The sequence below is a fragment of the Salvelinus alpinus genome, chromosome 5 (genome assembly GCF_045679555.1).
Source record: "Salvelinus alpinus chromosome 5, SLU_Salpinus.1, whole genome shotgun sequence".
Taxonomy (NCBI): domain Eukaryota; kingdom Metazoa; phylum Chordata; class Actinopteri; order Salmoniformes; family Salmonidae; genus Salvelinus; species Salvelinus alpinus.
Window position 1 is genome coordinate 70,960,227 of NC_092090.1, and position 217,632 is coordinate 71,177,858.

Here is a 217,632-nt window from a genome sequence, read left to right on the forward strand (position 1 = left end):
GAATGGAATCTTTAACTACCACAACCTCACCCTTCAACCACATCTAAATGTATGGTCTGTCTGTATGGTCATGTGTAAGGTGCAGTAATGCAATGTATAAAAAAGTAATGTATATAGTTGAAACGCTATATACGTTCTGTAACGTCAAACACACGCACTGTACACACGCACACAAACATTGTAATATTGTATTTTGTACATTTGTAATAATAGAGTAATAACTTAACAATATATTGAATGATGTATTGCTTTATGTATGACGGAGGCTGCTGTTTTGTTGTGATGTAATTGTTTTATTCCTGTTTGGACCCCAAGGAAGAGTAGCTGCTCGTTTCCTGGCGTGCTGAGAGAGGGGGAGGAGAATGCAGCAGTTGTAGATGACACAGAGAGAACAAAGGTCAGTGACCAATCACATCACAGTTTAGGAGGTGAGTGACCAATGGGAGAGCAGGGATGATTGGAGTTGATTTATGTTCCTGACATCACTAATCAGATTACCCAGCATCCCTAGCGCTACCATTACTGTGATGCATGGGCCTGGCTGGTTGTGTGTGCGTGTGTGTGTGTGTGTGTGTGTGTGTGTGTGTGTGTGTGTGTGTGTGTGTGTGTGTGTGTGTGTGTGTGTGTGTGTGTGTATTGATCAATCAGACCAAACACACATTTCACATCAAAGCACACACATCACTTAGACAAAGTGTGACCTTCTACACTTGTTTGCCTGATTCAGACTAATTGATTACCTTTATGTTCTTCTCACTCAAACCAATCAGTTGTTACGTCCTGTCTTCAACGACAAATAGAGGACATGCATCTAATTGTGTGTTTGTGTGTGTATGTGGGTGTGTGTGTGTGTGTGTGTGTCATCGCTCAGAACCCTCTCTCCTTGCCTGTCACACTCAGTAATGGGATCACTGGGAAATATGTCCTGGATCTTCCACAGCCTGTGAGATACTCATAATTACACACACACACACACACACACACACACACACACACACACACACACACACACACACACACACACACACACACACACACACACACACACACACACACACACACACACACACACACACACTATGACAGAGAGGGTAATCTCAGCAGGCCTATTAGTTAACAGCACTCTCTATCACTGTGGCATGTTATTATCTAGCCAGGGCCACGTTACATCACTCACCCCCTCCCTCCCTCCCTCCCTCCCTCCCTCCCTCCCTCCCTCCCTCCCTCCCTCCCTCCCTCCCTCCCACACACACACACACACACACACACACAAACACACACACACACACACACACACACACACAGAGAGAGAGAGCAGCCTGATCACTAGAAATAGACTTCGACACACACACACACACACACACACACACACACACACACACACACACACACACACACACACAGAAAGAGACGTCGACACACACACACACACACACACACACACACACACACACACACACACACACACACACACACAGAGAGCAGCCTGATCACTAGAAATAGACTTCGACACACACACACACACACACACACACACACACACACACACACACACACACACACACACACACACACACACACACACACACACACACACACACACACACACACACACACACACACACACACAGAGAGAGCAGCCTGATCACTAGAAATAGACTTCGATTTCGGACGTTTGAAAAGGTCCTGAGGACGTCAATATATCTTCCTCAGCACACACACAAAAAAAAAGATTTCCCAGCACGGGCCGAGAACCCGATGTCGAAGCGTGCTGCTCAGACCACTACGCTACGGCAGTTCACAATGCTCTAGCAAGCCGTGAGAATTCGGAGAATACTGATGCTACCTGATGGTAATAGCAAATCGTTTTTAGGTTGTGTTCACATATAACCCTCTTTAAAATAACTGTTCTCAGTCCTCTTTAAAGTGAAATCTAGGGTAAAAAAATTGTTGTATTCACACTGCCTTTGAATGAGGACTCAGCTCTTTTGCCAGTTCACTTCACCTATTTTGTGGTCCGAACTCTCTTTGCATTCGCATTGCTATCTTTAGAAAGGAACCAAGATCTTTCCATCAGATATATCAGATATTGCTCGATATACCTATTTACATATTTGGAAGCTAATAGATTGCATTTAGTTAAAAGATGAGACATAATAATTATAATCAGAAGATAATATTACCATGTAAATATTATTGGCAAAAGAATAATAGCATAAGAATACTGCCCCTTCAAGAGCTAGCATTGATTTTGCTGTTAGAGCTACCCTAAATCCTAACCCTAACCTTAACCCCTACCCTAACCATAACCCTTACCTAACCTTAACCCTAACCTTAACCCTTACCTTAACCCATACCTTAACCCATACCTTAACCATTTTAAAAGTCAGCTTCAATGGGGTAACGTCAGAGTTGGGAAGTGTCACGTTCCTGACCTGTTTTCCTTTGTCATGTATTTGTTTTAGTTGGTCAGGGCGTGAGTTGGGTGGGTTGGTCTAGGTTTGATTTTCTATGTTGGGATTTTGTGTTCGGCCTGGTATGATTCTCAATCAGAGACAGCTGTGAATCGTTGTCCCTGATTGAGAATCATACTAAGGCAGCCAGGGTTTCACTTGTGTTTGGTGGGTGTTTGTTCCTGTGTCAGTGTTTGGGCCACACAGGACTGTTTCAGGTTAGTCACATTTGTTGGTTGTTGTATTTTGTAGTGTTTGTTGTTTTCCCATTAAAATATGAATACTTACCAATCCGCATCTTGGTCCGATCCATGCTCCTCCTCGTTTGAGGAGGAGAACGACTACGACAGCCGTTACAGGAAGTCCTAAGGATTCCGGATAGCAATGGCCTGGATTTTGTACCCTATGTCGTGATTCACACCAAATATGTCTTCTCAAACTATTCAAACCCCACAATCGAATAAACAGCTTATGAAGCTCTCTTAGCCTAAAGATCACATATTGCAAACAAATAATCTGAACATTGTGTCAGTACAATTTCTGTGCATCCTTGACAATCGTTAATCAATATCCAACAACAGCACACCTTTTTCCCACGAACCTGCACATCATCATCATCATCTCTCATTGGTGGCACCAATGTGAGGGTTTATGGGAGAGGAAACGGTGTTACAGTAGTCAGCAGTGTGTACAGTAGTGTGGTGCGGGAATATTAACAAGCGAACCTGGGGAGTTTGGTGCTCACATTGCCCTAAAAAAGGGAACCGCGGGATTCAAGCAAACCGAACTCGGACCACCTCTCAAGATGGTCTCAGTTTGGTTCACTTCAGGGTCTCTTTTGAGGGGTCTGAGTTCCTTTGGAGTGTTCACATTGCACACAAAAAATAACCAAACCGTACTGTTCACAAAAATTGGCTGAAAGGGACCAAGTGTGAAAACACCCTTTTGTTTTAAGCCTTCCCCAAACCAAAGCCCTAACCTTAACCACTCGGAATTAATGCCTAAACTGTTCAACTTTGAGTTGTTTCTGTTTTAACCCTGTAACCACATGTAATTAACCCTGTAACAACGTGGAATTGATGTGTCAAAAATACACAATCATCCATAATACGTTGAATTTCGAAGGGAAACGATGAGATCTTGTTGTACAGAGAACTAAATCATTGTTTTCATAGAAATTAAAACAAGATTCCTTTAACAACTTAAAGTGTGTGTACCATGTGTGTACTGTGTGTGTTACCTTGTTGTTCCGGTGTAGACTCTGTGTGACATTGGAACACATCTAAATGAGCCTGGTGAGATCTGTGCGAGAGGCTGTTACCTCAGCTGAGGAGGAATAGAACAAAGCAAAGACCTGCAGCACACACACACACACACACACACACACACACACACACACACACACACACACACACACACACACACACACACACATACACACACACACACACACACACACACTGAAGTGTCAGAGAGTAGGTACAGTGTGCGTGTGCGTGCGTGTGCGTGTGCGTGTGTGTGTGTGTGTGTGTGTGTGCGTGCATGTGTGTGTGTGGGTCCAGGGCTTTCTCCACATCCAAACAGCGACACACTTGGAAGCTCACCACAGAGGCACCACCTGAGGGGACAGACAACACACACATTAGTGGGACGCTATGTATGTATGTGTGTGTGTGTGTGTGTGTCAGCTGGGCTTTGAGAAGGTTGACCCTGCTCTCTCCGTACTCCTCTTCTGGTCCCTCTGTTAACAGCTGTCTCTACTGACCCCTAAGTGAAGAGATAGACCCAACCAAATTATGAGAAAACAAAAAGATAATTACTTGACACATTGGAAAGAATTAACAAAAACACTGAGCAAACTAGAATGCTATTTGGCCCTAAACAGAGAGTACACAGTGGCAGAATACCTGACCCAAACTTAAGGAACACTTTGACTATGTACAGACTCAGTGAGCATAGCCTTGCTAATGAGAAAGGCCGCCATAGGCAAACCTAGCTCTCAAGAGAAGACAGGCTATGTGCACACTGCCCTCAAAATGAGGTGGAAACTGAGCTGCACTTCCTAACCTCCTGTCACAACTTCCGCCGAAGTCGGCTCCTCTCCTTGTTCGGGCGGCGTTCGGCGGTCGACTTCACCGGCTTTCTAGCCATCGCCGCTCCATTTTTCATTTATCCATTTGTTTTATCTTGTTCCCTGCACACCTGGTTTTCATTCCCCAATCACACTACATGTATTTATTCCTCTGTTCCCCCTCATGTCTTTGTGTGAGATTGTTTTGTGTTACGTGTCTATTTTGACGTGATATACTGGTATGTGTTTATTTACGTGTTTTATTTCACGAGGTATGGTTATTTGTTCGTACATAATTATTGTGACTGTTTGTGCGTTTTGCACTTTTGCCAGTTGGCTGGAGGTTTCGACGCAGTGGCGTCCGTCTGTTGGTTTCTCCTGCCTAATAAAGTGTGCGCCTGTTCACAACTCTCTGCTCTCCTGCACCTGACTCCGCTCCCAGTACGCACACCATTGCCACCTCCTGCCAAATGTATGACCATATTAGAGACACATATTTCCCTCAGAGTACACTCTCCACAATTTATTTTTAAACAAACCCAATTTTATTAAACTCCCACATTTACTGGGTGAAATACCACAGTGTACAATCACAGCAGCAAGATTTATGACCTGTTGCCACAAGAAAAGGGCAACCAGTGAAGAACAAACACCATTTGATATTTGATTAGTGACTTTCAGGGCATTTAACAAACATGATGCCGTTGTTCATTTTGCTGGTGTCTACCCTTGGCTTTTACAATGTTGGCGATACATTTAGAGCCCGTTGCACTGTGAATGAGGAAATATATGATTGTTTCTCCCTGAGTATTGTGAGAAACCCCACGCTTGCTCCGGAAATGCACATGAGAACTATGCACATTTCTCCCGAACAATATGGGAGAAATCGGACTCTTGCGCTTACATGTCATCATGTTCTCTTGGTGCTTAACCATGTCTCTGGACTTCACACATCTCCTGAAATATGTGGCGTTAAAGACTCTGGTGACTATGGATTCTCCTTCAAGTGCTGTTTGTAACCCTCGATCTAGACTTGCCATTATCTTGCTGCTTCTTTTGTCTGGAAATGTCCGGTCTAATCCAGGTCCTGACATTCTTACCCCTGCCGAATGAAGTAGTCAGAGTGGCCTGAAGTTTTTGCATATGAATGTAAGAAGTCTTCTGCCGAAGCTTGATTTTGTGAATATATGGATAAAAACTGCAGACCCGGATGTATTTATGCTTTCTGAAACCTGGCTCCAAAAATCTATTACAGACAAAAATATTGGCATAAATGGTTACAATGTTTTTCGTACAGATCGTAAATCTAAGGGTGGTGGTGTTGCTGTATATGTAAAAGACAAGTTCTCGGTGGTCGTTCCTGACTTCTGTTACTAAACCTAAGCAATTTGAATATCTGTCTTTGAACCTAAACCTTGGCTCATCTTTAAATATTGTTGTATCTTGTTGTTATAGACTTCCATCTGCTACTGTTGGCTCTCTGGATTGTATTTTCAAATTGTTATCCCAGAATGTCAATTCTGAGTTTGTCCTGATGGATGATCTGAATCAGGACTGGCTAACATCTAGCTCTGATCAACTTAAAATTCTGTGCAATACCTATAATCTCACTCAGATTGTCAACAGTGTAACTAGGTTGAATATAAAATATCCTCTGAAATCCTCTTTGATTGATTTGATCGTAACCAATACTCCTCATCGTTTTAATGCTTCTGGTATTTTTGCAAATGACATAAGTGATCACTGTGCTATTGCCTGTGTGAGAGATGGTACAATTCCTAAAAAATCTCCATGTGTTATTACGAAAAGAAACTGGAAGCGGTTTGATATTCAAGGTTTTTTACATGATGTATCTAGCATTGAATGGAATAGAATGGAATTAATCCTTGATGTTGAACTAGCCTTTTCTTACTTCCACAACGCATTCCAGGATGTATGCAATAGGTATGCCCCTTTTTAAAAATTCAGGATTAAGGGCAGAGAGAACCCTTGGTTTACTAAGGAACTTACAAAAATCACAAGGGAACAAAATGCTATGTGGGCTAAAGCAAGAGGGACTGGTTTGGCAGATGATTGGATGGCTTTTAAACGTCTTTGAAATATGGGTGTGGCTATGATCCGTAAATTGAAAGCAGACCACTACCTGAAATCTACTCCACAACATTTAAATAATCCATCCAAATTTTGGCAAGTAGTGAAAGGTTTGGAGTGCAGAAAAGATACACAGCTTCCTAAACAATTGTTGGTCGACACAGATTGTAACTGAGAGAAGCTCCATTCTGAAAGCCTTGAACCAGCATTTTTTAGATGCAGGCAGTTTATTTGAAAAGGTCAAAGGTATAATTGAGCCCCCTATAAATTTACCTGACACCCCTGTGCACTCCTTCACCAGGTTCTCCTTTTCATCCTTCTCTGTTTCATAAGTGTGTAAAGCCCTGAAATAAATAGATTTTAAAAAATCCCCTGGCCCTGATGAACTAGACCCCCGCCTCCTACACCTAGCCGCAGACATCATTGCTCCCGCTTAACATGTATTTTTAACCTTACGCTTGATGTTAAGGAAATCCCCAAGTTATGGAAATCTGCTTTTGTACTGCCTCTCCTGAAAGGTGGAGATCCTTCGCTACTTGACAACTATCGACCCATATCAAAATTGTCTGTACTGTCAAAGGTACTGGAGTCCTTAGGTAGTAGGCAGCTAAAGACCTACTTCCAAGAAAACAACATCTTAAATGGAATGCAATCAGGTTTTAGGTCTGGCCACAGCACTGTTTCAGCAACATTGAAGGTTTTAAATGACATCCACTGTGCTATTGATAAGAAGTTACATTGTGTGTCTGTTTTTATTGATTTGTCGAAGGCTTTTGACACCATGGACCATGCTGTGTTAGTGCAAAGGTTAAAATGTTGTGGAATTACTGGTTATGCTCTAGATTGGTTTATAAATTACCTATAAAATCGTACACAGTGTGTAATGGCGGACGGTTGTAAATCTGAGTTCATAGAGGTGTGCTCAGGTGTTCCGCAAGGTTCTATTTTGGGCCCACTGTTGTTCATATTGTATATCAACAATATTGGGGATCTTATTGAAACAGCGGATGTTCATTTTTATGCAGATGATACTGTTCTTTATTCAAGTGGTAGTAGTTTATCTTTAGCTTTTGAAAATGCCCAAAGAGCATTTAACATCATACAACAGAATCTGTATGATTTAAAGCTGATTTTAAATTCGGGTAAAACAAAATGCATGGTATTTTCAAATACCAGGCATGTTACAAATCATGTCATTGCTACATTGGCTGGACATACTATAGAGCAAGTTAAAGTGTACAAATATTTGGGTGTGTGGGTTGATGATAAGCTGAGCTTCACTGTGCATGTAGAGAACTTGATAATGAAGCTCAAGCTGACAATAGGATTTTATTACCGGCATAAGGCTTGTTTTTCTTTTGAGGCCAGGAAGGAGCTGGTACGATGTACATTACTGTCGGTTTTAGATTTTAGTGATGTTATATATATGCAGGCCTCAGCCACTACCCTGAGAGCACTTGATTCAGTGTATCATGCAGCCCTCAGGTTCATTACAAATCAGAAACGTCTAACACATCATTGTGATCTCTACAGTGCTGTTGGCTGGTCGTCATTGACCTTGCGTAGGCTTAAACACTGGTATACACTGATTTATAAGGCCATATTGGGTAAAATGCCATTTTATCTCTGTTCTTTTTTAGTCAGGTCAATAAATAAATATAAATTACGCTCCCATTCTGATTTGCTTCTAACAGTACCAAAAATTAGAACAGGTCATGGTAGAAATAGTTTTAGTTACTTAGCACCGTTGTCACGATCGTGTGGAGAGACGGACCAAGGCGCAGCGTGATAATGATACATCTTCTCTTTATTAACGAAGATGAAATAACACGACACGAAACACTTTAACAAACGATCGTGAAGCTAATACAAACTACGTGCTCACATGCAACATAGACATAGACAATTACCCACAAATACCCAAAGCCTATGGCTACCTTAAATATGGCTCCCAATCAGAGACAACAATAACCAGCTGTCTCTGATTGAGAACCAAATCAGGCAACCATAGACTTTTCTAAACACCTACACTCAACCATAGACATACCTAGACACATACTCAACACAAACCCATACACTACACCCAACACCCCCTTTACCATATAAAACACCCAAAACACAAACATACCCCATGTCACACCCTGACCTAACTAAAATAATAACGAAAACAAAGAATACTAAGGCCAGGGCGTGGCAGTACCCCCCCCCCAAAAGGTGCGGACTCCGACCGCAACACCTAACACTTAAAGGGAGGGTCCGGGGTGGGCCCTAATATGGCGGCGGCTCGGGTGCGGGACGTGGCCCCCACTCTAGCATAGTCAATATCCGCTTCGGTGTCTCTGGTAGATCCTGGCTGACTGGCGGAGTCAGCCGATCCTGGCTGACTGGCGACTCTGGCTGCTCATGGCTGGCTGGCTGCTCATGGCTGGCGGGCGACTCTGGACGCTCATGGCTGGCGGGCGACTCTGGACGCTCATGGCTGGCGGGCGACTCTGGACGCTCATGGCTGGCGGGCGACTCTGGACGCTCATGGCTGGCGGGCGACTCTGGACGCTCATGGCTGGCGGGCGACTCTGGACGCTCATGGCTGGCGGGCGACTCTGGACGCTCATGGCTGGCTGACGGCTCTGGACGCTCATGGCTGGCTGACGGCTCTGGACGCTCATGGCTGGCTGACGGCTCTGGACGCTCATGGCTGGCTGACGGCTCTGGACGCTCATGGCTGGCTGACGGCTCTGGCAGATCCTGTCTGGTTGGCGGCTCTGGCAGATCCTGTCTGGTTGGCGGCTCTGGCAGATCCTGTCTGGTTGGCGGCTCTGGCAGATCCTGTCTGGTTGGCGGCTCTGGCAGATCCTGTCTGGTTGGCGGCTCTGGCAGATCCTGTCTGGTTGGCGGCTCTGGCAGATCCTGTCTGGTTGGCGGCTCTGGCAGATCCTGTCTGGTTGGCGGCTCTGGCAGATCCTGTCTGGTTGGCGGCTCTGACGGCTCGGGACAGACGGGCGGCTCTGACGGCTCGGGACAGACGGGCGGCTCTAATGGCGCTGGGCAGACGGATGGCTCAGATGGCGCTGGGGAGACGGATGGCTCAGATGGCGCTGGGGAGACGGATGGCTCAGATGGCGCTGGGGAGACGGATGGCTCAGATGGCGCTGGGGAGACGGATGGCTCAGATGGCGCTGGAGAGACGGATGGCTCTGGCCGGCTGAGGCGCACTGTAGGCCTGGTGCGTGGTACCGGAACTGGTGGTACCGGGCTGAGGACACGCATCTCAGGGCTAGTGCGGGGAGCAGGAACAGGGCATACTGGACCCTGGAAATGCACATTAGGCCTAGTGCGTGGTGCCGGAACTGGTGGTACCGGGCTGGGGACACGCATCTCAGGGCTAGTGCGGGGAGCAGCAACAGGACGCACAGGACTCTGGGGACACACAGGAGGCTTGGTGCGTGGTGTAGGCACTGGTGGTAATGGGCTGGAGACACGCACCATTGGACGAGTGCGTGGAGGAGGAACAGGGCTCTGGAGACACACTGGAAGCCTGGTGCGTGGTGTAGGCACTGGTGGAACTGGACTGGGGCGGGGAGGTGGCGCCGGAAATACCGGACCGTGCAGGCGTACTGGCTCTCTTGAGCATTGAGCCTGCCCAACCTTACCTGGTTGAATGCTCCCCGTCGCCCGACCAGTGCGGGAAGGTGGAATAACCCGCACCGGGCTATGTAGGCGAACCGGGGACACCATGCGTAAGGCTGGTGCCATGTAAGCCGGCCCGAGGAGACGCACTGGTGGCCAGATAGGTAGAGCCGGCTTCATGGCACTTGGCTCAATGCTCAATCTAGCCCTACCAGTGCGGGGAGGTGGAATAACCCGCACTGGGCTATGCACACGTACAGGAGACACCGTGCGCTCTACTGCGTATCACGGTGTCTGCCCGTACTCCCGCTCTCCACGGTTAGCCTGGGAAGTGGGCGCAGGTCTCCTACCTGCCCTCGGCCCACTACCTCCTAGCCTCCCCCCAATACATTTTTGGGTAGTACTCACGGGCTTCCAGCCTTGCCTCCTTGCTGCCTCCTCATATCGCCGCCTTTCTGCTTTCGCTGCCTCCAGCTCAGCTTTAGGACGGCGATATTCTCCAGGTTGAGCCCAAGGTCCCTTTCCATCCAATATCTCCTCCCATGTCCAAGAATCCTTAATGCCTTGCTCCTGTTGCCGCTTGTCACGCTGCTTGATCCTATGGTGGGTAATTCTGTCACGATCGTGTGGAGAGACGGACCAAGGCGCAGCGTGATAATGATACATCTTCTCTTTATTAACGAAGATGAAATAACACGACACGAAACACTTTAACAAACTAACAAAACAACAAACGATCGTGAAGCTAATACAAACTACGTGCTCACATGCAACATAGACATAGACAATTACCCACAAATACCTAAAGCCTATGGCTACCTTAAATATGGCTCCCAATCAGAGACAACAATAACCAGCTGTCTCTGATTGAGAACCAAATCAGGCAACCATAGACTTTTCTAAACACCTACACTCAACCATAGACATACCTAGACACATACACTCAACACAAACCCATACACTACACCCAACACCCCCTTTACCATATAAAACACCCAAAACACAAACATACCCCATGTCACACCCTGACCTAACTAAAATAATAACGAAAACAAAGAATACTAAGGCCAGGGCGTGACAACCGTGGTCCTGGAGTTCTCTCTGGAACATTTTAAAATGTGATGATCTAGTTTCGTTGGTGGAGTTTAAACACTTGATCGATGTATATATCATAGAAGAGTGTAATTGTTTTTAGACCAGCTGTTTTTAGTCAAGATGTTTGTGTTTTTAAATGTAATATGTAATTGTTGTACTGTATGTGTGTTTATAGTTTTGTTTAATGTTGTGTTAGTGTATGTAAGTTGTTTTGTCTGAAACGTTGTTCTATTGGACCAGGTCTCTCTTGGAAAAGAGATATTATCTGAATGAGAAAAAACCTGTATAAATAAAGGTAAAGAAATAAATAAAAAAATTGTAAATACAACTGATATTTATGTTTATTTATTTTCCCTTTTGCACTTTAACTATTTGCAAATCGATACAACACTTTATATAGACATAATATAACATTTGAAATGTCTTAATTCATTTGGAACTTCTGTGAGTGTAATGTTTACTGTTCATTTGTATTGTTCATTTCACTTTTGTTTATTATCAACTTCACTTTCTTTGGCAATGTTAGCATACGCTCCCCATGCCAATAAAGCCCTTAAATTGAATTGAATTGAGAGAGGGGGAGAGAGAGGGAAAGGGAGAGGGGGAAAGCGAGAGTTGGAGGGGGGGTTAGAGAGAGAGAAAGGGAGAGAGATGAAAGACAGAGAAATGTGACACATGTATCTCATCTGATATCTTATCTAATTACCAATCAGATCTACTGTTGAAACACTCAGTCTTACTTGAAGACTTCCAATTCCAAGCTGTGCCTGTTACCATTTCATTCTCCCCTGGCCTCCTCTCATAGCCACCAGGACCCAACCAGGGGTGTGTCTAGGGTAGCGAAAGCAGGCCCAACACTTTACAGTCCCACAACATCGACTACAGTCTGAGGGAGATCACATCATCACACAGCGTTTAGCCTGGCTGATCTCTCTATCCACTCTCAGCAGCTTATCTGATCTCTCATTGTGTCTAAAGAGAACTACTGATCTATAGATAGTCATTATGAAAACATGATCATGGTTTAATAAGCTACCTTGAAAATCCTTCAGAAGGTCCCTTGGATCATGGATTGTGTGGTTTTGACATCAATACATCAAATGTAAAGATAACTCCAGTTCAATTAGAGTCCTCATCACTGCTCTGCACAGGAGCTTTCATCACTGTGACCTCCTCACAGGAGCTTTCATCTTATGCTAATCATACACTCATTAATTCAGGATCAAAGAGCCCTGATTCGCTGGAGGTTCGGGGAGATGATTTAGTATGAGACATACTGGACATGGTCTAGGCCTACAACCTACACTGACACACACACACACACACACACACACACACACACACACACACACACACACACACACACACACACACACACACACACACACACACTCCACCATAGACATATTTTAGAAATGTGTGGCTTGCATCCTGTGATGACTTCAACCCCGAGCGACACACATACACACACGAATGGCGTAGCAGTCGGATGTGTCTTTGTCCTGTCTTGTCCCGTGTAAATAGTATTCGTATTTTTCGTATACATTTCGTATTTATTTTTAATTTCACTTTCCATCTAGGAACTGAATATACATTCCTACATTCCGCCTCACCCAATGTGGTACGGACCTGCTATTTTTTATATACTTTTGAACCGTAACCCCAATCAGAAGCTAGCCAGATAACTAGCTACTAGCTAGTAGTCAGTTAGCCACTGCTGCGGTCTTCGCCCTTAACTCGGACACAGCCAGCTTCAATACCGGGCCGATACCTGCCAGTCTGCAAGCGCGATATCAACCCAGAGCATATAGGACTGCTTTTTCTCTACCACATCACCGGATTCCTGACGCAAGCTCTGGACAATTACACCGTATTATCACAGCTAGCTAGCTGCAACCGAGTGGCTACTACTGGCTAACACCTCTGTCCCGAAGCAAGCACCAGTTAGCCTTGAGCTAGCCTCGAGCTAGGCCCATCTGCCGGCTAGCTGCAGCGCGATATCAACCCAGAGCATATAGGACTGCTTTTTCTCTACCACATCACCGGATTCCTGACGCAAGCTCTGGACAATTACACCGTATCATCACAGCTAGCTAGCTGCAACCGAGTGGCTACTACTGGCTAACACCTCTGTCCCGAAGCAAGCACCAGTTAGCCTTGAGCTAGCCTCGAGCTAGGCCCATCTGCCGGCTAGCTGCAAGCGCGATATCAACCCAGAGCATATAGGACTGCTTTTTCTCTACCACATCACCGGATTCCTGACGCAAGCTCTGGACAATTACACCGTATCATCACAGCTAGCTAGCTGCAACCGAGTGGCTACTACTGGCTAACACCTCTGTCCCGAAGCAAGCACCAGTTAGCCTTGAGCTAGCCTCGAGCTAGGCCCATCTGCCGGCTAGCTGAAGAGCTAGTGCCACTGCCACTGCCACGAAGCTAGCACCAGTTAGCAAACACTATTCTACAATTCACAACCTCTCTTTCGCCATCGCCATCTGGCTTGGATTCTCTGTCGACACAACCACGTCTGAGCAGACCCCCTCCGTCTGAGCAGACCACCCCCCGGGCTACTAACTTTACACGCCGCGTGCTAGCTTAGTGGAGGCCTCCTCTGCTCCATCTACGGCTGCCCCCTGGACACTATGATCACTTGGCTACATAGCTGATGCATGCTTGACTGTCCATTAATTCACGGTACTCCATTCTGTTTATTTGTGTCTTATCTGTCGGCTCTGTGCTTTAACTCAGGATCTGTGTGTAGTTAATCCGACCCTCTCTGCCTAGTCATCGCCATTTTTTACCTGTTGTTGCTGTGTCAGACTAGCACCCTGTTATTGCTGCTGTTATCTTACCTGTTGTTTTAGCTAGCTCTCCCAATCAAGACCTGCAATCACTTTATGCCTTATTGTATGTCTCTCTCAAATATCAATATGCCTTGCATACTGTTGTTCAGGCTAGTTTTCATTGTCATTGTTTTGGTTTGCAATGGACCCTGTAGTTCCACTCTCCGTACCTCTGATACCCCCTTTGTCCCACCCCCCACACATGCGGTGACCTCACCCATTGAGACCAGCATGTCCAGAGATACAACCTCTCTTATCATCACCCAGTGCCTGGGCTTGCCTCCGCTGTACCCGCGCCCCTCCATACCCCTGTCTGCACATTATGCCCAGAATCTATTCTACCACGCCCATAAATCTGCTCCTTTTATTCTTTGTCCCCAACGCTCTAGGCGACCAGTTTTGATAGCCTTTAGCCGCACCCTCATCCTACTACTCCTCTGTTCCTCGGGTGATGTGGAGGTAAACCCAGGCCCTGCATGTCCCCAGTCACCCTCATTTGTTGACTTCTGCGATCGAAAAAGCCTTGGCCTCATGCATGTCAACATCAGAAGCCTCCTCCCTAAGTTTGCCTTACTCACCGCTTTAGCACACTCTGCCAATCCTGATGTCCTTGCCGTGTCCGAATCCTGGCTTAGGAAGGCCACCAAAAATTCTGAGATTTCCATACCCAACTATAACACTTTCCGTCAAGATAGAACTGCCAAAGGGGGAGGAGTTGCAATCTACTGCAGAGATAGCCTGCAAAGTTCTGTCATACTTTCCAGGTCTATGCCCAAACAGTTCGAACTTCTAATTTTAAAAATTAATCTCTCCAGAAATAAGTCTCTCACTGTTGCCGCCTGCTACCGACCCCCCTCAGCTCCCAGCTGTGCCCTGGACACCATCTGTGAATTGATCGCTCCCCATCTAGCTTCAGAGTTTGTTCTGTTAGGTGACCTAAACTGGGATATGCTTAACACCCCGGCAGTCCTACAATCCAAGCTTGATGCCCTCAATCTCACACAAATCATCAAGGAACCCACCAGGTACAACCCTAAATCCATAAACATGGGCACCCTAATAGACATTATCCTGACCAACCTGCCCTCCAAATACACCTCTGCTGTCTTCAATCAAGATCTCAGCGATCACTGCCTCATTGCCTGTATCCGCCACGGGTCTGCGGTCAAACGACCACCCCTCATCACTGTCAAACGCTCCCTAAAACACTTCTGCGAGCAGGCCTTTCTAATCGACCTGGCCCGGGTACCCTGGAAGGATATTGACCTCATCCCGTCAGTTGAGGATGCCTGGTCATTCTTTAAATGTTACTTCCTCACCATATTAGACAAGCATGCTCCGTTCAAAAAATGCAGAACCAAGAACAGATATAGCCCTTGGTTCACTCCAGACCTGACTGCCCTCGACCAGCACAAAAACATCCTGTGGCGAACTGCAATAGCATCGAAGAGCCCCCGCGATATGCAACTGTTCAGGGAAGTCAGGAACCAATACACGCAGTCAGTCAGGAAAGCAAAGGCCAGCTTTTTCAAGCAGAAATTCGCATCCTGTAGCTCTAACTCCAAAAAGTTCTGGGATACTGTAAAGTCCATGGAGAACAAGAGCACCTCCTCCCAGCTGCCCACTGCACTGAGGCTAGGTAACACGGTCACCACCGATAAATCCGTGATAATCGAAGACTTCAACAAGCATTTCTCAATGGCTGGCCATGCCTTCTTCCTGGCGACTCCAACCTTGGCCAACAGCCCCACCCCCCCCGCTGCTACTCGCCCAAGCCTCCCCAGCTTCTCCTTTACCCAAATCCAGATAGCAGATGTTCTGAAAGAGCTGGAAAACCTGGACCCATACAAATCAGCTGGGCTTGACAATCTGGACCCCCTATTTCTGAAACTGTCCGCCGCCATTGTCGCACCCCCTATTACCAGCCTGTTCAACCTCTCCTTCGTATCATCTGAGATCCCCAAGGATTGGAAAGCTGCCGCGGTCATCCCCCTCTTCAAAGGGGGAGACACCCTGGACCCAAACTGTTACAGACCTATATCCATTCTGCCCTGCCTATCTAAGGTCTTCGAAAGCCAAGTCAACAAACAGATCACTGACCATCTCGAATCCCACCGTACCTTCTCCGCTGTGCAATCCGGTTTCCGAGCCGGTCACGGATGCACCTCAGCCACGCTCAAGGTACTAAACGACATCATAACCGCCATCGATAAAAGACATTACTGTGCAGCCGTCTTCATCGACCTGGCCAAGGCTTTCGACTCTGTCAATCACCATATTCTTATCGGCAGACTCAGTAGCCTCGGTTTTTCTAATGACTGCCTTGCCTGGTTCACCAACTACTTTGCAGACAGAGTTCAGTGTGTCAAATCGGAGGGCATGTTGTCCGGTCCTCTGGCAGTCTCTATGGGGGTACCACAGGGTTCAATTCTCGGGCCGACTCTTTTCTCTGTATACATCAATGATGTTGCTCTTGCTGCGGGCGATTCCCTGATCCACCTCTACGCAGACGACACCATTCTATATACTTCCGGCCCTTCCTTGGACACTGTGCTATCTAACCTCCAAACGAGCTTCAATGCCATACAACACTCCTTCCGTGGCCTCCAACTGCTCTTAAACGCTAGTAAAACCAAATGCATGCTTTTCAACCGTTCGCTGCCTGCACCCGCACGCCCGACTAGCATCACCACCCTGGACGGTTCCGACCTAGAATATGTGGACATCTATAAGTACCTAGGTGTCTGGCTAGACTGCAAACTCTCCTTCCAGACTCATATCAAACATCTCCAATCCAAAATCAAATCAAGAATCGGCTTTCTATTCCGCAACAAAGCCTCCTTCACTCACGCCGCCAAACTTACCCTAGTAAAACTGACTATCCTGCCGATCCTCGACTTCGGCGATGTCATCTACAAAATAGCTTCCAACACTCTACTCAGCAAACTGGATGCAGTTTATCACAGTGCCATTCGTTTTGTTACTAAAGCACCTTATACGACCCACCACTGCGACCTGTATGCCCTAGTCGGCTGGCCCTCGCTACATGTTCGTCGTCAGACCCACTGGCTCCAGGTCATCTACAAGGCTATGCTAGGTAAAGTGCCGCCTTATCTCAGTTCACTGGTCACGATGGCTACACCCACCCGCAGCACGCGCTCCAGCAGGTGTATCTCACTGATCATCCCTAAAGCTAAAACCTCATTTGGACGCCTTTCCTTCCAGTTCTCTGCTGCCTGCGACTGGAACGAATTGCAAAAATCTCTGAAGTTGGAGACTTTTATCTCCCTCAACAACTTTAAAAATCTGCTATCCGAGCAGCTAACCGATCGCTGCAGCTGTACATAGTCCATCTGTAAACTACCCACCCAATTTACCTACCTCACCCCCCATACTGCTTTTATTTATTTACTTTTCTGCTCTTTTGCACACCAGTACCAATATCTCTTCTTGCACATGATCATCTGATGATTTATCACTCCAGTGTTAATCTGCTAAATTGTAATTATTCGATTTATTGCCTACCTCATGCCTTTTGCACACATTGTATATAGATTCTCTTTTTTTTCTACCATGTTATTGACTTGTTTATTGTTTACTCCATGTGTAACTCTGTGTTGTCTGTTCACACTGCTATGCTTTATCTTGGCCAGGTCGCAGTTGCAAATGAGAACTTGTTCTCAACTAGCCTACCTGGTTAAATAAAGGTGAAATAAAAATAAAAAATAAAAAAACACACGTGTACACACACACATCCTCCTCCCGCTCCCCAGTGTATTAAGGAACCCTCTGTCCTTCACAGTATATTCTAGTTCAGGGGGAAAGGGAGAAGAAAGGAGGACAAAGTTCATTACAACCACTGGAAACGGGGAGAGAGGGGAGAGAGAGAGAGAGAGAGGGCGAAGTGAGAGAGAGATAGAGAGAGAGAGGGAAAAGTGAGAGAGACAGAGAGACAGAAAGAAAGAGAGACAGAGGAGAGAGAGAGAGAGAGAGACGAGAGAAGTGGAGAGAGAAAGAGAGAGGGAGAGAGAGAACAGAGACAGAGCGAGACGAAGGAGCGAGCTGTTCAGAGCGTGGCGAATGGTTCCCTCTCACACATCTGGCCTGGAGACACAGTGCTCTCTGTCTGTCTGTGTGTGTCTGACTGTGGAAAGGCCATTCCACGTTCCGGATAATTCAACACACAGATGGACTCTCTCCCAGCTCTGCGTGTCTGTGATTGGACAGATTCAGGGACGCACTGGGCTATATCCCTCTCTGTCATTGGCTGTTTAACGTCAAACTCCTCACTTCCTGCTGTTGACTTCACAATTGATTCAAAGAGTTCCAAGTGGCCAATACTTCCGGGAAAACTTCACGAAGCAGAGTCAACAGATCAAATCGGGGTTTGTGGTTTGGGAAGTCAATGGGAGAAGTAAAATATTATTCCTAAATTGTACATCTTCTCAAAATCTTAAGGTATAACCTAGATTTGAGTTAATGTCTTAAGTTGCTAAACACGTCATGACTACAATCTTGTGACAAACTGACACGTTTTCAAATGTTTCGTCAAAAACGTTATATTGAAGGAGTGCCTTTGATTTGACGGCCTGCACATGCACAGTTCGGAGTGAGACAACCGTTAGACGCGTGTTTCTGAGCATGAGTTTACCTAGCTATATTCACCGTAAATCAAATCAAATTCAAATCAAATCAAATCGTATTGGTCACATACACATATTTAGCAGATGCTATTGTGGGTGTAGCGAAATGATTGTGTTCCGAGCTCCAACAGTGCAGTAATATCTAACAATTCACAACAATACACACAAATCTAAATGTAAAATAATGGAATTAAGAAATATATAAATATTATAACGAGCAATGTCGGAGTGGCATTGACTAAAATACAGTAGAATAGAATACAGCATATACATATGAAATTAGTAAAGCAGTATGTAAACATTATTAAAGTGACTAGTGTTCCATTATTAAAGTGACCAGTGATTCCATGTCTATGTATATACGGCAGCAGCCTCTAAGGTGCAGGGTTGAGTAACCGGGTGGTAGCCGGCTAGTGATGGCTATTTAACAGTCTGATGGCCTTGAGATAGAAGCTGTTTTTCAGTCTCTCCATCCCAGCTTTGATGCACCTGTACTGACCTCACCTTCTGAATGATAGTGGGGTGAACAGGCTGTGGCTCGGGTGGTTGATGTCCTTGATGATCTTTTTGGCCTTCCTGTGACATCGGGTGCTGTAGGTGTCCTGGAGGGCAGTGTACCCCCCGGATATGCGTTGGGCAGACCGCACTACCCTCTGGAGAGCCCTGCTGTTGCGTGAGGTGCAGTTGCCGTGCCAGTCAGTGATACAGCCGACAGGATGCTCTCAATTGTGCATCTGTAAAGGTTTGTGAGGGTCTTAGGGGCCAAGCTGTTGTGCCTTTTTCACCACACTGTCTGTGTGGGTGGACTATTTCAGATCGTCAGTGATGTGTACGCCGAGGAACTTGAAACTTTCCACCTTCTCCACTGCGGTCCCGTCAATAGGGGCGTGGATAGGGGCGTGCTCCCTCTGCTTTTTCCTGAAGTCCACGATCAGCTCCTTCGTTTTGTTGACGTTGAGGGAGAGGTTATTTTCCTGGCACCACTCCGCCAGGGACCTCCTCCCTGTAGGCAGTGCCATCATTGTTGGTAATCATGGTTGTGTCATCTGCAAACTTGATGATTGAGTTGGAGGCGTGTGTGGCCACGCAGTCATGGGTGAACAGAGAGTACAGGAGCGGGGTGAGCATGCACCCTTGTGGGGCCCCTGTGTTGAGGATCAGTGAAGTGGAGGTGTTGTTTCCTACCTTCACCACCTGGGGGTGGCCCGTCAGGAAGTCCAGGACCCAGTTGCACACGGCGGGGTTCAGATCCAAGGCCCCGTGCTTGATGATGAGCTTGGAGGGTACTATGGTGTTGAAGGCTGAGCTGTAGTCAATGAACAGCATTCTTACATAGGTATTCCTCTTGTCCAGATGGGATAGAGCAGTGTGCAGTGCAATGGCAATGGCAAATTGAAGTGGGTCTAGCGTGTCAGGTAAGGTAGAGGTGATATGATCCTTAACTAGTCTTTCAAAGCACTTCATGATGACTGAAGTTAATGCTACGGAACAATAGTCATTTAGTTCAGTTACCTTTATTTTCTTGGATACAGGAACAATGGTGGACATCTTGAAGCAAGTGGGGACAGCAGACTGGGATAGGGAGATATTGAATATGTCTGTAAACACTCCAGCCAGCTGGTCTGCGCATGCTCTGAGGACACGGCTAGGATTGCTATGTGGGCCGGCAGCCTTGCGAGGGTTAACACTCTTAAATGTGTTACTCACGTCGGCCACGGAGAACGAGAGCCCACAGAGCTTGGAAGCGGGCCGCTTCGATGGCACTGTGTTATCCTCAAAGCAGACAAAGAAGGTGTTTAGCTTGTCCGGGAGAAAGACATCGGCGTCCGCGATGTGGCTGGTTCTCCCTTTGTAATCCGTGATTGTCTTTAGACTCTGCCACATACGTCTCGTGTCTGAGCCGTTCAATTGCGACTCCACTTTGTCTCTGTACTTACGTTTTGCATGTTTGATTGCTTTTCGGAGGGAATAACTACACTGTTTGTATTCGACCATATTCCCAGTCACCTTGCCATGGTTAAATGCGGTGGTTCACGCTTTTTTCAGCAAATACTGCCATCTATCCACGGTTTCTGGTTTGGGTAGGTTTAAATAGTCACAGTGGGAACAACATCCCTTACACACTTCCTGATGAACTCAGTCACCATGTCCGTGTATACTTCAATGTTATTCTCCGAGGATACCCGGAACACATCTCAGTCTGCGTTATCAAAATAATCTTGAAGCATGGATTCCGATTGATCAGACCAGTGTTGAATAGACCATAGCACGGGTACTTCCTGTTTGAGTGTCTGCCTACAAGAGTAATCAGGGATTTCTATTGGAGAAGCAGTTTCTGGACCTCATCATATAGTCTCTTTCGTTGACTCACATCTGCGAGACAGTACAGAAACTTAGGCAACCCTTAGGCTTACCTGACTATACTATGACATCGGACTCTGAACTAGTAGGTCTTCATAATACAGGCTAATACTAATAACAGACCGAGTGTTCTGTCATTCAGTCAGCTTTATCAGACCACAAGACTCTGAGGACCAAAACAGACAACGCTATAGCACACACACACACACACACACACACACACACACACACACACACACACACACACACACACACACACACACACACACACACACACACACACACACACACACACACACACACACACACACACACACACACAAACCTGATCATCCACTTACACCACACCAACCAACCACACACACATAACCAACCACACTAAATCTTTTTTAACAGAGGGGAGATTTGTAGTCAACATCAAGATGGTGGAGATTCGTCCTGAACATGTTGAATTAAATTACAGTATGACAGGATTATCCAATCAAAATCAGATAGAATATTAGATCTAGAAGTTCCAGTCTCAGAGTGCCATCATGTGCCTGCCTTGGCCTGGGTCCAAAGGGAGGGAGGGAGGGAGGGAGGGAGGGAGGGAGGGAGGGATTTCCTAATAATGTCTCCTTTAGACATGTAGTTTAGGGGCTGTATTGTAACAAACCTAACACAATGGTAAATCGAAACACTAGTGGTAGCCCGTAGGTCAGGGGGTGTGTCAGAAATATTTGATGCTATTTTCAGAGCAATAGCTGGTGGTGGTGTGGAAGGGCTGGGCTTCGGATTAATAAATAAATGATAGGTGTGGTGAGGGCTTGGCCACTCACTGGCCAGTCAATGCCTTTCATGGCTTAATACTGCATGCCGTCTCAAATTCTGTAGGTTATTGACATATTTGCGTTGTCATCAATTCCAATTCAGCTGGTGGCACAGAATATTCTCTTCCTAGTCCATTGTGGATTGATTCAGTTTCTTAAATAGCATAGGCTACAATAACAAAAAATAGCAACAGTAAAAAAAAAACATCCAGTGTTTGCTCAATATGTTTGGAGTGTTTCGACAGTCAACATTGTTGAATAGGCCTTTGCCCATTGCATCTCCTCCAAAAAATACTAGGGTCCAGTAAATGGTATTGTATGTGAGACAATTTCTCAATAAGTAACATATACTGTAGCCTAGGCCTAACATTGATATGGCGTTATAGGACTGAATAATTTAAATATGTTTGGAGGAGCGGGTGTTTGGTAACCAGACAAGATGCACTCTTTGAAAAATTAGGATTGATACAAGCCGAATGGAGTAACATATGCACTGCAGGTAGGCCTATGTGAATTGTGAATAAGTCAATGACGGCAAAAACTAAGCAAAAAAAGAAACGTCCTCTCACTGTCAACTGCGTTTATTTTCAGCAAACTTAACATGTGTAAATATTTGTATGAACATAACAAGATTCAACAACTGAGACATAAACTGAACAAGTTCCACAGACATGTGACTAACAGAAATTGAATAATGTGTCCCTGAACAAAGGGGGGTCAAAATCAAAAGTAACAGTCAGTATCTGATGTGGCCACCAGCTGCATTAAGTACTGCAGTGCATCTCCTCCTCATGGACTGCACCAGATTTACCAGTTCTTGCTGTGAGATGTTACCCCGCTCTTCCACCAAGGCACCTGCAAGTTCCCGGACATTTCTGGGTGGAATGACCCTAGCCCTCACCCTCCAATCCAACAGGTCCCAGACGTGCTCAATGGGATTGAGATCCGGGCTTTCGCTCGCCATAGCAGAACACTGACATTCCTGTCTTGCAGGAAATCACGCACAGAACGAGCAGTATGGCTGGTGGCATTGTCATGCTGGAGGGTCATGTCAGGATGAGCCTGCAGGAAGGGTACCACATGAGGGAGGAGGATGTCTTCCCTGTAATGCACAGCGTTGAGATTGCCTGCAATGACAACAAGCTCAGTCCAATGATGCTGTGACACACCGCCCCAGACCATGACGGACCCTCCACCTCCAGATCGATGCCGCTCCAGAGTACAGACCTCGGTGTAACACTCATTCCTTCAACGATAAACGCGAATCCGACCATCACCCCTGGTGAGACAAAACCGCGAGTCGTCAGTGAAGAGCACTTTTTGCCAGTCCTGTCTGGTCCAGCGACGGTGGGTTTGTGCCCATAGCCGACATTGTTGCCGGTGATGTCTGGTGAGGACCTGCCTTACAACAGGCCTGCAAGCCCTCAGTCCAGCCTTTCTCAGCCTATTGCGGACAGTCTGAGCACTGATGGAGGGATTGTGTAACTCGTGCAGTAACTCGGGCAGATGTTGTTGCCATCCTATACCTGTCCCGCAGGTGTGATGTTCGGATGTACCGATCCTGTGCAGGTGTTGTTACACGTGGTCTGCCACTGCAAGGACGATCAGCTGTCCATCCTGTCTCCCTGTAGCGCTGTCTTTGGTGTCTCACAGTACGGACATTGCAATTTATTGCCCTGGCCACATCTGCAGTCTTCATGCCTCCTTGCAGTATGCCTAAGCCACGTTTACGCAGATGAGCAGGGACCCTGGGCATCTTTCTTTTGGTGTTTTTCAGAGTCAGTAGAAAGGCCTCTTTAGTGTCCTAAGTTTTCATAACTGTGACCATAATTGCCTACCGTCTGTAAGCTGTTAGTGTATTAACGACCGTTCCACAGGTGCATGTTCATTAATTGTTTATAGTTCATTAAAAAAGCATGGGAAACAGTGTTTAAACCCTTTACAATGAAGATCTGTGAAGTTATTTTGATTTTTACGAATTACCTTTGAAAGATAGGGTCCTGAAAAGGGGACGTTTCTTTTTTTGCTGAGTTTATATAGGCTTTTTCTTTAATCAAACGAAACAGAAACAAGCAATTGTTACAGGGAAATAACTTAAATGTTTCTAAATACCATTGTCACCGGATCGTCTCCCGACCCCTCCTGTCTCAGCCTCCAGTATTTATGCTGCAGTAGTTTATGTGTCGGGAACCTATGGTCAGTCTGTTATATCTGGAGTATTTCTCCTGTCTTATCCGGTGTCCTGTGTGAATTTAAGTATGCTCTCTCTAATTCTCTCTCTCTTTCTCTCTTTTTTTCTTTCTCTCTCGTGGAGGACCTGAGCCCTAGGATCATGCCTCAGGACTACCTGGCCTGATGACTCCTTGCTGTCCCCGGTCCACCTGGCCGTGCTGCTGCTCCAGTTTCAACTGTTCTGCCTGCGGCTGTGGAACCCTGACCTGTTCACCGGACGTGCTACCTGTCCCAGACATGCTGTTTTCAACTCTCTAGAGACAGCAGGAGCGGTAGAGATACTCTGAATGATCGGCTATGAAAAGCCAACTGACATTCACTCCTGAGGTGCTGACCTGTTGCACCCTCGACAACCACTGTGATTATTATTACATGACCCTGCTGGTCATCTATGAACATTTGAACATCTTGGCCATGTTCTGTTATAATCTCCACCCGGCACAGCCAGAAGAGGACAGGCCACCCCTCATAGCCTTGTTCCTCTCTAGGTTTCTTCCTAGGTTCTGGCCTTTCTAGGGAGTTTTTCCTAGCAAACGTGCTTCTACACCTGCATTGCTTGCTGTTTGGGGTTTTAGGCTGGGTTTCTGTACAGCACTTTGGGACATCAGTTGATGTAAGAAGGGCTTTATAAATACATTTGATTTGATCTCTCGTTCCGTGATGGGGATATAGCCTACATGGAGGGGTTTGGCTAATATAATGAACAATAGCATACATAGATACAAAAAAGGGGGGGGGTTCCTCACTGTTTTGCTTCTCCCAAACGTGATATTTTAATAGTGCTTTGGTGATTCAAGATGTATTTCAAAGCGGTCTCACGAGCAAAACCCTTTAACGATAGCCTTGACTACTTGGCAACATTGGGCAGGACAAATGAAAACAGCCTTCATTGAGAGGAGCGGAGGCTATGCTCGGTTTTTTATCAAAAGAAACTAAATGGGGGAAAAATACATTAGTTTTTATGTTTCTATATGAGGTTCACGGCCACAAAAATACATATGCATATGGGCACCGTGCGTCACGCCTGGAAAAACTGAGCTTCCATTGTCAAAATCCAATCCATAACCAAATATCCCTACCAGCGCTGCCTGAAATTGGCACTTTGGCGCACGTTTTTAAGGACACACCTCTGATATTGCCACCTCTGCCACCTCAGCGCAAGCGAGCTCATACAAGACAGGTAAATTGCCAATCCTGGCACTATGGGTTGAAAATAGAAGGGCGACGGCTTTTACAGGTCGCAAATAGCAAATGAGCGTGCGTTTGACATTTGCGCTGGCTTCACGCCGGCCGAAAATAGAGCCTTAGGTATGTTCAGGATTTCAGATGGGTGAAGCGTTCAGAATGTCACTCAGCCATTCATGTCTATGGCTCCTCTCTCTGCTCTTGTCCCATTCAGCCCTGACACTATGTTGTTATGGGGATATATTTGGTCCTCCTTCCATTGATCATGGTGACCAAATGCTAATGATGCTATGTTATATTGAACACCAGATTGATGAAAACTACTCCACATTTTCTGAATGCTAAATAGTCTACATAGATTTGCAGAAATGACAATGGGCCAAAACAAAGACTCAAGTTCCCTCGTACAGTGTGTGGTACGGTGTGTCACAGCGCCATCTAGGATACAGATATGGTACTGCAGCTGGAGTCCATTAGGCATTACGTTTTTTTAAAGCTCTATATATAGGCTACCTGTGAAAAGCTATGCATGACGTGCACACGCACACACACACAAGCTGCTTACCATCACATAGCCCAACACACATGCCTAAGCTGTCAACACATCATGTGTGCCATGACACACATCACAAACATGTATGATGCAGAGTGGTGCACACTCTCACAGACACACAGACACAAACACCTGGTCAACAAATAGACAACCGATACATGATAGATGTTACACAATAAACAACGCTGCAGTGAGAGGTCTAACTTTAGCACATCAGCCGACAGGTAAAGGAAAGCAAACTAAATACTTAAAGGCCTGGCTGTGATGTTAACGCACATTAACATACACACACACACTCATACACACAGAGAGACAAGCAAAGACACACACACATAGACAAACACACACACTCACACACAGAAATACACATATGGTCAATGCATGCCTTGCTCCTCTTGGACAGCCACTTGCTGAACCGCAGAATGTTAAATAAACCAGTGGAGGAATTCTACTAAGTCAACACATCCTGGGGATGAGAGCTCTCTGTGTGTGCATCTGTCTGTCTGTCTGTCTGTCTGTCTGTCTGTCTGTCTGTCTGTCTGTCTGTCTGTCTGTCTGTCTGTCTGTCTGTCTGTCTGTCTGTCTGTCTGTCTGTCTGTCTGTCTGTCTGTCTGCCTGCCTGCCTGCCTGCCTGCCTGCCTGCCTGCCTGCCTGCCTGTCTGTCTGTCTGTCTGTCTGTCTGTCTGTCTGTCTGTCTGTCTGTCTGCCTGCCTGCCTGCCTGTCTGTCTGTCTGTCTGCCTGCCTGCCTGCCTGCCTGCCTGCCTGTCTGCGTGCGTGCGTGCGTGCGTGCGTGTGTGTGGAACTGAGAACAGAGCTGTGCTTGTAGCAGGGCAGTGAGGTAAACACACACACACACACACAAGCTCTGTTTAGATTCTACCTCCCTCACACACTCTCTCTCCATCTCACTGACACACACACATGGCTGCCTCTGTTTAGATCCTACCTGCCCATGGAATGCTCAGAATCCCGTGGCCATAGCAACATAACACAGCCAGTAAATCTCTCCGTTTTTTAACACACACAGGAGATATGCCTTCAGAATATATTCACACCCTTTGACTTTTTACACATTTTGTTATGTTACAAAGTGGGATTCAAATGTATTTAATTGTTTTTTTTGTCAATTACCCACAAACAATACTCTGTAATGTCAAAGTGGAAGAAAAATGTCAAGATTTGTTTTTATTAATGAAAAATAAAACAATAATATACTGTATCTTTATTAGTTAAGTATTCAACCCCCTACTCAATACATTTTAGAATCACCTTTGGCAGTGATTACAGCTGTGAGTGTTTTTGGATAAGTCTCTAAGAGCTTTGCACACCTGGATTGTACAAGATTTGCCCATTTTTTTTATTTTTATTCTTCAAGCTCTGTCAAGTTGGTTGTTGATCATTGCTAGACAGCCATTTTCAAGTCTTGCCATTTAAGTCAAAACTGTAACGAGACCATTCAGGAACATTCAATGTCATCTTGGTAAGCAACTCCAGTGTACATTTGTGTTTTAGGTTATTGTCCTGCTGAAAGGTGAATTTTTCTCCCAGTGTCTGTTGGAATGCAGACTGAACCAGATTTTCCTCTAGGATTTTGCATGTGGTTAGCTCTATTCCATTTCTTTTTACACTAAAAAACTCCCTAGTCCTTGCCTGATGACAAGCATACCCATAACATGATGCAGCCAACATGCTTGAAAATATGAAGAGTGGTACTCAGTGATGTGTTGTGTTGGATTTGCCCCAAATATAAAGCTTGGTATTCAGGACAACATTTTTATTTATTTGCCACATTTTTTGCAGTAGTACTTTAGTGCCTAATTGCAAACAGGATGCATGTTTTGGAATATTTTTATTCTTTACAGGCTTCATTCTTTTCACTCTGTCATTTAAGTTAGTATTGTGGAGTAACTACAATGTTGTTGATCCATCCTCAGTTTCTCTCCTATCACAGCCATTAAACTCTGTAACTGTTTTAAAATCACCATTGGCCTCATGATGAAATCCCTGAGTGGTTTCCTTCCTCTCCGGCAACAGAGTTAGAAAGAACGCCGGTATCTTTATAATGACTGGGTGTATTGATACACCATCCTCTAGTTTTGTTTAATCTTGATTATTGTCCAGTCGTGTGGTCCAGTGCTGCAAGGAAATACCTAGTTAAGCTGCAGCTGGCCCAAAACAAAGCAGCACGATTTGCTCTTAATTGCAATCAGAGGGCTGATATAAATACTATGCATGCCAGTCTCTCTTAGCTAAGAGTTGAGGAGAAACTGACTGCATCACTTCTTCTTTTTATAAGAAACATTCATGTGTTGAAAATCCCAAATTGTTCACATAGTCAACTTACACACAGCTCTGACACACACACTTATCCCACCAGACATGCCACCAGGGGTCTTTTCACAGTCTCCAAATCCAGAACAAATTCAAGAAAGTGTACAGTATTATATAGAGCCCTAATTGCAGGGAACTTCCTTCCATCTCATATTGCTCAAATAAACAGCAAACCTGGTTTCAAAAAACAGATAAAGCAACATCTCACGGCATAATGGCTCTCCCTTATTTGACCTAGATAGTTTGTGTGTATGCATTGATATGTACACTACGTGTGCCTTTAAAAAAAATGTATGTAGTTCTGTCTTTCAGATGTTCTTGTCTATTGATGTTCTGTATTATGTCATTCTGTATTATGTTTCATGTTTTGTGTGGACCCCAGGAAGAGTAGCTGCTGCTTTTGCAACAGTTAATGGGGATCCTAATAAAATACCAAAAGAAATACCAAACTTCACCATGCTCAAAGGGATATTCAATCTCAGCTTTTTATGTTATTTCTACTCATCTACCAATAGGTGCCCTATTTGCGAGGCATTGGAAAACCTCCCTGGTCTTTGTGGTTGAATCTGTGCTTGAAATGCACTTCTCAACTGAGGGACCTCAACTAAGGGACAGATAATTATATGTGTGCCACAGAGATGAGGTAGTCATTCAGAAATCATGTAAACCACTATGATGGCAAACAGAGTGAGTCCATGCAACTTATTATGTGACTTGTTAAGCAAATTTGTACTCCTGTTCTTATTTAGACTTGACATAACAAAGGGGTTGAATACTTTATTGACTCAAGGCATTTCAGTTTTACATGTTTTATTAATTTGTAAACATTTCTAAAAAACATAATTCCACTTTGACATTATGGAGTATTGTGTGTAAATCAGTGACACAAAATCTAAATTGAATCCATTTTAAATTCAGGCTATAACTCAAAATGTGGGAAAAGTGAAGGGGTGTGAATATTTTCTGAAGGCACTGTAAGTGATTTAGGAAGGGAATGTGTGTCGATGCTAGAGGTCGACCGATTATGATTTTTCAACGCCGATACCGATTATGATATTTCAACGCCGATACCGATACCGATTATGATTTTTCAACGCCGATACCGATACCGATTATGATTTTTCAACGCCGATACCGATACCGATTATGATTTTTCAACGCCGATACCGATACCGATACCGATTATGATATTTCAACGCCGATACCGATACCAATTATGATTTTTCAACGCCGATACCGATACCGGTTATGATTTTTCAACGCCGATACCGATTATGATTTTTCAACGCCGATACCGATACCGATTATGATTTTTCAACGCCGATACCGATACCAATTATTGGAGGACCAAAAAAAGCCGATACCGATTAATCGGCCGATTTTTTATTTATTTATTTGTAATAATGACAATTACAACAATACTGAATGAACACTTATTTTAACTTAATATAATACATCAATAAAATCTATTTAGCCTCAAATAAATAATGAAACCTGTTCAATTTGGTTTAAATAATGCAAAAACAAAGTGTTGGAGAAGAAAGTAAAAGTGCAATATGTGCCATGTAAAAAAGCTAACTTTTAAGTTCCTTGCTCAGAACATGAGAACATATGAAAGCTGGTGGTTCCTTTTAACATGAGTCTTCAATATTCCCAGGTAAGAAGTTTTAGGTTGTAGTTATTATAGGAATTATAGGACTATTTCTCTCTATACCATTTGTATTTCATAAACCTTTGACTATTGGATGTTCTTATAGGCACTTTCGTATTGCAAGTGTAACAGTATAGCTTCCATCCCTCTCCTCGCACCTACCTGGGCTCGAACCAGGAACACATTGACAACAGCCACCCTCGAAGCATCGTTACCCATCACTCCACAAAAGCCGCGGCCCTTGCAGAGCAAGGGGAACAACTACTCCAAGTCTCAGAGCGAGTGACGTTTGAAACACTATTAGCGCGCACCCTGCTAACTAGCTAGCCATTTCACATCGGTTACACCAGCCTAATATTGGGAGTTGATGGGCTTGAAGTCATAAACAGCTCAATGCTTGAAGCACAGCGAAGAGCTGCTGGCAAACGCACAAAAGTGCTGTTTGAATGAATGCTTACGAGCCTGCTGCTGCCTACCATCACTCAGTCAGACTGCTCTATCAAATATCAAATCATAGACTTAATTAGAACATAATAACACACAGAAATACGAGCCTTAGGTCATTAATATGGTCAAATCCGGAAACTATTATTTCGAAAACAAAATGTTTATTCTTTCAGTGAAATACGGAACCGTTCCGTATTTTATCTAACGGATGGCATCCCGAAGTCTAAATATTGCTGTTACATTGTACAACCTTCAATGTTATGTCATAATTATGTACAATTCTGGCAAATTAATTACGGTCTTTGTTAGGAATAAATGGACACAGTTCGCAACGAGCCAGGCGGCCCAAACTGCTGCATATACCCTGACTGCTTGCACGGAACCCAAGAGAAGTGAACAATTTCCCTAGTTATAAGAAATTCATGTTAGCAGGCAATATTAACTAAATATGCAGGTTTAAAAATATATACTTGTGTATTGATTTTAAAGAAAGGCATTGATGTTTATGGTTAGGTACACACTGGTGCAACGACAGTGCTTTTTTCGCGAATGCGCTTGTTAAATCATCACAAGGTGGCGAAGTAGGCTGTGATTCGATGAGAAATTAACAGGCACTGCATCGATTATATGCAACGCAGGACACGCTAGATAAACTAGTAATATCATCAACCATGTGTAGTTAACTAGTGATTATGTTAAGATTGATTGTTTTTATAAGATACGTTTAATGCTAGCTAGCAACTTACCTTGGCTTCTTGCTGCCCTCGAGTAACAGGCAGGCTCCTCGTGGAGTGCAATGTAAGGCAGGTGGTTAGAGCGTTGGACTAGTAACCGGAAGGTTGCAAAAACAAATCCCAGAGCTTACAAGGTAAAAATCTGTCGTTCTGCCCCTGAACAAGGGAGTTAACCCACCGTTCCTAGGCCGTCATTGAAAATAATAATGTGTTCTTAACTGACTTGCCTAGTTAAATAAAGGTGTAAAATAATAATAATAATAAAAATACATTTTAAAAATCCGCCACAATCGGTGTCCAAAAATACTGATTACGATTGTTATGAAAACTTGAAATCGGCCTTAATTAAATCGGCCATTCCAATTAATCGGTCGACCTCTAGTCAATGCCCAGTAAAAACTCTTTCTCAGCCCAATGTTCTGAATTCAACATTAGTGTTTCACTGTACGTTTTCACCATTGAGAGATATCATAATAAACAGAATTTATTAGGGCCGATCAAAAGCTTATGCGCACCACTGCCCTAACTTCACCCTAGTCACCCTAGTTATGCTAGCTAGACTGATGTGAGATTATTGCATGTTAATATGTCTACCGTGTAATCCGTATTGGGATAGAGTCAAAGCCTGCAGTGCAAACCCTGAATGGGTCTCCAGGACATACTGATATTTACGCAGAGATTGAAGAAGCCAACATTGGTGGTTTGTGCCCATGATGAGTAGCTACAATTACTGACTTTGAGCACTAGACAGCAGTAGATAGCAATGACAGTTGTGGCAAAAAGACTGTGGAAGTGTACCTGTTCTCTGAAGCTTTGGTTGTAGCATGAAAAACATTGTGAATGCCAACAAGCCTGGTTAACTAGCTACCAGTATAGCAAATCTATTACTATGTAAAACTGTGGTTAAAGAGATTCTCCCTGTTTATTTGTGTGATACTGACAGTAGCCTACTGAGATTGAGAACCCTAGTTATAATAGCTAGCTATTCTAGCCTACTAATGTTGCTTACTTTTGTCGAATGCCTGATAGTATTCATGGGGTACTTTACGGGTAATTGTATACCTACTGGCGGTAACTGTAACTGTAAATCAAATTTGGCGGTAGTGCTGATCGAGTAACTGAAATATCTATAATTTTTTGGTTTTCAAACAAATAACTAAACAAATAACTGACCGACTCCGGTTTAATTGCATTTGCTTTGGGCTTTTTCTGTGAGCTCAAAGCGCATATTGCGCAGTTTCTCTAGAGATAAATCAGATCACGCCCAAACTGTGTATTGTTGTAATGAGCTGTAGTTTCCAACAGGCCAATATGCTGCATAGTTTATTGCAGAAAACGTGATAATTAACTACAATGACCATAATCCATTTCGCGCCTTCTGCGTTTCTTTTACACCTGCTATGTTAGGTTAGCGTGGGACAGACATTGAGAGCTAGAGAGGAGACAGAAGAATGCGCGATCGCACATCCGCACACAGTTTCTTCGCAAGGTATTTCCACCAGAAATACATTAACTAAGTGATTGGTTGGTATTCTGCAGTCATAAAAGTATGCCTTATTTACTTACTTTGAAGAACTACTAAAATAAGATTTTGTCAGAAAGCATAGTCAGCGGTCTACAGAGATGAAATTATGACTTTGAATGAAATTATGTCATCAAATTAAACAAATGTAATTTACACATCAACTGAAATATTGTATTAAAGTAAAGTGAATAAATTATGGTTAATAAGTGATAAGCAGTAATGGGCAGTGATTTACATCATGGGACTTTTATTAATTGTTTTATTCTGTTTTGTTACAGCATTCAATCCACATAATGCCTACCGCATTTAATAAACGAAACCTAAATGAACCTACCTCAAAAATCACTAATCGCTCAGCACTACTTGGCGAGTTGTTGGCAAGCTTTTCTCTCTTGACAGTCTCGCAACAACCAACAACTGTGTTGCAAAAGTGTGTCGCTGGGGTGTATTCATTACGCCAATTCTGTTGCAAAACGTTTCGTCTGTTGCGAAACCTTTCACGTCACTAGTACCACAGCGACAAAGTAATAGACCCTTTATATTTCTACAATTTATCTTCCTAAAATGTGATTTTAAACCTAACACTTTACCGTAACCCTAACCTTAACCACACTGCTAACCTTATGACTAACCTTAAATAATGACCAAAAAGCAAATTTTTGTTATCATGAATTCCTACGATATAGCCATGTTTGACTTTGTGGATGTGGTAACTAGTGGAAACCACAGAAACCTTTTACTACAAACGGAAAACGTTTTGCAACGAAAACGAAAGTTTCTAGCGGACAATTTCAAGTAGGTTCGATAGAGATGGATAGAGGACTTATCGTGGATATAACCCTTTTTATACTGAACAAAAATATGAACACAACATACAAAATTTTCAATGATTTTACTGAGTTACAGTTCATATAAGGAAATCAGTCAATTGAAATAAATTCATTAGGCCCTAATCTATGGATTTCACATGATTGGGCAGGGGCGCAGCCATGGGTGGGCCTGGGAGGGCAGTTTTTCTCCACAAAAGGGCTTTATTACAGACAGAAATACTGCTCAGTTTCATCAGCTGTCCGGGTGGCTGGTCTCAGACGATCCCGCAGGTGAAGAAGCCGGAGGGGCTACGGTTGTGAGGCCGGTTGGACCTACTGGCAAATTCTCTAAAACGACGTTGGAGGCGGAGAAATAGTAGAGAAATGAACATTCAATTATCTGGTAACAGCTCTGGTGGACATTCCTGCAGTCAGCATGCCAATTGCAAGCTGACTCAAAACTGCACATTTTAGAGTGGCCTTTTATTGGCCCCAGCACAAGGAGCACCTATGTAATGATCATGCTGTTTAATCATCTTCTTGATATGCCACACCTGTCAGGTGGATGGATTATCTTGGCAAAGGAGAAATGCTCACTAACAGGGATGTAAACACATTTTTGCTAAACATTTGAGAGAAATACGCTTTTTGTGCGTATGGAGAATTTCTGGGATCTTTTATTTCAGCTTATGAAACATGGGACCAACAATTTACCAACACAGTTGCGTTTATATTTTTGTTCAGTGTAACTTGGACATTACCCTTGAGGGCTCCGCCATTTTAAAGTAGTCAACTGGGTGGAGATTCCTATGAGTTGGGAACAATCAGCCAATGAAGAAGAAAATGTACTACTTTAAAATGGAGATAGCCTCAATGGCGCTGCCCATGCTGTCACAGACACTATAATGGCACAGATACAAAGCTGAGTCCTCTATCTATCTCTATGGTAGGTCCCTCCCCGTTTTGTTCCGTTTGCTCTGCTTGCTTCCGTTTGGTTCTTAAACGGTAAACGATGTCCGCTGCAAGACTTAATGAACACCCCTGCTAATATACAACAGATATTCAATTAATAGATCTGCAGATAAAAGATATGGACATACGGTAGATTTAATTTAGACCCACTCTAGAATGACATGTCTATGGTGCGCCAACAAATAGTCCTGTCTGAGATGTACACTGAGTATACAAAAATATTAGGAACACCTTCCTATTAAGTTGAACCCCCTTTTGCTCTAAGAACAGACTCAATTCGTCGGGGCATGGACTCTACAAGGTGTCCACAGGGATGCTGGACAATGTTGACTCCAATGCTTCCCACAGTTGTGTCAAGTTGGCTGGATGTCCTTTGAGTGGTGGACCATTCTTGATACACACAAGAAACTGTTGAGTGTTAAAAACTCAGCAGCGTTGCAGTTCTTGACACACTCAAACCGGTGCACCTGGCACCTATTACCATACCCCGTTCAAAGACACTTAAATCTTTTGTCTTGCCCATTCACCCTCTGAATGGCAAACATACAAAATCCATGTCTCAATTGTCTCTAGGCTTAAGAAGGTGACATCAATAAGGGATCATAGCTTTCCCCTGGATTCACCTGGTCAGTCTATGTCTGGGAAAGAGAAGGTGTTCCTAATGTTTTGTAAACTCAGTGTCAAAACACTACAACACATTCTCACAACTTATTTGCAGGCGAGGAACTGCAATTATTCTAACATGAACAACAAGGTATAAGTGGCTAGAGCATTTCAATATTATTTTTAAAAAGCAATGCGTCTTGTTTTTATGTTGCTCCTGTAAAAAAAACATTTAAAAAGCTTTAACAACTAGTAGGCCCTGACGTCGTCATGCTCTCAAAAGGTTGGCGCCCCCGGAGAAGACACGTTCCCTAGGTGAGCAGGACGATTATGCGACAGAGTTACGTCGGGATGCCACCGTGCCGCTAGCAAAGCGGGGAGAAGGGCAATATTGGGACAGAGTGAGATGTCCGCCAGACCGAGCTCTGGAGGTGAAATGAAAGTGAATGAGGGAGATTTCGGAGCCCGTGCCTTGCATCGATGAACATGGTTATGATAAAGATGAGTTTGGTCCAGTGGGAGTTAGATTCTTGGAGAAAGTGGATCCAGGCTTTTTGGCTGATCCGTATGTGGTATCAGGTTGGGTGGAGAAGACATTGGGTATTGTTCAATCGGTGAAGATAACCCAAAGTGTTTCTTCTGCCCAGAGGGAGTGGGCGCTCCGTGTCACGCAACACGGGTCAAGATCTATTTCTTGCTTTGCTCCTAGGAACATTGAAATGAGTTATTTCTGTGGTAGTGTTAAGTGTGACGGTGTAGCAATTGAAGTTAAAGATTCCTGTTGTTTGTGACGCCTGTCGTTTGGTGCCACGTTTATGGTCATGTTGCAGCAGTGTGTAGGAGGGAGATTTCAAGATGTAGGAAATGTGCAGGAGGCCATGGGACAGAGGATTGTGTAGTTTCGGTGGATAAAATTGTGTGTCAACTGTAGGGGTACCCATTTTGCTGGGGATCGGAAGTGTCCGGTGCGAAAGAGGCCAGTTGAGGTTTCCAGAGTCACTATTGCAGAAGGTGTCGTATGCTGAGGCATACTTAACCAGGCAAGTTAGTTAAGAACAAATTCTTATTTACAATGACGGCCTACCAAAAGGCAAAAGGCAAAAGGCCTCCTGTGGGGATGGGGGCTGGGATTAAAAATAAAAATATAGGACAAAACACACATCACGACAAGAGAGACACCACAACACTACATAAAGAGAGACCTTAGACAACAACATAGCATGGCAGCAACACATGACAACACAGCATGGTTGCAACACCACATGACAACAACATGGTAGCAACACAAGATGGTAGCAGGACAAAACATGGTAAAAAGATTATTGGTCACAGACAACAGCACAAAGGCAAGAAGGAAGAGACAACAATACTTAACGTGAAGAAGCCACAACTGTCAGTAAGAGTGTCCATGATTGAGTCTTTGAATGAGGAGATAAGACTGTCCAGTTTGAGTGTTTGTTGCAGCTCGTTCCAGTCGCTAGTTGCAGCGAACTGAAAAGAGGAGCGACCCAGGGATGTGTGTGCTTTGGGGACTTTTAACAGAATGTTACTGGCAGAACAGGTGTTGTATGTGGAGGATGAGGGCTGCAGTAGGTATCTCAGATAGGGGAGAGTGAGGCCTAAGAGGATTTTATAAATAAGCATCAACCTTACGATGGGTATACAGAGATGACCAGTTTACAGAGGAGTATAGAGTGCAGTGATGTGTCCTATAAGGAGCATTGGTAGCAAATCTGATGGCCAAACGGTAAAGAACATCTAGCCACTCGAGAGCACCCTTACCTGCCGATCTACAAATTATGTCTACATAATCTAGCATGGGTAGGATGGTCATCTGAATCAGGGTTAGTTTGGCAGCTGGGGTGAAAGACGAGTGATTACGATAGAGGAAACCAAGTCTAGATGTAACCTTAGCCTGCAGCTTTGATATGTACTGAGAGAAGGAGAGTGTACCGTCTAGCCATACTCCCAAGTACTTGTATGAGGTGACTACCTCAAGATCTAAGGTAGTAATCTCATACAAGTACGTGGGGAGAGGGGCATTCTTCTTATCAAACCTTTGTTTTAGAGGTGTTAATAACAAGGTTAAGGGCAGAGAAAGCTTGTTGGACACTAAGAAAGCTTTGTTGTAGAGCGTCACATCAACACCATTATCCCAGAAACCCTAGACCCAGACCAATTTGCATACCGCACCAACAGATCCACAGAGGATGTCTCTGTTGCACTCCACACTGCCCTTTCACGCCTGGACATAAGGAACACCTATGTGAGAATGCTATTCATTGACTAGAACTCAGCGTTCAACAACATAGTGCCCTCAAAGCTCATCAATAAGCTAAGGACCCTGGGACTAAACACCTCCCTCTGCAACTGGATCCTGGACTTCCTGACGGGCCGCCCCCCAGGTGGCAAGGGTAGGTAACAACACATCCGCCAGGCTGATCCTCAACACGGGGGCCCCTCAGGGGTACGTGCTCAGTCCCCTCCTGTACTCCCTGTTCACTCATGACTGCACGGCCAGGCACGACTCCAACACCATCATTAAGTTTGCTGATGACACAACAGTGGTAGCCTGATCACCGACAACAATGAGACAGCCTATAGGAAGAAGGGTTGGAGACCTGACCGTGTGGTGCAAGGACAACAACCTCTCCCTCAATGTGATCAAGACAAAGGACATGATTGTGGACTACAGGAAAAGGAGGACCGAGTATGCCCCCATTCTCTGTAGTGGAGCAGGTTGAGAGCTTCAAGTTTCTTGGCGTCCACATCACCAACAAATTAACATGGTCCAAGCACACCAAGACAATCATGAAGACGGCATGACAAAACCTATTCCCCCTCAGGAGACTGAAACGATTTGGAATGGGTCCTCAAAACCTCAAAAGGTTTTATAGCTGCACCATCGAGAGTATCCTGACGGGTTGCATCACTGTCTGGTATGGCAACTGTTCGGCCTCCGAACACAAGGCACTACAGAGGGTAGTGCGTACGGCCCAGTACATCACTGGGGCCAAGCTTCCTGACATCCAGGACAACTATACCAGATGTTGTCAGAGGAAGGCCCTAAAAATTGCCTTGTCATAGACTGTTCTCTCTGCTACCACACGGCAAGCGATACTGGAGCGCCAAGTCTAGGTCCAAGAGGCTTCTAAACAGCTTCTACCCCCAAGTTACAAGACTCCTGAACAGCTAATCAAATAGCTACCCAGACTATTTGCATTGCCCTCCCTTCTACGCTGCTGCTACTCTTATTATCTATGCATAGTCACTTTAATAACTCTACCTACATGTACATATAACTCAATTACCTCAACACCGGTGCCCCCGCACATTGACTCTGTACCGGTACCTCCTGTATATAGCCCCGCTATTGTTATTTACTGCTGTTCTTTAATTATTTGTTATTATTATCTCTTACTTTTTTGGGGGGGGGGGGGGGGGGGTCTTTTCTTAAAACTGCATTGTTGGTTAAGGGCTTGTAATTAAGCATTTCACTGTAAGGTCTACACCTGTTGTATTTGGCTCATGTGACAAATACTATTTGATTTGATTTGATTTAACACAAAATCCGGGGAGGGGCCAGCTGAGTATAAGACTGTATCATCTGCATATAATTGGATGAGATAGATTCCTACTGCCTGAGCTATGTTGTTGATGTAAATTGAGAAGAGCGTGGGGCCTAGGATCGAGCCTTGGGGTACTCCCTTGGTGACAGGCAGTGGCTGAGACAGCAGATGTTCTGATTTTATACATTGCACTCTTTGAGAGAGGTAGTTAGAAAACCACAGGGCACCATGGAAGCATTCAGTTATATAGAGCGGTTATCTCCCGAGTCCACTTTCTTAAAGATCAAAATATATTTTATATCAAAGGCAGTCAATTATTAATCGTCACCTCGATCGATCTCATTCTGATTGTCGTAAGTACTTGGTTATCTGCACGAGCCCTAGGTAATAAGTTGAATCAGCAATACACAAATTGGCTTAATTATTTATGTACTAAATACCTAAATAATCACACAGAATTACATATATATACACAGGATAGATCATACATTGGTTACTAATCATGTCATGAAAAGCCCCTAGTGGGCTAACCCGATATGACGGCTGGTTACACAAAGGAAGGGGGTTGGGTTTGAATGAAAGACCGGGAAGACTGAGGGACAAAGGGATTGGGTCTCTATCGGACCTTGAGAAGCTATGCTACCATAAATACAGAATCTTATGCATTCTAATAACCGCCAATTCGGAAAAGGAAAATGCAAGATATATATTTACTCTGAGCTGCGCTTCGATAGATGGGTCGAAGATGGAAGACTGGTTTTCCCAGCAGAGATCGCCATTGTCCTTTGAAGAATCTTTCTGGTCGTAGTGTTGTAGAGCGGATGCGTTAAAGTACCCTGTCGTTCTTAGGAGATTGTCTGTCCTGTACGTTTACAGCTGCATCTGATAACTCAACGTCTAGGAGGTATCACTTCTTCTTTGTTGAATAATCGTTCAAAGTTCATACCAAGTTGCCATAATCAACTTGCGCTGTATTCTGGCTGGTCTAGTCGAAATTCACCAATCCAATTTGTAAGTCGCTCTGGATAAGAGCGTCTGCTAAATGACTTAAATGTAAAATGTAAAATCCAGCGTGGTGATCGTCAACTCCACGTTGATATTCACCGTTTTTAACGTTAGGACAGCAGTCCTAACAATTCTGGAACTCAATGGTAATTTTGTTAGGTTGTAGTTGAAATTAGCCCTTTTAAACGGACGGACACCAGTCCTCACGTCACGGGAACTGAGGTTCACTTCCGTCAACGGGCTTTTGTACTGAGGGAGAGAATGGAGTGTTTCATAGTTCTCAACCAATATCTGTTCACTTGGGTGTGGCCACTGACTAGGCCTACGTTTTACTATGAAACAATTCTCTTATTTAGGTGGCTAAAATTATATTTAATATTTTCACAAATTATTTCATATTTAAACATTTAAATTGCACAACAATTCCATGTGAATCTGACAACTAGAATGTTTAGACTTTCCAAGATACAATTTATGTCGTCCTATCATCAGATATAATGTCCCAGACAACAACTGATCTGACATCATATTCTTTAAGTACCAATGGACACTTTCAACTGGTTGAGAAAGGGAAATATTGTTCCATTCCCCAACCTTTTGATGTTACCATACTTTCTCGGTGGTAACACAGGGCTTTCCAAGAGTCCATTCTGTAGAGTGGAGAGAAAAGGGGGAAAGGTATTAATGGGGGGGTTATAAACCTCACCCAACAGGGCAACGTCATGACAGACACCAATACTCCTTAGCCGGCCCACAAGAATGGAATGGTCTACCATATCAAAAGCTTTGGCCAAGTCAATAAAAATAGCAGCACAACATTGCTTAGAATCAAGGACAATGGTGACATCATTTAGGACCTTTAAGGTTGCAGTGACACATTCATTCTCTCTACTATTGTTCTGACATTTCACATTCTTAAAATAAAGTGGTGATCCTAACTGACCTAAGACAGGGAATTCTTACTAGGATTAAATGTCAGGAATTGTGAAAAACTGAGTTTAAATGTATTTGGCTATGGTGTATGTAAACTTCCGACTTCAACTGTAAGTGATAGGCTATTATTGTAAGTGGTGCGTAACTGGTGGCAGGGAAGTCAGACGCAGGAGAGCAGAACTTGGTAATAGCCGGAGCAGTTTAATTGTAAAACCAACGGCATAAAGAAATAACAAACATACGTACAAAACCCGACGCGCACCAATAAACATGTGCATAAGCACTTACAACAAACAATTCCACACAAAGACATGGGGGGAACAGAGGGTTAAATACACAACAATTAATGAGGGAAATGAAAACCAGGTGTGTAGGAAAACAAGACAAAACAAATGAAAAGTGGATTGACGATGGCTAGAAGACCGGTGACGCCGACCACCCGAACGCCGCCCGAACAAGGAGAGGAACCGACTTCGGTGGAAGTCGTGACAATTATTGTCACCCATCAGACTATTCTTGATTTAATCTTGTCTTTACATATACTAAATAATATATGTGTGACATTTGTATCGAAACAGGGGCAGCGGGAAAAAATACATGTCATCTATGCACTTAAATAGAGAATGGAGGACACTTTCCCCGTGGTTTATTTTCATGCCAGCCAGGTAGGTTTTACTCCTGTTGTAAATATAAACAATGTGCTTAATATTAGGAAAGTTGAGAAATAAATATAGAAAGCTGATGAGATCCTCCTCTTTTTATTAGCAGCCATCACTCTGTTTTCTCCTCAAGACTTCCATTCCTCATTTTCAGGTAGTGTGTGAAAGTGTGAGTTTGTGTATGTGTGTGTATTTGTCTTGACTGAGAGCTCATGGGCTCTCAGCCCATGAACACTCATGAAGTATTTGATTAGATTTTCGAAAGCATTTGCATTGATGTCAGAGTGATTGGAGCGACAATAGAGTGCTGAGTACCAGGCAGTTAGCAAGTTTGGTAGGCTACTAATGACCATTAGCAGCATCAGAGCTTGGAGAAGCCTAATTATCATGACTAAACGGTCATGTGGAATTTGACTGCCTTCATGACTCATGATCGCCGGTGTGGCGGTAATATGGTCACTACAGCAGCCCTCATCAAGCGTCTGTGAGTTAGTTGAGTGAGTGTGTGCGTGCGTACGTGTGTCCGATAACCTGGTCTCCGAGGACAGCAGAAGATGAGGAGAACATGAACCACATTGGAGATGAGAGGAGAAAGACCTATTGGAAGAAGGCCAATATTCCCAGTGACGATCCCCCAGTGTTGAACTCTCCTGCTCTGTATCTAATGCAGTGTGAACACTTACAATATAGACAACTTTAATATGAATGACAATGAGTCCAGGTGTGTATTCAAAGTATATAGCTACAGTTCTAAGTATTTGTTTTTTAATGGGAGTTTAGAATCGTTGCACATATTGCCTATATCTTCCAAACAAATATTGATTTGCAGACAGACAAAAGGCTGGTAAAAGTAATGGATACATTGATATAGAGCTTTTCCAAGTGCTCAAAGTGCTTTACATTGTAAAGAGAGTACTTGTGTCACTCACTAGCGGATGTGTTCAGAATGGTGTGTGTTAATGATTGTCCTCTAACGCATGCCCCCCCCGGGTGTACGTTTGGTTTTTGCCATAGTACTACACAGTTGATTCAAATAATCAAAGCTTGATAAGTTATTTATTTGAGTCAGTTATGTAGTGCTAGGGAAAAAAACAAAAAGGGTGGGTCCCAGGACCGGGTTTGGGAAATCCTGCCCTAATGGTTCTCGAGTTTGGGAAACCCTGCACCAACCTAAAAATGAGGAATGGAAGTCTTGAGGACAGAATCCCATCCACTCTGTGATAGTGAGTATATTAATCTGTAATATATTTGGAGGGAGTGAGTGTCTGAGTGAATGCAGAGCTGAACAATGGCCATTCATACACGCAGCCTGAAAGGAGCACAGGCCCTGGATCCACAATAATAGCCAAGAGAAGTCAACAGCATAGCTCCATCCCACCAACCCCCACTCACACGGTCACACACACACACAGCATTCCTCTGAGGATGTGGGTTAGTTGGTGTTTGGCTGGTGGGTTAGGGATTAGGATGGGGGTTATTAACGTTGGTTGGTCAAATGGCACATTTTACTATGAGAAGCTTGAGCACATTTCATGGACAGAGGGACCCAGTTAGGGGTGGGACTATTCTGTCCACTAGGATTCCTGCTGCCAACGGCCCTGGTATGTTTAGGGTGTGACCCAGATCCTGTGTGGCTGTAAGAGAGGAGAGAGGGGCTCCACAGTAAAGTCTGTCTGACCACTCTGGGATTAGGCAGCTGCAGAGGAGAGGTGAGGGGGCTTGGGGGGGGGTTCACATACCAACAGCAGGCCTCAGTGTATATGCGTGTGAGGGGGCCCCCTAGCTAATTAGCAGAGCTCGTGACAAAAGGTAGAGCGCTCCAGAGGAGAACCCCTGGGGAGGCCTCCATATGAGAGAGGGGAAGAAAGAGGAGCGGGGAGGAGGAGAGAAAAAGGGGGAGTTGAGTTAAGGGGAGGTGCAGTCTTTATCCTCTCATTTTAAAAAGTATTGAGTGGAGCTGCGTTTGGAGTAGTTTCCCACTGCTTGCTGCGCTCTCCATGGAACATGGTTTGAACTAGACTGAGCGTGTGTGTGAGCAGGATTGAGTGTGTGCAGGAAGACTGAGATTGAAGAGGATGAGCCAAGTTTGTGGTTCTCCATACGATAACACGATGTCACACCTTCTGTCCCCAAGTGACTTCGGTACCAGCCTCAAGGACTGTGAGTAGCTAACCATACACAGACACACACACATGGAGACACACAAATACACATCATTCTCAGACATCTGGGCTTGAGCATCTAACTGTGATGTCACCTGCAGTTGAATCAATGTGAGGGCCATACTCAGACCATGCTTTTGGTATTGCATATGGCTGTTTTATATAGGCATGCATTGCATATGGCTGTTTTATATAGGCATGTATTGCATATGGCTGTTTTATATAGGCATGTATTGCATATGGCTGTTTTATATAGGCATGTATTGCATATGGCTGTTTTATATAGGCATGCATTGCATATGGCTGTTTTATATAGGCATGTATTGCATATGGCTGTTTTATATAGGCATGTATTGCATATGGCTGTTTTATATAGGCATGTATTGCATATGGCTGTTTTATATAGGCATGTATTGCATATGGCTGTTTTATATAGGCATGTATTGCATTTAGTTACTCAAAACACACTGACATAGGGCCTGTGAAATCTTCAGTGAATTGCTTTTTATCAATAAGCAGAGTTGAAAATGCTGATTCATTAGATGCTTGTTTTCCCAGATAGAACATGCAGGTGCTTCTGTTTACTGCATCAGTCATACATGCACACAGTAAAGAACATGACATTGGTTCTGATGCAAATACTTTTGATTTGATTTGATGCAAGCAGTGTAGGCATAATCTCCTTCAAATGCATTTGATTTTAATGAAACTTTTTCACTCAAAGGTAAGCTTGCTCTTGTTCATCAGGCTGCAGGGCTAGCCTGCCATTACCTGAAGCCATCTCAGCCATCTCTGTAGGGAGGTTTAGAGTTGAGTGGTTGGGTGGTGTCCCCTTTTCCTAAATCAGCTCGAACCTAACTCAGCCTGGGAATGTTCAGTTACAGAAACAGGTTATTTCCACAAACATACACACACACATGCACACACTCTCTCTCTCACACTCACACGCACGCACGCACACACACGCACACGCACACACACACACACACACACACACACACACACACACACACACACACACACACACACACACACACACACACACACACACACACACACACACACACACACACACACACACACACACACACACACACACACACACAGTGAAGGAATAGGTGTATAACTGTGGCCAACACTATAGACGGACGGTAGATATCAGAAGTTAAACAAGGTTTTGATGGGCTGTCTCTGCATTAATTAAGATAAATATATCTACAGTCCATTCCAACAGTGTCCGCCTCATACCCTTATTAAGTCAGATAGAGGTTCTGTAGAGTAGCTTTGTGGCGCTGAGTATAGCTGACTTCCTGTGTCTAGTTCTGGGCCCTCAATTGCTGTTGTTATTGAAACTCTAAATCACCCTGACCTCTCTTCATTCCTCATTGTGTTTCTACCACAGGCACAGGACATCTCTGAAACTGTATGGCTTGTTCTAAAGCCCTGAGGACTTTTTTCAGATTTATTTTGATGTGTCAATCATCAGGCCTATATGCAGACTTTCATTATTGCGTGTGTGTGTGTGTGTGTGTGTGTGTGTGTGTGTGTGTGTGTGTGTGTGTGTGTGTGTGTGTGTGTGTGTGTGTGTGTCTGTCCTCAGTGAACATTGTGGCCATGTTGCATAACTTTTGGGAGCAGAAGCAGGTGGAACAAGACAATCGGTCCGACAGCCAATCAGAGGACTCGGTGAAGGGCTCTGCCAGCCAATCAGAGTGCTTGTTGTTGTATGAGTCTGCCCCTTCCCCAAGACCCCCTTACATCTACTACGTCACTCTGCCTGGAGGAAGCTGCTTTGGAAACTATAAGGTGACTGCCATCATAACCATCACAACCACAGCTACCTAACCCACCTAAACCAGCACTACTCACAAAACATTTATTTATTTAACTAGGCAAGTCAGTTAAGAACAAATTCTTATTTACAATGACAGCCTACCGGGGAACAGTTAACTGCCTTGTTCAGGGGCAGAACGACAGATTTTTTACCTTGTCAGCTTGGGGACTCGATCCAGCAACCTTTTGGTTACTGGCCCAATGCTCTAACCACTAGGCTACCTGCCACCCCTCACCCCATTACCAAATTCCACTGTGGTGGAAAGCTAGGGTTGTTGCAGACAAGGTTATTGGTGGAGTGAGGTAGGTAGTTAGGGTTGGTGGTAAGGGTAGAGGAGAGGAGGGGGTAAGAGTTGGGGGCCAGGTGGTTATTTTCCATATCCCAATGACAGGAGCCCACCGTGGAGTAGAGACAGAGTTTCCATAGCGCAGCCAAAGACCACCACTGAACAGCTTTAACAGTGCTCTGTCATTAGTGTGAGTGAGAAAAATACCTGTTTTGACAGGAGTGCTGCTCAGCCTTGCTGTGGGTCTGAATGGTGTGTGGAGGGCCTCATATCTGCACAGCCCCTAAAGAGACGTCCTTCATCTATACCCGTCAGACCCTGGGCAGTACACACACACAGCCTCTCAACCTGCTTTGATGATTTTATTCAGCTGGAATCCCGTGATACTTTTCAAAGGGCTCATTGTGGCTCACACAGCCTCCCAGAGGTCGAGGCCCCAAATGCCTTGTGATTGGTTCAGAGCTGCCTGTGATGTTATATTCTGACTCCACATTTGATTGCTAATCCCATGATTTGCTTTTATAAACTCTCACATGTTGAAGAAAGTCATGAAACGAACCCAAGTCTTTTCTAGATGACCTTCATTTCTGTTCCAGTCAATCATATTCATGCCAACAGTCATCTCTCGTAGGCAGACTACATAAACATCAATGGTACCGTAAATCTGTCCTGATACAACGGGATGCATGAGATAACGAGCAGCATTAGTTCCGGTGCTTTGGACTAATCATGATTTCACAGGTGTTAGTATCTTTTGATTTTTGGAAGGGGTGGGGGACATTTGGCCCATAGACTTGTCCCATATTTCGCAAAGAGCTCTTCATTCCGTTTCCGATCCTCGTTCTATCTCTTCTCTGAACACATATAGACCCAGAACAATCCAGCATTTGACCAATTACACAGGACTTTGGTTCTGGGTTAACCGAGATTATGCAAACAGTGATCACCTCAAACCAACAACACTGCAAATATAATTTACATAGTGGGACTTATGTCTCCCTCTTTTCTCTCCACCTCCTCTCTCTGCCAACCTCCCACCTCTTTCTGACTCTGCAGGAGTGTGAGACCCAGGCGGAAGCTCGTAGGGATGCGGCGCGTGTCGCTCTGATGAACTCTCTAGTGAACGAGCTGCCGTCTAGACGAATCACTCCTCTGTTCATCACACACAGCCTGCAGGAGGCTGCTTCAGCCAGCACCGTGAGTCTAGCACAAGACTAACTCTAGCACAAGACTAACTCTGGCACAGGACTAACTCTGGCACAGGACTTACTCTGGCACAGGACTAACTCTGGCACAGGACTAACTCTGGCACAGGACTAACTCTGGCACAGGACTTACTCTGGCACAGGACTTACTCTAGCACAGGACTAACTCTGGCACAGGACTAACTCTGGCACAGGACTAACTCTGGCACAGGACTTACTCTGGCACAGGACTAACTCTGGCACAGGACTTACTCTAGCACAGGACTAACTCTGGCACAGGACTAACTCTGGCACAGGACTGACTCTGGCACAGGACTAACTCTGGCACAGGACTTACTCTGGCACAGGACTAACTCTGGCACAGGACTTACTCTGGCACAGGACTAACTCTGGCACAGGACTTACTCTGGCACAGGACTTACTCTGACACAGGACTGACTCTAGCACAGGACTAACTCTAGCACAGGACTATTCTAGCACAGGACCTACTCTGGCATAGGACGTACTCTGGCACAGGACTAACTCTGGCACAGGACTATTCTGGCACAGGACTTACTCTAGCACAGGACTGACTCTGGCACAGGACTGACTCTGGCACAGGACTAACTCTGGCACAGGACTATTCTGGCACAGGACTTACTCTGGCACAGGACTAACTCTGGCAGAGGACTAACTCTGGCACAGGACTAACTCTGGCACAGGACTATTCTAGCACAGGACTTATTCTGGCACAGGACTTACTCTGGCACAGGACTATTCTAGCACAGGACTATTCTAGCACAGGACTAACTCTGGCACAGGACTAACTCTGGCACAGGACTAACTCTGGCACAGGAGTTACTCTGGCACAGGACTGACTCTGGCACAGGACTATTCTAGCACAGGACTTACTCTGGCACAGGACTAACTCTGGCACAGGACTATTCTAGCACAGGACTTACTCTGGCACAGGACTAACTCTGACACAGGACTAACTCTGACACAGGACTAACTCTGGCACAGGACTTACTCTGACACAGGACTAACTCTGGCACAGGACTAACTCTGGCACAGGACTAACTCTGGCACAGGACTAACTCTGGCAGAGGACTAACTCTTGCACAGGACTAACTCTGGCACAGGGCTATTCTAGCACAGGACTTACTCTGGCACAGGACTAACTCTGGCACAGGACTATTCTAGCACAGGACTAACTCTGGCACAGGACTAACTCTGGCACAGGACTAACTCTGGCAGAGGACTAACTCTTGCACAGGACTAACTCTGGCACAGGGCTATTCTAGCACAGGACTTACTCTGGCACAGGACTAACTCTGGCACAGGACTATTCTAGCACAGGACTTACTCTGGCACAGGACTTACTCTGGCACAGGACTATTCTAGCACAGGACTTATTCTTGCACAGGACTAACTCTGGCACAGGACTATTCTGGCACAGGACTAACTCTAATTCACCACCACTAAGCATCAGCATGGCAGCATGGATACGATAGGATATCCTGAGTTATTGGTCATGAAAAGCTCTCTTCTATTGGCTGATATCAGATGTGTCAGTGTTCAAGTGTTGTGTTACTGTACGTTCCATCCAGGTCTCTGTGGAGGATGCCTGTGATCCTAGCACCAGTTTAGGAGCCTATTGTCTCCTGCTCCAGTCATACACTGGCAGAACCATGTTGGAGTTCCAGGTAAGGACAGGATTATCATAGGAATTTGTTATAGGTTAATTACTGTATGTTATAATATATGTTTAATAATATATGTTATTCTCTCTTGCACTGAAAACATTATCTCATACGGACTCTTTTTTAAAACTTTTTGCTGAAACTATTCTTTGACCTCCACCACCTGTTCTAAGCACTGGCACTAGTTCCGTCTGTTTCTGAACATTACCCTTATAATTTTATAACATTGTCTATGGATACATGGCAGCCATCCAGCCAGACCGTATGCTCTCAATCACAACTTCAGCAGACAGGCTTGGAACATAAAGGTCTAACGTAACTTTTCAAACAATCACACACAGTTTGGTTAGGGATTTGAAAAATATTCGGATCATCTATCATCCCTGTCCTGCGTAATTACACAATTCATAATTGTCAAGTTTCACTGATCATTTTTTATGCCGTTCTTTTATTGCTCAGGTCTATTCACTCTCTCTCTCTCTATCTCTCTCTCGCTCTTTCTCTGTAGGAGGGGATGACAGTGTTTCAGTTGTTACACTGGAACGGGACGTTGAAGATTCTAAGGGAAAGACAGTGTTCCCGCCAGGCAAGTCCCTCATCTGGATATTCAATTATATAATTGACCCTATAATCCTCTATTCCAAGGGTGGCCAATCTTTGATTTGAATCAGGTGTATTACTGCTTGGCTGTAACAAAAGTCTGCACCTACACTGGCACTCTGCGGACAAGATGGACACCCCTCTGCTATTCTCAAATCAAATCAAATGTATTTATATAGCCCTTCTTACATCAGCTGATATCTCAAAGTGCTGTACAGAAACCCAGCCTAAAACCCCAAACAGCAAGCAATGCAGGTGTAGAAGCACGGAAAGGGAAAGAGGGATACCTAGTCAGCTGTACAACTGAATGCCTTCAACTGAAATGTGTCTTCCGCATTTAACCCAAGGGTGCTACATCAAGCGCACCGCCTGATTAGTTATTACTCTTTGCCCCCACAGAGTGTGATTGGTTATTACTTGCAGCGGGGACTGGATGCCAGCATGCGCAGCAGCATGGCTCTGGATTGGCTGGGCAGGGAACGGCAGACTCCAAGGCAGCTGAGGATGGAGCTACGAGCAGCACAGAGGGAACTGGACGTGGCTAGGCGTCATGGCAATGAACTCCGCTTCTACAAGGAGAAAACAGAGATACTTAGCCTGGCACTGAGTCAAGAATTCACACACGGACCACACACAGATTCACAAGAATCACCTGAACCACACATACACCACCAATGAGTCGCACATACACACACAAACTACATGAACCACTTGAACCACACATAAACTATGAACCATTATCTATCCAGACACAGCATCTGATCCACACATGAAACCGTGAACCACCATACATACACCCAGCTAAGCCTTTTTACATAGAAAGTGAATGTTGTCCCTGGTGGTAGAGAGATCAACTCAACCATAAAACCTGTGGGTTGAATTAGATGAGAACAACAGATACAGTGTTGATGTACTAGTTGGAACTAGGAAACTCATTCCAACTAGCATGTAAACAGTGGCAAGAGAAAAGAGGTGCTTCATCAAGAGGGACTGAGCAGGTGACTAGGTCAAAGGTCACCATTGACACTGCCAGGCTACCTTCAACATTACACACACAGAGAACTGTTTACTTTATAGCTGCTGTCAAATTCAAGACACAGCTGAGGAAGCTGACTGCTGTGTCTTCAATGAGTTTTAAAAGGGAATGTGAAATATTTGTGTACATTTGAAATAAATACTTTGTCTGTCTGCTATATAATTATATAAAATATTTCCAACTAGTTTTAATTGGGAAGGCAGATAAAGTGTTTTTTATCAAAAGAAAAGCAATCACTTGTGCGTGTGAAAACACCAAATCCTACTCATTACTCCACGTGCTTAATTACATCACTTTTGTTTTGAGCGGAATTCGACCTTGGGCTTTGAACAGTGCACCAGGGTGGCTACCTGCGCTGAACAATGCACAGTGGTTCGCTATACTGGGGCTATTCATGTCACAGTTAGAGCAGCAATACTGTTTCCTCCAGCATGTTGTTGGAAGACCAAAGCAAAAGTAATATAACGTTTGGGAACACACAAGTTATGTTCTTGATAATCACAGATAGATTTAACTACACTATATATGCAAAAGTATGTGGACACCCATTCAAATTAGTGGATTCGGCTTTTCCCGCCATAGGCCTACCCGTTGCTGACAGGGGTATAAAATCGAGCACACCGCCATGCAATATCCATATACATAGATTGGCAGTAGAATGGCCTTACTGAAGAGCTCAGTGACTTTCAACGTGACACCGTCATAGGATGCCACCTTTCCAACAAGTCAGTTTATCAAATGTCTGCCCTGCTAGAACTGCGGTGGTCAACTGTGCTGTTATTGTGAAGTGGAAATGTCTAGGATCAACAACACTGGGAAGTGGTAGGCCACACAAGCTCACAGACAGGACCACGAGTGCTGAAGCGCGTAGCACGTAAAAATAGTCTGTCCTTGGTTGCAACACTCACTACTGAGTTCCAGAGTGCCTCTGGAAGCAACTTCAACACAATAACTGTTCCTCGGGAGCTTCATGAAATGGGTTTCCATGGACGAGCAGCTGTACACAAGTCCAAGATTACCATGTGCAATGTCAAGCGTCGGCTGGTGTGGTGTAAAGCTTGCCGCCATTGGAGCAGTGGAAACATGTTCCCTGGAGTGATGAATCACGCTTTACCACCTGGCAGTCCGACGGATGAATCTGGGTTTGGCGGATGCCAGGAGAACACTACCTGCCGAATGCATAGTGCCAACTGTAAAGTTTGGTGGAGGAGGAATAATGGTCTGGGGCTGTTTTTCATGGTTAGGGCTAGGCCCCTTTGTTCCATTGAAGGGAAATATTAACGCTACAGCATACAATGACATTCTATATGATTCTGTGCTTCCAATTTTGTGGCAACAGTTTCGGAAGGCCCTTTCCTGTTTCAGCATGACAATGCCCCTGTGCACAAAGCAAGTTCCATGCAGAAATGGTTTTTGTGATCGGTATGGAAGAACTTGAATGGCCTGCACAGAGCCCTGACCTCTACCTCATCGAACACCTTTGGGATGAATTGGAACACCTACTGCGAGCCAGGCCTAATTGTCAAACATCAGTGCCCGACCTCACTAACGCTCTTGTGGCTGAATGGAAGTAAATCCCTGCAGCAATGTTCCAACATCTAATGGAAAACCTTCCCAGAAGAGTGGAGGCTGTTATAGCAGCAAAGGGGGGACCAACTCCATATTAATGCCCATTAATTTGGAATGAGATGTTCGAGGAGCAGGTGTCCACATACTTTTGGTCATGCAGTGTAATTTGAGTATTTTTCTCCAATAAACAAATTAATTTCATGAACATGTCGTTTTGTAAACATAACGTTTGCAACACAAATCTTTGGGACTTCCATACCCTTAACCATAACCCTTACCGTAACGATTTTAAATACAAACTTCATAGGGTTAGGGACGTCCTAAGGATCCCGAATAGCACGGGCCACATCGATAGGGTAACTAACATGAAAGTAGGCAGGTGTGCACCCGGGTGGCAGAGAGAAGAGAGGCCAACTCAGCGGAAAATCTGTCTCCCTCCAGCAGGTGGCGTTTTTTCGCCCACCAAGAAAGGAGTTTTTGTATGGAGGACAATGAGAGAGTAGATTGAATAGAAATGTCGTAATACATAAGTTGTTACGCGTCTACTGATATAAGTAGGACTAGAGACATCCCGGCAATTTAGAGAAAAAACACTTTATATTGGAGATAGATGGCTATCCGTATTTGATGCATGAGGCTAGTAAGCATAGCGTCTCTCTCCATTGAATACATGGGGGGGACGTCAACAACCCGCGTCCAATATTTAAAAAATATTACAATAATCGACGTATCCACCAATCCAAAGAAAGGATACGCGGGAGCTAGACAGCTTTGTGGACGACTCCCATTTGTTAGGGCAGAGAGACATGTATTATAATTCAATACAAAGAATTTGAAACTATAAAAGATGAAGAAAAAATCGAATATATATTGGGTGAAAAGCCAAAATTGCAGTTTTGGCAGCCAAGTATGTGTCCTCCTGCCACAACCTGAGGGACAGCCAGTGAAAAGTGCAATGTAATGTCGATAATATTTCCCATCTTGTTTTGTTTTGTCTTTCATACCATGTCATGTGTCTTCTCAGTCATGTTGACACTGGTCTACTACCATTGCTTTAATGTATTGTTGTTCTGATTAATATTGTTGTTGTAGTTGTTGTTAATGGTAATCCCATGTCCACTACTACTATTATTATTGCTGTTGGTCCCACCATTTATTTATATATAAATATATATATTTTTTTATATATATATAAATATATATATTTTGTTTTCTATATGTATACTTTGACAATGTAACTAATAATTAACTTGCCATGTCAATAAAGTCAATTGAATTGAATTGACATGTATCTTGTCAGTATATCCATCATCTTTGATGTAGGCACTTTTTGTGTTACGTAAAGATCGTGCAGGAGTCATGTGACGAAATATTATCGCGATAACTGTTCCTTCCTGGAGCAAAACAAATAACAGCTGATGTGTTGCCAAATGTCACTTCGCTGGCGTTGATCAAATTGTTTTACAAAGGTAGGTAGGTAGCATTGTAATTTTTTTTAGGGGTTTAGCCTACAGTTTACAGCTGATCATTATAGCTAGCGTTAGCTACACCAAAAAAACTGGTGCTAGCTAGCTATATTATATCATTGTTTTCGCACTCCACGAGAGCGCTACGTGTAGCTAGCTTGCTTGCTAGCTAGCTAGTAACGTTAACGACAATATGTTTCCCCCAGTTTGTTTAAGATAGCTAAATGGCAGAGCTTATTTGGAATCAACTGACAGGGATAGGTAAACTGGGGTACACTGTGCTAGCCATGATGACCGACGACTGTCATTACACCCTCTCTAGCCATTGCTTTGCTATGCGAGGAGAGGGGTGGATGTGTTTCGTTTTCCCGACACTAGCTAACTCTAAATAGCTAACCCTTACCCTATACAGCTCGAGACTGGTCTGAAACCACGCCTATTTGCTAACAAGAACCGCCTTATGTAAAGATAACACAGACATCTAGGTCCTTGTTTATCATCAGTAGTCACGTGAGTAAGTGAGTGGTGTTGTTTTGCTGACGCATGAATGACAGGATTATCATTTGGCCCTGTGTTGGCAGCCAGGACCAAGCTGGCTAATGTGAGATTAGAAAATAATAATGTACCAAAGACTGTGAGTTGACTGTTGTGCTCCCATTTAACAGACCCACTGTTTTCTCCCCTTAGAAGCCTTAGGGTGAATGTGGTGAGAGGAACAAGGTGTGAAGGATATGACAGATGGAGGCTGTGAGACAAAAGAAGTCCAAGACCAGTAGCAGGTCTCAGGTATGTACAGTACACTCCTGTATGTCCCTGAGGGCAGACTACTGTCTGTTTATCAAATGATGGTTAAAGCATATGATAGTATGTATTACCCTGTCATTATTCATGAGTAACAACCAGTCAGACTACTGTTGTGTGTTACCCCCAACAGGACAGGAAACAGAGGCAGAGTGGACGAGTGAAGAGTCCCACAGCTCTCTCTGCTGGTTGTGATGAAGAAGCTGGTGCTGCTGCCCCGCCCAGCTCTGAGTTCACAGACATCCCCCTCAGTCTGCCCTACGGGGGGACAGAGCAACAACAGGGCCTGGCAAAGGCATCAGAGACTTTATCAGAGACATCACAACCATCAACACAGATATTACCACAGACATCAGAGGAATCATTACCAGCATCACAGACACTTTCATCATGCACATTATCACAAACATCATCATCAATCTCACCCCAGACACTAGAAAAGCCCTCTGAGACAGAGTCAGAGAAGAGGGATGAGGGGAGAGGAGAGGCCCAAGGGGCTGAGCTCAGAGCTGAACCACCGAGCACTGAGGTGGGGAGAGAGACCCAGAACAAAACCCACATCCAGACTCAGGCCTGCATATCTACGACGCTTGAGACACCCTTGGCCCCCAGCGCCCCTGCCCTCTACCCCTCACTACCCACACTGGAGGAGGGCTCCCTGATGCAGCTGCATGAGGAGGCTCTGCGGGCCTGTGCGACAAGGGGCCCTGCTGTTCTGCCTCTAGGGGAGCAGGAGTGTCCTCCCAGTCTGGAGCCTGTTGTGGAACTAGCTCCATCTGAGGGCTCCAGGACCAGACTGTACCCTGAACTACCCCAGCCCAGCCCAGAACTACAGGTAACCACACACTTACTATAACCCATTGTGGGATCGAACCGCTTTATATTACAAAGCTATCTATGTTACAAAATAATGGTGAATAATATTTATTTATAGTGTCGACTGTCTTGTGTTTTTCCTGAAGGCATTCTCATTGGAGCAGCTGAGTGTGTGGGAGCCGGGTGGGGGGATGTGTGTGTGGGTGGAGGGGGTGGAGGTGTGTGCAGCCCGGTTCGCAGTGTTGGCCCGGCAGGAAGGCCACGAGCTGACAGAACTCCTGCAGAACTACTGGCGCTGCCGCAGACAGCTGACACACGCACACACACAGCTCCACACACACACCTCCGACTGTAACACCACACAGAACCGACTCTGGAGCTTCAGAGATGAACAGCTCACACTTCAGGTATGTGGTTAAATAGATTCTGTTAGTTTACGACTTAGCACATAACACAGAAGCTACAAAGTTATACAATACACTTCTGTTCTTCATCTCTCTCTTTACACCCTTTCTTTCTCTCTCTCCAGGGTGTGTGTGGGGACCAGTCTAAGGTGTATGGCTACCACCGCTTCCAGCAGGCTGACTTCAGTGAGGCTGTGTTGGTGGAGCTGCGGAAGCTGTTCGAGGCCCGCTCTGAACTCCTGCACCAGAAGGTGGCGCTGCACGCATACACAGCCCTGCTGTCACGTCTTCAGGTGGAGTCATACTTACACTGCCTGCTCCACGGTGAGAACACACACCGTACATACATATACGCACAAGTGGGATTTCATTTCATAGTTACCATATTGTACACATGTTTAGTGTGTTTCTTTGTTTAATTAGTCAAGTGTATGTGTGTGTATTGTAGATATGTGTGGTACCCAAAGCCAGCCCAGCTCCCTCCTCCCTCTGAAGGAGAGCATCAGTGTTCTCTTCAGCTTCACACGGAGAGTCCTGGATGACACGCAGTTCCAGACAGACATCCACCTCTGGCTGCAGAGACTGGTACACACACAGACACACACAGTAAACCTCAACACTAGCCCTGGTACAGCAGTACCTGTTGTCCCACCTGTTGTGTAGTTTAGTCATGCTATGCTGTGGTGTGTGTGTTGTGTATAGGTGGCAGTGTTACTGCGTGTGGGGGGATCAGGAGAACACCTCTACCTGTTGAACCATCTGCTGTGCTGTTCTGCAGGAGTGGGCAAGTGGGCTGCAGCCTTCTTACAGGTGAGACACACCCTCTATCTAGTTTGTTTATTGTTTTGATTTCCTCAAAAGTAGGCCTGGTTTATGAATGAAGGCTCACTCCACTATTTCTGTATGCTTTTTGGCAGGTTATCATATTCGGCTAACAATGGCATCATTGCCAGGTGAAGTTAGCAGTCTTAACTAAAACATGCTTGGGGGTGTGTGTTTCAGATCCAGGTCCTGGGAAACCCCTCAGGAGTACAGCAGTTCATGCAGGCTCTGGCCATCCTCATGTCTCCAGTCAGGTAAAGAACCCTAACTTCTCATTCTGGCCCCTGACCCCTAACCCTACATGTCACCATCCTCATGTCTCCAGTCCGGTAAAGAACCCTAACTTCTCATTCTGGCCCCTGACCCCTAACCCTACATGTCACCATCCTCATGTCTCCAGTCCGGTAAAGAACCCTAACTTCTCACTCTGGCCCCTGACCCCTAACCCTACATGTCACCACCCTCATGTCTCCAGTCAGGTAGCCCTAACCTTGACCTTTCATCTCTAATCCTTACCTATTTATGTGATTTTTCAACATTTCAAGTTAGCTCCCTATGGGTTTTTCTCTCTGATTGTTGACCTTTCATCTTTAGGCACCGGGCTGAGTTCATGAGCCACATGAAGCCCTGTGAGAGTCAGAGTGCTGCAGCCTCCGGCCCCGAGTCTGGCAACTGGACCCTAGTGGATGAAGGTGGAGAGGAGGTAACTGTGTGTGTGTGCATGCATGTGTTGGTGTGTGTGGTATTTCAGGGAAGTTGACCCTAGGAGCGTTGGTAGAAGTGTTGTAAGGTTGCTGATGTGCATGTGTGTTTTTCAGGATGAGGATCCAGAGAGCAGCTGGTTGTTACTCTGTGAAGAGGACCTGATCTCTCTGCTATCCCAGTTCCCCTTCCAACAGCTCTTCACACACCTGCTGGAGATGAGCAAGAAGGGTGTGTGTGTGTGTGTGTGTACTTGTTTTCCTACATTATCAGGATCCCAATGTCCGAACATTTCACCCGAATGTCCTGAAAGGGTATGAAAACAATAACTTTTCTGAAAAGTCAGGACCTGAATTTGTTCAAGTGCTATTTTAAGCTTAAGGGTTAGGGTTTTGGGGTTAGGTTAAGGGGTTAGGTTAGGATTAGGGACAATAAGATTTTTAATGGTCAAATATTTTTACACTCCAAAAAGTCCTGACATTTCACGAAAGTGAAGCTGTGTGTGTATGCGTGCGCGCGTGTGTTGTCATGTATTTGACTGACGTGGTAATTCTGTTATTCTGGTGCCTGCTTCTTGGCTTCAGATGTGTGTGTAGCTGTGTGACTGTCCTACCATTTTATAACGGATGTTCTTTATCTAGGTGTCTATGAGCCCAAGGCCTGCTCCAGTCAGAAGATGATGCGTGTGTTTGCGTTTGCCTCGTCACTGATCGAGCTGCTAGCTGTGGGTCTGAACACCTACGACAGCGCTCGTTACCGCCAGCTAGTCAAACGCATCGGACACACCATACGGTAAGACACCCACACGCAGTACATTTTAGATGTAGGTCTAGATGTGTTTTGTAAAGGTGTGTAACCGCTGCCTCCTGTGCGCTCCCTCCCTGCAGGATGACAGTGTGTTACGTCAGTGATCACTGGGCCCAGTATGTGAGTGTTGCTGGTCCAGCTCGGCCCAGTACCATCTCTCTGGAGAAACTGCAGCTAGAATACGACCATCTGTTCCTCAGAGCTGTACTACACGTCCTTAGAAACAAGAGGTGCGAGGGGGAAGAAATGTCATGTTTTTGGCTGTCTATTCTTACAAGGCAGTAAGAATATTGATTGGGGAGTGCGTGCATACTTGTGTGTGAGAGAAAGAGAGTGTGTAAAGTGAGAGAGAGGGTGTAAAGTGTTTGTGTATTATCTGACTGTGTGTTCTCCTAGGTTGGGTATCTGGCTGTTCATGTCAGAGATGCCCTATGGAACCCTGTCCAGTTCCATGCTGTGGAGAGTTCTGTACGTGATGCAGTGTGCAGAGACCGCTGCACCGGACACACTCAACTCTACAGACAACACATACACCTGCCTACAGGCCCTCAGAGGTACACACACACACATACACAATGATGATAGGAATGACTTCTATTCATCAAGTACTTTTTCCAAAAACACAATGTACTAAAACAACAACAACACAGAATAGAGCTCAATATCATACATTCACACACATACACAGTGTGTCAGCACAGGAACCGTACGTTAATGAAGTACTAACGTGTATTGCAGAGCCGAGTCACCAGGAGAGGTTTGAGAAATGGCTGTGTGACGTCAACAGTTCTGATGGAATCTCTCTCCTCACGGCGCTAGCTCACATGGCCATGCCCACCCACCACTCTGACCCCACCTTCATTACCACGATAGCTCTCCTCGTCTTCCAGGTAACACGCACATCATTTTTCACACGGAATGAATAGAGGTCGCAGCAAAGCCGGCTGCCAGTTTCTACTGCAGGTCACCCTTTATTTCCATCCCTGCCTCCAGGTGTCCTATGTCAGTGTGTCTACCAGGGAAACCTACTCGAAGGTGGGGCGGGAGCTGCTGGCCGCCATAGCAACCGCTCATCCTTACATCATCTCAGTCCTGCTGGACAGACTCAGAGAGACCATCGAGACAGTCGGCATGGTAAGTGTGTGTGTGTGTGTGTGCGTGTGCGTGTGCGCGTGCGCGTGCGCGTGGCGTCTGTCAACACCTGGGGTTGCTGTGGAAAGGATGGGGATGAAGACTTCAAGTGTAAAAGAGGTGGTTGGGTTAAGTACACCTGCATGTTGATTAGCCTTGTGTATGTTAGGTGGCACTGTACCTCAGTAAGGAGCTGCCCCTGTTCCTGTGGCGTCCTAGCCCGGAGGAAGTGTGTGTGATCGGTGGCTGGCTGCTCCAACACCCCCTCTCTGCTGTGGAGAACAGCCTGGCCTGTGTTCTACTGGAAGGACTGGACTGGGGCTACACACAGGTACTACACACACCTAACCCTTCATTGAGTTTGAGTGTGTACAGCGTGTAATGTTGAGTGCGTGTGTCTTGTAGGATGGGACTCTGGCCCTGCCCTCCTCTCTCCACAGTGAAGTTGCTCTGCTGGTGGCAGAAGCCTATCAGAAATACCTCACAGACAAGCCATACAATGGACTCATCTCAGAGGGAATCAAACAGGTAACGCAAACACACACATTAGTGCACATCATACACCCGTCTCATCTCTGAGGTTAACACACATCTCTCTGTCGATCAGGTGTCCTACCTGGCTAGTGTTCTCCGTCTGGGTCTGTCTCCTGAGGCTTCCTTCAGCCAGTGGGCCTGGCAACTGTTGCTAAGGCTGAAGCTCCATGGCAACACCCAGTATCCTCAAGCAGCTTGGTCCACCCCCGGCTCTGCCCCTAACCCCTCTCCGGAGCTCACGCACGCCCCCAACATGCACCCTGTTCTAAGGGCCGTAAAGGCGGGCCTTCCCATTGGCTGCTACCTGGCCATCGCCATGACATCTGTAGGACACAGGTATGACCATCTGTTCTCTCTCTCACATCAGAATCCCTTTATTCGCCAAGTACATTTCCACATACGTGGAATTAGACTTAATGAACAGGTGCTGCCAGCAATAGACAAATGTACAAACAGAATACAGACAGAGAAATGTACACAAAGTCGACATACAGAATATACAATATAAATAATAATCATAAAACCCTAGAGTATAGGCTGAGCTACAGTGAGGATATAACGTTACAATTTACAGTGGGGATATATCTATACATGCAGAGTGAGGGGTGCTGCTGTGACGTGTGTGTGACGTGTGTGTGTGTGTGTGTGTGTGTGTGTGTGTGTGTGTGTGTGTGTGTGTGTGTGTGTGTGTGTGTGTGTGTGTGTGTGTGTGTGTGTGTGTACCGTCTTGTGAAGAAGTGTACATGGTGCAAAAGCAGTATAGTGCAGTTATTAGTATTACAGGTCAGTGAAGCAAGGTGCGGTTACCGGCACAGAGTGCAAAGTCACTCTAGCCGGTTGGTGAGGACCACAGCACAGTTACATACAGACACACTGCACATGTGTTTAAAGTCTCTCTCTGTACTATTGTGTGTAACATCTATTTCTGTCTGTCTGTCTGTCTGTCTGTCTTATCCCAGTCTGGAGGTGTTTTGCACAGAGGGAGTGGATCTGTTGAAGAACCTGATTCAGTCTCAACATCTGAGAGCTGCTGTCCATCTCCTGGACAACATCCTCCCTCCTACCTACCCTCTCAGCTTCTACCTGCTGAAGAACACACAGTAAGAGATACACACTATGTCCTAGACCCAATTCCTCTGTACTGGACAACATCCTCCCTCTTTTCTGCCCGCTCAGCTTCTACAGTTAACTTTCAGTATCTTTTACCCCTGCCTAAACGAAACCTTAAAATCCCACTAAAATCTCACACAACTGGAGGGCTGTGGTATTGCTATGTTTGGACTACGATATATGTTTCTCTCTTCCTCTCTCTGTGCCAGGTTTGTGGGCTGTGTCCAGTTGTTCCTGCAGTGCGACGGTGTGTGTCCTCAGGGTGTAACGCAGCAGGTCACCCACAGGGTGGCACCACTCTTCACTGGAGGCACCTATGGGGACATGGTACGCCTGCTCAACAGTGTCATACAGGTATGTACACACACCAAATCATCAGAACTGGTGTGAAACATGGGGTTAACCAGATCAGTAGTTTGGCCAGCTGTAGAAGTGGATGTTCCTGCCTCTGAACAGTCCATGAATCTCTTCACGATGAGTGTGTGTGTTTTTTTTCTCTTTCAGACTCACGTGGTGGAGAGTTCTAGGCCAGGTCGTGTTGGTCCGGCAGCTGTTCTAGAGTTCTGGGTGGGAATTCTAACCCAGCAGAACCTGTGGTACCGAGACAGGACCGTTCTATTCCTGATGGATCAGCTCTGTCGTTCCGCCTTCACACACCACCAGGAGGAGTGTGTACAGAGATTACTGTACCAGCAGCACAAGGTACACACACACACAGACAGAAGATGGTAGAGCCCCATATATTTCAGCTGTTATGCTTATTTTGATCAGTGTGTGTTCTTTTTCTGTGAAGAAAGAGTACACACACACACACACACACACTGTAGATCAATCTGTGATGCTCTCTTTCACCCCTCTGTAGATTGCCTTAGGTTACCATGGAGACCGGGGTCTGCTCTCTTCCCTGGTTGGCTGGATTTCTGGAAATGCCACACCCTCATTCATTGAGGGCCAATCGCTGAGCGGGGAGGTGAGAACATTAACCTCAGTCCTATCTATCTTGTCATATCCGTGCTGTCATTCTGTGTGAAACAAAATAAAACATTTTTGCTGCGTTTTCCCAAAAATTCTGCTAAAAACCACACCTAAACTAAAAGTCTGCGTGGGTGTGGTTTGTATGTGAAATGATAACTGTGTGTGTTTAGGTGTGGTTTGCGTGGCTGGTGTTGAACATGGAGGGGATGTTTGAGGAGGATTCTCAGCTGAGACGCTGTGTGGAGCATGAACTACTGTCTGATCCAAACCTCTCACCTGACCAGGCTCTGAAGGTACACACACACACACTCCAACCTCTCACCTGACCAGGCTCTGAAGGTACACACACTCCAACCTCTCACCTGACCAGCAGAACAATACAACTATGAGAGAGTTATAAGCCTTAATCTGAGATGCATAGTGTTTGTGTTTCACTATCTTTGTGTTTCTTGTGTCTGTGTGAGGCAGAAGGCCCAGCAGCGGTTGAAGCTCCCAGTGGCTCCATCTCTGCAGCGGCTGCAGGTGTACAGGTGGGCGTGTCAGGCATTGTCCACACCCCCTGACCACCCGCTACTCCCCCTCGTCTGGCAGAGGTTCCTGCAGCTCTACCTGAGACAGCCAGGACCTGAGTATGGGTACGACACACACACACACCATAACCTCTAGGCCAGTGGTTCTATGACTTCGGCGGTGCGTGGCTGGACGAACCCAGTCTCTGGCCCTGGGAATTAACATTTTAGAGTCCTGCGTCTTGACATCAGTGAGAGAATGTTGCAGTTTACAAGATCATTTCCTGCAATTCTACACATTTGTCGATGTGGCAGAGAGAGAACTTGGGAGTTTTACAGCTTAAGTTACAGTGCATTTATGTAAACAAATGAATCAATTGGGGAAATACTTGGTGGAGTACTGTGGATACCGATATCCCTGTGAGCCTCCCAGGCCCATGTTGCCCAGGGTTAAGAATATAAATTGTAGATGAATAATATTACATTGTACTACACCCTCTAAACTTATTCCACGGTTCTTTTGGCCCAAATTAGTTTAATCTGTTAGTTTATTTATTTATTTTGAGATTTGACCGCGGACCCCACTTGGAGAACCCTGCTCTAGGCTGGTATAAATTCAGTAATGTTCTGTGTCCCCCTGTTTCTGGTGTCTGCAGTCTGGATGCAGGGGGCTGTATTGGTCGTCGGTTCTTCCAGGGCTCGTCTCAGGCGGTGTTACTGAGAGATCTGAGACAGAGACTACAGGAGGTGTCTGACTTCCACCACACCGCCAGCCAGGCCCTGAGGGTGCTCCCAACATACACCCCCAGCCAGGGAGAGGACCGCCCCAACTCCCCTCCACATCTCTTCCTCACTTCCCCACAGATACACACAGAGCTGGTCAGGTACGTACAGCTACTAGCCCCTCCCCTTTGTGACGGGCTGTTTCCCAGGCTGATCTGATTGGTTGTTCACAGGCTGTTTGGTGTGTTTGCCGTGTGGTTGGACGATGAGACTCTTCAGAAGAAGGAAGTGTATCTGCCCTCTCTCCCACCACAGTATGACCCCCAAAGACTGGCCAAGGTCATGCACAAGCAACAGGTGTGTGTGTGTCGTGTGTTTTTCCTTGCCACTGTTGCCTCTGCTTTGCCTTTGATGTATTGGTTGATAGATGTGTCATATTGTATTGCTTGATAGATGTCATATTATATTGCTTGATAGATGTCATATTATATTGCTTGATAGATGTCATATTATATTGCTTGATAGATGTGTAATGTTGTATTGCTTGATAGATGTGTCGTATTGGTTGATAGATGTGTCGTATTGGTTGATAGACGTGTCGTATTGGTTGATAGACGTGTCGTATTGGTTGATATACGTGTCGTATTGGTTGATAGACGTGTCGTGTTGGTTGATAGACGTGTCGTATTGGTTGATATACGTGTCGTATTGGTTGATATACGTGTCGTATTGGTTGATATACGTGTCGTATTGGTTGATAGACGTGTCGTGTTGGTTGATAGACGTGTCGTATTGGTTGATATACGTGTCGTATTGGTTGATAGACGTGTCGTATTGGTTGATAGATGTGTCGTATTGGTTGATAGACGTGTCGTGTCGTATTGGTTGATAGACGTGTCGTGTCGTATTGGTTGATAGACGTGTCGTATTGGTTGATAGACGTGTCGTATTGGTTGATAGACGTGTCGTGTCGTATTGGTTGATAGATGTGTTGGTGAATGATGTATCATATTGTATTGGTGGCTAGATGTATCATATTGTATTGGGGGCTAGATGTATTGGTGGCTAGATGTATCATATTGTATTGGGGGCTAGATGTATCATATTGTATTGGGGGCTAGATGTATCATATTGTATTGCTTGCTAGATGTATCATATTGTATTGGTGGCTAGATGTATCATATTGTATTGGTGGCTAGATGTATCGTATTGTATTGGTGGCTAGATGTATCGTATTGTATTGGTGGCTAGATGTATCGTATTGTATTGCTTGCTAGATGTATCGTATTGTATTGCTTGCTAGATGTATCATATTGTATCGCTTGCTAGATGTATCATATTGTATCGCTTGCTAGATGTATCATATTGTATTGCTTGCTAGATGTATCATATTGTATTGGTGGCTAGATGTATCATATTGTATTGGTGGCTAGATGTATCATATTGTATTGCTTGCTAGATGTATCATATTGTATTGCTTGCTAGATGTATCATATTGTATTGGTGGCTAGATGTATCATATTGTATTGGTGGCTAGATGTATCATATTGTATTGGTGGCTAGTTGTATCATATTGTATTGGTGGCTAGATGTATCATATTGTATTGGTGGCTAGATGTATCATATTGTATTGGTGGCTAGATGTATCATATTGTATTGGTGGCTAGATGTATCATATTGTATTGGTGGCTAGTTGTATCATATTGTATTGGTGGCTAGATGTATCATATTGTATTGGTGGCTAGTTGTATCATATTGTATTGGTGGCTAGATGTATCATATTGTATTGGTGGCTAGATGTATCATATTGTATTGGTGGCTAGTTGTATCATATTGTATTGGTGGCTAGTTGTATCATATTGTATTGGTGGCTAGATGTATCATATTGTATTGGTGGCTAGATGTATCATATTGTATTAGTGGCTAGATGTATTGTATTGCTTGCTAGATGTATCATATTGTATTGGTGGCTAGATGTATTGCTTGTTAGATGTATCATATTGTATTGCTTGCTAGATGTATCATATTGTATTGGTTGAGTGTAGGAGCTGTGGGTGGAGTATGTGGACCAGGAGCGTGTCCAGTATGATGAGAGGGAGGTGCTGGATCTCTGGGACAAAGTGAAGAATGAACCCACCTTCATACAGAGCAACAACCCTGCCTTCACTGACTATACCAACCCCAGCGCAGGTACATGCACATGAACACAGCCTCAGCACATAGCAGTTGTGACTGAATTAATGACGTTTTATTCTTGTGTCAACTCGCCTGGTTGGCAGCCCATTCCTTATGGGATTAATTGACACATTACAATAATTCACAGTGATAATTCTTCCGGTGTTCTGTGCAGGATGCAGCAGGTTAAGAGTGGAAAAATAAACCCATATATAATAGTAAATAAGGTTATCCAAGCAATAATTATTATCCCTAGAGCACTAAAAATAACACAAATAAATACAGTTAAATACAGAAAAAATACACGGAAGGCGTTGGAACCAAGTCTCACACGGAGAAGATTCATGTGAGAGACAAGCCTACATACAATCTACACTGCTCAAAAAAATAAAGGGAACACTTAAACAACACAATGTAACTCCAAGTCAATCACACTTCTGTGAAATCAAACTGTCCACTTAGGAAGCAACACTGATTGACAATAAATTTCACATGCTGTTGTGCAAATGGAATAGACAAAAGGTGGAAATTATAGGCAATTAGCAAGACACCCCCAATAAAGGAGTGGTTCTGCAGGTGGTGACCACAGACCACTTCTCAGTTCCTATGCTTCCTGGCTGATGTTTTGGTCACTTTTGAATGCTGGCGGTGCTTTCACTCTAGTGGTAGCATGAGACGGAGTCTACAACCCACACAAGTGGCTCAGGTAGTGCAGCTCATCCAGGATGGCACATCAATGCGAGCTGTGGCAAGAAGGTTTGCTGTGTCTGTCAGCGTAGTGTCCAGAGCATGGAGGCGCTACCAGGAGACAGGCCAGTACATCAGGAGACGTGGAGGAGGCCGTAGGAGGGCAACAACCCAGCAGCAGGACCGCTACCTCCGCCTTTGTGCAAGGAGGAGCACTGCCAGAGCCCTGCAAAATGACCTCCAGCAGGCCACAAATGTGCATGTGTTTGCTCAAACGGTCAGAAACAGACTCCATGAGGGTGGTATGAGGGCCCGACGTCCACAGGTGGGGGTTGTGCTTACAGCCCAACACCGTGCAGGACGTTTGGCATTTGACAGAGAACACCAAGATTGGCAAATTCGCCACTGGCGCCCTGTGCTCTTCACAGATGAAAGCAGGTTCACACTGAGCACATGAGCACATGTGACAGACGTGACAGAGTCTGGAGACGCCGTGGAGAACGTTCTGCTGCCTGCAACATCCTCCAGCATGACCGGTTTGGCGGTGGGTCAGTCATGGTGTGGGGTGGCATTTCTTTGTGGGGCCGCACAGCCCTCCATGTGCTCGCCAGAGGTAGCCTGACTGCCATTAGGTACGAGTGAGATCCTCAGACCCCTTGTGAGACCATATGCTGACACATGCACATTTGTGGCCTGCTGGAGGTCATTTTGCAGGGCTCTGGCAGTGCTCCTCCTTGCACAAAGGCGGAGGTAGCGGTCCTGCTGCTGGGTTGTTGCCCTCCTACGGCCTCCTCCACGTCTCCTGATGTACTGGCCTGTCTCCTGGTAGCGCCTCCATGCTCTGGACACTACGCTGACAGACACAGCAAACCTTCTTGCCACAGCTCGCATTGATGTGCCATCCTGGATGAGCTGCACTACCTGAGCCACTTGTGTCGGTTGTAGACTCCGTCTCATGCTACCACTAGAGTGAAAGCACCGCCAGCATTCAAAAGTGACCAAAACATCAGCCAGGAAGCATAGGAACTGAGAAGTGGTCTGTGGTCACCACCTGCAGAACCACTCCTTTATTGGGGGTGTCTTGCTAATTGCCTATAATTTCCACCTTTTGTCTATTCCATTTGCACAACAGCATGTGAAATTTATTGTCAATCAGTGTTGCTTCCTAAGTGGACAGTTTGATTTCACAGAAGTGTGATTGACTTGGAGTTACATTGTGTTGTTTAAGTGTTTCCTTTATTTTTTTGAGCAGTGTATATACATACAGTGGGGAGAACAAGTATTTGATACACTGCCGATTTTGCAGGTTTTCCAACTTACAAAGCATGTAGAGGTCTGTAATTTTTATCATAGGTACACTTCAACTGTGAGAGACGGAATCTAAAACAAAAATCCAGAAAATCACATTGTATGATTTTTAAGTAATTAATTTGCATTTTATTGCATGACATAAGTATTTGATACATCAGAAAAGCAGAACTTAATATTTGGTACAGAAACCTTTGTTTGCAATTACAAAGATCATACGTTTCCTGTAGTTATTGACCAGGTTTGCACACACTGCAGCAGGGATTTTGGCCCACTCCTCCATACAGACCTTCTCCAGATCCTTCAGGTTTCGGGGCTGTCGCTGGGCAATACGGACTTTCAGCTCCCTCCAAAGATTTTCTATTGGGTTCAGGTCTGGAGACTGGCTAGGCCACTCCAGGACCTTGAGATGCTTCTTACGGAGCCACTCCTTAGTTGCCCTGGCTGTGTGTTTCGGGTCGTTGTCATGCTGGAAGATCCAGCCACGACCCATCTTCAATGCTCTTACTGAGGGAGGGAGGTTTTTGGCCAAGATCTCGCGATACATGGCCCCATCCATCCTCCCCTCAATATGGTGCAGTCGTCCTGTCCCCTTTGCAGAAAAGCATCCCCAAAGAATGATGTTTCCACCTCCATGCTTCACGGTTGGGAGGGTGTTCTTGGGGTTGTACTCAACCTTCTTCTTCCTCCAAACACGGCGAGTGGAGTTTAGACCAAAAAGCTCTATTTTTGTCTCATCAGACCACATAACCTTCTCCCATTCCTCCTCTGGATCATCCAGATGGTCATTGGCAAACTTCAGACGGGCCTGGAAATGCGCTGGCTTGAGCAGGGGGACCTTGCATGCGCTGCAGGATTTCAATCCATGACGGTGTAGTGTGTTACTAATGGTTTTCTTTGAGACTGTGGTCCCAGCTCTCTTCAGGTCATTGACCAGGTCCTGCCGTGTAGTTATGGGCTGATCCCTCACCTTTCTCATGATCATTGATGCCCCACGAGGTGAGATCTTGCATGGAGCCCCAGACCGAGGGTGGTTGACCGTCATCTTCAACTTCTTCCATTTTCTAATAATTGCGCCAACAGTTGTTGCCTTCTCACCAAGCTGCTTGCCTATTGTCCTGTAGCCCATCCCAGCCTTGTGCAGGTCTACAATTTTATCCCTGATGTCCTTACACAGCTCTCTGGTCTTGGCCATTGTGGAGAGATTGGAGTCTGTTTGATTGAGTGTGTGTACAGGTGTCTTTTATACAGGTAACAAGTTCAAACAGGTGCAGTTAATACAGGTAATGAGTGGAGAACAGGAGGGCTTCTTAAAGAAAAACTAACAGGTCTGTGAGAGCCGGAATTCTTACTGGTTGGTAGGTGATCAAATACTTATGTCATGCAATAAAATGCAAATTAATTACTTAAAAATCATACAATGTGATTTTTTGGATTTTTGTTTTAGATTCCGTCTCTCACAGTTGAAGTGTACCTATGATAAAAATTACAGACCTCTACATGCTTTGTAAGTAGGAAAACCTTCAAAATCGGCAGTGTATCAAATACTTGTTCTCCCCACTGTAGGTGCCCTTCGCTATGTGGGAACAAAATATTTGTATAATTTAATTATAGGTCAACCTTTTTCTTTTATTCCAGGCTTTATCAAAAGATTCTGCAAATGGAAATACATAATTGACAGAAAATAACATTTCAGTTTTTCCTCATGGCTCAGGCACATAATTCCAGGGTATATCTGGTGGGCTTTCTGGAGTAAGGACAAGCGTATATCATGATAGAAAGGGCAATAGAGGATCAAATTAATTTCATTCTTTATTTCATCAAGGTCACTATTTACATTAGTCTTTCCTCTTACATTTCACCATTACACCGACCTGTTTCAATACGCAGGGGCAATATCCCTGATCTTACTTGTGCACAAAGCGATCGCTCGCTTTTAGGTAGGGTGTACATTGGAAATGATTCTAGTGCTAACAAACCAAGCGGCCTTGTTATTGTTGTTGTTGTAACCCTTTTGTGTGTGTGTAGCGAGGAAGCGTATCCAGTCTAACCTGCAAAAGCACGCTATCCCTCGGCCGCTCCCTGAGCTGCAATCACAGAGAGCTCCGGTACCAGAGGTCCCCTCCGCCTGCCTCGCTGACCCTGCTGCTGCCTCCACTCTCCTACAGCAGGACCTCCGCTGTCTGCAGGAGCAGGCCAGGTACACACACCCACACACACCAACCGTCATTCCATTGATGTATACCTGTATGTGATGTTTTGGGACATGGCTCACAGTGTGCTTGGTGTGTTTAGGTTTGCAGTGTCTCGGGAGGCCCAGCAGGTGGCGTTGGAGTCAGAGCTGCTGGAGAGTCTTCCTCTACTCTACAGGAACAGGCCAGAGCAGGTTACCATGGCGCTTGAGTGCAGAGGGCAGAGGGGGGGCCAGCCCTGCCAGGGAGCGGCACACATCACTGTCACGGTAGGACTTTTATATTCTGTTTTGATTTAATTTTCAGAATGGGCTGATTCTGCTTGAAAATTCCACTAAGAAAGGGTGATTATGAGGGATAAGAAAGGGAAAGGATGATTAACTGACTGTTCAAATAATCGAATCAAATGGTATTTGTCACATGCGCCGAATACAACAGGTGTAGTCCTTACAGTGAAATGTTTACTTACAAGCCCTTAACCAACAATGTAGTATTAAGAAAATACAAAAAAAGTAAGAGATAAGAATAACAAATAATTAAAGAGCAGCAGTAAATAACAATAGCGGGGCACCGGTACAGGGTCAATGTGTGGGGGCACCGGTGTCGAGGTAATATGTACATGTTGTTGTGAAATTGTTAGGATAGATTACTCGTTGGATATTACTGCATTGTCAGAACTAGAAGCACAAGCATTTCGCTACACTCGCATTAACATGCTAACCATGTGTATGTGACAAATAAAATTTGATTTGATTTGAAACCATGTAGGTAGAGTTATTAAAGTGGCTATGCATAGATAATAACAGAGAGTAGCAGCAGCGTAGAAGAGGGGGGGGGGGGGCAATGCAAATAGTCTGGGTAGCCATTTGATTAGCTGTTCAGGAGTCTTATGGCTTGGGGGTAGAAGCTGTTTAGAAGCCTCTTGGACTTAGACTTGGCGCTCCGGTACCGCTTACCGTGCGGTAGCAGAGAGAACAGTCTATGACTAGGGTGGCTCGAGTCTTTGGCAATTTTTAGGGCCTTCCTCTGACACCGCCTGGTATAGAGGTCCTGGATGGCAGGAAGCTTGGCCCCGGTGATGTACTGGGCCGTACGCACAACCCTCTGTAGTGCCTTGCGGTCGGAGGCCGAGCAATTGCCATACCAGGCAGTGATGCAACCTGTCAGACTCAGGATACTCTCGATGGTGCAGCTGTAAAACCTTTTGAGGATCTGAGAAGCCATGCCAAATCTTTTCAGTCTCCTGAGGGGGAATAGGTTTTGTCATGCCCTCTTCACGACTGTCTTGGTGTGCATGGACCATGTTAGTTTGTTGGTGATGTGGACGCCAAGGAACTTGAAGCTCTCAACTTGCTCCACTACAGCCCCGTCGATCAGAACGGGGGCGTGCTCGGTCCTCCTTTTCCTGTAGTCCACAATCATGTCCTTTGTCTTGATCACGTTGAGGGAGAGGTTGTTGTCCTGGCACCACACGTCCAGGTCTCTGACCTCCTCCATATAGGCTTTATCATCGTTGTCGGTGATCAGGCCTACTGTTGTGTCATCAGCAAACTTAATGATGGTGTTGGAGTCATGCCTGGCCGTGCGGTCATGAATGAACAGGGAGTACAGGAGGGGACTGAGCACGCACCCCTGAGGGGCCCCCGTGTTGAGGATCAGCGTACCACCTGGGGGCGGCCCGTCAGTAAGTCCAGGATCCAGTTGCAGAGGGAGGTGTTTAGTCCCAGGGTCCTTAGCTTAGTGATGAGCTTTGAGGGCACTATGGTGTTGAACGCTGAGTTGTAGTCAATGAATAGCATTCTCACATGGTGTTCCTTTTGTAAACATGCATCCTCCTCCCCTCTTCCCCTCATTCCCGTCTCTGTGTGTGTGCAGTGTGAGTGTGTACAGAAGCAGGAAGCAGTGGAGACTCAGATCGTGTCTCTGAGAAGCGACATTAAGCAGCTGCAGACGGAAGCCAAGACTCCTCCCCCTCAGAGCCTTGCCCAGGCTGCAGTACACACTGAGAAGTTCATTACGTCAGTACACACACCATACCTGTATCAATTATTTCTCAATTAGAATTGTTGATAGTCATATGTGCCATAAAGTAAAAAAATGTATGGGTGTGTGTAGTGCTCTGGTGAATTTGTACAAGGCCAAGCCGACGGCAGCAGTGCAGAGTGTAGGAGTGGCTGCCTTCTACAAGGTGGTCTCTTTCGTCTGTGAGGACACACTCCGCCACCCACCCACTCGCCAGTACCTCTCTTCCTGCGTCGAGATACTGGGACAGGTACTACACACACACACACACACACACCCACAAACTAATTTCATACACATAGGACGTGACTGTGTGTAAGTGTTAATCCAGTTTGTGTGTAGGTGTTAATCCAGTTTGTGTAGGTGTTAATCCAGTTTGTGTGTGTAGGTTTTTATCCAGGGCAACCAGGCAGAGTGCGGGCGTGTCCTCAGCACTATCCTGGAGCAGAGACGTCTGTGTCCCCTCCTCTCCCCCTTCTTCACCCCAAACGCAGCACCCAATCAGCTTGTCTCTCTCTACAAGGAAGTGGTGACATCACTGCACCCTGACAGCGCTGACGTCATCTTCATGCTGCTCACTAAGGTCAGCCGCAACCTTCAGAAACATACACAACAGCTACACACACCACCCACACAGAACACACACTTCCACACTTCCACCTCGACACATCACACAGAGAACTGGAGGCCTGTGGTATTCCTGTGTTAAGATGACCAGATTCTCTCTCTCCCTGTGTAGTTTGACCTGAGTGCGTGGCTGAGTAAGGCCGAGCCAGTGTTCTCGGAGCGTAGCAGACTGGTAGAGCTGGTCCACACTGCTCTGTGTTCCTGTGGCCGTGACCCCGAGGCTGACCTCCTCACGCCCTTTCACCTCTTCACACGACACTGGACCCTGTTGCTCAGACACCACTTCCCTGACCACTACAGCGACTGTCTGCGCCTGCTCATGACCAGTAAGACTGTTTGTTTGTTATCTCTTATTGCGGACTTCAACGTGCAACGTGTGTGCGGACGTCGAACGTGTGCTTGTGTGTGTCATTGTCAGGTTCGACAGAGCAGTTGCTGAGCCCAGAGTGTTGGAGGGTGACTCTGTGTGTGCTTGGCGTCTCTCCTCTTCCCTGCAAAACCAAACCCACAGCAGAGCCTTCCGGGACCGCAGATACCCCCAAACCCACATCCATCTCCCCCAGCCAAGCCCCCATCACACTCTCTCCTCAGCAGGTGAGTGCTGAAAGTCCTCCCTAAATCTTCATATTCAATACTGTTCATTTCCAGTCCAGTTTATTTAACCCTGCCTTGTCTCTTGATTGGCCCTCCTCAGGTGGAGGAGACGGTTGATTGGCTGTGTGAGTATTTTCAGCGTTGTCGTCTCAGTAAGTCGGACCTCCGTAGCTTTGGCCTTTACTCCGCCTGGGCGCCATACGTCAGTGAGGTCACCACGTTCTGTGGATATCTGGTTGGCTACCTCATCGACCTGCAGCTCAGCGCCTGCGCCAGGGAGCCACTAGGGGGAGCCAGAGTGCTGAAAGGTACCAGACACAGTTTAGGCTGTTTTTCACTAAGACATTCTGCTCCCCCCCCCCCAGTCGCTGTTGAAATATCTCCACCTCTCATCTCTTCCTCTTTCTGTCTCTCTCAGCCCTGCAGGATCTACACGGTAAGATGGTCCGGCTGTTTAAGCCCTGGATCCTGGTTCTGGAGACAGACGATGTCAGGTAAACACACCTCTCTATCCCTCCGTCTATTTCTCTCTTCTTCTCCATCTTTGCCACTGTGCTCACTCCCCCCTTTCTTACTTTGCCTTGCATAACGCTAACAAAACTACAGGCCTGTGGCATTGCGCTGTTTGGACTATAATATTTTAACGCTCTCTACTATCTTCTCTTACTCTCTCCTCCTTTCTGTCTCTCTCAGTAATCCGAGGTGTTATCCCTGGTTGGAGTCAGATGCCAGCGCTGCAGGCTGTCTTGTGGATCTCTACACCCAGCTGACCCAAACACTACACCACAAGTTCAGAGGTTTGCGTGTGATGTTAGATGTAATGAAAGTCATTCATGTGTTTGAGCCTACATTTAAGGTGTGTGTGTGTGTGTGTGTGTGTTCCAGACCGCCTCCTCCCCGGGCAGCGTGGAGCTCTGTGGCTGTGTCTGATGCAGTACTGTGACAGCTGCAGCTCTCCTCGTACACCAGAGTACCTCCTCTACCTTTACCACACACACCTCGGCAGCCTGCCCTGGACACACCTGCACCCCGATACACACCTCATGGAACAGCTGTTCAATGTAAGACCCTGACCCCTTACTCTGACCCCAGACTCCTTAATCCCTAACCTCAACCCACAACTCATTGGATTCCTAAAACAAACGGACTCCTTGTACACTTTGAGTATCACAGTCTACAGGACTTGTTTGCGGGTAGTGCTCTGCGATGTAGCATTAGGGAGGTGTAGAGTGATTCTTTACCCAAGGTTAATCTGTTCCTCTGCAGGTGGAGAGAGGAAGTCCTAAGAGCTGCTTCCTGTTCCTAGGGGCAGTCCTCTGTAAGGTCAACTGGGTCAGCGTTCTGAGTGACAGCCTGCAAACTCCGGCCAGCTCTAACACTAACATACACACAGACTCACACAAGATGCTGGTCTATCTACTCTACATGCTGGTGTTCCTCACTAAAGAAGAGCAGCTTCTCAGCCAACCGGTGAGGGAGAATTAGGACACTGGATAGCTGTGTTTGTACACAACTTCGTATTCGCTTTGTTTATTTCTTCATGTATTACCTCATTATGACTGGTGTGTAGCTCTGTTAACTCCCCATCTGGTTTAGCTTATTTTCCCTCTGTCCTCCAGGACTCCCCTCTCCTTAGTCTGTTGGTCCAGTCCGCCTCCCTGCCATGGCACCAGGTGGACCATTCCTCCTACCAAGGGATCATGGGATATGTAGGCACCCACTACCCTCACGCTCTGCTGCTCAGCGCAGACTCCGCCCCTCAGACGCTGCTCCTATCACTACGCAGCGCTGCTGGGCTGCAGCCACGCCCCCATGGGATGCCATACTGGGTGAGAAAGAGGGAACACAACATAATGTCACCCTCCCTCTCTTTCTCTAGTTTTATCATTAACAGACAGTCAATCTCTCCTCACTCTAATATAGACAGACTGTCTCTCTCATTACCACAGACAAAATTGAATGCATTAATCTCCCTCTCTCTCCGTGTAGGAGGAGACGTTGAAGGCCGGTGTGTGTGTGCGCTGGTGTGTCCAGTGTCTGGTCTCACTGGAGCAGAGTGGTAGCATCAGTCTGGCTAACCTGGAGACGCAGTTAGAGGCACTACTGGAGAGCATCATCACCTTCAACCCACCTGGTAAGAACTCTTCATAGTCATCATCATCATCACCTTCATCAATAACCTCTGTCTCTCTGTCTCTTGTGTGTGTAGAGGTGGGCTTGGAGCAGAGACACATGGCGTTCTCTAGTCTGTTCTGTGATTCGTTGGCTCTGCTGAACGGAGTGGGCGTGTCTACAGGCGAGGCCTTGGCAGCTCATGTCATTGGCTGGCTGGACAGGAAGGGGCAGGGTTTCCCAGTGCTGCCGCTCCTGACAGCCTGCTCCCGTTGCCTAGCGTCTGTACGCCACATGACCCGCATCACCGAGGCTTGCATCACCGCTTACTTCACCCATGGTAACCACGGAGACAGTAACCATGGGGAGGGGTTTACCAAGGAAGGTCTTAGGGGAGGGTCTATGTCAGGGTTTGTCAGCAGGGGGTACTGGTGATGGACAGATGTATTTTATTTCAGACATGCAGTGAAAACCTCACGCTATCGCTTGCTCTCCCCTCCCTCCGTCTCTCTTCATTTTTCTCTCTCTAGCGGAAGAGGAGGGTGTCGGGTGGGGTCCTGTGTTGGCGTCCCTGCAGGTGCCTGAGCTGACCGTGGACGACTTCCTGTCTGAGAGCCAATCAGGAGGCAGCTTCCTGACACTCTATGCTTACATCCTGCAGCGCCTCAACACGGAACACACAGTGGCCAATGAGAAGAGGACGCTCGCTCTACTCAACACATGGAACAGTCAGGTCTTCCCCAGGTCTGGCCACCCCCTCCCCTCGTGTGTGTGTGTCTCTCTCTCTGTGTGTGTGTGTTGGTAATATAGTTTTTTCTCTCTCCCAGTGGTCCCTATGATGAGGCTAAGTTGTTCCTCTGGTGGCACAAGGCCCTGTGTGTGTATGTGGAGCATCTGCAGCAGGGTCTGGGGGAGGTTCCAGCCGTGGTAGCGGGGCTACTGAGGCTGCAGACACGGCTCTCTCAGATGGGAGAGGAGAGACTCGGCTCAGGACTGCTGGGGGCTATAGGATTGGGCCGCCGATCACCACTATCCAACAGGTACTCACACTCACAGACATACTGGACATATAGAGTACCTTCAGAAAGTATTCAGACCCTTTGACTTTTAACACATTTTGTTACGTTACAGCCTTGTTCTAAAATGGATTAAATAAAGTAAAAAATCTTCAGCAATCTACACACAATACCCCATAATGACAAAGCGAAAACAGTTTTTTAGAAAAACAGAAATACCTTATTTACATAAGTATTCAGACCCTTTGCTATGAGACTGAAAATTGAGCTCACATGCATCCTGTTTCCATTGATCATCCCTGAGATGTTTCTACAACTTGATTGGAGTCCACCTGTGGATTTGGAAAGGCACACACCTGTCTATATAAATGTCCCATAGTTGACGGTGTATGTCAGAGCAAAACCCAAGCCATGAGGTTGAAGGGAGATCCGAGACAGGATTATGTGGAGGCACAGATCTGGGGAAGGGTACCAGAACATTTCCGCAGCATTGAAGGTCCTCAAGAACACAGTGGCCTCCATCGTTCTTAAATGGAAGAAGTTCCTAGAGCTGTCCGCCCGGCCAAACTGAGTAATCAGGGGAGAAGGGCCTTGGTCAGGGAGGTGACCAAGAATCCGATGGTCACTCTGACTGAGCTCTAGAGTTCCTCTGTGGAGATGGGAGAACCTTCCAAAAGGACAACCATCTCTGGAGCACTTCACCAATCAGGCCTTTATGGTAGAGTGCCCAGACGGAAGCCATTCCTCAGTAAAAGGCACATGACAGCCAGCTTGGAGTTTGCCAAAAGGCACCTAAAGACTTTCAGACCATGAGAAACAAGATTCTCTTTGGCCTGAATGCCAAGCGTCACGTCCGGAGGAAATCTGGCACCATCCCTACGGTGAAGCATGTTGGTGGCAGAATCATGCTGTGGGTATGTTTTTCAGCGGCAGGGACTGGGAGATTAGTCAGGATCGAGGGAAAGATGAACGGAGCAAAGTACAGAGAGATCCTTGATGAAAACCTGCTCCAGAGCGCTCAGGACCTCCGACTGGGGCAAAGGTTCACCTTCCAACAGGACAACGACCCTAAGCACACAGCCAAGACAATGCAGGAGTGGCTTCGGGACAGGTCTCTGAATGTCCTTGAGTGGCCCAGCCAGAACCCGGACTTGAACCTGATCGAGCATCTCTGGAGAGACCTTAAAAAAGCTATGCAGCAACTCTCCACATCCAACCTGACAGAGCTTGAGAGGATCTGCAGAGAAGAATGGGAGAAACTCCACAAATACAGGTGTGCCAAGCTTGTTTGCGTCATACCCAAGAAGACTCGAGGCTGTAATTGATGCCAAAGGTGCTTCAAAAAAGTACTGAGTAAAGGGTCTGTATACTTATGTAAATGTGGTTCTTTTTTTTTAATACGTTTTTTTAAACATTTCTGAAAACCTATTTTTACTTTGTCCGTGTGGGTTATTGTGTGTAGATTGAGGGGGAAAATAAAATAAAAAATCCAATCAACTTTAGAATAAGACTGTAACCTAACAAAATGTGGAAAAAGTCAAGGGGTCTGAATACTTTCTGAAAACACTGTATATTCACCATCGGTGTTTACTGTGTGATTCTTTTGGTAACTCCGGTGTGTGCATGTTTAGGTTCAGGGTGGTGGTGCGCAGTCTGTCTGCGTTTCTCTCAGTCCAGATTCCCTCAGAGGACCAGGTCCGCCTCCAGCCCAGCACCGACCAGCAGCTGACTGCTAAAGCACAACAGGTACACACACATACACACGCATACATATATACACACACACACACACAGAGTTGCTCAGCTTGTGTGTTTCATGTGTGTTTCTAGGCTCTGGTTGTGTTGGAGTCCATGCCCAGCAGTAAACAGTATGCTGACCTAAAGGACTCAATAGGAAAAGCTGTCCAGTTCATCTACTACCCAGGACACTGTCTTAGAGATGGACCTTGCCTCCTTTCTCTGCTGGCCAACCTCCTCTACCCAGACCAAGGATACCTCAACATCATACGATAGCAGCGCCAGTTAGCATCGGCTAGCACTGTAACACAGTATGCTAAACAGGAAAAGTTAGAAACAGCAGTCTATCCTGTGGTGAAAGTAGGGAACTACATGGGGAATATAGTGTCATTTGAGATGTGCACCGATATGCTAGTAGGCTACTAGCCATCGAATGCTGGAGCTGGACTGAGCCATAATGGACTGGATCTCAACAAAGAACATGATTTGACTGCTAGTGATTGTGGCACAACTATAAGTTTATCAGTTAAAGGTCTAGTTTATTAGAGTGTGATACTTAGGCATAGATTCAATCAGATCAAGCGTTATCTGGCAATAGCCGACAACCGCATAGCTGATGTTTTGGCCGTGTGTGAAGTGTAACTGCGTTGGAGCTGTCAAACCGGTGAGTAGCTGCTCTTGATCATTGTCACGAAGCCACACCAGTCCCACTCGCATTAGTTCAGAACGAAAAGGTCTAGGCTATATAGAAATAATTACGCTCAAATTGAAAATCATTAAATAAAATAATAAGGATTTCTATCTTGCATCTCACATTCCAGTGTTTGATCTTGTAAAAAGGCTGCATGGGATTTCTCTTACTGGTAATGCCTGCTTTAGGTATAATGCCAGGAGCCACTTGTGGATTTGACAGCAATAAAGCAGTTCCACCTCAGACACTGTCAAAATGACCGGATGTCGGCTAAATCGGATCTGATTAAATAGAGCCCTTACTCTCTCTGTTCGGCTTCCTCTCTCTCTCTCGCTCTCGCTCTCTCCTCTCGCCACAGATCTATTTGCTGCGAATTAGCTTTTTTTTCTTAAAGGGTGTTGCCTTTTATTTTTAATTACTTGAGCAGGTTCCTTCACATTTTGCCTATGGCTGATGTTGCAAGTGCTGGATGACAATTATGAAGCAGAGTTAGTATGAGAAACAAACTCACAGACATTACCATAAACCAGTGCCACTGATTTCACTTATTCTCTGTGATCAACATTTAATGATGGAGATTATAACTCGTGATGTTTAAGTTATTTAGAGCTCTTTTAAATTCATCCCCAGTGGTGCATGTGGAGGAAGATTTTACATACCAGTATTAAATTGCCCATATTGAATGCCAGGGGATCAACCCATCAGTTACATGGCCTGCTATGACTGAAGGTAGAATGGTTGAATTGGCTAAAAGTGCTTTTATTGTTTGTGCCAAATACACTCAACTTATCAATTAGCCTTAGGAAAAACCACCTTGTCTTCTATGCTTTGTAGAAGCACACTTGGTTATTAGTCATTTATTCAGAGCGTCTCCCAAATGGCACCCTATTCACTTTATAGTGCACTAGTTTTGACCAGGACCTATGGGACTCTGGTCAAAAGTATTGCACTATATAGGTAATTGGGTGCCATTTGAGATGCAGCCATATATTCCGGAGTACTATGGTATGACGCAGCAGCAGGAACAACAGCAGTGATATGATTGTACAGCATGTAACCTGCCTTACTGCCAGCCTGACTATGGGCTGCCAGGGGCTTGCTCAGGGGGGAGCAATGTTACAGGGTGATCAGATAGAAATGTAAGGTGTAAAACAGACATGACTCCTTGTTCAGTAGTCTAGAATGGGGAAGTGTGCCAGGTCTTGCCCCCCCGACCCCCCCGGATGTACCCCTCGCTGGCTGGCTGTGTGTATATGATCAGCCTCGTCTACAGGCAAGCCTAGCAGAGGATCATAATATACAGATGGGTAATGTTGTGGAGGGGGGGGGTTGGGAAAATAATCACTAAGGAATTCACTCTGGGAACAGTGTTTACACATATTCTCCCCGATTCCACCCCTGGTGATATGGTGTTTAGAAGTGTGATAACGCAATTTGGATCTGGAATAAATGATTTTTCTGAAATGAAACCGTGTTTAAGTCTCATCAATCATGTGTTAATGTCTGGCACCTCGTCTGTCTGTCTGTGAAAGGAGCATGCTGCACTTCAGATGCCGGCTGTCTCCATGGAAATGGGATAGATAGATCTTAGAGGAGAGAGAATGGTGTGTACAGTACTGAGCCCATCAGATGGAGGCGAGAACTTACACACATACAGTCTGTCACTCCAGACTCCATTAGGTCTGTATATGAGTAAAGCGAGTCAGTCAGGTTTACACCTTCACAATAAATGTTTTTAAGAAAATGTAACTCTCTAATCAGGGAGTCATACTGAGAACACGGCCTCTTTTTTACAGATGAGCCCTGAATTACAGAAATTACACAAAATACACACATCAATATAAATACAAAATACAAGCAGAAAGAAAAACAAGGTAAAAAAAACACATTCATCAGTAATGATGTTCTCAATCAGCTTTCTGAATTTCCCCGGAGGCACCAGAACATCACATTTAAGAACATTTTGAAGATCCACAAATGTGCAAGAACTAAAAGCTGATTTTCCTAACTCGGTAGAGACCAAAGGAATTTCCAGTTAACCATCCCTGAGACCAGGTGTGGTAACTCGTATGTCTAAAGTTTAGTAAAGATGTTAGGTAAAGTGGAACTTAAAAGACAACATGGCATTGTATCAACCTACGTGACATCAAAGAGGGCCAACCAACTTTCTGCCAGAGAATGCAGTGATGAGTACAACAATTGTCACCTGTAATAAAGCGCAGTACACTGATAAACTGCATTTAACAGCTTTAATGAAGTGGCAGCTGTGTTCATATAGATGATGTCGCCATAGTCTAGGACCGATAGGAACGTCGACTGAATAATCTGCTTTCAACTATTTAGAGCAAGGTAGGACCTATTTCTATAGAGGTCCGTTTTTATTCTCAGCTATTGAACTAAATCATCTATGTTTAGTTTTTTTTTATACTTCATACATTTTCAAATTTGAGAACATGGAGAGATTGACATCAATACAACATCCACAGAACTTATCCTTCCCACCAAGGCATCATACAAAACAATTCAACAAGAACAATGACTGAAACAAAAAATAAAACATTACAATATATATACATGCAACAGTTTAAATAAAAGACATAAAAGAGAAAATAAAATTAACCAAAATAATGTGGATTCTGTTATTGTGACACCTATCTGCACATTGTAACGATTGACATGACATAACTGCCTATACTGAAACAAAATAAACAATAGCCATTCTCCATTAGCAGCTCAAACACCATCTGGCCCATGAATGCCTCCCCAAACCCCCTCAGAAATTGGCATTACCAAAGCATATGCCCCACAGTTGCTGGACTCTGATGGCTGATGAATATAACAGGTGGACACCTTACAGTGAAATGCTTACTTACAGGCCCTTAACCAACAATGCAGTTAAGAAAAAATAAGTTAAATAAAAATAACAAACAATTAAGGAGCAGCAGTAAAATAACAGTAGCCAGGCTAGAAGCTGTTAAGAAGCCTCCTGGACATGGACTTGGCGCTCTGGTACTGCTTGCCGTGCTGTAGCAGAGAGAACAGTCTATGACTTGGGTGGCTGGAGTCTTTGACAATTTTTAGGGCCTTCCACTGACACCGCCTGGTATAGAGGTCCTGGATGGCAGGAAGCTTGGCCCCGGTGATGTACTGGGCAATACGCACAACCCTCTGTAGTGCCTTGCGGTCGGTTGCCATACCAGGCAGTGATGCAAACAGTCAGGATGCTCTCATTGGTGCAGCTGTAGAACTTTTTGAGGATCTGAGGACCCATGACAAATATTTTCAGTCTCCTGAGGGGGAATAGGCTTTGTCGTGTAGGCTCATCTGGTAGGCTCGTGTCACTGGGCAGCTCACAGCTGTGCTTCCCTTTGTAGTCTGTAATAGTTTGCGGTCATCTGACCACTTCTTTATTGACCGAGTCACTGGTGTTTCCTGCTTTAATTTTTGCTTGTAAGAAGGAATTAGGAGAATAGAATTATGGTCAGATCTGCCAAATGGAGGGCGAGGAGAGCTTTGTACGCGTCTCTGTGTGTGGAGTAAAGGTGGTCTAGAGTTTTTTACCTCTGGTTGCACATTTAACATGCTGGTAGAAATTAGGTAAAACTAAATTAAGTTTCCCTGCATTAAAATCTCCAGCCACTAGGAGCGCCGCCTCTGGATGAGCGTTTTCCTGTTTGCTTATGGCGGAATACAGCTCATTGAGTGTGGTCTTAGTGCCAGCGTCGGTCTGTGGTGGTATGTAGACAGCTACGAAAAATATAGATGAAAACTCTCTTGGTAAATAGTGTGGTCTGCAGCTTATCATGAGATACTCTACCTCAGGCGAGCAATACCTCGAGAATAACCTTAATATTAGATTTCGTGCACCAGCTGTTTACAAATGTAGTCCATATTGTTAATATGTCCATATTTTTAAGTCCACATTGTTAATGTAAACAGTAAAAAGTAATGTAAACAGTAAAAAGTACGGAACCCAGAATCGACCCCTGCGGAACACCTTTTGAATATCCAGGAAACCTGATTCAACACCATCAGTAGATACACACTGAGTTCTGTCTGTCAAGTAACTTTTTAAGCCAGTTACATGCAGCCTGGTCTAGGCCGGACAATTGAGGAAAGACTCTAAATTAGCAGTGAGTGATCAACAGTATGAAAAGCCTTTGACAGGTCAATGAAGAGGGCAACACAATGTTGCTCTTATCCATACAGTTTACCACAACTTCTATAACTAGGGATGCAGCAGAGATAGTGCTATGACCTGAACTAAATCCTGACTGATGTACATTTAGAATACATTTCAAAGATAAGCAAGATCTTAGCTGAGAATTAATCAAGGATTGTAATATTTTAGCTCGGCAAGAAAGTTTAGAAATAGGGCGATAATTATTTAAGTCACAAGGGTCTCCACCTTTATGAAGGGGCAGTACGTGGGCCGCCTTCCAAGCTTTAGAGATAGTAGCAGATATAATCATCAGGTTAAAAATATTGGTTAATGATTCAGCAATTAGGGGGGCAGAGAGCTGCAGAAAAAACTGGTAAAGTAGATCAGCCCCAGTGGATTTGTTTTACATAAATCTTAAGCAAGGCATCTAGTACATCACAGATAGTAAATTGTTGAAATGAAAACAAAGATTCACTAGAAGTTGACGGGTTAACCGTTGAGTCAGCTCGAGGCTGGCAGAGGGAAGAGCAGTCGATTGACTGACCAGGGCTCCCGAGTGGCGCAGTGGTCTAAGGCACTGCATCTCAGTGCTAAAGGCATTACTACAGACACCCTGGTTCGATTCCAGGCTGTATCACAACCGGTCGTGATTGGGAGTCCCATAGGGCGGTGCACAATTGGCCCAGTGTCGTCCTGGTTTGGCCAGTGTAGGCCATCATTGTAAATAAGAATTTGTTCTTAACTGACTTGCCTAGTTAAATAAAGGTTATATTTAAAATAAAAAAAGTGTATTAAACCACAGTTTCTCTCAAAGAAAAAGCCTACAGAGATAAAATAATGATTAAAAGCATCACTTATCCCATTCTTCTCAGTTATGATTTCAGAGAGGTTGGGTTAAATGCGGAAGACACATTTCAGTTGAATGCATTCAGTTGTACAACTGACTAGGTATCCCCCTTTCCCTTAGGCAAGGAAGAAGAGGAATTTGTACGCTTCAGCGCATTTACTGTTTTCCAAAATTTAGAAGGATCACCAGCAGAGTTAGAGATTTAAAAATTGCTTGATTTGGCTCTCTGTATCGAGATAGTACATCTGTTTTTCAATTGTCTGAAAGATTGCCAGTCCACTACAGAGTCAGTTTTCCTTGCTTTGGCCCAGACTTGATTTCTCATTTGAGTGAGGTCAGATGAAAACCAAGGGTTAGATCTATCTTTGACTCTGAATTGTTTAAAAGGGGTGTGTTTTATCTGCCAGAGGAATCAATATGTAGGATACATTTTCTAGAGCCAACTCAGGGTCAGGAATACTGGAGATGGTGGCTATATCAGAGTAGAACATGTCATGTAACAACCTTTGAGGAGATACATTTTAAAATGTATCTTCTTAATTAAACGAGGATTAGTATTTTTGTTGTTTCATATCTCTAATACATACTGTTCTATGGGACAATGATCACTGAGATCATATGCAAATACTCCACTAGCCAAATATTTATGGGGATTATTAGTAAGAATTAAATCAATTAATGAGTTAACAGGATTTTTTAAATTTAGCCATGTGGGTTTTGAGATCAATTGAGTCACGTTCAAATGCATATACTCTTAAATTGATTTGAGGCCGGAGATAGCCAATCCAGAGTCAAATCCCCTAAAATGACCAACTCCGAGGACGGAAAAAGTGTGAAGCCCTCAGATATAGCACAAATAGCATCCGCCATGACAGCAGGGGGCGGTAAATCCCAGCAACAAATACATATGTATTCTGGTTTATGGACACATCTACAGTACAACAAGGAGCTCAAATTTCTTGGGAACAGAAATATTTAAAGATTGGGACTCTATGAAATTTGATTTTACATACAGTATATGGCCACTCCTCTCCCTTTCTGTAATATGTCACATCTAAATACATGAATAATTTACTTCAATGTCTTTATCAGCGACAGAACCATTTAACCATGTTTCAGAGAGAGCCAGAATGTCAGGACACGAGTCCTGTACCCAAATGGCAATTGTGTCCCTTTTTTGATTCATGTTTCACGCATTAGATGCATTAGCCCAAGCACCCTGAGAGATTTAAAGTCAGAAGGGGTATTCAGCTCATAAGAGCTAACAGGCATAGGGTCATCTGCAGTTATTTGTTGAGTGAGCTGAGACTTTGCCAAGGTCCCCGGCCAACCACGTGAGAGCAGAGCAAACTGAGCATTTGACAGACCTCTCTCAAGTCGCTCGTTGCAGGGGCTGGGGCAGGAACTGGGAGTGCAGTGTTGGCAGAGCTCAGTCCACCCGACCGGAGTGGCTGCCAATGCTCTATTCTAGCTCCTGTTGCAGGGTTGGGGCTGACATGGGGGGCAGGAGTGTCCCAGGCCTGCCCTGGGGATGGGAGTAGAGAGGGTAACCAAAACTAGCCTGGGAGGGAGGGTGTGGGGGGAATTGAGGAGGGCAGTGTGGCTGGCGAAGCTCCAAACTTTCAGCATACAAGGGCTGATGATGTGAATGATACATGGTGTGGACTGCATCATGTGGTGCAATAACCTCAACAGTGTTTTGCCAGACCCTAGGGTAGAAGTCGGTGCTGTGTAGAGCTGGGCTGAGGTGGGCCTAGTCTGGTAGAGCTGTGCTGAGGCGGGCCTGGTCTGGTAAGATATGAGGGAGGTTGTAGGGAGAATTGAAGAGGGTGGTGTGGAGGGCAGTGTGGCCGGCGATGCTCCAAACTCTGCGTGGGGCCTCTTCGACTGCATATGACTTGGTCATAGCTCAGTGTGTCTGCATGCAGTTCCTGGGAAAGAAGTGGTAGATGGTGGTGTGGGGGGCAGTGTTGCTGGCTGTTCTCCAGTTTCTGTAAGGCACCACTGGATGCATGTCTAAAGGAGCATCTGATTTGTCTCAGAGAGTTGGTGGCTGTTCTGTTGCTCTTGTGGGGTGAGGTGGACTGGCCACCCAGAGCAACATCCTTTAAGGTCCTGGAGAAGGTGGGGACTGCCTCTTTGTACAGGTGTACATTGTCGTAAAGACAGTCCAATGGTGGCAAGGTGGGAATCGCAGGAGGCTGCTGAGGGGAGGAGGGCTCATAATAATGGCCAGGAAGAAATGGAATGGCATCAAACCATGTGTTTGTATTTGATACCATTCCACCCATTCCGCTCCAGCCATTACCATAAGCCCATCCTCCCCAATTAAGGTGCCACCAACCTCCTGTGGTAGAAATCTCTCCTCTGGAGCAAGGTAGATATTACAATATTTGCGATGGGGAAGATGGTGGAGGCCCTGTCAATCACTCCTCTTAGTTATGTGGCCACTCTCTCCTGTTGGGCACGCAGGTCATTGGTACCCGTGTGAATGTTGGGGAGACAAGCTGGGCCGCAGTCAAGAGCTCCATACCTCTCTCTGTTGTGGGGCACCATCATTTTGCCACCTATTTATTTGGGAAAAGTTTAATATAAACTTTCCATTGGAGTCCATCGTTAAAATAATGTCTCGTTTCTCATCAGATCTGTGGAGTATGTCAGGAGTGATGGGAGTAATTACAGGCCGTGAGATGGGGATGGAGAGTGTCAGCTGGGTTGGTGCATTGGTTGGTTGGGTTGGTTGGTTGGTTCTGATTCAGCTGTTGGCTTGGTCCTGGGTTTTTGTGGGACTCTTTGTAGAGTGGATGGTGGTGGCTGGTGGTGGCCTGCCTCAGCTCATGTAGCCCTTTATGCAGGTCGTGCATGTGGCTGGTGTTGACTGTGCTGGACAGTTACTCTCTAAGTCTACACACTTCCATCCTGAGAGCCTGGTTGTCCTCCTCAACATTTTTCATAGCACACTGCAGCTCCCGGATCTGGTCCCTATGCTGACGCACCAGGCTGATCTCGTCCCTATGCTGACGCACCAGGCTGATCTCATCCCTATGCTGACGCACCAGGCTGATCTCATCCCTATGCTGACGCACCAGGCTGATCTCCTCCTCTATAATATTCTGTGGTACTGCAGGTGTCCCGTGTGAGAGAGGCTTGCTCAGGGCTGTATCTGCTGCAGGCGAGGGAGGGACACTGGGGACTACATATTGGGGCACAGAGGGAGTGGAGGCTGTTGTAGGTAGTGACAATGGAGAGGTTTTAAGTTCAGCAACAAGAGGTTTTATTTGGTTGAAGTTGTGGATAAATTGATCCAGACTTGGCCTCCGAACCTTGAATCATCACAGTGCCGTTATTATAAATATGCATGTTAAATTTGGGGGTGGAATCAATGTACAGTTGCCTCATTGTTCTGTTTCCTGACATTTTAAGTTCATTATTGTTCTTGTCGAGAGCTGTGTGCCAAGCATTAGGATCATCTGCTTTTAGAATTAATTCTGCCCTCAGAGTCTCTGGGGATTCTCTTAGCAATTTATTTTTTCCTGACTCACTTTTAACATTTTCAAGATATGTGATGGCAAGGTCTCTGAAACAATGCTTAGAGAATGCATTCATTTTCATCTCCATTGTGACCTCATTAAACAATGCACTCTACTCTAGAATGATGTGCTTGTGCTTCTTGATGAAAGCACTTATTTCAATAATGCACTATAGATAAATTCACTTTTTAAACAATGCACTTTTATGAAAAATAAAAATATGAAATGTGTTTTTCAATGAAACAACCCATTGCACATAAATTAAGATACTCTCTCAGTGTTCAGAATGTTCCCACCGCCTTTCCAAGGGCTATTTTTCTTGTTTGTTCGTCTGAATGCTTGTTTCGCTGTCAAGGCCTGAACTATCTTCCAGAAATTCCTCAGAAATCCTTCCTCTTTCTCCCTTTGTTGGTTTTGTGTTTGTTTATCTATGTCCTAATTCTTCTTGTTGTCCATGTTGGGTTTATAGTCCCCCTATCCTGTGTTATCTGATGATTCAGCCCTGCAGATGAGTCTTGCAAGACCAAGTCGATCAATCTCTCAAAATCTCCAAACTATTTCCACAAAAGAAAAGCATCTTCCAAGTCCTCTAAATGCCAGAACACAGCAATGCACCAAAATAATTCAACTGTTAACATATAATACATATTTCTTACAAAAATGTGCAATTTAAGGAGGAGCTCTTCTTAAGTGCTGCTGCTCATGGAATTGGTTGCTAGTAGATCTACGTGTGAGACTTTGTGACAGGTTGTGCTAACACTTCTGCTGGGACACACGCTCACCACCCTCACACACGCAGGACCAGGCTGAGACAGAGACCAGGCTGAGACAGAGACCAGGCTGAGACAGAGGACCAGGCTGAGAGAGACCAGGCTGAGACAGACAGCAGACCAGGCTGAGACAGACAGCAGACCAGGCTGAGACAGACAGAGGACCAGGCTGAGACAGACAGAGGACCAGGCTGAGACAGACAGAGGACCAGGCTGAGACAGACAGAGAACCAGGCTGAGACAGACAAAGGACCAGGCTGAGAGAGGACCAGGCTGAGAGAGGGGACCAGGCTGAGACAGACAGAGGACCAGGCTGAGAGAGGACCAGGCTGAGAGACGACCAGGCTGAGAGAGGACCAGGCTGAGACAGACAAAGGACCAGGCTGAGAGAGAGACCAGGCTGAGACAGACAGAGGACCAGGCTGAGAGAGAAACCAGGCTGAGACAGACAGAGAGCACTCAGAGGGCTCCACTGTTGGCAGCTCCTTCTGTTGTCATGGAAACAAACATTGGGTCAGCAGTCAGTACATGTAGTGTCTAGAGCCTTCCTGTGTACAATCAAAGAAATATTACACTCACAGAAATGTTACCCAATGTGTTAATCCCTTTATAGGATTAATAACATTTATTCAATTAAATCAATGCAAATTACCCTATTGCACTCACACTCACTTTTAATGTCTATAGTAAAACACACCTACACACACAATTGACAGCTGTACCGGGTATCTCTGCTGCCACAGGGAAACCCAGCTGGCCACAGGGGAATGTCTCAGGAAATGTCAACAGAACAAAACTGTACTGTATGGTATGTGCCCTTACACCTGACACCAGTGTACAGTGCCTTCAGAAAGTATTCAGACCCTTTGACTTTTTCCACATTTTGTTACGTTACAGTCTTATTCTAAAATGTATTACATCTTTTTTTACACACAATACCCCATAATGACAAAGCGAAAACAGGTTTTTAGAAATGTTTGCACATTTCTTAAAAATGTTATAACAGAAATACCTTATTTACATCAATATTCAGACCCTTTGCTATGAGACTCAAACTTGAGCTCAGGTTCCTCCTGTTTCCATTGATCATCCTTGAGATGTTGCTACAACTTGATTGGAGTCCACCTGTGGTAAATTCAATTGATTTGACATGATTTGGAAATAAACACCTGTTTATATAAGGTCCCACAGTTGACAGTGCATGTCAGAGCAAAAACCAAGCCATGAGGTCAAAGGAATTGCCTGTAGAGCTCCGAGACAGGTTTGTGTCGAGGCATAGATCTGGGGAAGGGTACCAAAACATTTCTGCAGCATTGAAGATCCCCAAGAACACAGTGGCCTCCATCATTCTTAAATGAAAGAAGTTTGGAACCACCGAGACTCTTTCTAGAGCTTGCCACCCGGCCAAACTGAGCAATCGGGGGAGAAGGGCCTTGGTCAGGGAGATAATCAAGAACCCAATGGTCACTCAGTGAGAGCTCCAGAGTTTCTCTGTGGAGATGGGAGAACCTTCCAGAAGGACAACCATCTCTGCAACACTCCACCAATCAGGCCTTAATGGTAGAGTGCCCAGACGAAGCCATTCCTCAGTAAAAGGCACCTGACAGCCCGCTTGGAGTTTGCTAAAAGGCACATAAAGACTCTCAGACCATGAGAAACAAGATTCTCTTTGGCCTGAATGCCAAGCGTCATATCTGGAGGAAATCTGGCACTATCTCTTGGTGGTGGCAGCATCTTGCTGTGGGTATGTTTTTCAGCGGCAGGGACTGGGAGACTAGTGAAGATCGAGGGAAAAATTTACGGAGCAAAGTACAGAGAGATCCTTGATGAAAACCTGCTCCAGAGCGCTCAGGACCTCAGACTGGGGGGAAGGTTCACCATCCAACAGGACAACGACCCTAAGCACAAAGCCAAGACAATGCAGGAGTGGCTTCGGGACAAGTCTCTGAATGTCCTTGAGTGGCCCAGACAGAGCCCGGACTTGAACCCGATCGAACATCTCTGGAGAGACCTGAAAAAAGCTATGCAGCAACGCTCCCCATCCAACCTGACAGAGTTTGAGAGGATCTGCAGAGAAAAATGGGAGAAACTCCCTAAATACAGGTGTGCCAAGCTTGTAGCGTCATACCCAAAAAGACTCGAGGCTGTAATCGCTGCCAAAGGTGCTTCAACAAAGTACTGAGCAAAGGGTCTGTATACTTATGTAAATGTGATATTTCAGTTTTTTTATTTTTTATAAATTTGCAAACATTTCTAAAAACCTGTTTTTGCTTTGTCATTATGGGGTATTGTGTGTAGATTGACGAGAGAAAAAACAACAATTCAATCAATTTTAGAATAAGGCTGTAACGTAACAAAATGTGGAAAAAGTCAAGGGGTCTGAATACTTTCCGAAGGCACTGTACATGCTGCGTGCATGCCTGTGCACAGTTTATCAGACAGACTCCTCCCACGAGAGCTGCTCTTCTCTACTAAGTCACTCGTTTCTTTCACACCTCCTCACTACTGAAGAGAAAGGGATGACTCAAGCTATAGCCAGACCAAACCTGGGCCAACTTTCTCGCTCTCTTCCTCTACTTTCTCTCTGTCTCTCTGTCTCTCTGTCTCTCTCCAATTTCCCCTTAGCCTCTGTCTATCCCCCTTCCCTCTCTGTCTACCTTGAGTGGACCTTGAGTGACATGCCTGCATCTCTACCTCTCCACCCATCCCACTTCTTCAATCCTCCCCCACCTCCTAATGGTTCTGGGCTCTCTTATCTCTCTTGGAGGTACATTTACTGCTTACAGGCTTCTGAACAGAGTGCCTTTTCTTGGAAATTGCATAATGTAGGAATGAAAACTATAATCGGCTCCTCTTTTAATTGTGCTGTAAGTACTGAGCAGGCCGTTAATGTCCTTAACAGTAAAAATGTCACAGAAAAGATTCTTACAGCATAACTCTCTACTGATGACATAACACATCCTCTTGAAAGAGGAGAAAGGAAGGGGAGAAGAGGTAGACATGTGGACAGATATAAATACAGTACATATAGAGCACAAGATTGGGAAGGAGACACAGGCTGCATCTCAGTAGTCTAAAATGGCCTCTCCTCTTTACTTGTACTGAACTGACAACATTGGATGAATGGAAGTGATGTAAGATTTATGTAAGATTTGTCAATTAAGGAAAGGACACAGGGAGAGGAAGCCACTTAAGACTATTGAAATGTACTCCTGGTCTCTGTGCTGAGTGAGATAGACTGACTCATTCCTCAGGCTTCTCTGTCTGTCTGCCTGCCTGCGTGCGCGTGTGCGGGAAGGTTCTAGTCCCTGACTGCCAGTGATCACATGTACCAACTCTGTTTATATCACAGCTCAGCCTGGAGTACCATCCACGGGCATTGGATACATCTGCCTAGGGCTCTGCTATCACACTCTCTCTCTGTCTCTCTGTCTCTCTCTCTCTCTCTCTCTCTCTCTCTCTCACACACACACACACACACACACACACACACACACACACACACACACAGACAGAGAGACAGACAGACAGACAGACAGAGGGAGAGACTCCTAATATGTCTCTGTTTTCTTTTAGAGTAGAATCCCAGCTCTCTCAGAGTGAAGCAGAGCCATGATGTAGACTAATCCTCAACTTCAGACTGTTTATCTCCTCCCAGGAATGGAAGTCAAGTAAACCAACATCTCACTGTAATGGATCAATGATTAAATTGATTGGATAAATTGACTCGGGTGAAGTTAATTTGATAAACGCTTCAATCAGCGCAACAAATGATCTAGACAGTCAGGCTGTCTTTTCCCATCGGCTCGGAGTGGATTGGAACAAAAGCGCGCTGCGCTTTGAACTGGCAGAGTTCGAACCGCAAATCAGCTGTCGTGCGGAGGAGCGGCGAGGGACAGTTGGTGAAGTCCAGAGACAGTCACTAGCATACGGTAAGACGCTACTAAAACCGCTACTAAAACACACCGGCTACGGACTAACTTACTAGACTAACTCGAAGTAGATATGGACTAGTTCTGACCAGGAGCCAGAAGCCTATGTATTAGGCTATTTCAGCTTATGGTCAGGACAGGAATTGGGTTGTTGCTGTCGGCCTACGCTGTATTTCTCCTCTGTGGTTTAACATTGGAAGTGGAAATAAGTGTTGAAGGTCTATTTAATTGAACCAGAACCACACCGCATAACTATGTGATTTTGAGTCAATGATTGAATGGCATGGGTTTTGGTTTTATTAGCCCAATTGACGTCAGAGCGTTGTTCTGTCACCAACTATTTCGGAACCGGTGAGCGGTTGAACTCTGACGTCACACGATAAAGACCCGAGAGGGATACCAGGGCGGGAGAGAAGAGGGACGGGGATATGTTCATCTGATCTGACGATTTTTCTGCTGGAAATTATAACGGGTAGGAAACGTTTAATTTCATCCATCTATTCATATGTGTTCTCTCCGCACCGCTCACTGTCAGTTTCCACCGCTGTCATTGAAGCCTGTGGAATAGCTGGTGTTGCACCACTCCGGTTTCTGCATCGGTCAATCGATAGGTTCGATTCTCACACTGAAAGAGGCGTTGTTGTCTCTTGATATATTTACCGGTAATAGTCTATAATTAGACTACCTGGCGGAACAACGACAGCAAAATTCGGTGCGGCGCAGATCGGCTCTATAATGGGTGACAGGTGCTGTTTCTTTGTCTCATTTTCTACCATAGAGATTCACAGTGATGAAGATATTTACAGGAAAACCTAAATAACAACCATACATAGGCCATACAAATAGCCTACCATCTATTGTAGTTTATCCAGCTATAAAATAGCTCACAGGGCAGACTGTAGCCTACAATGACAGACGGACGCATAGTGTCATATTTAGGCTAACAGGGCTGCGGTTTTATAAGACTACTGATAGCATGTGTGTGTGTGTGTGTGTGTGTGTGTGTGTGTGTGTGTGTGTGTGTGTGTGTGTGTGTGTGTGTGTGTGTGTGTGTGTGTGTGTGTGTGTGTGTGTGTGTGTGTGTGTGTGTGTGTGTGTGTGTGTAGCAGATTGAGCGGTGCCAGATGGTAGGGAGTTCCTCACATTCACTAACTTTGAGCTTTTACTACACTGCCATGGCAACACCTTACTACATTACCATAGCATAGCAACATGGCAAGTTCCACAAATCATCTGTGATGGAGTAAACACTTCAAGATTCATTAGAATACTCACGTGTGTTTAGAATACTTGTGTGTGTGTGTGTGTGTGTGTGTGTGTGTGTGTGTGTGTGTGTGTGTGTGTGTGTGTGTGTGTGTGTGTGTGTGTGTGTGTGTGTGTGTGTGTGTGTGTGTGTGTGTGTGTGTGTGTGTGTGTGTGTGTGTGTGTGTGTGTGTGCCTCACCAGAGAGGCTGTGTGGATCAGTTTTTTTCAGGCCCAGGAGTATGCCTAACCCAGTAACCTTTCTCTCCCTCTACCTCCAGAGTGCCAGGGTGTGTGTTGGGGGTCACAGAAAGGTCGTTGCCATGGGGAAGGACTACTATAAGACGCTGGGTATCCCTAAGGGTTCTAACGAGGAGGAGATCAAGAAGGCATATCGCCGCATGGCACTGAGGTTCCACCCAGACAAGAACACAGACGCCAACGCAGAGGACAAGTTCAAAGAGATCGCTGAGGCCTACGAAGTTCTGAGTGACCCCAAGAAGAGGGTCATCTATGACCAGCTAGGGGAGGAGGGTAAGAGAAAGAGAGGGTGCTCAGTATTCTGAGAGTGCTGTCGGTGTGATTATATAACTGTCATGAAGTAATTTATCGTTATGTGTGTGTGTGTGTGAGAGAGAGAGAACACTGAGCAGACTCCTTTCTTTATTTAGCTATCCCCCTTACCTCACCCTTCCACCTCTACCCTCTGACAGTCTGACTGTGTGTTCTCTCCTGTCTGACCAGGTCTTTCCACAGTGTGTTTGCGTCTCTCAGATAGGCCTGAATCCATGCGGAGGCGTAGATAAGAATAGCAGTGAGGTGGTGTGTGTGTGTGTGTGTTTAGCTGTGGGTAGTCTTATCTGTTTCTGTAGCAGCAAGGCTCTTGCTAGACCCCCCCCCCCCCACCGGATCCCGTGGGAACTCTCTCACCCACGTGGGTTCGCTCTGACTGCTACTCATGCCTCCAGGGCCTCCGCTCCTCAAACTCCCTCCTACCTGCTGTAAACAAATCTCTAAAACTATTTAACTCTCTCCTTTCTCTACGGAAGGGGAATTAGGCTACAGGTAGGATGCGTGTGTGTGTGTGTGTGTGTGTGTGTGTGTGTGTGTGTGTGTGTGTGTGTGTGTGTGTGTGTGTGTGTGTGTGTGTGTGTGTGTGTGTGTGTGTGTGTGTGTGTGTGTGTGTGTGTGTGTGTGTGTGTGTGTGTGTGTGTGTACTCACAGCCCTCTCTCTCTCCCTCTTGGTCAGGTCTGAAGGCAGGGGGCAGTAGTGGTCAGTCTGGGGTTCCTGGTGGGTCGTACCACTACACCTTCCACGGGGACCCCCATGCCACCTTCGCCTCCTTTTTCGGCGGTTCCAACCCCTTCGATATGTTCTTCGGACCGCACCGCAACCACCACAACCGCTCCAACGGCGTCCACTCCAAGGTCCCCAACGACCATGACATGGAAACAGACTTGGATGAGGAAGACCCCTTCGCCTCTTTCACACACTTCGGCTTCCCCGGGGGGGTCAACGGCTTCCCTGGCCATGGCGGGGGCAGGAGGAGGGGGGTGCAATCGGAGCGTTTGGGGGGGTCCAGGAGGCAGCAGGACCCCCCAGTCGTCCACGAGCTGAAGGTGTCTCTGGAGGAGATCTTCCATGGTTGCACCAAGCGGATGAAGATCACCAGGAGGAGGCTGAACCCTGATGGCAGGAGCAGCCGGACGGAGGACAAGATCCTGAACATCGTGATAAAGAGGGGATGGAAGGAGGGCACCAAGATCACCTTCCCTAAGGAGGGGGACGAGACCCCAGAGAACATTCCTGCAGACATCGCCTTTGTGCTCAGAGACAAAGGACACGCCCACTTTAGGAGGGACGGCGCCAATATCATCTACACAGGCAATATCAGTCTGAAGGAGGTAGGAGCTGTCTGTCTGTTGCTCTGTCTTTCTGTCGGTCTGTCTGTCGCTCTGTCTTTCTCACACAGCCTTTGTCTCCACAAATACCTTATTACAAAACTAGCAGCCTGTGACAAAGTGCTCTTTTACTTTCTTTCTCTCTCCTTCTATCCACAAATACCCTACAGAACACTCACATAGAACTGGAGGCCTGTGGTATTAACCTGTTCAGACAAGATTTGAAATGTTTTACTCTACAGGAGACTCAAACTCTATCTGCCTCTAGGTTTTCACAAGGGTGTGTGTGTTTATATTATTTTAGTAAGTGGAGATGTTCTAATGAAGAGCATCAAAAGTCACATCTCTCTCTCCTACTCTCTCTCTCTCCTACTCTCTCTCCTACTCTCTCTCTCTCACTCTTTCCTACTCTCTCTGACTCAGAGCCCCGGGCACCTCTAACAGCAGTACACTGGTGTTCATGTTTTTAGCACTAGGCTGTGGGCAGTGGTGGAAGATGTGTGTGTGTGTGCAGTTAAACATTGGTACTCCACCTAAAAGAGTCTGTCCCTCTGAGTACATGACCTTGTTCAACACATCCCTCCAGTCTATCTGTGAAGTGAGCTGAGCTCTGGGTGGGCAGATTGAGTGCTTTTCAGAATGTCTCTCTGCCGCTGCAGTGTGAGTGAGCACGGGGGAATGTATTGTCCCTGTGTGACAGGCCCACTCACACTCTGCCCTGTCCTGCCTCATATGTCTTCCTTTATGATAGCTCTTTTAATGAGCACAACAATCGTTATGGTACTCACCATGTAGTGCAAAAACACACAATAAAGGATTTATACACTTAGACAGCTCTCTTTCTCTTTTATACAGAGAGAGAGAGACACACACACACACACACACAGACAGACAGACAGACAGACAGACAGACAGACAGACAGACAGACAGACAGACAGACAGACAGACAGACAGACAGACAGAGACACAGAGATAGAGAGAGATAGAGAGAGAGAAAGACCGAGAGAATCAGAGAGAGAGAGACAGAGAGAGACAGAGACACAGAGAGACAGCGAGACAGAGACACAGAGAGAGAGAGAGCAAAAGAGAGAGAGCAAGAGAGAGAGGATTGTGGTGTGAGGGTGGTACTCTGACAGACAGTTCATTTAATTACACCTCTATTCCTGTGTGGTCACAAGCTCAGCTGTGACCAGCCTGTGAAATGAAACACTCTTTTATAGTTCCAATATAGCTGCCATTTATCTTCTGCCTAAATTAATGGACTGGCAGACCCTAAACAGGAGCTTGTTAAGTACATACTGTATTAATTATACACGTACCGCAGTGCTCAGATAAGCTCATTAACCAGTAGGCCTGTTTTACTGCTGTCATAAACTGTTCAATCTTAATGTCATATACTGCCATAGAAATATCTTTTAGTTATGAGATAGTGCACTACTCTTCATGCATTAACTATGTAGGGAGTAGGGTACCATCAGGGACGCAGTTATGAGATAGTGCACTACTCTTCATGCATTAACTATATAGGGAATAGGGTACCATCAGGGACGCAGACCTAGGGCTTGATTCAATCCGTATTGCGGAAGTTCAGCGCTGTCGAGTGATTGAAACTTAAAGGTAATTTCTGATTGAACCGACATATGCATCGTTTACTGTGAGCGCAGTCTTTGCGCACGCGGGAACATTGCCTAGCACTGTTGGTGCTATAGTGCTGAACTTCCGCGATACTGATTGAATCAAGCCCCTAATATATCCAGTAAAGACAATAAATGCTCATTTAGATCCAGTGAAGGAGAGAGACCGGAGAGAGACCAGAGAGAGACCGGAGAAAGACCAGAGAGAGGCCATAGAGAGACCGAGAGAGACCGGAGAGGGGCGAGGAGGGAGGAAGGGGAGATGTTGAAGGGAGAGAGAGTATTGGGGATTTGGGTAATCTGAACCATTATCTGAAAAATATAGTTTAACTGGAGCTGCCAGGGAGCTCTGCTTCCATCCAACAGGAAGGTATGATTACAGAGGTCTGGCACTGGGCGCTGTTGACGGGCTGGCTGCTTTTATACACTCCGTTAGCTATGCTGGCTGGGTTTTGGCCCTAAAATAGCTGGGTCAGACCCTATGCTAGCTACACTGGCTGGTTTTAGGCCCTCTGTTTTACACGGGCTTTAGGTCTAACAATAACAAGCCCAATGAGAGCTACGAGTGCAGAGCTGAAGGCTCTTTAGTCTGCTAAAGACAATTGTTACCTCTGCATTATAACTATTCTATGACCTCTACCAAGGATATCTGGAGTCTGGACTTTTATGTCATCACTGGAGCCGGTGGCCTTAACCTGTAACTGCAGGCTTCAGGCCCTGCTGTCTCTCCAGCTGTTCTCTCTAAATCAGGACAGTTTGCCATTCAGCGTCAGTGTGAAAAACAGGAAGGAAGAACACACACACACAATCATACTTAGAAGGCTATCGCTAACTCTAAGAGGAACTTGACTTCTGATATTACAGAGAAATATGCTATATGCATTGGCAAAGACAACATAGCATGTGATAACGCTTAGGCAATAGTTTCTGGATGCCTTATATTTTGGCGGGTGGGAGGGTTGAGGCGCGGGGGTTAGTAAACACTGGATTAGGCAACTTCTAACTGGGACTGTTGACACCTGATTGGGCAACTTGTAAGCACTAAACTGGAACATACAATTCAAAATAGTTTCATGTTATTGAATTGGGACTGGAAAACTGTAAGCCTACTGCACTTAATCAAAGTTTGAATTTATCAGGAGTGGTATATATTATTCTGGTGCTGCCTTGTCTGAGCTGAGGCTTACATCATTAGACTGGCCTTATGTCAGCTGTCTGTGTGCCTCCAGTGTCATGGCAACTTGTCTAGGGGCTGGATTCAATCCATAGCGCAGAATATAATTTTTTGTAGCGCGGTTGAAATGTAAAGGTAATTTTTGATTGAGGCGACATATGCAGCGTTTACCGAGAATGCAGTCACCGTGAACGCGGAAACATTGTCTTCAAATTTCAATCATGCTTATCTTCGGCGCTACTGATTCAATCCAGCCCTAGATAGTGTTGGGCGGAGTACTTTAAAAATGTAATGTGTTACTGATTACAGTTACATGGAAAAATAAAGTAATCAGTAACGTAATCCTTTGGATTACACAAAATGAGTAACGCAATCTTTTGGATTACTTTGGGATTACCAGATATTTTAAAACATAAAAAAAGCTCACCTAATACAGTATTATTTAACTGAGTAACATTAGTATTTCTAAATTGGGGACTATTGTGAGAGCATAAAGATCCTACAACTCATATGTTTGATATGTGAGAGCATAAAGATCCTACAACTCATATGTTTGATATGTGAGAACATAAAGATCCTACAACTCATATGTTTGATATGTGAGAGCATAAAGATCCTACAACTCATATGTTTGATATGTGAGAGCATAAATATCCTACAACTCATATGTTTGATATGTGAGAGCATAAATATCCTACAACTCATATGTTTGATATGTGAGAGCATAGTCACACGGCTCCATACCAACATTTTCAGTTGTTGGGACCAGGCCATGATATGGTCGCACCAACATTTTGTTGCGGGGTCACGCAGTAGAAAAAACGGGTTGCCTAATCATCTTATTAAGTAATTCAACCTGCTTCATTAAGTATTAGAATAAAATGATATGATCAATAAATTAATTTGAATGCACAATTCCAGATATTTTTATGATGCACACCCTAAATTGTCACGAATTTTGAGTTTGACAATTAGGCAATTGTTGCTAGTATATAGCAACTGTCAAAATGCAGTCCCAGCATTTTTTGATTTATTTTGTTCAATAGAGATTAAGTAACTATTTTAGGGCACAAAAATCACAAACAAATTCATTTGGGGCTAATTCCTCAAATGAGGAAGTTTTTAGCTAGATTGCAAACAATAAATCTAGCCTAATATTAGACTACTGATAGTTAGACTACTGATAGTCTGCCGTATTATTTACACCAGTACATGTCATATATAGGCCTATGTGGTCACCTTGAATGGCCGACGTGAGTGCCCTATGTTCAATAGTAAGAGTTGATAAATAGAATTCAGACCTACAGAACGCTGGGACCCAATTCTCTTCAGTGTTTTTCTGGGATTGTGTCTTGAAATATTGCGCAATCAGAAAGCATTTCTCTACTGCTACGGACAGAGCTCACAACCGAGAAAGAGTGCAACGCAGCAAGCAGGAACTCTATGACGACGGTCTGACCAGAAGGCTAGGTGTACATGTTTTGCAAGACTTACCTATTCATTCAACCAGTTTAATACTAAAGAAGCCATCCATCCTTGATGAGAGATCAGCAGAACGATAGAACCTTTAAGAGCGTGTGAGAAGTCTTGAGGGTGCGCTAAATGAAAGTGGGCAAATGCTGGCAAAGTTTTACAAATGTTGCCTCTTGAGATTAGATGAAGTAATCCCAAATGCAATCAGTTGTTTTTAAGAATGCAAGTATAATCAGATTATTAATTTTTGTAATTAATCCAAGCTGATTAGTTACTTTGTTTTTGTATTCTGATTACTCAGTTACTACCCAACCCTGGCCCTAGGTTAGGGTTGGAGTTTAGTATGGTGTGCTGCCTGCTCTGGGTAGGAGTTGCAGATCTAGGATCAGTTTACTTTTACTTAATTGTAGGGTGCAAAACAGACCTAAGATCAGTGGACACCCAGGTTTCAGTCTCTCTCCGTGTGTGTGTGTGTGTGTGTGTGTGTGTGTGTGTGTGTGTGTGTGTGTGTGTGTGTGTGTGTGTGTGTGTGTGTGTGTGTGTGTGTGACCACGACCTCAGCTTATTCGGTCTTACTTCATTAGCTGTAGAAATGAGACCACACTCTAAAATTAGCCTCCTGTGCACTCTACAACCCCCCAACTATCAACCCTACACACACAAGCACACACACTGGGGCTTTCCAAGTTCAGGAAACTTGTTTTAGTGTCAGAGAGGGAGTGATCCATTGTAGATGATGATGTCATTCTGTTCCACTCTGAGCGCCAAGTCATGTTCTCTAATGTTCTCCAGTTGAACCTGTGTTCTAGACTGCTAAACTGGAACAGATACTAGTTTACTACGTCCATAGCTCCCGAAACACACGTTTTCACCTATCCTTAATCACTGAATTAATTAACAACTAACAACATATGATTTTTGTCATCATTGGGTGTGAGTAGAACAACTATGTGCAACGCCAAGAGGAACAGATTGAGAATCACTGTTGTAATGAAGCAGTCATATAGTAAACATGCTTGTGTCATATGATACAGTAGTAAAGCCTCTCATATCCCCCTCCCCAGGCGCTGTGTGGCTGTACGGTGAACATTCCCACCCTGGATAACCGCGTCATCCCGCTATCCTGCCATGAGGTCATCAAGCCGGGGATGGTAAAGCGGCTGAGGGGGGAGGGCCTGCCCCTCCCTAAGAGCCCCACTCAGCGCGGCGACCTTATCGTAGAGTTCACGGTTCGCTTCCCAGACAGGATCCCTCCCCAGTCCAGAGAGATCATCAGACAACACCTACCCCAGTCTTAGGACAACACACCACCCCCCCCTACACTCCTCCCTTCCCCAACCCCCCAGACTCATTACCCCCCTCCCCACCCCCCAGACTCATTACACCCCCCACACTCCACCCTTCCCCAACCCCCCAGACTCATTACCCCCCTCCCCACCCCCCAGACTCATTACACCCCCCACACTCCACCCTTCCCCACCCCCCCAGACTCATTACCCCCCTCGCCATCCCTCCCCACCACATACACACAAACTGTTTTTACCAGTTGGACCCAACCCCTCTTCCCCCATTTCAAGAACTCACTGTTTCTACCACACAACATAACATGAACACTCGTATTTTGAAGGGAAAGTTTTTTTTTCTGGGAATGACAAGAGGACCTCCAATTTTAGGATGTTTTTGTTTCTTTTCGCCCAAGCGCACACACACGGACATGGCGAAGTGATACGGAGGAACGGCTCAGCGTGGCTTTGGCTTTTACCGGAACTCCTTTTCTTAATGCTCTTTTTTTCTACACATTTATCAAGGGTTTTATACATCCCCCTGATCCTCTTCTTATGGATGAGTTGAGAGGAACACTTTATTTGAAAAAGAGAAGATTGTCCAGGATTTTCCAGAGGAAAGTTGAAAGTGGATTATTTTATTGTTTATCTACCAGCAGCTTCAGTCTCTGCTCCCCATTTTAACGTAATCATCTGTTTCTGTTTCTAATGTTTAATAAAGCATAATGTGTGAACTCTGTGTTATCTGCTGGACAAGGCTACTGCTACAGCCACTACTACCAGGTCCTCCCAGTGCAGAACCACTGACATAGATATATAGTTTGGCAAACATATTTTGAGATTTTGATTTGCTCACCATAATCAGCACTTGAAGTGCAAATGAGCCTGTAATTCTTGTGAAAGGTTTGGTTGTAACTTGGTGGACAGTTTGCTGAACTCTGTATCTATGTCTCTGGTCCAGACCCCCTGACTGGCTGAGAACCCCAACAGCCCAGCAGTGTGTGATCCACTTTGGCCCTCAAATTCAACTACGGACCTCGAAGCCAGTTCCACTGCTTTCCCCCCCCATTCTTATCACTCTAATCAGGGACTGATTTAGACCTGGGACATCAGGTGTGTGCAATTAATTAAAAGGTACAACAGAAAAGCAGGCTCCGGACCTCATAGGGTAAGAGTTGAATACCCCTGCACTATGGGTCATCATCAGCTAGGTCAGGGCTTAAACTTCTGGTTTTTACCCTCTCCTAATCAGGGACTGATTCAGACCTGGGACACCAGGTGAGTGCAATTAACTACCAGGTAGAAACAAAACACAGAAGGGTTTTGGCCCTCCAGGACCAGAATTGAACCATTTCATCTAAGTCTGTCATCCATAGGTGCTTTGATCCCTGTGGTGTGTGGCTCTCAAAGGGAATGACTAAGTCTGTAATAACTGCCTTAAGCTCTCCCTGACTCAATGAGTGACTGGTAAGTGCCTTAACTTGGAGACACACACATACACACACTCAGTGTCCACAGGTTAAAAGCAGAGAAAATGAAGACACATTTCTATGAAACTTTATGATAGGTTTTGTGAAACACATTCAATGTAAACCTGCCCAGATAGCCAGGACTGATCTACTGTGGATGCGGTCTTTTGGCTGTGGGGAGTTTAGTGGGAGTGATACTGTATGCGGTGCTTGAAGTGAAGGAATGAAATAGATGCTGGTACTCATTTTGGTTCCCGGTACTGTTTCTATTGAATGGAGACCCTTTTCTTGGTATTTTTGCCACTTGTAATATGTTTTCTATTGAAGATATATCTACAGCAGAGCTCTCCAACCCTGTTCTTGAAGAGCTACAGTCCTGTAGGTTTTCACTCCAACCATAATTTAGCTCACCTGATTCTAGTAATTAGCAGGTTGATAAGCAGAATCAGGTTAGTTACAACTGGGGTTGGACTGAAAACCTATAAGAGGGTAGCTCTCCAGGAACAGGGTTGGAGAGCCCTGGTCTACAGTATAGAGGAATATGTAAGGAAACAGAATGATACGGTTGTTGCTCCCTGCCTATAGGTTGTGCCAAACGTATTTTCATGTTCACACACAGATACAGGCACTGAGAGAGATTGACAGAAATCAGAGGGACTCTATCTGAATCTAATCACGATGCCTGTCAAGCAGAGCAGCCACAGGGTCTCTGGATGGGGTGGGGCTAAAGCAGGAAGTGAGCCTTAGCCTGGTGCTGTGGGAATGTGTTTTCCTGCGACTGAGTGATTCTCACTGTTCCACAGCTTCTGTACTTTTGACAAAGTTTCTCATGTGAGTTGAATTTTACAATGACAACCAATAAACCAAGTATTGAGCTATGTATGGTCTTTTGTGTTTGTGAGGAGTTATTTGTAGCCGGCCCCATTCGACTGCTTTCACCTATCACACTCAGCTCTGTTACTTCAAGGACGGAAGGAAAGGATGATTTATCTATCATTTATTGTCCAACAATCTCACAGATTAGATATCCACACATCGGAACACTGGATCAGTTGGAGTATAACAAAATTAAGGATTAGAAACAAATATATTAAGAATGTATGTGGATTCTTACTAAGGGAACATGAGCTGCATTACAGATGGTTCTTGTCTGATCAAATATTCAAATCTCTAGTGACTCAGATCCAGGTATTCTGTATAAATAAAATGTTATGTGTGGGTCAGCAAATCAAATGTATTTATATAGCCCTTAGATCAGCTGATATCTCAAAGTGCTGTACAGAAACCCAGCCTAAAACCCCAAATAGAAAGCAATGCAGGTGTAGAAGCACAGTGGCTAGGAAAAACTCCCTAGAAAAGCCAGAACCTAGGAAGTAACCAGGCTATGAGGGGTGGCTAGTCCTCTTCTGGCTGTGCCGGGTGGAGATTATAACAGAACATGGCCAAGATGTTCATAAATGACCAGCATGGTCAAATAATAATCACAGTAGTCGAGGGTGCAACAGGTCAGCACCTCAGGAGTAAATGTCAGTTGGCTTTTCATAGCCGATCACCGCTCCTGCTGTCTCTAGAGAGTTAAACAGCAGGTCTGGGACAGGTAGCACGTCCAGTGAACAGGTCAGGGTTCCATAGCCGCAGGCAGAACAGTTGAAACTGAGCAGCAGCACGGCCAGGTGGACTGGGGACAGCAAGGAGGAGTCATGCCAGGTAGTCCTGAGGCATGGTCCTAGGGCTCAGGTCCTCCGAGAGAAAGAGAATTAGAGAGAGCATACTTAAATTCACACAGGACACCGGATAAGAGAAATACTCCAGATATAACAGACTGACCCTAGCCCCCCAACATATAAACTACTGCAGCATAAATACTGGAGGCTGAGACAGGAGGGGTCAGAGCTGTCTCTAGATGTGGGGCCAGTAGATCTGACTCTAGATGTGGATCTGTCTCTAGATCAGGTCGGGAAATGAGGGTGGTCTGCGTCCCTCCACTCTCTGTCCCTCTGTGAAGAGAACACACACAGTTCCATTCAGTACCACCACAAAACCCCATGGCTCAACTGAAACTCAGCATCTCAGTAGTCTCATATGGCATCCTCATCTATCTAGTTGTGACTAGGGAATGAGACTGTACATAAGACTATTGACCTGCACCCTGAGGTCTCATCTGAGACAATCAGAACTCACCTCCACAGCCAGGATGATGTACTTCTCGTTTCTGTTGAACGACTCGATCTGCTTCAGGTCTTCATCCGACAGAAGTCAAACACCTGTCAATCAGACAAACAAATTCCCACTCAAGAAAACAATCCCAGCAGCTACACAGAATTATAGCCTGTAGTTTCCTAGACTCAGCCAGCGAAAAGTCACATTTTGGGGAAGAGGTGAGTAGTTTCCAAACTGGTAAAACATCATGCAGTTCAATTGGTATTCCTTCCACTAGATGGCGCTGTCCTCCTGACCTGCAGATTCTGCAGGATCCTGGAAGGAGTAACGCTCTTGGGGATGCAGACCACCCCTCTCTGTACCTGCCACCTGGAGACAGAGAGACACACACACTTGAGCATTGTTAATTACACTACGGCTAGTTACACTGAGGTGTTTGTGTGTTACGTGAGTATATCCTGAGCAGGGGTCTTTCTGTGGTGGAGGGTGACAGCCCCCCAGTCCAGGGTCCTGCAGCAGGCAGGGTTCGTCAGGCGAAGCCCTGGACTGCTCAGCACTACCCAGGGGACAGTAGGCCGTCACACACACTTACCTGCAGTGACTCAGCAGCTCGGCCTGGGACAGGCATGGGTGACACTCCACCTACTAACACACAGAGTGAGACACCATTACAAAAACATACTGTACACACACACACACACACACAGTCCCATACCTAGTTGAAGATGGACAGATCAATGCCTCGGACCAGCCCCTTATCAACCAGGTTCTCCATGGCAACCCAGGTTTCCCAGTAGCGTATGTCATCGTAACACACACTACCAACGGCCCGCTTGGGCATCAGCTCTGTCCCACGCCTGGAGAACACGCAGGCAGCTCAGAGGACTAACATGTGTGGGACAAATTCAAGGTGTGATTAGGTGTATGTGTGTGTTGCTCACTGGAAGGTTGTGGGCCAGTACATGAGGTAGAGGGCCAGGTATTCCAGTCCCAGGTGTATTAGACTCTTACTACAGGCTGTCTCTACGTAGTCAGGTTGATGCTGGGTGTTACACAGCTTAGAGGTCAGAAACACATCCTCATGACGCAGGGCCTAGGGGACTGCACAGGGGATCAACACACTTGACACACATACACCATATGTACAAAAGTATGTGGACACTCATTCAAATGAGTGGATTCGGAAATTTCAGCCACACCCATGGCTGACAGGTGTATAAAATCGAGCACATAGCCATGCAATCTCCATAGACAAACATTGGCAGTAGAATGGCCTTACTGAAGAGCTCAGTGACTTTCAACGTGGCACCGTCATAGGATGACACCTTGCCAACAATCAGCTTCCTCATCTGGCAGTCCGACGGACAAATCTGGGTTTGGCGGGTGTCAGGAGAAAGTTAACTGCCCCAATGCATAGTGCCAACTGTAAAGTTGGGTGGAGAAGGATTAATGGTCTGGGGCTGTGTTTTCATAGTTTGGGCTAGGCCCCTTAGTTCCACTGAAGGGAAATCTTAACGCTTCAGCATACAATGACATTCTAGACAATTCTGTGCTTCCAAATTAGTGCCAACAGTTTGGGGAAGGCTCTTTCCTGCTTCAGCATGACAATGCCCCTGTGCACAAAGCGAGGTCCATACAGAAAAGTTTTGTCGAGATCGGTGTGGAAGAACTTGACTGGCCTGCACAGAGCCCCGACCTCAACCCCATCGAACACCTTTGAGATGAATTGGAACACCAACTGCGAGCCAGGCCAAATCACCCAACATCAGTGCCCGACCTCATTCATGCTCTTGTGGCTGAATGGAAGCAAGTCACCGCAGCAATGTTCCAACATCTAGTGGCAAGCCTTCCCAGAAGAGTGGAGGCTGTTATAGCAGCAAAGGTCTGGACCAACTCCATATTAATACCCATGATTTTGGAATGAGATGTTCGAGCAGGTGTCCACATACTTGTGATCATGTGTAGCTATAAAATACTTTTCGTAATGCTCTTTGATCAAACTTCTACTTTTCCTTGACCTGATTATTCTTCCTGTGTGTCAGAATGGTCCCGGAAGCATAGAATGGCCTTGGAAAGACTGTGTGTGTGGCTCACTTTTTCTGGTCCCAGCCTCAGAGCCAGTGCCTCCCCCACCTCCTGCTCTTTACTGTACACTGCAGCACAATCATTGTGTTTGTAGCCACAGTCTAGAGCCGCCAGGAGACGCAGATGGTCAAACCATACACAGGTTACGGTTCTGTTTTTGAATAAGCATTAAAGGACCATCTCTATTTTTTATGCCAATTATAGGTGTCCTGACACTTCTTTTTGCAATTAAACTAGATTTTCTTTCCAGTTGCGTGCATGCACATGCCTTCTCATTTATCCTATCACCACAATAGGAACAAGAATGTTTGCGCATGCTCGTGTTACGGAGTTAATGGTACGTTAACTCATTCCACAGCTAGCTTGAAATGTTGGTTAAAAAAGTTATCTTTTAATAGCATTCTGACCTGTCCGGGAGCGCTCTTCCAGGTGCCCAGACGACAGGGTCACGTAGAAACTTATGGTTCAGATCAGAGGTTCTGACAGGCAGGCAGACAAACACATTATGAATTAATGGAATTGTATATGAGGTAGCAACATGGCATCTAGCGCTAGAGGAGGTCAAACCATCTCTATAGGACTCGGAGAATGACCCAGATGACCGGGAGTGAGTTGCAAGTCACCATGACTAAGTCTGAATGCGGTGTTAGATTATCACTCATGTCGGGAATTCATCAACTCAGCACAGGGGTCTCACGTGTGACAAGTGCTTATATCATCTGAGACAGGGGTATGATACCCCATATATATATATATATAGTACAGTTAAAACATCCAAATCCCCCCTTTTCTCGGTCTCGCTTTCAAACATCTCTGAACCCATCATAATATAACTATATTAATTTAGCTTCTGTAGCTAAATAGCTAATCCAACTATGAGTCACAGGCTGGCTTGAACACATTTCTAAATAATAGTATCACCCTATTACATTGTCACGTGATAGAGAATTGTATTAAAGCATCGTACAATACCCAAAGCAGGTTGAGTGGTCTGAGGTCATGCTGCTAAAATCAGAATTACCCCCGCTACTTGTTTCAGCTTCAGTTTAAAATTGCGTTTGTTCCAGTAAATTGCTACCATCTATATATACCGTGGGGCGACGCACAATTGGCATAGCGTCGTCCGGGTTAGGGAGGGTTTGGCCGGTAGGGATATCCTTGTCTCAGTATGTAAAAAAAAAAAAATGTTATAAAATGTATGCACTCTACTGTAAGTCGCTCTGGATAAGAGCGTCTGCTAAATGACTAAAATGTAAATGTAAATATACCCTTTCAACGCTGCTCTGAACCACATCGCGCGCAAATAGTGACGAAAAAATTAAGACAATAGTGCAGTTTAGTCACAACCATCCTGGCGCCTTTCCACCTGTGGATAGAGTAAAGGTTCCCTGTAATGTGAGAAGTTACATCCGTGTATAAATAACATGCTAGAGTAAGAAACCGTAAGGAGTGATAGTTCTTATGTCTGTCAGCCAGTGTGTAATGTTCAGGAGTCACTCTGGTTTTAGACAAAGTTCAAAGTCTGGCTGGATCTGTAACCCAAATTGTTGGAAAACAGCCAAAACGGACTTTACGCACCTAGAGGAACAGGCCCCGAAACAGCCCACCTGCAAATAACCCATTTGTACTCGTAGACAGAATAACACTCAGGCTCATTAAATACATTTGAATATAAACAGTCAACATCAATATCATATGCGTCAAAGTGTAAATGGCGGTTTTTGCACCCTATGATGAGCTGGTCAGGTAAGTGGGACACAGTGTGGTCAGATAAGGGATTGCAGACATTGAAACAATGGCCACCATTTTGGATATAAACGTTAATGACAGCTCATGCATTCAACTCCTATCCATTGTAATTTAATTTACAGGTATTTAACGCAATGTTGTCATGGTGGTATAGTGACCAGGTTTGGAAGGACACTAGGGTTAACACTCTTTCTGAACAAGCTTGTGTTATAACTAACCCTGAAGACCTAAGGGCTCAGGTTAGCGACCAGAGCAAAGAGGCTTTTTAGCACAGTGGGCTAACACGGTCCTAAAGCATGCAGATGTCCTGGGTTCAATACCCGGTCCCACAATAGGTCAGACCTCTGACATCCCATCTAAAGGAATGAGAACCTGGTTAGACAACTTTGTTATGGTGAACCTGGTGTCAAACAAGGAATTGGAACAGACAGACATCAATAACGTCAAACATTGTCATTTCGTGAGATTTTATTCAACATTTTCAAACTTGTCATACATTATATGCTACTACTCATAAAAAAATTAAGTCATTAGCTATTCTTTAATCCCCTTTTATAGTATCGCATAGAATCCCACAACTAAAACCAGTCACATGGGATTGTAATAAACTCAGAATGAGGCCACTCAAGCCCCCCCACCCCCATCAACCAATCACCTCTATCCACTGCCCACCTTCCAGATCAAACCAGGCAGCTACATGTTTTCTCCACCAGAGAGGAATCATACAAAAAGAAACACATGAAAGAAGCACAGAGTCCTAAAAATGGTCAATTGGGTTTGAGTGTTTGTACAGGTATGATAACAGAGCTGGCCACCATGTGGCACCATCCATCCGTCCATCTATCCATACAGGTCATCATCATTATCCTCGTTAAACACGGGCCCCCCAGCAGTGCCCCCAGTACCCTGGCTGGGACCGCTGCCCCCTGCAGCATTGGAGGGGAACCTGGGAGAGACAATATTCACCATTAAAAAAAATATTTAAAAAAAAACACACCACCGACCCCACCCCGCAGTCGCAGTCATACCCGTACCTGAAGCTGCCAAATCCTCGGCTCTGCTGCAGTGTCTGGGCAAACATCTCGTATTTGCGGATGTCATTGTCACTGACGGAGCGGCGGGCGAATCGCATGGCCTCCTCAAAGTGGTCCTTCCTGATCTCAGGCACAGGGTCGTCTTCCTCCACCTCCTGGAGACGAGGAGAAAGGTTAATTGAAAAAGAGAAAAGTAGACATAGGGAGAGAAACATTAAGTGAGCAAGTGAGGTGTGTGAGCGAGCTGTGAGCTGACCATAGCAGAGGGGTTGGTCTGCCTCTCCCTCTCCCGGCGAATCTCGTTCTCAATGCACTCTCTGATAGCCAGCTTACAGGCCCGCTGGCAGATCTCTGTAAGGTCAGCACCCGAGAAACCATTGGTCATCTTAGCCAGGAAGTCCAGATCAACATCCTACAGGACAGACGGAAGAGACCGGGTTTAACCAATCATCTTCAAGGATATATGACAGATCTATAGCACCTGAAACATCTTACAGATTGGTGTGAGCCACTAAATCTTGTTACATTTATATTATAACGGCATCATCAGCCCTTATACTACATTGGCATGATGACAGGCATAGAAGGGTGGACTGTTGGGGAACTGTGTTTTACCTTGCTAATGGGGCTCTTCCGGAGGTTAGCCTTGAGAATATTGATCCTGCTCTTCTCGTCAGGCAAAGGGATGTAAATGAGCTGGTCCAGACGACCGGGTCGGAGGATGGCAGGGTCGATGATGTCAGGGCGATTGGTGGCGCCAATGATGAAGACGTTCTTCTTGCTGGACATGCCGTCCATCTCAGTCAGGATCTGGTTGATGACACGGTCGGCCGCTCCGCCACCGTCTCCCACATTACCGCCACGGGCCTTCGCTATGGAGTCCAACTCGTCAAAGAACAACACACATGGGGCTGCCTGGCGAGCCTGCACACAGAGAAACACACAGGAGATTGAACCGCAGTGTTCAATGCTAACACCCCAGTTTTTCTCCATGTTGATTTAGAATCTACTATAGTGCACTAATACAAAATGTTCACTTATTGTTGGTGAGTCACTATGTCATACCTTGTCAAAGATCTCCCTGACGTTAGCCTCTGACTCTCCAAACCACATGGTGAGAAGCTCAGGTCCTTTAATGGAGATGAAGTTAGCCTGGCACTCGTTGGCAATGGCCTTGGCCAGCAGGGTCTTACCGCAACCCGGAGGCCCGTAGAACAACACTCCCTTTGAAGGGGTCATACCGAACTTCAGGAACTTATCTGGGTGCTCCACTGGGTACTACAGGGAAAATAAGAAGTAATTAGGTATGATAATGTGTAATTAGGTATGACAACGTGTAAGGTTAAACTATGTGCACACGCCTTACCTGCACCAGCTCCTGCAGCTCCCGCTTGACGTCTTCCAGTCCTCCGATGTCCCCCCAGGTGATGTTAGGAACCTCCACCACTGTCTCCCTCAGAGCTGATGGGTTACTCTGGCTCAAAGCCCACTGAAACAAATACCCACGTTTAATATATATATAAAAACACAACAGGTAGATGTATAGTTATTATATGCAGGATTGTGATTTGTGTGTAGTCTACCCTACGTAGTTTACACTTGGTAGAGTGTTTCTTACCCTAAAGTCGTCCATGGTAACGGCAAGGGAGTTCATGACCTCCGCATCGATGGTCTCGTCCTCCAGGTCGATGAGGTCCATCTTCTTCCTGATGGCCTGGAGAGCAGCCTCTGAGCACAGGGCAGCCAGATCAGCACCCACGTGGCCGTGGGTCTCATTAGCCACCTATACAAAGAAAGACAGAGGGAGTTAACACATGCAGGAGCCCCTCAGAACACAATGCTGACAGTTAAATGGGTTTGGCAAATGCAGGGCTGGGCAGTAAACAGTAAAAATAATACTGGTATTCATTCACGGACCGGTTTGGATTTTTACTTTCTCCAACACAAAAATACCGTTATAGTTGTTACATTAAAGTTGTTCAGTAATGTTTAGAAGATTATGGTAATCATACATTTTTTTAAATCGGCAGTAAGAAACTGCTAAATGCTGAGAACTGCTAGCAAACTTTCTAGCTTGCCAAACAGATCCCCAGAAATCGTCCGACTACCCCTAGTGGCGAAAATAAGAAAGAGTATTTCTAAGACAAAAGAAATGACACAATGATAAATCAGTGCATTAAATAAATTACGAAAATGCTGGAATTGATCAATAATGCAAATGGACACCCATTGGTCGAGTATCATATGCAAAGTTGTACAAACCATAATACTGTCAGTTTGGCCTCTATATTTGGTTGAACGGTATAAAGCAAACAGAAAAGGAGAAAACCCATTAAAACTACTTAGAATTCATTTGTTGCCATGAACTACACAAAGCATACATTTTCTAACGATTATTCGGAAACATCAAATACCGTCAGAAATTAGAGAAATACAGTGATATGATATTTGGCCCATATCACCCAGCCCTAGGCATATGAGAAACACCCAAAGAGTCAGCACACACCTGCTCAAGGTCAACATCATCATTCAGTTTCATGTTCTTGGTGTGGATCTGCAGGATCTCCAGTCTGCCTGTAGCATCGGGGATACCAATGTCCACCTCCTTGTCAAAACGCCCTGGACACACACACACACGTTATAGCATTGGGAAAACCAATACACAACACCTGCACAATAAAACATCAATAACACCCTGTATCCAACAGATAGTGTGTATACGTACCAAATCTTCTAAGCGCAGCATCTATGCTGTTTGGTCTGTTGGTGGCTGCCATGACGATGACATGAGCTCTCTGCTTCAGCCCGTCCATCAGGGTCAGCAGCTGAGACACGATACGCCTCTCCACTTCCCCATGAGTCTACAAACACAGTCAACATAACAGCATGAAATGTCTCTCCATCTAACAGTTGGTCTACAGAAAATTTCAGATCACCATTCATAGCTGCTACACTTGGTCTTTATTAAAGTGTCATTGTTGGGTGACCTATTATTGTCCTTTAAAGGGGATTTCAGGTTCCTTTGTATTCCATTTTGATTAGCTCTTCTGCACATCAACCAATATACACCATTAATACCCATTCCCTCTCACCTTCTCTCTCTTGGGAGCGATAGCATCCAGTTCATCAATGAAGATGATGGCAGGGGAGTTCTTCTCAGCCTCCTCAAAGGCCTTCCTCAGGTTGCTCTCACTCTCTCCAGCCAGCTTACTCATAATCTCAGGACCTACGCACACACGGCCCGGCACACAGACCAAGAGAGGTCATACTGAGCAAAATCAAAACAGCTACCACAAAATGACAAAAGAATAGTGATATCACGGACAGTGATCCTCCAACAGGGACCGGGTAAGGTTTAGCATCTCACCGTTGATGAGGAAGAAGAAGGCACCGGTCTCGTTAGCGACAGCTCTGGCAATCAGGGTCTTTCCTGTACCGGGAGGTCCGTACAGCAGGATACCACGGGGGGGCTGGAGGAGAGTGGAGGTACATGTCAATCTCCTTAGTGTTGACGACAGGGGACATTTCCAATACAACAAAATGTTTCCTATGCTTATGCCAACTGAAATCATTGACTTTAAAAGTCAAGAAAGCATGCGTTTAAACTCTACTAATCAAGAAAGTGTGTAGAGGCTGACAGAAGGCCTAGAACCTTCAAACTAAATGTTGGACCTCAAAGCCAGATCCACTGCTTTAATTCATTGTTCCCCTCTAATCAGAGACTGATTTAGACTTTGGACACCAGGTGAGTGGAATTAATTATCGGGTAGAACCGAAAACCAGCAGGCTCCAGACCTCATAGGGTAAGAGTTGAATACACCTGACCTAGAAGATAGGAGCTCTCTGTGTTTTACCTTGACTCCTATAGCCTTGAACAGTGCAGGGTGTCTGAGAGGGAGCTCAACCATCTCCTTGATCTGAGCCAGCTGCTTCCTCACTCCTCCGATATCATCATAGCCCACCTCATTCAGGGACTCCTCCTCATCCTACAAACACAGGAAACGCACAGAAGTAAGTCTGAGGGTAGGTTTGCTTACCGTTTGCCGGGTATTGGCAGGGACTTCAGGATACATAGGTCACGATTCAATATCGATAACACCCCCACCCCGTTGCTGTGGACTTCGGGAAAGCAAGCACAGCTCCTACATTTCCATAGGCTAAATGAAGAGTGCTCTGCCCACAAGTGATGGTGTAGGTTGTGACCAACCTCTCTCCTGATAGGCTCTCCCTCGCAGTGGATGACTGTATCTGGGGCGACGATGCAGTAGGGGTTGGGGTCGGTCTCTACCACCTTGAACTCCACCGCACGCATACCCCCCCGAACCAGGAAGATATCACCTACACACAATGACATCACATAATTAAATACAGTACAAATTCTATTGTTCAGTCTCACTTTGGAAACAAAATGATTGTTAACAGGTGTGTGTACTGACCCTTGCGGATGGGCCTGTAGGCCTCTAGGAAGTAGGGTTTGAGGTAGACCTCAAACAGGTTGCCAGTGATCCCCTCGACTGTGTCATCAATAGGCAGAACATGAATCCTCTTCCCATACTTTACATCAGGACATGGCTGGATACTGTAGCAGGAGAAAGAGAAACACTCATCTTAATTTGCTTTGGGAATATTATTTATATATCAAATCGTATAGGTCACATACACAAGATTAGCAGATGTTATTGCGAGTGTAGCGAAATGCTTATGCTTCTAGATCCGACAGTGCAGCAGTATTTAACAGGTAATATCTAACAATTCTACAACAAAACCTAATAATGAACAAAACCTAACACACAATCTAGTAAAGGAATGAGAATATATAAGTATTACATATGGATGAGCAGCAACAGAGCGGCTAAGACCCAATAGATCGTGAAGGACAGTATATACATATACGAGATATGTAAACATTCTTAAAAGTGGCATTATTAAAGTGGACTAGTGTCCCATTTATTAATGATAGGGACTAGTGTCCCATTTATGGCCAATGATATCAAGTCTGTAGGTAGGCAGCCACCTCTGGCCTAGTGGTGACCGTTTCACTGTCTGATGGCCTTCAGATTGAAAAACAGCTTCTCTCTCTCTGTCCCAGCTCTGATGCACCTGTACTGACCTCTCCTTCTGGATGGAAGCAGGGTAAACAGGTAGTGGCTCGGGTGATTATTGTCCTTGATTTTTTTGCCTTCCTGTGACATCAGATGTTGTAGGTGTCCTGAAGGGCAGGTAGTTTGCCCCCGGTGATGTGTTGTGCAGACTGCACCACCCTCTGGAAAGCCCTGCGGTTGAGGGCGGTGCAGTTGGCGTACCAGGCGGTGATACAGCCCGACAGGATGCTCTCAATTGTGTACCTGTAAAAGTTTGTGAGGGTTTTCGGTGACAACCCATATTTTTTTTCACCCTCCTGAGGTTGAAGAGGTGTTGTTGCGCCTTCACCACACTGTCGGTGTGTGTGTGGACCGTTTCAGTTTGTCAGTGTACACCGAGGAACTTAAGACTGTCCACCTTCAATGCTGTCCCGTCGATGTGGATAGTGGGGTGCTCGCTCTGCTGTTTCCTAAAATCCACAATCTCTTTTGTTTTGCTGACATTGACAGAGGTTATTTTCCTGACACCACACCGAGGGCCCTCACCTCCTCCCTGTAGGCTGTCTCGTTGTTGTTGGTAATCAAGCCTAACACAACACCCTGGTGTCGTCTGCAAACTTGATTGAGTTGGAGGCGTGCATGGCCACGCAGTCGTGGGTGAACAGGAGAGAGCTGAGAACAAATCCTTGTGGGGCCCCAGTGTTGAGCATCAGCGGAGTGGAGACGTTGTTTCCTACCTTGACCACCTGGGGGCGCCTCGTCCAGGACCCAGTTGCACAGGGCAGGGTCGAGACCCAGGGTGCTTAATGATGAGTTGAGGGTACTATGGTGTTGAATGCTGAGCTGTAGTCAATGAACAGCATTCTTACATATTCCTCTTGTTCAGATGGGATAGGGCAGTGTGCAGTGTGATGGCGATTGCATCGTCTGTGGACCTATTGGGGCACTAAGCAAACTGGAGTGGGTCTAGGGTGACAGGTAGGGTGGCGGTGATATGATCCTTGACAAGTCTCTCAAAGCACTTCATGATGACAGAAGTGAGTGGTACGGGGCGATAGTCATTTAGTTTAGTTACCTTAGCTTTCTTGGGAACAGGATCAATGGTGGCCATCTTGAAGCATGTGGAGACAGCAGACTGGGATTGATTGAATATGTCCGTAAACACGCCAGCCAGTCTGCGCATGCTCTGAGGACGCGGCTAGAGATGCCGTCTGGGCCGGCAGCCTTGCGAGGGTTAACACCTTTAAATGTTTTACTCACGTCAGCCACAGAAAAGGAGAGCCCACAGTCTGTGGTAGCGAGCCGTGTCGTGGCACTGTATTGTCCTCAAAGCTGTTTAAATTTGTCTGGGAGCAAGACGTCGATGTCCGTGATGGGGCTGGTTTTCTTTTTGTAATCCTTGATTGTCTGTAGACCCTGTCACATACATCTCGTGTTTGAGCAGTTGAATTGCTTGTTTGATTGCCTTACGGAGGGAATAATTACACTGTATTCGGTCATGTTTCCAGTCGCCTTGCCATGATTAAATGCAGTCGTACATGCTTTCAGTTTTGCGCAAATGCTGCAAAAGTTTCTGGTTAGGGAAGGTTTTAATAGTCACAGTGGGTACAACATCTCCCATACACTTCATTATAAAAACTCGCTCACGAGTCAGCGTATATGTCAATGTTATTGTCTGAAGCTACCCGGAACATATCCCAGTCCACGTGATTGAAGCAATCTTGGAGCGTGGAATCCGATTGGTCAGACCAGCATTGGAGAGAAATAAGCACATGCGCTTCCTGTTTTAGTTTCGTTATAATATGGAGTAATGGTCAGATTTGCCAAAAGGAGAGCGGGGGGAGGGCCTTGTATGCATCGCGGAAGTTAGAGTAGCAGTGGTCGAGTGTGTTTCTCTTGTACTGCAATCGATGTGCTGATAGAATTTAGGTAACCTTGTTCTCAGATTAGCTTTGTTCTAATCCCCAGCTACAACAAATGTAGCCTCAGGATATATGGTTTCCAGTTTGCATAAAGCCCAGTGAAGTTCCTTGATGGCCGTCTTGGTAGCCGCTTGTGGGGGGATATACACAGCTGTGACGACAACCGAGGAGAGTTCTCTTGGGAGATAATACGGTCGGCATTTGATTGTGAGAAATTCTAGGTCAGGTCAACAAAAGGACTTGAGCGCTTCTATGTTGTTACAATTACACCATGAGTCGTTAATCATGAAACATACACCCCCACCCTTCTTACCAGAGACGTTTGTACGATGCACTGAAAATCCCGTTGGCTGTAAGGACTCCGACAGCAAGTACCCAGCTAGCCATGTCTCCGCGAAACAGTAGGTTACCATCCCGGATCCCTCTTTGGAAAGCTACTCTTGCCCTAATTTCGGCAACTTGTTAACTAGGGACTGGACATTAGCGAGTAATATACTCGGAAGCTATGGGTGGTGTGCGCGCATCAGAAGCTTCACTAGAAGACCACTCCGGCACCATCTCCTCCGACAGCGTTGTTTTGGTAAGCCTCGAATCAGTTCAAATGCCCTGGCAGGTGAAAACAAAGGATCCGCTTTGGGAAAGTCGTATTCCTGGTCGTAGTGCTGGTAAGTTGACGTCTCTCTGATATCCAATAGTTATTCCCGTCTGTATGTAATAACACTTAAGGTGGTTTTCTGGGCTAACAATTTAAGAAATACAATTTTTATTTTATTTTTTAAATGCAGTTTCCTAAGGACTTGAAGCGAAGCTGCCATCTATCGGCGCCATCCAGTTAATATACAGTTGTGTGTGTGTGTGTGTGTGTGTACCTGATGACATCCCCCAGACGGACACGGAGATTGTTGCGGACCACACGGTTCATGCGGACCTTCTCATCAGAGCAGGTGTCGTCAGACAGGACAATACACACAGACTCCCTGCGCTTCTTCCCCTTCATCAGCACTGTGTCGCCACGGAACAGCTGCAGCTCATCCATCTTTGCCTAAAAACAGAGCACGAATGACATGAATTTTACTAAGTGTACTGAATACGTAGACAGCAGGACCAGATCTTTTCCATACAAGCAGCAGTGTACCAAAATAACACAAAATAAAACAATCACATTCTGGGATTCTAAACGTGAACACAAATCCACCCAATGACCTGTATTTTAGGCCTACCTGAGAGAGAGAGACCACACTGTTGTCCTCATTGATGGATTCATCGACAATCAATCTGTTTGGTCTGGTCTTCTGCTTCAGAATCGCAGTGGAAAGGTCATCATTTTTGGATCTAGTTCAAACAGAAACAAAAGCGACAAATTAAAACTCAAAGCTGACCGTCAGATAATTCGCAGTTGTTACTCCATACACATTCAGTCCTTGTCTTATTCAGATTATTGATTTAGAAACATAATTTTCGTAGTCAGCTATTCAACTATGCTAATGTTAGATAGCTCGGCATAAATACTGTTAATTCATCGCCAGCTAGCAAATGTTGGCTAACTAGCTACCGTTAGCTCAGCAGCAGTGAGCAGATGACACAGCAAAAGGACAACTTTTGGGATCCCGAGCTACGGCTACTAAAACATTGATGTAGCTAACGTTAGCTAGTTCGGTATATAAACCTTATTGCATTAGCTAGATATCTAGTTTACATTTTCGCAATATGCCATACTCCTAAATTACCTAAACCATCATAACATTAACCGTTTTTTTAGTTAGCTAGGCTGGTAACGTTAGGCTAGTATGTTAGCTAAGCCAGTGACAAGGCCGACATTTTCACCCAGCTTTGAGTTAGCTAGCCACTTACGTTACCTAACGTTAGGTAGCTAGCGAGTTGGCTAACTAGTAACTTTTAACGAATTGAGTTTGCAGTAACTTAGACATTTCCTGCCTCTAATTTATCATCATGGTCTTTGGATGAGCTTGTCAAGCCTGAAGGCCAGCGTGTCACAGGCTAGTTAGCTTACATAGTTAGTAAAATGTGCCGGTAGGCCCAGCCAACTTAGCTAGTTAAGTTACGCTTTGTCAAGCTAACGTTAACTGCCTACCTACAAATGTTTGTCAATCACTAATAGTAGTTTGGGTCATTCCAATAACTGGTCCCAATTACACTTTACATTAACTCATACGTTAGTTAGCTAGCCAAGTTAATTCGTAACGTTAGTAGGGCATGACATATACGCTAACTAGCTAGCTAACCTTAGCTGAGGTATAATACTCGAGTTTAGTAAAACGCTTGTGAAAATATACTTTTCTAGATGTGTTGGCTGTTTAGCTAACGGTAGTTAGCCAACTGGTAACACATTTCTACTTACTCTCCCCCCGAGGCCATGGTCCTACTGAAATAGTATGTATAAATAAAAAGTAGCTCGCTATTTGTGAAGCGTCACTGGCAAAGTAACTTCACACCGTTCTCTTCAGTTCCAATTGCTACTGTTGTGGACTCGAGCTCTCAAATCGATGCATAACGAGACAAACCTACTACATTCGAGAACCCAATCACATAGGCCGTTTTAACATTTCTAGAACATTGTGACACTTTTGACCAATTGGATTCACAGACAGTTAGTGGGCGACGTCCATGTGCTCAGACGCATTGGCTAACGCGCCTGTCATTAAACTGCTATGTTCCAATCAGAGTGCACCGCGTTGAGGTTATGGCGACATGGCAGATGCACTCGATTTATTGAAACCGGCTTAGTGGCATTATCGGTCCATTCTCTGGTCCATATCTCGACTCTGCCTTGGTTTGTTGGGGCGTAAAATAAGTGCAATCCTCCATATCACGCTGACTGTATATAATCACTGTGTTATTTTATAACATTATCTCTCTCGAGCTAACCTTATAGCACAAGTTCAACCTAATAGCAAAACAGAGAGACAGTTGTTTTTACCAGTAACAGGAGCTTGCTAGCTCCAAATCTCCCACACTAAACATTCATTAAAACAATAATCGACACAGAAGAGATAAACCACACTCTTTATGGTGCTGAGTAAATAAAAAATAATTTCAAACAAAAATATTACATATTTACAGAAATAAGGTTACACCGTATCATATTTGTCATATCACAATAATGTACTACTGACACATTATTACATAAGTCACTCAGACAGAGCACTGTGGCATTCCCAAAGAGTTGCCTGTCCTGTTCCTTCTGTATGATGAACAGGACAGGCAACTGCCTCACCAAGCAGTAAGGCTACGGCTCACAGTTGGTCTACAGAGTTCTAGTCTCGAGTGGCCATCCTCCAAAATCTTGACTGGGCTTCAGAGGTTAATAGTGTTCAAACTCCACTTAATTGGAACTCCATTTCAGCCAGGATATGAACCTCACACTATGTTGGGTGGGTAAAACCAGCTTGTCCCAGGTACAGGGCTTACTAAGCCTTATGAGGACATCCCAGAGCCTATGTGGACACGCCAGTGTTTCTGGAGACTAGCTGTGCCGAGTGTTGATGAACTCCTCCACTCTGCGTCGGAGGTCAGTGAGGTCCAGGGAGGGGCCAGTCTGGGGGTCCAGCAGGTACAGGGGAACACCTCTGGAAGGAGAGAACGCAGACAAACAGAGCATTAGGATGTGTCTCAAATGACACCTATAACTCTCAATTTTATACTCAAAACAATATTTTTCGAACATGTTTTCCCATTTGTATAGAGTTAGATGCACTATTGTAAAGTGGTTGTTCCACTGGATATCATAAGGTGAATGCACCAATTTGTAAGTCGCTCTGGATAAGAGCGTCTGCTAAATGACTTAAATGTAAATGTAAATGTATTGCGAGTAAATCCAGGTGATCAATTGTAGTGAACCATTGACAACTGATGTCATCTTACTCTAATGATGAAGCTGTGCTGGAGCTCTGAGTCTTCTCCCAAAAGGCTGCAGCCTCCTGTCTCCTTCCCAGCCTCCACAGCACCTCAGTCAGCCACAGCCCAGCGCTCGCACACCCTGTATGCACACCCAGGGGCTGGATTACAATCATGTATTACTTACTAGATACTAGTCTACATAAAGACAATTTAACCCTGTAGTTGCCTGGTGCAGCCTGCAGGCTGAGCTGTAGGTCTCTCAGGGATTCCCTCTTCTGGTCTCTGTGTGTGAAGCTGATTCCTCTCCCTGCCAGAGCCAGCCCTTTCAGCCTCTGCAGGGTCCTAACACCTAGCTCCAGCTTCACACAGCCTGCAACACAACACATGTCAAGACAACCTCCAGATACACAAATCAACAAACATACATACATCAATTGATACATGTCCAAGTGGCCAGTCTGAATACTCACCTTTCTGTTTAACACACACCTTCATCAGCAGGTTGATGCACCTGAAACAACACACACTCCTTCAGAACTGGAACACACTCCCTCAGAACTAGAAGACACAGTTTCAGCACTCAGGTGTAAGGACTGATGCTCACCTGGTGGAGTCGGTAATCCGACCAGTCTAATGGGAACTTCTATGTTTTGATGTGATGCGATGTGTGCTTCACCTGGTGCAGTGTGATGTGATATGAGACTCACCTGGCGCAGTGGGTGAAGTGTGATGCGATATGAGACTCACCTGGCGCAGTGGGTGAAGTGTGATGCGATATGAGACTCACCTGGCGCAGTGGGTGAAGTGTGATGCGATATGAGACTCACCTGGCGCAGTGGGTGAAGTGTGATGCGATATGAGACTCACCTGGCGCAGTGGGTGAAGTGTGATGCGATATGAGACTCACCTGGCGCAGTGGGTGAAGTGTGATGCGATATGAGACTCCCCTGGCGCAGTGTGTGAAGTGTGATGCAATATGAGACTCCCCTGGTGCAGTGTGTGAAGTGTGATGCGATATGAGACTCCCCTGGCGCAGTGTGTGAAGTGTGATGCGATATGAGACTCCCCTGGCGCAGTGTGTGAAGTGTGATGCGATATGAGACTCCCCTGGCGCAGTGTGTGAAGTGTGATGCGATATGAGACTCCCCTGGCGCAGTGTGTGAAGTGTGATGCGATATGAGACTCCCCTGGCGCAGTGGGTGAAGTGTGATGCGATATGAGACTCCCCTGGCGCAGTGGGTGAAGTGTGATGCGATATGAGACTCCCCTGGCGCAGTGGGTGAAGTGTGATGCGATATGAGACTCCCCTGGCGCAGTGGGTGAAGTGTGATGCGATATGAGGCTCACCTGGCACAGTGGGTGAAGTGTGATGCGATATGAGGCTCACCTGGTGTAGTGGGTGACAGCCTGCTTCCAGTCCTTGAGGTGGGAGTAGCAGTGGGCCTGGAGAAGGTAGGCAGCCCCAGACCACAGCACCACACCCAGCCGGTCCTGGCCTAACCCCAGCTTGTCTGGAGACCCAGGCACAGACGCCTCCATGGGCTCCTCCAGCAACAGCCTCTCTGGGAGCAGCTCCAGAGTCGTACTGATGACTTCATCACAAAGTGCCAGGCAGTCTGCAGGCCGCTGGGCCGTCAACAGGGAGGAGCCAGCCTCCAGGTAGAGCTCAGGTAACCTGGGGAGGGAAGGGGCCTCAGAGAACCCCTGAGACAGCTGGTGGTCTGACTGAAGAGCAGCTAGGAGGTCCAAGTAGTGCTCTACACCCTCTGACACACTACAACACAAACACACAACCATAGGATAGCACACTACAAGATAAACAACAGTGGTACAAATTCAACCCTCTCAAATCTGAAGAAGTTCCTAGGAGGTATGTTGACTATCTGGGAACTTGCCTTCCGTGGAGCACACACTTCTGAGCCAGACTGTGTAGTACGCTGAGGGGGGAGGGGACAGAAAGCAGGCTGGATAGGGATTGGCCAGGGAGCAGAGAGGCGGGACAGATGATAGGTGGGGCCACAGCAGGCTGGGTGGCAGGTGGCATCATCAGAACCTGGCACAGACACAAAACCCATCACATCTCAGTCAACTACTGCCTCAGACAGATGCCTTTAATCTGTGTGTGTCACTCACTGAGTGTAGCAGACGTAGAGCCTGGATCTCTGCTTGTGTGTTTCCCAGCTGCCTGTAGACCAGGATGCTCTGGTGCAGCGCACACACACACCTCACGTCCGTCTCCAACGCCTTCCTATAACACTGCATAGCACTGTGTGGACGACCCTGCACATAAACACATCTCAGTGGTCATCACTCTCTCTCTCTCACCATGCGTCTGAAGGGCTTGTGAGGTGTGTGTGTTTTTACCGTGCGGCTGAGGCAGAGGCCTGTGAGTGTGTGTATCTGGGCCAGCAGTTCTCTGGGGGCCAATGGGGAGGAGTCTCTCTGAAGAACAGTCAGGGCCTCTGAACACCGCCCCTCACACAGCAGCTCAGCACCTGCAAAGGTAAGGACAGGTAAGGGTTAAACCTCTCTGACCTTGGACAGGTAAGGGTTAAACTAACCAGCATGGGGAGCTCAATGGTTCAGACCTTGAGCGATGACAGTGCAGATGAGAAGGAGGTCTTTTAGATCCCTGGGATGCACTAGCACCGCTGGCCTGACTGCACTCCTCTCCACAGTCACCTCTCCTGCCCCCAGTCCCTCAGAGAGAGATCGCAGCTCTTCCTGCAGACAGAGGGAACCAGAAAAACATGAATATTTGTGATGTGATGTCAGTGTGTAACGGTAAAAAACTATTGTTTCAAGACCTAATTTCTGATTACTTCATCATGACCTAATACGCCAATCCTAGTGTTTTACACACAGAGAAATCCAATAACAAGTTGGTTTCACACACACACACACACACACACACACACACACACACACACACACACACACACACACACACACACACACACACACACACACTACCTGCAGCTCCTGTATGTGCCCCAGTCTCCAGGTAGACAGCCAGAGAGCCCAGTGCAGACAGAGCAGCTGCAGAGTACAGGAGCGCAGGGAAGGTGTGGAACCCAGGGACTTTAGAACCATACACCAGAACACTGGGGGGTTGGGAGGTGGACGATCACAACCAACAGCACCTAGAGCTGCACAAAGTATAGGGGGTGAGGTGAGAGAGATGGGGGAAGAGGGCAAAGATAGATGTGTGTGTTTCCTACCTGTGTGAGTGTGTGTTTCGTACCTCTCTCCAGGCTGTGTGTGAGGAGATGCTCTGCCTCAGTGAGTTGTGTCTGACTGAAGGAGAACAGACAGCAGTTATACACCACTGTCAACTCCAACTGGATATGGGCCGGCACCGCAAGTACACCTGGAGGGGAAGGGAGGTGAGGGGGCAGAAAGGGATGGAGCGGAGGTGAGGGAAGGTGGGGTGGATGGAGAGAGGAGGGGGGGGATGAGGAGGGGAGACTTATCTGTATGACTGTTTTGGGGGTGCTAGCTTAAATTAAATACCATCTTAGATATTGCACCTTGTATTTTCTGTAGTAGTTTGTGACTCTCCACGTAGCACCATTTCAGTAGTGTCAGACCCTGTTCCCGAGTTACTGCGTCTCCTCTGTCACGATGTTGCTGAAAATACACGTTTGTTAGGGTGTTTTCACACTTGGTCCCTTTCAGACAATTTTTGTGAACTCAGAGCTGTTCGCTTAATTTTCTGTTCAGTGTTAATGCTCCAAAGGAACTCAAGACCCTTAGAAAAGAGCCCTGTAGCGAACTGAACCGAGACCATATCGAGAAGTGGTCTGAGTTTGGTACACTTGAATTCCACGGTGCTGTTTCCTTTTTCAAGGCAATGTGAACACCAACCTCTCCAGGTTTGCATGTTATTATTCCCACACCACACAATAGGCTACTGCAACACTGTTTCCCCTGCCAAATCCCCTCACATTGGTGCCACCATCCATTTGGAGACAGAATTTCATGTGAACAGAAAAAAAATTTGCATAAAAACAATATGGCATTTTCCTACCAGAGATGGGTTTCCATCAAATTGACTTGTTGCGGAGAAAAGACTGTGCGTGATGCCGTAGTGCACAAAAAAACGACATTAACGGTTAATTTCCAATGTATCGAATAGAAATACAAGCTAAATGATTTTCCACAAATGTTCAACTCTACTGTTTGCATTATATAAGGTGTGCCCCCTCTGGTATTGGCAAGTGCGCTCTAGCCAACAGCTTGCAGATACAAGCTGGTATAGCCCACTGGTATAGCCCACTACATTATGAAATTATTTTGGACAAAATAGCGATCATGTCACCAGAATAAGACAATCAATATTTATTGGAAAGGAGCACCAAGCTGTGCACTTTCACCTGTGAAATTCATCTTAATAAATAATAATCATAATAAATTATTAGGGTGCAATTGCTGCCCGCAATTTGGGGCGTTCCTACATCTTTATACTTGGTCATTTTTTAAATTAGGATAGTCGGGAGGCGGGGCACTCTAGTACAGTAGGGGCCGTTAATGAACAATAAAGTTGGATGTCAGCAGCCGATAAACCCCACAGGTATCGCCCTTGCATCCCATCTGCTGTGTCAGTGGGAGGCGGGGACGACTGGTAGACAGTGTCCTTCGGGGGCGAAAAAGACGAATAATACTTTTATTTCCCTTTGGACCCACATTGAAAACTGTCACACAAGCATGAAGATGTTGTGCTCCCAACACATGCATTCCCAACACGTTTTTGTGGGAGGACCACACTAGGGCTGACCCCATTTAGTCGACTGGTCGATTGTTTGGTAGATAGGCTGTTGGTCGACCAAGTTTTTTTAGTCTAGCAGTCCCAAATAAATATATATAAAAATATATATTTTTATGGCACACGAGGAACCTGTCTGATTCACACTTCTCGGAGTGGACTAATCCATTGTGGAGGCTGCAGGATGGCACACCAGTATCACATCACCAGTAGTACATTTACCGTTAATTTACAGTTACTGTCATTTAAATGGGCTCCCGTGTGGCGCAGCGGTCTAAGGCACTGCATCTCAGTGGTAGAGGAGTCACTGGTTCGATTCCAGGCTGTATCACAACTGGCTGTGATTGAGTGTCCCATAGGGCGTCGCTCAATTGGCACAGCGTCATCCGGGTTAGGGTTTGGCTGGGGTAGGCCGTCATTGTAAATAATAATTTGTTCCTAACTGACTTGCCTAGTTAAATAAAAACTATGCATTCAATATACTATTATTACAGTCTTGTGGACACGTTGTTTGCAACAAGTTTTGGTTTATTTCATTCCATTTACGAGTGGTCAATTTATTAAATTGTCTTTTGTTTGGAGCGCTACTGTCAATCTTGAGAACACGCACCTTTTTATGCATAGAAGTAGGCCTAGGCTACCTGGCCTGCGCGTAAATGTAGGCCCTTTAACTCACCACCACTGTGGAGTATCTCAGTCATTTTTTTCACCTTTAACAGCAAGTAAACTAAGTGTGTTTTTACATCCATTGATAATGACAATTCCTCAACGTAGCCTATTTGAAAATCTTTTCAGTTCTCTCGCTTTCGACAACCACAACATGAAAGAGGGAAAAATGTCATGCGCCGATGCCTCTCTGATTACTTCTTATCCCTTGTGCAAATAGCCTACAGCTGTGTCTGTCCAGAGCTCACTGGCACGGAAACTGAGGGCCCAGAATAATTTATACAATGTTGCTAGCACGAGCTTTGGGCTGGACCAAGTTGATACAATGTTTCAGGTTCATGCCTAGCCAATGTGATTTATAGGATAATTATTTTTATCAGGACATTTTCTACCTGCAGGCTGCAATGTTTTAATTTGTTGGCTTAATGTAGGCTATTTTTACATATCGGCAATGACAATAGAAGTTACAATGTTAAAAGTATCATTTTCATTTAGATAGAATTTGGATCAACCACATGACATGGATCTTGAGATAAGACTATTATAAATTAAATGAAACTAACGAAAATGTGCATATGAAAATCATAACTGGAACGGAGATCAGTGGAAATGGTATGATAAATTGGCACTCCAAATGGAAAAGGTTGCCGACCGCTGGCGTAGCCCATTACCGGCAACTTCAGGAGCATAATGGCAGAATCTGCGGTGGTCAGGAACAGTTTACATTTTTATTCTGGTTAGGCTATATTGATCTCTGGCTCCCTCTTAAATGAAGACACAAATAATGTTTTATCAAAATGCATCAGACAAGCTCAGAAGCATACATATAGTTGATTTTATTAAAACTTTGGGTGTGTCTACATATGGCAAAATACAATCGATTGGTTGAAAGAATAGACGACTCTCGGTCTACTAAGATTTTTTTAGTCGGGGACAGCCCTAGACCACACGACATGTCATCGCGTGACTCCAAGTTCACTTCCATATGATGTTATTATATCAATATGCTCATAAAAGCGTTTCCACCAACATTTCTCGCATAAATCATTTTACAGACAAAAAGATTCCACCTTGTCTAGCGTATTTGGTTTTGTCGACATTTGAAAAGTTTCCATCAGGCCTGTCATGACATTTTTTATCCGACATGTACTTTACTTGCATAAAAAGTTTGGATGAAACTTGGTTGATGATGAAAAACGTGTGCAGTTTTTGTATATTAAATCTCTATTGTCTAGCGTGAACAGAAATGCAAAAATGTGGAGTTTTGTACCGACACGATGTTCAAACTAGTTGTTTGCATTATGTGACCTACAGGCTGAGAGAGCTTCATAAACTGTTTATTTGATGATGGGTCTTGAATAGTGTGAGAAGACAACAATATTTGTTGAGAATCGCAACATAGAGCTAGCATTGATTTTGTACCCTTAAAGGGACAGTAGCCTACATTGGGTGTACAATTTAATTACATAACTATTTAATCTGAAGTTAGTGTTACCAATAACATTCACATGTTAATATTATCTTCTGATTATAATTGTCTCAACTAAATGCAAAATGTAAATAGGCACAGTGCATTCGGGAAAGTATTCAGACCCCTTTACTTATCCCACATTTTGTTACGTTACAGCCTTATTCTAAAATTGATTAAACAGGTTTAGAAATGTTGCAAATTTATTGAAAATAAAAACTGAAATATCACATTTACATAAGTATTCAGACCCTTAGTACTTTTTAAATACATTTTCTAAAAACCTGTTTTCACTGTCATTTTGGGGTATTTTGTGTACATTGATGAGGAAAATATCTAGCTGTCTGATAAAGGGTTATCATGACTCTCAGATCTATTACATTCCACGAGTCATTGGACGAAGGCGTTTTCTGTAGTTGGGAGTTTAAGAGCCGTGATGCTTGGTCTGAACATTAGCACGCATCGCTTGCTGTACGGTTTTGGAAGCAAAAGGCCCTTCTCTCTCATTTCATTGAGAGTTTTTATTTATACACACTTTTATAGGGTAAGTGTTAGGGTTCCCACACAGCCATATTTCCATGTTATGAGCACTTGTTTATGGAAAACAGACTGATGAGAGAGTGGACTACCTGTGCGAATTAGCTATCTGCATCTCCGAACTTGCGTGTAAACGGAAGACCGAAATCATAAACGTGTTGTCACTGAAAAATACTGTCGGTTGCAATTGTGTTAAAGCAGTGTACAGTAAGTGTATATTTTGCATTTGTGAAATTGTTTTGATGTGATATTAAAGTAGAGGGATTTATGTTTCTAGAACCGTATCGCAATTGAGAATTGATTCACGTTTAAATGGAGTATTTGGCTGTTTTGGCTTCCAGAGCAAATTCTCCCTTTAAACAGAACATGTAAGGTCCCTGGACTAAGGAGTAACATTAGGCTCCTTTAGTCCATTATTGAGCTAGCTGTCTGATAACACATGCTAATGGAATGGCTTGTCCTGCACTTTGTAAAAACCCAGAGTGCATTGAGTTAATGTTGGAAAAAGATATTGGATCCTTTCCTTCATGTCTAATGGTGTATTCTCATATAGTCCTCTTTAAAGTGAACTCTGGGGTAAAAAAACCCTGAAATAACTGTTCTCTTTGTATTCACATTGTCCTTGCCTTTGAATGAAGACAACTCTTTTGCCAGTTTACTTCACCTATTTTGTGGTCTGAGTCTTTGCTTTCACATTCATTGCTATGTTTACATGTTTACATAGCAATGAATGTGAAAGCAAATGCAGATGAGCATGCAGATGAGCTTCCCTGAGATGGTTTCTGACAGTTTGTTCAGAAATTCTTTGGTTGTGCAAACCCAGTGTCATCAGCTGTCCAGGTAGCTGGTCTCAGACAATCCTGCTGGTGAAGAAGTCAGATGTGGAAGTCCTGGGCTGGCGTGGTTACACGTGGTCTGCGGTTGTGAGGCCAGTTGGACATACTGCCAAATTCTCTAAAATTACATTGGAGGCAGCTTATGGTAGAGAAATTATCTGGCAACAGCGCTGGTGGACCTTCCTGCAATCAGCATGCCAATTGCACACTCCATTAAAACATCTATGGCATTGTGTTGTGACAAAACTGCACATTTTATAGTGGCCTTTTATTGCCCCCAACACAAGGTGCACATGTGTAATGATTATGCTGTTTAATCATCTTCTTGATATGCCACACCTGTCAGGTGGATGGATGGATTATCTTGGCAAAGGAGAAATGCTCACTAACAGGGATGTAAACACCTTTGTGCACAACATTTTTGAGAAATAAGCTTTTTGTTTCAGCTCATTAAACCAACACTTTACATGTTGCGTTCATATTTTTGTTCAGTATAACGTTAACTGCCGAAATTCAACTGATTGAGGGTAACAATTTGTGGTCAAGAAGGGATCCATCATTTGTAGAAAGTTTAGGAGAATTTACGTGACAGGTTGAGAATTAGGTTAAGATTAGGAAAAGGATTAGGTTTAGCTAAAACGTTTAAAAAATATATATATATCGCGTATACTTTTGACGTAAGTTTTACAAATGTTGGATCCATCTAGACATGACCCTTCTTTTGTTGGCTAGCTAGCTAGCTAGCTATAGTAGCTCACCTTCCACTTGTCTACGACAGCGTTATTTTCTTCAGTCCATCTGTCCAGCAAACATGGAGCAGATACGTGAGACATCGTAGTCACACAATCCTTTACAAATCATTCAAAATACAACCGCTCATGTTTCTTTGTTGTTGTTTCGAACTTTCCCTCTCTGGAGTCAAAGACAGGAAGCTATTTGTCAGCGAAGAATGTTCTGTCCGACGTACGTCCATGTTGCTCTACCGCCGCCTACTGGATAAAGCAGGTAACACTCTCGATTCCATTCAAAGGGGCTTTAATGGCATGTGAAACATGTTACATTACCAAAGCATGTGGGAAAAAACAAAAGTGAGAATAAACTAACAACGTAAAAAAAAAAAATACAAATGTACAGTAAACATTGCACTCAAATGTTATCAGCTATGTACAGTGATTTTAACAATGTGCAAATAGTTGTAGTGTGAACAGTAGGGGACGATAACAAAACAGATAATAACGGTTGTATTTACCAATGTTGTACGTACTCCACTGGTTGCCCTGTTTCCATGGCAACGGGTCACAAATCTTGCTGCTGTGATTGCACATTGAAGTATTTAGCCTAACATCATATGGGAGTTTATCAGTGTTTGACTTGTTTTACAATTCTTTGTGGATCTGTGGGAAATATGTGTTTCTAATATGGCCATAACTTTAAAAGGAGGTAAGGAAGTGCAGTTCAAATAAAATTTAATCAACTTTACACATATTGTAACGACCCTGGGTTTATAAGCGCGGAAAACGACTCTGCCGCGCGAGCGAGCTTTTGCGGCACAGTCGATAGCGCGCCGGACCTCGGGCTCGAAGGTCGAGGGTTCGAGACCTGCTCCCTGCCTGTTTCATTATAATATTTTTCAGATGTTATCGCAGGTGCAAATGTCAGAACGAGCAATGTCAGAGTCCGGAATATACTGTAAATATATTTGTGTGTATAAAGACTATGGACAGTATACAGTATGAATAGAAAATATGTGTACAGCAGTAGATATTTTTTTATTCGATTTTTATTTAATCTTTATTTAACTAGGCAAGTCAGTTAAGAACAAATTCTTATTTACAATGACGGCCTACCCCGGCCTAACCCGGACAACGCTCAGCCAATTGTGCGCCGCCCTATAAGACTCCCAATCACGGCCGGTTGTGATACAGCCTGGAATCGAACCAGGGTCTGTAGTGACACCTCTAGCACTGTGATGGTATATAAGATCAGCCTTGACTAGAATAGAGTATATACATATGAAGTATAAAAAAATTGTATGTAAACATTATTAAAGTGACCAGTGTTCAATGACTATGTACATAGGGCAGCAGTCTCTAAGGTGCAGGGTAGAGTACCAGGTGGTAGCCGGCTAGAACAGTAACTAAGGTTCAGGGCAGGATACTGGGCGGAGACCAGTTAATGGTGACAATTTCCAGTCTGATGGCCTCGAAATAGAAGCTGTTTTTCAGTCTCTCGGTCGCAGTTTTGACACACCTGCACTGTCTTCTGGGGAACAGGCGTGGGTAGGGTGGCTGAGGTCCTTGATGATATTCTTGGCGTTCCTGGGACATCTGGTGCTTTATTACATTGACCCAGTTCAATGTAACATCAATAGGTTTAGGCTACTACATGATACTCAAATGTTCCCTATACCCATTATGAGGTTGCTATAACCTGTGCTGTTTTAATATTGCCTCCTGAGAGTTTCAAGTTCCTTGCTCTCCACATCACCAACAAACTAACTTGGTACAAGCACATCAAGACAGTCGTGAAGAGGGCATGACTAAACCTATTCCCCCTCAGGAGACTGAAAATATTTGGGATGGGTTCTCAGATCCTCAAAAGGTTCTACAGCTACACCATCGAGAGCATCCTGACTGGTTGCATCACTGCCTGGTATGGCAACTGCTCGGCCTCCGACGGTAAGGCCCAGTACATCACTGGGGCCAAGCTTCCTGCCATCCAGGACCAAGCGGTGTCAGAGGAAGGCCCTAAAAATTGTCAAAGCCTCCAGCCACCCTAATCATAGACCGTTCTCTCTGCTACCGCACGGCAAGCGGGACCGAAGCGCCAAGTCTATGTCCAAGAGGCTTCTAAACAGCTTCTAAACCAAACCATAAGACTCCTGAACATCTAATCAAATGGCTACCCCCCCCTTTTATGCTGCTGCTACTCTCTGTTTATTATCTATGCATAGTCACTTTAATAACTCTACCTACATGTACATATTACCTCAACTAACCGGTGCCCCTGCACATTGACTCTGTACCTGTACCCCCTGTATAAAGCCTCACTATTGTTAGTTTACTGCTGCTCTTTCATTTTTTATTTTTTTTTAATGTATTTTTCTTAAAACAGCATTGTTGGTTAAGGGCTCATAAGTAAGCATTTCACTGTAAGGTCTACCTATTGTATTTGGCACATGTTACAAATCAAATTTGATTTGGTTTCACCACACTGTCTGTGTAAATGGACCAATTCATGTTGTCAGTGATGTCTGTCACATTGGTCAGGTATTCTGCCACTGTGTATTCTCTGTTTAGGGCTAGATCGTATTCCAGTTTGCTCTTTTTTTTTGTTTATTCTTTCCAGTGTGTTAAATAGTTATCCTTTTGTTTTCTCATAATTTGGTTGGTTCTAATTGTGTTGCTGTCCTGGGGCTCTGTGAGGTCTGTTTGTGAACAGAGCCCAAGAACCAGCTGGCTAGGTTCCTCTCTCTGTAAGTGAGGGCTTTGTGGTGGAATGTGTGGGCATCACTTCCCTTAAGGTGGCTGCAGAATTGTTTTTCTGGATTTTGATAATTAGCGAGTATAGTCCCAATTCTGCTCTGCATGCATTGTTTGGGGTTTTGCGTTGTACATTAAGGATATTTTTGCAGAATTCTGCATGCAGAGTCTCCATTGGGTGTCTCATTTTGGGAATTATTGGTTGGTGAGTGGACCCCAGACCTCACAACCATAGAGAGTAACGGGTTCTATAACTGATTGAAGTATTTTTAGACAGATCCTAATTGGGATGTAGAGTTTTATGTTCGTTTTGATGGCATTGAAAGCCCTTCTAGCCTTCTAGTTTCTTAGATCGTTTGCAGCCTTGTGGAAGTTACCTGTGGTTTTGATGTTTAGGCAGAGGTACAGTTGAAGTCGGAAGTTTACATACACTTAGGTTGGAGTCATTTAAACTAGTTTTTCAACCACTCTACACATTTCTTGTTAACAAACTATAGTTTTGGCAAGTCGGTTAGGACATCTACTTTGTGTATGACACAAGTACTTTTTCCAACAATTATTTACAGACAGATTATTTCACTGTATCACAATTCCAGTGGGTCAGAAGATTACATACACTAAGTTGACTGTGGCTTTAAGCAGCTTGGAAAATTCCAGAAAGTTATGTAATGGCTTTAGAAGCTTCTGATAGGCTAATTGACATAATTTGATTCAATTGGAGGTGAACCCGTGGATGTAGGCCTACCTTCAAACTCAGTGCCTCTTTGCTTGACATCATGGGAAAATCCAAATAAATCAGCCAAGACCTCAGAAAAAACATTGTAGACCTCCACAAGTCTGATTCATCCTTGGGAACAATTTACAAACGCCTGAAGGTAGCACGTTCATCTGTACAAACAATAGTACGCAAGTATAAACACCATGGGACCACGCAGCCGTCATACCGCTCAGGAAGGAGACGTGTTCTGTCTCCTAGAGATGAACGTACTTTGGTGCGAAAAGTGCAAATCAATCCCAGAACAACAGCAAAGGACCTCGTGAAGATGCTGGAGGAAACAGGCACAAAAGTATCTATATCCACAGTAAAACGAGTCCTATATCGACATAACCTGAAAGGACGCTCAGCAAGGAAGAAGCTACTGCTCAAAAACCGCCATAAAAATGGGGACAAAGATCATACTTTTTGGAGAAATGTCCTCTGGTCTGATGAAACACAAATAGAACTGTTTGGCCATAATGACCATCGTTATGTTTGGAGGAAAAAGGGAGAAGCTTGCAAGCCGAAGAACACCATCCCAACCGTGAAGCATGGGGGTGGCAGCATCATGATGTGGGGGTGCTTTGCTGCAGGAGGGACTGGTGCACTTCACAAAATAGATGGCATCATGAGGAAAGAAAATGATGTGGATATATTGAAGCAATATCTCAAGACATCAGTCAGGAAGTTAAAGCTTGGTCGCAAATGGGTCTTCCAAATGGACAATGACCCCAAGCATACTTCCAAAGTTGTGGCAAAATGGCTTAAGGACAACAAAGTCAAGGTATTAGAATGGCCATCACAAAGCCCCGTCCTCAATCCTATAGGAAATTTGTGGGCAGAACTGAAAAAGTGTGTGCGAGCAAGGAGGCCTACAAACCTGACTCAGTTACACCAGCGCTGTCAGAAGGAATGGGCCAAAATTCACCCAACCTATTGTGGGAAGCTTGTGGAAGGCTACCCGAAACGTTTGACCCAAGTTAAACAATTTAAAGGCAATGCTACCAAATACTAATTGAGTATGTAAACTTCTGGCCCACTGGGAATATGATGAAAGAAATAAAAGCTGAAATAAATCATTTTCTCTACTATTATCCTGACATTTCACATTCTTAAAATAAAGTGGTGATCCTAACTGACCTAAAACAGGGAATCTTTACTAGGATTAAGTGTCAGGAATTGTGAAAAACTGAGTTTAAATGTATTTGGCTAAGGTGTATGTAAACTTCCGACTTCAACTGTAGGTATACATCTTTGTATAATCTATGGCAACGGTATCTAGAAAGAATTTGCATTTATTGTCCTGGCAAGTGGAACTTTTTTGGAACACCATTATTTTTGTCTTACTGCGATTTACCATCTGGGCCCAAGTCTGACAGAATCTGTGCAGAAGATATAGGTGGTGCTGTAGGCCCTCCTTGGTTGGGGACAGAAGCACCATATCATTTGCAAACAGTAAACATTTTACTTCAGAGTCTAGTATGGTGAGGCAGGGTGATGCAGACTGTTCTAATTCCCTCACCAATGAATTGATATATACTGTATATATATATATATGTTGAAAAGGGTGGGACTCAAGCTGCATCCCTGTCTCGCCCCACGGCTCTTTATTGCCAATATTAACTGCACACTTGTTTGTGTACATCGATTTTAGAATAGCTTTTTTGTTTTGTAAATTAGGGTTTGCAAGGTGTACACGTGGTCTGCCGTGTGATATTTTGGTAAGAAGCCATTTTGCCATTTGCTCAGGACATTGTTTTCACTGAGGAAATGTTAGTCTGCTTTTGATGATACTGCAGAGGATTTTCCTGAAGTTACTGTTGACGCAGATTCCAGTGTAACTGTAGAGGTCAAATTTGTCTCCATTTTTATGGACTGGGGTGATCAGACCTTGGTTACAAATATTGGGAAAGATGCCAGAGCTGCGCATAATAATGACGAGTTTAAGTATAGGCCATTTTAATTTGTGGTCTGTGTATTTTATCATTTTGTTTAGTATACCATCAACACCACAGGCCTTTTTGGGTTGGAGAGTTTGTATTTTGTCCTGTAGCTCATTCAATGTAATTGGAGAATCCAGCGGGTTCTGGTAGTCTTTAATAGCTGATTCTGAGTTTTGCAAATGATCATGCATATGTGTTTGCTCTTGGTTCTTTGTTATTTGGCCTAAAATGTTGTTGAAGTGGTTCATCCATACATCTCCATTTTGGATAGATGGCTCTTTGTGTTGTTTGTTTAATGTGTTTAAATTTCCACAGCAGTGATTTTATTCTGTATTCTTCAATCACAAGAGAGCTGTTTTATGACATGCTGTTCTTTATTTTTTATTTGTGTATTTCTTTACTGTTTTAGTGTTTCCCCATAGTGAATGCGTAGGTTCTGGTAATCTGTGTTTTTGGTTGGATAGGTTTCTCAATTTCTTTCTTAGGTTTTTATATTCTTCATCAAGATTTTTCTCATTTTTGTTTTCTTAGGTTTTCTTCTAGAATGTTTTTATTTGATAATTCCTACTGCTAAGTTCACACCTTCACTATTGAAGAGAAACATTTTGTCTAGGAGGGATTGTGGTTGGTCAATTGTTTTTTGGTACGTTTCTACACTACCCTCCTTCCATCTATAGCATTTCTTAATAGCATGCAGTTTGTTCGGCTTCGCTACCTCATGGCTGAGTATTGCTCTGTTCAAGTAGGTTGTGATTTTGTTGTGGTCTGATAAGGGTGTCAGTTGGCTGACTGTGAACGAGCTGAGAGACTCTAGGATGAGTTTGGTGATAAAAAGTTGTCCATAGTACTATGGCCAAGAGATGAGTTGTAGGTTACCCTACTGTAGGAATCCCCTCGAAGCCTACCATTGACTCTGTACAGACCCAGTGTGCGACAGAGCTACAAAAGTTGTGACAAAAAGGTTGTTTTGTTGTAGCTGTGTCTAGGGGGGCATATTTGGGAGGGAATGCTGTCCCCTCCAGGTAGGTGCTTGTCCCCCTGTGTGCTGAAGGTGTCAGGTTCTTGTCGAGTTCTGGCGTTTAGATCACCAAAGACAAGTACATGTCACTGGACCTGGAAATGGTTGAGATCTCGCTCTTGCTCACTCTCTCACACACACACACACACACACACACACACACACACACACACACACACACACACACACACACACACAATGTAATATCATCCAAAACGTTAAATGTACAGACGCTGACTCATCTATATGAGGCCTGCCAGTAGAGCTCTGTCTTCCCAAGGTCACTCTCTTCACCCTCCCTCCATCATCTCTCTCCTCCCTCCATGTCCATCAAGTCTATCTCCCCTTCCTCTTCCCTCTTCATCTCCCTCCTCCCCTCTTCTCTTACTTCATCCCTTTTCACTTCACTTGCCTTCCTCAAACTTCAAACTGATTGACATTCCAAGGACTGAGAATGCAGGCCACCCCTCCACCCCTCCATTCTGGCTCAGTGATCTCTGCTCCACTCGCAGTGAACTCACAGTGCTTTTGGAAAGTATTCAGACCCCTTGACTTTTTCCACATTTTGTTAGGTTACAGCCTTATTGTAAAATGGATTAAATTGTGTTTTCCCCCTCATCAATCTACACACAATACCCTATATTTTGCTAATTTACATAAGTATTCAGACCCTTTACTCAGTACTTTGTTGAAGCATCTTTGCGAGCGATTACAGCCTCAAGTCTTAGTGGTTAGAGCATTGGGTTCGAATCCCTGAGCTGACAAGGTCAAAATCAGTCATTCTGGCCCTGAACAAGGCAGTTAACCCACTGTTCCCCAGTAAGCCGTCATTGTAAATAAGAATTTGTTCTTAACTGACTTGCCTAGTTAAAAAAATATTTGGCACCCCTGTATTTCGGGAGTTTCTCCCATTCTTTTCTACAGATCCTCTCTAGCTCTGTCAGGTTGGATGGGGAGCATTGCTGCACAGCTATTTTCAGGTCTCTCAGGAGATGTTCGATCGGATTCAAGTCCGGGCTCTGGCTGGGCCACTCAAGGATATTCAGAGATTTGTCCCAAAGCCACTCCTACGTTGTCTTGGCTGTGTACTTAGGGTCGTTGTCCTGTTGGAAGGTGAACCTTCGCCTCAGTCTGAGGTCCTGAGCACTCAGGAGCAGGTTTTCATCAAGGATCTCTCTGTACTTTGCTCCGTTCATCTTTGCCTCGATCCTGACTAGTCTCCCAGTCCCTGCCAGGGAAAAATATCCCCACAGCATGATGCCGCCACCACCATGCTTCACCGTAGGGATGGTGCCAGGTTTCTTCCAGAGGTGGCGCTTGGCTTTCAGGCCAAAGAGTTCAATCTTGGTTTCATCAGACCAGAGAATCTTGTTTCTCATGGTCTGAGAGTCTTTAGGTGCCTTTTGGCAAACTACAAGCAGGCTGTCAGGTGCCTTTTACTGAGGAGTGGCTTCCATCTGGCCACTCTACCATAAAGGCCTGATTGGTCGTGTGCTGCAGAGATGGTTGTCCTTCTGGAAGGCTCTCCCATTTCCACAGAGGAACTCTGGCGCTCTGTCAGAGGGACCATCGGATTCTTGGTCACCTCCCCGACCAAGGTCCTTCTCCCCCGACTCCTCAGTTTGGCCGGACGGCCAGCTCTGGAAAGAGTCTTGATGGTTCCAAACTTCTTCCATTTAATAATGATGGAGGCCACTGTGTTCTTGGGGACATTCAATGCTACAGTCATTTGTTGGTACCCTTCCCCAGATCAATGCCTCGACACAATCCTGTCTCGGAGCTCTACGGACAATTCTCAGGTGTGTGCCTTTCCAAATCATGTCCAATCAATTGAATTTACCACAGGTGGACACCAATCAAGTTGTAGAAACATCTCAAGGATGATCAATGGAAAGAGGATGCACTTGAGCTCAATTTCGAGTCTCATAGCAAAGGGTCTGAATACTTATGTAAATAAGGTATTTCTGTTTTTTATTTTTAATACATTTGCAAACATTTCTAAAAACCTGCTTTCGTTTTGTCATTATGGAGTGTTGTGTGTAGATTGCTGACGTAACGTAACAAAATGAGGAAAAAGTCAAGAAGTCTGAATACTTTCCGAAGGCACTATATATAGTGGATGTAGTGAGTAACTGGGACTAGAAGCATGTGGAGTGTTCATTTCTGGTCTAAATGTGATACTCTGTCTGATAAATATGTGATTATAAATGTGATGAGAAATATGTGGCAGGTAGCCTAGCGGTTATTAAGAGCGTTGGGCCAAAGAGTTGCTGATTCGAATCACCATGCCGACTGGGCTTCTGTGAGTCGCTCTGGGTAAGAGCATCTGCTAAATGACAAAAATGTCAATGTGATGTGAGAGTTTGTCACTGAGGAGAAGGCCATGACAACGTATGGGTCTCGGTCTGAGGGTTATCACCTGCCATATAAGAGAGAAAATACAAGGGTTTGTGCAATGTTGACACGTGCAGAAATATTTCAGTCTTTGTATCCAAGATCGTGACGTTATAACGGCTGCAGAACTTTACAGTGACCGAGAGATATTTAAGGTGTTCCTTTAAGATTTACAGCCGTGTGTGTGTGTGTGTGTGTGTAGCCTGAAGGAGTCTGATCAATAGGTGCTGTAGTAGGGACAGAATTATCCTCCTCAGACACATTCTTCCAAATCAGCTGACACACCTACAAGGACCGCACAAAAATAGCAGTGTGCGTACTTAATTCTCCGCTGTCTGATTTTTCAAAGAACCTGGGTTATTTATTGACAGCGGTCATTCTGATCTATCCACTTATATACATTTCTGAGGATCATGATGAAGACGTCAAACCTCACACACGGTTATGAGGTGTAAAGTTGTCAGTGGACCAGCCAGGTGTGTGTGTGAGAGAGAGGGAGAGCGAGAGAGAGAGGGGGGAGAGACAGAGGACGCGCTGCTTTCTGCTGATGTGCAGTCGGATTACCTCTGCAGTGTGAGTCTGCAGATCCACTCCAACCCACCTGGGGGACACACCTGGCCCACTGACAGAACCACACACACTTTCACTGTCATGTTTTCACAGCACTGACAAATAGAAAGAAGAGCTGCACATTAAACGTTCAACTAGTCCAAACACAATCATATCATTTAAACCCAGTTTGTATTAACTATATACTTTTCTTCTGATGAACATGGTATTGTGGACATCATTTGTTTCAAAAAGTTGAAGCCTATAGGCCTAGGTCTACTGTAACGAACATGGCACATAATCCCATTGTGGGATAATATCATACAATTGGACATTTGGGTGAAAATTCAAGAAGCCTATCATGCGCTGTATCATGGTGTTTCTGTAGTTAGTCTGTGTGATAAGGAAGGAGTAGTGATGACGATAGCGAAGATGTCTCTTTAAAGAGAGAGATTGTTCGTGCTGAGTTGTGACTTTCTCCTCCCGCGGTATAAAAGCTCATCTCTCTTCACCCTGCCGCAGTCTGCATCCGGCTTAGAGATGAGCTACCCAATGGACTACCTCTACGGCCACGGCTCCTATTCCAGGACACCACAGGGACACTCTACCCGGCCCGCCGCTTCCCTCTCCTCCTCCGGCTACCACTCCCAGCCATGGACGACCTCCCAGCGCCGCCGCCCGGCCTACAGCCAGGCAGCCTCTGCCGACAGCTTGGAAATCTTTAATGGCGACACGACTCGGAGGAACGAGAAGGAGATTCTGCAGACACTCAACGACCGGTTCGCCGGTTACATCGACAAGGTGCGGAACCTCGAGCTGATTAACTCGAATCTGGAGCAGGAAGCGGCTGCGCTGCGACAGAGCCAGACGGGGCGGGCTACCGTGGGAGAGCACTATCAGCGTGAGATGGGGGACCTGAGGGCTATGGTCCAGCAGTTGACCGGGGAGAAGGCACGCACACTCTTGGAGCATGACCACCTTGAAGAGGACATCCAGCATGTGCGGACCAGGCTCGAGGACGAGGCACGCAGCCGGGAGGAGCTGGAGTCCGCAGCACGCGTCATGAACAAGTATGTGGATGAGTCTGGGCTCGTGCGGATGGAGCTGGACAAGAAGCTGTTCGCGCTGCAGGAAGAAGCCGCGTTCCTGAAGAAAAACCACGAGGATGAGGTGGCCGAGATGCTCGCACAGATCCAGGGTGCACAGGTGAGGTTCGAGGCTCGAGACACGATCAAGGCGGACGTCACGAGCGCACTGCGGGAGATCCGCGCACAGCTGGATGGCCACGCGACCAAGAGCGCAATGCAGGCAGAGGGATGGTTCAAAGGTGAGAGGTGCAACTTTATATCAATCTACCTTAATATCTTTAATACCCACCTGGTTTTACCGAGAGTGGTGGTGAGAAAGCCAGTTTTATAGTCTTATAGGACTATAATGTGTGGCCGTGCGGTGACGCATCCTTGTTCGCTGTCCATGGCCCTGAACTTGGGAGCGCTTTGGTTTTACAATCAAATAGGCTAATGGTACATAGTGGTGCATATAGGCTATTATCAATCCCATTTGGGACATTGATGCCTCGTAAGATCACCATTGGAAGCAAACTGCTTTAAACTCTCTAGGCTATATATTCAGCTAAACCTGCGTAAACATACGAATCAAACGCCATAGTTATGAAATGATAGACTATGATTGCACTTGGAAAAAGTATTGGATGTGAATAATGTGGTGAAATAGCCCACTGGTTTATTTTATGGAGAGGACTAAGTGTTCTGTCTGGTGTAAACTCGTGTCTTTAACTATCTGTCCACCTGCCGCCTGTCACCTACAGTCCTGTTTGGAAAATCTTATTACTGTTCATCATGCATTCCTGCCGCAGGCAACTATGAGTCAGCAGTATTAGGTCCCTAAAAACACAGATGGCGCATTCAAGACTCCTTGGAAGTTTCTTTTGACAAGATTTATCAATATGTTGTTCAGTGTCATGTATCTGAGTCAGACCTCTGACAGACAGACTGTCAAGGTCACTCCTTCCTGGAGGAGAGGATGTGTGTTCTCAGTGACAGACCTTTACTAAAGCTCAATACAGAAAAGCATTCAGGCACCTGGCCAGTACTAAGACAGGAGACTATTTTATAATTTTGGGTTATAGCCCCTGTCCCCATGACCTCTAACACCCTGTCTCTGACCCTGTCCCCCCTTCTGAAGTGCGTATGGAACGGTTGGCGGATGCAGCTCACTCTAACACGGATGCAATCCGCGGTGCCCAAGAGGAGATAGCCGAGTATAGACGGCAGCTGCAGAGCCGCACCATCGAACTGGAGACCCTCAAAGGAACCAAGGACTCTTTGGAGAGACAATGCATGGATAGTGAGGACAGACACCATGGAGATATCCACTCCCTACAGGTACACTCCTCTGCCTGACTGACCATCAGTCTGGCTTTTCTCTTTCTCCTTCATTCTGACACACATTGCTCACCAACGTGTGTGTGTGTGTGTGTGTGTGTGTGTGTGTGTGTGTGTGTGTGTGTGTGTGTGTGTGTGTGTGTGTGTGTGTGTGTGTGTGTGTGTGTGTGTGTGTGTGTGTAGGAGACCATCCACCAGCTGGACGGTGAGCTGAAGAGTACTAAGTGGGAGATGGCCAGTCAGCTTAGAGAATACCAGGAGCTGCTGAACGTCAAGATGGCTCTGGACATAGAGATAGCTGCCTACAGGTGGGTCAGGGGTTAAGGGGGAGAGGTTAAAGGTGTTCAGACTGGCTCTGAACAACCTTGCTCTTGGAATATATATATTTTTTTAAACAGGAGACTGTATTGACACACCCAACTCAGACTGTACTTCCCATGTTCTTCCCCTAAACAGGAAGTTGCTGGAAGGGGAGGAGACTAGGTTCCTATCTGGGCCAAGCCTGTTCTCCTACTCCTCCGTTCACCTTAAGCTGAAGGGGGAGGAGCTCTCAGACACAGTCATACTGGAGGAACAGACGGATGAGACACAGGTCACTGAGGTGACAGAGGAAGGAGAGGAAGAGGAGAAGGGTGAAGAGGAAGAGGGGGAAGGATCTGAGGATAAGGGAGGAGAGGAGGAAGAGGGTGATAAGGAGGAAGAGAAAGGATCTGAGGATAAGGGAGGAGAGGAGGAAGAGGGTGATAAGGAGGAAGAGGAAGGATCTGAGGATAAGGGGGAAGAGGAGGCAGGTGAGGATAAAGAGAAGTCTAAGTCACCTGAGGAGGCTGCTTCTCCATCTAAGTCTCCCACCAAAACCCCCCAGCCCAAATCTCCCGCCGTCAAATCCCCTGAATCCAAATCACCCCCAGCCAAATCTCCCCTCCCCAAATCACCCGCCAAGTCTCCTGCCCCCAAATCTCCCACAGAGAAATCTCCCCAGCCCAAATCCCTGGCTGTGAAATCACCATCTAAATCTCCCCCTAGCAAATCCCCAGAGTCTAAGTCCCCTCCTCCCAAGTCCCCCCTCCCCAAGTCTCCTGAACCCAAGTCCCCCATCCAGGAGAAGGCCAAGCCCCCTGCAGAAGACAAACCAGCCAAGGAGGAGAAGAAAGAGAAGGAACAACCCCAGCCTGTAAAAGAGGAGAAGAAACAGGAGCCAGAACCCAAGGAGAAAGAGAAGAGTGAGAGCCAGCCTAAAGAGAAGGCTGAGGAGAAGACAGACAAACCAGATCCCAAGGAGAGCAAGCCAGAGGAGACCCCAACACCTGCCCCTCCTGCCGCCGCCTTGGCCAAGCCTGCAGAGGAGAAGCCCGCCCCCGCCAAGGAGAGCCCCACCGCTGCTAAGAAGGAAGATGAGAAACAGACCCCATCCAAAACAGACGACAAACCTCAGGCAGAGTTGAAGCCTGCCCCCAAAGAATCACCAGAGAGCAAGAAAGAGAAGAAACCAGAGCCCAAAGAGGAGGTGAAGGAGGACAAGCAGGAGGCCTCTAAAGGGTCCGACAGTACAGAGGTGAAGGATACGAAGGTGGAAGGGAAGGCAGAGAAGGACGAAAAGTCCTCCAGCATTGAGGTCAAAGAGAAAGCCATGAAGTGAATCACTAACGCATTGTGTATGAGCCAAGAGGAGTGAGAGAGAGAGACGCCAAAGAACTATCGGGGAGGGATGGGAGGGGGAAGGGAGGGAGGCTACTGAAGATCTGAGCAGCCTTTGTAAAGGGAGGCCAGAGCAGAGTAGGAGACAAACAGTAAACAAGCAAAGCAATAGTGTTTCTCTAGTTACTAATCCCTGGGTACTCAACCCTGATATGATGCTTCTTCTAATGTATGACTGTAAAGAATGCAGAATGCTCTAAACTCTATCTGAATGTGTCTGACTTCCCGTCAATAATAACAAGTGCATTAAAACAGCAACATCGCTCTGGCTGGGAGCACAGCACAGTGCCATGTACCTTCTGAAGCCTTCAAGGGCAGAGATGTCAACAAATGTCTATAAAAGATTGTGTCAGATGAATATATTGTACTGTTTGTGTGTATTTATGACGATATAAATTAGTATATTATATTGACGGCTATAAAAAGCAGAGAGACTATGAACCCGCTCATTGTGCACCTTAAACAGCTCCCTGTCTGATGGTTGTGCTGAGTCACTGTGCTGTTGTTAGTATGCTAGGTCAGGGAGGATAACTCTGAAGTCAGGGATGACTGTGCCATGTATAAACTGCTGAGAATATGCAATACAAACTGATGTAACTAATAAAAGGTTCAAACTGAACAATTTCTGTGTGTTCTCATCATTATATCATTCTAATACTAAAATATACTCTGGTGTGAATTATACTGATTGTCGCGGTGATGGTCTCGACCTGACCTGGGCAAAGACGTCAATTCAACGTCTATTCCACATTGGTTCAATGTAATTTCATTGAAATGGCGTGGAAACATTGATTCAACCAGTACGTGTCCAGTGAGAAACAAATTGCTGGCTAAAATATATCATTTACTGGTATAGTACTGAGGTACTAGACGACAGAAATTATATCGCTTCCGTCTAGTTCCTCTCATGTACAGTTGAAGTCGGAACTTAGGTTGGAGTCATTGAAACTCATTTTTCAACCACTCCACAAATTTCTTGTTAACAAACTCTAGTTTTGGCAAGTTGGTTAAGACATCTACTTTATGCATGACACAAGTAATTTTTCCAACAATTGTTAACAGACAGATTATTTCACTTATCACAATTCCAGTGGGTCAGAAGTTTACATATACTAAGTTGACTGTGCCTTTAAACAGCTTGGAAAATTCCAGAAAATTATGTCATGGCTTTAGAAGCTTCTGATAGGCTAATTGACATCATTTGAGTCAATTGGAGGTGTACCTGTGGATGAATTTCAAGGCCTACCTTCAAACTCAGTGCCTCTGCTTGACATCATGGGAAAATCAAAAGAAATTAGCCAAGACCTCAGAAAAAAAAATTGTAGACCACCACATGTCTGGTTCATCCTTGGGAGCAATTTCCAAACGCCTGAAGGTACCACGATCATCTTTACAAACAATAGTACGCAAGTATAAACACCATGGGACCACGCAGCCGTCACACTGCTCAGGAAGGAGACGTGTTCTGTCTCCTAGAGATGAACGTACTTTGGTGCGAAAAGTGCAAATAAATCCCAGAACAGCAGCAAAGGACCTTGTGAAGATGCTGGAGGAAACCGGTACAAAAGTATCTATATCCACAGTAAAACGAGTCCTATATCGACGTAACCTGAAAGGCCGGTTTGCAACTGCACATGGAGACAAAGATTGTACTTTTTGGAGAAATGTTCTCTGGTCTGATGAAACAAAAATGGCCATAATGACCATCGTTATGTTTGGAGGAAAAAGGGGGAGGCACGGGGGTGGCAGCATCATGTTGTGGGGGTGCTTTGCTGCAGGAGGGACTGGTGCACTTCACAAAATAGATGGCATCATGAGGAAAGACAATTATGTGGATATATTGAAGCAACATCTCAAGACATCAGTCAGGAAGTTAAAGCTTGGTCGCAAATGGGTCTTCCAAATGGACAATGACCCCAAGCATACTTCCAAAGTTGTGGCAAAATGGCTTAAGGACAACAAAGTCATGGTATTGGAGTGGCCATCACAAAGCCCTGTCCTCAATCCTATAGAAAATTTGTGGGCAGAACTGAAAAAGCGTGTGCGAGCAAGGAGGCCTAGAAACCTGACTCAGGTACACCAGCTCTGTCAGGAGGAATGGGCCAAAATTCACCCAACTTATTGTGGGAAGCTTGTGGAAGGCTACCCGAAACGTTTGACCCAAGTTAAACAATTTAAAGGCAATGCTACCAAATACTAATTGAGTGTATGTAAACTTCTGACCCACTGGGAATGTGATGAAAGAAATAAAAGCTGAAATAAATCATTCTCTCTTCTATTATTCTGACATTTCACATTCTTAAAATGAAGTGGTGATCCTAACTGACCTAAGACAGGGAATTTTTACTTGGATTAAATGTCAGGAATTGTGAAAAACTGAGTTTAAATGTATTTGGCTAAGGTGCAGGTAAACCTCCGACTTCAACTGTACATGCCAGTTCTACACACTCTGAAGAAAGGAACAGTTCTGAATGGAACACCAACTGAGGTGGTATGAAAAGCACAGCGGAGGTGAGGAAGATGAGAGGTGTGAGGATCTCACTATGTGGGTGTGTGTGTGTGTTCTGTACTGCATTGCGGCTGAGGAGTGCACCTCCCCTCCCTGCTCTGACGTCACATAGCCTGGGCTCATACATAAATCAGGTGTTCTGGAGAACAGAGCTACCTGAACAGAGCGGTTCCCCCTCTTCTTTCTACTCCACAACATCCTGGAGTTAGAGAATACAGCTGCCCCCTGCACATCTCTCGCGATTATCCTTAGGTTAGGTCTCTCCTCCTCATCGCACCCTCATTTGAACTCTCTTCTATACCTGCTCCACAAAGCTAGCCTGCTGAAACGGTAAGCATGGATCAAAACAGTCCAAAAGCATAATCATCATAAATAATATGATAACGTACACCATCTAGTAGATCGATTCTGGAGTAACCTGCCAAGCCAGAGATGATCTACACCAGTTCATCTGAGGCTCCATGCATGTGCTGCTAAAGACAGAGCAGTGAGACCACATTATGAGAAGTGCTATAAACAGACATCACAACCCTTATTTCATAACAAAGGCTTCCATTAGACTTTGATGTCAGTTTTAGAGTCCTGTCTATGTCCTTGATGTGACAGTTGTCCACAATCATTGTGGAAACTACAGTGGAGTCAGTAGTTGTGATATGCTGTGGAGTTACAATGGAAACAATGTTTTCCTTAGGGACTGGAGAGCATGTACAGTGCCTTCAGAAAGTATCCACACTGCACCCTGCCCTAACCCATCTGGACAAGAGGAATACCTATGTGAGAATGCTGTCCGTCGACTACAGCTCAGCATTTAACACCATAGTACCCTCCAAACTCGTCATCAAGCTCAAGACCCTGGGTCTCGACCCCGCCCTGTGCAACTGGGTACTGGACTTCTTGACGGGCCGCCCCCAGGTGGTGAGGGTAGGTAACAACATCTCCACCCCACTGATCCTCAACACTGAAGCCCCACAAGGGTGCGTTCTGAGCCCTCTCCTGTACTCCCTGTTCACCCACGACTGCGTGGCCATGCACGCCTCCAACTCAATCCTCAAGTTTGCGGACGACACTACAGTGGTAGGCTTGATTACCAACAACGACGAGACGGCCTACAGGGAGGAGGTGAGGGCCCTCGGAGTGTGGTGTCAAGAAAATAACCTCACACTCAACGTCAACAAAACAAAGGTGATGATTGTGGACTTCAGGAAACAGCAGAGGGAGCACCCCCCTATCCACATCGACGGGACAGTAGTGGAGAGGGTAGTAAGTTTTAAGTTCCTCGGCGTACACATCACGGACAAACTGAATTGGTCCACCCACACAGACAGCGTTGTGAAGAAGGCGCAGCAGCGCCTCTTCAACCTCAGGAGGCTGAAGAAATTCGGCTTGTCACCAAAAGCACTCACAAACTTCTACAGATGCACAATCGAAAGCACCCTGTCAGGCTGTATCACCGCCTGGTACGGCAACTGCTCCGCCCACAACCGTAAGGCTCTCCAGAGGGTAGTGAGGTCTGCACAATGCATCACAATGCACAATGCAAACTACCTGCCCTCCAGGACACCTACACCACCCGATGTCACAGGAAGGCCATAAAGATCATCAAGGACAACAACCACCCGAGCCACTGCCTGTTCACCCCGCTATCATTCAGAAGGCGAGGTCAGTACAGGTGCATCAAAGCAGGGACCGAGAGACTGAAAAACAGCTTCTCTCAAGGCCTTCAGACTGTTAAACAGCCACCACTAACATCGAGTGGCTGCTGCCAACATACTGACTCAACTCCAGCTCACTTTAATAATGGAAATTGATGGAAATTGATCAAAAATGTATCACTAGCCACTTTAAACAATGCCACTTAATATAATGTATATACTGTACTCTATATCATCTACTGCATCTTGCCATCTTTATGTAATACATGTATCACTAGCCACTATAAACTATGCACTTATGTTTAGACCCTACATTACTCATCTCATATGTATATACTGTACTCGATACCATCTACTGCATCTTGCCTATGCCGTTCTGTACCATCACTCATTCATATATCTTTATGTACATATTCTTTATCCCTTTACACTTGTGTGTATAAGGTAGTAGTTGTGGAATTGTTAGGTTAGATTACTCGTTGGTTATTACTGCATTGTCGGAACTAGAAGCACAAGCATTTCGCTACACTCGCATTAACATCTGCTAACCATGTTTATGTGACAAATAAAATTTGATTTGACACCTCGACTCATACAAATTGACACATACAAATGATCTATAAAAAGGTCCCGCAGTCGAGCAGTGAATTTGGATGGTGTATCAATACACCAAGAAGTGTGTACACCAAACCGAGTTACAGCTTTGACTTAAATCTACTTGAAAATCTATGGCAAGAGCTGAAAATGGTTGTCGAGCAATGTTCAACAACCAATTTGACAGAGCTTGAAGAATTTTGAAAATAATAAATGGGCAAATGATGCACATTCCGGATGTGGAAAGCTCTTTGAGACTCATCCATAAAGACTCACAGCTTTAATAGCTGCCTAAGGTACTTCAATCAAGTATTGACTCAGGGGTGTGAACACTTACGTAAATTTGGCATTTCTGGATTTCATTTTCAATATATTTGCAAACATTTCTAAAAACATGTTTTCACTGTGTCATTATGGGGTATTGCGCAGACGGGTGAGAAAAATATATACTGTACAGTACACCAGCCAAAAGTTTGGACACACCTACTCATTCAAGGGTTTCTTTTTTTATTTATTACTATTTTCTACATTGTAGAATAGTGAAGACATCAAAACTATGAAATAACACATGGAATAATTTAGTAACCAAAATGTTACACAACTCAAAATATATTTTTTATTTTATATTCTTCTGTTTTTATCATCTTTTTGGTTACTACATTATTTCATAGTTTTGATGTAGAAATAAAGAAAAACCCTGGAATGAGTAGGTGTGTCCAAACTTTTGACTGGTACTGTATAGTTAATCCATCTCTAATTAAAGCCGTAACAACAAAATGTGGAATATTTTAATGGGTCTGAATACTTTCTTTAGGAAGTTGCTCTGTTGACATCGAGATACTGCATCGCCCTGAATTCTGACTGTATATCACCATAAACGTTACGTTTCTCCTTGAATTCTTTCCTCATGATCATTAGGTTTCTCCTTGGGGTTGTAATGGCAAAATGTAATCTCTTTATGCCTGATGGATGACTGTGTATTAACAGGAGACAACCTGCAGCAAAAAACATCCTCAGAATGATCACCATGGCATAAGGAGCCCCAAAAAACACCGTGGCTACATCCTAACAGCGGAATGCTTGTCCTGCAGGGGAGAGGGCTACTGGCGTTCTGTGATGCTGCACCAATGTCCGTTTAAATCCAGAGCAGTGATCCAGTCCACCAGTAGTCCTGTTATCAGCTCTTACTACACTAACTACAGGATAGAGAACGCATTTTTAGGTGTGTGTGTGACAATGTATTCTCTGTATTTCCAGAACAAGTGGGCATGAGTCAGCTTAGAGAAGTGCTGAGCCAAGATAATAAAAGCCATAAAATAATGTGATCCGATGCAGAGGAAAGAAAACAAGAGGGAGAGAGGGAAGGCAGGGAGAGATAATGAAATATGCAATAGCTAAAAGAGGCGGAAGAAAGGAGAGGTAATTCATGATAGAATACAGCTGAACATAAATCATAGCAGCGAATAACAAAAAATACAGAGAACTTGCTGATTCAAACAAAATCACTAGCTTTTTATTGTCCAACCAACACACAGAATGTGTGAAACTAAAACAGACAAAACTACAGTGTATTAAAAAAGAGAGGGGGATATGAGGGCAGGGACGTGGCAGAAGGTAAAGTTCAGGGATGACTGAAGAAGCCCTGAGGTGGGCTATGAAATCAGGTGTAAGATATAAGAGGTGAAGGGATAGGGGTTAAGGGGGAGGTCAGCGGTGACTGAAGAAGCCCTGGGGGTGGTTGTACTTGAACGGCTTCAGACGGTTCGGACCCCTGAAACACAACCAGAGAGAAACACGCTGTCAGAAATACTGAGAAAGGAGTGTGTGTGTGTGTACGCGCGTGCGTGCGTGTGTGTGTGTGTACCTTACGGTGCGTAGACACATCTTCTCTCTGAGAAACTCCCGTGGTCCCTCCACGCTGTCATCCTGTCCGTCGGTCTCCAGGTATACGTCCAGACAGACACACAGACGAGCCACCTGATTGGTTAGCAGCTGGTGCCCTGGGCGGGGCCCCTGGAGCTCTGACTTAAACACATTCACCTCACTCTCCATGGCCTGGGGGAGCGGTTACACATGTCAGTCACAGCCGGTGTGCATGACTAACCAGTGACATCAAAGGACATAATAGAATATAGAGATCCTCCCCTGGGTTAGAGTCTCATATTCAGTGTGTGTGTGTGTGTGTTTACACTCACTCTAAGGTTGTCATCTGTACGTCCGCTGCACTCGCCCTTCCAGCTGAGTGAAAGAGCAAACAGAGGAGAGATTTCTGGATAGCGGGGGTTCAACACCACTGCAGCCTGAAGACGAGCTGAGGGGGGATAGAGAGATAGCTTATGGTTCCAGACTTTTCTAAGGAATCTTATGGTCCAAACAAAGCAAAGAGAGAGGCCTCCATTTCTTCAGGAATGTCTTCATATATTAAGTAGTGAATCATCACTTTGGGCCCTGATCTTTACCTGTTCCTCTCTCCACCACAGCCATGAAGAACAGGTCAGTTTCCCGAGCCAGACCTGCGTCTGACACATGCTGCGTGAACGACAGATTCTAGAGAGATAGAACACACAAAGAAAAGTAAGCTACCAGTATACGTTTTACTTAATTAAACAGCATTGTTTTATACAATGCTTTTTATAGCAACACCATTTTCACCGCAGCTCCAATGAGAGCCAGAAGTTATAGTGAGTGTGAGGTTGAGTTGTAGTCAAGTTTGTGCGCTTCCTGTGTACTCCTCGATTGCGTAGCGAGATGAAACAAAACGTGAGGTTGTGCGTGTCTTACTGTGTACTCCTGATGTGACATGGTTGTCCAGCGAGCCAGGCGGGAGAGAACCTTAGCAGGGAACAGGTGCTGGCACTCCGTGGACACTGGAACTATACTGTGCTCTGAAACCAGACAAACAATACCAACAGCATGCAGGAGTTATTTTGTCTGTGTCTGTAGCCAGAGATGAGAAATGTGAGTAGAACTGTTTATGCCGGGCCAGACGTGTGTGTCCCTAGTGAGGAGAACCATTTGTGCAGGGCCAGATGTGTGTGTACCTAGTGAGGAGAACCATTTGTGCAGGGCCAGATGTGTGTGTACCTAGTGAGGAGAACCGTTTGTGCAAGGCCAGATGTGTGTGTACCTAGTGAGGAGAACCGTTTGTGCAAGGCCAGATGTGTGTGTACCTAGTGAGGAGAACTGTTTGTGCAGGGCCAGATGTGTGTGTACCTAGTGAGGAGAACCGTTTGTGCAGGGCCAGATGTGTGTGTACCTAGTGAGGAGAACTGTTTGTGCAGGGCCAGATGTGTGTGTACCTAGTGAGGAAAACTGTTTGTGCAGGGCCAGATGTGTGTGTACCTAGTGAGGAGAACTGTTTGTGCAGGGCCAGATGTGTGTGTACCTAGTGAGGAGAACCGTTTGTGCAGGGCCAGATGTGTGTGTACCTAGTGAGGAGAACTGTTTGTGCAGGGCCAGATGTGTGTGTACCTAGTGAGGAGAACCGTTTGTGCAAGGCCAGATGTGTGTGTACCTAGTGAGGAGAACCGTTTGTGCAAGGCCAGATGTGTGTGTACCTAGTGAGGAGAACCGTTTGTGCAGGGCCAGATGTGTGTGTACCTAGTGAGGAGAACTGTTTGTGCAGGGCCAGATGTGTGTGTACCTAGTGAGGAGAACCGTTTGTGCAAGGCCAGATGTGTGTGTACCTAGTGAGGAGAACCGTTTGTGCAGGGCCAGATGTGTGTGTACCTAGTGAGGAGAATCGTTTGTGCAGGGCCAGATGTGTGTGTACCTAGTGAGGAGAACTGTTTGTGCAGGGCCAGGCGTGACTGGACTCGTCCTCTCAGCAGCTTCATGGTGCTCTCCATGTGACTGGCACTAAGAGAACTGCCTGCACGCAAACCCTGAAAAACACACACACATAGCAGGTATAGACACACACAGAAAGCACACCCCATAGCAGGAGCCATTTTACTATACACAACGGCAGGGCCACCCACACACACCTCTGGGGCATCACTGGGGAACTGCAGTCCTCCTAGACTCTGCACCCACAGGTAGGGATGACCCAACTCTGCCACATAGTCTCCAAACGAACTAATCCTGCAAGAAGACACAACATAATCAGCCATACTGATCCTACAATCATCAAACAATATCTGTATTGATACTGAAGCAACTGTACAAGGTGTGTATACGGGTGTCCGGCGTTAGGGAAGCATCCATACCCCACTTTATCAAACTGGTAACGGTTAGCGGGGTTGGGTGTCTCGCGGCCCTGGTCATTGGCATACAGGCAGTTGAGCAGCGTGTCGGAATTTAACAGCTCCCTGAGAGAGAACACAATTGTTACAGCACAGGTCGCACACTCCAAACTCCACAAACACGGGTCGCTGACACGTACCCTGCGCTGATGGCTCCAGTGAGGTCTGTGGCGGTGGAGACTTTGGCCTTGACAGTCATGATGTTCAGGTTCATCAGGTAGTAGTTGAACAGATGCAGCACACTGCCGTCTAGAGACACAGAGAAAGGAGGTTCACTGGGTGTGTCTGTGAGCATGATGCCATCTACTACATATATATATTCTATTCGGCAAACAGGGAGATGAGACGCGTGTCTATGTGAGCGTGACGCCATCTATGTACTGTGGACTGTAAATTGCCTCTCTGCCAAAAGGTTCCACCTGCAACAGTCATCTCAGTGTAAATTGACACTTAATTATATAGTACAATGTATAGTATGATGTCATGGTGTCACTGCCCCAGTCTGCCACGTAGTGCTACTGTGTAGGTAGGTTTATAGGACAGGTTGAGCCAAGGAGAGGGACTGTTTATACCCTGCTGACAGGGGGAGAAGACGAGGGGCGGAAGAAAGGAAATGGGGATGTTCAGAGGGAGGGGGGGGGTGGAGAAGGAGGAGGATGTTCAGCATTGCAGGCATAACTTCATCCATCCACTGATAGGCGGGTGCGGACAGTGCGTGTAGGTGGAGCTGGCAGCAGTGTCGGGCTGCAGCAATGTAGGGCTGCAGCAGTCACACCTTATTCTCAACATATTTTCATCAGCCTCCTCTTGCTCTCTCCATTGTCCTCTAAACCACGGGCAGTTTTTGGCTGTTTGCTGCATTAAAAGCAGTGTGTGCGTGTGTGTGTCAGTCTCTCAGGGTGTCATTGGGTTCTGTCTAACTGCAGAGGCAGGAGAGGAGAGGTGACCTTGTGTAACCTCTGTAGTGATGTCATTGCCCATTGGACAAGAACAGTTAATTTACTGTCATCTAAGCACCAAAACATCATCGAAATAGGACAAATACAAGAACCCACCTATTTATCATCATATACACTTTCCACAGAATCCTCATCAGCACGATTAATATCAGTTCCTGACAGTCCTATCATATAGCGCTGAACAAGCCTCTCTACTGTCCCAGGGAGACTGAGAAGCAGGAACAGTATGTGTGTACCTTTGCATTTGAGGTCCAGGCAAAGGGAGAGAGGGTGTCTCTTCAGCATCTCACGTCTCTTATCATCCAGCTGACCACCTGTAGTAGGTCGCCTCCTCTTCTACAGACAGACATACAAATGGGGGAGTATTACCATTAGTATTTTATCATGCCATCATGTTCTACTGCTCATTATAAACTGGGTGGTTCGAGCCCTGAATGCTGATTGGTTGACAGCTGTGGTATATCAGACCGTACATCACAGGTATGACCCCAGAAAATATTTGTACTGCTCTAATTACGTTGGTAACCAGTTTATAATAGCAATAAGGCACCTCAGGGGTTTGTGGTATATGGCCAATATAAGAACAGCCCTTAGCCGTGGTATATTGGCCATATACCACATCCCCTCATACATTATTGCTTAATTAATCATATGTACGGATGTCTGGCCCTGGTCTAAAGTAGTGCACTATATAGGGAATAGGGTGCTCTTTGGGACACAATCTATAAACCTAACAGATCTATCATTGCAGCCAGCTATAGGAGGACAGTTAACCTTGGCTTGCCCTTCACCTCAGAATTATTTCAGAGAGAAAGACTAGATGAAGGGAGGGAGGGAGGGTCAGCTGAGGTGTAGTGACAGAGCAGCAGTAATGTGACCAGGCAAATCACAGACGGACAGTTGTCTTCAGCAAAAATATGAATAAATAAATAAATTATAAAAAAGGCTTGGCTGTATGTGTCGGAGTGTGTAAGGTGTGTGTGAGGAAGAGTGTGTGTGAGGAGTAGAGTATGACTGCCAACTGTGGGTGGGCTTGGGTTACAGTGACCCATCTTATCCATGCTTCCCAGAACCCACCACATGGCACCTGTCAGGAAGCGATCAATAGACCTCCTTTCCCTGTCTGCTATAACATTGTGTGTGTGTGTGTGTGTCAGCAGAGGTTGTTGGGACAATGTGTGTAGAGGAGAGGTGAACTCTGTGACACTGACGTGTGTGTGTGTGTGTACAGAATGGTATTAGAAGGGCCTCTAGTGGCAGCATGGTGTGGGACAGACCGTCTTCTCCTGCTCCTCCTCTGCATCAGAATCACCAGAATCATCATCTAGAGAGGAGAGACAAATCGGAACACACACACTTCAATGCCCACACTATTCTCTAATTCACCACTGCACCGTCAAAAAATACACACAGAGTGTTCTGTATTTAATCACTGCCCTGTCGAACACACAGTAGTCATTAACAGGCAGCCAGGCATGTTGCAGTCTTACCCTGGGAGTCCTCTGGAGGTTTAGACAGAGCTTTGGCCTCGTCCACGTCTCCACTGATGGACACACTCAGGCTCTTATCTGAAACACACACAAATACAAACATGAAAACCACATGTCCTTGGACTTCTGTTACAAGAAAGTAAAGAAGCTAACGAAGATCCGTTTTGGATTGATACGTCGTCAATAAAGCGGTGAACTGGGAGCATAAACAGTGTGCGGGCCTTCCTGTTCTTTACAAGCATCCTTTACTAGCCCAGGGCCTAAAGTTTAAGGATGTGCGCATGATCAAACGTTTCACAAAATGTAAGTAAACATACAAAAACACTCACCGCAGGCCTGTCCGTAAGCGCTGGCCTGTACCAGGAGGACGTAGAGAGAGGGGGGAAGGTGGCGGGCGATCTCTGTCTGTCTCTGGGTCTGTTCAAACGGCATTGACAGGTACTCCTGAACCGGGAGGGATGCCTGAGGAGTGAGACATGTTTAGGTTTCAGGCCTGGTAGGTCACATTCTGGGTACAAGGCCATTTCAGAAGGCCCTGCCTGCAGTGTGTGTTATCATGCACAAGTCCAGCCATCCATACCAGTCAGAAACCTGGACTTGTAAAAGCTCTGTGGGACTGGTGTTGTTCTGTCAATTGAATGCTGCTATGGCTTCCAGGGATATTTAAGTTCACTTTGCTTCATTGTACCTGTGTAATCGCATTGCGTCCAGGTTCTAGGGGGTGTGAGAGAGTGTGTGTGTTACCTGCATGATAGCGTTGAGTCCAGGCTGTAGAGAACTCAGGTGTTCCTTCTTCACCTCAATGCCTTTCTGGATCTTCTCCTTACTGGACAGAGACTCCTTGTACTGCTCAGCCAGCCTACACACACAAAGTGCCCAGAGAAAAGTGGGAGTTAATTTACTGCTTAGGCAACCTACAGAGGAAAAACAGTGTCTCAGTGTATGTGGCACCTCTTCCTCTGCTCCAGTTCCCAGTCCAACCTGGCCAGTGTGAGTTGGTGGGGGTCATCCTTAGTGAGGGAGGTGCGGGAGATCTCAGGGGGGGCCTCCTGGTAGAACTCATCTACACTCACCAGATCTATCTCCTCATGTTTAGACCTGGACACACACAAAATCAACAACTTAGAAAAGCGCAATACTCTCGAAGCTTCTCATTCCTGGACTTAGCCTTACAAACTTGGAGCAAATGTGAATTGGATCCCCTCCAGTGGTACTGACTTGAACTCCAGACACTTGCTGATCTCCTTCTGCAGGTGCATGACCTCATAGAGCAGGTTCTGGAGCTGCAGGTGCAACACATCTACTCTCTGCTTGCCCTGGAGGGAGAGAGGAGGAAGGGGTGTTAGATGCTTTCTGTGGGTGTGTAGAGGGTTTTTGAAAACGTTACGTGTGAAAGTGTATATACAGTGAGGTCTAAAAGTATTTGGACAGTGACAAATGTTCTGCTGTTTTGGCTCTTACTCCAGCACATGACTATGAGGTTAAAGTGTTGACTGTCAGCTTTAATTTGAGGATACTGTCATCCATATCTGGGGAACCGTTTAGAAATTACTAGAGGTCGACCGATTCTGATTTTTCAACGCCGATACCGATTATTGGAGGACCAAAAAAAGCCGATACCGATTAATCGGACGATTTTTAAAATTAATTTTATGACAATTACAACAATACTGAATGAACACTTGTTAAAACTTAATATAATACATCAATAAAATCAATTTACCCTCAAATAAATAATGAAACATGTTCAATTTGGTTTAAATAATGCAAAAACAAAGTGTTGGAGAAGAAAGTAAAAGTGCAATATGTGCCATGTAAAAAAGCTAACGTTTAAGCTCCTTGCTCAGAACATGAGAACATATGGTTCCTTTTAACTGGTGGTTCCTTTTAACATGAGTCTTCAATATTCCCAGGTAAGAAGTTTTAAGTTGTAGTTATTATAGGACTATTTCTCTCTATACCATTTGTATTTCATATACCTTTGACTATTGGATGTTCTTATAGGCACTTTCGTATTGCCAGTGTAACAGTATAGCTTCCGTCCCTCTCCTCGCCCCTACCTGGGCTCGAACCAGGAACACATCGACAACAGCCACCCTCTGAGCATCGTTACCCACCACTCCACAAAAGCCGCGGCCCTTGCAGAGCAAGGGGAACAACTACTCCAAGTCTCAGAGCGAGCACGCACCCCGCTAACTAGCTAGCCATTTCACATCGGTTACACCAGCCTAATCTCGGAAGTTGATGGGCTTGAAGTCATAAACAGCTCAATGCTTGAAGCACAGCAAAGAGCTGCTGGCAAACGCACTAAAGTGCTTATGAGCCTGCTGCTGCCTACCATCGCTCAGTCAGACTGCTCTATCAAATCATACTTAATTATAACATAATAACACACAGAAATACGAGCCTTAGGTCATTAAAATGGTTGAACCTGGAAACTATCATTTCGAAAGGCAAAACGTTTATTCTTTCAGTGAAATACGGAACCGTTCCGTATTTTATCTAACAGGTGGCATCCCGAAGTCTAAATATTGCTGTTACATTGTACAAACTTCAATGTTATGTCAGAATAATGTACAATTCTGACAAATTAATTACAGTCTTTGTTAGGAATAAATGGACTTCACACAGTTCGCAACGAACCAGACTGCTGCATATACCCTGACTGCTTGCACGGAACGCAAGAGAAGTGACACAATTTCCCTAGTTATAAGAAATTCATGTTAGCAGGCAATATTAACTAAATATGCAGGTTTAAAAATATATACTTGTGTATTGATTTTAAAGAAAGGCATTGATGTTTATGTTTGGTGCAACGACAGTGCTAAATCATCACCCGTTTGGCGAAGTAGCCTGTGATTTGATGAGAAATGAACAGGCACCGCATCGATTATATGCAACGCAGGACACGCTAGATAAACTAGTAATATCATCAACCATGTGTAGTTAACTAGTGATTATGTGAAGATTGATTGTTTTTTAAATAAGTTTAATGCTAGCTAGCAACTTACCTTGGCTTCTTGCTGCCCTCGCGTAACAAGTAGGTGCGCAATGTAAGGCAGGTGGTTAGAGCGTTGGACAAGTAACCGAAAAGTTGCAAGATCGAATACCCGAGCTGACAAGGTTAAAAAATCTGTCGTTCTGCCCCTGAACAAGGCAGTTAACCCACTGAAAATAAGAATTGGTTCTTAACTGACTTGCCTAGTTAAATGAAAGATAAAATGAAAAAAATTGGAAAGGCAAATACCAGTCTATATAAGGTCCCACAGTTGACAGTGCATGTCAGAGAAAAAACCAAGCCATGCGGTCAAAGGAATTGTCTGTAGAGCTCCGAGACAGGATTGTATTGAGGCACAGATCTGGGGAAGGGTACCAAAACGCTGAAGCGCGTAGCACTTAAAAACGGTCTGTCCTCTGTTACAACACTCACTATCGAGATCCAAACTGCCTCTGGAAGCAACATCAGCACAATAACTGTTTGTCAGGAGCTTCATGAAACGGGTTTCCATGGCCGAGCAGCCACACACAAGTCTAATATCACCATGCGCAATGCCAAGCATCGGCTGGAATGGTGTAAAGCTCGCCGCAATTGGACTCTGGAGCAGTGGAAATAAGTTATTTGGCAGTCGGACGGAAGAATCTGGGTTTGGCGGATTCTAGGAGAACGCTACCTGCCCGAATGCATAGTGACAACTGTAAAGTTTGGTGGAGGAGGAATAATGGTCAGGGGCTGTTTTTCATGGTTTGGGCTAGGCCTCTTAGTTCCAGTGAAGGGAAATCTTTACGCTACAGCATAGACGATTCTGGACATTCTAAACGATTCTGTGTTTCCAACTTTGTGGCAACAGTTTGGGGAAGTCCCTTTCCTGTTCCAGCATGACAATGCCCTTGTGCACAAAGCAAGGTCCATACGAAATGGTTTGTCGAAATCAGTGTGGAAGAACTTGAATGGCCTGCACAGAGCCCTGACCTCTACCTCATCGAACACCTTTGGGAGGAATTTGAACGCCGACTGCGAGCCAGGCCTAATTACCCAACACCAGTGCCTTACCTCACTACAGCTCGTGGCTGAATGGAAGCAAGTCCCAGCAGCAATGTTCCAACATCTAGTGGAAAGCCTTTCCAGAAGAGTGTAGGCTGTTATAACAGCAACTCTATATTAATGCCCATGATTTTGGAATGAGATATTCGACGAGCAGGTGTTCACACACTTTTGGCCATGTCGTGTATCTGTATAGTTGAAAATGTGATGGTAACACATTGAACTTTAGATTTTTAAGTGAAAAAGTACATTGTGTTCAATAAGTCATCATGCACTGATTCTTACCCGCAACAAGTCCATTTGGTGTCAACCCACTCCTGATTGGAAAATAAGCGTATTTTCTTTATGTGGATTCTAGAATATTCGCATGAAAATTTGTCGCCAACTGGATGGAAACCTTGCTATTGTCCAAATACTTTTGGACCTCGCTGTATATGTACCTCGTGTGTCTGGTCTCTCCCCCTCTTCAGTCTCATGTGAGCCAGGCGGTTGAGTTTCTTCAGGCTCATAAAGTGGATACAGCTCTGCATCCTCTTCTCCTCTACCTCAGCACACTGGAGGGAAGGGCAGACATCATGTGGGTCAGAGCAATTCGCTTAAAAGACAGAGTAGCGTCTGATTGTATAGGACACTCATTTTCTGACAGTGTGTCTCACCCCATCCTTGGCACCGTTGGCTTTCAGCTCCTGGATGTCGTTCATCAGTTTTGCCAGAGCTTCACAGGTCAGTTTATACTGCTTGTAGTCCTCTTCAGGGTCCCTGCCATCCAGCTCCACCTCCTCACTGTACACACGTATGTCCTGAAAAAAAACACAGTCAATTTCAGTAACGCTCCCTCCCCTCCTCTCTCTATACTCCTCTGCCTCCCCTCGTCCTACAGTTCTCAACTTGCGCCCGCCCACCCGTATCTGCTGTCCACTCCTTTGCTCACCTAGTTTTGAAAACCCAGACAACAGCACCATTGGTATATTGTGGAAGGTAACCCGTCTGTCTAGAGATGTACCAGTGACTAGAGACTAGTGCTCACCTGGTCCCCCTCTCCGCGGCCGCATTTCCCCTCCGGTGTTCCCGTCTCGCTGCGGAGCACTTTCGACTTGCGCTTCTTCAGGGCGTCAGACATGGCTTGTGAACGTCAGAGGACACTAAATACAGAAAACAATGGACAATGAACGGAGAAACGTATAATGCCCCACCCAGCAGACTGTCAACCAATCACGTTCATTGTCATGCTGCGTAACGCAGTTGCTAAGATAATCGGCACACAATCCATTTAAAAGTACGAGATAGTCGAGAAACATGCATATTCTCCTCGAAAGTACATGTCGTATAGCTTTGAAATCGTGACATTACAGAGAATTAATTATCTCTAATCTCAGAAAATATTTGTAATGTTGAGCTTCTAGTTCACGTAATTCATGCTCATGTTGGGTTTTTGTGCTTGCACCCAATTGACTCCCATTCACTCCTTGAAGGAGTGCTTTCTTTGCAGGATTGTACCCAGAATGCACTGCACAGCCCATTGACAATGTACGGGCAACGTACATAATGGGGATTAATTCAAATCCAATGGAGATTCCTATCTCATAAGTACTGCATCTCTGGCCCATAGAGATAGAGCACTTGCCTTTATATCTGTGCCATTATAGTGTCTGTACAACCTATAGAAATCCCCACCCAGTTGACAACGGAAGCATGGTGGAAACCCTCAATGGCAATAGTGGTGAGGAGGAGATCAGAAGAAATTTTGCCATTGGCGTTCGTGTCAATTAACACGTAACATTCCTGGATTACTCACATGAATAAAGTCAGATTTACAGTGCATTCGGAAAGTATTCACACCCCTTTTTTACACATTGTTACAGCCCTATTCTAAAAATGATTAAATTTATGTTTTTTCTCAATACCCCATAATGACAAAGTGAAAACAGGTTTTTAGACATTTCTGCAAATGTCAACAAAAAATTACTAAAATATCTTATTTACATAAGCATTTAGAGCCTTTGCTATGAGACTCGAAATTGAGCTCAGGTGCATCCTGTTTTCATTGATCATCCGTGAGATTTCTACGAGTTGATTGGAGTCCACCTTTGTTAAATTCAGTTGATTGGACATGATTTAGAAAGGCACACACCTGTCCATATAAGGTCCAACAGTTGACAGTGTATGTCAAGCAAAAACCAAGCCATGAGGTTGAAGGAATTGTCAATAGAGCTCCGAGACAGGATTGTCTCAAGGCACAGATCTGGGGAAGGGTACAAAAACATTTCTACAGCATTGAGGGTCCCCAAGAACACAGTGGCCTTCATCATTCTTAAGATTGGAACCACCAAGGCTCTTCCAAGAGCTGGCTGTCCGGCCAAACTGAGCAATCGGGGGAGAAGGGCCTTGGTCTGGGAGAAGCCTCCAGTATTTATGCTGCAGTAGTTTGTGTCGGGGGGCTAGGGTCAGTCTGTTATATCTGGAGTACTTCTCCTGTCTTATCCAGTGTCCTGTATGAATTTAAGTATGCTCTCTCTAAATCTCTTTCTTTCTCTCTCTTTCTTTCTCTCTCATGCCAGGACCTGAGCCCTGGCATGATGACTCCTTGCTGTCCCCAGTCCACCTGGTCGAGCTGCTGCTCCAGTTTCAACTGTTCTGCCTGCAGCTATGGAACCCTGACCTGTTCACCGGACATGCTACCTGTCCCAGACCTGCTGTTTTCAACTCTCTAGAGACAGCAGGAGTGGTAAAGATACTCAATGATCGGCTATGAAAAGCCAACTGACATTTACTCCTGAGGTGCTGACTTGTTGCACCCTCGACAACTACTGTGATTATTATTATTTGACCATGCTGGTCATTTATGAACATTTGAACATCTTGGCCATGTTCTGTTATAATCTCCACCCAGCACAGCCAGAAGAGGACTGGCCACCCCTCATAGCCTGGTTCCTCTCTAGGTTTCTTCCTAGGTTTTGGCCTTTCTAGGGAGTTTTTCCTAGCCACCGTGCTTCTACACCTGCATTGCTTGCTGTTTGGGGTTTTAGGCTTGGTTTCTGTACAGCACTTTGAGATATCAGCTGATGTAAGAAGGGCTATATAAATAAATTTGGTCAGGAAGGTGACCAAGAACCTGATGGTCACTCAGAGAGCTCCAGAGTTCCTCTGTGGAGATGGGAGAACCTTCCAGAAGGACAACCATCTCTGCAGCACTCCACCAATCAGGCCTTTATGGTAGAGTGGCCAGATGGAAGCCACTCCTCAGTAAAAGGCAAATGACAGCCCGCTTGGAATGTGCCAAAAGCACATAAAAGACTCTCGGACAATGAGAAAAAAGATTCTCTGGTCTGATGAAACCAATACTGAACACTTCGGACTGAATGTCAAGCGTCACTTTTGGAGGAAACCTGGCACAATCCCTACGGTGAAGCATGGTGGTGGTGGCAGGGACTGGGAGACTAGTCAGGATCGAGGGAAGGATGATTGACGCAAAGTCCTGAGATACTTGATGAAAACCTGCTCCAGAGTGCCCAGGACCTCAGACCGGGGCGAAGGCTCAACTTCCAACAAGACAATGACCCTAAGTACACAGCCAAGACAACGTAGGAGTGGCTTCGGAACAAGTCTCTGAAATGTCCTTGAGTGGCCCAGCCAGAGCTCGATCTAACATCTCTGGAAAAACCAAAAAATAGTTGTGCAGCGACGCTCCCCATCCAACCTGACAGAGCTTGAGAGGATCTGCAGAGAAGAAATGTGAGAAACTCCTGAAATACAGGTGTGCCAAGCTTGTAGCGTCATATCCAGGAAGACTTGAAGCTGTAATCGCTGCCAAATGTGCTTCAAAGTACTGAGTAAAGGGTCTGAATACTTGTACAGTTCAAGTCGGATGTTTACCTACACCTTAGCCAAATACATTTAAACTCAGTTTTTCACAATTCCTGACATTTAATCCAAGTAAAAATTCCCTGTCTTATGTCAGTTTGGATCCCTACTTTCTTTTAATAATGTGATATGTCAGAATAATAGTAGAGAGAATGATTTATTTCAGCTTTTATTTCTTTCATCACATTCCCAGTGGGTCAGAAGTTTACAGACACTGAATTGGTATTTGGTAGCATTGCCTTTAAATTGTTTAACTTGGGTCAAACGTTTTGGGTAGCCTTCCACAAGCTTCCCACAATAAGTTGGGTGAATTTTGGCCCATTCCTCCTGACAGAGCTGGTGTAACTGAGTCAGGTTTGTAGGCCTCCTTGCTCGCACACGCTTTTTCAGTTCTGCCCACAAATTTCCTATGGGATTGGGGTCAGAGCTTTGTGATGGCCACTCCAATACCTTGACTTTGTTGTCCTTAAGCCATTTTGCCACAACTTTGGAAGTATGCTTGGGGTCATTGTCCATTTGGAAAACCCATTTGCGACCAAGCTTTAACTTCCTGACTGATGTCTTGAGATGTTGCTTCAATATATCCACACAATTTTCTTTCCTCATAAAGCCATTTATTTCTATTTACCAGTCCCTCCTGCAGCAAAGCACACCCACAACATGATGCTGCCACCCCCATGCATCACGTTTGGGATGGTGTTTTTCGGCTTGCAAGCTTCCCCTTTTTTCCTCCAAACATAACGATGGTCATTATGGCCAAACAGTTCTATTTTTGTTTCATCCGACCAGAGGACATTTCTCCAAAAGTACGATCTTTGTCCCCATGTGCAGTTGCAAACCGTAGACTGGCTCTTTTATGGTGGGTTTGGAGCAGTGGTTTCTTCCTTGCTGAGTGGCCTTTCAGGTTATGTCGATATAGGACTCATTTTACTGTGGATATACAGTGGGGAGAATAAGTATTTGATACACTGCCGATTTTGCAGGTTTTCCTACTTATAAAAATTACAGACCTCTACATGCTTTGTCATAGGTACACTTCAACTGTGAGAGGCGGAATATAAAACAAAAATATAGAAAATCACATTGTATGATTTTTAAGTAATTAATTTGCATTAATGCTGTGATTCTGATGCATTCAAATGTATAGCACCTGAAGCATGCGCCGTGCACGTGTTTACATGCTTCTGCGCATGTTTCAGATGATAACTCTGAACGCACTTGCACCCAGCGCTTTGAAACGTTGATGTAATTACAAATCTGTGGATAGTCTTACATTCCTACCGCCAAAAGGGCCAACCGCATGGTCGGACAACAGGTAAAGTGGAGGCTTTGTAGAGGTCATGAGGAAACTTTCCTGATTCAAACGCTCAATGCTGCCGACGTAGAATTCAATATCGGGTTTCCAGGCAATATGTGACTATGTCCATGCCAAAATGAGTTATCCACGATGAGTCCTCTATATCTATGATCTGGCCAAAATGGCAAATATTTTTTATAACGATGGTGTTGCTAGTAAATGTACAAGCTAGCTATCAAAGTAGTAATAACAAATATTGCAGGCACCACACACAATATACTCACCAAAACGATATAAAATACGGAAAACTAAATCAACGTTCATTTGTCCATTAAACTCGTAGTTTCCAGTTCCAACGCAAAGCACTATGGGTAACAGTCTTCTTCGTTGGTCACGGCAGCAGGTACATTAGTGAGGCATACCGCCATCTAGGGTACTGGAGTCCCGCGCCTCAGCTAGTTCATTGTCTTTAATAATGAACCTTTATTTAACTAGGTAAGTTAGTTAAGAACAAATTCTTGTTTACAATGATGGCCTAACCCGGATGACACTGTGCCAATTGAGCGCCGCCCTATAGGACTCCCAATCACAGCTGGATTTGAACCAGGGTGTCTGTAGTGACGACGCTAGCACTGAGATGCAGTGCCTTAGACCGCTGCACAACTCGGGAGCCCTTATGTATGTTTGCCTACCTACCACTGTTGCACAACTTCTAGTGAGAACAGAACTCCTGAGTGGCAAAGCGGTGTAAGACACTGCATCTCAGTGCTAGAGGTGTCCCTACAGACCCTGGTTCAATTCCAGGCTGTCTCACAACCAGCCATAATTGAGAGTCCCATAGGGCGGCGCACAATTGGCCCAGTGTCGTCTGGGGCAGGCCGTTATTGTAAATAATTTGTTTTTAATGGACTTGCCTAGTTAAATAAAGGTAAAAAAAAATGGGTTTCAGTCAGCCAAAATGCCTATTTTGGTTATCGTGATTTTACAGCCAAGTAATTTAAACTCCTACGAGGAACACTCTTGGCTTGCAGCGGTGAGTCTACAACAAAAAATAACTTATGTAGAAAGTCAAATCATTTATTCATGGTTCCAATTACATATTTCAGTGATCACCAGCTGAATATCAAACTTATTACAAACGACAAGTGTGCTGCCTCTACACAGCATTCACCTTATCTCCATCTCTATGTACTCCCTCTATCACTTGGCCATATCTATGAGACTCTGTAGGGACGTAGGGACCCAGGTCTTCTCTCCCTGTACGAAGACCACTCCTCTGTCTATGTAGATGACGATACGTCCAAAGGTGTACAGCTGTTTGCCCTCGTGGCGTTTGGCAACCAGCGGCATGAAGACAATGTTGTTCTCCTCAGCCTTGGTCTGGATCAGGTCTTTGAAGTTGGTGGGCAGGCTGGCACCGATGCCTCGCTGCGCCACGCTCTCAGCATCCCGGCGCTCCTGCAGAGCCTCGTACTGGAAGTCTTTACGACGCTCTGTGTGTGTGAGGTATGCTATGTTCTCACGGGCACCAGGCTGCATGTACCCCCCACCTGCAGAAAGAGAAGGGTGCGTGTGTATCATATTAACCTATGCCAAAGGTCGGTGATCAATTCATGTTGGTTGGAACTGTGTGTGTGTGTGTAATACGAACCAAGGCCAGAGGAGACAGCGCGGTTCATGATGTCCAGAGCTTCGTTGAACTTGTCCTTAACGAGTGGCTGAGCCAGAACAGCATCACTGAATATGGACTTCCAGCCCAGGTACCACTTTGTAATCTCCTCATAGTTAGGACTGTTACTGAGCCACGAACACAGCACCTACACAAACAGACAAACACACAAATCAATTATCTCTGCATAGTTATGAACATTTACAGACTATTTAGGTCTAAAAAAACAGCACAGGTAAACACATCAGGAGTAAGTCAATTGTCATTAAGCACAACCTCTGTGCTCTCTCACACACATACATACCTGTAGCCACTTGGAGAAGAAGTGTTTGTCCAGCAGTGATACGAGGCTGGAGGGAGACAGCATGCCCTCCCAGTCCAACACCCAATTGAACGGCTCCATCTGCTGCTGGTGAGGATTTATTACCAGCTCCCCCAGACACAGAGCTGTAGGGAAGGAGAGTAGGAAGTAAGAAACTACTGTTCTACTATCCAGTAATATTTGTCTGCGTCCACATTTTGGCACCCCATGTACTTTATAGTGCACTACTTTTGACAAAGTCTGGTCATAAGTAGTGCACTATATCTTGGGAAGAGGGTGACATTTGGGACGCACAGGGCGTAGTGTCATTCAGCTGGCTTCAGGGGCCACTGACGGTAAGTGTGTGTATGTTTACCTAGTTTAGGGATTATGTTTTTGACCATGAAGGCCTCCCAGGCACCGGGCGTGAACACGTCTCTCCATGGTTGGAGGATGAGGCGGGCGGAGCCGTCACTCGGGTGCCAGCGCTGCAGCGCATTGGCCAGTTTACTGCGGATGGGCGGGTAGAGAGGCTCCAGCCGTGATTGGAGCAGAGGCAGCCAGGGGTGGAGCCAGGAGTGGATGGGCACTGTGTCGGTCAGGGGGTTCCAGCTATCCACCTATGAAAGAGAAGGGGTGGGGTTAGTGGGGGTAGTATGAGTGCATTCATGATATTTATGATTCTGCGTAGAAAAAAGTGACGCTTTGAGCTACCCCACCAAGACCAAACTACTTTACAGTTGTGAAATGTTTCTTCCTTAACAGAAAGCTTGGCACCACATCACGAGACTTCATCTTTGTATCACTGGTATAGCGCTGATGCGTGTGTGATTCTACCTCTCTCTGCAGCCTGGGGAAGAGGAGTTGTTCCAGGAGGTGGTTTAGTATCCAGAGGGGCAGCAGAGGGGCCCAGACCTCCACACAGTCCACCATGGGTCCTACCATACGAGGCTGCCACCCTGACACACACACTCGCAGCACAGGGATCCACACCTCCCACAGCAGCCTGAACACACACACACACACACACACACACACACATACACGTTATATTCACTCGCATAAGGCTGACATTCTGGTATTTTTCCCATTTGCCCACTGTGCACACACAGACACACACCTCTGAGGTGTGAAGTGGTATTGATTTACCTGTGGTAGGGGTCCATGTGTGCTTCAGGGGCGTTGGCGTGGTGAAGCTGATCAGACTCCAGAATGGCTCGCCACTGACCCACCTCCTCCAGACCATATGAACTGTCCTACAGACAAACAGCACAAACAGCAGGACTCCAGCAGGAGTGGAGGGAACTAGGAGTACATGCAAGTGTTTTCATGCACTTGGTGGTGCTTCCACAACTAAAAGGTGGAGCACGCAAGGGAGTGTGTGTGTGTACCTTGAGAGGATCCCATGTGCGTAGTTTCTCTCTGAGTAGTGGATGTACTACAGCTGCAGCCAGATCTCCCAAACCTAAAGTCTTGTACTCCTCATAGAACTCACTCTGTAGAGTCTCAAAAACGCCAGCACACTCCTAGAGAGAGAAAGACGGAGTAAAATACAATAAAGAAAAGTTTGTACCACAAGGTTCAATACTGGGACCACTGTTATTCTCCATCTTCAACAATGACCTGTCCTGAGAGAGCACAAACATGTGTGTACCTGCAGGCTGGGTCCTACCCCAGGTGCAGTCTCCCCGCTCTGAAAGCGATCCACCAGCTGCAGTACTGCCTCTAGCCTCTGGATGGCATCCCGTTCCGTCCCGATCCTCGTCTGCAGACCGGAGCTCTCGTGGCTTAGAGTCACCACCACATCACGCTCATGCTGCAGACGCCGTGAGGACTACAGACAGACAGGGGAATATATTGTGAGTTTATATGAGTTTCTGAACTCTCTGGAAATAGTGTTATAGTAATTGGTGAGATGTGTTGTCTCAGAAGCAGAAAGTTGTGTATCCTAGGGGTTAGGGGCTACCTGTAGTATGTCTTGTTCAGTCAGGTCGATCAGTAGTTGCAGGTTGTGTTCCAGCTCTGGCAGGGCAAAGCCAGACGTCTTCTGCTCACGTGTGGCCACGCTCAGTGGAGCCTCCTCTGGTACACTGAGTTTGTTAGTCATCTGACTGTAGCTGTAATACACCTTCTGTTCCCTGCCTGTCATATCTATCACCTAGAGAGAGAGGGGGAGCATTTTTTTTCTTCTTAAATTATAAAATTCAAGCGTTTAAATCAGTTTCTGGATACTTAAATGTGTAACTGTGTGTGTGTGTGTGTGTGTGTGTGTGTGTGTGCGTGTGCGCGCGCGTGTCCCCCACCTTGACCTGAGCCAGTTCTCCAGCGGGTGTCTGTGTGGTCCGTCCAGCTAGCTTGCCTTTAGCCTTCAGCTCCTCTACAGTCCTGTAGGAATACTTTGGTTTCTTCTTCCCTCCACCACCTGCAGGGTCCCTACGCCACTGACCTAGCTCCCTCTGGAACTCCTAGAAAAAGGGGGATAAAGGTATGTTAAATCAAATTGTATTAGTCACATGCGCCGAATATCCCTTACAGTGAAATGCTTACTTACGAGCCCCTAACCAACAATGCAGTACAAATAAGATTAAGAAATTAAAGTAATTAAAGAGCAGCAGTAAAATAACAATAGCGAGACTATATAGAGGGGGGTACCGGTACAGAGTTAATGTGTGGGGGCACCGGTTAGTCGATGTACATGTAGGTAGAGTTATTGAAGTGACTATACAGAGTAGCAGCATTGTAAAATTGGGGGGGGGGGGCAATGCAAATAGTCTGGGTAGCCATTTATTAGATGTTCAGGAGTCTTATGGCTTGGGGGTAGAAGCTGTTTAGAAGCCTCTTGGGCCTAGACTTGGTGCTCCAGTTCCACTTGCCATGCGGTAGCAGAGAGAACAGTCTATGACTAGGGTGGCTGGAGTCTTTGACAATTTTTAGGGCCTTCCTCTGACACCGCCTGGTATAGAGGTCCTGGATGGCAGGAAGCTTTGCCCCAGTGATGTACTGGGCCGTACATACTACCCTCTGTAGTGCCTTGCGGTCGGAGGCTGAGCAGTTGCCATACCAGGCAGTGATGCAACCCGTCAGGATGCTCTCGATGGTGCAGCTGTAGAACCTTTTGAGGATCTGAGGACCCATGCCAAATTTGTTCAGTCTCCTGAGGAGGAATAGGTTTTGTCGTGCCCTCTTCACAACTGTCTGTGTGTGCTTGGACCATGTTAGTTTGTTGGTGATGTAGACACCAAGGAACTTGAAGCTCTCAACCTGCTCCACTACAGCCCCGTCAATGAGAATGGGGGCGTGCTCAGTACTCTTTTTCCTGTAGTCCACAATCATCTCCTTTGTCTTGATCACGTTGAGGGAGAGGTTTTGTCCTGGTACGACACGGCCAGGTCTCTGACCTCCTCCCCATAGGCTGTCTCGTCGTTGTCGGTGATCAGGCCTACCACTGTGGTGTCATCAGCAAACTTAATGGTGTTGGAGTCGTGCAGTCATGAGTGAACAGGGAGTACAGGAGGGGCCCCTGTGTTGAGGATCAGTGCGGCGGATGTGTTGTTACCTACCCTTACCACCTGGGGGCGGCCCGTCAGGCAGTCCAGAATCCAGTTGCAGAGGGAGGTATTTAGTCCCAGGGTCCTTAGCTTATTGATGCGCTTTGAGGGCACTATGGTGTTGAATACTGAGCTGTAGTCAATGAATAGCATTCTCACATAGGTGTCCTATGTGGCGCTTTTGTCCAGGTGGGAAAGGGCAGTGTGGAGTGCAATGGAGATTGCATCATCTGTGGATCTGTTAGGGCGTTATGCAAACTGGAGTGGGTCTAGGGTTTATGGGATAATGGTGTTGATGTGAGCCATGACCAGCCTGTCAAAGCACTTCATGACTCCAGACATGAGTGCTACGGGTCGGTAGTCAATTAGGCAGGTTACCTTAGTGTTCACGGCCACAGGGACTATGGTGGTCTGCTTACAACATGTTGGTATTACAGAGTCAGACAGGGAGAGGTTGAAAATGTCAGTGAAGACACATGCCAGTTGGTCAGCGCATGCTTGCAGTACATGTCCTGGTAATCCGTCTGGCCCTGCGGCCTTGTGAATGTTGACCTGTTTAAAGGTCTTACTCACATCGGGTGCGGAGAGCGTGATCACAGTCTTCCCGGAACAGCTGGTGCTCTCATGCATGTTTTAGTGTTATTTGCCTAGAAACGAGCATAGAAGTAGTTTAGCTCGTCTAGTAGGCTCCTGTCACTGGGCAGCTCTCGGCTGTGCTTCCCTTTCTAGTCTGTAATGGTTTGCAAGCCCTGCCACATCCGACGAGCGTCTGAGCCGGTGTAGTACGATTCGATCTAAGTCCTGTATTGACGCTTTGCCTGTTTGATGGTTCGGAGGGCATAGTGGGATTTCTTATAAGCTTCCGGGTTAGAGTCCCGCTCCTTGAAAGCGGCAGTCACTGTGGGGACGACGTCCTCGATGCACTTATTGATAAAGCCAGTGATCGATGTGGTGTACTCCTCAATGTCATCGGAAGAATCCCGGAACATGTTCCAGTCTGTGCTAGCAAAATAGTCCTGTAGCTTAACATCTGCGTCATCTGACCACTTTTTTATTTGATCGAGTCACTGTTGCTTCCTGCTTACATTTTTGCTTGTAAGCAGGAATCAGGAGGATAGAATTATGGTCAGATTTGCCAAATGGAGGGCGAGGGAGAGCTTTGTATGCATCTCTGTGTGTGGGGTAAAGGTGGTCCAGAGTTTTTTCCCTCTGGTTGCACATTTAACATGTTGATAGAAATTTAGTAAGACCGATTTAAGTTTCCCTGCATTAAAGTCCCCGGCCACTAGGAGCACCGCCTCTGGGTGAGCGTTTTCCTGTTTGCTTGTGGCGGAATACAGCTCATTGAGTGCGGTCTTAGTGCCAGCCTCAGTCTGTGGTGGTATGTAAACAGCTACGAAAAATACAGATGAAGACACTATCTACCTAGAGTTGTCTATAGCTTATCATGAGATACTCTACCTCAGGCGAGCAAAGGCATACATCATTAAACCAGGTACAGATGTTGTGCTCACAAATCTAAAAGGACCGAATAGGAGACCGGAATATAGTGGAAAGGTCATCACTGCATTGTTTATACCTAACCAGTCCCTTTCAGATCTGTGCGCAGACTACAGAAGTGGTTGAGGATGGGGAGAAACAGAAAGAGAGAGCTACCTTCTCCTCCTCCTCCTCGGAGTCAACCACAGGGAAGTCCTGTAGTGACTGTTTGGTTCTCTCGTTGCCGTAGGCGCCCACCGCCCCCTTTCCCTTCCGAAGCTTCGCCTCGATGGGGTTCAAAATACCTTAGGAGAGAGGGTTCAGAGGTCAGATCTGAGGAGAGAGGCAGCATTCGACAGAGGACATTTGAAACTTAACAGAAGAATTAGCAGAATTCCCCTCTTTCTCATGCTCTCTCTCTCATACCCACCCTGGGCGTTCTTCCCCAGTCCTTTCCCTGGTACATAGCCCATCTTCTGGAGGAGTTTCTGGCCAATCCCCTTGGTGTGTTTCTCCCAAGTGCCCAAGTCTCCTCCAGCTCGGATACCGGCCGCAAACCCCGTCCTCTGGGACTGGCTATTGCCACGGAAATTACCGCCCTGGAGAAATCAGACAGAAGAGGTTAAGACAGAGTTAACCATGCAAGTACGACAAAAATCAATCCTCCTAATAATTCTGTCTATTGGTCATTAATACGTGAGTCTGTGTTGAACCTTTGATTCACAGAACCTAATGCTCCTTCAAGGTCCCATAAAACACACACCACACACACCTACCGTCTGCAGTTTCTTAGGTGCAGTGTCGCGGGGAGGGGGTTGGGCAGGAGGAGTGTTGTCATTGTCAGAGTCATCTGACCCTCCACCTATCTGCTGCTGTTGCTTCTCCTCTGCTGCAGACTTGCGCAGCCCAGCACTCACAAAACTCACAGGGGCAGAGTAGTCCTTAGACCTGGGATTAAGAGTAGACACAGACCCAATGAAGACCATGAGATTGTGACATCCATCTCTGCCACCGTCTCCTCTTTCTGAATGTGTGTGTAGTTTAGTCATCAGCATTTTATCAGGTGGAGAGTGTACAGGAACCAGCCTCCTACCTCTTCCCTCCGAAGCTGGGTCTCTCATCATCGGAGTCTCCCCTCTCTGCCCAGATGCCATAGACGGCCTCTTCTTTGGTCTGTCTGTGTCTGCGGCGCTCCGGGTTAAACTCATTGGCCAGGTCCCATTCTGTCACCTCAAACTTCTCTACCTCCACCCCCTCATCCTCCTCCTCTCCCTGCCGTCCGTACAGGTGGGACATAGACATGGCTGGGTCTCTGAGAAGAAAACAGTTATTCAAGCCTTCATCGTTAAGGAATAGTTAACAGAAATTACCCAGTCACTTCCTCATATGGATGATTAAAACGTAGGTAGCGCATACACTATACATTCTATGGACTACACTTTTTAGAAAGTAGTAACGTTAACGTTTGATATTTATTGTCTGGACTTGCTTGCTTTATGGCATAGGCTTTATGGCGAAACAACTGAAGTGATATGACCCTGTTAGCATGCAGAATATACAAGTTGACATTGATAAAGCTGATTTAGATCTATATACTGTTAGCTAGTTATATATTAATTCTAGCTACCAAACTAGCTAAGTTAGTCTAACGTCGTCATGGGACAGCAGGTTTCCTGCTCTGGCTATGCGTTGTTGGAGGGACCAGCTCGATTTACATGTCTAGGAAAGTAAATTGAACTTAATTACTTACCTGAACTGCTCAGTTGTTGCAACTATCGATGAACGCAAAAATATATGGACAATGTGTACCGCTATCTAGCTAGCATTGTAACGAAGACGAAACCCCAAGTACTTCCCCTTGACAAATATTACACCGGAAGCAAAATGGGTTTGCGTGCGTAACTTTCAAAACAGTCCCCCTTGTGTTGCCAGAAATACTAGCTACTAACTTTTGTTTTATTAATTCTCCCTACGATAACACAATTAGTGACAGTATCATTATCATAAATTAATGAGTCTAATACCTGTGTTGGTTAGGTGAGCTGTTGTGTGGATGTAGATAAGCGAACTATTCCAGATGCCGAACAGCGGTGAGGAGTGGCAGGTGGCCCGGCGACGGAAGGGAGCAGGCCGCAGAGGGAAGATTCCTCACACGGCCTGTCATGAACCTGGACACGCCGACGCTGTGGACACAGACAGGACCAAACAAAGGATCACAGAAACCATGTAAGAAGAACAAAGCTATTAAAATCAAGGATTATCCTGACTGTTCCCATATGTCATTCAATGTACTGTATTGTACAAAGGTGGACAGTAGGCCTATCTAATCACAGCAGTTGACACAAAAATATAACTATGTTGCTTTATTTCTCCCACTGTAGGGCTGAACTGAGGTGTGCAGACTTCTGGTTTGAGTGGAGAGGTGCGTAACAGAACTCGAATGGATAATCTTGTTCCGTATCCGGTCCCAGTTGGCCAGTCCCATAACTTCCAGCCTCTACCAATAGCGACACACTAAACCTGAAAGAATTGGATAAGTGTAAACACTATGGTAATAGAGTTCCTTCCTTTCTCAGATCGACTGACGGCTGTGGCTAAGGCAGACTCCCCAGAGGTTAGAGGGGACCCAGCAGCAGGCTCTGACCCAGGACCTGAGGGTGGGGACCGGGCCCGGGAGGCCCCTAGCGGCCCACTGGAGTGTGTGTGTTATGGTCTGGGCTCCTTCTCTTCCTGTGTGACAGCTCGTTACCAACTAGCTATGCTGCTATTGATTCTGGAGTCACTACAGGTACTCGCTCTCTCTCTCAAGACCTAAGACACGGCCTAAAGACACGGCTTCACTGTATTCCTCCTGTCCCACTCTAGATTCCCATGAAGAAGTGCAGTGTGTAATGGAAAAGGGGGATACCTAGTCAGTTGTACAACTGAATGCATTCAACTGAAATGTGTCTTCCACATTTTACCCAACACCTCTGAATCAGAGAGGTGTGGAGGGCTGCCTTAATCGACCCTATATTCCGTACTATACTGTATGTAATGTATACTGTATTCCTGTCTAGATCCCTATGGAGCAGTGCAGTGTGTACGACCCTGTGTTTTCCTCAGGGGAGATGGAGATACTGAGACAGCTTGGCCTCACCGTGCTGACTGAGAACGAGGTGTGTGTAGAAGAAATACAGAACACAATTTTTGTCTCTGGAGATGGACTAATGAAGTACTATTGTATTCATGTGTGTGATGTCATCAGGAGGGGAAGCGAGCAGTGTCGAGGCCAACTCTTTTCTACCTGATGCATTGTGGGAAGGCTCTCTACAACAACCTGCTGTGGAAGAACTGGAGTAGAGATGCACTGCCTCTACTGACTATCATAGGAAACAGCTTTGCAGGCATACAGGACAGGTGTGTGTATGTGTGTGTGTATGTGTGTGTATGTGTGTGTGTGTGTGATCCTCTAACGATTGTCTTTTCTTCAGGATGATTCAGAGAGAACTCAAGAGAGACTACAGCTACATAGCACACGTATCCTTTGAAACTAAGTACAGTGTCATTAGAAAATAGATATACAATAGAAATGCAGTATAGCTACATATAGCTACACTGTCTATGGAGGTATTTGACCCTTAACCCCCCTGTGTGTGTCAGGCTGTGTGTGTGTGTGAGGAGTGGCCCCTTCCATGCCCGTCCCGACTCCTGGACATCTTCAATGACACTGCCCTCATCACCTTCAAGCCCAGCAGCCTCTGCAACCTCCCACAATCCACCTGGGGGGAAGCACCAGAGCCCCAATACCAACACTGCCCCGATCTGGAGATCATACAGAGGCCCACAGAGATGAGAGAGGTGGAGGATGAAGGAGTCATTGTGGTCTCTGTGGTTCCCAGTGAAATGAGAGGATAACAAGGATTTTTTCCCCCCTTGTAATCCTTTGGTGGGACATTTTCTTTTTGGGGTAAATTTATTTTCAGGGTGGAAAAACGAGTTAAGTTTAAACTTAAACTAAAACTAGATATAAAGTATGTAGAAAAGTCAATGAACATATATATTTTTTAAATAATATAATCTTTGAGAACTAACAATCACCAAAATAAAAGCTAGACAGGGAGAATTGAAAATTCCAAAAACAATGAATTTAGCAGTATTCCTTTTGTTATTATGTTTGAACAAAAGAACACAGCATTATCCATGGTGAAATGCATAGAATTGCAGGAAACTAGCTTTAAAACTGCAACATTTTCTCTCAGCTCCATGGCAGAATATATAGAAATCCAGGAAATTAGCTTTAAAACTGCCAAAAACATTCTCCGCTCCATGGAGAAATTTGTAGAATTGCAGGAAATTGTCTTACTTTTCGATACAGCACCAAGATAGGGTCCTCTAAAATGTAGCCACGCCGACGGTCATCTGTGCTCATTACTACGGCAAACCACGCCCACCCCTAAGCCCCTTTTTGATCCAGGAAAAACCCTGGATAGGATGGTGGATACTGGACGTAAGCCAAGTCTGATTCACTTCCACAGTCGGAAAATCTGGCAGAAGTGTGTGAGTGCTGTGGACCTGTGTGTGTTTGTTGATCTGTGGAATGTATGTATGTTATCAAATTTGGAGGAAGAATAAACAAAAAAGAACAATTACCAGACTGCCTCTTTTTCCCAATGTTTTTATTATTTTGGTTCAGTTGTGTAAGTGTAAACATTCAGTTTTATGCTGTTATAACAAGTTGATTTATCTGTAACTAAATTAGACAACAGCAGTAAGAAAAACACTGGTTTGTTTAACAGTCAAGAGTAAAATGTTTAATATTGAAAAAAAGCAACACAAAGTGTAGCCCTCTCCCAGTATCAGTAAAGAAACCACCAGGTCAAGGACAATGGTACACTTCTATATTCTCTTTCTGCTTTTGTTTTTCATCTCATCCTCCACAGCTCTCTGCTCTAAAGATTCTGATCCAGCTGAATCAACAGCACCGTTAATAAGTTACCGCCTTGTTGGCAGCTGCCTGTCTGTCCTATGACTCCTCTCTATGGTCATTTGCTCTTTTTTATTTTATTTTTTTATTTTTCCTTTATTTAACTAGGCAAGTCAGTTAAGAACAAATTCTTATTTTCAATGACGGCCTAGGAACAGTGGGTTAACTGCCTTGTTCAGTGGCAGAACGACAGATTTTTACCTTGTCAGCTCGGGGATTCGATCTTGCAACCTTCCGGTTACTAGTCCAATGCTCTAACCACTAGGCTCTTATGATGGTCCCTCCCTCTCTGTCTTCACTCTCTGACACCATTGTTCCATTAGCTAGCATCTCGCCCTCTGCTGTGACCAGTGTTTATTTTGTTTGGCTGATGGTCGTCGAGGCGTCCCTGTTCGCAAAGACCTCCTGAGGCTCTGATTGGTCATTGCTGGTGCTTGGCGTTCCGTTCACACCGCTGACCTTATCTGACCCTGGCTTCTCATTGGCTACCTCCACATCGTTGTCTGATTGGTTTCCCTCCGATTCTAAACCTCCATTTTGTGTCAGACTCTGGCTCTCCTCTATACAGTCTCTGACTGGCTCAGTTTGCATTTCCTCTGTAGCCATCAGGTTTGCCTCTCCATCCTCTGTCCCTGTGTGCTGCTCAGCCTCTGGGGCAGCTCTGTCTTCATCTCCATCTCTCTCACTGGATTCTACTACAGCTCCACTCTCTACTGCTTTACTCTCTGCTGCTGACCCCTCTACTGCTGAGCCCTCCTCCACTACTATGCTCTTCACTACTGAGCCCACATCTTCGGACCAGTCATTGGCCTCCAGTTGATGGCCGTCCACTGTCTGTTTGTCGGCTGTGTTCTTCTCTGGATCTACCTCTTTTGGGAGCTCCTCACTGGTGGTCTCCTGGACTACCCCATCCTCCTCTTCCTCTCTTTCAGGGGTCTTCACTTCCTTTCCGTTCACTGTTTCTGTGTGTGTGTTGTCTGGTTTGGCGTTAGCGGCCTCCTCTGCCTCTCTCTGTTCCATCAGCTTCTGTTTGAACTCCAGGAGCCTGTCACTAAGAGACCAGACCACGCTTAGATTAATGTCTGCTAATATAATTTTGGTAATATATGAATACATATATATTAATACAATCCTTCTCTTGTGTGTTACCTGTGGCTTGGTGTCCTGATGCCTGTGACCAGGGCCAGCTGCTCCAGAGTGGTCTCAGCTGAGGGAGACAGAGACTGCCCCTGGGAAGAGAGGAGACAGGCAGAAGGGAATTTAATGGTCACCTTTTCTGGACCTTTATTTAGTACACAAAGAGAACAGAATAGGGTTTTATTACCTCAGCTGTGAGCGGGTTCCCGCCTTGCCTCAGAGAGCGTTCCACACGCACTGCTTGCTGGGTAATGGAACGCAGGAACTCATAGCTGCAACGTCTCTGGGGGTGGTCCTCACCATACTGACAGAGACAACAGGGTTACACACAGACACACACACACCTATGTGAGAATGCTGTTCATTGACTATAGCTCAGCGTTCAACACCATAGTGCCAACGAAGCTCATCACTAAGCTAAGGACCCTGGGACTAAACACCTCCCTCTGCAACTGGATCCTGTACTTCCTGACGGGCCGCCCCCAGGTGGTAAGAGTAGGCAACAACACGTCTGCCACGCTGATCCTCAACACTGGGGCCCCTCAGGGGTGTGTACTTAGTCCCCTCCTGTACTCCCTGTTCACCCACGACTGTGTGGCCAAATACAACTCCAACACCATCATTAAGTTTGCTGATGACACAACAGTGGTAGGCCTGATCACCGACAACGATGAGATAGCCAATAGGGAGGAGGTCAGAGACCTGGCAGTGTGGTGCCAAAACCTCTCCCTAAATCTGAGCAAGACAAAGGAGCTGATCGTGGACTACAGGAAAAGGCGGACCGAACAGGCCCCCATTAACATCAACATGGCTGTAGTGGAGCGGGTCAACCGTTTTCAAGTTCCTTGGTATCCACATCACCAACGATATATCATGGTCCAAACACAACAAGACCGTCGTGAAGAAAGCACGACAAAACCTTTTCCCCCTCAGGAGACTGAAAAGATTTGGCATGGGTCCCCAGATCCTCAAAAAGTTATACAGCTGCACTATCGAGAGCATCCTGACCGGTTGCATCAGGGCCTGGTATGGCAACTGCTCGGCATCTGACCGTAAGGCACTACAGAGGGTAGTGCGTACAGCCCAGTACATCACTGGGGCCAAGCTTCCTGCAATCCAGGACGTATATAAGAGGCGGTGTCAGAGGAAAACCCATAAAATTGTCAGAGACTCCAGTCCCTCAAGTCATAGACTGTTTTCTCTGCTACCGCATGGCAAGCGGTACCGGAGCACCAAGTCTAGGACCAAAAGGCTCCTTAACAGCTTCTACCCCCAAGCCATAAGACTGCTGAACAATTAATCAAATGGCCGCCAGACTATTACATTGACCCCCTCCCCCCCATTTGTTTTGTACACTGCTGCTACTCGCTGTTTATTATCTATGCATAGTCACTTCACCCCTTCCTACATGTACAAATTACCTCAACTAACCTGTACTCCCGCACACTGACTCGGTACCAGTACCCCCTGTATATAGCCTCGTTATTGTTATGTTATTGTGTTACTTTTAATAATTTTTTACTTCAGTTTATTTGGTAAATATTTTCTTAACTCTTCTTGAACTGCGCTGTTGGTTAAGGGCTTGTAAGTAAGCATTTCACGGTAAGGTCTACACTTGTTGTATTCGGCGCATGTGACAAGTAAAGTTTGATTTGATTTGACACACACACACACACACACACACACACACACACACACACACACACACACACACACACACACACACACACACACACACACACACACACACACACACACACACACACACACACAGTATGCTAGGTACAGACCAGGCTGGTGAAGGCAGACAGAGCTTCTTTCTCGTGGTTCATGGCAGAACGATAGTCTCCCACTCCACACATCCACTGGGACAACAGATGCTGACTGGAGAGATGGGGGAGATAGAGTGATTGAGTAGTGACTTGGTTGATTGGTTAATTGATTGATTGGTTGAGAGAGTGAGAGATTTAAGCGATTGATACCTGAGAGCAGTGTGCACATCAGTGGGGCCAAAGAAGGAAGTGTTGATTTTGAGTGCGCTCTGTAGGAACTGCCCTGCTTGTTCGGTCGGCAACACCAAACCTAGACAGCTCTGAGAGAGAGGGAGAGAGTTTAGTCTCCTCTAACAGGTCTTGGGGGTGTAACAGTGTAGGGGTGGGTTAGGGTATGGCAGACTCACTTCAAGTATAACGTTGTAGGTTTGGAGTGTAGCAGACTTACGTCCAGTGTAGCGGTGTAGGGGTGGTCCTCTCCATGGACTGTGAGCATCAGGAGACGGGCTCTGAACAGACACCTCTGAGCTAGAGTAGACTCTCCTCCAGCGAACACATACACCGCCAACAGAGCCTACAGGACACACACCTCATTCACTTAGCTAAAGATGACTCGGATTACAAATAAATAAGGTAAACAAAGGCCAACTTGTCGTTTATTGATCCTTGGGAGTTTTGATATGCCCAGAGGACGGTGGTGCTTTGAATGAGTAATGGATGACAATGTGGTACTTACGTATTGTTGGATAGTGTTGGGGTGGTCAAAGCCCAGGACTCTCTCACTAATGACCACAGCCTTGAGCTGAACACTGCGGGCCTGGTGGGTTGTGGGTGGGGGTAGAGAGGCACAGGATAATAGTGAGTTACACAGCCGTACATATCCTATGCCTTACATTTGAGGCCATAATCTGAGGTGTGTGTATATACCTCTGTGGGCTGGCCTTGTAAGTAAGCCACTCTGGCCATCAGGCTTAGACAGGAGCAGGCCTCCGCGTTCAGGTCGTCACACACACGACCAAACAGATACGCTGCCTCCTTCAGACGCTCATACGCCTGCTCCATCATGCCTAGGGGACGGGAAAACATACATATCACATCCTCTGGTGTCAACGACAGAAATACACACACCAACAAACTCTAACCAGGTGTGTTGAACCAAGCAGTGACCCGCCCACCTCACCTTTCTGAACGCTACTCTGAGCAGCTCGGAACGCTCGCGAGGCATCATGTGTCGTCATGGTGACATGCTTAACAACAGGAAAAATGTTGAGCACGTCGTCTGGACCAATGGGAGCCTTAGTTCGGTTGTCGAAGAAGTACTCTCTCAGTCGCAGCTGAGGGACACACATAAAGATTGTGAGGTCTGTGTGAGAAGGTGTGTGTATGTGTGTGTGTACTTGCGTGTGTGTGTGTGTGTACCTGTAATCCAGTCTTCAAACAGAACTCTCTAAGCAGGGAGACCTTCTGCAGCCCATACGTCTCTACTAGGTGGTCAGCAGTGGAACTGCAACACAGAGACACATAAAGCATCAGCTCACACTAACTACTGGTATTATTATACTATCATAATCATTAGGTGACAACGCAAGGAACTGTACAAGTAACAAGTGATGGACTAATTGATTGATTAATCGATTGATGACTAATTCATTAAATGTGCAAACCCTAGGCCGTGAGTGATGTCATAGGTCTCTGCTGCGTCCTGGCCAATCAGGATCCAGAGCTCGGCTCCACTGAGTGCACTCCAGGCAGTACTGTCTGAAGCTCCTCCCCCACGACCCCGCCTCCTGGACCTCTTCTTAGGCTCCTCCCCTGTGGGTGCGGTGCTGTAATGGGCAACCAATAGGCAGCAGAGGAAGTGACTGACAGCTGCAGAGAGACTTGACACCTCCACACCCTGTGGACAGAGGAGAGGAGGTTGTTATGGTTACAGACAGTAATGACGCTTTCCCTACACCCAGTCAAGGAACTGACCCCAGACCAGTCAATAAGGACTGTGATAATGACACTGTAATGAAGACTGTTTCAGTACCTGCAGGAAGTTGTTGAAGATCCTTCTGGAAGAACGAACCACAATCTCTCCAACAGCCAGCCTCTGTAAGAGAGAAAAGCGAGGGTGCGTGACGTTTAGAAAATCCCTATCATCACAGCGCTTATAAAACATTTATTAGGTGGGTGCTTATATATGACCTGTTTCCCACCTGTATAAGTGTATATACGCATGTGTGAGTTAGAAACTCCCCCTGAGACTGGGGTCATAGTTAGCCAGGGTCTGCCATTATCAACAGCAACCCTGAGCAATTAGGGTTAAGTACCTAAGGGCACATCAACAGATTTTTCACCTTGTCCATTCGTGGATTTGAACTAGCAACCTTTCGATTACTGTCCCAACGCTCTTACCGCTAGGCTACCTGCCACTCCTATATATATATATATATACTGTATATATACATGCACTGAGTGTACAAAACATTAGCAACCCCTTCCTAATACTGAGTTGCACCCCCTTTTGCCCTCAGAACAGCCTCAATTTGTCAGTGCATGGACTCAACAAGGCATCGAAACTATTCCACAGAGATAGTGGCCCATGTTGACTCCAATGCTTCCCACAGGTTGGCTGGAAGTCCTTTCGTGGTGGTCCATTCTTGATACACACGGGAAACTGTTGAGCATGAAAAACCCAGCAGCGTTGCAGTTTTTGACACAAACCGGTGCACCTGGCACCTACTACCATACCCGTTGAAAGACACTTAAATCTTTTGTCTTGCCCATTCACCCTCTGAATGGCACACATACACAATCCATGTCTCAATTATCTCAAGGCTTAAAATCCTTCTTTAACCTGTCTCCTCCACTTCATCTACACTGATTGAAGTGGATTTAACAAGTGACATCAATAAGGGATCATAGCTTTCACTTGGATTCACCTGGCCAGTCTATGTCATGGAAAGAGCATGTTCCCAAAGTTTTGTACACTCAGCGTATGTATATCCTGTTCTTCGAGTGCCGTTGCGTTGTGTGTGAGTGAGTTTTGAGTCTGACCATTATATGTCTAAGCCGCTCCTTGTGTTCTGATTGGCTGATGGCCTTGGTCAGCTGACCGAGGTAGCGGAGATTGATGCCCTTCTGGTGTAGCGCCTGCTTCAGCGTAGCGCCATCTAGAGGCATCTCACTGCCCTGCAGGCATGCCTCCACCTGAGACACACAGACAGCTAGAGTAAGAGACAGGTTACGACAGGTTGATAAACTGAACTCCAGGAATAGAGAGCTCCACTCACGATGGCAGGTATCTGTTGTGTGATGATGGAGGCTGCAGCCTCTCTAAGTAGCCTTTCCTGCAGCCTCACGACCTCATGGTCACTCTTGGGGAACGTCACGTCTGAACACACAGAGGGGTGAGACAGAGACAGGGTCAACTTTTACACTCTGGTATGCCACAGCAGTGGTTTTGTCTCAGCTGTATGGGGAAGGGGAGGGTGTGTGTTGTGTGTGTTCGTGCATGTGTGGAGCAGATGGGATACCTGGGGAGAACACGCTGGGGTTGAAGCGCATCTCAAAGATGATGTCACTGACTGATCCCACATCTTTACAAGCACCTCTCACTGCATCTGTACCTCGATGGTCACCTGGTAACACATACACACACAAAATAACATGTCAGCTCTGATAGTCTTGAAATCTAGAGCAAAAATAAAAACGGCCTTTCCTCACCTGCTTTTACACACTCCTCCACGCCTCCATTCTCTTCCATCCTTTCTTTGCAGCGGCGAGTGAACTGGGACTGTCTGGAACAGAGGGAGGGAACAATCTTAAAAACAACACAATACAACAAAAACATTTAGAAATGTGACATCTTACTGCAGAGTTACTGTAAACGTCAGACTGTCCCACATGCATACAGTACATAAGAACTATTCCTACAGTATAGCTAACTAGAGGTGTATAGTACTGACTTTTCCTGGATGAAGGCCTGCAGCAGCTCTGGTCTTAGCCTGCAGAGGCCATGAGGGAACCTCCTGGGCAGACCTGAAGTGCTCTGGTACTGCTCTGGCCAGCCCTCCTCCCATGACCCGTCCTTCTTCTCCACTTCCTCCCTCTGCCTCCCTCCCTCAGGGCAGTAGTTGGCATCGGCCGGCAGGCTCCTGAAGAGGTCTAGCAGGTAGAACCTCCCATCAGCCCCCAGCAGCCCCTGGGCGTCAAGTGCGGTGAACAGGGGCACCTGGTGGCCGTTGGGCCCCACTACAGCGTGTCTCTGCAGGCTGAGGCCTTTAGCAGCCTGAGCCAGCAGCTCCAAGAGACAACGTCGGTGGGGGGACTCCTGGGGCCCAGCGCCCACCCCGTACAGAATACCCCTGGGGGAGAGAGAGAGGGAGAAGGAGGGAGAGAGGGGGAGAGCGAGGAAAGGAGTGAGAGGGGGAGAGAGAGATAGGGGGAGTGAGAGGGAGGGTGTGAGAGAAGGTAGGAGAAGGTGAGGGTGGCATGCCCCCGACAAAGACTAACTGCAGGTGCAAACACTGTCCTAATTAAACAAATCACTGGGGAGCATATAAAAGCTAATGTTTATGTTCTTATTGAGTTGTACCTGGTAGGAGCAGAGGGGCCCTGGTCCTGCTCTGGGCTCTCCAGGCCAGGGGCCAGGCCTTGGGCAGACAGACGGATCCCCCTGTAGTCCACGGTGGCGGTGGGCAGGGTGTGGAGGCCCTGGAGCGCCCCCTCCAGGTCACTGTAGGACTGTACACCCCTCAGCTCCAGCCTCTGGGCCACCCTGGGAGGGAGGGGTGTGTTGTTATACAGCAGCATGATGGGTTCAACAGGATTTTTTCTATGATTTTACACTATGAAAAAGACTGGTCATTCTCTAGCTACATACAATGAGATCCTCTGAAGACAAGCTGAACAAGATCTTACCTGCGTCCCCTCTCGCCCCCTAACGCCATCCCTGCTCCTCCCTGGCTCAGGAACAGCCCGCCCCACAGGAAGGCGGGGTCATCAGGACCTCCACTGATAGGCTCTACACAGCCGTCAATAACAGTCTCCGCACCCTGGGCCACTGCCCACACAAACGCACTGTTCACCTGAATGAGAAAGAATAATGTATTTCCTAGAAATGTCTAAATAGCCTTACAGTTCAAGCACAGCAGCATGACAGATCCTGTTTTGAGAGCAACAATAACAGCTTGTCAGCAGTGAATACTTCCTGGAGGACTCCTAGTGAGTATGACGTGTGTGTACCTGTAGTAGAGCTCTGTCTCTCTGTAGTCTCTCCTCCTGACTGCCCTGAGGCAGATCTCTGGCTGCCTGTAGCTCCTCGTTCCAGTCTGGAACCTTCACATCACAAACACCATATCAATCAGTTAATTGGTCAGTCAGTCAGTCACTTGGTCGATTGGTTTTTCGTCCGTCCGTCCTTTGGCCAAAACACTGAGAAGAGCTGTTAAACTGTGTGTGTGTGTGTGGGTGACACAGACCTGTGCTCCAGAGTGTTGATCCAGTCCCAGCCTGCTGAGAGGATTTCTGTGGGAGTGGGAGGCTGATGGGGAACCCAGCCAGCTCAGTGTGCGGTAGGGAGTCAGCATCATTTCTACTGGTGGCAGTTGGGGCCTACAGGGAGACAGACACTACATTACACACACGGAACATAGGGTCCGTCACTGTGTGTGTGTGTGTGCGTGTGTGCGTGTGCGTGTGCGTGTGCGTGTGCGTGTGCGCGCGTGTGTGTGTGTGTGTGTGTGTGTGTGTGTGTGTGTGTGTGTGTGTGTGTGTGTGTGTGTGTGTGTGTGTGTGTGTGTGTGTGTGTGTGTGTGTGTGTGTGTGTGTGTCTGTTACCTGGCTCTGAGAGTGGCGAGTGCCTGTTTGAAGGCAGGACTGATGTGAGAGAGCAGGTCAGTGAGGCAGTGACTGACTGGAGAGGACGAGGTTGGCCGAGGATCAAACACCTCTACTGTAGACCTAGAACACACACAACACACATTGCTGTTGTCATTGCTGTGATAATAACAATATGTAGCTGGGATATATTGACTGAAGTAATCTCGTATGGATAACATGTAGAGTGGGGTCCGAAATGATTGACACCCTCGATAAAGATTAGCAATATTGACAGTATAAAATAAATAATTCACATATTGAATGGGAAATTATATTATGTTATACTCATACAAATGCTCAAAGAAAGAGCAATTGTATTAGTATAAAGTAATATAATTTCCCTATATTTTTGCATAAAATATAGCTCAGTATTTGAATCATTTATTTTATACAGTCATTATAGTTCATCTTTATCAAGGGTGTCAATCATTTCAGACCCCAATGTATATGCCTGTTACTTCTGAGAACCTCACCTATTCAGGAAGAATCCTCGTGGACAGGATGTGATGTCACATTTGCGACTCTCTAGGGTCACCACAGTGATGTACAGGAAGTCCCCTTGTAGCTTTCTGTGCCCAGGGGGCGGGTTCCAACAACTGAGTGACAGGTCCTGCAGAAAACTGGGAACCTTAGGAGAGAGGCACAGAGTCAGAGAGAGAAGAGTGTGTGTGTGTATGTGTGTGTGTATGTGTGTGTGTGTACCTCTGGCTGAGTGTTGTGAGGCAGCATGGCCAGTAGTGGTCTCTCTGCGGCTCCAGGGAGGAGGTACTCAGGAGGAGCGCCATCCTGATTGGCCGGGTCAGTCTTTGTGTTGCTGGACGAGCGTTTCAGGCTTTTCCCATTGGCTTGGACAGAAGAGTCTACAAAACATGCAGAAAGAGAGGAGAATGGGCAATATACTTGTTAGTGTTCTAAGCTGTACGAATAGAGGGGCTCTTTTTCATGGTCCTTCGAGCTGGATAGGAACAATTACCTTGGAAATATGACGAGTGTGGGATTCCTTACAGTGTGTGTGTGTGTTTGTGTGTGTTAATGTGTTTGTCACGTGCGTACCTGTAGAGTGTGTGTGTGTCAGTGAGTCCAGCAGGCTAGGTGATCGTCCTTCCATCAGAGTATCGTTTGGTCCAACAGCTCTCAGCAGCTCCAGCACACGAGCCAGATGAACCCTTGCAGATCTGGGGGAGTATGGCTCTGGAGAACAGAGGACAAAAGACAAGCCATACTCCAATGAGCACGATGGTTAATTGTTATAGTTCTACAGGCACTGACCTGTCCCGCTGACACATGCACGTGCACATGCACGCGCGCACACACACACACACACACATTAAAACATGAACTCACGAATGCATGAACACACGAACAAACGTACATACACACACACACCTCTCTCTCTCTTGACTCTCTACCTCACACACACACACACACACCTCTCTCTCGCTTGACTCTCTACCTCACATACACACACAGGCATAGACCTGCCCTGCTGCTGGGTTTTTCCCTGGCTGTTTCGTATTCAGACAGAAAAGCAGTCTGGTTGGCAGAAAGATTATCAATGTGCCAAGCCTGCTGCTTTGATGTTCTCAACCCATCCAGTACTTTGATGTTAACTGAGTCAGCAGTGGTAGAGAGAGAAAGAACAAGTAAATAAAATAATGCCTTTCGTGAACTAACACTCGCACTTTACCTTTTTCCCCTTTACTAGCTCTGACTTTGCTGTTAGCTACTATGACCTAGCTATCTTAAGATGAATGCACTAACTGTATGTTGCTCTGGATAAGAGTGTCTGCTAAATTACTCAAATTTAAATTCAAAAAGGCAGAGGAAGAGAAAGAAAGAACGAAAAAAAGAAAGAAAGAAAGAAAGAAAGGGGAAGACAGAGAGGCTAAGTCTCAAATGGCACTCATATACAGTATATAGTAGGCCCTGGTCAAGAGTAGTGCACTACTAAGGGAATAGGGTGCCATTTGGGATGTAGCCATGGAGACAGTAGTATTGTATGTAATGTAGTTCTTCTCCTACCATCCACCAGGCGGAGCGTGGCTCCTGGTCTGAGGTTCTTCAGGCTCTGCAGCTCTGTCAGGGGGTCAAGGGTCATCCCAGAGAGGGCCAATGAGAGGCTGGAGCGAGGAAACACCTCCTCTCTCCCCAACACCGCCATCACAGCCTCCTGAACCAACCAGAAACCATGGACCTACGGAGATACACACAATTATTGTATTTTTTTATCATAAAGAATAAGGTTTTGAAGTGTCTGTCCTATATATAGGAGATAAAAGAAAGCTCAGGAAATATTTTCGTTTTTTGGACACATATTGAACCTCTTATTTTTGTTGGCACAAAACTACCTCCATACTTCCATTCATTTGCATGGGTTACATTCAGACGAGTCCTGTGACACTTGTGGATGGGTCCTAAAGCAAAACGGAGAACACCATCGTGTTCGTGAGTCTCCCCTTTCCATAGTGGCGTTATATTAGTTTGTAGTCCCAACGGTTCGAAAGCATTATCAGAGAAACACCGCTGTAGCTCCAGTGCATTTTGTATTATTCTGTATGTGAATCCGAGACACTCTATTTAGTTTGATATGTTACATTTGGTATGGTTACATAAGTCCCAAAGGTTGCGAGTTCGAATCTCATCAACGACAACTTTAGCATTTTAGCCCGTTAGCTACTTTTCAACTACTTACTACTTTTTAGCTACTTTGCAACTACTTAGCATGTCAGGTAACCTTAACCCTTTTAGCTAATCCTTCCCCTAACCTTAAACTTAACCCTTTTAGCTAACCCTTCCCCTTCCCCTTTAACCTGACTCCTAAACTTATGCCTAACCCCTAACCCCAACCCCTAGCCTAGCTAACATTAGCGAGCTAGCTAACTTTAGCCACCTAGCTAGAATTCGTCTTTCAAATTCGTAACATATGATACGTTTTGCAAATTCGTAACATATTGTACATTTTGAAAATTCTTAACATATAATATGAATTGTAATTCGTAATATATCATAGGAAATCGGTGATGGACATTCACAAATTAATACATACCATACGAAACGCAACATATCCTACTAAATGAAGTGTCTCGGATTACATACAGAATAATACGAAATGCTCTGAGACCAGGTTAGCAGCTCGGCCACCTTCCACAGCAGATGCAAAAGGCATTGGCGGATTTGATGGATTATCCATATATCTCAAGCTTAAATTGATGGATTTTGATGGGGATTATTTTATTATGCTACTTAGATAACAGACTCAAATTAATATACACTTTCACAGGCTTGGCCATACATGCACATACATGCACTTGACTGGTCATTACACAATATATAGTGGTCCTTTAGAATAGTTAGTGGGTGAACTTGGCATTATTATACTTAACAAGTTTGCATTTCGCTACACCCGCAATAACATCTGCTAAATATGTGTATGTGACCAATAAAATTGGATTTGATGCTTCCACATTTAGATTGGCTGTGGCCTAATGGTATCTAGTCACTAGTGTGATATGAATTAATGGTGTGCTAATTTTGGTCCCTTTCACCTCCTGTTCCACCCTCGCAGGTCTGTATCCGTTGAGGTACTATTGGATGTCCCACCCTACACTCCTGCATCCAGTTCCTTCAGATGTGCATAACCTGGAGGACAGGGGGCTCTGGGTTGTTTAAAGGTCCAGGCCCAATGTGTGAGAATGTGTTGTGTGTGTGACTGTCAATGATTAATTTATATATACACTATATATTTTAAGCTATTTTGGAAGCTATAAAAATTAATTTATTAATGTCTACATTCATTTTGCCACATTTATCCTATTACAGACACCTTAATCCGTACTTTGTAATTATATTATGAGCGCAACATTTTTTTAAATGAAAGAATACATAAAAACTTTTTCCTTGAAGTACAATTTTTTTGGTTTACTAATGTTACTTTCTCCACGACAACAACAAAAATACTTAAATGCATTTAATACTGTAGAATTCCATTAATACAGCTGACCGGTGGCTTCAAAGCTTCTCAATGGCCAATACATATCATCACCAATCCAGGATTTATATAAATCATTGGTTACTATGTGTTAGTGTCTCTCTTTGTTTTACCTGCAGCTCAAATGGTTCTACTCCCGCCCCCTGGATCTTCACAAGGAATGATGGGTTTTCTTCCTCCTTCGTACCAGCAGCTGTTTTCCCAATGGTCAGTGTGAGTGTATCTGATTAAGGGAGGGAATGAACATGCCAATAGGATCATTAAGAACAAACTCTAACCCCTGGACATGTTCAGGTGAATTATGGTCGCAGAAACGTTGTATATCAGACTGTTGCGTTGCAGTGGGATTATCATTTTTTTCAAGATGACACAGTAGCCAGCTATAGTGCCGCTTTGAGAGAGAGTGTGTGTGAGTGTGTTGTGTGCCAGAGAGAGAGAGAGAGAAGGAGGAAAGGAAGAGGTTCCCTACCTCAACACACAGACAAGAGCAGGACCCAGCATGTGTGAGGGGTGGGTCTGCGTCTGAGTTGGCAGTATTTGCCTAGAAGCAGTGATGTCACCTCAGAGTTAAGGGACTGCCACACCCAACCCTGGCATGTGAATGCCTACACACACTCACTGACACATAGTCACACAGAGACACACACACACATACACACCGACACTCACACTCACTCACCATACAGTCCATGGCACACACAGACCTGATCAAGTACTGCAGCATGCACAGTGCGCTTACACAAAACCTCTTAAGCTGTCAGTTCCTGAAATTGGAAACTAGAATTATATGTATATGTTTACCACCGTTTTATAAGTCAGAAGACAGAAATCCAGACCTTCCTAGGACCATTAGGTGCGGCAGGTAGCCTGGTGGGTAGAAGCGTTGGGCCAGTAACCGAAAGATTGCTGGATCAAATCCCCGAGCTGACAAGGGAAAAATCTATCGTTCTGAGCAAGGCAGTTCCCCGGGTGCCGAAGACATGGATGTCAATTATGGAAGCCCTCCGCACCTCTCTGATTCAGAGGGGTTGGGTTAAATGTGGAAGACACATTTCAGTTGAATGCATTCGGTTGTACAGCTGACTAGGTATCCCCCATTCCCCATGTAAAGGTCCTCTGTTGAATAAAATGGTATTTGCCTCCCTTTGGTGGTCGGCTGCATTATTACATCAATTTATATCACTTCACTGCGAAGTCACGTCAAAAGGGATGGTCCTTAGAAAAACATTTATCCTGCAGGTGGATCTAAATACATAACTTTCATTCCTCTACGATAAAGAATGGGACCTACACACTTTCTTAAACTTAAAAGTAAAGAAGTCATTTTGTGAGGAAGTCAAACAAAAAAAGTTTTACGTTGAAGGCAGACACATAGGCTCAGAACGACAAAATCGAGCCTTTTACAAAGCCCTTCTCCCCTTGTCTATAGGAGGGACGCACGCTGTTTAATGGCCCAAATGTTGATTTAGACGTGCACACATTGAACAGATTTTGATGTCATGATATGTTTGGTAAAGTAATAAAGAAGGTGAAATATTTTGGGTATATGTTCCTCAAACAGATTAGAACTATATATGGACATATTATAAAGTAAGAAAAGGCTTATTCATTCTTTTTTTGTCATATCATTATATTTGTTTATGTTTTATTATACATTTATTGTGTATTAGATGATATAGGTTGAAAAGTGTTTTTTTGTCAGACATAAATAAACAACTCAAGATAACTAAAAAAATCTGTCATTCATTTTGACGTTTTTGCTGAGGAGATCCTAGTCGCGCAATTTTACATCTAACTAAGATGTTTGATGCAGTATTTCTCAAATACAAAATGTACATGAAAACGAGTCGTCTCTCGTTGAATTACAACAAAGACTTTATTGAAGAATTCCTACTGTTGACCAATCAAAGGGACGTAGACTTCAGCTACCGACTTCAGCTTTCCTTGAGAATAAATGTTGCGTGCCTGAACGTCCGAAAAAGAAAAAAAAACGAACAGAAAACGTCACAAAATGTTGTCATAAATATACAAAAACTCTTACGAACTGTTTCGGCTGGGAAGCATGCAGACCCAAGTTAGGTTATCTTAGATCAATTCTGACTATGGCGTCTCAAAATGGACAACAGTACTATTGTGGCTTTTTTTCTCGTTTTTCAAGGGAAGCTGCCAGCCGCCAGCCAAACTGAAGAACTGACGCTTTACTCCCCTCGACTCCAGCGGCCAAGAGCCACCAGACCTGGCGCCAATAACATCTGCCCTCCTCTCTGACACACACACCTCTAACATTCCTACTTGATAAAAAGTTACACTCCTATCACATTCCAGATTGAACTCTCATTAGAATATATTAGTTTTGTCCTTTTAGTGTCGAACCAAGTCTAACAATTATACAGCTCTAGTTGTACCTATATATTAGAGGTACAACAGTGTCCAACATTATGGGTAACCTTTAGAGTTGAGTTTCGAGATAATAATCTGTCAATCATCTGGCTGCCCCCGGTAATATGCCTACTCACAGGGGAGATATGCTAGGGAAGATAACAACCCCCCCCCCTCCACACACACACACACCATCACTCACTACATAGGTATGGATTCATGAGAAAACACACAAACGCACACACACTATCACTCATTCTATACACACCACCCCTGTATTGGGTGAGAGTAACACAGAGGCAGATGTGTGTGTATTTAGTTACTTGGGCCATTACCATGAGAAATATGCTCACGACACAAATATGGAAGAAGGGGTGTGTGTGCGTGTGTGTGTGTGTAAGCAAGGAAGAGGGAGAAAAGCCTCCCTTGGAATAAGGGCACAATAAACTGTAGCATGCAGAGAGATGTGGTGTGGCGAAGAGGAACGACACAGAGCAGATATTATGTATTAGGTACATTCCTGCATCTCCTAGGAATGTACATAATACATACAATTGTTTCCTTCAACAACATGGCTTAGTAATTGGCAGTGTTGAAAACTATACAACCAGAACTCTGGTCATTATTCTCTCTACATAGGATTTGTGTTCCCTGCAGACATAGTCAGGCTTCCTGACTCTACCTGCCTTTAACAATGCCACACTGTTAGTGTGGCATTGGCAGACCAGACCATTTGGCAAGACAACAACAGTTTGACTGAAAGAGAACCAGACTGGAACCAGGCTACAGCAGACCAGCAGTGCTACAATAGCCCCCTGTAGGGCAGTCTGGAACAGCAGAGAAAAAGAGAGAGACCGTATGGAAAAACAAGGAAGTGGGAGAAAGTGAAAGAGAGAAAGTGTTGTGAAACAGACACCAGAGCAAGGCTGAGCAGTCGTTCTTTCTCACCTGACGTTCCCTGATCTCCTCCTCCTCCTCTCTTCACTTTGTCCTTCATGTTCAATTTCCTTTTTTGCTGTTCCCTCACTCTCTTGTTTCTCTGTGCTGGCACGCGGTTGCTCTCTCAGACTTGCTGTTCCCACTCTCTTCTCTTCCTCCGGTCAGAGTGAGATTGAGTATGTTTAGGAGTTTGTGTGTGTGTATTTGTATATGCAAAGTGTGTGTGGGAGCAAGTGAAAGAGTGTAGTGAGTTCCACCAAGCTAACTCTGCTTATCGTTTCCCCTCTGGAAGATAACCACACCCTCCTATTACTCAACTCTCCCCTTCCCCCTTTCTGTAACTCTCTCTGTTTCTCCCTCAAAGCTGCTGTGCCTCGCCTAGGTGTTGAAAATGGGTGTGTCTGCTCAATCTTGCTCTCTTCAGTCTCTCTCTCTCTCTTCACTCTCTCTCCTTATCCTTCCCCCTCCCCCTCTACCCTCACTCCCCCTCTTTTTCTCTCTGCCCTGGAGGAAAGGTGTGATCATGCTATCCACACACACCCATCAAACTAATCACACACACACCCAGGGATGTGGGAAATGGGAGTCATCACACATACATTATGGTGACCCACACATTTACATAGGGAACAAGGAACACATGCTATGAAACTCTCACCTTTTACAGAACATGAACGTAAAGTTACAGATGTCTTGGTTAGGCTTGGGGATGGATCGGTGTGTAATGTGTGTAGGAATGGAGGAATGGGGTGTGTGTGTGTGTGTGTGTGTGTGTGTGTGTGTGTGTGTGTGTGTTTGTGCGCGTGTGTGTGTGTTTGTGCGCATGTGCATGTGCAGGGCTTCCCTTTGCAGGAATGCCAGTTTATCCTTTTACTGCCGTGGGATAAATCAGGGTCACATAGAGTGTTTCTTGGTAGTCTTAAACAAATCTACTTTGAAACAAAAGTATACACCTCACACACATGATTATGGGCTTAAAAAGAAGACACCTGTACCATGTCAGATATAGAGTTGAAATGTATTCCATTTTGAGTTTGCATCCCAATATTACACTTTATATACATCAAAGAAGACTGAAACATAACAAAACCGTTTGTTCGACATAGAAACATCAGATTTTCAGCGGGTTTAAAAAAAAAAAGTTGATTAATTATGACATTATAAAAAATATGAATAACATTCCACCCATGAGGCCACTAGAGGGCGATTTGTTCATTTGACTGCAGGCTACAGGGGTTGGTATTGGTACAGCTTCTTTCGAATTCCATCCTAGAGACAGTTATATATCACACACAGAGCCTCACCTCCTTATCATAGTGCCTGTGGCAGGGAGAGCAGTCAGAAATATAATGGTGTTCGAGGAATGAAACCTGAGCACCCAAAGAGGTAGGATTAAGTGTCCTATAGCCCCTGATCTAAGGTCAGTTTTGTACCCTAATGATCATGCTTAAAGTTATAACCTACAGTTCTAGGCCTAACTACAGGTAATAATATATAACCTACTCCACTGGACACAGATGTAAATTCAACATCTATTCAACGTTGGTTCAACGTAATTTCATTGAAATTCATCAAGAGCTTCAAGTTCCTTGGTGTCCACATCACTAAGGACCTATCATGGTCGAAACACAACAACACAGTTGTGAAGAGGGCACGACAATGCCTATTCCCCCTCAGGGGGCTGAAAAGATTTGTCATGGGACCTCAGATCCTCAAAATGTTATACAGCTGCACCATGGAGACTATCCTGACTGTTTGCATTCCGGCTTGGTATGGCAACTGCTCGCAATCTGACCGCAAGACGCTACAGAGAGTAGTGCGTACAGCCCAGTACATCACTGGGGCCAAGCTTACTGCCATACGGGACCTTTATACCAGGCGGTGTCAGAAGAAGGCCCTAAAAATGGTCAAAGACTCCAGCCACCCAAGTCATAGACTGAATGTTCTCTCTGCTACCGCACTGCAAGTGGTGCCAGAGCGCCAAGTCTGGGACCAAATTGCTCCTTAACAGCTTCTACCCCCAAGCCATAACACTACTGAACAGCTAATCAAATGGCTAGCCAGATTTTTTGCATTGACTCCCCTTATTTTATAATCATTTATAATAAAATTCTGCTCTGACTCTCTTGCACATGCTAATACACTGACTGGACTCTAACCACACACTCACACATACTACACTGACACTCCAACACACACACACACACACACGCATTCCTTCACACTCTTCACGCTGCTGCACCCCTGTTTTTATCATCTATGCATCGTGACTTTATCCCTACCTACATGTACATATTATCTCAATTACCTCAACTAACCCGTACCCCTGCACATTGTCTCAGTACCGGTATATAACCTCATTATTGTTATTTTAATTGTGTTACTATTTTTCCTTTAGGTTATTTAGCACATTTTTCTTACTTACTTTTTAAAAACTCTGCATTGTTGGTTAAAGGCTCGTAAGTAAGCATTTCATGGTAAGGTTGTATTAGGCGCATGTGACAAATAAAATTTGATTTGAAACAAAGTTGATTCAAGAGTTCAAAGTATTTCTGCCGCTTTGTTTCATATCTAGTGATGCAGAAAGAAATAGGAATAATAACGTTATAGCTATCCCACCTCGCGCAGCAACGCTCACGCGTCTGCATGCTTCCCAGACGAACATGTTCGTGCATATATTATGACGACATTTTGTGACGTTTTGTTGATTTTGAATTTAGGTGAGGGTTTTTCGCCTGTTCGGGCACACGACATTTTTTCTGAGGCAAGCCGGAATTCGGAGCCGAAGTCTACGCCCCTTCGACGGTGATTGGTCAACAGTAGGAATTCTTCAGGAACGTCTCTTGTCGTTCAACGAGAGACGACTCGTTTTCATGCACATTTCTTTACTTAGTGATACTGTACCAAACATCTTAGTTAGATATTAAATTGAGCGACTAAGATCTCCTCGCCAAAAAGTGTCAAAGTAATGACAGATTTCTTGAGTTATATTACATTAATTGTGATAATTTTGAAGAAGTAAACTGTCTACGGCGACTCAAAATGGACAAAATAAAATTCCTGCTTTTTTCTCGTTTTTCAAGGGAAGGTATTTTAAGGGAGTATGCGAGTACACTCGCTCGGTTCGCATAGCCGTGTTCGGTTAGCTGCCAGCCGAATTAAAGCATGATGACGCTTCCCCTCGACTCCACCAGCGAAGAGCCACCAGACCTGGCGTCAATAACATCTGCCTGCCTGCCTCTCTCTCTTTCGCTCTCTCTCTCTCTCTCTCTCTCTCTCTCTCTCTCACACACACACACACTAACATTCCTACTTGATGAAAAGTTACACACCCATCACATTCCAGATTGAAATCTCACTAGAATATATTATTTTTGACCTTTTAGTGTCTAACCAAGTTTGACAATTATACAGCTCTGGTTGTACCTATATATTAGAGGTACAACAACGTCCAACATTATGGGTAACCTTTACAGTTGAGTTTTGAGATAATGATCTGTCAATCATCTGGTTTCCACCGGTGATATGCCTACTCACAGGGGAGATACACAATATCACTCATTCTATACACACCACCCCTGTATTATGTTTAGTTACTTGGGTCATTGCCATGAGAAATATGCTCACTACAAAACTATTATAAGGGGGGGTAGATGTGTGTGCGGACAGGCATAAAAGTTGCTCTAACTACTAAAGTGAGACTTTATCCTCGTGTTTCTTGGATATTTACTTTGTTTTGTTCACTAGTTTGGTTGTTTTTCAATGTTTTAGTGTGCTTTCACTGCTAGTGATACTCACAGGCACACGTGAAGACTCGAGTGGCCCGTTAAAGGGGCAGCCGACATCTTTTGGCACTCCCCCGCCGTTGTAAAACATATTTTGGAAGCCATAGAAATGCATGTATAAATGTCAACATTTGTTTTTGACACATGTATTCTTTTACATACACCTTAATGCATACTTTTAAATTATATTATGTGAGATAAACATTAAAATATTTATTTTCCTTGAAGTATAAACACGTTTTTTCCCTTAAAGTATATATATTTTTAGATGACTTATGTTACTGTCCCCACAACAAGAAAATAATGTCCTTGAAACATTTAATTGAAATACTGTAGAATTCTATTCATTCCTATGGAGAACTGCACCTACTGGAAAGTGCCAATATGGCCGACTGGTGGCTTCAGTACGTTCCAGACAACTGGGAACTCTGGGGGAAAAAACAAGCCCAGACTGGGAAAAATCGCTTTGAAAGGTCATACAACTCGGAATTACAAGTCGCAAATTTGGCATCTTTCTAGAGCTCTGACTTTCTGACCTGAAGTTCACTGATGTCATGATTTCACCACAAGTTTTTTTGAGTTCCCAATTGAAAATTGAAAGCACCAACACTACAGCCAAGTGATTATCGCACACTCTGGGTAATCGGATAGCTAGTTGTGAATGTTTTCAACAAATGTTGCTAGCTACATGGTTTTATTGATTAGGCAACCCGGGGTTAGTTTAGTGACAGGGTGGCACTTCTGTATACAGTCATTGGTCCGTAGTGTTAGAAAATTTGATGTGAGTGCCCTGACCGACTGTCCTATCAAACTATCCAGATCAGCAGCAGGTCAGTTCATATTGTTTTTGGACTGCCTTCTCTGTCCTGACTAGCTACAATTAGCTAGCTAGCAACGGGCACTGCACTGACTGATGTGAGTCTGTTATAGCTAACTAGCAAGGACTGGACTATGGTGTTCAATCATGTAGCTACTCCAGGGTAGGGATCTTGAGTAGCGCAGAGGTCTAAGGCACTGCATCGCACTGCTAGAAGAATCACTACAGATCCAGGTTCGATCCCAGGCTGTATCACAACCGGCCGTGATGGGGAGTCCCATAGGGCGGTGTACAATTGGCCCAGCATCGTCCGGGTTAGGGGAGGGTTTTGCTGGGGTAGGCTGTCATTGTAAATAAAAATGTTTTCTTAAACTGACTTGCCTAGTTAAATAAAGGTTAAATAAAAAATAAAAACCTACTAGCTAGATAGATACAGCAACCAAGGATAACTAGCAATAATAATAGCTAAAGCTAGGTGAAAAATCTGTCAATGTGCCCTTGAGCAAGGCACTTAACCCTAATTTGTACTGATAAGTTATGGCTGACACTGTAAAACAACACATTTCACTGCGCCTTTCCAGGGTATGTGACAATAAAAAAATACAATTTAAACCTGCAGCCAGGCTAAGAAAGCTATGCCTTATGGCTGGCTGACTAGCGTAGCTAAGCCAGAGGTCTATTAATTAGCTAAATAGCTTGGCTTCACTGTCATGAGCCTCTAGTATAAGCCAGGTAGCTGGCACTAATTTGACCTGTGCTCCTGACTGCTGTTGTAACGGCAGCCTTCCTTCTCTTCAAGAGAAGAGGAGGTGTAGCAGGGATCGGACCAACACGCAGCGTAGCCAGTGCTCAACATGTTTAATAAATGATAAACAGAGAATACTTACAAATACAAAATAACAAAAAAGTGGCAAACCGATACAGTCCTAGCTGGTGCAGAGAAAACACAGAGACAGGAAACAACCACCCACAATCCCCAACACAAAACAAGCCACCTATATATGATTCCCAATCAGAGACAACACAAAACATCTGCCTCTGATTGAGAACCATATATTAGGCCAAACATAGAAACGGACAAACAAGACACACAACATAGAATGCCCACCCAGCTCACGTCCTGACCAACACTAAAACAAGCAAAACACACAAGAACTATGGTCAGAACGTGACAGTACCCCCCTCCTGAGGTGCGGACTCCGAACGCACCCCCAAAACTCAAGGGGAGGGTCTGGGTGGGCATCTGTCCGCGGTGGCGGCTCCGGCGCAGGACGAGGCCACCACTCCACCATTGTCTTTGTCCCCCTCCTTAGCGTCCTTTGAGTGGCGACCCTCGCCCCCGACCTTGGCCTAGGAACCTTCACAAAGGTCCCCCCTAGATTGAGGAGACAGCTCAGGACAGAGAGGTAGCTCAGGACAGAGAGGTAGCTCAGGACAGAGAGGTGGCTCAGGACAGAGAGGTGGCTCAGGACAGAGAGATGGCTCCGGACAGAGAGGTAGCTCCGGACAGAGAGGTAGCTCCGGACAGAGAGGCAGCTCCGGACTGAATGGCAGCTCCGGACTGAGTGGCAGCTCCGGACTGAGTGGCAGCTCCGGACTGAGTGGCAGCTCATGACTGGAGGGCAGCTCATGACTGGAGGGCAGCTCATGACTGGAGGGCAGCTCATGACTGGAGGGCAGCTCATGACTGGAGGGCAGCTCATGACTAGAGGGCAGCTCATGACTGGAGGGCAGCTCATGACTGGCGAGCAGCTCCTGACTGGCGGGCGGCTCTGGCAGCTCCTGACTGGCGGGCGGCTCTGGCAGCTCCTGACTGGCGGGCGGCTCTGGCGGCTCCTGACTGACGGACGGCTCGGGACAGACGGGCGGCTCTGACGGCTCGGGACAGACGGGCGGCTCAGATGGCGCTGGGCAGACGGATGGCTCAGATGGCGCTGGGCAGACGGATGGCTCAGATGGCGCTGGGCAGGCAGGCAGCTAAGACGGCGCTGGGCAGACGGGCAGCGCAGGCGGCGCTGGGCAGACGAGCAGTGCAGGTGGCGTTGGGCAGACGGCCGACTCTGACCTGCTGAGGCGCACAGTAGGCCTGGTGCGTGGTGCTGGAACTGGTGGTACCGGACTGGAGACACGCACCTCAAGGCTAGTGCGGGGAGCAGGAACAGGGCACATTGGACTCTCGAGGCGCACTATAGGCCTGGTGCGTGATACCGGCACTGGTGGTACCGGGCTGAGGGCACGCACCTCAGGGCGAGTGCGGGGAGAAGGAACAGTGCGTACAGGGCTCTGAATACGCACAGTAGGCTTGGTGCGTGGTGCCAGAACTGGAGGTACTGGGCTGGAGACACGCACCACAGGGAGAGTGCGTGGAGGAGGAACAGGGCTCTGGAGACGCACTGGAAGCCTGGTGCGTGGTGTAGGCACTGGTGGTACTGGGCTGGGGCGGGGAGGTGGCGCCGGATAGACCGGACCGTGCAGGCGTACTGGCTCCCTTGAGCACCGAGCCTGCCCAACCTTACCTGGTTGAATGCTCCCCATAGCCCGACCAGTGCGGGGAGGTGGAATAACCCGCACTGGGCTGTGTTGGCGAACCGGGGACACCATACGTAAGGCTGGTGCCATGTACACCGGCCCGAGGAGACGCACTGGAGACCAGATGTGTTGAGCCGGCTTCATGGCACCTGGCTCGATGCCCACTCTAGCCCGGCCGATACGTGGAGCTGGAATGTACCGCACCGGGCTAGGCACACGTACAGGAGACACCGTGCGCTTTTCCGCATAACACGGTGTCTGCCCGTACTCCCGCTCTCCACGGTAAGCACAGGAAGTGGGCGCAGGTTTCCTACCTGAGTTCGCCACACTCCTCTTTAGCCACCCCCCAAGACATTTCTGGGGTTTCTTCTCGGGCTTCCAGCCACGCTTCCGTGCTGCCTCCTCATACCACCGCTCCTGGGCTTTAGCTGCCTCCATCTCTTCACGAGAGCGGCGATATTCTCCAATGTGAGCCCAGTGTCCTTTTCCCTCCAGAATTTCCTCCCATGTCCAGGAGTCCTGTGTAGTGGGCCGCTGCTGCTGCTGCTGCCCGTTGCTACGCTGCTTGGTCCGAGATTGGTGGGTGGTTCTGTAACGGCAGCCTTCCTTCTCTTCAAGAGAAGAGGAGGTGTAGCAGGGATCGGACCAACACGCAGCGTAGCCAGTGCTCAACATGTTTAATAAATGATAAACAGAGAACACTTACAAATACAAAATAACGGCAAACCGATACAGTCCTAGCTGGCGCAGAGAAAACACAGAGACAGGAAACAACCACCCACAATCCCCAACACAAAACAAGCCACCTATATATGATTCCCAATCAGAGACAACACAAAACATCTGCCTCTAATTGAGAACCATATTAGGCCAAACATAGAAACGGACAAACAAGACACACAACATAAAATGCCCACCCAGCTCACGTCCTGACCAACACTAAAACAAGCAAAACACACAAGAACTATGGTCAGAACGTGACAGCTGTTCTCTTTCCATCTTACAAGAGAAACCTATTAAGTTAACGTGCTGCCATAATAAAGAACTGGCACTTCTGTTGTCATCTGGACTATTGCTGATCTAATCTTAAACAGAGATGCCATGCATGGGTAATACCAGTACTCTCTGGTGTATCTCTGGCTAATGCTCAGAGTTTAGCTAACATGGTTGTTTTCTTGTTATTTGTCTTTCAGTTCCTCTGTTAGTTCCCACTGATCTGGCTCCTAGCCTGGCACAGAGCATCACACAGACAACACCCCTGTGGCAACTGCCTCCGTACCCAACTCTCTCTCTCTCTGTAGGCCTGAGATGTCAGGGTGTCAGGGTTTTAGTTTCTTCAGTGTTGCTTCATGTGTATTTGTGGAAACACAGATTTCTAGTTCGTTAGTTACACTGCAAGTAACAGTATAATGTCATAATGATGTTACCACTACAGGTGTCTGGTGTGGTGGGTGAGACATCTCCTTTTTTCACTTCCCCCTTCGAGTTCGTTGACATGGAGCCTACCCCACCCCTCTACCAGCCTGTACAACCCCATTGGTTTTACTGTCACTGTGCAGACTCCAAGGACTTGTGGCTCCCCATCTGCAGAGAGGACTCGGAGAGACTGGAACAGGCTTGGTCTACCGGTGAGTGAGGAGGGGAAGTAACAGGAATAGGTAGTGAGTGTGGAACAGCTGTTGGATGAGATATCATAACATTCCTCTGGTCTGCGGCCCACTGGTTCAGTCCCTGCTGCTGCCAGAGATGAGATGAATAGACTAGATGAATAGGCAGTGTGAGCATGTGAGTGCGTCACATGCTCACACTGTCTCCGTATCTGTTTGATCTGGGTTCATTGAGAATCTGTGTGTGTGTGTGTTGTAGGATGAGAGGACAAGGAGGAGGAGGTAGTGGCAGTAGATGGGGAGAGGTATGCTGTGTACTGGGAGCAGGGTCTGTCAGAGTATCGGGTCGGACCCCCCTTTGCCTCCAGAACAGCCTGAATAATACCTACATGTTTCAAACAAACCACCATAGTCCCTGTGCCTAAGAACGCCAAGATAATCTGTCTAAATGACTACCGCCCCATAGCACTCACATCTGTAGCCATGAAAGGCTTTGAAAGGCTGGTCATGGCTCACATCAACACCATCATCCCAGAAACCCACTCTAATTCACATACTGCCCCAACAAATCCACAGATGACGCAATCTCTATTACACTCCACACTGCCCTTTCCCACCTGGAAAAAAGGAACACCTCAGCGTTCAACACCATAGCTCATCACTAAGCTAAGGACCCTGGGATTGAACACCTCCCTTTGCAACTGGTGGTGAAGGTAGGCAACAACACATCCGCCACGCTGAACCTCAACACTGGGGCCCCTCAGGGGTGCGTGCTCAGTCCCCTCCTGTACTCCCTATTCACCCACGACTGTGTGGATGGGCACAACTCCAAATTCCAGTGGTGATTTAAAGCATGTAAATCTTGGTGGGGCAAGCTCCCCAACATTTTTTTTAGATGCATGCCAGCAAATACACTACACAACACAACACTGAACAATACATTAATTGCACTATAACGGCGACAAGCGGTGCCTACAAACTGTTAGGGCCTACATAAAGCTGTCCCTATAGCAGAGCTTTCTTTTCAGCACCATGGAGTGAATCCTTACCACCGTTACACCTAGCTATCAGCGGAGCCTTGTCTGGCAGCGAAACAATTAGTTTACTGCCTTCTTAAAAAACATAGCTGATATGGCTGACCATATCTCCCTGGCATATTACATAATTTATGCAGCAGCATATAAGATATTTTTGGACTCACCTTGTGCGTGGCGGTCCTTCGTTGACAAATTTTGTCATCAAAGAAAAATATTTACAATTCTGAGTTGGATGACCGTTGAAAACGTATTTTCCCAGTCTGACTTCCCAGTTGCAACGCTTGCGGTTAGCCAATGTCACCGATTCCTTCCAAACAACTCATTGTTGAATTTGCGATATCCAACTTGTTGTGTAATGTTTATGTCCGATGGCCGATGAGCACCGATATGTTTTATCTATAATTTATCTTCATATGACAAGGATTAAAACTGATTTGCCAGTAGATTGTCTACTTGATTTATGACAATGACTGCTAGCTAAGATTTTGAAAGTATGATGTTCATGATCAGTCCAATCAAAGCTACTGTAGATATAACGTGATTTGACGTCATTTTATCTGTGGCCAATGACCTTGAGCCTTCCTAGAAGGGCACTTCTAATGTAACTCTATGGCAGCACCCAAAGGGCTCACATTCTTGATGTCTACCGTTACTAAAGGCAGGTGACAGTGTCCCCATGAGTGACAGAACACTGAGCCAATCACAGTGCAATGTTGAGCCAATCACGGTGGAATGCTCCTATTTTCTGCAGGCTTGCCCCATCACCACAGAAAGCACTAAGCTAGGCTGAAACACCTGCGTTTTGGAGCTGCCTGTTTGTGTGCGGCTTTATTAACTCAATGATATGTATATTTATTTTTTGACTTGTTTGCAAACTGATATGTAACACGTATTAATGCCAAAATAACATTCAAAACAGGCAAGCCCCCCCACCCAAATTTTTTTTTTTTATATATATATTGTCACGGCTCCTCCTCTGCATTGCAGGGGCGGTTCCTCCTGCAGGCAGAGGAGGGTCGTTAGTGATTGGAGCCACCTGGGCACAGGGTATAAACTGTTTCACTAATCACCTCTCTCTCTCTCTCTCTGCTCCTCCAGGTATGATCCTGTTTTGTTTGTTCCTTTGTAGTTTTGCATAGTTTTCACTCAGTCATATTCACACACACAGATTCACGCGTCCATGCACTTTACATACACCTTACATTATGATACTTCCACACCTCATTCCTTTTTCTTAGTTTAAAGTTAATAGTTTGGTTTATAATAAAGAACCTTTTTAATTGGCCTATACCTGTTGTTCGTGTCCCCTCATTTTTGTCACAGGCTATGAGCCGGCTTGTGACAATATATACATTTTGAAATTATTTTGAGCAAAACATTTGGGGCTCATAGAGTCCCACCTGCCCTGAATGACGGGTCGCCACTGCCAACACCATCATTAAGTTTGCCAACGACAACTCATAGACTGTTCTCTCTGCTACCCCCAAGCCATAAGCGTGCTGAACACTTACTCAGACGGCTACCCGGACAATTTACATTGACCCACCTTTATTATTTCTTTCTTTGTCTTAATTGTTTTACACTGACTCCCTTGCACTGGCTCTATGCACACGCACTAGACTATATGCACATACTCACACATACTATGCTGACACTCTAACACACTCTAACACACACACACACACACACACACACACACACACACACACACACACACACACACACACACACACACACACACACACACACACACACACACACACACACACACACACACACACACACACACACACACACACACACACACACACACACACACACACACACACACACACACACACTCTCAAACATACACAAATGCATATAGACGCAAACCACACGCACACACTCACACATAAACACACTTTCACACACGCTGCTGCTACTCTGTTTATTATATATCCTGATTGCCTAGTCGCTTACTCCTACCCACATACTGTAGTACATACTGTATTACCTCAATTATATCAACTACCTCGTTCCCCGGCACATTGCCTCGGTACTATTTCTCTTTTTAACTCTGCATTGTTGGGAATGGACTCATACGTAAGCATTTCACTGTAAAGTCTACACATGTTGATTTGAATTCTTCGAGGCCTGGAAACGTTGCTCAATTGGTATCAAGGGACCTAACGTTTGCCAGGAAAACATTCCCCACACCATTACACCACCGCCACCAGCCTGTACCGTTGACACCATGCAGGATGGAGACATGGACTCATGCTGCTTATGCCAAATTCGGATTCGGCTATTAGCGTGACGTAACAGGAACCGGGATTCGACGGACCAAGTGACGTTTTTCCACTACTCAATATTCCAGTGTTGGTGATGGCGTGCCCACTGGAGCGGCTTCTTCTTGTTTTTAGCTAATAGGAGTGGAACACGGTGTGGTCGTCTGCTGCAATAGCCCATCCGTGACAAGAACCGACGAGTTGTGCGTTCCAATAGGCTGTTCTGAACACCACTGTTATACCGCGCTGTTATTTGCCTGTTTGTGGCCTGCCTGTTAGCTTGCACGATTCTTGCCATTCTCATTCGACCTCTTATCAACAAGCTATTTTCTCCCACAGGACTGCCGCTGACCGGATGGTTTTTGTTTGTCACACCATTCTCGGTAAACCCTAGACACTGTCGTGTGTGAAAAGCCCAGGAGGCCGGACGTTTCTGAGATACTGGAACCGGCGCCCCTGGCACCGAAGATCATACCACGCTCAAACTTGCTTAGGTCACTCGTTTCGTCCATTCTAATGTTCAATTGAACAGTAACTGAATGAATTGATGCCTGTCTGCCTGCTTTATATAGCAAGCCATGGCCACGGGGCTCACTGTCTATAGGAGTGAACCATTTTAGTGAACGGGGTGGTGTACCTAATAAACTGGCCTCTGAGTGTATGTCTGCTGCAGAGACAATAGGGAACATAAGACATTTTGTTTTAATCAGTCATGGAAATAAAATATGCTGAAAATATGTTGACTCACTATTTAAAAAGTAGATGGAGAACAAGCTACAAATCAATACTTGTAGTCAAATATCTATATAATAGAGAGTAAATACAGATAGAGGGAGAGGGTGCAGACATGCCAATTAGGTAGCGACCCCCCCATCCCTAATTGACATGTCTGCACCCTCTCCCTCTAAGCTGTATTTACTCTCTATTTTCTCTCTTCACCCTTAACCCCCCTTCCATGGTCAGCTGATCATGCAGTACCAGCCAATTGCGTTGCAGGAGGAATGGGTCTCATCCCCCTCGGAGCAGACACGCCCACACACTGTCAAGAGTGGCGTCAACAACATCACAGCAGAGATATCTGTGTTTGTGTGGTGTGTGTGTGTATGTGTGTGTGTGTGTGTGTGTGTGTGTGTGTGTGTGTGTGTGTGTGTGTGTGTGTGTGTGTGTGTGTGTGTGTGTGTGTGTGTGTGTGTGTGTGTGTGTGTGTGTGTGTGTGTGTGTGTGTGTGTGTGTGTGTGAGAGAGAGAGAGAGATTTATGGTTTGCCCTCTGATCAGTCTCCAAGCCATTTAGTATAATGGATTACCTCTAGTTACCCTACTAAACTAATTTTAGGTGTGTGTGCTAGTTTATAGTCCTCTAACTGTCTTTGTGTGTGAGAGACATGCGTCCTGCTCTACTGAAGGCCTGTCTTTGTGTGTGAGTACATGCGTTCTGCTCTACTGAAGGCCTGTCTGTGTGTGTGAGAGACATGCGTCCTGCTCTACTGACGGCCTGTCTTTGTGTGTGAGTACATGCGTTCTGCTCTACTGAAGGCCTGTCTGTGTGTGTGAGTACATGCGTCCTGCTCTACTGAAGGCCTGTCTTTGTGTGTGAGTACATGCGTCCTGCTCTACTGAAGGCCTGTCTGTGTGTGTTTTTCAGGTGATAGATCACCTGGTATTCATGGATCATGGCATCAGCCTCGCCTGTGACTTCCGCTTCAGATCTATCATACAGTGTGGTGAGTGTCTGTGTAGTGAATGACTTCAGGAGTGGGTGTATGTGTTAACTGTGTGTGTTTGTTAACTGTCTGTCTGTAGTGAATTACTTCAGGAGTGTGTGTGTGTGTGTGTGTGTGTGTGTTTGTGTCTGTGTAGTGAATGACTTCAGGAGTGCGTCCCTGTCCCTGCTGGGGAGCGATTACAGGAGTGGCCAGGAGTAGGGCTGGGTGGACAGAGTTGAGTTCCAACCTGTCAACTGGCACAGTGCACTACATGGACAGGCCACTGGAGTAGCCGAGTAAGAACACACACAGATAAGCGTCCTCAGTCTACTCAACCAGTATTTACTACTGCATTTTGACACATCGCTTTCTCTCTCACCACTTCTCTTTCCTCTGTCCTCCCCTTCTCTCTCACCCCTTCTCTCCCCTCCCCCCCTCTCAGGGACATCCAGAGGATCACTCTCCCCAGTATCAGTCGTCTGAGACCATTCACCTTTGACACTCTCTTCTACAACAGTCCCACCTACTGCCAGACCACAGTGGACACTGGGGCCTCAGAGGTTAACAAGCTCCACTTACTGTTCAAACACAGACACCCAGAGTTTACTGGAGCAGTGTCTGTGGTTGGACGCCCCCCATGGGTGAGACACATATAATACACAGATACAGACACTCCACAGAATATGACTTATTTGACAACCATTCTAATTACAATTCAATAAAGAATGCAACCGTCTAGGAAACACGGCACCTATTGGAATCCTACATCTTTAAACAGGATTAGCTTATCTTTATCACTGACCTTTTATTGAACAACCTCAGATTCACCGACAGGTTTGCTGATCCTGTTTGACCTGCTGACCAATCAGAAGACCGGATCAGGAGAGGCAGACAGAGATGAGGTAACCAGGTCTTTACAGTGACAGACTCTGTGTCTGTAGTATTACATACTACCTGACTGACACACCTCAAGCTAAACTCCATATAATAGAATCTCACAGTGGATTCATTAAGTGTGCTACACTTACATATATAATGTTACTCATCCTAGCCTCTATTGTCTATATGAGGGGGCACTGTAGGCCTCTATTGATAGACATCCTGCTGTACAGTACAATTCATATCTAGATGCCACTTTGTTAATGCTATAGACATCACAGTGTATGAATGTAATGACTATCCCATTATATTTATGATCTATAACATGATAACCCCCCCTTTCTTGTCTGTCCTGTAGGGGTGTAACCGTGACCACTTCCCTCTGACCTGTGATGCATTGGCGCAGGCTCTCTGCAGAATGGGCCTCCAGGAGCACCTGGCTACACTACAGAGCGTGGACCTAGACCGTGACTCACTGGTGAGACTGTGTGTGTCTTCATCTCTTCTCTGTCTTCCCTCAGGCTCTGTGTGACGAGACTGACCTGACGGAGCTGGGAATCACTCTGGGACCGAGGAAGAAGATCCTCCGCTTCATACGGAAGAGACACTTCCTACAGGTTAGGGTTCATAAGCTCACAAAGTACTGTGTGGGTCTCAGTAGGAAGTAGGAAAAAGCAGATATTCATTAGAATTTATTTTTCTGTGTGTGTTTAGGAGGGTCGGCAGGGGATGGTGCTTTTGGCCCCAGGGCTGCAGACCCTACCAGGCCCCTCAGATGATGCCCCCTCTCCCATGGATTGCCTTGGCAAGTAGTCTCCAGGGGAGTCGGCACGGCGACAGCAGTTTCTATGAGGTCTGGGACCACTGTACCATAGTTTCTGGGAGGCTAGAGAACCGTTGAAGATACATATGGTGCATAGGATGCACATGGGGTGATGTGTATGTAAATACCTAAGTTGATTTATAATGTTATATGGGAATTATGTATGTGAAGATATAAAAGGAGAGAGTACTATTCCCGAATATGCTGTATAAATAGAACACTAGTGTAAAGGAGATATAATGGGTTACAAGAGATTTAATGAAGTAACTTGCACATCCACACGTAGTGGTGTAAAAAGTATTCTGAGAAATGTTCAGAGTGGTCCCTTTGTGGATTATTTGATAAAGATAAGGTTAAAGCATTGTATGACTGTCTAAAGGGTCTGGGGGGGAAAGTATCCGACAAAGATTGGCGCATATCCACTTTTGGTAAAGTTACGGGACTTGACTAATCCCTAACCAATAAAACTACAAATGCTTATGAGAACCCCGGTAATACATTTGGAAAGAAAACCCATGCCCTGTTAAATGGAACCAATGAATGTTTAACATGTAGAGACTTAACAAAAATGAAGGCTACAATTTATTGTACTCCCGATGGAGTTTTCGTTGATATCCCAAAATGATGGCAAAATTGAACCACTCTCCGAGAAGGAGTTGGAAACTGGCTCTGTTTCCCAGTCTATCCTGTCTCAGGTGCCAGACTTATTATGGACAGAGCACTCCATCTACAGTGGACTGATAGACGGTGCCAGCCCAGTTATAATACATGTTGATCCCAGAAAGTTTCTCTCTTCCCTTCTGAATTGGCCAATATATTCGATAAATTCATCGAATTACATGTTAATCTTACAATAATAGACATTTAATAAGTGTGAAGCAGAAAGTGAATGTCCAACAGAAATTGGTAATAAATATATAGATTAACATTGTTAGGGTAGAGTAAAATTAAAACAATGCCTTCCAATAAGGAGAAAGTGATCATGTTTGTTTTGTTTTGTTTTGTTTTTAAATCTTACAATAGGGGTAAAAGCAGAACATTGTAAGAGAGTAATCTGTGTGTATTAGCAGTAGTGAGAATGTTTTTTTTCTTCTGGAAAAAGTGAATGGTAATATTAGTGGAATTCAGATAGCACTCTAATAATGTAATATCTTAGTAATTTGAAGAAGTAAATGTTTCAATACAAGGTCACATGACGAACAGAGGGATTGAGCCTTGGGACTGATTATATTAGAGGCTGACATCTGTAGTTTGGGTTAGAGATACGCTTCCTGTGGACAAATAGATAAGCCGCCAGTGAAAGTGAGTGGTACTCACTGAACTCAAACAGGCTGTAAGGGACATAGTGTGACATTTGGGACAGAGGTATGAATAATTGAATAAGAGACATTTTTGACAATTTCCAATTATTATTACTCAATAATAATTGGAAATTGTGTCGAAAATTAAAGTAGATCCAAGTAAATGTTTTTAGTTCCGAATATTGAGCTGATAAGCCAGCACCAACTTTTTGAAGGACCTAGCAGATTTGTTAAACAACAGGTTTCATATTTTGGCTAGTTGATGTCACAGGGACAGTCAGTACAGAACATATGCCAATGCAACAGGTCAAAATGCTAAGATTATAAGAAAGGGGTTCTGAGATTGTTTACTTTAGAAGGGCCTATTCCTCTTAACGGGACAGTGTCTCATCTGAAGTATGATTCTGTATACGCATGGTTTTATCAAGACTTCCTGCCCAAAGTAAGTAAGCTCGATTAAGATTAAGAATTTTTAGGACTGACTAAGATTACTAATGATTCTGTATCTCTCCCTTTGAAAGGCTTCTTGAGGCAGGTGCCTTAGTAGAGCAGTTATTGAGACTGTGTACTGTACAGTATAAAGTTACCCGGTTCCGGCTGTTAAAGGATCTCCCAAATTAAGTAAGGCCTGGCCATTTTGTTTGTTTTTACCACATATGCCAGCACCCACACACAACCCAACTGTTATGAATATTTGTTAGTGGTGTTAATACTGTGTTTAATTCATTGTGTGGGGTCTTTTTATTTTGGTTTTAATGGGTTTTTCACAGGTTAGATAGGTTGCAACTTCAAGGGGACACAACGTTTCTGAAGTATCTATTGTCCAAGTTTTGATTACACACATGTAAATTCTCTTGATAAAGAAATGTACTGAAAAACCCAATGTAAATCTGGCACACAAAATGTATTTAAATAATGAGTCTGAGGTACAGGGAAAGAAAAGGGAAAGAACACTCACTTAATTGGGTTGAATGACCTCTGACCTCTGTTCTGACTTTCTGGTGAGACCTCATCACCCTCACTAGAAAGGCTAGAGACATTGGGTGAGATATTTAAATGTAATATGTAAACACTGACAATTAGGTAGAAGTTTATAATTTATCAATAGTCCTATGTGTGATTTGGACCACAATAAGGAGAGAGAGGGAGCGCTGCCCCTGAATGAGGAAAACCTGTCTCTAGTCTATTTTACTATTCATTGAATTACCTTATGGGATACAATTATTTCCTTATGGAGTTATCAAGGGTTGTAATTCTAATTGAACTTGTTATTCTGATTCATTTATTTTTATTTAACCGGCAGTGTTGTTGTTTTTTAGGAAGCATGAATCACGATGTGAGTCATGTGTCTAATGAGGGAATTACCAGTCCCCTGGGGACCTTTGGTAAATATGCAAATGGGTTTTCTTCACATGCCTACCTGTAAAAGGGAAGAATATATGTTGGTAAGGGTTTACAGTTACTCCAAATGGATTGAAGTTTTCGGGGAGTGAGTGAGTGTAAGCCAATTTGCAAAAATGGTTTCAAATGTGTCTTATTATTCTCTTTGTATTAAGAATGTTGGTAGAAGTAATAATTTGTCGTACAGTGAATCGTTTGACTGGATTTCCTGAATCAGAAATGCCCTAAACTAAACGGTTGTTCTGGTCTGTCCTCTTTCGAGGTTATGGCGAAGGTGACCACAGATGGTGTCTAGATGCATGGAAGGGATAATTCATCCGAGAACAGTGTGAGCCTCACCCCCTCTAACCGGCTGAATTAATGAGTTCAATAGCGTTCACTATGGCCCTGTCCTTCCTGAGTCCGAGCCAGCAACCTGTGCACAGCGTCCAGTCGAAGCTATCAACTGCCTTTTATCTCAGGAGTGCGGCATGTGTCCACGTGGAGTGAGCATGGAGAGAGATCCCATCCAAACTTCTCATGCTGCTGGTGTACTGGTTGGATTAAGGACAAGATATAATGGACCGTAAAGGATCATGGTGGCTCAGGTGAGAGAAATCGGGACATTATCAAGGGCCATCCACTTTGAACATGAGCATTGGACAAACTGAAACACTATCTGAAGAAGAAATGCCAGAATGAGTGCCGGGAAGGAGGGGGTGGTCAACCGTGCCCGTAATTGATTTAGGCTTGTGCAAAATTGTTTATTTGGGGTATCAGGTTGATCTGTCATTAACATGCCACTCATGACAAAAGCTCCAGCTGAAATGTCATTGCCAGAATCCATTAATGAAATTGTGTAATGAAGCATATGTGTAGCTGTATGAAGCGAACGTCTTAAGTTAAAACATTCTACTGCAATGGTTTTACAAGTAAGGGCTATGGAAAGAGGATCAGTTTCTCGTTGGATTGTACAACCCAGAATGAAGGGTTTGAAAGTCTTTGGTTTCATGCATTGATTTTGTTTACTTATGATAGAACCTCCTTTGATTGTTTAAGCAATAATCAAATTAATACAATTTAACCTTTTCACACATACGTGATCATTCTACAGTGGGCCCTGTAGTGTACGATCAAACCGGTGTGATTAGAACGCTTATTTAGAATGGTCAGTTTCGAATGACGCAACAATCAGCATTTGAGCTGGCCACAGTTTTCAGAAACATTTTGCACAAACACAGTCATTAAAGTGATGTCCAGAATGTGAGCAGTTTATCTTTGGATGCAATGTTCAGACATTCACAGAAGTATCTACAGCATAACACAATCATCCAAACCGGAAAAATGTAGGCTACAGTTGTCCTAGCGCTAACTGAGGAAAGATTGACGTAACACAAGCGGTCATATTTGTATAACTCTCAGCTGATGAACATGAATTAGCTAATAGAAATTAATCACATCATGGGTGAGCTCACCATTGTGCGAACGAGAGTTGAACTCTAGATATCGAAAGTAAGCCGACGGTGGGTAGTTTCTGCGCGCTGCCATGCTTTTTTCCCCCCCTCACAGAAACCAAAAATAAGACGAGTTTGTTTATTGTCTGTTTGGTCCGTTTATAGTATGCATGAAGGGGTTGTGTCTACCATCGTTCACATCCCACCATTAATTTCCAGAAGTTCTCAAAATGAGTGAACTCTTATTCACCTCACTAGGTTATAACATATTTGGTCTGACATAATTATGTGAAACCCAGAATGCATTGTATGTCAACAAACATGGCTCCACACAAACAGCTGGAATTAGCTTCGTTCATCATAATCTGTACAACCTTTAAAAAAAGTATTTTACACACGTGCCCATTACAGTCTATGCAAGAATCCGAATGCATGATTTGTCACCGGAAATTGAAAACGTGAATAAAACAGTAAATAATTACCACACAAAACATTTTCTGGTAGTAACTTATTGATACAAGTGGCACATGCCAGCAGTCAATCACATAACCTCTCACTCCCACTCAGTGTTATTTATGTACGTAGCTAGTGAGCTAAGCTGTAGCATTATCAATGTCTTTCAGAAGGAGACAACTCACAAATACGGAAAATCTGGAGATTCTCTTAAAATTCTGACAATGAGTCTGAGTATGAAAGTCAGGAATCAGATTCTGACAATGAGGAGCTGCCCCCCCAACCTTGTAGCCATTGAGAACCCTGAATCTGAGGACTCCTTGTCCACTGACAAAGTCCCAGGTCCCTTTGAAGATGCTGGTGGAGGCAGACCGACATTGGCTGAAGTACAGGAGTTCTGTGGTAGCTGGAAAGCCGCCAGCCATATCACCCCTCCTGGCCCTGCGGTATACTTTGATGAGTCCCAGTCTGGAGTGCAACGCTCCTTGCCATTTCCATCTGAGGCAGAGCGCTTCAAGTTGTTTCTGACAGAGGGTCTGGTGGGAGACATCGTAGAGGAGACCAATCGCTATGCCTTGGAACTACAAGAGAAGAGAGCCAGGAGTGAGGGGAAACTTGCTAAATGGGTGACAACCACAATTAGTGAAATGTATACCTTCCTGGTGACAGTCCTTCTCATGGGGATAGTAAAGAAGAACTCCCTAAGAGAATACTGGAGCACAGATCCTATGTTTGCAACTCCCTTCTTTGCCACCCTCTCTTCCCAAGACCGCTTCCTAGTTCTGCTGCGATGCCTGCATTTCGCCAACAATGCTACTGCCATCCTAAATGACCCCGTTACACAAAATAAATGTTCTTACCAGCCTGACATCAGCATTTGGTCAGGTCTTTGCACCATACAAGGACCTATGCATGGATGAGTACCTGATGTTAGGGAAAGGTAAGCTGGCGTTCCGTCAATATATTCCCTCCAAAAGACACAGGTTTGGGGTAATGTGCGAATGAAGACAGGATGAAGACAGGAGTTGTCCAGGACATTATAGTTTACACAGGGTCTACCACTGACATCCAACATTATGAGGGGCTTGGGGTGTCCGGGTCCGTGGTGATGACCGTACTGGCTCCTCATCTCAGCAAGGGACACACTTTGTATATGGAAAATTGTTACATCAGTCCCACACTCTTCCAGCATCTGCTCTCCAACAGCACAGGGGCCTATGGCACAGTCAGGTCAAACAGGAAGGATATGCGGGGCGGTGGAGTTCAAGGAGAACGGTCAACAGCTGACAGTAAAGTGAAATGGCAAACGAGACGTCCATGTCCTCCGCACTGTCCATACAGCAACCATGTTGCCCACAGGGAAGGTGCTCCACCTGATGGGAGAGAGAAATCAAACCAGACTGTACGCTTGACTATAACCTCAAAAATGGGGGCAGTGGATAAGGCGGACATGATAAACAGTGTGTGGAATGCACTCAGAAAATGACCAAGTGGTATAAGAAGATATTTTTTCCATCTGGTCGCCGCTGCCCACAATGGCCAAATAATCTCACCTGTTAGTTGACGGTGAACTATTACTGAACAAGGTATTTTTCTAATGGGACATACATTTAACATACAAATCACATACAGAAAGTATTAATGTAATAAGGCACTTTGATAGAAACACAGCCTGGATTTGAACCAGGGTGTCTGTAGTGACGCCTCTAGCACTGAGATGCTGTGCCTTAGACTGCTGCACCACTTGGGAGTCATAAGGCCAGGGTAGCGTCAAAATACAATACAAGCTAATACTTCTGAGGCAATTAGCATTGTTTTACAGCACTAAGAGAAGAATGTAGGTAGCTACATAAGCACAATTGAATACAACACCATAAAGGTTATGAAATGAGTAACATTACCTCACATGTCCGCAGTTATAAGAAATATATTACACGGCATACACAGTGAGCTGCAGCAGAAACAGCATAACATGACATACAGAAACTATTATAACATAAGGCAGAGGGTGTCTAGTGAAGCATCTCGCACAGACACTGTGCCTTAGACAGCTGCGCCACTTGGTAGTCAATCAGCCAGGTTAGCTTCAAAAAACACAAGCTGGATCCAGGGGCAGGCAGAAGGTCATACACAGTGGGGGGTCCAAAAAGGCAACAGTACAGGCAGGGAAAAGGCTAGTAACATCGTCTGGGAGATCAGGCAATAGGTTGATAAAAGGAAAGCCGATAAGCTAAAGTACAGGCAGTGAATAGGCATCGTTAGTGAGGCAGGCAAAAACTATCATACACAGGAGGCATAAATTACAGGGAAACCAGCACTCCAAATATAAACATCTGTAACGGTACTCGTCCTCGTCTGATGACGAGTATGAAAGATCGGACCAATGTGCAGCGTGGTAAGTGTCCATTTTAATGAAATGCAACTGAACACTGAATGACAAAACAAAAAGAGAAATGAACGAGACTGAAACAGTTCTGTATGGTAAAACACAGACACAGAAAACAACTACCCACAACCCATAGTGGGAAAACAGGCTACCTAAGTATGATTCTCAATCAGAGACAACGATCGACAGCTGCCTCTGATTGAGAACCATACCAGGCCAAACACAGAAATACAAAACCTAGACTACAAAACCTAGAATGCCCACCCCAACTCACGCCCTGACCAAACTAAAATAAAGACATAAAAAAGGAACTAAGGTCAGAACGTGACAACATGTCACAAAACAAACAATACCTCACAATATGTGGTGCAAAGAACTGAACTAAATAGTGTGTCATAATGTGTCACAGGTGATCAAAATTCAGGTGATTGGGATCTGGAGAGTGAGCTGCGTTCAGGGGATCTATGTGTTTGAGAGTGAGAGCTGGAAGGTGAGTTGTGTTCAGGGGATCTACGTGTTTGAGAGTGTGAGTTGGATGCAGACGTTACACCAACGTGTACTGTGGTGCATTATACGTTTGTTGGAACCTCTCCATAATATAATGGCCTAGTTATAGTCACGGCTTTATATTTTCCTTAATATTTTGGCTTGAACTTGGAGACACGTATTTGGGAAAAATATTTGGGAAAAATAGCCACATAAGATGGCTGATAATGATACATATTTAGGATTTATAGAGTCCCATAGCCATAGTCCCATAGCCTCTACCTGGAAATTGAAGACTGCTGATTTGGGCCTCTCAAACCACTTAGTTTGAGGCTACTACTAGCTAAAACAATATTTTCTGACAGACTAGTTACAAGAGTATTTCAGTGATATCCACAGACTGATTTTAAAACTGTAGATAATAAAACTGTAGAAATAATTTTGATTAAATCAATAGCATTAACTAAAGTATTATCTTAACTTGAATGTGTTATATTGATGCAGTATCTCACTCTCTCTTCAGTAGTGTGTTATTTTCAGCCCTTTCCTCTCAGCATATCTAGGCTTTTAAACACTATTTTCTTAGCATCTCTCACCTGTTGCCCTGCTAGCTCCGAAAAGAGCAGCAAAGTAAATAAAAAATAAATACGGAGATGAGGTAGGTAGATTGGGTGGGCTATTTACAGATGGACTATGTACAGCTGCAGCGATCGGTTAGCTGCTCAGATAGCTGATGTTTAAAGTTAGTGAGGGAAATGTAAGTCTCCAGCTTCAGCGATTTTTGCAATTCGTTCCAGTCACTGGCAACAGAGAACTGGAAGGAAAGGCAGCCAAAGGAGGAGTTGGCTTTGGGGATGACCAGTGAGATATACCTGCTGGAGCGCATGCTACGGGTGGGTGTTGTTATCGTGACCAGTGAGCTGAGATAAGGCGGAGCTTTACCTAGCATAGACTTATAGATGACCTGGAGCCAGTGGGTCTGGCGACGAATATGTAGCGAGGGCCAGCCGACTAGAGCATACAGGTCGCAGTGGTGGGTAGTATAAGGCGCTTTGGTGACAAAACGGATGGCACTGTGATAGACTGCATCCAATTTGCTGAGTAGAGTATTGGAAGCTATTTTGTAGATGACATCACCGAAGTCGAGGATCTTTGAAGAGGGGGATGACCACGGCAGCTTTCCAATCTTTAGGGATCTCGAACGATACGAAAGAGAGGTTGAACAGACTGGTAATAGGGGTTGCAACAATGGCGGCGGATCATTTTAGAAAGAGAGGGTTCCGATTGTCTAGCCCAGCTGATTTGTATGGGTCCAGGTTTTGCAGCTCTTTCAGAACATCTGCGATCTGGATTTGGGTGAAGGAGAAACTGGGGCGGCTCGGGCAAGTAGCTGCGAGGGGTGCGGAGCTGTTGGCCAGGGTTGGGGTAGCCAGGAGGAAAGCATGGCCAGCCGTAGAGAAATGCTTATTGAAATGTTCGATTATCATGGATTTATTGGTGGTGACCGTGTTGCCTAGCCTCAGTGCAGTGGGCAGCTGGGAGGAGGTGCTCTTGTTCTCTATGGACTTTACAGTGTCCCAAAGCTTTTTGGAGTTAGAGCTAAAGGATGCACATTTCTGTTTGAAAAAGCTAGCCTTTGCTTTCCTGACTGACTGTGTGTATTGGTTCCTGACTTCCATTAACAGTTGCATATCGCGGGGACTATTTGATGCTATTGCAGTCCGCCACAGGATGTTTTTGTGCTGGTCAAGGGCAGTCAGGTCTGGAGTGAACCAAGGGCTATATCTGTTCATAGTTCTACATTTTTTGAAAGGGGCATGCTTATTTAAGATGGTGAGGAAATTACTTTTAAAGAACGACCAGGCATCCTCGACTGACGGGATGAGGTCAATATCCTTCCAGGATACCTGGGCCAGGTCGTTTAGAAAGGCCTGCTCGCAGAAGTGTTTTAGGGAGCGTTTGACAGTGATGAGGGGTGGTCGTTTGACCGCGGACCCATAGCGGATGCAGGCAATGAGGCAGTGATCGCTGAGATCCTGATTGAAAACAGCAGAGGTGTATTTGGAGGGCAGGTTGGTCAGGATAATATCTATGAGGGTGCCCATGTTTACGGATTTAGGGTTGTACCTGGTGGTTTCCTTGATCATTTGTGTGAGATTGAGGGCATCTAGCTTAGATTGTAGGACTGCTGGGGTGTTAAGCATATCCCAGTTTAGGTCACCTAACAGAATGAACTCTGAAGATAGATGGGGGGCAATCAATTCACATATGGTGTCCAGGGCACAGCTGGGAGCTGAGGGGGTCTAAAACAGGCGGCAACAGTGAGAGACTTATTTCTGGAGAGATTAATTGTTTTAATTAGAAGCTCGAACTGTTTGGGCATAGACCTGGAGAGTATGACAGAACTTTGCAAACTCTCCTCCCCCTTTGGCAGTTCTATCTTGACGGAAAATGTTGTAGTTGGGTATGGAAATCTCAGAATCTTTGGTGGCCTTCCTAAGCCAGGATTCTTAAAACCACACGGAAGGATCTAGGCCAGATCCTCCTGTTTTAGGGACCGACTGTGGGTTTCTAACCAATCAGATACTTTTTGATCATGTCTCAAAAATAACCGATAGAAATTTAGGATAAAGTCACTTATTTTTTACTTTGCCTTTGACTTTATTATTCCTATAATACATATACAAAGACTGACGATTATGCAGGACGATGATTCCTCTCCTTTGTGTTTAGTGGTTGTATATCAGTACGTATCAGTCCTGACTACCAAAAGGGTAACACTTTACTTAGATGCTGCATAAGACCTCATAAAAGCATTTATACAGGGTATAAAAACATGTAGGGCATTGACTCTTTGTCATGCATGTAAAGCCTTTATGAATGCTTTATTATTGCTACATATCACCACCCTAAGTAAAGTGTTACCATAAAAAGTGCAATATGATATTCTGATGTCACTCCTCTCTAGCATAACTGACTGACTGACTATGGGTAATTAAGTTGTTGTATTTATTTGTATGATGTAAAGGCTAAGTATTTCAACTATTGTAAAAATAACTATGATATATATCTTTAATGGAACTGACACAAGAAATGTTTTCCTCCAAGTACTTCATCGGAGAGTCAGGAATGTATGAGGTGAGCAAGGGGGCAGGGTTGTCTTGTTTCGGTGTGTCTTGTGAGTGAAATGCAGTATCCTGCTATACAGGATATGTAAGCAGCACCCCTGTAGCTATACATACATTCCCTCTCTCTCTGGAGATATCTCTGACACTGGTTTCCAGGGTTGGTTTCAATTCAGAAATTGACCCCAACATTGAAGAGAATTGGAGTTGGAATTTCAGTGTACTTACTGAATTGACCCCAAATCTGCTGGTTTCGCTGTCAGTCAACCAGCAACAAACCCACAGCAGTCCTTTAACATGGCATGAATCATCACTGACCTCACTCTCCTCTGTTAGTCAGAGCTAGCTGAACAATAGCTCTGGTCCAGTGTGTTAGGTGCGGCTTAATGTAATGCACTGGACCAGAGATAGCTGAACAGTAGATCTCAGTTTCTCAACATTCTTCAACCACAGAAGAGGCTTGGAGGTTCTGACTAGGCAGCTGATTCCCTGCTTAAAATGGGCTTTGTGAGATATCCCTAATCTCTGCCGCCTAACCTCTGACCCCTAACCCCTGCTCTGTGAGCACTCACCCTCTGCTTCACTCCCAAATTATGTATTTTGTTCTGTTAACATAAAGTTTTGCACTTCGTGACATTATGTATTTAAAACCAAAATGTATAATATTAATAACATTTAATTTGAAGCTGACTGGTGTACCGTATTGCTTGATATAAGTATATATGGGCCTTATGTCTTATTATTAACTTAAAATATGATATGATCTCGATGTAGAATTTTTTAACTGACTCAAAATTGTTGTGTAAGTTAGTCAAGATCATTATGAGATAACACATAAGGTAATATACAGTATACTGTATTCTAGTCATGGCTCATCCTATATAACTTGTGCTGTACACACCTTTTCTATTCATATACTGTCCATACTGTCTATACACACCATGATATGTATATACAGCACCAGTCAAAAGTTTGGACACACCTACTCATTCAAGGGTTTTTACTAGTTTTACTAGTTTCTACATTGTAGAATAATACTGAAGACATCAAAACTATGAAATAACACATATGGAATCATGTAGTAACCAAAAAAGTGTTAAACAAATCAAAATATATTTTATATTTGAGATTCTTCAAATAGCCACCCTTTGCCTTGATGACAGCTTTGCACACACTTGGCATTCTCTCAACCATCTTCATGAGGTAGTCACCTGGAATGCATTTCAATTAACAGGTTTGCCTTGTTCAAAGTTAATTTGTGGAATTTCTTTCCTTCTTAATGCATTTGAGCCAATCAGTTGTGTTGTGACAAGGTAGGGGTGGTATACAGAAGATTGCCCTATTTGGTAAAAGACCAAGTCCATATTATGGCAAGAACAGCTCAAATAAGCAAAGAGAAACGACAGTCCATCATTACTTTAAGACATGAAGGTCAGTCAATGCTGAAAATTTCAAGAGCTTTGAAAGTTTCTTCAAGTGCAGTCGCAAAAACCATCAAGTGTTATGATGAAACTGGCTCTCATGAGGACCGCCACAGGA

At 45.3% G+C, this 217,632-nt stretch overlaps 10 protein-coding genes, 1 long non-coding RNA gene and 2 pseudogenes across 17 annotated transcripts; 7 read left to right on the top strand and 6 right to left on the bottom strand.

Moving 5' to 3' along the window:
• Positions 1-43,081: 43,081 nt before the first annotated feature.
• On the top strand, positions 43,082-52,857 carry lix1 (limb and CNS expressed 1). Of its 2 annotated transcripts, none has more exons than XM_071402995.1 (6): positions 43,082-43,362; positions 44,965-45,170; positions 46,541-46,681; positions 48,279-48,374; positions 48,831-48,957; positions 49,371-52,857. In XM_071402995.1, the coding sequence occupies exons 1-6, from the start codon at positions 43,278-43,280 to the stop codon at positions 49,514-49,516; spliced, it is 801 nt and encodes a 266-aa protein (XP_071259096.1). In that variant the 5' UTR covers positions 43,082-43,277; the 3' UTR covers positions 49,517-52,857. The 2 variants fall into 2 exon arrangements, with proteins under 2 accessions (XP_071259096.1, XP_071259095.1); XM_071402994.1 differs by having other exon boundaries at positions 43,099-43,362; positions 48,880-48,957.
• A 67-nt stretch (positions 52,858-52,924) lies between these two features.
• Positions 52,925-79,006, top strand: epg5 (ectopic P-granules autophagy protein 5 homolog (C. elegans)). 3 transcript variants are annotated; one of them, XM_071402996.1, is made up of 46 exons: positions 52,925-53,045; positions 53,730-53,828; positions 53,977-54,678; positions 54,806-55,066; positions 55,189-55,387; positions 55,512-55,648; positions 55,766-55,873; positions 56,066-56,139; positions 56,480-56,588; positions 56,704-56,818; positions 57,229-57,379; positions 57,475-57,624; positions 57,791-57,948; positions 58,133-58,284; positions 58,388-58,528; positions 58,695-58,856; positions 58,931-59,053; positions 59,133-59,395; positions 60,019-60,159; positions 60,379-60,523; positions 60,674-60,871; positions 61,032-61,139; positions 61,315-61,437; positions 61,613-61,779; positions 62,310-62,537; positions 62,610-62,733; positions 64,422-64,566; positions 68,575-68,746; positions 68,842-69,007; positions 70,614-70,756; positions 70,854-71,010; positions 71,149-71,343; positions 71,500-71,713; positions 71,806-71,981; positions 72,082-72,289; positions 72,400-72,475; positions 72,675-72,778; positions 72,867-73,042; positions 73,248-73,451; positions 73,601-73,810; positions 73,971-74,115; positions 74,191-74,433; positions 74,624-74,837; positions 74,921-75,133; positions 76,741-76,855; positions 76,940-79,006. In XM_071402996.1, the coding sequence occupies exons 2-46, from the start codon at positions 53,781-53,783 to the stop codon at positions 77,120-77,122; spliced, it is 7,746 nt and encodes a 2,581-aa protein (XP_071259097.1). In that variant the 5' UTR covers positions 52,925-53,045; positions 53,730-53,780; the 3' UTR covers positions 77,123-79,006. The 3 variants fall into 3 exon arrangements, with proteins under 3 accessions (XP_071259097.1, XP_071259099.1, XP_071259100.1); XM_071402998.1 differs by having other exon boundaries at positions 52,981-53,049; XM_071402999.1 differs by lacking the exon at positions 52,925-53,045 and adding an exon at positions 53,470-53,552.
• An 11,209-nt stretch (positions 79,007-90,215) lies between these two features.
• LOC139576668 (dnaJ homolog subfamily B member 5-like) lies at positions 90,216-99,558 on the top strand. 2 transcript variants are annotated; one of them, XM_071403000.1, is made up of 4 exons: positions 90,216-90,778; positions 92,302-92,554; positions 93,270-93,925; positions 99,269-99,558. In XM_071403000.1, the coding sequence occupies exons 2-4, from the start codon at positions 92,344-92,346 to the stop codon at positions 99,500-99,502; spliced, it is 1,101 nt and encodes a 366-aa protein (XP_071259101.1). In that variant the 5' UTR covers positions 90,216-90,778; positions 92,302-92,343; the 3' UTR covers positions 99,503-99,558. The 2 variants fall into 2 exon arrangements, with proteins under 2 accessions (XP_071259101.1, XP_071259102.1); XM_071403001.1 differs by lacking the exon at positions 90,216-90,778 and adding an exon at positions 91,140-91,250.
• Positions 99,559-99,686: 128 nt separating this feature from the next.
• Positions 99,687-101,836, top strand: LOC139576670 (uncharacterized). Its single transcript, XR_011675157.1, has 2 exons — positions 99,687-100,954; positions 101,576-101,836. It is a non-coding gene; the product is annotated as an uncharacterized lncRNA (long non-coding RNA).
• A 100-nt stretch (positions 101,837-101,936) lies between these two features.
• LOC139576669 (aldo-keto reductase family 1 member A1-A-like) lies at positions 101,937-106,685 on the bottom strand (annotated as a pseudogene).
• Positions 106,686-107,400: 715 nt separating this feature from the next.
• Positions 107,401-117,528, bottom strand: LOC139576671 (transitional endoplasmic reticulum ATPase-like). Its single transcript, XM_071403002.1, has 17 exons — positions 117,347-117,528; positions 116,208-116,319; positions 115,857-116,029; positions 112,421-112,563; positions 112,192-112,322; positions 111,839-111,970; positions 111,352-111,454; positions 111,077-111,210; positions 110,710-110,845; positions 110,491-110,603; positions 109,603-109,767; positions 109,351-109,473; positions 109,050-109,262; positions 108,600-108,908; positions 108,241-108,396; positions 107,985-108,139; positions 107,401-107,896 (listed from the first exon to the last, which is right to left on the bottom strand). Exons 1-17 carry the CDS (start codon positions 117,361-117,363, stop codon positions 107,791-107,793), a joined length of 2,421 nt encoding a protein of 806 aa, XP_071259103.1. The 5' UTR covers positions 117,364-117,528; the 3' UTR covers positions 107,401-107,790.
• Positions 117,529-117,995: 467 nt separating this feature from the next.
• On the bottom strand, positions 117,996-128,088 carry fancg (FA complementation group G). Its single transcript, XM_071403003.1, has 13 exons — positions 127,876-128,088; positions 122,376-122,475; positions 122,090-122,215; positions 121,819-121,994; positions 121,434-121,569; positions 121,210-121,340; positions 120,979-121,125; positions 120,741-120,898; positions 120,233-120,619; positions 119,316-119,356; positions 119,072-119,215; positions 118,870-118,984; positions 117,996-118,574 (listed from the first exon to the last, which is right to left on the bottom strand). The coding sequence occupies exons 1-13, from the start codon at positions 127,948-127,950 to the stop codon at positions 118,472-118,474; spliced, it is 1,839 nt and encodes a 612-aa protein (XP_071259104.1). The 5' UTR covers positions 127,951-128,088; the 3' UTR covers positions 117,996-118,471.
• A 9,353-nt stretch (positions 128,089-137,441) lies between these two features.
• Positions 137,442-141,982, top strand: LOC139576674 (neurofilament medium polypeptide-like). Its single transcript, XM_071403004.1, has 4 exons — positions 137,442-138,587; positions 139,466-139,665; positions 139,849-139,973; positions 140,122-141,982. The coding sequence occupies exons 1-4, from the start codon at positions 137,801-137,803 to the stop codon at positions 141,302-141,304; spliced, it is 2,295 nt and encodes a 764-aa protein (XP_071259105.1). The 5' UTR covers positions 137,442-137,800; the 3' UTR covers positions 141,305-141,982.
• A 5,624-nt stretch (positions 141,983-147,606) lies between these two features.
• On the bottom strand, positions 147,607-162,434 carry LOC139576675 (THO complex subunit 5 homolog). Of its 2 annotated transcripts, none has more exons than XM_071403005.1 (20): positions 162,296-162,434; positions 157,881-157,995; positions 157,510-157,653; positions 157,294-157,407; positions 154,030-154,127; positions 153,763-153,909; positions 153,556-153,670; positions 153,141-153,273; positions 152,812-152,889; positions 152,599-152,645; positions 151,558-151,657; positions 150,503-150,611; positions 150,327-150,428; positions 150,105-150,201; positions 149,891-150,002; positions 148,900-149,003; positions 148,578-148,665; positions 148,314-148,429; positions 147,988-148,173; positions 147,607-147,889 (listed from the first exon to the last, which is right to left on the bottom strand). In XM_071403005.1, exons 2-20 carry the CDS (start codon positions 157,971-157,973, stop codon positions 147,779-147,781), a joined length of 2,094 nt encoding a protein of 697 aa, XP_071259106.1. In that variant the 5' UTR covers positions 157,974-157,995; positions 162,296-162,434; the 3' UTR covers positions 147,607-147,778. The 2 variants fall into 2 exon arrangements, with proteins under 2 accessions (XP_071259106.1, XP_071259107.1); XM_071403006.1 differs by having other exon boundaries at positions 147,983-148,173.
• A 640-nt stretch (positions 162,435-163,074) lies between these two features.
• On the bottom strand, positions 163,075-170,891 carry tfip11 (tuftelin interacting protein 11). Its single transcript, XM_071403008.1, has 15 exons — positions 170,759-170,891; positions 170,102-170,320; positions 169,785-169,956; positions 169,439-169,607; positions 169,186-169,313; positions 166,285-166,446; positions 165,948-166,139; positions 165,636-165,815; positions 165,373-165,507; positions 165,131-165,237; positions 164,819-164,987; positions 164,358-164,601; positions 163,985-164,127; positions 163,663-163,828; positions 163,075-163,561 (listed from the first exon to the last, which is right to left on the bottom strand). The coding sequence occupies exons 2-15, from the start codon at positions 170,308-170,310 to the stop codon at positions 163,212-163,214; spliced, it is 2,526 nt and encodes an 841-aa protein (XP_071259109.1). The 5' UTR covers positions 170,311-170,320; positions 170,759-170,891; the 3' UTR covers positions 163,075-163,211.
• Positions 170,892-170,896: 5 nt separating this feature from the next.
• On the top strand, positions 170,897-173,639 carry srrd (SRR1 domain containing). 2 transcript variants are annotated; one of them, XM_071403009.1, is made up of 7 exons: positions 170,897-171,234; positions 171,390-171,430; positions 171,585-171,796; positions 172,068-172,166; positions 172,256-172,407; positions 172,482-172,527; positions 172,651-173,639. In XM_071403009.1, exons 1-7 carry the CDS (start codon positions 171,086-171,088, stop codon positions 172,903-172,905), a joined length of 954 nt encoding a protein of 317 aa, XP_071259110.1. In that variant the 5' UTR covers positions 170,897-171,085; the 3' UTR covers positions 172,906-173,639. The 2 variants fall into 2 exon arrangements, with proteins under 2 accessions (XP_071259110.1, XP_071259111.1); XM_071403010.1 differs by lacking the exon at positions 172,068-172,166.
• A 10-nt stretch (positions 173,640-173,649) lies between these two features.
• LOC139576676 (clustered mitochondria protein homolog) lies at positions 173,650-190,444 on the bottom strand. The gene is made up of 28 exons (XM_071403007.1): positions 190,067-190,444; positions 186,853-186,962; positions 184,774-184,945; positions 183,805-183,942; positions 183,454-183,611; positions 183,225-183,379; positions 182,710-182,832; positions 182,352-182,484; positions 182,116-182,208; positions 181,792-181,958; positions 181,466-181,648; positions 180,837-181,235; positions 180,595-180,668; positions 180,405-180,509; positions 180,162-180,262; positions 179,926-180,078; positions 178,916-178,978; positions 178,548-178,780; positions 178,303-178,387; positions 178,064-178,217; positions 177,811-177,950; positions 177,620-177,700; positions 177,332-177,457; positions 177,094-177,203; positions 176,902-176,995; positions 175,299-175,415; positions 175,124-175,203; positions 173,650-175,025 (listed from the first exon to the last, which is right to left on the bottom strand). Exons 1-28 carry the CDS (start codon positions 190,113-190,115, stop codon positions 174,329-174,331), a joined length of 4,293 nt encoding a protein of 1,430 aa, XP_071259108.1. The 5' UTR covers positions 190,116-190,444; the 3' UTR covers positions 173,650-174,328.
• Positions 190,445-203,071: 12,627 nt separating this feature from the next.
• Positions 203,072-205,537, top strand: LOC139575326 (triacylglycerol hydrolase DDHD2-like; annotated as a pseudogene).
• The last annotated feature ends 12,095 nt before the right edge of the window (positions 205,538-217,632 follow it).

Coding starts and splice junctions, on each gene's coding strand:
- lix1 (XM_071402994.1), top strand. CDS start 43,278: ATGAGCCAAGTTTGTGGTTCTCCATACGATAACACGATGTCACACCTT. Junction 46,682..48,278: donor AGGCTGCTTCAGCCAGCACC/GTGAGTCTAGCA, acceptor CGTTCCATCCAG/GTCTCTGTGGAGGATGCCTG. Junction 48,958..49,370: donor AAAGACAGTGTTCCCGCCAG/GCAAGTCCCTCA, acceptor TTGCCCCCACAG/AGTGTGATTGGTTATTACTT.
- epg5 (XM_071402996.1), top strand. CDS start 53,781: ATGGAGGCTGTGAGACAAAAGAAGTCCAAGACCAGTAGCAGGTCTCAG. Junction 58,285..58,387: donor TAGCTCTCCTCGTCTTCCAG/GTAACACGCACA, acceptor CCCTGCCTCCAG/GTGTCCTATGTCAGTGTGTC. Junction 71,982..72,081: donor TCACACTCTCTCCTCAGCAG/GTGAGTGCTGAA, acceptor GGCCCTCCTCAG/GTGGAGGAGACGGTTGATTG.
- LOC139576668 (XM_071403000.1), top strand. CDS start 92,344: ATGGGGAAGGACTACTATAAGACGCTGGGTATCCCTAAGGGTTCTAAC. Junction 92,555..93,269: donor TGACCAGCTAGGGGAGGAGG/GTAAGAGAAAGA, acceptor CCTCTTGGTCAG/GTCTGAAGGCAGGGGGCAGT. Junction 93,926..99,268: donor GCAATATCAGTCTGAAGGAG/GTAGGAGCTGTC, acceptor CCCCCTCCCCAG/GCGCTGTGTGGCTGTACGGT.
- LOC139576671 (XM_071403002.1), bottom strand. Junction 112,323..112,420: donor CTACAGGCCCATCCGCAAGG/GTCAGTACACAC, acceptor CATTGTGTGTAG/GTGATATCTTCCTGGTTCGG. Junction 108,397..108,599: donor GGAAGAGCCCCATTAGCAAG/GTAAAACACAGT, acceptor TCTGTCCTGTAG/GATGTTGATCTGGACTTCCT.
- fancg (XM_071403003.1), bottom strand. CDS start 127,950: ATGTCTCACGTATCTGCTCCATGTTTGCTGGACAGATGGACTGAAGAA. Junction 121,126..121,209: donor GCCTCTGCCTCAGCCGCACG/GTAAAAACACAC, acceptor GTTTATGTGCAG/GGTCGTCCACACAGTGCTAT. Junction 120,899..120,978: donor CTCTACGTCTGCTACACTCA/GTGAGTGACACA, acceptor TGTCTGTGCCAG/GTTCTGATGATGCCACCTGC.
- LOC139576674 (XM_071403004.1), top strand. CDS start 137,801: ATGAGCTACCCAATGGACTACCTCTACGGCCACGGCTCCTATTCCAGG. Junction 138,588..139,465: donor GGCAGAGGGATGGTTCAAAG/GTGAGAGGTGCA, acceptor CCCCTTCTGAAG/TGCGTATGGAACGGTTGGCG. Junction 139,666..139,848: donor GAGATATCCACTCCCTACAG/GTACACTCCTCT, acceptor GTGTGTGTGTAG/GAGACCATCCACCAGCTGGA.
- LOC139576675 (XM_071403005.1), bottom strand. CDS start 157,973: ATGTCTGACGCCCTGAAGAAGCGCAAGTCGAAAGTGCTCCGCAGCGAG. Junction 153,671..153,762: donor GAACTGGAGCAGAGGAAGAG/GTGCCACATACA, acceptor TTGTGTGTGTAG/GCTGGCTGAGCAGTACAAGG. Junction 150,003..150,104: donor TCCCCAGTGATGCCCCAGAG/GTGTGTGTGGGT, acceptor TGTGTTTTTCAG/GGTTTGCGTGCAGGCAGTTC.
- tfip11 (XM_071403008.1), bottom strand. CDS start 170,310: ATGTCTATGTCCCACCTGTACGGACGGCAGGGAGAGGAGGAGGATGAG. Junction 169,957..170,101: donor CCCAGCTTCGGAGGGAAGAG/GTAGGAGGCTGG, acceptor TCTTAATCCCAG/GTCTAAGGACTACTCTGCCC. Junction 164,602..164,818: donor TCCCCAGGCTGCAGAGAGAG/GTAGAATCACAC, acceptor TCTCTTTCATAG/GTGGATAGCTGGAACCCCCT.
- srrd (XM_071403009.1), top strand. CDS start 171,086: ATGCCGAACAGCGGTGAGGAGTGGCAGGTGGCCCGGCGACGGAAGGGA. Junction 172,408..172,481: donor TTTGCAGGCATACAGGACAG/GTGTGTGTATGT, acceptor TCTTTTCTTCAG/GATGATTCAGAGAGAACTCA. Junction 172,528..172,650: donor ACTACAGCTACATAGCACAC/GTATCCTTTGAA, acceptor TGTGTGTGTCAG/GCTGTGTGTGTGTGTGAGGA.
- LOC139576676 (XM_071403007.1), bottom strand. CDS start 190,115: ATGAAGGACAAAGTGAAGAGAGGAGGAGGAGGAGATCAGGGAACGTCA. Junction 178,218..178,302: donor GTTTGAAGACTGGATTACAG/GTACACACACAC, acceptor TGTGTCCCTCAG/CTGCGACTGAGAGAGTACTT. Junction 175,204..175,298: donor GGAACCCGCTCACAGCTGAG/GTAATAAAACCC, acceptor CTCTCTTCCCAG/GGGCAGTCTCTGTCTCCCTC.